General features: G+C 38.5%; 43 protein-coding genes and 1 non-coding gene across 79 annotated transcripts in view; 19 read left to right on the top strand and 25 right to left on the bottom strand.

Moving 5' to 3' along the window:
- Nucleotides 1-2,017: 2,017 nt before the first annotated feature.
- LOC140774052 (type IV inositol polyphosphate 5-phosphatase 9) lies at nt 2,018-4,945 on the bottom strand. Its single transcript, XM_073116888.1, has 8 exons — nt 4,733-4,945; nt 4,402-4,571; nt 4,212-4,319; nt 3,783-4,122; nt 3,453-3,640; nt 2,957-3,065; nt 2,722-2,876; nt 2,018-2,633 (listed from the first exon to the last, which is right to left on the bottom strand). The coding sequence occupies exons 1-8, from the start codon at nt 4,928-4,930 to the stop codon at nt 2,390-2,392; spliced, it is 1,512 nt and encodes a 503-aa protein (XP_072972989.1). The 5' UTR covers nt 4,931-4,945; the 3' UTR covers nt 2,018-2,389.
- Nucleotides 4,946-8,851: 3,906 nt separating this feature from the next.
- Nucleotides 8,852-11,133, top strand: LOC140773584 (purple acid phosphatase 3-like). The gene is made up of 7 exons (XM_073116216.1): nt 8,852-9,183; nt 9,643-9,799; nt 9,876-9,983; nt 10,080-10,207; nt 10,280-10,408; nt 10,489-10,556; nt 10,678-11,133. The coding sequence occupies exons 1-7, from the start codon at nt 8,986-8,988 to the stop codon at nt 10,895-10,897; spliced, it is 1,008 nt and encodes a 335-aa protein (XP_072972317.1). The 5' UTR covers nt 8,852-8,985; the 3' UTR covers nt 10,898-11,133.
- Nucleotides 11,134-14,203: 3,070 nt separating this feature from the next.
- Nucleotides 14,204-18,704, bottom strand: LOC140774941 (actin-like). Of its 2 annotated transcripts, none has more exons than XM_073118133.1 (5): nt 18,526-18,704; nt 16,822-16,890; nt 16,192-16,585; nt 14,926-15,539; nt 14,204-14,465 (listed from the first exon to the last, which is right to left on the bottom strand). In XM_073118133.1, exons 2-5 carry the CDS (start codon nt 16,879-16,881, stop codon nt 14,400-14,402), a joined length of 1,134 nt encoding a protein of 377 aa, XP_072974234.1. In that variant the 5' UTR covers nt 16,882-16,890; nt 18,526-18,704; the 3' UTR covers nt 14,204-14,399. The 2 variants fall into 2 exon arrangements, with proteins under 2 accessions (XP_072974234.1, XP_072974235.1); XM_073118134.1 differs by lacking the exon at nt 18,526-18,704 and adding an exon at nt 18,429-18,448.
- Nucleotides 18,705-19,376: 672 nt separating this feature from the next.
- LOC140773583 (RNA demethylase ALKBH10B-like) lies at nt 19,377-24,724 on the bottom strand. Of its 2 annotated transcripts, none has more exons than XM_073116214.1 (8): nt 24,048-24,724; nt 23,634-23,756; nt 22,294-22,415; nt 22,052-22,169; nt 21,606-21,728; nt 21,396-21,508; nt 21,160-21,314; nt 19,377-20,227 (listed from the first exon to the last, which is right to left on the bottom strand). In XM_073116214.1, exons 1-8 carry the CDS (start codon nt 24,469-24,471, stop codon nt 19,573-19,575), a joined length of 1,833 nt encoding a protein of 610 aa, XP_072972315.1. In that variant the 5' UTR covers nt 24,472-24,724; the 3' UTR covers nt 19,377-19,572. The 2 variants fall into 2 exon arrangements, with proteins under 2 accessions (XP_072972315.1, XP_072972316.1); XM_073116215.1 differs by having other exon boundaries at nt 21,606-21,725.
- Nucleotides 24,725-25,675: 951 nt separating this feature from the next.
- LOC140773700 (anthranilate synthase beta subunit 2, chloroplastic-like) lies at nt 25,676-29,098 on the top strand. Of its 2 annotated transcripts, XM_073116390.1 has the most exons (9): nt 25,676-25,836; nt 26,111-26,280; nt 27,000-27,070; nt 27,184-27,221; nt 27,297-27,407; nt 27,479-27,578; nt 28,146-28,211; nt 28,475-28,610; nt 28,752-29,098. In XM_073116390.1, the coding sequence occupies exons 1-9, from the start codon at nt 25,719-25,721 to the stop codon at nt 28,857-28,859; spliced, it is 918 nt and encodes a 305-aa protein (XP_072972491.1). In that variant the 5' UTR covers nt 25,676-25,718; the 3' UTR covers nt 28,860-29,098. The 2 variants fall into 2 exon arrangements, with proteins under 2 accessions (XP_072972491.1, XP_072972492.1); XM_073116391.1 differs by lacking the exon at nt 28,146-28,211 and having other exon boundaries at nt 25,677-25,836.
- A 1,017-nt stretch (nt 29,099-30,115) lies between these two features.
- On the bottom strand, nt 30,116-33,248 carry LOC140773077 (probable xyloglucan endotransglucosylase/hydrolase protein 28). The gene is made up of 4 exons (XM_073115435.1): nt 32,870-33,248; nt 32,639-32,739; nt 31,736-31,944; nt 30,116-30,909 (listed from the first exon to the last, which is right to left on the bottom strand). The coding sequence occupies exons 1-4, from the start codon at nt 33,075-33,077 to the stop codon at nt 30,426-30,428; spliced, it is 1,002 nt and encodes a 333-aa protein (XP_072971536.1). The 5' UTR covers nt 33,078-33,248; the 3' UTR covers nt 30,116-30,425.
- A 2,366-nt stretch (nt 33,249-35,614) lies between these two features.
- LOC140773075 (extra-large guanine nucleotide-binding protein 3-like) lies at nt 35,615-41,733 on the top strand. Of its 4 annotated transcripts, none has more exons than XM_073115434.1 (8): nt 35,615-36,689; nt 37,137-37,274; nt 37,816-37,920; nt 38,012-38,197; nt 38,963-39,098; nt 39,540-39,784; nt 40,217-40,386; nt 40,700-41,733. In XM_073115434.1, exons 1-8 carry the CDS (start codon nt 35,838-35,840, stop codon nt 41,283-41,285), a joined length of 2,418 nt encoding a protein of 805 aa, XP_072971535.1. In that variant the 5' UTR covers nt 35,615-35,837; the 3' UTR covers nt 41,286-41,733. The 4 variants fall into 4 exon arrangements, with proteins under 4 accessions (XP_072971535.1, XP_072971534.1, XP_072971533.1 ...); XM_073115433.1 differs by having other exon boundaries at nt 39,537-39,784; XM_073115432.1 differs by having other exon boundaries at nt 38,963-39,146.
- Nucleotides 41,734-42,045: 312 nt separating this feature from the next.
- On the bottom strand, nt 42,046-45,803 carry LOC140773408 (protein TITANIA-like). Its single transcript, XM_073115943.1, has 2 exons — nt 43,805-45,803; nt 42,046-42,754 (listed from the first exon to the last, which is right to left on the bottom strand). The coding sequence occupies exons 1-2, from the start codon at nt 45,516-45,518 to the stop codon at nt 42,222-42,224; spliced, it is 2,247 nt and encodes a 748-aa protein (XP_072972044.1). The 5' UTR covers nt 45,519-45,803; the 3' UTR covers nt 42,046-42,221.
- Nucleotides 45,804-46,564: 761 nt separating this feature from the next.
- LOC140773738 (zinc finger protein 7-like) lies at nt 46,565-48,477 on the bottom strand. 2 transcript variants are annotated; one of them, XM_073116447.1, is made up of 2 exons: nt 48,302-48,477; nt 46,565-47,549 (listed from the first exon to the last, which is right to left on the bottom strand). In XM_073116447.1, exon 2 carries the CDS (start codon nt 47,480-47,482, stop codon nt 46,784-46,786), a length of 699 nt encoding a protein of 232 aa, XP_072972548.1. In that variant the 5' UTR covers nt 47,483-47,549; nt 48,302-48,477; the 3' UTR covers nt 46,565-46,783. The 2 variants fall into 2 exon arrangements, with proteins under 2 accessions (XP_072972548.1, XP_072972549.1); XM_073116448.1 differs by lacking the exon at nt 48,302-48,477 and adding an exon at nt 48,078-48,293.
- A 3,021-nt stretch (nt 48,478-51,498) lies between these two features.
- LOC140773910 (receptor protein kinase TMK1-like) lies at nt 51,499-55,656 on the top strand. Its single transcript, XM_073116689.1, has 2 exons — nt 51,499-53,993; nt 54,806-55,656. The coding sequence occupies exons 1-2, from the start codon at nt 51,644-51,646 to the stop codon at nt 55,342-55,344; spliced, it is 2,889 nt and encodes a 962-aa protein (XP_072972790.1). The 5' UTR covers nt 51,499-51,643; the 3' UTR covers nt 55,345-55,656.
- Nucleotides 55,657-56,452: 796 nt separating this feature from the next.
- Nucleotides 56,453-59,821, bottom strand: LOC140775025 (uncharacterized). The gene is made up of 4 exons (XM_073118245.1): nt 59,584-59,821; nt 59,425-59,507; nt 56,900-56,955; nt 56,453-56,810 (listed from the first exon to the last, which is right to left on the bottom strand). The coding sequence occupies exons 1-4, from the start codon at nt 59,753-59,755 to the stop codon at nt 56,732-56,734; spliced, it is 390 nt and encodes a 129-aa protein (XP_072974346.1). The 5' UTR covers nt 59,756-59,821; the 3' UTR covers nt 56,453-56,731.
- Nucleotides 59,822-60,418: 597 nt separating this feature from the next.
- Nucleotides 60,419-63,438, top strand: LOC140773604 (G-type lectin S-receptor-like serine/threonine-protein kinase At1g34300). Its single transcript, XM_073116247.1, has 2 exons — nt 60,419-61,182; nt 61,412-63,438. Exons 1-2 carry the CDS (start codon nt 60,488-60,490, stop codon nt 63,087-63,089), a joined length of 2,373 nt encoding a protein of 790 aa, XP_072972348.1. The 5' UTR covers nt 60,419-60,487; the 3' UTR covers nt 63,090-63,438.
- A 2,118-nt stretch (nt 63,439-65,556) lies between these two features.
- On the bottom strand, nt 65,557-67,107 carry LOC140774471 (protein RGF1 INDUCIBLE TRANSCRIPTION FACTOR 1-like). Of its 2 annotated transcripts, XM_073117479.1 has the most exons (4): nt 66,987-67,107; nt 66,552-66,836; nt 66,129-66,275; nt 65,557-66,035 (listed from the first exon to the last, which is right to left on the bottom strand). In XM_073117479.1, exons 1-4 carry the CDS (start codon nt 66,987-66,989, stop codon nt 65,784-65,786), a joined length of 687 nt encoding a protein of 228 aa, XP_072973580.1. In that variant the 5' UTR covers nt 66,990-67,107; the 3' UTR covers nt 65,557-65,783. The 2 variants fall into 2 exon arrangements, with proteins under 2 accessions (XP_072973580.1, XP_072973579.1); XM_073117478.1 differs by having other exon boundaries at nt 65,557-66,275.
- Nucleotides 67,108-68,485: 1,378 nt separating this feature from the next.
- LOC140773531 (protein POLLEN DEFECTIVE IN GUIDANCE 1-like) lies at nt 68,486-73,918 on the bottom strand. Its single transcript, XM_073116136.1, has 11 exons — nt 73,193-73,918; nt 72,133-72,284; nt 71,654-71,757; nt 71,387-71,475; nt 71,232-71,305; nt 71,007-71,157; nt 70,675-70,842; nt 69,756-69,853; nt 69,531-69,653; nt 69,346-69,414; nt 68,486-69,259 (listed from the first exon to the last, which is right to left on the bottom strand). Exons 1-11 carry the CDS (start codon nt 73,749-73,751, stop codon nt 69,059-69,061), a joined length of 1,788 nt encoding a protein of 595 aa, XP_072972237.1. The 5' UTR covers nt 73,752-73,918; the 3' UTR covers nt 68,486-69,058.
- A 50-nt stretch (nt 73,919-73,968) lies between these two features.
- LOC140773534 (uncharacterized) lies at nt 73,969-80,272 on the top strand. 5 transcript variants are annotated; one of them, XR_012106491.1, is made up of 3 exons: nt 73,969-75,544; nt 76,936-77,240; nt 78,963-80,272. XR_012106491.1 is itself a non-coding variant. In XM_073116141.1 (2 exons), the coding sequence occupies exon 1, from the start codon at nt 74,096-74,098 to the stop codon at nt 75,509-75,511; it is 1,416 nt and encodes a 471-aa protein (XP_072972242.1). In that variant the 5' UTR covers nt 73,969-74,095; the 3' UTR covers nt 75,512-75,544; nt 76,936-80,272. The 5 variants fall into 5 exon arrangements, 1 of the variants encoding a protein (XP_072972242.1); XR_012106488.1 differs by having other exon boundaries at nt 77,367-80,272; XR_012106490.1 differs by having other exon boundaries at nt 76,936-77,674.
- Nucleotides 78,962-83,807, bottom strand: LOC140773533 (cyclin-SDS-like). Of its 2 annotated transcripts, XR_012106487.1 has the most exons (8): nt 82,855-83,807; nt 82,598-82,765; nt 82,213-82,379; nt 81,977-82,105; nt 81,712-81,892; nt 81,471-81,515; nt 81,179-81,281; nt 78,962-80,003 (listed from the first exon to the last, which is right to left on the bottom strand). XR_012106487.1 is itself a non-coding variant. In XM_073116140.1 (7 exons), exons 1-7 carry the CDS (start codon nt 83,716-83,718, stop codon nt 81,249-81,251), a joined length of 1,587 nt encoding a protein of 528 aa, XP_072972241.1. In that variant the 5' UTR covers nt 83,719-83,807; the 3' UTR covers nt 78,962-81,248. The 2 variants fall into 2 exon arrangements, 1 of the variants encoding a protein (XP_072972241.1); XM_073116140.1 differs by having other exon boundaries at nt 78,962-81,281.
- Nucleotides 83,808-86,511: 2,704 nt separating this feature from the next.
- Nucleotides 86,512-87,699, top strand: LOC140773536 (mitogen-activated protein kinase kinase 9-like). Its single transcript, XM_073116144.1, has one exon. It carries the CDS (start codon nt 86,557-86,559, stop codon nt 87,604-87,606), a length of 1,050 nt encoding a protein of 349 aa, XP_072972245.1. The 5' UTR covers nt 86,512-86,556; the 3' UTR covers nt 87,607-87,699.
- A 2,014-nt stretch (nt 87,700-89,713) lies between these two features.
- On the bottom strand, nt 89,714-89,784 carry TRNAG-CCC (transfer RNA glycine (anticodon CCC)). The gene has a single exon. It is a non-coding gene; the product is annotated as a tRNA-Gly (tRNA).
- A 345-nt stretch (nt 89,785-90,129) lies between these two features.
- LOC140773535 (heat stress transcription factor A-1-like) lies at nt 90,130-93,562 on the bottom strand. Of its 2 annotated transcripts, XM_073116143.1 has the most exons (4): nt 93,111-93,562; nt 91,198-92,209; nt 90,381-90,543; nt 90,130-90,259 (listed from the first exon to the last, which is right to left on the bottom strand). In XM_073116143.1, the coding sequence occupies exons 1-2, from the start codon at nt 93,336-93,338 to the stop codon at nt 91,322-91,324; spliced, it is 1,116 nt and encodes a 371-aa protein (XP_072972244.1). In that variant the 5' UTR covers nt 93,339-93,562; the 3' UTR covers nt 90,130-90,259; nt 90,381-90,543; nt 91,198-91,321. The 2 variants fall into 2 exon arrangements, with proteins under 2 accessions (XP_072972244.1, XP_072972243.1); XM_073116142.1 differs by having other exon boundaries at nt 90,130-90,543.
- A 189-nt stretch (nt 93,563-93,751) lies between these two features.
- LOC140773537 (translocase of chloroplast 34, chloroplastic-like) lies at nt 93,752-97,176 on the bottom strand. Its single transcript, XM_073116145.1, has 8 exons — nt 96,992-97,176; nt 96,499-96,629; nt 96,259-96,366; nt 96,037-96,161; nt 94,908-95,169; nt 94,313-94,381; nt 94,063-94,224; nt 93,752-93,974 (listed from the first exon to the last, which is right to left on the bottom strand). Exons 2-8 carry the CDS (start codon nt 96,595-96,597, stop codon nt 93,864-93,866), a joined length of 936 nt encoding a protein of 311 aa, XP_072972246.1. The 5' UTR covers nt 96,598-96,629; nt 96,992-97,176; the 3' UTR covers nt 93,752-93,863.
- Nucleotides 97,177-98,242: 1,066 nt separating this feature from the next.
- Nucleotides 98,243-104,429, top strand: LOC140773527 (NADH dehydrogenase [ubiquinone] iron-sulfur protein 1, mitochondrial). Its single transcript, XM_073116133.1, has 5 exons — nt 98,243-98,759; nt 98,851-99,097; nt 99,941-100,235; nt 101,709-102,083; nt 103,135-104,429. Exons 1-5 carry the CDS (start codon nt 98,249-98,251, stop codon nt 104,032-104,034), a joined length of 2,328 nt encoding a protein of 775 aa, XP_072972234.1. The 5' UTR covers nt 98,243-98,248; the 3' UTR covers nt 104,035-104,429.
- Nucleotides 104,430-107,688: 3,259 nt separating this feature from the next.
- Nucleotides 107,689-111,699, top strand: LOC140773526 (alpha,alpha-trehalose-phosphate synthase [UDP-forming] 6-like). The gene is made up of 4 exons (XM_073116132.1): nt 107,689-110,487; nt 110,578-110,851; nt 110,932-111,210; nt 111,538-111,699. Exons 1-4 carry the CDS (start codon nt 108,485-108,487, stop codon nt 111,565-111,567), a joined length of 2,586 nt encoding a protein of 861 aa, XP_072972233.1. The 5' UTR covers nt 107,689-108,484; the 3' UTR covers nt 111,568-111,699.
- A 151-nt stretch (nt 111,700-111,850) lies between these two features.
- Nucleotides 111,851-114,721, bottom strand: LOC140773539 (sec14 cytosolic factor). The gene is made up of 6 exons (XM_073116146.1): nt 114,374-114,721; nt 114,042-114,297; nt 112,906-112,942; nt 112,517-112,634; nt 112,117-112,227; nt 111,851-111,994 (listed from the first exon to the last, which is right to left on the bottom strand). The coding sequence occupies exons 1-6, from the start codon at nt 114,443-114,445 to the stop codon at nt 111,851-111,853; spliced, it is 738 nt and encodes a 245-aa protein (XP_072972247.1). The 5' UTR covers nt 114,446-114,721.
- Nucleotides 114,722-115,594: 873 nt separating this feature from the next.
- Nucleotides 115,595-120,427, bottom strand: LOC140773528 (two-component response regulator ORR21-like). The gene is made up of 6 exons (XM_073116134.1): nt 120,249-120,427; nt 119,196-119,348; nt 118,719-119,117; nt 118,458-118,534; nt 116,639-118,031; nt 115,595-115,909 (listed from the first exon to the last, which is right to left on the bottom strand). Exons 1-5 carry the CDS (start codon nt 120,409-120,411, stop codon nt 116,697-116,699), a joined length of 2,127 nt encoding a protein of 708 aa, XP_072972235.1. The 5' UTR covers nt 120,412-120,427; the 3' UTR covers nt 115,595-115,909; nt 116,639-116,696.
- Nucleotides 120,428-124,495: 4,068 nt separating this feature from the next.
- LOC140773529 (adagio-like protein 3) lies at nt 124,496-127,098 on the top strand. The gene is made up of 2 exons (XM_073116135.1): nt 124,496-124,896; nt 125,343-127,098. The coding sequence occupies exons 1-2, from the start codon at nt 124,595-124,597 to the stop codon at nt 126,913-126,915; spliced, it is 1,875 nt and encodes a 624-aa protein (XP_072972236.1). The 5' UTR covers nt 124,496-124,594; the 3' UTR covers nt 126,916-127,098.
- A 146-nt stretch (nt 127,099-127,244) lies between these two features.
- On the top strand, nt 127,245-130,560 carry LOC140773532 (uncharacterized). 2 transcript variants are annotated; one of them, XM_073116137.1, is made up of 4 exons: nt 127,245-129,057; nt 129,158-129,228; nt 129,829-129,875; nt 129,966-130,559. In XM_073116137.1, the coding sequence occupies exon 1, from the start codon at nt 127,401-127,403 to the stop codon at nt 129,006-129,008; it is 1,608 nt and encodes a 535-aa protein (XP_072972238.1). In that variant the 5' UTR covers nt 127,245-127,400; the 3' UTR covers nt 129,009-129,057; nt 129,158-129,228; nt 129,829-129,875; nt 129,966-130,559. The 2 variants fall into 2 exon arrangements, with proteins under 2 accessions (XP_072972238.1, XP_072972239.1); XM_073116138.1 differs by lacking the exon at nt 129,158-129,228 and having other exon boundaries at nt 129,966-130,560.
- A 465-nt stretch (nt 130,561-131,025) lies between these two features.
- On the bottom strand, nt 131,026-135,611 carry LOC140773157 (probable UDP-3-O-acyl-N-acetylglucosamine deacetylase 1, mitochondrial). 4 transcript variants are annotated; one of them, XM_073115570.1, is made up of 7 exons: nt 135,354-135,611; nt 134,971-135,273; nt 134,532-134,738; nt 133,716-133,814; nt 133,104-133,168; nt 132,509-132,653; nt 131,026-131,568 (listed from the first exon to the last, which is right to left on the bottom strand). In XM_073115570.1, the coding sequence occupies exons 1-7, from the start codon at nt 135,609-135,611 to the stop codon at nt 131,506-131,508; spliced, it is 1,140 nt and encodes a 379-aa protein (XP_072971671.1). In that variant the 3' UTR covers nt 131,026-131,505. The 4 variants fall into 4 exon arrangements, with proteins under 4 accessions (XP_072971671.1, XP_072971672.1, XP_072971670.1 ...); XM_073115571.1 differs by lacking the exon at nt 131,026-131,568 and adding an exon at nt 131,606-131,739; XM_073115569.1 differs by lacking the exon at nt 131,026-131,568 and adding an exon at nt 131,747-132,331.
- Nucleotides 135,612-135,820: 209 nt separating this feature from the next.
- Nucleotides 135,821-153,205, top strand: LOC140773156 (uncharacterized). The gene is made up of 18 exons (XM_073115568.1): nt 135,821-135,953; nt 136,823-136,915; nt 138,584-138,777; nt 139,201-139,305; nt 140,382-140,482; nt 141,054-141,132; nt 143,375-143,386; nt 145,463-145,528; nt 147,255-147,323; nt 147,414-147,470; nt 147,727-147,804; nt 148,252-148,349; nt 148,441-148,486; nt 149,095-149,222; nt 149,572-149,680; nt 150,613-150,675; nt 151,956-152,021; nt 152,693-153,205. Exons 1-18 carry the CDS (start codon nt 135,836-135,838, stop codon nt 152,879-152,881), a joined length of 1,671 nt encoding a protein of 556 aa, XP_072971669.1. The 5' UTR covers nt 135,821-135,835; the 3' UTR covers nt 152,882-153,205.
- Nucleotides 153,206-153,610: 405 nt separating this feature from the next.
- Nucleotides 153,611-163,713, bottom strand: LOC140773516 (nuclear pore complex protein NUP155). Its single transcript, XM_073116119.1, has 13 exons — nt 163,420-163,713; nt 162,838-163,007; nt 161,356-161,482; nt 160,622-160,884; nt 158,873-160,520; nt 158,584-158,796; nt 158,119-158,366; nt 157,624-158,035; nt 156,723-156,922; nt 156,237-156,585; nt 154,970-155,188; nt 154,436-154,764; nt 153,611-154,040 (listed from the first exon to the last, which is right to left on the bottom strand). Exons 1-13 carry the CDS (start codon nt 163,576-163,578, stop codon nt 153,932-153,934), a joined length of 4,446 nt encoding a protein of 1,481 aa, XP_072972220.1. The 5' UTR covers nt 163,579-163,713; the 3' UTR covers nt 153,611-153,931.
- A 444-nt stretch (nt 163,714-164,157) lies between these two features.
- LOC140774496 (protein VAC14 homolog) lies at nt 164,158-173,516 on the top strand. 2 transcript variants are annotated; one of them, XM_073117513.1, is made up of 22 exons: nt 164,158-164,536; nt 164,640-164,753; nt 164,863-164,928; nt 166,347-166,436; nt 166,521-166,640; nt 166,737-166,765; nt 166,875-167,017; nt 167,114-167,208; nt 167,451-167,537; nt 167,649-167,756; nt 167,856-167,947; nt 168,142-168,223; nt 168,851-168,916; nt 169,652-169,767; nt 169,920-170,040; nt 170,124-170,285; nt 170,362-170,490; nt 171,686-171,754; nt 172,266-172,544; nt 172,766-172,865; nt 172,950-173,043; nt 173,137-173,516. In XM_073117513.1, exons 1-20 carry the CDS (start codon nt 164,432-164,434, stop codon nt 172,769-172,771), a joined length of 2,079 nt encoding a protein of 692 aa, XP_072973614.1. In that variant the 5' UTR covers nt 164,158-164,431; the 3' UTR covers nt 172,772-172,865; nt 172,950-173,043; nt 173,137-173,516. The 2 variants fall into 2 exon arrangements, with proteins under 2 accessions (XP_072973614.1, XP_072973613.1); XM_073117512.1 differs by having other exon boundaries at nt 164,159-164,536; nt 172,755-172,865.
- Nucleotides 173,517-176,285: 2,769 nt separating this feature from the next.
- LOC140774103 (glutamine synthetase nodule isozyme-like) lies at nt 176,286-179,340 on the top strand. The gene is made up of 13 exons (XM_073116960.1): nt 176,286-176,451; nt 176,677-176,716; nt 176,818-176,921; nt 177,039-177,087; nt 177,185-177,291; nt 177,412-177,499; nt 177,867-177,995; nt 178,082-178,156; nt 178,252-178,305; nt 178,430-178,467; nt 178,578-178,737; nt 178,822-178,882; nt 178,991-179,340. The coding sequence occupies exons 1-13, from the start codon at nt 176,378-176,380 to the stop codon at nt 179,083-179,085; spliced, it is 1,074 nt and encodes a 357-aa protein (XP_072973061.1). The 5' UTR covers nt 176,286-176,377; the 3' UTR covers nt 179,086-179,340.
- Nucleotides 179,341-180,648: 1,308 nt separating this feature from the next.
- Nucleotides 180,649-187,602, bottom strand: LOC140774422 (phosphoglucomutase, cytoplasmic 2). The gene is made up of 18 exons (XM_073117420.1): nt 187,415-187,602; nt 186,689-186,770; nt 186,241-186,296; nt 185,472-185,585; nt 185,326-185,388; nt 184,845-184,964; nt 184,645-184,745; nt 184,250-184,309; nt 184,067-184,166; nt 183,815-183,972; nt 183,637-183,732; nt 183,100-183,163; nt 182,943-183,024; nt 182,412-182,587; nt 182,233-182,309; nt 181,467-181,599; nt 181,064-181,180; nt 180,649-180,941 (listed from the first exon to the last, which is right to left on the bottom strand). The coding sequence occupies exons 1-18, from the start codon at nt 187,493-187,495 to the stop codon at nt 180,870-180,872; spliced, it is 1,752 nt and encodes a 583-aa protein (XP_072973521.1). The 5' UTR covers nt 187,496-187,602; the 3' UTR covers nt 180,649-180,869.
- A 1,257-nt stretch (nt 187,603-188,859) lies between these two features.
- Nucleotides 188,860-192,356, bottom strand: LOC140774916 (probable inactive receptor kinase At1g48480). The gene is made up of 2 exons (XM_073118103.1): nt 190,885-192,356; nt 188,860-189,952 (listed from the first exon to the last, which is right to left on the bottom strand). Exons 1-2 carry the CDS (start codon nt 192,218-192,220, stop codon nt 189,324-189,326), a joined length of 1,965 nt encoding a protein of 654 aa, XP_072974204.1. The 5' UTR covers nt 192,221-192,356; the 3' UTR covers nt 188,860-189,323.
- Nucleotides 192,357-194,326: 1,970 nt separating this feature from the next.
- On the bottom strand, nt 194,327-196,817 carry LOC140773048 (uncharacterized). The gene is made up of 6 exons (XM_073115383.1): nt 196,695-196,817; nt 196,127-196,331; nt 195,989-196,038; nt 195,799-195,904; nt 195,648-195,706; nt 194,327-194,623 (listed from the first exon to the last, which is right to left on the bottom strand). Exons 2-6 carry the CDS (start codon nt 196,238-196,240, stop codon nt 194,572-194,574), a joined length of 381 nt encoding a protein of 126 aa, XP_072971484.1. The 5' UTR covers nt 196,241-196,331; nt 196,695-196,817; the 3' UTR covers nt 194,327-194,571.
- A 44-nt stretch (nt 196,818-196,861) lies between these two features.
- LOC140773045 (uncharacterized) lies at nt 196,862-204,944 on the bottom strand. Of its 2 annotated transcripts, XM_073115380.1 has the most exons (12): nt 204,566-204,631; nt 203,945-204,013; nt 203,554-203,614; nt 203,142-203,237; nt 202,579-202,703; nt 201,849-202,044; nt 201,002-201,177; nt 200,146-200,275; nt 198,731-198,891; nt 197,558-197,631; nt 197,363-197,459; nt 196,862-197,082 (listed from the first exon to the last, which is right to left on the bottom strand). In XM_073115380.1, exons 2-12 carry the CDS (start codon nt 203,947-203,949, stop codon nt 196,875-196,877), a joined length of 1,329 nt encoding a protein of 442 aa, XP_072971481.1. In that variant the 5' UTR covers nt 203,950-204,013; nt 204,566-204,631; the 3' UTR covers nt 196,862-196,874. The 2 variants fall into 2 exon arrangements, with proteins under 2 accessions (XP_072971481.1, XP_072971479.1); XM_073115378.1 differs by lacking the exon at nt 203,554-203,614 and having other exon boundaries at nt 204,566-204,944.
- A 143-nt stretch (nt 204,945-205,087) lies between these two features.
- Nucleotides 205,088-208,054, bottom strand: LOC140773046 (uncharacterized). Its single transcript, XM_073115381.1, has 6 exons — nt 207,507-208,054; nt 206,993-207,110; nt 206,550-206,896; nt 206,328-206,459; nt 206,143-206,241; nt 205,088-205,867 (listed from the first exon to the last, which is right to left on the bottom strand). Exons 1-6 carry the CDS (start codon nt 207,896-207,898, stop codon nt 205,342-205,344), a joined length of 1,614 nt encoding a protein of 537 aa, XP_072971482.1. The 5' UTR covers nt 207,899-208,054; the 3' UTR covers nt 205,088-205,341.
- A 128-nt stretch (nt 208,055-208,182) lies between these two features.
- Nucleotides 208,183-209,475, bottom strand: LOC140773047 (nudix hydrolase 17, mitochondrial-like). Its single transcript, XM_073115382.1, has 5 exons — nt 209,204-209,475; nt 208,914-209,025; nt 208,729-208,812; nt 208,489-208,617; nt 208,183-208,394 (listed from the first exon to the last, which is right to left on the bottom strand). The coding sequence occupies exons 1-5, from the start codon at nt 209,275-209,277 to the stop codon at nt 208,278-208,280; spliced, it is 516 nt and encodes a 171-aa protein (XP_072971483.1). The 5' UTR covers nt 209,278-209,475; the 3' UTR covers nt 208,183-208,277.
- Nucleotides 209,476-215,842: 6,367 nt separating this feature from the next.
- On the top strand, nt 215,843-216,954 carry LOC140774367 (pectinesterase inhibitor 9-like). The gene has a single exon (XM_073117335.1). The coding sequence runs from the start codon at nt 216,001-216,003 to the stop codon at nt 216,688-216,690; it is 690 nt and encodes a 229-aa protein (XP_072973436.1). The 5' UTR covers nt 215,843-216,000; the 3' UTR covers nt 216,691-216,954.
- Nucleotides 216,955-218,101: 1,147 nt separating this feature from the next.
- Nucleotides 218,102-218,946, top strand: LOC140774430 (21 kDa protein-like). Its single transcript, XM_073117433.1, has one exon. The coding sequence runs from the start codon at nt 218,146-218,148 to the stop codon at nt 218,785-218,787; it is 642 nt and encodes a 213-aa protein (XP_072973534.1). The 5' UTR covers nt 218,102-218,145; the 3' UTR covers nt 218,788-218,946.
- A 1,032-nt stretch (nt 218,947-219,978) lies between these two features.
- LOC140772978 (MA3 DOMAIN-CONTAINING TRANSLATION REGULATORY FACTOR 2) lies at nt 219,979-223,868 on the bottom strand. 7 transcript variants are annotated; one of them, XR_012106363.1, is made up of 6 exons: nt 223,849-223,868; nt 223,201-223,570; nt 222,798-222,892; nt 220,772-222,661; nt 220,447-220,576; nt 219,979-220,344 (listed from the first exon to the last, which is right to left on the bottom strand). XR_012106363.1 is itself a non-coding variant. In XM_073115259.1 (4 exons), the coding sequence occupies exons 2-4, from the start codon at nt 223,406-223,408 to the stop codon at nt 220,829-220,831; spliced, it is 2,136 nt and encodes a 711-aa protein (XP_072971360.1). In that variant the 5' UTR covers nt 223,409-223,570; nt 223,849-223,868; the 3' UTR covers nt 220,592-220,828. The 7 variants fall into 7 exon arrangements, 1 of the variants encoding a protein (XP_072971360.1); XR_012106359.1 differs by having other exon boundaries at nt 219,979-220,576; XR_012106361.1 differs by having other exon boundaries at nt 219,979-220,576; nt 223,844-223,855.
- Nucleotides 223,869-225,114: 1,246 nt separating this feature from the next.
- LOC140773390 (uncharacterized) lies at nt 225,115-232,922 on the top strand. 3 transcript variants are annotated; one of them, XM_073115914.1, is made up of 11 exons: nt 225,123-225,820; nt 226,293-226,550; nt 227,218-227,460; nt 227,594-227,743; nt 227,945-229,518; nt 229,853-229,926; nt 230,045-230,126; nt 230,202-230,324; nt 230,417-230,523; nt 230,818-230,975; nt 232,492-232,922. In XM_073115914.1, the coding sequence occupies exons 1-11, from the start codon at nt 225,380-225,382 to the stop codon at nt 232,729-232,731; spliced, it is 3,450 nt and encodes a 1,149-aa protein (XP_072972015.1). In that variant the 5' UTR covers nt 225,123-225,379; the 3' UTR covers nt 232,732-232,922. The 3 variants fall into 3 exon arrangements, 2 of the variants coding, with proteins under 2 accessions (XP_072972015.1, XP_072972014.1); XM_073115913.1 differs by having other exon boundaries at nt 229,841-229,926; XR_012106456.1 differs by lacking the exon at nt 232,492-232,922 and having other exon boundaries at nt 225,115-225,820; nt 229,841-229,926; nt 230,427-230,523; nt 230,818-230,957.
- Nucleotides 232,923-239,443: 6,521 nt separating this feature from the next.
- On the top strand, nt 239,444-257,086 carry LOC140773741 (rho GTPase-activating protein 7-like). Of its 7 annotated transcripts, XM_073116453.1 has the most exons (26): nt 239,444-239,790; nt 239,964-240,092; nt 240,721-240,855; nt 241,255-241,291; nt 242,072-242,148; nt 242,660-242,730; nt 242,836-242,914; nt 242,997-243,141; nt 244,352-244,471; nt 244,963-245,040; nt 245,242-245,297; nt 245,400-245,478; nt 247,161-247,245; nt 247,766-248,009; nt 248,097-248,324; nt 249,123-249,497; nt 249,580-249,629; nt 252,075-252,135; nt 252,227-252,310; nt 253,338-253,454; nt 253,535-253,701; nt 254,541-254,607; nt 255,539-255,748; nt 255,848-256,057; nt 256,160-256,555; nt 256,727-257,086. In XM_073116453.1, exons 3-26 carry the CDS (start codon nt 240,721-240,723, stop codon nt 256,883-256,885), a joined length of 3,330 nt encoding a protein of 1,109 aa, XP_072972554.1. In that variant the 5' UTR covers nt 239,444-239,790; nt 239,964-240,092; the 3' UTR covers nt 256,886-257,086. The 7 variants fall into 7 exon arrangements, with proteins under 7 accessions (XP_072972554.1, XP_072972557.1, XP_072972555.1 ...); XM_073116456.1 differs by lacking the exon at nt 239,964-240,092 and having other exon boundaries at nt 248,112-248,324; XM_073116454.1 differs by lacking the exon at nt 239,964-240,092 and having other exon boundaries at nt 255,851-256,057.
- A 1,277-nt stretch (nt 257,087-258,363) lies between these two features.
- On the bottom strand, nt 258,364-261,022 carry LOC140774744 (G-type lectin S-receptor-like serine/threonine-protein kinase At2g19130). Its single transcript, XM_073117839.1, has one exon. It carries the CDS (start codon nt 261,005-261,007, stop codon nt 258,569-258,571), a length of 2,439 nt encoding a protein of 812 aa, XP_072973940.1. The 5' UTR covers nt 261,008-261,022; the 3' UTR covers nt 258,364-258,568.
- Nucleotides 261,023-264,301: 3,279 nt separating this feature from the next.
- Nucleotides 264,302-272,075, top strand: part of LOC140773351 (uncharacterized) — a 9,395-nt gene continuing 1,621 nt past the window's right edge. For both annotated transcript variants that reach the window (XM_073115852.1, XM_073115853.1), the window contains exons 1-13: nt 264,302-264,629; nt 264,722-264,770; nt 265,329-265,506; nt 265,613-265,986; nt 266,199-266,465; nt 267,155-267,245; nt 267,337-267,649; nt 267,737-267,785; nt 268,818-270,094; nt 270,172-270,220; nt 270,293-270,418; nt 271,727-271,831; nt 271,928-272,019. In XM_073115852.1, the coding sequence (XP_072971953.1) occupies nt 264,484-264,629; nt 264,722-264,770; nt 265,329-265,506; nt 265,613-265,986; nt 266,199-266,465; nt 267,155-267,245; nt 267,337-267,649; nt 267,737-267,785; nt 268,818-270,094; nt 270,172-270,220; nt 270,293-270,418; nt 271,727-271,831; nt 271,928-272,019 (3,116 nt within the window). In that variant the 5' untranslated portion in view covers nt 264,302-264,483. The remainder of the gene's footprint in view (nt 264,630-264,721; nt 264,771-265,328; nt 265,507-265,612; nt 265,987-266,198; nt 266,466-267,154; nt 267,246-267,336; nt 267,650-267,736; nt 267,786-268,817; nt 270,095-270,171; nt 270,221-270,292; nt 270,419-271,726; nt 271,832-271,927; nt 272,020-272,075) is intronic.

The raw sequence follows: 272,075 nt of genomic DNA, 5'->3' as shown, positions 1-272,075 counted from the left end.
GCTCGAGATCGGCACACGTAGAATGTCGGTGCGCCTGCAAGAAGCAAACAGCGGACAGCCTTCGCTAAAAAACGTGTGTCGACCTGGCACGTTAGAAGGAAGCATGCGTATGTCAAAATGTGAGTTTTTGACTATTTTAAATATATAACCTTTGAGAAAACTGCTAAATATTAATGGAGATATTTCCACGTAAACTACTAATTGTTAGTCTTGTAAAAGGAAAAAATAATAATAATAATAATAGTGAGGGCTAGTTTAATCAAAAACTCGACAAATGTTCCCGTTTTGTGGCGAACAGCGACGTAGGATAATGAACCCGGCTTGTCGGTCCACGTGTCTTTGTCCTTACGTGGGGGCCACTCCTAATTTATATTTAGCTTAAAATTCCACTCTGGATTAAAAATAAATAAAAAAGAATCATATTTCTTCCCGCCGATCTGAATCTTAATTATTGTGGTAATCAATAGCCTAATATACAGAGAGGCAGAGAGGTTTGATGTTGGGATCCTGGCAGCAAATCCAAAGCCCATGCCAAGTTGGTCCTTTCCCTCCTCCGGATTTGATCCGCATCTGATGCTTGTGAGTTGTTACCCAGACCGGTTTTGTCCAATGAGAGAAGGCCTGGTCAGTGGGGGCAAAAGTGGGTACGCCTTTGTCCTCAGTTTTGTTGGCGGAGAGATTTGATTTATAATTGAGGTGAAATAGGTGATCTTTTTTATTCTTCTAGAATTTATAATAGAGTTGGAGGAATAACTCGACAGAGCGACGGTTTAAAGCAGGTCTTATCGGCGTTTGATTCGGAGTAATTATTCAACAATACGTATGACTTTAATTAAAAGCTTGGTGGGGCCAAGTGTCTCTGTATTTAGATAAAGTTAGCATTTTGTCTATTACATATTTAGTCTTCAGACTTATGAATAATAATAAATAATAATAAATAATAATAATAATAATAATAATAATAATAAAAAAGTTTCCTTTCAATATTATTACGTTTTTATATCAACTCAACAGGGCCAACAACTCCACGTCGAGCATCCATGGCTTCTTTCTTCCTTGTTCCCTTCGGTAAGAAAGCCCAACTTAACTCTCTCTGGCCCAATAAAAAATATGGGCTTTGGTTGGGAGAGTTTGTCTCATGCCCTCAGAGAGTTGACCAACTTCTTTCTAATGAGCCAAGCCACAAGTTGTATGATCTCATGGCCCACCCTATTAAACCAAGCATTGCATTATTCTTATAATATTGCTGAGTTTGTATTAGTAAATATGGCCGACAAAAGTTGGCAATTGTCGTTTGTGGCTTGGCTTATGCATCAAAAACATATCAAACTGTGCTAATATTGTAAAGAGGATATCCTTGGGCTATTAAATTTATGTGTCTTAAATTGTTTCATAGAGTGAAGTCTCTTCTGCAGTGAAGACCTTGATGTGATCGGATAGGGTAAGCGAATGCATCTGCATGTGTGAAACAGTGTGAAGATAGAATCCATTATTAGATGCTGGTGCGTTGTTTTCAACGAGTTTATTGACACATTAACTTTGGAATCCATAGTATGACAAATAGGTAAGGATGGTCTATTCTTTTTTTCTTTTGACTTGGTACATGCATCTAAAGCGCGAAGAAAGTTCTCGGCATATAGACTAGAAGACATCAGATTATCTTCGTTCGAACTCCAGAATTCTCATACAATATCAGCCCATTTCACATTCTGAGCACTATCTCGTTGGTGTATAAGTTATACTGATGTTAACAGTGGTGTTTCAAAGTCGTATACGATTAATAGGAAGCAGATGAATTGTGATCATTGTGGTTGTTCTAACTACCACATCATTCAGCAATCAGATCGATTAATGGAATTTCTAATGAAAAAGTTGCTCAATTATAACAAAGGTACAAAGTTTGCATCCTAAGCAATCCCATTTGTTTGTGAGAGATAAGATTATGCAGCCCACCACCAACTTGTTTGGCTCTTTCATTGCTGTCAGTAATAAAAGAAACAAGAAGGAGACAAAGGAGTTGCCTAATAGAAAATACTACTTCCTCTAATGATTGCAATTGTTTAGGGATGTACCCCACCTCACCCAATCCATTCAAATTGGATAACATTAACGGCACCCATATGTCAGAGGAGGATTACAGATATAACATATGCTGTAAGTATACAAATTAACAGGATCATATATTTGAAGTTCACTTTTCCTTGTAGAGAGGGGAAGATGCATTAAAAAATTAGCTTCTTGAGCTCTCTCTTGTCAGCCAAAGCTCACCGTGAAGCCATGATCAATCCACAGTTAATTTGGTAGGAGTTGTTATTCTGATTGATGATCATGCTGATATCATTTCAATTCTTTTCTCTAGGGAAAAAAAAAATTATGAACTATAAAGGGATTAAATAGTGGCGCTGAATCTTGCACTTCTCATCTGATCATCCTTCAGAAACAATTCTGTATCGCTTATTATCCTGTCAAATCTATCTGACAGAAAGAAGCTTCTTAATGAGTTCAAATCTCTTGGAACTTCAACTTCTACGGTGAAGAGAGCTCTCACCGGCCGATGATCTGATAACCTTGATTCGAATCGATCATAAAGATCTTGTTTCAAGCCCTCGCCATACCAGAGAATGCGATCGCACCTAAAAAAGGAATCCATTATGACATTAATCATCTAGTAGTAGTATTGGTCTGATCAAGGAAGTGCATGCAAAATTTTTGATTACTCACCATGCAGGCGCGCGCCTTTTCTTGCCTTTTTTTCCTTGAATGAACACATAATATGTATCAGAATTCGTTTGATATTTATATGTTGGGGCGAATGTGATTGCACCCTCATGCCAACCTTCAAAGACTCCACCATCAGAGGAGACCTCTCCATGCAACTGCATGAATAGAGGGATGAGTCATTTATATCATGAGAAGGTTTGTTGAGATCATATATATATAATATATCATCAGGTACCTGATCATTCTGTAACAAAATGTTCCATTCCTTCTGTTCTACAAGTAAACATGTCATGGACTCTGGCAAGGAGATTCTATAATTCAAATCGCCGAGCAGTATTATTCGACTGCAAAGTTGCAAAACAAAAACTAATAAGATTGAATGAGTCATTAATATTGACAACTAGTTCAACTTTGTTTGCTGAAATCAATTACTGTACCAGTTTTCTTACTACTATTTCCTTTGGTCTAACAAAGATAGTGGCTTTACTTTATGCTTTGTTAGAGACTTGCAAGACATTCATAGGTAGTTCTGCTGATATTATATCATCACCAGTGATTCATCAATTTTGTCCTTTTTTACTAAAGAACTCATCAAGCTGTTCAACTACTTAATTAAAAACTTATAAGCCCACAGATTATGACTTTCCTTGAACTTAAAATTAACATAGAATGGTATTCATCTTGCTTTTATAAAATATAACAGAAGTTGGTACTTGTAGTTAGTTACTCACTCATGATCTAGAATCTTTTGTGGTAAATCATGGGATGAAGGGCCGCTAGGAAAAATCGTTCTAGATAATATCTCCATGGCATTTGAATTCCTATGCATCTCATCCTCTTGTTTAGCTCCTGAAGCCAAATGGCAGCAGACGAAGCAGAAGCTCGTTTCTTGTAGCCAAAATCTAACCGAAACCGAACCCTGCGCAATTAAAACACTTTTTTTTTCTTTTTTTCATTGAAATTTCTACTACTACTACTATTACTACTACTACTACTACTACTACTACTACTACTACTGATCAAAGTTTAAAAAGTTATGATATATATATATATACACATACCTTGTTTCCTAGGCAGCCCATGATGCCGCAACCTACACAGGAGACGCTTGGACGGCGAATGTAACGGCGAAGATCACCTCGCACCCACACTGACACTAGAATTCCGACCATCTGCTTGCTGACTACGCATTGGAAGTCGTGTGCAAATTGTTTCCTTGAAGTGCCCTCCTTGAATGGATGCACCTTCTGCTTCTCCCCAGCCTTTGATTCTTGAGCCGTGTGTGAGTTGGATAAGGACTTGTTCAGTGTTGCTCTGATGAGTGAATTCCATTTCATAGAGATGCTACTTGTTTCGCGTCCTAGGACATTTTTGGCGCTAAGAGGCACGATTTCTTGAAACCTATCGTGCATGGAATAACGATCACTATCTAGCTAATGCAAGAGATCATTATATTTGGCATCGTAAAGCTAGAGAAACAATGAGATTACCCAAGAACATATATGTCATAGGAGTTATGCTTTGTATCTAACCAGTCCTCCAAATTCAGATCATTGGGTGGGGAGACACCTCCGACGTTCCAGGTGCTAGCGAAAAGCCTTGAGGAATATTGGGAGCAAATGTTAAAAAGTACTTCACTATTAGCAAACAACGGTTAGACGTAATTGTTTCAAAGCTCACTTGTATTTGCGTCTGTCCTTTTGATCATTAGAGGACCTCTTCGACATCTCTGGCCCATCTAAATTTGTGACATCGAGAAGCATCTCAGTGCTCGGAAAGTCTGCGACAAAGGAGTGGCTGCTCAATGGCCTTCTGAATAGTTTGTTGGCCACCAACCTTGGCCAAATGACCTGAATAAAATGAACACCATGATCTATCACTTGGCTCTTTCTTGTGTACTAATATGTTTGTATCAGCAATAGAGATTGATATGCAAATAGATAGATAGATAGATAGATAGATAGATAGATAGATAGATAGATAGAGGTATAGAGAGGGAAAGAGAGCTAACTTCTTGCTTTTGGTTTTCTGGCATGCTTGGAAGGAGAGAATTGGTTTCAGCTAAGAGAAGGAAACATAAGTTGTGGAAAGGAAGGTGCTTTAAATAGATAAGAGATGAAGAAATAGGGGAGGTTGTAGGGCCCATTATGGGGACACTAATGGAGCCCTTCTTAGCACTAGCAGATACAGGCCTCTGGGCAACTTGCATGGAAAGAGGAAGGAAGAGATGACTGATTTCTGACAGGGAGGATGATATATGTCAAAGCATGGCACTGGTAGGAATATTATCTCAGGGACAATAAATCCTACAGAGAAGGACAAGGAAAGAACCAGGGACCACTGGCAAATGAAGTGAACCAAAACCTTTTCTTCTGGATTTCTCTACTTTTACTTTTGTAGAAGATTCAGAGTGAGAGAAGGGTACTGCAAGATTGAGTGTGTGACTAGTCTTGACAGCATAATTTGAGTTAATCTCAGAGTTGACCAGGGGAGATACTGAAAGATGAGGCTATACTAATGCCAAGTTGCATGAAGGCAACCATGGGCAACACAGAGAAGAAGCATTTCAAAGAAGAAAGAGGATGATGGATGTGGGGATATGTTGATGATTGTTTTAATTTTTAATATTCGGCACATAGCTGCCCAGCTATTGGAACTTTTTTGAAGCCGAAAGGTGCAACATCCATGGCAAAGAATGATGCTTCTTGTAACCAAACTAACCAATAATGCTGCAACTGGGTGTTATTTAGCTCAACAGTTCAATCATTGCAAGCCTGATTACAACAAACTTCAGACTATTAAGGAATCATATATAACCATTGATATGCAGAGATTCCTCAATTCCTGCAAATTTGTCGATAACTTAAAGAAATCTTTCTGCGTGCTACTCTATAAGAACGAAGTAGCTCTTCCTTCATAATTTGCATAAACAAGCCATAGTGACTGTAATGCAATTTAGATGTACCTAATGTATAGGAAGCTACCATCTGAGAGGAGCCAAATAGTACAGTACATTTTTAATATGCACCCAAGTTGACCTCATGGTTCTGAGGAGTGTATAGAGGATGCAATTTATATCATGACCTCATTGTTTTTGGCTCCATCCTCTCTAAAGAATACCCACTTGCTTCTTTTATAACGAAATCCGACAGAACCGATTAAGGCCTCCAAATGGTATAAGCTAAGACAAACTAGAGTTTAATAATTGACCATAAATTAACCATTAGATGACATATGTGAAGACAATCCATGATACTTCCAACCTTATCATCATCAATAGTTACCTGTTAGGAAAAAGAAGGATGTTTCTGTCCATTAATATGCTTTACTAGTGATCTAACTTCATTTCTTCTGTTATAATTTCTTTCCTTTTATTATAACGCAATCTATCTCGTTATCTGGAATTCGCATAAATTCTGCTAAGCTCTCCTCATATTTCGATATCAAACATTGCAAAGCCCTGGTATGCTAGTGACAGATTCCCTGATTTATTCCTGAAAGATTACATAGATTGAGAATTAATTTATTAATATTCTCGTTCCCAATTCTGATGCATCTAAAGGACATGTAGCATAACAGACATCACATAATATTTTTACTCCTAAAACTTCTAATTTCTTTATTGAAAGATTATAGTAGCTGTCTATTAAAATCAAAAGTCACATATGAATACAAGAAGACATGTCAAGCTTCAAACTTAATATTGGATAAGTAAAAGAATGGTTACATAAAATATAATCCATCAAACACAATGGTAGGGCCTAAGGAATCCTAATGGCTTGAGGCAATGATGCGTATTAAACCAGAACCATAAACTGTTGAAATCGCCTTTGGATTAGGAACAGAAAAGGATTAGGAAAGAAAAAGAAAAAGAAAAAAAATTCTTGACCTCTGAGTAGTAACTTCTATAACTTTTTAAAGATGTCATTGTTCAACGACGAATATGATGTTAAATATTGAACAGCATCCTTTTGTTATCATAACACTAAGTGACTGCTGCTATCCCTCAACTTTCTGATAATTTTAAGATGGCTTATTTACTAATTAATCTCTTACCATCAAATAAAACATCACGAACAAGTTGTTTGCGGTGAAAGAGATCACTCTTAGTAATTAGCAAGTTGTTTTGCTATGATGTAGAACAGGATCTGTTCTGATCCTAGTAGAAGTTTTTTTTTATGAAAGTGATACTTGGAGCTACCTAATCCATGTAATATAAGTAAGTCATTTTCTTGTATGAGAAATCCACACATCATTCTTATCGTGGCTGTGACACATCGCGGTTTTCTCGTTATCATATCGATTAGTTTAGTATGGCATTGGTCATTGTATCTACTATAAAAATGAAGAGGCTAACTATAATCTTTGATTGCTGAGAGAGTAGTTTCGCAAGTTTCAGTTTATTAATAAAGGAATTGCTTTCAGCGATGCCGAACTGTATCATGTCTGATTCTGATCCAAGCATAGCAGACTAAGTAGTACATGTATTAGCATCTAAACTTTCTATTAGACTAGCTCATAGTTAAAAGAAGAAAATAGTCCTTATTGGGCTCACCTTTGATGGAATAGAAGATTGTTAATAGCATATAGTATAGTTCAAATTTAAAATTTCAAACAGAGGGTGTGGTTCATGCAGGGCCAAAACATAAAAAGACAACTGCTTCAATACATTGGTACTATGGAAAGCTAAGTTTTAATTTAACTTGTTAGTTGATAATTTTGAATAGTAGTTAGGTCGAGCCCCAGATGGAACCAATCGGAGTTTAGTTATTGGTAAGCGGATCCGAAGCCCGACCCGCAAACCCGAAATGTAGCCTCATCAGCCCACGTAAAGTTCCGGCCCAAGGCGCTGAAGCAGCTTAATCCAGCCCAGCCCAACACGCAGATGCTCAGTTGCAGCATTCAGTGCATGCAGCACTGCAGGGAATCACCCGCCCTAAGACCGACGAGCCCAGCATTAAATCCAGCCCGTATAACAGCCCGGCCCAAGATGAAGAAGCCCAGATGGCATGAGCTTCTTTCATGCACTCTGCATTGCAGGGAATCACCAGTCTTAGCTTAATTGGGCCCTACGTTTAAATATTTTGGGCCAATTTTAGCGACAGCCCAGTAAAGTGCATTGCCCGCTTGTTCTGCGTACAAAATAGATGTCTTCTGGCAACATTTATTTTCCAAGAGGAATGAATACTTTATGTTTTCGTCTCAATTTTGAAGTGACGTGCAATGCTTTTCTCTCTCTCTCTCTCTCTCTCTCTCTCTCCTATACGTAAAGCACGTAACGCCCACGTATCATCACCGTTGGAATCCACGAAATGATAAATTAAGAGTTGGAAAGCGTGGTACGTAGGATATCCTGGTCACGTAGCATTTAAAAAAAAATGATATATAAATATTTTTAATTAATAATACACTGCCCTTCAAACTAAAAAATGATACTAATATATTTCATGGGTAATTTTATAAGTGGAGTGATCGGAGCACCTACCTAAAAGTAGATCGTTGAAGATAAAAAAAAATTCTGACTCTTTTTATTAGGATAACACTTTATAACATCTCTGGCCAATTAATAGCCATCATGGAATTTTCTTACTCAGTGTCTTGTGATGACGAAGAGGCATTTAAAGTGGAATACGGGTCTAATCCAATTACCCAAACATATAAAAAGATTCCAGTTAGCATATTAGAATGGATTCCAGAGAATATTCTGATGGCGTCCTTTTATATACCCCAAATATCCATCGAATATTCTGAAACGAATAACGCCACTTTTACCGCCTCTTCTCTTGTACCTCCCAAACTCCTTTATCTTAACCTACGCCTCCGCTATGCAAGCGACACACGGGAGTCTACCGGCGACCGTCCGACACCGGGAGGTCCACGGAGGTAAGCGCCGGCCCACGGAAACCGGGTCAACCGGCAATGGGAGGTCGAGGAACATGGGGGGCGTTCTCAATCCCCTACCACGCCTTTTAACTATTTACGGGTAGCCCCTTCCTCGCATTCCACCCTCCTCGATTTCCTCATAACGCACGCCAAATCCCCGGCTTTTTATAAAACCGGGGGTCTTATCTGACAAAAGTTAAAAATAAGTGCTATCCGATTGGCCACCTCCCACCTCCCACCCCTTAACAGGTGGCCTATATATAGTACTGCATCCTTCCCTGCACTTCTCCGTGTTCTTCGCTATTCTCATCTTTAAAAGCCCAAAAAAAGAAAAGGAAAAGAAACTCCTCCTCCTCCTCCTCCTCCTAAGCAACCGGAGCCATGGCTAAGTTCTTCTCGGAGACCATGGCTCTGGTTCTCTTCTTCGTCGCAGCTTCCGTCGTGTTTCGATCTATCCCTTCTTCGGCGGAGCTCACCAGTCTCGATCATTCGCCAAAGAACGGCCGGTCTCTGAGCGCCCTCGTGATCGGCGACTGGGGTAGGCGAGGCGAGTACAACCAATCTCAAGTTGCAACTCAGGTTTTTTTTTTTATTTAAACTTTTCTTCTCTTCTTTTTCTTTCCTTTCCTTTCGTCAATAGATCTATCAATTTATTTATTTACATTTTAAGCAATTATAATAGATGCAACAAAAGATGTCTGAGAATTGCAAGTTACCTACCATCCATCATCCATGGAGTATGGCAGACAAATTCCTTAAAGGAGGATAGTAATGGGTGTATAATTATTGTTGGACTTTTCCTATTGTCAACTTTTGAATAGGGTGGAAACAACAGTGGGCTGACAAGTTGGTTTACTGTTCCAATATTATAGCAAAATATTGCTTGTCCTAACATAATAGCAGAATTCGTATTGGGGTTTCAAAAGTCGACACCCTTTTCACGTGGAACTTGCCGACCAATTATTAGGACAAAACATCAGAAGTAAATGCTGGTATCGATTGATTTGTGGAACTAAAATCAAGATCGTATGACTACAGATGGGAAGAATTGGGGAGAAGCTCGACATAGACTTTGTTATTTCCACCGGAGATAATTTCTACGAGAACGGGCTCACCGGCCTCGAAGATAACAATTTCGAGGAGTCATTTTCCAATGTATATACTGCAAAGAGCTTGCAAAAGCCCTGGTACTCCGGTAGGTTAATAGTTCTCGATCGATCATTCTATGACCCTTTTAAAGACCACCTCTAATTGATTCATTCTCTGTTTAGTTTTGGGCAATCATGACTACAGGGGAGATGTTCTAGCTCAATTGAGCCCTGTCCTGCAAAAGATGGACAGCCGATTTATTTGCATGAGATCGTTTATTCTTAATGCAGGTGAAGAGCTAGCACTCCATTCTAACTCTTAATCATATGATATGCAGATTGTAACATTAATAACTCTTCTCTATTCTATCATTGTCATTGTATTAGAAATTGCGGATTTCTTCTTTGTGGATACGAATCCGTTCGTCGAGAAGTATTGGACCGATCCCGAAGACAATACCTACGATTGGAGGAACGTCGCTCCTCGCCAGATTTATATGTCTAAGCTTATGAAGGTATTCAAAGAATCTGCTATGCCTGTGAATTCTTGGAAGCATAATCTGATTGTTTTTTGATGTTGTTATTAGGATTTGGACGATGCATTGAAGAAATCCACTGCAACATGGAAGATTGTTGTAGGACATCATACTATGAGAAGTGTCAGTGAACATGGAGACACCCCTGAGCTTCTTCAATTTATTCTTCCAATCCTCAAGGTACTGAATTATACATTTCCTAATCTAAATCTTTGAAATAGCATGCAACTAAGCTCAGTAAGTTGTACATGTATGTGCAGGCCAATGGAGTAGATTTGTATGTCAATGGACATGATCACTGCCTTGAGCACATTAGCAGCAATGACAGGTGAGCAGCCTCCATTGGTTTATGAATCTATGATGCCCCCACACACCACACACACACACTCTCTCTCTCTGAAGATTTAAAATCTTATTTTTATTTATTTATTTATTTATTGCGTGAGTAGTCCGATCCAATACCTAACAAGCGGAGGAGGCTCAAAGGCATGGAGGGGAGTCTATAGGCCAAACTCCGACACACTTCGTTTCTTTCACGACGGGCAAGGGTTCATGTCTCTTCAATTAACGAAATCCGAAGCTGCAATTGCATTCTACGATGTATTCGGGCATGTTTTATACAAATGGACGATGGCCAAGTTCGGCGAAGAGGCTCATCCTGCAATGTAGGAGGATGGATTGATCACTAGCATGAATGGCTACATGTGAATACTAGCAGTGGAGGAGGATGATGTAGATTTATGTATTGTTGCTTGAATTGTGTCCCCTTAATTAGGGTAGGATGAAGAATGGTGGGTAAATTATATGAAATAAGGGTGTCATATAATACCCATGTATTAGTCCTATTACTTACTCATAGCTGCTTTGATTAATCTACTTGGGGCTAGCAATCCATTTTGTGTCAATTAACTTGTTTCATTTCTTCTTGAGTAAAATATGATTCAGTCTATAAAATAGCCCATTCATGAAAAGCCAAAAATGGCTAATGCAAGTCTCTCATGGAATCTTCCAAAATAATTTGTGCTTCTCTTTATCTCACATTATATAATATATATATATATATATATATATATATATATATATATATATATATATATATATATATATATATATATATATATAATTTGGCGTTTATAGTCAATCCAAACAATGCTATTGATCGAAGGTAACGGAAAACGATATCAACAGTGGCGGATCGAAGTTGGGTTGCAAATGCCCCTCCTCGGTTTTAGTTTCCCACCACCATTTTATTTAATTTGATAATTTTAAACTCCACATACCGGGGTCCACCTTAGAATATATATATATATATATATTATACAATATGTGGGTCCATAATCCATTCCAAATTTAGAGTGAATTTCTCCAAGCAATGGATAATTTACTTACTTATAAGATGTGATAAGCTGTAGATTTAACTCATATATATATATATTTAAAGTATAGGGTTTACCATTCCTTAGTGTAAATTAAGAGTTAGGTCTAAGAGTTTGTGGTTTTTAAATATTATTTTGATTCTCTTGATGCTCTTAAGGGAGTTAGCTCTTCTCAGGAGTCATAGGGACTATAAATCTATGGCTGAACTGAATCATCCCTGAAATATTTTTGTCCTATTTTGCTCAAAACCCACATTTGTGGATATGGACCTTATTTGAGATCGGCAAAGTGAAAGCAATTTAGATGACGAACTTGCAAATATGTACCTTGGCGAAAAGTAAATTTGGAAAAGGGCATCCTTTTTTGCAACTGAAATCTGGAAAATGTTCTTTTTTGTGACCTAAAACTAGCTTTCTGATGAATTCTTTTTGCAACTATTTCATTGATATTATCTTCAAATTAAGTTTTGCAACCAAAATGGCAAGAGGAAAATATATATATATATAAACTAAGTAACAGAAACTAGTGGATATTGGATTCAGATAGTAGTTGCCAATAATTAGGTCTGATCAGGATAAGAAATATCCAAAGAATGGAAGGCTCTTCCCATGATCCTATCAACTTCTTTTTTTATGTGACATGATTGGAGTTTTTTATTTTGTCTTTAATATTTTATAAGACTCCCTATTTCTTTTATAATTTATACACAAGTGGGCCTCCCACCAAAAGGAAACAAATAACTTCCATACCGAATTCTTAGCAATCTTGACTGTCTTATGAGGTGGAAACTATTAGGAGACATTGAATAATCCAATGTAGGGTATGCAAATTAATTATGTTGTCAAGCAAAATTCTACCTCATGATAACTAATTTGACATTTCTCGTCAAGTCATTAAGGGTATTTACATCAAATATATATATATATATATATTCTCGGTTCTTAAAATTATAAAATTTTAATTCTTGCACACATCTCCTATATAAATTGATACTCAATTTCTAATAGCTCAATCTTATTATCACCAAAATTTAAATAACTTTTTAATACAAATGGCTTGTATGACTATCCGGCTGATAACTCCCGCCAAATTTATTACAATCTCTTTATTTTATTTGGGATGGTGGGAAAATTTTTATGGTTTCCAAGCTCGTTATCTTAGATAAACTATTTTAGAGGGTATTTTTAACATAATTTTTTTAGTTTTTAAAATGAAAAATAGGTCCATATTTGTGCGTATTTTTTATGTAAATTATATATATTTTATTATAAAACATTAATATATTTAACTTCAATAGCTTAATCTTACTATTATTGTGCAAATAGCCCCTACTTTAGTGGATTAGTTTGTTGAGTCATTTATTTCTCATGACATATTTCACAACATCTAACTTTCCAGCTCAGTTATACAGTTAACACACCATTATTGTTACCTTTATATATATATATAGAAAAGCTATGTTTGGTTCTTTGACAAGCAAGCCAATGACAAGACAAGAGAGGCCATTAAAGAAAAAGGAAGAATTAATAGTAGAAAGTGATGAGCCATTGAGCCTACTCAGGGCAGGAGCCCTCATTATCTCTCTCTCTCTCACTCTCTCATCTATCCTCTTGTCTTATGCTGACATTGAGCAGCATTGCACATGAACTATTTTTGTACAGGCATGGATTAAATAATATGTACAGCTTGATTCCCTCTGTTCGTTCTGTTGGTGGAATCTGGGGACGTTTTTGTACCATTTTTTATTTTGGTATTGATTGAGCCAATGGATTTGGAAATTACTTCAAGATATCATCATCCATTTGCTAAAACCCAAAAAATAAAAATAAAAAACTGGCTGGAGGATTGGATGGAGAGTGTGATGATTGATGAACATATCGTGATCGAATTGGATACGCCCTCCATTATTCATCAAAGATCTGACACTGGAATGAGATAGATGGATAAGGAAACTAGTGGCACTTGTATCAAAGCATCAATAGGAATAGGAATAGGAATAGGAATAGGAATAGGAATGCTAATGGTGGTCATGAACATGTTGATGTCGTGCATTAAAGAATCCGAGGAAATGTATGAAAACTAACCTTTTTATTTTTCCCTTTCTTTTTTTTTTTTGTTTGGTTTGAGGAAAATTATGAAAAGTTATTAAAAAATTATTTAAAGAGTCACTATGAAAAAGAATGATAACTCAGGGAGTACAAAAGAAAATGATCTCTTTTAAAAATTCTCCAAGAATCTCAGATTAAGTGAAAGGAAAAAAGAATAACACAGAGATCTCAAAATAAGATATTTGTTACATCTAGAATGATGTCAAGTAGGCTTCGAAGGCCCAAAACTCCTGAGAGAAAATTAAACAGCATTGAGGATAGAAAGGAAAATCTCATTTCACTAGGCTTCTACTGCTAACAGTAGTCTGGAAGGCAAAATATATGCACATTAATTTCATAGCAGGAATCTGCAAGGTTGTTTTCGTCACTGGAACCTGCAAACTTCTGATGCATAGTGGCAAGCTTTATCATCACAGTGGATTTCTCCCAAATGTCCAGTCTTCTAATAGGATCATTTAGTATGGAAGAAAATTATAGGACACTGGATCACTGGAACTCAAAAGAGAGATTCATAAGCAACCCCACGAATTCAACAGTTCCCAAGTTTTTTCACAAGAATAATAACGAACGGGTTGACTGAAAATTTGTCCAGACAATGAAACAAACAGTAGCGAAAGAACGAAATAAAAGAAGACGTCCAAACAAGAGAGATTGTTCCCTTTGACTTGAATCCTAGACTCATTTAATTAGAAGCATTTCCTGTGCACGATAGACGGGCCAGACTCATCGTATTCAGCCTTAGCAATCCACATCTGAAATCAAGACAAGTTCTTGTGTGTTATTTGTCAGCACAACAAGAAAATGGTACAAAAAAGAAGAAGAAGCACACATGCAACTTCCAAAGGTTATTGAATTATAATGGCCCTTCAGATGCTTTAAGTTAAAGCATTAGTATCACCCAAAAGGGGCCTATGTCTCCTGTCACTAGGAGCCTCAACATTCACAAACAAATGCCTCTGAAGTTCCAGTTTTCAGCTTTTCGCTCAACATGCCTAGCACCTTGTTAGGACTCAAATCTATTTGCATCTTCTAAGATTGACTGACACTAACAATTATGTCTTATAGTAACAATTGGTACCAAGTTGTGTCCCAAATAGTGCCCCATTATTATCATCTCTATGCTATATTTCTCAAGGCATAGTGCGCATAATGTGCTATATATCTCAGGCATGTAATTAGTAAGCATTGCAGTTTCTAGTAATATCACAATACCTGCTGGAAAGTGCTGAGTGATGCCAAAATGGAGCCTCCGATCCAGACACTATACTTTCTCTCTGGGGGAGCCACCACCTTGATCTTCATGCTGCTTGGTGCTAGTGCCGTGATCTCCCTGCTCATCCTGTCAGCAATTCCAGGGAACATGGTAGATCCACCACTCAAAACAATGTTTCCATAAAGATCCTTCCTAATATCGACGTCACACTTCATTATGGAATTGTAGGTCGTCTCATGGATGCCTGCAGCTTCCATTCCAATCATGGATGGTTGGAAAAGAACCTCTGGGCAACGGAATCGCTCAGCACCAATTGTGATCACTTGTCCATCAGGTAGCTCATAGCTCTTCTCCACAGATGAGCTGGTCTTGGCAGTTTCAAGCTCCTGCTCATAGTCAAGGGCAATATATGCCAACTTCTCCTTCATGTCTCTCACAATTTCACGCTCAGCTGTAGTGGTAAAGGAATAGCCACGCTCTGTGAGAATCTTCATGAGAGCATCGGTGAGGTCACGTCCAGCTAGGTCCAGACGAAGGATTGCATGTGGAAGTGCATATCCTTCGTAGATAGGAACTGTGTGACTGACACCATCCCCAGAGTCCAGAACAATACCTAGATAAGCACACATCCAAAGGCAAAAAGGATGCATGAAGTCACTACAGTGCGTTTGATCTAAAAGGCAAAACCACCCTTTGACAGATAAGTACTGAAGAAAGATACAAGAAGCAAAAGTTATTTCAGAAATTCTTGTGTATAATGGAAATCGTTATGCAAAAATTCTCAGCCTTTAAGCTTTCAAAATCACCTTAGTAAACTGAGTCATCATGATACTACAGTAAAAAATTGAAAGATCCAGAGACACATCATAACACATACATGCTACCCTTAACAGGTTTCAAATTAAGATGTCAACAAAGTATATAATACCATTTTCAGAAAAATTTAAAAAAAGTGCATCTCAGAGATGAGATGAATCCTAAGTTCCTAACAATATTTCCAGTAATGTACATATTGCAGATCATAAGATAATGAACTCAACATGAGATATTCGTAAAAAGGCTTTCTTTGGCAGTTGCAACCAACAAATCCCAACCTTAGTTAGCATATAATTTGCTTATACATTCCAGTCCTTGTCACATCTCGCAGAAAATCATTCAGAATTACAAGAATATATCAATCAATAATCTGACAAAAAAAGTGACGTTTCTTCCTCAGAATATGATTTTAAGAGAATAGAAAGATAATGAATTATGGATTTGCTAACCTGTGGTGCGACCACTAGCATACAAGGAGAGGACGGCCTGGATGGCAACATACATAGCAGGAGCATTGAAGGTCTCAAACATAATTTGTGTCATTTTCTCACGATTAGCCTTGGGGTTGAGAGGCGCCTCAGTGAGAAGAACAGGATGCTCTTCTGGGGCCACACGAAGCTCATTATAGAATGTGTGATGCCATATCTTCTCCATGTCATCCCAATTGCTGACTATACCATGCTCAATGGGGTACTTAAGAGTCAAAATACCACGCTTAGACTGAGCCTCATCCCCAACATATGCATCTTTCTGCCCCATGCCAACCATCACTCCAGTATGACGTGGACGACCAACAATGCTAGGGAAAACAGCTCTAGGAGCATCATCTCCTGCAAATCCAGCCTAAAGAAGAAAGCACAATTAGGTTGTGTGACCCATTGTTAAAGCTTTAGCCAGCAAATTGACAAGAAAAGGAAGCTTGGTTAGCATGAACATCAAGAATCAACACAAGTTTGTGACCATATAAGCTCAAGCTTCCACCAGAATGCACCAATCACCAAGCGATTATAAAGCCTTCGCAGAATTACAGAAATTACATAATAAACAATTTGGGAAGCATGAGGCAGGATAATTTGTACCTTAACCATGCCAGTTCCATTGTCGCAAACAAGGGGTTGAATATCCTCAGCATCTGCCATCTTCTAATTCTGTTAAACATTACAGATTTTAGATTTGAGTGAAGATAAAAGCTCATGCCATGTGTATGAGAAAGTGCATGAGATATACTTGTGTAAGAGCAATCATTACGTTTATCAATAGCGATAGACCACCTGTATTGCATGTTATTTCCAAATATAATGCTATCTATGAATTACTTGTCAAGTATACAACCAAAAGGATTTGATTTTCAGACATGATTGGAATCATTAGATACACGCAATTAATGCATGGGCCCACATTCACATTTTAGTAAAAACCTATCTGGTATAAGTAAATAGTCTTGAAATATTATAGTGTTTTGACAAACTTGCCCTTCAGTTGTTCTCTGCAAGGTGAGAAAATGAGACAGAAGAGTATCGTAGAATTTTGTAAAAACAGTGTTTACTAAAAATATTTATTCTGATGGTCTTTTTTTTGAAAATATATTTGAAAAGGAATTCAATATATAAATATGAAGAGGAAAAAAAATGAAGAGAGGGAGAGTGTTTGTTTCATTTGAGTTCTTAATAGCCTCAAGAACAAAGATTACTCACACAAGACCAAGAAAGATAACCAGTTTTCAGGTAACAGTGTGAATAAACAGATTCCTCCATGTATCACTTAAATGCAACAGGTATACATCTTAAAACAACAATATGATGCCCGAATTTCTTAGATGATTGATCCTTGATATGTCAAAGAAAATGTTTCAATGGATACAAAGACTCAAACTTCCAGCTAATCAATCTTAAAAGTGCAGAGGATTTGGCATTTAATGAAACAAGAAAGACTCTCCCATTACTCCCAGATCAAACAAATCCTGCAATGAATTTCCATCAACTCAAGCTGCATAATCGCATCAATGTCACTATCCAAAAAAAAAAAAAAGGAATAGGAATAGGAATAGGAATAGGAAAGAACTAGATTTCACATCCCAGGGAACAAAAATGTTTCTCATTTCCTATGTTTCAATTGGCAGCCAAGTATAAGGCTGAATCAAATCACGTGATACAGCAAGAAAAGTCACTAGTAGATTCAGACAAACAGAAATCTCACATGAATCAAATCACGTGATAAACAGAAATCTCACATGAATCAAATCAACACTTGGCGTGATGAATCAATGCGATGAGAAACAGATGCTGAATTAGACCGACCCCATCATCAAAGATCAAACTTATTAACGCAACATATTCCCGTAATATTTTTTATAAGACAGATAAACAATAAAAGTCCTTCACACACCAATCAATAATGACAACTATACATATCAAACACACGACCATGCAACAATTAACCATTTCCTAGATGACTGACCCACCCAACGCCGACTAGTGTGCAGATCCACCAAATGAGAGTTAAAAGAATAATCCAAACGACGATCTAAGAAAAAAAAAGGGCAGATAAATTAGCAAACAATTTAACACTAGATCACAAAAGGACATGCAGGTCACAAGTAAATGAATCGGATCAAAAAAATTCAAGGACAAAGGCATTGCATCTCTCACGCTTCGTTCACGAAGAAACTGCAGCGCGAAGATCAAACCTTTAGCTCAAAGATGCAATCGGGAGATGCCCAAAGGACACAATGCGATCAGATCCAACTCCAAATCTAAATCCACGAGATGAGACTAGAGCATTACCAAATCTAGAAGGAGAAGGAGGAATCGATCTGGGTATGGTTCCAAGTTGTGGAATTCCGACCGCTATGTGGAGCCCACCGACCTTTCTCTCTCTTTTCCGATTCCTTTGTAGGGTTTGAAGCAGAAATAAATGGGACGGAAGGGCCGCAGGGACGACAGCTCGCGGACGCCCGCTTCAAGCGCCGCACAAAGTTGAGCTAGCGGATGCCCGCTTCTCCCGCAGACCCGGTTCTGTGTTCGGGTTTGGATCCAATTTTCTTCAGTCTCGGGTTCGGGTTGAGTTGTTTAATTATATTTTGCTCCCCTAATATCGCTTTAACCCTTGAATTATAAAAGCGTGCATCTATTATCTTTATAGTATCTAAAGTGTAATACTTGGCAGCACAAAGGGTAAGTAGTGTTACATATTATATAATTCTATCATACTTCTTGATAACATAAACTGGCTCAGCCTACTATTCTAAAATTAATATAAAAATAAATAAATATTATACATGATTCAGGGGCAGATTGTATGACTTTATAGTTGAGGGGATAAAATAATACCGACTCAAAGCATCTATTTTGACCAGGTTTCCCAAAGTTTAATTGATTTTGAAATTTATAATGGAATCTGCAAGTAACTAATTAGTGTGGACATTTCAATGGAAGTTCGTATGGAATGGCTATAAAAGCTTCTAAATTTTGGAAGGCATGATACACCTGATATATTTTTCTTTTAACTCCCTTAGACATTGATATACCAGCAAACACTCTCCCAAGTGCTGTTACCTTTCTGATGCAGCTGTAACACAAAAAAATGGCTAACTTAGGAAAATTATGGAAAAAAATATAGACGGCTACAGAGTGCCTGCAAAATTTAAGACTGATCTAGTCCTAAATATCGGCTGACATTAAGGATGACAAAGAAGAGATCAAGCAATCCTCTGCTGCGCTTTACAATTGCTGTGTAAGTAACTGCATTACTGCAATACTCCAACTACTACTCATTACTGCTACGAAAGAATACATCTCTCATCCTTCTCATATCTAGTTATTTTCCCTCTATTAAACAGCAGTAGGCACAGACTTGCTAGCCACCTTAAGAGCACCAGAGTGCTCATTATCAACCGTCCTTTTTCCAGCACTGTCGCTGTTGTTTGAACTCCTATTACACTCGGGTCTGAGTCGCATCTCATCTGAGATATCAGTTGTCTCTCCGGGGGGGTTAGGTTCACCCGACGAGGGAGACGTTGGCAGCTGTTGAACTGTTGTTGATTGGCAGCTCCCACTTGGGGGCAGGAAGACTCCAGTGCCAGGAAAGGGGAGGCGTGGTGCGAAGTGTCGTGGATGAGCTCCGATCGCCCAGCCAGTCGGGGAGTTTGGTGTTGGGACAGGTGTAGGAAAAGGCACCGTTGCAGTGGTTACGAGGGTTGGAGAGACAAAGAGTGGTTGCTGAGGATGGATAGACGGGGCTGGCAGGACACCAGTAGTGAGGTTGACTCCATAGTTCTTTGAGCCTGATGAATGACCTGAGACAATAGCAGGCGCAATCCAAGGTGAAGATGGAGGTGCAACAATGGGAGTCTGACGCAAACCTTTCGAGAGTGTATTATTCTTTGATTGTGACTTTCCAAAAGTTAGCAGTATACGCTGCTTGAGTAGGGAGGGGATGGCATGCTTGGCTAGATCTGCACTTTTACCCTGCAACACAAGAAGAGCCCTGAAATGGATGAAGAAGATAGGATATGTTAGAATGCTCAGACAGAAGAAAGATCTGAAGATTGATTCATCACTAAAGCAAATCTGACTGCAACAAATATTCTGTTACATAACAAATATTTTCCATCATGAGATTTTTAGTGTGTCTATGGTTGTTAATTCCATACTGAAATAAAAGAAATGCAATACATGATATGTCAAGTTCATCAATTTCTTAAGATACCTAATATCCCAGAAGCATGTTGAAATTTGAAAATATACCAAGCAAGCATTGTTTATAATCCAACTTATTTTAAGAAATAGTATACGGAGTTATCCACATCAGTGACCTATAGGGTTGCGTTTGCATTACATAAAAGTTCTTAGGTGTGCCCCATACGACTCTAGAAAATTACTGGCAGAAATTTAGTTCCTGATGATTGATTAACATCTACCAGATGAGACACAGTAAGCACTCTTAAATGCACTATGCACATGCTTTTTCCACTTCCATTTTTGTTTGTCTTTAACCAAACTCTAGATGGTCTTGCCTAGCTGACACTTCTTGGTAGAATTGCTAACAAACAATTAGATAGTCAACCATTAATTAACATAATCACATAGGGTTAAAAAGTAAAGCTGGCCAAACCAATCCAGTAGTTCGATGCAGCAGTCAGCAAAACAGAAGACTAGACCTTGTTTTCTTGCATACAAACAAACAGCAAGCAGCATACTGATTGTTTACTTTAATCAGCTTTCACTAAAACATAAATCGATCTTTGCAGAAATGAACATGAAACCCTTAGAAAGAAAATAATAATAATAATAATAATAATAATTGAAAAAGAAAAAAAGAGTAAAGTACTGACCAGTATGTACAGGGAATGTTTCTCTCAAACTGTAGTTATTGTACAGGATATGATCATATATATATAGGTGAAAAAGAAAATGTACCCCATTGGCAGAGTTAACTTGAGAGAGCCTCTGTAATCTCCTGGGTGATCTATCACTATTGCTCGTCCAAAGACCATGTCGCAATTGGTCAAGCATAATGTACAAACAGGCCTACCATACCAAGGTGGCCACGTATGAGGATGAGAGTGATCCCCCTAAATATGAGAATACAAAATCAAATCAGGCTGTATTCCAAGCTTCTCATAACAATCCTAAATGTTGAAAGAGCTAATCACCTCATTAAAGAAGTCAATAATACAATAATCCGGTTTGACTGGTAAAACTTGCAGTTGAACCAAGCGATCAAGCATATCCCACATTAAGTTAGGAATGGCTTCCACCTTCCGCTCTATAATTTATGGGTTTAAGGTCCATGGAATTTTTTCACCAAAAAACTGCAATGAGTGTATAGTACAAGCAACTTCCCTAGAGGATGGTTAACATACCTCTAGATGTATCACATCTATTTTCATCTTCAGGAGGTCCATCAAAAATGGGAATGCCCAACTGAATTATTTCTCTTCCATGACCCCTCATTGGCCTTTTCATTGTCACAATTGTCTGCCCTGCTTTCATCATGAAAATGAAAAGTAGAAAAAGAACTTGAATTTGATTTTATTGAAGAAAATTCATTCGACAATTAAAAATTGCAACAGAAGGGCATCCAAACAGTTAAATCTGATGGTACATATTTGGAAACAAAGCAGACATCATTCGTCAAAGGTCAAAGACAATAGGAAACTATACAGCAAAACTATGTATGTGCATCTTAACCACAAGAAATAGCTCAAAACAATTTAGAGTCACAATGAAAGCATATTTTGAATCACCAGAGAACAGGTGGCACCGGATCATATTTACAAGGCAGATGACACATCAATAGCTGGCTTACCTTGAAAATCTCCTTGATGACCAGTAGCTCTCATTTCATTTGCCCATGAAAGAAGCCTGTTCAACTCCGTTATATCCACTAATTCCTCATAGAGCTTAAGCCCTTCAACAACATTAACCTACAGCAGTAAATTTATGCTAAGATTAAGAAACAGCATAAGATAGATAATGCTGTCTTACATAGAAAACCAGCTATTTTTGATATTTGAGTTGTGTTCCTCGAATGACATAAGACAAACATACCATCTTGCCATCATTTAATTCGTTAGCCACAAGATCTTTGGGAATGGGGATTTGTTTCTTGTTTCCATCTGAATCTGAATTCATATCATCACTAACTTGAGGAATAGAATCGCTGCTACCCTCTAGATAATAAATATATTAGAAGAAAAATAAGTCAATAATTAAAGTATAACCTTTTTTAAACAACTAAGATGACCATAATGACAGGAATGCTATCAATAAGTTGCAGATCTTGTCAAATATATGTTTCAGTCGAGAGAAGAAAATGATAAAGAGCATGACAACACACCCAGCACATAGAAGAAAACCGAATACCAAACTATCCAAAATAAAGGGTGCAACTGTTGCACAACCTTATGACTGTTCTCAACACAACTTGCAGCACCTTCCTGTCACCGTAGAAAAGAGTGCTAGTGGTTTACAAAGTAAAGATCATAATCAACCACCAATGACCAATGAACTAGATCAAGAAGTAAGTTGTCATAATTTGTGAGTGATTGCTTACCAGTTAGCTTTGACAAAATTCAGTTAGTATAATAGGCTAAAAGCTATATGTCCTATTCATGAAAACAAAAATCTGTACTAGCTTGTTTGGTCCATCTAAGATAATGTGAATATTCAAAACATTATCTGCATTTGATTTTTCTCGAAATATAAAGCCAGTTGTTCAGAACTCAGAAGAGAAAAAATCACTGTACCATCTAAAACTTCAAACTTCTAACTGAACTGCACTTATAAGATGGAGGGCTTCTGTGATAAGAATTAGCAGAAAACCTCAATGGTTCATGCATCTATCACTTCTAATAAATTCAGGACAATGTAAAGCAGAAACCTCACAAGTTGATTATATATATATATATATATATCTGAAGGACAAGGCAGGTAATGTATACTTCACCAACATCCCTTAATAGATTGAAAATTGGTATGGGAACCAACCTATTCATCATTGGAGCAGAATAAGGATCAAACCAGAAGATTTTGCAATAGGTAGTAGGGAACAAGTAATTTAGAACTTAAAAATTGATATAAATTAAAAGACAGATTTTTACAAACAAAAGACAAATTGCTTTTGCAGCAAAGTTTTATGATAAGATGCACTAAAAGAGTACCAATATGCCATATTACCATTGAATACAAGATCACAGACAACAGATAAATCCAAATGTTGAGCAGTAAATTGATAATGTCATTTGTAGCTAACCAAGATTATGTCAACTAAAATGCGATTTCGATGATAAAGCCTTCAAAATGCATCCAAACTGATGGTAAACTACCAGAAACAGAACTTTCTATAAAATACCATTAAGTTGATAGTAGATGAGGTATCAACATCATACCTCTGAGGCTTGGTGCTTCTTTACCATCCATAACAGCAGTCTCCAACTTACTGCACTCAGTTGCAACAAAGTTTTCTCCTCCTTTTGGTCTATCATTTGCATCAGAGCTAGGAATCTCACAACCTGCATTTGACAATGTGTTAGCCAATAGTATCATCCTGATCATTCCACATATTAAGTCCACAAAAATTGCATACTATCAGCACATCACCAAGATTATTGACATTAATTATGTTAAAAACAGCAATAGTGTCAAATAATGATCTTTCGGCGACTTATCAGACGCAGTATTATCTGAAACGTAGGAAAAAACTACATCATGTAATACATTATGAAACTAATTTAAGAAACACCTTTAGGGTAAGATAGAAACAGCAAAGGGAACAACTTAGTAGGGAATTTATCCATTCTCACCCTTCTTCTCCAGAACAGAATCTGATGAACTTTTCCCATCCGCATTACGGATGGAAGAAGCCAAGGCCAGCGAACCGTGGCTTCCATGGCGATACCCGAACCCTGCCCTCCTCCCATCCTTCCCCTTCGGCCCATCAAAATGCCTCTGCTGCCGCCTCCACCCGATCTGCTGCAGGGCGAACGCGACCTCGGAGACCGGGAAAAACTGCTGCAGGTGGAGCACCGGCGTCCAGTGGCACCGCCTCTGGTGGACGCACGCTGCCAAGTGATCATACTCCCCGGGCTCGCCAATCGCCAGGAGGTGGCCGAGGAGCTGATCGATGATCGCGTTCGCCGCCGCGAACTCGCCTCTCAGCCACGTGATGAACCCATCTCTCTCGTCAAACAAAGCTCCGCCGCCGCCTCCAACCAACGCCGCCGCCATTGCCCGAGCACTGCCTAATCTGAACTCATCACTCCAGATGCTATCAATGTGAGTTGGAATTGCGGATTCTTGAATCGATCGCGATAAGAATGGATCGAATCAAGATGGAAGAAGGCCAGCAGAGATCGGATCTAAGGTTTCTAGAGAGAGAGAGAGAGAGAGAGAGAAAGAGGAGTGTGGTGGATTGCGGGGCACGCTTCTACCGGCGGTGTTGATATGAGAGAGTGAGAGACGGATCTTGGAGGGAAGATTCGCGGAGATGAGAGGTTGGTGGGGGTACAGACGGCCGCACACAGAACTTTATGCGGACGCAAGAGAGATAGATCAGATGGACGGTTGAGAAGCGAGTGACGGAATCAACGGACGGTGGATTGGAAATTTATATAGTCCGTTGGGCCGAAGTGGGCCTATAAGGGGCCGTTACGGATAGCGGCTGCTGCGGGCCTCACGAGTTCCTCACGGTAGTTGAGAAACGCGTTTCCTTATATATATATATATATATACATATAAATAAAGTGAAATGGGTATGTATTCAGGAGATTGTATGCCTTTTAAGTTTTTATATCAGTATAATTGGGGTATTTTTCATATAATTATATTTCATTATAAAAAATACAAAATATTTACCTCTAATATAAGAAATAGATGCACTTACTTTTTAAAAATCTTAATTTATTATTATTAAAATTTAAGATGGTGTTTAATTTGTACATCAATAATATTTATAATTAAATACTTGTTTATACATATTTTAGTTCAAACTTTATATAAGTAAGTTATATAATAATTTTATACATAAAATTTTATCGTAGGTAAAAGAGTGGGATAAAATGATGCACATCTAAACAAGATTTTTATAATTAACATACTTATTTATATTTTAGTAAATAAAAAATTAAATTTTTACATAATCTTATTTAATAGAATTATGTATAATTTACAGTCAAGTAATAAATAATAAATATTTTAAATTTATATTTAAAATATGTGCATAAAATTATCTTTAAAAATTCTTATTCACGAACCAATCAACGCCTTAGAATTTTTTGTTCACCAGAAGAATTCACCGTCAACGCTTATTAAGCCGGAAGTCGGACTCTCTCGAGTTTTCGTAACGGACGAAACCGTCGACCAACTGAAAAGAGAGAAGAGAAAAGAGAGAAAAGAAACGAGAAGTCCACTTTAACTACTCGGTACTACCTCTCTCTCTCTCTCTCTCTCTCTCTCTCTCTCTCTCTCTCTCTCTCATGGCCTCTCTTCTCCAACCTCTCTACCCAAAAGTCCAATTCGACCCAAGAACCCTAACCTCGCTCCCGCTTCATTTTCGATCTCAGACCACCTTCTCCGCTGTTTGGGAAACGCCAAGTACGACGCGATCTGTTTCCGTTCAAAGATCACTCCTTTTTAGCGTTTTAGATTCTTGGTATAAGTTTTCGGCTTTTGGGATGGACTCTTTGACTTTCGCGTTCTTTTGGACTATGGAAATGGACAAAGGACTTTTTTTTTCCTCCAATTTCTTCCCTTTTCTGGGCCCTGATTCTTTCTTGCAGTGCTCCGTGGGTCATTTTAGATTGAATTGTGTTCTAATGGTGATAAATAAGATACTAATTTCCTATTTTTAATTCGCTTTTTTTTTCAGATTTCTCGAAATTAAGAAATGGAGCTGGAGCAATTAGGAGGCAAAATTTGATTGCTCCAATAGAAGCTGCGGCAGTAAAGGGAGGGAGTATTATTGATGGGGAAAAAAAGGATTCAAAAGCGATCATTGTTATTGATAACTATGATAGCTTTACTTACAATTTATGCCAGGTATTGTTTATTTTAAAGTTAGTAGACATTCACTTAAAAGATCGTGTCTTTAATGTCCTTGTGTTTCCAAAGTTCTCTTTCTTTCTTTCTGTTTCCCTATCGTCTTTTCTTCCCTTATCTCTTGCTAGTATTATTATTTTCATCAGTATTGCTTTTTCAGTGTAAACAGATTGCAGATTGCAACAACCTTGTTTTATTTCAGACTTTCTTCAAACATTTCCTTTCTCGATAAAGTGATAATATAAAAAAGAATCCAAAATCATGTCAGGTAATTACGTTAGCTAAGTTCATGTTACTGACACTGGACAACTATTTCAGTTCAAGATATATTTATATTAATGTTTGCCGGTCGAGTGCTATTCTTTTAAGATGACAAAAGATTGATTCTGTTCAAACATGGAACTTGAAATCTAATGAAAATTTAGAAAGGTCGGTTTAATCTTAGTGCCTACTCATATTACAATGCTTCTGGTTCAGTGCTCCATATTGATGTATTTAAGACTCAATACTGGCTCTTTGATTCCTAGCTATCCTGGAAACTAAATTTATATATCTATTTGAACTTGTTCACCATTCGGCAGTATATTCCTAGACATTATGTGAGCTCTAGCTATGTTGTGCCATTGTAGAGACTACAGATCATGTCTAGATATGAATCAACTGCCGAATAGCTATAATAATAGTCAGTGTTACTTAAACACATCTGTTTGTCAGTGCAGTATATTGGAGAGCTGGGAGCCAAATTTGAGGTGCATCGTAATGATGAGATCACTGTAGAGGAAATCAAAATGTTAGTAACTGTGCCATCATGAATTATTTCATAGGTTTGTTTGTTTATGTACTTATCAATAATAGCACAAAAGTTACTTTATATAGCTGATGGTTATTCACTTGATTTTACAGGAGGCGTCCTAGAGGGATCCTTATCTCCCCAGGGCCTGGTGAGTGCCTTTAAGTTTTGATAATTGTCGTCTATAACATGCCATGAATATTGATTTTGCCGCCATCTTGTAAAGGTATGCCTCAAGATTCAGGGATCTCCTTACAAACTGTTCTGGAGCTCGGCCCTTCCATACCTTTGTTTGGAGTTTGTATGGGCTTGCAGTGCATCGGAGAGGCTTTTGGAGGTTGATTCTTGAATATAATAATATTTTTGTATCTCAGTTTCTTACAAAATTACATTCCTGTTGATCTGCAGGGAAAGTTGTGCGGTCTCCTTTTGGTGTTGTACATGGGAAAAGCTCCCTTGTCTATTATGATGAAAAATTAGATGGCACTCTATTCTCTGGTTTACCAAAGTAAGGCTGCATGCAGATTTATATGAGATCGTTTCTATTTTTTTATTTTATTTTGGTTATAACAGTTTTTGGTTCTTGCTAGCACATATTCTGTGCCTCTATGGTGCATTCTTCCTTTTAAATTTTGACTAAGATATTGTATCTCTTATACTGTTTGAAAAGGTAAGCATATAAAGATCATCATCCAAGTTCCAAAATGCTTCTTTCTAGCTATAATGATCCTGCTGAAATTTGCTACTCTGATGTAATCTTTTTTTGGTTGCCTCTTGCTGATATTCTTTTGCCTGCAAATGAAACTATAAAATCCAGTCTCACATATTATATTGTGCTGAGTTTCTTGTAATCTCCCAAATATGGATCATCAGATGGTTTCTCAGTGGCTCAGTGCAACCAGATAGATGCAACATTGTGGTGTAGTGGTTGTAATTGCTTTCATAGTCACTTTATAACATTTGGTAAATGTTTGCATTAAAAAAAGATGCAGCGGAAGACTAATTGCAAGAAAGCCGTCAGACTTGACCTCATGGAATATGAAATACTTCTTTTCTATGTTTTCTTTTGTTGTAGGGAAACTCGGGAGGAGTGGGAGAGAAGTGATTTGGTTTTCTTTTGTTGTAGGGAAACTCGGGAGGAGTAAGCAATGAAGTTTTCAATATTTTCATGTTGTCAAACAAAAATGATTGTAAAATCTAAAGCTACCTAAAATCTTCTTTCTTGTCTATGCCTACTCCAGTCGAGCTCATAAATGTTTGAATATGCCTTATTCCAAACCAACAGTTTTGAAATTAGGTTCAGGATCTTTTTCTGTTTATCAATTTAAACGAAGATGCCTGTTTGATCTCAAAGCAGCCAACTTCCATCTCTCATGCACTACTTTTGTTATGACTATTTTGCAGCCCATTCCAAGCTGGCAGGTACCATAGCCTTGTTATCGAAAAAGATTCTTTTCCTACTGATGTCCTTGAGGTTGTAGCATGGACAGATGATGGGCTAATTATGGCTGCTCGACATAGGAAGTATACACATTTACAGGTTCGTGACTAATTCTCCTTCACCTGTATATGCTATACTTTCTGCCCGTTAAGAATGCTACTGCGTTGTATTTTGTTATTCGAATTATGTACCAGCGATCTCTATGGTCATCTAGTTACCTGTTTAATTTTGGAGTTGCAGGGAGTGCAGTTCCATCCAGAGAGCATCATAACCACAGAAGGGAAAGCAATGATCCAAAATTTCATCAAACTCATTGAAAAGCTAGAAGGCTCAAATTCCCTGCCATGAAGAACCACATGAAGTCTAGTGATCCTTTGACATGGCAAATATCAGCAAGAATAGAATCCATCTTACTTTAAAAAAAAATAAAAAAAAATTGGTTGCTGTGTTCAGCAACTGCAGTCCTGAATTCGTTATATTATCTGGCCTCATTGTCACACTATTTAACTCTAGTTTTGCTCATCAAGTAGTGTTAAACCTGACTACCATATGGAGTGCAATACGAACTATTCTCTTTTTACCTTCCATCTCTTTCCTGATGCTCTTGAATACATTGTTATAAGCAACTTAAATATTATTCCTGAATTTTGGTAGACCCTTTCTTCTGTTCAACAGACTGATCCAAATTATATGGCAAATAAGAAATATCTTATGAAAGAGAGAGAGAGAGAGAGAGAGAGAGAGAGAGAGAAAAAGGAAACTCCTCAGATGCTCAACATCAATGGCGAAAGTCACTAGAAACAAGGACATATGGAATCATGGTGAGTGGATGCCTAATGAAGAGTTCATGTGCTTCTTTTTCACATTATTGAGTATATCGCCTTGAAGCTCTTGAGAATTGATTCTTGCCCCTCTATTGCCCTAAAGTTGCTATCAGACAGTTGTTTGAAGCTGCTATCTGCCTGCATAATGTACTTACTTACTGATATCATAATTCCCTTGGGGTTCATCCAACTACGAAATATGCAAGCTGTATTTGTTTGGGTTTTTATGGCATATCCCTCTCATGTACATCACTTGTAGGTTATCTCCCCACAAGGCCATGCCATCATTTTGTATGGATTCTACTGGGATTACTCTTTGTAATCAGCCATTAAAATTTGAAGCATTCAAAAATTAAAAAAAAAAAGATGGAAATAAAACAAGAAGTAATTTTATCCTTTTACTATTAGACAGTTCATATTTTATCTCCACAAGTTTAGAACTCAAAACAATGTTGGACAGTTGTCTTCTCTCACTAGAATGGAGGGAAAACACTGCCCAACCTCATCATGCCCTTCTAAGTTGGTCCCCCTTCATACACCAGAGGGACCACCATGGCCTTATCTCTCAAAGCAAAGACCAGCAGAATCTTTCCACTTTGCAGAGTTGAAGAGGACATTGAGAACAACCTCCACATTGGCAAAAAGGAGGTGCTATATAATGCCAACTGCAAATGGCCAGAACAAACTCAAAAGGGGATAGCAAGCACAACTACCTCTTATTCTGCAAAGACATCGTGGCCCTACACCTTCACCACAACCACCAGAACAGAGGACGAAACATAGCAAAGAAAATCCCCTCATCTTTTATTTACTCTTTTCATACATTCCTCTCTGCATCTTTACTTCAGATATACCTAAGAACATCAGGGTGGTTCAGGAAAGTAGTCTATGACGAAGAAAGGCAGCGAAGACACAAAACATGGACAGGACAAAGTGTTATACTTACATTACATATGTGATCTAAATGATAAATCTACTACCCACCAACTGAAACCTCTTACCTTCCTCCAATAAATTCTCTATACATCACAAGAATACATGGTATATATAATGATTCCCTCCCAATGCTTAGGTTTCCAACCAACTGGACTCAAATATCAGCATCTGCCGTGTTCCGACGATGGCGCTTACCATGGCGGCGGCGGTCATAGAGCTTTGCTTCACCTGATGAAAGGAAAAGACCAGCCTCAGAACCAACGCTGCACTCTAGTGGAGGGGTCTGGTAGCGAATGCGATCATAGCAGTAGCCATAAGTCATGTACTTCTTGCGGAACTTCTCCATGGCTGATCGTTGTTCGCTCGACATTGTGATGAAATTGTAGACCTGAGCATCAGCTGCTTCACAGGTTGGCCTGTGACTCGTGGGATCGACAGCACAGCCATGGAGGATGAGATCAGAGAATTCGGCAACATAAGGGGCATATTTGTAATTGACCTTGTAGCGTCCGCCAGAGGTGGCCCAGTTAGAACCATCCCATATGGTGGCATAGAGGGACATGGGCTTAGAGGGAAACTGCCCACCCATGGCTGGGGTCCTCACCACCTCCCTAATTGGAATATCATCAATATAGAATCTGCTCAAGGAAAAGAGGGGAAAACAAAGCAAAATAAAGTTAGGAAGTAAGATTTAAAACTTTGCTTGTAACATGCAAAGGTAATTTTGCTGAACAAAACAGAAGGCAGAAGAAGAAGAGAATCAAACCAGAAAATCATGAGTTCAAGCAAAATAAAGTTTCGAAGGGAATATCTCATGTGAAGATGAAGTTCTGATTCACTCTGTAAACCCAGAATCGCAAGCATGGAACTGGTCCTTTAACTAGGTGAAGTATGAGAAATTCAGAAAAAAAGGAAGAAAAAGAAAGGAAATCTATCCTAGATAGAGATGTCTATAAATTATTTCTTGAAGTTAAGCACCTATAAGGTGCAACCAAAGGAGACCAATATCTTTCAATTATGAGAAGGAAGAAAGAAGATAGAGCATTGTACGAACACAAGAAACTTGGCACATATATGGAGACCAGTTCGTCTCAAACAACCCAACTTAGGAATTCATATTAACCACCCAGAAATTATATCTACCATGAAGCAAGTAAAATGTAGGGGATTTACTCATAGATAAAAATAATAAGAAACTAATACAGAAACAGATCCAGAAGAGCAACCAAGAAGAAATCATTCTGAATATTAAACCTCCGCATCAATCATTTAAGTAGGAAATGAAGGATAAATGGACATCAAAAGATAAAATGTGCTAAAAGGATCAGAATTCCATGGCAAATTTGAAACAAAGCAGCTCATAATGAAGGGAAAATAGGAGAGGACTCAAGTAAGGGGAAGATAAAGTATAGCATATATCTTAAATTCATGTACTTTTTCTTTGAATTTGATAACTACACTTACATGATTCTCTCATGGCTCCACAGGATGGCATACTGATGAAAATCCTCTGTGGGATCAAACCAAAGTCCGTATCTCTCTTCCCTTCCAATCGATGTGCTTCCGTTCCCATAGATGTTGGTTTGAACTCTCCATTCCCTCCCTCTTACGTTCCCCAAGAACTCAAAGTCCAGTTCGTCATGAGTCTTCTCAAACATATCTCCATTCGACATCTATAACAACATCAACAGAAGCTTTTTATGAATTATAATTGCACAGATTTTAGAGTAACAAATTATTCAAACAATTGAATATGGACAGATTATTGGAAGGATGCAGAGAAATCCAAACGGAGACGGGACATGGAAAACCCAAGTTAGAATTAGAAATAAAATACGTGGATTTTAATGAGATGAGCAAGATAAGACAAACAATTGAAAATCCAGACACTTGTAAAGAAAATTTGGAGCTTAAGAAGAAAACACCAACATGTCTGTTCTTCAGTAAAAAAAATTAATCTACAGGGTTCTTACACCAACAGACTCACTGCTCGATAGCGCTGGAAAGGGAGAAAAATTAACACAGGCAACCATAATACTTTAAGGATTCATGAAGAGAACTACTTGAACAGTTCAAGTATATATCTTATTCATGTCTTGCTCAAAGTTCCCTAGAAGAAAAAGCACTTCCATGGAAGAACTAGAAAAGAAAAGTTATCTTGCTCAAGTGGTGTTAGCTTATTGAAGCCAAATTCGAACTTGGAAGAAAGAAATCCCAGAAGGCAAGGCTCGTCACATCGCTACTCGTACTGAAAAATCGCAACTTCGGTAATTCTTTCTCTAAATTTCACGAAAACATACAAGCGTAATGGGATTGTAGGAATGATAAATATTGGGTTTTTATCTACGTGAATGAGAAGAATCATACATAGAAGGCGACGACAACCCCGGCCGCGTAATCAGAGGGAAGCTTGATGGAGGCGCTGAAGAATCCATGGAGGTAGAGGTCCTGAGAAGCGAATCCAGCACCTGAGTACCTCAAGAATCCAATCCACCATCAGATATATATATACATAGAGAGAGAGAGAGAGAGAGAGAAGGAACTAGAAGGAATAAGATATCGATATGTATATATAGTGAAGGAGACAAGGAGATGAACCAGTTCTCTCGTCGAGGGAGATGTGGACTCTTCTCCCATCACGGTGAAGCATAAGGTTGGCGTCGCCGAAGAGCTGCGTGTAGCCTTCCTCGAAGGAGAGGGTGGTGAGGTTAGGCAAGGTGGGAACTTTCTCGCCATTGGTGAAGATGAAGAGAGGAAGGGAAGAACCCAAGAATAGAAACAGGAAGAGAAAAGATGAAGAAGCCATCTTCGTGCTGCTTCTCTTCCTCCCTGCGTTGGTTTTCTCTCTATTCTATCGAGTAGAAGAAAGAAAGAGGTCTATCTTTTTCCCCTCAGTTCCTTGGGAGAGGAGGAAAGAAAGCAATGGTAGGCTTGGTAGTGGGAAGCAGAGCAAAGCTTGCCTTTTTATTGGGATTAGTGAGAAAAAGAAAAGGAAAAAAATGAGTTAATTCTCTGTACCAAGACATGAGAGAGAGAGAGATTTCCTTCTTAACACCTCCTTTTAATTACTTCAATTACCACCTAATTAAAAAAAAATATACTGCTTTGCATGTTCTTAAAATGGGAGAAGATGAACAAATTTGGAAGTAATGAAGGTATGATTACTTGGCAGTATTTAGTTAGTACATAAGTCTTTTTTTATTTGTAAATAGTATTTGTTCTAGAAATGTGTTTTAAGTGTGTAATGAAGTTATCAGACACCTTTGTTAATCAAAATATACATACACACTTTGTTGGCATTTAAGACTTCAGACATTAAACAAACACTGCCTTAGTCTGTGGCAATACTAATTGAAGTAGCATAAGTGGGGAGGACCACACTCTCACTGGGCAACTTGGCCAAATGATGTGCTGGCTAATGGCTGCCCATATTTGTTCCCTTTCTCTCTCTTTTTTTCCCATAGCAGAGGGCTTGTACAGCATTAGACCTAAACTAGATAAGTTCTGGAGAATAACTCAGCTCTGGCACTTTATTCTAATCTTTTCTCTTTTGAAGTTATGATTTATGCTTGTCATGCTTGGGATGCTAAACTTTTAATGTTAAAACACAATATTAAAAATAATTATGATGTTCATAATAATCAAAGTTAATACACTTACTCCTTTGTCTCTTTCTGAACTTAAAAAATAAAAAATAGCTATGTAAATCCTTTAATTCAGGAGTCTATATGGTAAAAAAAAAAGGTGATAGATAGTTTGAAGAACTAAGTGTAATTAAAAACCTAATAATAATTATAATAAGCATTCTATCCAACAGCAAGTGAGGACATATAATAATAATAATAAATAATCGAAAAAATGAGCAGATCAGGGGCTTCACTCTGGTGCAACTTACCAACTCCAACGTGGACGACTCGGGGCATGCCACGTCAGCAGGATGTAGCCGTTTGAGAGGTAGCGGGCCGCCTTAGCAAAATTTGTCGAATCCATGGGCTGGGCCCACAGGCGCAGTCGCAACGGTAACAAGAGCAGTCGCCGCTCGCCCTTCGCCCGCCGTCTGATGGAGATCAAGCGTCCTTGGGGTCACTGGCGGTACGGAGTTGGTCGCAATTTGCATGGGGGCATTGGGCCCCATGTATCACGAGAAGAAACACCTCGGAAACTGCGTAACGACGGATCCCCTAAAATCTTACTGACAGAGTAAGACCAATTTCATCTAATCTAATTTAGTTTAATTTAATTTCCAACTCAAACTCAGTAATTAAACATTTCTCAGCAAAAAATAAAATAAAATTGCGTAGCTAGCTTCAAATGATTTGATCAAATTTATATAATATCGCGTACCCAACTTGTGCTCATCCATTCCACGCAGACATCCCAAAATTGACCCTTGTCTAGAATTACGGTCTCCGTTTCCCAAAGTGACCTCGTGACACCAACTTACATCCCTCTGCCCATTTTCTTCCTTCCCCTCCTTCCTGTACACCAATTCTCTTCCCAAAACGCCCCTCTCCTTCTGGTGCACGTCAAAGACCTACCTCTCTTTCTCTCTGACTAATAACGTCAAAGAGTAGGTAAAGAGAGTTGCAAATGGATTGGGAGGGGAACAAGCGAAGTGAAGTCCTTGTCTGTGTGTTCACATCCAGCTGTTTGCATGTGGAAAGGAAGGGGTTGGGTGGATCGCGATAATGGAAACGGTGGGTGGCGTCGCATTGTTTAGCAAGCAAAGGTTGTCAAACTTTTGGACTTATGCTGCTGCTGCTACCAACAAGAAGAAGAAGATGAAGAAGAAGAAGAATCACCTTGAGTGGGTTTGAAGTACCTGGATCCAATAATTAAGAAAGAAAGAAAAAGAAAACTTGATAGATAGGTTCTCAAAAGTGGATAAGGTCCTCACGACTCACGACTCACGACTCACGAGTAGAGTAAACCAAGGCCTGGCCCACCATCGACGACCAGTTAGGAACAATCCAGCAAAGCAACCAACGCCTTTGGCCCACTCCGAACCACCCATGGCCCAAGTTTGGCCCGGTTTACTCGTGTGTCCGGGCTCCGGCAAAGAACGCCCCCATTCTATCTATTTATGTATTATTAAATAAGTGAATTAATTCCTCGTTTTATTAAGGCCGGGCCGCCACGTGGGCAGCCCAAGCCCAACTCGCATGTTTCCCAAAAAGGATAGCTTGTTATTATTTTAGATGAATAAGCCTATTCAAATATTTAACTTGGTGAATTAGTAGTCTACTTTGACTCAATCATCAGTAGCATTTAAAACATAAAATACATACAGCAGCGAATAAAAAGAGGAACTTACCTGTTTAATAATTTATGAGCCCATAATAACTAGCCGTTATTGGCAGCCCTCCCCCACCGACGACAGCAAGAAATGAGCCTGCTGACTCACAGCATCTTCCGTCAAATCTATCCGTTACGTCTGCAACTCTGCTGCATTCCTTTCCTCCTCCTCCTCCTCCTACCTCAGTTGATTTGATTTGATGGCGTCCACAAAACCCTAATCGTAGATCTAACTGTAACTCCTTCGGCGAAGATATCTAAGAAGTTTGGAATGGCAGCGGCGGCAGAGGCGGAGCCGGACAGCAAGGGCACGACCTCGTGGGAGGAGGCGCTGAGGAAGATGTTGCCTTCCGGAGCTCCTCTCCCCGACGAGGAGCACCTCGACTACTCGATCGCCTTCGAGTACGAAGGCCCTAGTTTGGAGCCCATAACCCAACGGAGCTCCTCCCCGACCGTCGCCGGGATTTCTGCTGACATGGCGGCGCTGCCAAGGGGCCGACGTTTCTCCCGCATCCGGATCCCGGAGCCTCCGCGATCGTCCTCCGCCGTCCCGCCGCCGTCGGACTCCGATGGCGGAGGCGGCACGAGGTCGCCCTCCGAGTCCCCGCCGATGCGGTCAGGGGCACTGTCGTTGGACGCTTCTGACGAGTCCCACGATGCTGGCGTAAAGGCGCCGGACCTATTGCCTCCGTCGAGGGACAGGTGGAGTAGGAGGGGGATCTGCAGCCGATGTGGGAAAGGTAACATCTTGAAGGAGAGGGAGGTGTGTTTGGTGTGTGAAGCGAAGTACTGCAGTAATTGTGTGCTGAAGGCGATGGGGTCAATGCCCGAGGGAAGGAAATGTGTGAACTGCATTGGCCGGCCAATTGCGGAGTCGAGGCGGCCTGGCCTCGGGAAATGCTCAAGGATGTTAGCTAAATTGTGCAGCCCACTGGAAGTTCAGCAGATCATGAAGGCGGAGAGGGACTGCGCCGCGAACCAGCTCAGGCCAGAGCAGTTGGTGGTCAACGGGCAGCCGCTGAGGCAGGAAGAGCTCGATGAGATCCTGGGGTGTCCGATGCCGCCACAGAAGTTGAAGCCGGGGAGGTACTGGTATGACAAAGATTCTGGATTGTGGGGAAAGGTGACATTTTTTGTACCCAAAGTTCTAGCATTTTGACTTGGCTTTTTTAGTTCTTCACTTATTTCCATGTTTAAATCCAAGTGAAAAATAGGGATTTGATGGATAGAAGTACATTGATGGAGCACATTGTTGTTGTATCTCTTTTTTTCTTATAAATGAAAAGCACAATTATGCTTCATTTGAGTTCATATTTCTATTGTGAGATAATAGGTGGGTATCAGATAAGTTGTCTAGCATAATAACAAAAGAAGGTTCATACTGAGAGAGCTAGTTTCTTTGGGTTTAAAGAAGTTTGCTTATGCCTGTTGTGGAACTAGGATCTCCCCTTAGGTTTAAACTTAACTTTATTCCTAATCTGCAATTATAATTTCTTTCCTATTAATGATCTGGCTACCTTATATTGAACATAGAGTTGGGTTTTTATGTCTTCTTCGGGTACCATGGCAGGAAGGTGAGCGACCTGACAGGATTATTAGTTCGAAGCTGAATGTTGGAGGGAAACTGCAGTCAGATGCAAGCAATGGTAATACACAGGTCTTTATTAATGGCCGTGAAATCACAAAAATGGAACTTAGGGTGCTAAAGGTAAGGTCTTAGCTTTTTTCTATGATATGCTTTCTCTGTTAGTTGTCCAAGTTGATACGTACTAGCAATCACCACTTACTCTATTTTCTATTATCTTTACTATTTATGCAACATGTGATTGACATAGCAATTTTACTGTTAGTATTGTGATATCTCATTCAGTTATTTTTTCAGAATTTTATTTCAATGAAGACATACATCTGAATATCTCTGACTTCAACTTAATTGTTATCCACAAATCTGGAAGTCTCAGTTCACTACACTAAGAGTACTATTGCTTTTGATATGTTGATTCATCTAAGACAGGTTTCAATCCTCTCTATGTTTGAACAGTTTTCAATACATGAATTACTTTCTTTAGTTTGTTTGTACCACATATTAGGTTAATCTAATAGACTGATTTCTTAGCATGATGTTTCAAGTGACGTTGGTATTTTTTTGGGGTTATTCATCATTTTTTCGTAATATTACAGCCTGTCTCTTCAAGTTCTTAAAGCTCAAATGGGTACTTGACTAGAGTTTTAACTGGATATTGATTCAGTTGGCCAATGTCCAATGCCTCCGAGATACTCATTTCTGGGTGTATGATGATGGTTCTTACGAGGAAGAGGGACAGAGCGTAATAAGAGGAAATATTTGGGAGAAGGTACATTTCATCTTTTAATGGATGACTGCTCTATGTTGATGGCAATTCTAGGTCAATTAATTGAGCAACTATTGTGCTGTTTGCTAGTCAGGCATCAACTCGTCTTATATGTTCGCTGTTTTCATTGCCCATGCCTCCTGGAAATCCTCCTGGGTTCGGAGAGGATGCATCTGCATTTTCAAGTAGATCAATTCCTGAGTATCTAGAGCAAAAACGAGTCCAGAAACTTTTGTTGCTTGGACTCGAAGGCTCCGGATCCAGCACCATCTTTAAACAGGTACTACAGCTACTTACTCTGTATATATTATTCATTCTTCCAGTTGAACTACTCTACAAAGGTTTTGAGAAATCCATTATAGCATTAATTATTATATATTTTTGAAGCAACTTTTCCATCATGCATGATTATAAAATTATAAGGTGATGAAGTATAAAGAATGTTGGTCTTTCACTTCATCATGGAGTTATTAAAATCCCATAAGCTCCAGTGGTACTGATAGTCTGATACAAATATCAATATATAATCATGAAAGTCAAAACCAAACACATGGATCATGACATAGAGTATCTGAAATATCTGGAATACATAGGTTGTGAATTTTGGATGTTTCTTTCTTGTTCATTAAGTAAAAAGAATTAGAAGGATAATTCTGCTAACGGTTGATACGTGTTTCTACATTTTTCTACACTTACCATGTATATATGAGATATATAATGTTCTTTTTTTGTCAACATTATATTAATATCCACTGTAGCTTATATGTTGTATGCTGTGGATTTTTCTTATGTTGTTTGTGCAATCTTAATTTGTAATGCTATGTTCTGGTTGGAGCTTTGTTAACATACTCAGCGGATTGAAATTGTTTTTTTCACAATGTACCTCCTAGTTACATCAATTTTAAAAGTTTTCCACACATTGATGTAAGAATATTTACTTGTTTAGTGGAATGCTCATATTGCATTATCTTGTCAACTTGCTGAAAGATTACTCCATTTACTATTTCCATATTTATAACATATATTACTATTTCCCATCACATAGGCCAAGTTTTTATATGGAAACAAGTTCACTCCAGAAGAGATGGAAAGCATGAAACTCATCATTCAAAGCAATCTCTACAAGTATCTTAGTGCATTGCTTGAAGGAAGGGAACGCTTTGAGGATGAAGTTATGGAAGGTAAAACAACTCACAGGTTGCATGCTGAAAATCCCAACCATTGTTTAGGTGATTTCTACACTATTATAGAATTAGAATACTCTTATGATCTTTCTTTAATTTTTATCCCTTGAAGAAAAGAATTCACGGGTGATGGGCTATATGTTGATGATCCAGCCATTGTTTAGGTCAAATTCTACAGTAATCTAGATGCCTTTTAGTCTCTTTATTTCATTCTTAGATTTAGGGTTGTCTACTTGTACTTTACAACTAAATTTATGGTCTATTCCTGTATAATATGTCATACACTCGTGATTGGTGAGAATTTTAACATGTTAATAGTAAATTTGTGATCATGAATCTACCTTCTTGTACTTTCTTTACAATATTGCAAGTTGAAGTTGATTGGGCATGTGAATCATGAAAAATACGAAATTAAGATGCTATTGTGAACGATAGCAGGGGAAGGCAGCATAAAGGAAAGCAGGTCAAGTGTGTATTCAATCAACCAAAGGTTAAAGCATTTTTCAGACTGGCTGTTGGAGATTGTGGCACTGGGAGATCTAGATGCTTTTTTCCCTGCTGCCACACGGGAGTATGCCCCTATTGTAGAGGAGGTCTGGAAAGATCCTGCAATTCAAGAGACATACAAAAGAAGAAATGAGTTACCTTTTCTCTCCGATGTTGCCAGTTATTTTCTTGATCGGGTATGCTCCCAGATACATTATAAGAGCCTCATTCAATCCTAGACCGGCTATACTTTAAGTTTAATTATTTCTGAGTTGAAGTTTGGTTTTTCTCTGTTGTGGATACATTTATTTTTCTACTGTGTACTCTTGTGTTCTCTTTGTACCCATAAACATGCATCAGCCTTTTCTTTGTTTATATTCATCCCTGTGGAGCTACCCGATGCACAGCCATTCCATAAACTTAGTATTCATGCCATCCCCCATATCCCAGATGTGTTGTTACAGGTTTGTCATTCCATATAGAAAAAAAAAAAAAAACTTAGATGATTCAAAGACCAAATCTTGACAACTCTTGGAATCATTGCTTTGAATAATTCCTGGTAGTGAGTGAAGGTTTTTATAAGATCGCACTGATGGCATATTTTGATTGTATGGTGCACTTGTCTTCAGGCTATCGAAGTATCCAGCAATGAGTATGAACCTACTGAGAAGGACATCCTATTTGCTGAGGGTATCAACCAGTGCAATGGTCTTGCTTTGCTTGAGTTCTGCATAGATGATGAAAGTCCGATATCTGAGCCATATAGCAACAAATTTGACTGCCCATCTTCTCAAACAAAGTAAGTCCTTTTTCTTTTATCATAGTGTTTTAGACTAACTGGCAGTCAGGCGTTATACCAAAGACAAGTATAATTTATTAGATAATTAAACAATTAAATCAATTATCTCCTCTAGATGGCTTATATCCATGTAACAAGTTAGCAACATTATCTCTCTCAGATTCTTAGATTAAGTTGAAAGCTAGATGACAGTTCCAATACCGATTGGAAGAACTTGCAAAGATTTGTCTAACTAACAATAGTACGAACACTCATTCTTTTACCATTGATCATGCAAAAGTTTACCAATTTTGGTCTTACTCCATTGTTTCAGATACCAGTTGATTCGTATAGAATCTAACGGATTGACTGAAGGCTGTAAGTTGCTGGGAATGTTTGAAGATGTCCATGCCGTGATCTTCTGCATTTCTCTTAGTGACTATGACCAGACATGGGAGCAAGCCTCAGGTCAACTCTGCAATAAGATGATTGCAAGCAAAGAACTATTTGAGAATGTAGTGAGGCACCCATCTTTTAGGAATACGCCATTTGTGCTTCTCCTGAACAAGTACGATGTCTTTGAAGAAAAGGTTAACAGGATACCTTTGACAGTGTGCGAGTGGTTTGCAGACTTCAGCCCAGTGAAGCCGCACCACACTAACCAATCACTGGCCAGCCATGCATACTATTTCATTGCTGTGAAATTTAAAGATCTATATGCCTCCATCAGTGATAGGAAGCTTTTTGTTTTCCAGACTAAGGCTCTGGAGCGCACCACCGTCGGTGATGCTTTTAAGTATGTTAGGGAGGTTCTGAAATGGGATGCTATGAAGGATGAAAACATTTTTACAATCCTGGATGAGTCATTCTACAGTGCTGATGTAAGCTCTTCGACATACCTTCCGAAGGAATGGCGATGACTTAAGCTCCTTCCTGGACACTATCCAGGAGCATTGATTGACCTCTTCCTTGTGATGGGAGAGAGTTGATCCCCAAAGTAGTGATATGGGCGGAGATTCTTCTGGTAATTTGGAAAGCAAGAATTGAGAATTATCCACTGCATAGGTGCAATGTAATGGTGATGATGCAAAGTAGTGATATGGGAAGAGATTCTTCTGGTAATTGGAAAGCAAGAATTGGGAATTATCCACTGCATAGGTGCAATGTAATGGTGATGATGCACAAGAAGGAAATATTTCACTTGGCAAGGATGCACAAGAAGGAAATATTTCACTAGAGGTTGTACTGTTTGTTCCAACTTCCTCTGAATATAAATGTGTAGTTGTTGTGAGATGAAATCTGTGTTTACTTTCAACGGAAAAGTCCTCGAAATAATAGAAATCACTGTGGACTACTAAACTTTTGGAATATTAGGAGCCTAATTAGGACAAATTAAGAAATAATAATAAACTTTTGTGGATTGTTTAATTTGAAAACATATTAAATAGCACATCATACATGTAACATATAGATGGCACTTAATATATGCAACATATATTACAGAAAACAGAAAATATCTGAGAAGCTTCAATTGAACCTCCAAACTGTAAGCCTACATTTACATGTCAGTCTCTGGTATAAATCCTTGAAGTGAAAGTTAAAAGTAGCTCACTAATTGACCACACACTACTTATTTGAGTATACATATCTGCAAACTAAAACCACAGCTGGAATAGGAGCTGATAGAAAATCATAGCAGTGAACCTTGATGGTTTGTAGGAAGTTCCTTGGATACAAACTAAAGATAGAAAATCATAGAGAAATATAACCAGTCTAGAATTCTTACAGACCAAAAGCAGCAGAAATAAGAAAAAGAAGAAAACAAAGATGACATTACATGAAACCTAACATAATTGCTATACCCACATTTTCTTTGTTGCTTCCATCCTTTCGAGCAAGCTTGCTATCTCAGCTTGCATCCTCAGCTTCATCTTGTGATAGTCACAGTGGGAGTTCTCGAGCAACTTAAGTTCCTCAAGCTTCTTCTTCCTCTTGCCTTCCATCTCCTGTATGCACAGCTTCGCCAGCTTAGAGGAGTACTCCTCCTCCAGCTTTTCAGTCTTGGCACGGACAATCTGGCGGTAGCCCTCCACCTCCCTCCTGGCATCATCCGCCAATCTCTGGAAGAGCTTTGCTTCTGCCTCCTTCAATTTTACGATGGTCTCCAAGTTCTGGAAGTCATCCTCCTTAGATGGGGTAAAATTAGGGGCTGCTTTAAGAGCATCTGTCTTGGTGTCTAGCATTGCACTGGTGGTTTTGAAGTCGAACGCATTTGCTGGAGTGCTTGTTGTTGGTGATGAACATGGAAGCATATCAGTAAGCTGACTTACTTGAGCTGTCACTGCATTTTTGGATGTGCTACCAGTGACAGAGAACTCTGTGACTCCATCTGCAATGACAAAACAGTACCTTTTAAAAATTGCAAATTCAAATTCAGTAACAGTGACAAGCCGTAGGACATAGTAGCTTGATGCTGTCTCATGGCAACATAGTAGGAAAAGGCTAAAATAGAAGATGACCTTTTGCAGTATAATATACTAAAAATAAAAGCTGGATTTTCTTATTTTCTTAATTTTGACGGCTTGACTGTATTCTGGCATCTAGGAATCAATAAAATATATCATGCAACTCTATATCACACAGGATAAACAACATTATCAAAGTTGGCATGCTTTCCCACTTATGACTGCTTGTGGAGCAAACAATACGGTACTTGCAAGAAATATTAACCAATGCAAGAACCTCAAAAGAAGTAAAATTAAAAGGGCCAAGGAAACTGAGTAACTGTCATGATAAAACAAACTAGCTTTAGGATGGTAGGATCAGACCTCTGTTGTACTTTACAGAGGTCAATTCGCTGACAGATAATGCAACACTGTCAAAGAATTACATTACAAACTGTCATTCCTTAACAACTTGAGGTTTTAGAGAAGTTGGTGAACTAACGTGGTATTAGAGTAGAAGGTCCTTATTTTGAATCCGACCAGCCTTAATCGTTATTAGAATTTAAAATCCTCCAGTCATTTAACTCAAAATCCATGAATCAGGCCTATTAAAATATGTCAAACCTAGACATGAAGGGAGTGCTAGAATATAAGAACTAAAAACCGTTGTTCCCTAACAACTTAGGTTTTTAAAGATGTTGGTAAGCTAATAATTATAATACTGAAAAATAGGAATTTAAGAGTAGGATTGCAAGTTGAACCAATGTCTCAATCTTATTCTTCTGGATAACATTCTTCAATAGGTCAATCTTAACACTTATTGCAAGTTTCTTCGAATTTATACTCGTATTTGACATGAATGCAAGTCAGGAATAAAAAGACATTTCCTTTGAAAAGTAAGAAATGATAGACTTCAACCTAACGACAAATAAATGTAACCTTTCTACAAAGGGGAAGTGATAGCACAGAGAACAAAATAAATATAAGGAACTCACATCTGAAAAAATGGAGCATGCTGTTGCATGCATCTGAAGGGGAAATTTGTTTCTTGCTGAGATTCCTGAGGATTTCTTCAGCCTTTGCATGAAGTCCCTTCCCTTCAAAATCCTCACTAGCATGGAAGATCTTCCTAACGCAGTCTAGTTCTTTCATCAAGGTCTCCAAGCTCCATTCTTTTGCACATAAATTAAATACTTCTTTAACAAATCCAAACATTTCAGAAGCATGCCCACAGCCGAGGCACAGAAACTGCATCTCTGTTGTACCCATAGATCCTTTCAGGGTAGGTCCAGGTCTAATTAGGTTCTTTTCAAGTCCACAAACAGCATGGCACCAGTGCGAGCATACATCACATCCAACCCAACTGCATGTATTTGAAGCACAATCGAACTTGAGACAAACTGGACACATGCATGAGCTACAAAATCCTTTCTTGGTGGAGCATATCTTGCAGTTGCAGTCATCGACAGGCAGTATGCTATTGCAGTTCACATTCCTGCATCTCATGAGCAAGAATATCTCCACCAACTCGGTGGAAGGTATACGATTCTTACCAGATACAAAATTTACAATACCAGTCTTGATGGCGACCATAATTTCAAGCTGCGTCTTGTGGGATTTTGATAGGGTCTCGAAGGTAAGATCCGATCTCCTCTCAAGCTTTCTCTGCAGGCTAGCAAACTCATCCTTCTTCTCAGGCGCCTCCATTAGATTCCTCAAATATCCCTTCAAAGTTTCTAATGACTCACTAGCAAAGTCTTCAAGTATCTGTGCTATGGCAGGAACAGACTCTGAAACAATTTCCCTCAGTACCCTATCAGGCCTCGTGAGCATCAGATTCTTCCCGCTATCTGAACTTGCAACTCCGTTAACCCTTGGCGGTCTTGCGGGCAACTCCGAGGGAAAGAAGGAGATGTTCTCCGAACCGGATCCTCTATAAAAACTGTTGTTCAATTCCTTGTTGTTGCCACCCTGCATCTGAGGATGTCCACCAGGATTTGCAAAAGCAATGCTATTGCCGTCACCCACAGGCTTGAACCTACTATGAACAGACCCATTGGTCCCCTCCCCTGCATGCCATATATGATCATTCTCCCTCGAAGCCTCATAGTTTTCCGTCGAGTTCCGGGTAAGCGAACAGCTCGGATTATGCGAGAATGGGACGGAGTACGTATACGAAAGTGAGGCAGCAAAGTCATTGGAGTTCGTCGTCCTGGTATCGGCGCTATAGGCCCTCTTCGCCGGAACCGAGCTCGGGGCAGCGGGCCGCGGTGCTGCTGCACTCGGACCAACCGGGTTCGATGAAGTTAGCGAGAGCGAGAGGTTCGGGGGTGCGAGGGACAAATTGAGGGTCTCCATCTTGACCTTCTTCTCGCGGCCATCGGCCTCGAGCCCCTCGAGCCCCTCCCGCTTCCGGCCAGCCAACTGGAAGAAATCCATTTCAATCCAACGCCGCTCCTCTTGGGCCGACGACTCCGCGACGATCTCCTTCCCCTTAGAGCGCGATTTCTCCAAAGGGAGCTCCTTTTCTTGGAGGCCCAACTTGGGATTCTCGCACAAATAGCTCAAGGTGAGTTCTTGGGGGATGGAGGTGCCGCTTTTGGGGCCGGGGTCGCCTCCGTCGCGAAAAAGGTGGGATCTCTGATCTTGGTTTTCGAGATCGAGAGATTTGGAGGTTGAATCCTTGGGTGGATTGGATTCCGCAAACATGGTGGAGAAGAGAGAAGAAAAGGTAAGGAAGGGAGAGAGGGAGAGAGAGAGAGGACTCACTTGAAAAATAAAACAAAAGGAGGGTTTTGTGGGGCGAGAAATCCGAGAGGAAGAAGAAGAGAGTAGGTTTTTGAGATCTCTATCTCTCTCTATCTCTCCCGGTTCTCGCGCTTAGCTCTTCTCCTCCTCCTCTCGCCGAGGTCGTCGTCGTCTCGATTCCATTCGCCGTTTCTTTTTCTCGACTCCGAGGTGGACTTCTCTTCCTCCAGAATATTTGCATATATGCACCTCACGAAGGCCTCATTTGAAATCTCATCCCTCGCAGTGGGCAAAAAATCTCAAAAGAATATTATGCAAATAAGAACTTCTAGTTGGATGGATATGCAAAAAATATATAAGGGAACATAAGTTGCTCGCTCGGTTCACTTTAGAGTAGATCACTGAGTGATATCTGGCCGTCCGATTGGGGGGGTTGATTCGAAGCCATTGACCTCGACAGTGGAGAAAACTGACAGCACTCGGAAGTTCTCGAGTGAACAACATACCGCCGTGGGGTCAAAGCGCGTCCGTGTCGGCTCGCAACCGTGTGGAAGTGTACATGAGAATGACGAGAATGCCCTTTTCTGCAGAGTAGTTGACTCCGGCTACGGTACCACGAAGAATGTAGTGGGTCTTGCCGAGTGGATTGGGTGGCGAGTGCAGACAGGAGACGTTGGTAGTGGCCATCTGGACACGCGTCGAATGTTCTATGGTCGACCATCATGGATATGCCTAAATATAGCACTGGGCTGAAATAATGCTTAGTGAATTCAATTGACAATTTGTATCTTTGCTTCTGACTAGATCCCTAACTAAGACTAAAGTAATGATGATGATTAATCACAACATCCATCATGGAGCCTAATTAGCAGCCTCTTACCAAGTGCTTGATTAATTTAACAAAACTTTTGGATTCATATATATATATATGTGTGTGTGTGTGTGTGTGTGTGTGTATTGTTCTTTAATCAAAGTGTGACAGAGACCAAATACAGCAACACTTCCAGAAACTCAGCTCCATATATCCAAGCGTAAATTTTAGGAAGGAATAAATACAACACTCCACAATTAGAGAGTCTAGCAATCATAAATACATATAGAATCCAAGTACCACAATAAACAAGCACAGTTCATGACTATATATATACTACCTACTGAACAAAAAAGGAGCAAAATTTGCAGGAAAAAAAAAAGAAAAGAAAAGAGGAGAGGCATCAACCATGTAGTCAAAGTCTAAGAGTAAGATCAGGCTCCTCTACTTGAGAAGGATGATGGATTGCACCAGAATTCATATTTGAATTCTCATGTGGTTCATAGTCTGGGCAATGTATCTGCCTGAAGCTCCCTGGCCAGTGGAAGTTGAAGTCCTCGTCATCCATGAGGAATGGTGGCATTGGCCCAAGAAGAAAACCCCGGGAGAACCTCGAGTTGCCATGGCTCGGTTGCCTCTCTATCGAGCCTAGGTGCATCGAAGAGTGAGCCTGGATTCCTAGTGAGTTGAGCTTCGAACCGTGGAGCGGTAGCGATGCAATGCTAGCGTAGTTGTATGAGAATGCATCCAAATTCAAGGTCCTCTTGGCGAGAGTCCTCTCCCTCTTGTGAGCATTCTGATGGCCTCCTAAGGCCTGTGAGCTGAAGAACTTTCTCTGGCAGTAGTTGCAGGAGAAGACCCTTGCAGGATTGGGAGATTGGGGATTTGCTCTGATGCCGCTGCTGCTCTCGCTTGTGCTTGATAAAGACCCAATGGCTGCTGATGTTGATTCTGGTTTGATGGTGAGCGAGAGATCGAGGTTGGTTGGCTCGAGAGAGTTTGGCGTATCTTTCTTCGCAATCGATGAGGAACACACCTCGTTGGAGATGTTGGAAGCAACCTGGCTGCTGATCTCAGACACCTCTTCAAATGATTCTTGGACTGATATGTTCATGTCTAGGCTCTTCTATAACAAGCACTGAAGATTACTATGCAGAGTTCTCATATGTGTCTCCTTTCAGCTGCATTTGCAAAAGAATATACATATATGATCGATTTACAAGTGGATCAGTTGTTGGTCAAAAAAAAAGTAAATCTTTCGTCTTCCTTTGTGACAAGAGGATCTTTTCAACATATGAATAAGAGATTAGAATAAAAATTATTTGATGTGTTCAAGTCCTAAGGATGCCAAGCAGTTCAGATATTTAAGATAGGCAGGAAAATTAAAAACAATATAGAAAGCAAACAGACACCACCAGGAAGAATTCGACGGTTATAAATTTATAATGAGAAAAATGAGCTCAAGGAGACAGAAAAGAAAATTCGAAAGAATAATGGATTAATGAAAAGGAAATATATCACTCTTGCCTGAAGTCTGCAAGAAATTTGGCAAACACAAAAGGAAAAGAGGAAACTTATCTATTTACTGTTTTACACCGGCACTTGCCCAAAAGATTTCTTTGATCCAATGAGCTTAAATAATCCCATCACCTTCAGTTCATCAGAATAAATGAATTGCGGCAACCATAGTGAATACTGCTAAAACTTACCAGAATCGAAGCATGACTATCAAGTTGCAATTTTATCAGTTTTTGTGCAAGAAAGCAGCATGAGAAAGAAATATCAAAGGAATGATCACAGCCCATACAGAATTATTGTCAGATTCCTACCCATCACCATTTCAAGCAGCAAGACATCAGCAAAACGTCAAATTCAGTACCAGACAGTTAATTGTCAGAGGCAAGAGCAATTGCCAGAGATCTGAAGAACTTACCATCCAGAGAAATAGGCTCAGCATGATCCTTGTTCTTCTGGGACAAGAGAAAGAAAAAAGGAAAGGATGGAGAGAGTGAGAAGGGGGGGATTGAGGTGATTTGAGATGGGTATGTTTAGTGGCATGTAGTGATGTGTAACTAATAGAAAACAGAGGCTGTGAGAGTGGTAGTGGGGGAGGTCAGAAGTGGCAGATATAAGTATGACAGTACTGTTATCTAGTTGAATTGTGGGTGGGGGAAAAAGTGGGCACTCCCCCTTTAAATTACTGAGATGCTCTTTCTACTCTCATCCACCAACAAGATCTTAAAGAAGAATTCCACTGCACTGTCAAAGAAGGCACAAAAGATAGCAATGGAGAGGGATTAGGGGACCACTGCATCATTTTATTTTGTTTGTTTTAAGTCCATATATAAGTTGGCTTTAGAGTGATAGAGACTGTGTTCCTCCTTGCATATTTGCATTTACTTCTCCTTGTCTTGTACTATTCCTGTCATGTAACACTCATTTTGAGTGTCTGAAATTTATTATATGTTTTTTTTCCTTTCTAAGTGTTTGTCATATAAAACTGGGGGTTTTTTTTTTGTCTGTAGAAATAAGCTCCCTTTTTTCATTCAAAGAATGCATGATCTTGCTTTAAGGTAAATGGATAAGCACAGTGGGCACTCAGTGGAAAGAAGTGGGGATTATTGCCATGTGACAAGGACCATGATATTGGCTGTAAAGTTGTAAACTTTTCTAGACTTTAGCTAGTACTGATCTTACCCTGGTAGTTAATTGTTCTGTTTCATCCAACTCTAGGATATTTAATTTCTAGATACATGTCATAAATCACTTGGTAGCTACTACTAACTTCTTTGCTACGGCCTAGAAATCTTTTGTCATTGGCATGAGCAACTTTATTAGCTAGAGTTATAATCGATGAAAGAGAAAAGGAAAAAAAAAGAAGTTGAATAAAAATGATTCTTTTCAAAAGCTATGAGATTATTCATGGAAGAATAACGCCAAGGACGACAGCCACGGCGAAGAGGAGGATGGCTAGACCAATGAAATTAACTACAAGTCCTTGAGAACCAAGCTCTGGGCCATCAAAGAGGAACTAACTTGTTTAGCCCCGTCTCAGCACTGCACACTGCCATGAGGAAGATGACTGCGCCAAGAAAGACATGCCAAGGTGCATAGTTTGCTCTCTTTGTCATTGTAGTTCCAGGGAACAACAGGTAAGCCAAGTCAAGTAACCACTGCAACAGAAGAAAGAAAAGGAGATTTAAAACTCAAAAATCCTACTCCTTAGAGATAAATCTTATGAGTTCCAAATTGTGGAGATGTTATTCACCTGCAGTGCATAAAGGCAAATGGTGCCAATTCCCAGCCAAGAGTGCTAGCTATGCAAAACTCTCAATCCCAAATCACTGTTATGGAACTTGAAAGTTGCAAATAGACCCAAACCACCCAAGGTGATGGCCACCAAGTGTAGTAGTAATGTGAAAGAGCTTCTTTCACTTTCCTGGTCCCAGGAAAAGTCTTATAAGCCACCATTGCTGCTTCCAATAATAAAGTCATTCTTAAGTTAGAAAGATTATTACAAAGCTGAGGTTTTTAAAGTACTAATTCACTACTTAATTTACCTTCGCCTCCGCAAACGACAAGCCCGACAAACATGAAAACAGCATGTGTCTTCATCCACAAATTTAGAGAAGAAATAGAAGAAAAAGTTAAAAAAGCAGCAACAGGAAGACAATCTAACTTTTATAAAGATATTGTGAAAATTTACACAGACTGATGATTTGATCGACGTGATTGGACTTCAGGGACAGTCCTCGACGAAAGCGTAACACCCAGACGAGTCGTAACAGGCAATGCCGACATACAGTAGCTTGATCCTCTTTTAACTGCCATAATTTTTGGAGCAAAGAGAAGACCAAGAGGATTGTTGGGTCAGTTTTAAGCAGAAGTCGGCGACGACTCCAAAGGTGAATTAGATGTGTAAACTATGCTAAACGGTGTCGACTTTTATTAGGCTTGCATTTTCTTTTTGGCCTTCCGTCCACTTCTAGAGTTTCTCTTCTTTTTGGGTAAATATTTTAATGCATCTTTAACGATTATAATCTTAATCCAACTGCTATAATAGTCAGTTTTCATATCCAGTACCGATTCCAAAACCACATTACGTAAGAAAACGAGTATATTAGTTAAGAAAATTTAATTACATGTGCCTAACTTTTCAATTTTCTTATTATATTCTTAAAAATCTTAATCATTAGATCTTCATCAAACTGATTGATAAACAATTAACTTTACGGTACGGAATAAGCGCTCTATACATTTTTTTCTTCTTCTTATGTTAAGATTTATCTCTTAAATATAATTATACCTTAATTATAAGAGATATCATTTAATATTAAATAATTTAAATTTGATTATTTAGAGATAACTTCAATTTAAATATAATTATCTATCTCTATCTATTAAAATTTAATTTAAATTAATCTTAAACTAATAGGAGGTATATATATAAATAATAATAAATAATCAAAAAGATAAAATGTAATTTTCATCAAGTTAATTATAAAAAACATCAATACCTTTATTTTGATACATATACATTACTTTCAGTTAATAATATATATATCTTTTACTTAATAAAATATTAAGATAATATAATTGTTAAAAAATAATGTGTAAGATTATATAACTAAAAAAAATTACCTACTGAACGTGTAATATCTTTCATTCCTATTATACCCTTAAAGATGTTAATCTTTATCAAATTAATTGATAAAGAATTCACTTTACTGCATGGAAGTTATTAATTGAAAGCCCGTAAAATAAATGGGCTAAAGGACAATCTTAAGGTTAGGAGATCAAAAGGCCCAAATACGCAACCTTTAGCTGGGGACCAGCCAAGAGCTAATCTTTTATTATATGGGGGCAGAGTTGGCAACAGCCAATATTTTACTATGCGAACACGCAAACCACCAACCTTTAGGCGCATGTCTGTAACGCATATCGGCATGTAGTTTTCCCGTTCTACCCCCTCTCCAAACGAACCCAACTAGACTCCTGCTAGATAACCAATTAAACTAAATAATAACGGCTATTTGTGTCACTTAAAACACTCTATTTATATCCATATCTAAAATAAATATCTTGTTAACTTCCGATTCGAAAAGATAAAAAAGGAATCCAACCTTAGCTCTTTCTCTCTTCTAGAGCTGGGCTGGCCCCACAACAGAAGTCCCCATGTGCTCCTCCATGTGCACTCACTTTTCTCTACTGCTACTTCTCTCCTTCCATCCTCCTCTTTCCTTTTTACTTCTACTCCTCTTCCTTCTCCCAAACCATGGCGCCACATTCCCGTCACCGTCCTCTCCTCCTCCCTATGCTACTGTTGCTCTTCCACTGCAGTAACCTCCTCCGCGCGGCAGCCGACACCGACCCGGCCGACTTGGCTGCGATGAAGGTATTAGCCCGCTCCCTCGGGGCGGACCGGGCCATGAACTGGGCCGGCCCAAACCCGGACCCGTGCTCGAACTGGGCCGGCGTGTTCTGCTCACCGGATCGTCGCGTCATCGCCATCCACGCCTCCAACCGTAACCTCACCGGCGGTCTCCCGGCGGACGTCGGTACCCTCACCGCCCTGACCCGTCTCGAGCTCCACTCGAACCAACTCTCCGGTCCAATCCCGCCCTTATCGGGACTCTCCAATCTCCAAGCTCTCCTCCTCCACTCCAACTTATTCGTCTCCCTCCCCGATAACTTCTTCTCTAACCTCTCCTCCTTATCCGCCGTCTCTCTCGATGACAACCCGTTTGACGAATGGTCTCTGCCGACCTCGCTCCGCGAAGCCGCCAACCTCGTCAATTTCTCGGCGAACTCCGCCAACTTATCCGGCTCCCTCCCTTCCTTTATCGCCACTGACCTCCCTTCTCTGGAACGCCTCTCGCTCGCCTTCAACTTCCTCTCCGGCCAAGTCCCCGTAGCCTTCGCGGCGGCGCCGCTTCGGGCTCTCTGGCTCAACAACCAACGTGGGCAAAATCGTCTCTCCGGTTCCCTCGACTTCGTCGCCAATATGAGCTCGTTAGAGCAGCTATGGCTTCACTCCAATGAATTCTCCGGCTCATTGCCCGATTTCTCGGGGCTAACGCGGCTATCCGACCTCCAGTTGAGGGATAATAGGCTCACTGGAGTGATACCCAAGTCGCTGATTGAGCTCAAATCGCTGGAAAAGCTCTCGCTGACGAATAATTTGCTTCAGGGCCCGGTGCCCGTCTTCCCGAGCTACGTGAAGGAGGTGGATGTACTGCCAACCAGCGAAAGCTTCTGCCTTTCTGCGCCTGGAGATTGCGATCCTCGCGTTAGTATCTTGCTATCGATTGCTGCGGCGTTTGGTTATCCGGAGAAGTTTGCAGAGAATTGGAAGGGGAATAACCCTTGTGCCAATGGGTGGTTGGGCATCGGCTGCGACGCCGGGGGGAACATTAAGGTGGTTAATTTCCAGAGGATGCAGCTGAATGGGTCGATCTCGCCGGAGTTTGGATCGATTGTGTCGTTGCAGAGGCTGCTTCTGTCGAACAATAACCTCACCGGGACGATCCCGTCGACGCTCGCGAATTTGGTATCACTAAAGGAGTTGGATGTGACCAACAACTCGCTGTGGGGAAAAGTTCCAAGCTTTAGCCAGAATGTTTTGGTGAACACGGCTGGGAATCCGGATATAGGCAAGGATTTTGTTTCTTCTCCGTCTTCCAGCTCTGGCGGATCAAACTCGGATGGTTTAGCTGATGGGAGTAGTACTAGCAGTACTGGGACAAAGGCTTCCTCTGTTCCAGTAGGAGTAATTGTAGGTTCTGTGTTTGCTGTGGTATTTGGCATTGCCTTTGTTGGGCTGCTGGGTTTCTTATATTACAAGAGAAAGCAACAACCTTTTGCTAGAGTTCAGAGCCCCAACACCGTGGTGATACACCCGCGGCATTCTGGTTCCGACCCGGATGTGATGAAGGTCACGGTGGTGGACTCGAACGTGAACGGTGGGACAGTGGCTGCAAGCGAGACGCTTAGCCGGACGAGCAGTGGCCCCAGCGATGTCCATGTTGTCGAGGCGGGGAACATGGTCATCTCGATTCAAGTCCTTAGGAATGTGACCAAAAATTTCAGCGAGGAGAATGTCTTGGGCCGCGGAGGGTTTGGGACGGTGTACAAGGGTGACCTTCATGACGGCACCAAAATTGCAGTGAAGAGGATGGAGCCTGGGGTTATGGGGACGAAAGGTTTGAATGAGTTCAAGTCAGAGATTGCAGTCCTCACCAAAGTCCGGCACCGGCATTTGGTGTCCCTCCTCGGCTACTGCTTGGATGGAAATGAGAGGCTCTTGGTCTACGAGTACATGCCTCAGGGGACTCTTAGCAGACATCTGTTGGACTGGAAGGAAGAAGGGTTGAAGCCATTGGAGTGGAAGAAGAGGCTGAGCATTGCATTGGATGTGGCCAGGGGAGTGGAATACTTGCATAGTTTGGCCCATCAGAGCTTCATCCACAGGGATCTCAAGCCGTCGAACATCCTCCTTGGGGATGATATGAAGGCAAAGGTTGCGGATTTTGGACTGGTTCGACTTGCACCAGCAGATGGAAAATGCTGCTCCGTGGAAACAAAACTGGCTGGAACTTTTGGGTATCTTGCTCCGGAGTATGCAGGTGATCCTCATTCTCTTAGATTACCATTCGCAATTTAATTTCAAGCTTGAACAAGTTAGTTATCTACCTGTATGTCACATAATTCAATCACTTAAAATGAACTAACCAATCAAAAGTCCTATAATCGACAGTAGAAGGTGATTAGTGTATGGACTGTGCTTTGGGCAAAATTTTGAGTGTTACATTTGGCAAAAAATCAGTTTTGTGCCAATATTTTTATTTGTTTTATTCTTATGTTGAATTTGGTAGATCTATTATTAGTTCATCTCAAACACCTAACACTTATACTTATGTCTAAAAAGTGAAGATAGATCTATAACATGTTAGTTATCTATAATGGGGTTCTTTAATCGATCGTTTGAAAAGCAATTATTTGGAAGGGAAAAGAAAATTCAAATTGGAAACATATAGCATCTTGTTTATTGCTTTCCTTAATAGAGTGTCTTTTGTATGCGACATGTGAAAATGGGTATATGATTCCCGAAGTCATATGGAAGTCAGTATCTTCAAGCAATTACTAAATCGTCATTTTACAACTATGTTGCTTTGGCTATTGATGGTATAGTTTTTCTTTCAGTCTATTATGATTTTGGGCTGTAAAAGCTCCGAGTTCTTTTGCATCATATTAGGCAGGTAAGGATGAACAAAGCCATTCAAACCTATCAGTACCAACTTAGTCCTCAGATGTGAGCAAATGTCCAACTAGTTTTGGTTCGAGTAGAGTTCATGAATTTCTTGACTTTCCAATTCTTGCAAGCTATTGGATTCATGATCATACTAACAAGTTGTGCATGCTACTAATTGGTCTATAGTTACTGGTCGCGTGACCACAAAAGTCGATGTCTTTAGCTTCGGGGTGATACTTATGGAGCTGATCACGGGCAGAAAGGCGATTGAAGAGAGCCAAACGGAGGAGAGCATGCACTTGGTGACTTGGTTCCGTAGGATGCAACTTAATAAGGACAACTTTCGAAAGGCTATTGACCCGACGATCGACCTTGATGAGGAAACTTTTGCTAACATTAGCACTGTGGCAGAGCTAGCCGGCCATTGCTGTGCAAGGGAGCCCTACCAGAGGCCAGACATGGGCCATGCGGTTAACGTCCTGTCCTCCCTCGCAGAGCTTTGGAAACCCTCTGATCCCGACTTTGAGGAGAGCTACGGAATCGATCTCGACATGTCTTTGCCACAGGCACTGAAGAAATGGCAGGCATTTGAGGGTACCAGCCATATGGGAATGGGAGGTGCAACGTCCTCATTCGCCATCGCAAGCCTAGACAACACTCAGACCAGTATACCAACGAGGCCGCCAGGGTTTGCAGATTCATTCACATCAGCTGATGGAAGATAGTCGACTATGAGAGTGTGGAGTGTGAAGATTGGTGGAAGCTCTAACTTCTAAGTGAGGTTTTATTAATTTGATTTTCTGGCTTTGTTTGTTTTTGCTTCTGCTTTGTTATTCTTTTCTTTCTCCTTTTTTTTTTCTTCCCATTCTGTTATCATGTATGATTATCTTTATTTAACCGCATGTTCATTTCCAAATTCTTCTATCCTGATAGTATCACCATGAATATGTAATGTTGCATCTTTTTTTATGCCGCGGTTTGTATGAATGATGATCATCAACATGGTTCAATGAAATTTATATTGCAGAAGAACTTGATCATTAGCATATACATGTGCTTGTGAATTATGAATTGGTAGTGGAGGAACACCCAATATCGACTGGACTGTTTGCCTTTATTGTTGATACTTTGTTACTTTTAATTATCATAAATTGGTACCCTCACTCATCACAAAACACTACAGCAATGAACTGGAAAAACTTGGAGACACCAAGAGGCAATCATTGATCCAAGATGGATAAGAAGAATAATTGCAATAATGATCACAGCACAGTGTGTAACAAAGCCAAATATTGTATGGAAAGTTATTAGTTAGTCCTTTATTTTTCTTATGAAAGAAAATTATTAGTTAGTTAAACAGGCTTACATAGCATGAGGAGGGCAATTAGATTCTCATGTCCCACTAACTTTCCCAAGATAAACTAAAACAAGATGGCAAATGGATTTAATGGAAAAGGTCAAAGCTGTCTCCTTGCAAGGGCCAGCTTGTACGCGTAAACAGCTCAAACTACACCAACCATGTGAAAATATATGACAGCACTAATGGAGTGGTTCTCTGAAGAACTTAAAAAATTATCAACTCATAGAATTTCTTATGTGATAGAGTTATAACTATTAATACACTATCCTTATTCATGTCCATTATACTTTTACTCCTGTCATAAAGGAAATCTTATACATCGACAGCATTCTCAAGGTGGGTAAATAATGGACAAATTCATAATTGCTTCGAATTAGTATGCGTGCATTTCCAAACTCCAATGCCAAAAGAAATGTGAACTCTGTGCGAGGTACTTTGCCAACAAGGACATAGTAAAATTCTCGACATTCAACTTGTGAAACCAAGATATTTATTACTAGGTATAGGTGCATAATTCATGTCACTATCGGAGCACCGTAACAGTACAACACTTAATGCCAATACTATAGCAATCCCCAAAAATTACATCTTTCTATGATAATGATGAGAAGCGTCCACATAGGAAGTGCATCCAAAAATAAATGTTGAAGCAGCATATGAAGCCCACCAGCTTAGCAATATGGAAGTGAATGAGTAGACTGTGGCATCACCTAATCAACTGTTATTGATTTGGTATTGTAGAATCTACAGTTCTACAGTTTTTTGAAGCGCTTTTCAACTTCCTCCAATTCCTTAATCTCCTTGTGATACTTGCAAATGCGGTAGATGCACCTGTATCATCAATACCAAGAAAGTTTTTAAGCACACTGTTGCCAAAAAATTCCACATATCAACTTCTGACGCAATATATGAGTTTATACCAATACAGGAGACATGCCGATACACAGAGAATGACATTCCTTTGAGCTTTAAAGATCTGCATAACAAAAGAAACCACAAAATTACATAAATAGTTATATGGAGGAAAAGAATTGTCAAAGAAAATATCAGCAGCCTTTGTCAAATTTTATCTAGCATCGACAAATCTTGCATATTGGGACAAGAACTTTCTTTTCTCTTTGGGTGTACACTTGAAAATTTTTACTGCTCACTTTGCTAACAAAATTTATCTTCCAGAATGAAAGTATTGACCTTTTCTCCAACCCCATCAAACCCCTTGCCCACGATTTGGACTTGGGCACAAATAAGGTCAGTGTACTTTTGGACTCCTCTACAAAAGGTCTGATCTTCACACATTGATCTACTAACTAATTATGCAATCTGCTAAAACTACAATACAATCCTCAGGTAGTTAGTGGGCAGCTGCGTCTAGTAACTAGATGGCAGCACCAAGGCCTCAACAACCATGGGAATGTCGTAGTACGAGCCTTTCTTAATTAGATCTGTGCATTCAAGACTGACAAACATTTTGAAAAGCTACATCTCTTATTTTTCACCTTGGAACCTGGGCTAACTATTTATATTAGTCCACTATGATATTGCTTGTAATAGTTTGCACGATTTCTGCAGATAGCATGATACGCTTCTTATATGGTATTCATCCTTCTTTGCCTGAAGTCAGAGCAGGTGCATGAAGTCATTGGCTGTGAGATTCATATGGAGTTAAAAAATTCACTTATCAACCAAAAGTAAAAAATATCATGGATCAAATCAAACACTATAATAATCAGTGATTATATAACACTTGACTTTCAGAAGATATTTACTTAAAGTGAAGTAAAATCACTTCAACAATCATCTCTAAAGTGAGTATATGACTCCCTCTCAATGCACCTTGTTTAGTATCTAATCTTAATGACCCTCAAAATTAAAAGACCATCGTCTGTAACCCTTGAGCAGTAGCAAATAGAAAGGAACAGTCTTGAGAAATTAACCATAAGGTAATTTCAAAAAGTGGATGTGGCACTCTACTTCTTTTAAAAATTTCATGGCTGCCTATAGGATGTGAAGGACATATCTTCATTCATCGAGTATACTCTCCCAGAGCAATTAAATCTGGATAGTCTGAAGTGTCAAAATTTTCTTTTTGAAGCAGTAGACTAAACAGGTATCAAGCATGTTTAAAGGTGTTAAGCCTTGTCATCGTTGTTTATGATGACAAGGTTCTATATGGTATAATGCATGATATAGAAATCCTCCACACATAGAAGATTGAATAGACGTGGTTACTTTTAAAATGCATGAAACAAAGGGACAATGACTCGAAAGTGATTAATGATTGAAGCAGAATACTCACCTACAAAATGTGAAATATGTAAAGAAATCTTGACCAGTATCCAAGTCAGTGCAAATATAAGTTAACATGAATAAAAGAGGGCAAAAGGTTAGATAAAGAATGAAGTACAAGGCATAAAACAGAAGTCTATAGTTTCCTCTTTCTCAGAGATAGAATATAAAGAAATGGGAGGAGGAATATGAAAGGAACACTTGAATAGCAATATAATGAAAGGTCATCTCAATAAGTAGTCAAGTTTCAAATTTCATACTACATATCTTTAACTATAATGTTACACGACATCAGAATTATGACAATGAAAACCTTTTGTGATAATGAAAGCCTTACACAATTGTACAACCCACAAGAATTGTATAAACCAGTGAATTGTATAACCCACAAGAATCATCCTCCCTTCAGATCCATTATCCATTTCCTAATTCTAAATATGCACTATTTTCCCCAGTCTACAAACATCACTATGCTCTAAACATCCAATTCCCATACCCACAAAACCTCCAAAGCATTGGCTGTTTTCCAAATGCATGCAACAACCTCACAATGAACCCAAAGTGATTAGCTGATCTCAATTAGAGACCTAATATACAAAAAGGGAGAAAAAAAAAGATGTAAAGGACCCAAGTAATAATATAGAAAAACAAGGAGATCTTCATGATTACTCAAGTGTGTGCAAATATTCAAGTACGAAATGAATAGAAGAGGACTGGGCAACCCTTCAGTTGATAAACTATGGTGAAGAACTGGGAGGAGAAAACTTAAAGATGCCCTGTAGAAAGAGCATACTGATGCCTGAAGGAAGCAAGATACATTATAGGTCAACATTCATCTCGTTGTAATTATCCAAGTTGCAAATTTTACTACAATTTTTAGATGCCGCCCTGAAGGCTGAGACTGACTAATTTAAGCTAACCTTCCACAACGTATTTAGCCTCATTCCAACAATGACAATTTGAATGGCAACATGCCCCAATAAATTCAGGTCGCATGCACATGAATTTATATATCGCTATTCTAAATCCTGATGTTATGTTCTCCGATCTAACATCACATCCAAATCTCCCGTAAAGGTCCCATTTTTTTTGAATTCCGAAACAACTTCGAATTTGAAAAGAGAAACAAGACGAGAAAGAATTCAAATGGGGCACTAACAGATTTGTCATATCGAGTCCTCTCCTCGAGGGTGCAGACATCCGAAGAACACATCAGCCGATGTTCGTTCTTCCAGTACAGATCTGTTCACCACCAAGAGAAAGCACCGATTACGACCGAATTAATTAGGACAAAAGAAAGAAGTCAAGAGAAGGATACCTAATAGCTGGAAACCGGCGAAGGGGAGGACGCCGGTGGCCGGCTGCAGTAAAAGGGAAGTGAGAGCGACGAGGCGATTCTTGAGGAGCTTTGGCGCCGGGAGTGTAAGCAGCAGCGCCACCGCCGCCTCCAGCGCCACCGCGCATGACAAGACCATCCATTGCAACCCCATCTCCTTCTCTCTTCTCCTCTCTCTCTCTCTCTCTCTCTCTCTCTCTCTCTCTCTCTCTCTCTCTTCGTTACCAACGACTGTATTCTTTATTCTTTCTTAGGTGGGAAGTAACAAGGATATAGGATTTTGGGTTGGGCTTTCTTACTTTCTCCCTTCCTATTGATCACTAATGGGCTGGGTTGGGCTTAAGCTAGCACTTTCAGACTATGAACTAAACGAGCAGTAACAATAAATATTAAGTGATTATATTAACAAAATATATTAAATAACTATAAAGACAAAATAGTTCTTATAAGACTGAAAATATTATATATTATTTCACGTAAAATTACTAAAATACAGGGCCTTTTTGTAAATTCGATCTTTATCTTAAATATTGCTTCCAGTCAATTATTGGGGATATGTGACCCCACTTTTGTAGACGCCATTGGAGAAAAGAAGACTTGACCTTCAGTCAGTAGAATCACCCCCGGTGAGAATTTAGGTGTAGCCCTAAATGATCCAAGCAAGATCACGACTACATAAGAGTAAAGCTACTGCTCAAGAGGTAAGCTCACTGGTCGTGAGAGCCAGAATCTAAGTCAATGGTCAAAGTCTTCAGGCTTGGCCATACGGCGATACCATTAGATATCCCAAATCCCACGTCATCAGCTAATATTTCAGTTTGATCCTATCTCTCTCTCTCTCTCTCCATCCGTAGGAACTCGGCGGCATTATCACAAACACCTAGAAATGCCTTCTTTCCTCCCGCTCTTCCCCTTCCTCCTCCTCCTCCTCCTCCTCCTCGACTACCCAAAACTCACTTCCCAAGAAACTCTCACCTCCTTTTCCATCTCGGACTCCCCATGGTTTCCCGACCAAAATCGCACCCTCGCCTCCCCCGACGGCATCTTCGCCGCCGGCTTCTTCCGCACCCCTTCCAACTCCAAGCAGTACGTGTTCTCCATTCGGGTCGAGTCCTCCACAAGTAAAACCATCGTTTGGACTTTAAACGATGCTGACCCAGTTGATGCAAACGCCTCTTTATCCATTTCCCCACTAGGGGTCCTCTCCCTCGTCGATTCCTCGGGTAAAAACCTTGGGCCCAATGCGACGGGAGCCTCTAACACGTCAAAATTGGAGCTTCAAAACGACGGAGAGATGGTGTTCGGCAATTGGTCTAGCTTCCTCTCTCCCACGGACACTATCTTGGCGAACCAGAAAGTGCCACCCTCCGGAACTACGTTGACTTCGGGGCTGTACGCCCTCGTGAACGCATCGAGTTTGGTGTTCAACGGCACCGCCCCGTACTGGACGGCGCAGAACCAGATAAATAATCTCACCTCGGATGGTCAAATTCTCATGAGCTCTAACAGTAAGTATGTGGCGGCGGATCTCGAGAAGACCCCCCTCCGCCGCCTTACGTTGGACGCCGATGGCAACCTCAGGTGAAGTTAGTTCTTTTTTTTTTGTCCCACAAAAGTTGTTCTTTTTAGTGATTGCTGAACATTGTAGAGCTGTAATTAAAACATAGAATGTTCAATCCTTGCTTGGATCAAACTTAAATATAGCGCCAAAAGTTCGATTTGTTTTTTATGTTGAATAAAAGTTAGATTTTTCTGCAAAAAGTTTTATAGATCTGGTCTTCTTTCTTTTTGGCTTCATCTACATCACCAGGCTGTACAGCCTCAACGCGACCAAGAGGCAATGGAGGGTGATGTGGCAAGCGGTGTCGGAGCTCTGCACCATCCGCGGCAAGTGCGCCGACAACGCCATCTGCGTCCCGGACCTCCCGGTCGACGCCGACAAAACCTCCTGCGTCTGCCCGCCTGGCTACCGCAACGCCACCGACCTATCGGCCTCCACCACCTGCAGCCTCAAATTACCTCTTCGCCCCAATTCCACTACCAAATTTCTCCCCCTCGACTTCGTGGACTTCGTCGACGGCCCCAACAAGGTCGACTTGACGCCCCAAAATTTCGAAGAATGCAAGAGAAGATGCTTAACCAATTCAAGCTGCGTTGGATTCAGCTACAAGTACGGCGGCTTGCGCACTTGCTACAACCACAACAAGCTTGTCGGCGGCTATTGGTCGCCGAACACCGAGAGCGCCATGTTCATACGCGTCGCGAACGCCGAAACCGATGTGTCGACCTTCACCGGCATGACGACGGAGATCGACACGACGTGCCCGATCCACATCAGCCTTCCCCTCCCGCCGAAGCAGGCGAACACCACGATCAGGAACATAGCGATCATTACTGCGCTCTTCGCGATCGAGCTCCTCGCTGGAGTGCTGTCCTTTTGGGCGTTCCTTCGTAAGTACTCCAAGTACAGGGACATGGCCAGGGTGTTCGGGCTCGAGTACTTGCCCGCCGGTGGGCCGAAACGGTTCACGTATGCCGAGCTCAAGGCTGCGACTAACGACTTCTCCAACGTCGTCGGACGCGGCGGATACGGCGTGGTCTACAAGGGGGAGTTGGCGGATCGCAGAGTCATCGCGGTGAAGCGGCTCAAGAACGTGGGCGGCGGCGAAGCCGAGTTCTGGGCCGAGGTGGCCATCATCGCCAGAATGCACCACCTCAATCTGGTTCGCATGTGGGGCTTCTGCGCCGAGAAAGAGCAACGCATGCTCGTGTACGAGTACGTTTCAAATGGGTCGCTCGATAAGTTCCTCTTCCCGCCAATTCAATCCGATGAAAAGAGCAAGAACTTAGTCCCTCCGAGGCCTCTTCTTGATTGGAATATTAGATACAGAATCGCCATTGGAGTTGCAAGGGCGATTGCCTACTTGCATGAAGAGTGCCTTGAATGGGTCTTGCATTGCGACATCAAGCCTGAGAATATACTCTTGGAGGATGACTTCTGCCCCAAGGTGTCGGATTTTGGGCTCTCCAAGCTCACCAACAAGAAGGACAAGGTGACCATGTCGCGAATCCGGGGGACGAGGGGGTACATGGCTCCCGAGTGGGTGATCCAGCGCGAGCCGATCACCGCCAAGGCTGACGTGTACAGCTTCGGGATGGTGCTGCTCGAGATCGTGTCCGGGAGGAGGAACTACGATTTCCGACAGGAGTCCCTCGACAGCGAGGACTGGTACTTCCCCAAGTGGGCGTTCGAGAAGGTGTATGTGGAGAGGAAGGTGGAGGACATCTTGGATGCAAGGATATTAGACAGTTACGATGACAGAGCGCACTTTGGGATGGTGGAGCGCATGGTGAAGACCGCCATGTGGTGCTTGCAGGACCGCGCCGAGATGAGGCCGCCGATGGGGAAGGTGGCTAAGATGCTCGAGGGGACGGTGGACATCACCGAACCCGCAAAGCCGACAATCTTCTGCATGACAGAGGAATAAGGAGCTCTGTGTTAGCAAGAGAGCAAGAACAATTCCGAATAATTTCTTTACTTGCTGAAGTTGTTAGTACTTAGAAATGCAGAGAAGAGAAGCTGCTGAACTCAAATGTAGTTGAGGTAAGATATGTTTAATAATATTGATATCACTCTATCTTGTTGGCAATGTTTGATGCTTGTAAATCCTTTTAATGGGCACTCTGCTCATATGTGTTTAGTGTCTGGAATGGAACCTATCAGTAGTACCATGACAATTTGATAGTTGCAAAAAATTTCAACAACTTAGTTATATTGCTGCATCTAGATCAAATGTTTAGAGGTGGATTAATGAAGCATGAACATTGGTATGGCAAGTGGATGATGTGATGTGTAGAAATGTGTAGATTTAGTCAAGATAATTTCCAATCACATGCATCAATCACCAGAATGTTCAAATCAAAAAACAAGATGGACTGGTAATTGTATTCCATCTGTTATTTGACTTCTGAATTGTATAAGTAATTACTCACATTGCCCTACCTACTAGTCTTCAATCCTTGAATGAGCCTTATCAAGAATTTTCTCTTCCCCAGTTCTTATTACCCTCCCTTGTATACTCATAGGTTGTATAATTCATCAAAGTCTTGTCCAAGCCTAAAGTTCACTTTTTTCTTCTTCCTGGTAGCTTTTGATAAGATGAATTTTACTTTAAGCTTTCATAGCTGAGTGAGTTTGACTGTTAGATGTGATTCACTATTGCTCTGCTCTTTGGCTAGAGTTGTGTAATTGTAAACTATTCTAGTAATTATTTTTACAAGGTCTCTTTAGTACTTTGTGATTGTAATTGAATATTCGATCAAGTCTAACAAGCATTTAACATCACATTACTTTGACTGTAAGCTAAAATAAGCTCAAGCCAAGGAGGCTTTCGGGAATATACTTCTCATACTTTAGGGTGTTAAAAATACTACAGTAATCCCATGAGATTAGTAAAAGCAGAGAAGTGCTTAACATTCAAATTATCTTCTGGTAGGTAGGTTATATAAACATTCAAATTGGTTTGGATGAGGGCTGCTTATTTGGGCCACTAACTCCACAATAATGGGCCTAAGGCTCAAGTAGTCCAAAATTCCTACAACTTGGTTTGTAAGGATCAAGAAGGTTATAGAATCAACTTCAACCATAAACAATTATTATGGAAAAAATTATTTTGTAGTTTTATAACTTAATGACTTGGTTTAACGGCTCGACTCGGTTGATAGTTCAACAGTGTGATTGATTTGGAGAAACAACTTAGCGACATGATGACTCAAAATAATATATTGATGATATTTAATTTAGAACAATAATTCGATGATATATATGACTTGAAGAAACCTAAACTAAGCGGCTCAATATATTAGATAAATATTAGTAGAGTCTAAGTATTTATGTATCTAAGGTTGATATTTTATCTAGCTTATATCTAATCTTTTTTGGACTCTTCAACAATTAAACAAAAAAAAAATCCACTCACCCATTAAGGTTTTTTTTAATGAAAAGCAGATAATTGCATTATTCCGATCAAAGAGATATTTTAAAAAGCCATTCCACTAGTACTATAAAACAACAAGCATAAAGCTCCTCCAAAGTCACCCGAAAATCTCATGCTTTACTAGTTAGTTAGCATTAGCTTCTTCTTAATCTCAATTGAATCTTGAAGCAGTACAAGTATAATCTATAGAAAGCCAAAACTTTAACAAATGAAACGCACAGCGTGTGCAACAGTATAGGGACAAGGTGGGGAAGGGGAGGAGGAGGGGAGATACTAAAACTCTAGCAGGTCAATCCAGCTCACTAGCATGGGACAGGTGCAACCAAAACCGCAAGTCCCATAGCAATCAAGTAACCCTAACCATAGCCAAGGCAAAGACCCAGGCCACCACCAAGCACCACAAAGACTTAGAAAGGCTCGACGGGCCGCCAACTAGAGAGAGACTGATAAGAACAAAGGTGAGCGAAGCAGCTTAGCAAATGGGAGACCTGGCAAGGGAAACAACACTGCCAAAGTCGATGAATCCTAATAGATCTAGGGCCGACCTTCGGAGAAAGTTTTCTCTAGGTAAGACGGCAGTTGATCATGGCCACTCATCTTTCAAGGTTGTTCTAGTGGATTTATACCAGAACTTCATTTCTTTTTGCATATAATGTCACATGGACAGATGAACAGGAGGCAGTTGCCGCATATTCTACCAATTGTCATGCCCCACCGAATCATAAGCGTTTGAGATGCTTACTACGACACAGGGTCCCACTAAAGAGACGACATAGATTGCATTTGATGCTTAAACTGGTCCACCATCGGACCCACCTTGTATAAATTAATAACTAGCCAAAGAAAACGCTTGAATTATATTAGTATCCCACCACCATTATTCTAACACTCGACATTTAGGCCATTTCCCACCTGAAAACATACTAAAATGCACAATAAATACTAAAAAGAAAAGGGATGCGAAAAAGTCCCGAATTAAATACCCCACCACTGTCATATGCTGTACAACCAAACCGAGGACCCGAGTACAGGAATTAAATTAAATTAAATTAAATTAAATTAAAGACAACATATGCTTATGGCTTAATTCTATAAATTTGATTATTTAATAATTACTAATTATATTCATGGCAACAAAATAATCTTTGAGGAGAGGAGAGGGAAGGGGAACAGTCGAGGGCTTTTCTAGAAGAAGGGGGCCCTGCAAGGAATCCCTTTCTGCCTCCGGAACCGGATTGGCGGGGGGATCGAACGGCCCTGATCTGTCTCGCTGGAATCAGACGGTCGCAGGGACGACAAGGAGGAGGCCGACGACTCCATCTCCTTCGGGGCGTAGTTCTCGAGATCAGACGTCAGATTCTCAAGGAACGGCTCCGATTGCTTGCAGCCGTCTTCCGAGCCAGAGAGGACCGTGCTGTCGTCAAATTCCTCGGACATCTGAACCCAAGCCAGGAATTGGGAAGAGCGAGAGTGTATGCAGAAGACCGAAATGACCAAATTGCCCATGATAGGAGGCGAGTAATTAATTACCTTGCAGGCGATTGAGCAGTACCTACTGGATTCCGCGACGGTTCGATGACAGATCTTGCATAGAGAGCCTGCGGGATTGGACTTGGACGGCTTGGATTGTCTCCGAGGGTTCAGAAGCACCACCTTGGCGCTATTGACGATATAAGGCTAAAAAGGACAATGCAGAAAAGGAAATAAATATATATCCAAATTACCAAAATTTAGGTCAGAAATTATCGGAGCAATTGCTTTACGTAATTTTTTTTTTATAAAAAAAGAAGAGAAAAATAAAATAAAACCTTAGTAGTTTACTAACAAGTATTGACGGAGTAGGAATTTTATCAACCTAAGTCAAACGGAATCAAAATTCGAGGAAATTAAAGAGATTTGAAAACGTAGGAATTGAGGAGGAAAAGAAAAACAATCTGGCCAATTTGGATTTACCTGGACATGAGAGAGATCAAGAAGTCTCTGGACGTCGAGGATCCGAATAACGTCTTGATAGACGTAGCGGCGGATCTGGAGGAATTGGTGGTGGCGGTGAGGGACGAGGCAGTGAGGGCACATGCAGTGGTTGCAGTCGATACAGTAGATATTCTCCTCGCTCTTCCTTAGATCCTTGTGTTCTTCACACGCGCCGAAGAATTTGCTCTTTAGAAGAAGTTTCACCCATGGAGGCATTCTCTTCATCTCCTCCTTGCTTTTCTTGTAGTGGAATGCATACCCAACCTTATAAATTCCGATCAAGAACTCAAATCAATCCAAATATATATATATATATAATCATCAAATTCAATTCATCGGATACATGAGAACTGGGATATAAACTTGGAATCAAGAAAATATCATATGAACACAACTTTTTGAGAGAAGAATTACCATTGCCTTTCTTGGAAGGGAGAGTAAGGGTTTTAATAATTCTGGCGGCGAGCTAGGGAGAGAGATTGAGGAGAGAAGAGAGAGAATAAATTAAAAGAGGAAAGACTTGGGGGGTTGGTCATTTAATGGAATCAGAAATGGAAAGAGAAAGAAAAAGAAAAATATAATAACAAAATACGAAGTGAGAGCGGGAAGCGGAGAGAATCTCGTCCGTCGATCTCGGACGCGGGGATCAGGAGCGTTGGTGGGAGAACGGCGCAAAGGGGAGCCGTTGGATCCTGGGATCACGGATCCCATGGGGTCGGGAACACCAAGGGTCTGCCACAGCCCATAGGGGGTGGGGGCCAAGGGATATCCACACGTGTCGCGCCACGGATGGGGCGTTCGTTTCCCGCCAAATTCGAGCGCAATTCGCGCACAAGGGCGTTTCGATTAGCTGGCCAAGGAAGGCCGTACGGATCCCGCGTCGCTCTCCCATTGGTCAGCTTTGCAGCTACTTAGCCTCTAGTTTAGAATATTTTTAAATTCAAAAGGCAGAATTCCAGCGTCTGGCTTGTTTTGCTGGAAGACCGCATGCACAAATTGAAAGTTTTTCCATCGATGGCAACCTCATACCTTGACACGTATTGAAAAAAAAATAAAAGATAGAGCGCGGAGAATTATGGTTTCTCCTCAGTGAGAATAAATCATCGAGATATAGTAACCAAACCTTGTTTTAAAAATTAATACTTTCTTCTAATTTCATCTAGTATATCTGGATGGTAATTAGATATTCTAGTTCTTTATTCAGGATCTAACAGGAGTCTTTTTTTTTTTATTTGATGAATTATAATTGAAATAAGACCTAGCAATAATAGGAGAAATCAATTGGATATTAAAAAAAAAAGAATTTTTAACACACTTGCCATTGAGAACTTTCAAAATATAATAATTTCCACCATCAGAATTGCCACTCAAATAGACTCCTTAAAAATTCTCAACAGATTATTAATAAAGACACTTAAATGATTTAAATATTCTTTTTAAAGTTTAGACTATAACATATTTATCAGATAAATTTGTCTCACATAAAATAAGATATATTTCATAGTACTGTAGAATTGGATATAAATATATTTCACAACACCCTCTCCTACTGTGCCACTCTTAAACTAATTTTTATTATACTTAATCTCCCAGGCCTCTAAGTACTTGAATATATTTTAATTATAATAAGATAATTTTGCCACAAGCGTTATCTGATAAGGCACGAACATGTTTCCTCTTATATCAGTTCACATCTCTAGTCCATGATTAGTTAGCGCATTTATTGCGAATAAGAACAAGAATGAGTCAGGCAAGAACGCGTGATAACAAATTAACGAGGTACAACATTTAATAGTATTCCACATTACCCTAGAAACAACTTCTGAATGCCATCTCAGAATTCTCCATTCTGATATAAAAACATGTATATCTAATGGAAAAATTGTACGCATTTAGTTACACGAAACCTTGGTACAGAGGGCAAGGGAGACAATCATGACAGTTTTCTCCCTTAATTTATGATATACTGAGTTCAATTGGACCTGAGTATTATTGACTATGGACCAACTAGCAGTAGAGTAAACACAAGTAGGTGAAAGCGAGACCAAATATAAAATGTTAAACCTGCAAAGAAGTTGCTTAACACTTATAAAAGTGATAGTATTTCATTAGCAGCATTTCTGCTAATATATGAAACAACTTTAGTTTTAACTCTCGACGCCATAAAGTTCACATTTCCTAAAAAAATTATATATATATATATACATATATGAACGAATTTTGAGAAATGGACCAATGGTAGGCGCCACCAGCTCAATCTCAACAGTTGGGTAATCTTTGAGCACAGTGATGTATGTTGATGTGCACTTCGTATGTAAAACAGATATACAAGGGCAAGAATTTGCTACCTTCTTTATCTCTCGATATGTACTATTGGTGATGTTGCATTACTTGAGTTGAGTGAATAGTCATCACATACGCCATAAAGGTGAAGATAGCTTTAGCCCCCTTTACAAGAGATGCACTGACTGCATTAGCCAAAAGCTTCAGTCCATGTGCTGCTTTCTCTTAGAACGCAGATTGAGATACCAGGTTGCAAGTTGGCGGAGGCTCAACCCAACTAGTATCTTGGAAAGAGCAAGCATGATGTAGGTCAGACTTGACAATAAGAGAGTCCAGAATAATCTCCATAAGAATGGGTCTGAGGGAAGGAGGGTTGCGTAAACTGGAGTCAACACTCTGATGACCTGGTAAAAGAAAAAACAAGTGATCAGCAATGAAGATTGTTAGTTTGCTGGTTTCATATTATGTAAAAGTATTACTGTTCACCTACCACACATGCTGGTGCAAGAGGAATGAAAGTAAGGTCCTTCCGGCGTTCTTCAGGCTTTTCATTCAGTGTCTGGACATAATAGTTATGGGCTTTTTGTTCAGTGTCCCTCCCATAAATCTTATTCTAAAGGTAAAGTGGAAATAATTAAAAAAAAAAGAAAAAAAATAAAAAAGAGACAAGTCTACCTGTTTACATAGGTCTTCCAGAAACTCTGAATATGCAACTGGTTTTATCTCATTAAACTTGGCAAGGAATGAATGCTTAATAGCATCGATAAGCAATTCACATATGTAAACCAGGAGGGCATTCTGGAGGGAATATCAACAAATGATAAAAGTTGTACAATTGTAGAGCTAGACTGACAAGTTCTCTTGGACCAAAAGGATGGTATGAATTAAAAATAAACTTACAATAAGAAAACTCTCAAACCATGGCCCTTCAGCCTCCAAAATATTCTGAGCTAGAACAAATATTAAAAAAGCTGTGATGTGAAACCTCTCCACAATGTCTGCCCAAAAAGAAAGAGAGGGAAAAATCAGCTTGTGATCTTAGAAATCAATGAACTTTTCAAGTTTAAACAAATATAACAGCAAAGGTAGCAAAATGAATTAAGCAAAAAATAATTGCAAAGGGCCACCAATGCAAAAATATAGTGCAAGCTATGAATTCTTTTTTCAGTTTGTTTGCAACTGTGTAACAGAAAAAAGGAATTGATTAGTATTTAAAGGTCCTAGACACTATTCGATTCAATAAAAAAGCCATGTAAACTCGAACCAGAATCATTTGTCATAGATCAAGCAGAGAATGTAGTATTTGCGGCCCAAGTTGTAACAAACAAATCTATTCTAGCTCATAAAATTAAGTTATCGTGACCATACTTATACATATCTTTGTTTTTCATACTAAATAGAACTAAAAGAAGGATCCATTTTAAAGTACTTATTGTACTATACTAGTATCTTGAGAGGGTCAAAAGTAGATACATCTAGGTGTAGCACATATGTATCTCTAACAAATGATTGTGAGGAGATGAGTGATAACCGTAATGCTACAACTTGCAGAAGATTGAGAGATGGTTTAGCATTGGTCCAAACTCTATGCATGTCATTAATCGGTAAGAAATTTTAGTATCATATAAATCTGACCAAATATCATATAATGGCCCATTACTTCTAAATGCTCATGTCATTAACAATCTCCAGATGGGAACCTTTATGAATAATCTCCTCACATCTATCACGCCAGATTTAGAAATAAACAGGCAGAAATAACATGTTAGCTGTATTGTATCACAGTGATACTATGAATATCCAGAAGAAACAGACTCACCATAGTATACAAGATTGTGAAGATTTTCTTTGCTAACACGTTTGAATACATTGCTTTTAATCTCAGCAAAATTATTTGACACCAACAGAGCCAATAAAGCATTATTGTGTGCAATAATGCATGTTGATAAGGTGATAGCCTGAACCAACAAGACAAACGAATGGACGAGTATGATTCGTTAAGGAAATTCATACTGCACTATATCCAAAAGAGAATGAAAACCAACAAAGACATGGCAAATAGAATAAGTATCTTGCCAAAGAAGCATATAGAAATATATCGACAGAGAATGAAAACCAGGAAAAAGTTTAGCAATTTGCTACAAAGGATATCAAATGCAATGACAGCTATAGCTTCATCAAATATGAATCTCATCAGTTCAAATGTGAGACTATCTTGTGAACAATTTGCAAGCCCCTCTGCAGAATTGAACAACACTTGCAAAACATCCTCACCGAAAGACTGGCAAAGTTTGTCAAATATCTGTCATGAATTCAGAAATAAGTAAGTACCTGTGAGTAAATTTGTACTTCAGCAAAGTCATATTTCTCTCTCACCTCTAGTACATTGTATACTACATAGAGTTTGATCGTCCCTTGACCACGTATGACATGGTATATTAAGCTAACATCTGATGCACAATAACAATTTTGGATATATTAACTAGCAGTTAGTACTAAAAATCAATGCTAAAAACACATTAAAATCCCACCTATCATTTGCAGAGAAGCGACTCCCAGAATCAACACAATAAAACATCCGTAATCTGACAACTCATCTGCATTTGGCCTCAGAAACTGCCTGCCACAAACATATTAGGCCAACAGAAATTTCCACAAGTCAAATACATCATCATCACAAACAGTAGATGTCATACAAGATCGGAACTTCTTATAAAACCCGTTCTAGTTGATTGCATATATTTTACCAGATTATATTGAGAAACATTGTATTTAATGAGCAAAAGTTTGCAACCCACCTGGTGGTCAGCACCTTCCAAGCGGCCATTAAGATTCTGGCTGGCATAATAGTTAGCAAAGACAAAAATGAATCCAAGCAGACAAAGAAGCCAGCAACAATGAGCTGCAGCATTGTTATCATACATCAGAGTTGTAATTCCTCAGAAAAAATATGAGAAATATGGAACTTAGGCATGGAGATTAAGGTTGGAAGGCCGAAGCAATAAATCATGAAAACGTTCAGAAGTGTACAGCTAAAAACCAGACATTGTCCACTCATCTAAATATATTACCTACATTTTCCTCTCTGCTTCACCACAGAAAGAACCTTTTACTCTGTAATAAGTGAAGACATAGCACATGTTACTTATCAACTGTTGCAAACTAATTCGTTCCTACAACCATAATCATAAATAATTAACAGCTTAATGAACAATCTTACATTAGCCCGGGGACCCCTAAGCCAGTTTTACAGAAAATATTACAAGTGAAGAAGTACCCGTTCACATCTCCATGGCACGTGAAACATAGTGTTGTAGACCCTCTGCCGTTTCTTCTCGTTTCCCACAGCAATTGTGCTCCTAAGTGAATTGCCACCATAAATCTCTCCAATAAAGTACTTTAATGGTGATTTCTCAACAGATGAGACTTCTGCAGTCAATGTCATATAAAAAGTATAAATCTTTATTGTAGCAACTTCCATTTGTAAACGAATACACTTGCTAGTAGATACAACCAAGCTACAGTAGGTAAGTTTCTCAATTGAAAGCTAAAAGACTCCTAATAAGGGGTAGACACAAATCATGAATAAAATCTGAATATGAAGGAAGAGGAGGGAGAAGATGAGGCTGAGCACATGTCTAATCACTCCCCCCCTCTACTTTGCTTCTGCTTTCACTACTTGTATGAAGAAAGCATAACAGGGGGAAAATTTTTTGAAGCTAAACTATGGTCTATCGTTGGCAATGCTACCTAACAAAGACCTTTCATAGCAAGCCAGTCTCTTGCCTACTGCTAGTAAATCATGAGATGACCATTATGATGATGATGGTGATGATGACGGTGAAGGTGATGCTGATGATGCTTGTCTGCCGGATTATTCTTTACAGTGGGAACAAAATAAGGAGAAAAGTCAGTTAAAAAAAGATCACCGAAGATTATCCTCCGTATACCACAACTTCACAGGTTGATTGAGTGGAGCAATTACCTACCGTGTTGTGTAATTAATTGATCTGATTCCAATCCAATAAGGCAAATCCATGCTCATGTAGAACTGAAATAATTGATCTAAGTTACCTAAATGCACATTGCTTGTGTAATGGAACGAGGAACTACAAGATAGGTAGATACTGCAAAGAGAAACCAGGTTAACGAACATCTTTCTCCAGGACATTTGAATCATCACTCATCAACAAAAATTACCGATTTCTTTATCAATAGCAGATAGTGCAATTGTCGTTTGAGCATTCAATTTTCCAACGAAGCACTAATGTAGCTGCTAAATGCAAGGATTGCAATAAATTACAAGGAAGAAAGATAAACTTCATGGGATTCTTTACCTAAAAGCAAATTAGGATCCACCGCCATCAAACGATTCCAATCCAGTGACTCCTCCTTTACCAACTTAGTGACGTTTCCATTGGATTCCGGCCTCCACTGGCCAGCCGAACTCTCCCTCGTGCTCGTCGCCTCTTCCCTGGTCTCATCCACTACGTTCCCATTCACATTCCTCTGCCTCAACTCCACACAAGAGACGCAGCTCACCTGGGATCCACCTAATTCCGGCGCCGCCGCCACGTTTTCGCACACCGGTTCCATAATCGATCTACTCTCCAAGACCTTGAACTCAATCTCATCCTCGCATCGCCTGTTTTCGCCTAAGAACGACTTCTGCTGATCCAATTCTAGCAAGGAGATCGGCTCCTCCAACGTCCCTGCCTTCTTCTTCTTCTTCTTCTTCGAGCTCTTGGACTTCCGCTTCCGGCCGATCGGACGGTCGCCGACGTTATAGAGGTCGGAGCGCGACACGTGACGTGGAGATAGGACGCCGTCGTCTCCGGAGATTTCTTCGGTGAGGATTTCGAAGGAAATGCTCCTCCCGCCGGATCTGGCGGACATCGGCGAAGTAATTAGATAGAAAGCGGGACAGATGAAATCGAAAGGAGGAGATGAAGAAACCCTAGAGAGTTCTCGCTCGCTGCGGACGTGAAGTCGACCGCGGCGAGGGGGAGAATATAGAGGAGTCTGAAGAAGAAACGCCCGACGCCGGAGAGTCCAGGTTTTTTATTTCGTGGACTTTTGCACATACTTCCTTGATATATATATATATATATTGTAAAATAAGCAAAAGAGAACATGAGACAGCGGTCTGCGAGCTTCCTTTTTTTTTTCCTCTCTTTTTTAATAAGCATCCGCCGTATTTCCTTCCTTTCTTGGAATCCAAAGGAGTAGAAAGCACAGCTATGGCCCTCTTACCTCGTCGTCTTCCTCTCCTCGCTCGCTTCCTCTCCACCTCCACCACCACCACCACCTCTGCTGCCGCCGACCACTTCCTCCATCTCCTCCAGTCTCCTTCTTCCAATCCCACTCTTGAACTCGCCCTCTCCTCCTCCACTCTCACCCCCTCCATCATCACCTCCGTCCTCCTACGTTCTCCCTCCCGCCTCCTCGCCCTTCGCTTCTTCCTCTCCGCCGCCCAACATTGCCGCCTCTCTGCAGCCTCCTTCTCCTCCGCCGCCGCCGCACTCGACCTCCGCCGCCAGCCCCAGACACTAACCCTTCTCCTGGACTCCTATAGCTCCTCCTCCTCCGCTCGTGTAACCACCTTCGCCTTCAACACCCTCCTCCGTCTCTGCCGCCACGCAAACCTCCCCGACGAAGCCCTCGCCGTCCTCCGCCGCATGCCAGACTTCTCCTGCCGCCCCGATACTTTCTCCTACAACGCCGTTGTCCAACTCCTAGCCGACTCTGGACGCGGCGACGCGGGAATGGGTCTTTTGGATGAGATGGTAATCGCTGGCGTCAGCCCTAACATGGTCACCTTCGTGACGGTAGTACGTGGACTCGCAGTCCTCGGAATGATAGACTCAGCTCGCGGTGTTGTGTTACGAATGCGAAATCATGGTTGTATACCGAATGTGGTTGTTTACTCAGCTTTGCTCGATGGAATTTGTGGGTTTGGCAATCTTGATGCTGCAATGGAGCTGGTGCGGGAGATGGAGGAGGAATTGGATGGTGAATGTGTGCCAAATGTAGTGACTTACACATGTTTGGTGAAATGCCTCTGTGAGAAGGCCCAGTTGGAGGGTGCATTAGCGATCTTGGATCGAATGGGAGAGCGGGGAGTTATGCCAAACCGGGTGTTCGTTCGTACACTTGTCAATGGTTTTTGTGCAAATGGGGATGTGGATAGGGCTTATGAGCTGGTTGAGAGGGTGGTCGGGGAAGGGAGCATTTCAAGCAATGAATGCTATAGTTTGCTCGTGGTATGTTTGTTGAGAGCTGGAAATTTGGAGCATGCGGAAGGGCTTGTTAGAAGAATGTTGGAAAATGGGGTTAAGCCAGATGGATTGGCTAGCAATTGTATGATGAGGGAGCTGTGTTTGCGAGGTCGGTTCTCTGATGGTTATTGTTGGTTGGGTGTGATGGAGGATAATGGGGCAACTTGTATTGACTCTGATGTATACTCTCATCTGTTGGCGGGGCTGTGTGAAGAGGGCTATTTTCTGGAGGCTTCGATGTTGGGAAGGAAAATTGTAAAGATGGGGGTTCGGATGGAGTCTTCTTGTGTTGATGTTGTTGTTAGTATGTTGAGGAAGTTTGGAGAAGGGGACTTGGCATCAGAAATAATGAGACTAAAAGAGCTTCAGGTGCTATAGTTTTTGTCTCATTGCACAATCTTATTGAAGCAGGTATTTATATTTTTAAATCGGCTATGATGGTTGTCCTCAACCTATTTATGGCTTGAGTCCTTGAGTCTGATCATTGTTTTAGAGAGTTTTCTAATAATCTGTTGTCATATGATATATTGCAAAAGGTAGCTCTCATTGTTCTCCTAATACATCAGGTTATTTTGATATTTTCTTGTACTTGGGGCATGAGTACTTCATGTTCTCTAAGTTACATGCATTCTGTTTGGATTTAGAAAACCCTTTCTGTTTGCAATATTCTGATGTATCTAGAGTAGTATTTGAGTATATGAATCCCAATATTAGAAATGAAGGATTTTGTGGAGCTTATATCCTACATTCTTTCTCGCACAAATCTTAATTTATGGTGTCATAAGATCCATTGTCCTCTTGTTGAGATCTTTACAGTTGATTCTTGAATGTTATGATTATTTTATTGTTGCACAACAAATGGAAATGTTCTTTGAACTTCAGGTAGCTCTAGAAACTCTTGTTTGACATAATACATATAAGATGTAGAATTCTGCATTGGTGAACCTTGCCTGCCCTATCCTTCTTATCGTAATATTTTCTCTTCTCATTGTTTCATTTTGAGGTGACGTATGTGAGTCAGGATTTCATTTTTTGTTGTATTGTTTTCTTATTTCAGGCGTAGTAACTTATTTACTTATTGACATGATAGTATATGAATATATCTTGATGGAAGGTAGATACATATCATGCTAGTGAGGTATCTACATCGACATGGGGAGGATATCTTGATACTCCTTCATGTCCAGCCATTTATTTCTGCTATATTAGTATTGAGCATATCTTATTTTATAGGAACTTAATTTAGGGTTTTTTTTTATCCCTCTTGATACTTCTTTACATTTTTGTACTTGATCTAGATAAATTATACTTCAAATTTTAAAAATCAAAAGAATTTTTGGTTTTTCCCATGCTATATGCCCCAACCAAGAGGATCCGAGGAAAAAGAGGGAAAGCATGATATCAGAATTTAATTTCAAAAGTTAGACTAATATATAGTATTGAAGGATTTTAATTTAGATCCTAAAATCTATTTTAATTCCCTAGAATTGTTTTTTGACATATCACAATTATTCAGTGTGTCAACGATACACCGGCTTGGCATGACATGTGCCAACAATACATACTGTGCTAAGCTAAAAACAACACACCCATGCCTCGTATATGTGGGAATATCTACCTCTATTTCTAAGAATGTCGAGAGAATATAATTACTATAAACATCAATTCACAAATAACACAGTGACAAACAATATCCTTTTGTGACAAGTTTCCAATTCATTTTATTGTTCTCATACATGAATACGAGGAATTAATTTTCCAACTTTATTAGAACACATGAATGAAACTCTTATATTTTGCAGTAAAAGGATGAAAACAACCATGGAAACTTTTATTATCAAAGGAGAGATAGTGGCACTATTGATTCATCTTCATTTAATGAGTTGACAAATGACAATAGACAAAAACCGGTATCATTGTTGGGATCATTGCTACAGTTTGAACTGGTGAACCCTTTGGCAGTGCTTCTAGTGCAAGGAGCCATCTGTCAATTGCCATTTTCCCATAGGCCTTGCAGCAGAGAGGGGATGCGGGCTCACCATCAGCAAGACAATGAGCATCAGACTGACCCAGTGCCCTTTTTTGCAAAGAGACGTGTCTTCTCTAGGTTTGTTGCTCACTCAAGATAATACAGCCTTATGTTTCTCTCTTGATTTGTTCAATCTTTGTTTTTTCTTCAAATGCTATGTTTGATGGATGATGTTGGAAGTGATTTTTATAGATGCTCTTGCAGTGCTTTCCACTTCAATTCAAAATCTTTTGTTGCTGTGACCATGGAATGAACTCTGCAGAGGCTTTGACTGTTGCCTTTGAGAAATTCCTTTGCACTTATAACAAGCTAATAGATCAAACATGTACTAGAGGTAGATGCAAGTTCTTAGAAGGAAGAAAATGTGGAAGTATTAGTTCATTAATTCTGTTCTGAGGTCCGACTTCCAAGCCTAGGAAGGATGTTATTCCTCCAGATTGGTCAACATTCAAAGTTCATTCCTCCAGATTTGATCGACATTCAAAGTCTTTAATGGGGGGTGCAATTTCTTGGTAAGTCCATGATAATTTACTGATACAGAATGATATGAAACATGACCTTTTATTAAGCAGAATGAACATCAAAAGGATGAGGAGACTAAATATTATTTTGTACAATGTACATAATATGAAGAATATGATGTTTCAAGTAAGAATATCTTTTGACAATGTTTAACTATTGCTGAATACATTTTCAGTGAAGAAATGGTGTGATTCAGTCATTTTGAGAATCAATTTGTTTGGGTATTGGAATGTGCAGTGTAATGCTTAAAATGTTATCTTGAAGAACAGTGGAAATTACAAAGGACATATATTTGTGATATTCAATGAGTATTATGGGATTTTAACAGTCTTAATTAAGTGCACTTTACAAACTTTTTTACTAGGTTAGTATGTCATCTTTTCTTGATAAAACATATCTTTAACTTTTGTACTAGATATTTAGTTGGGAAGTTATTTATAATATTAAAAAATTTATCATCATTCCAGTGTCCACAAAATCTATAGTTATCTTGCTCGGTTCTTCGTACTGTCAAAATTTACCAAGGGCGTCTAAATTTTTTGGCAATTTTAAGAAAAGCTTGTTATCGTTAGCAGATCTGATGATTTGGAACTCCTCAAGCTTGGTATTTTTATTTGCTGACGAGTCCTAAACTGACCTTGGGTAGCTCTGGTTCCCTGGTGCACTTTATCCACTTTAGCATTGTGCACAATATTAAGTATCTGTAATTTATGCTACTTAATTCTTCACGTGCAATTTCGTTGGAACAATCTCTTCTCTGATCACCAGGTACCTCAGGAAGCATGTATTCAAGGACAAATATAAAGATGTCGAGTTGTGCATTTGGTTAATCTTGCCCTGTCCATCTTATCAATCTTTTGTTTTGTTCTTCTCATCAATTCATTCTTTAGGCTATGTTAAATTTGAAGTTATAATTTGTCGGTGCATGCTTTTCCTATTCCAGGAGTAATAGTAATTTTCTTTCTAGAGTTCGATACAAGTGGATATATCTACTCAGGCATCCACTTGTATTCAAGTACAGAGGATCTAAATACTGTGAACATTATTTCAAAATTATATCATGGAGGTAAGCACATCTTTTTGCTGAAATCTTCCAATTTATGTAAGTTATTCTCATACATGGAGTCGAGGCAGTAAAATTGCTGGTAATTTTTCCAACTTTATTCCAGAACACATGAATGAATATCTTACATTTTGCAGTAAGTTAGTAACAAAAAGAGGAGCGCCAAATAAACTTTTATTTTCCAATGCATGAATGAATCCCTTGTATTTTTGCAGTAACAGAAAAGAAAAATACAGGAGCACCATGGAAACTTCTATTTTGATCAGGGCAGAGATAGTGGCATGGTTGAGCCATATTCAATTAGTTAGGCGGACAAGAACCACTAGTGTTCATGGGATCATTGCTACAGTTTGAAGCGTGCGAGGATGGATTAGAACCTTTTGTTAGGGCTTCCAGTGCAAGGAATCCATGTGCTGATGGCCATTTTTCTAAACTCCTTGCAGCAGAGAGGGGATATGGGCTCACCATCAGCAAGACGATGAGCATCAGACCTACTAGCTGTCCTTTCTTGCAAAGAGACATATCCAAGGTTTGTTGCTCGCTCAAGTTAATGCAGCAGATTCTCTGTCTCTAAGTTACAACTTCTCGTTGAACTCTTTGTTTGATGAGGCTTGTGGGAAGTGGTATTTATAAATGCGTGTGTAGTGTTTTTTATCCTCAATTTGAATTCCTGTCCTATGACCATGGAATTGACTATTGCTTGTGAAGTTTCCTTTGCTCCTCTACTAAGAACCAGCAGATTAAGTTCAAGCACCTGAATTGTGTAGGGAGTTGTGGATGTGTTTTTAGTCCTCAACTTAAAGTTCCTCTGTTCCTATGACCATGGCATTAGTTATTGCTTGTGAAGTTTCCTTGCTCCTCTAAGAAGCAGAAGATGAAGTTCAAATACCTTAGATTTGGTAGGAAGTCGTGGAAGTAGTAGCCCATTGATGCTGGACTGAAGCCCAAATGTTTGAAGGGCGTCCAGTCCAGTCCTTGGACATCATTCAACATTCAAAGTCTTTAACGGCCTTAACAAGGCCAAAATAATGGTCATCTTTATGTTGCCAATCGTGTTTGGCCAATTAACTAATAAGCACTTGGATTTCTAACCTCCATTTCCTTAGAACCATGTGCTTGCTAACTTCGTTATTATATTCGAATTAATAACCTCTGTATAAGCTGGACTTGTGGTGAGGTGCATGCTCATAGTTATTATGCGCCAACTTCGTAGCTAATGGATGCCATTTTCTATAGAAATTGTTTCTCGCATGAGTCTGCACAGTTTGCATAGCTTCTTATTAGGTATAATTGCTTACAAAGTTCACTGCACGCTTTTTAACGTAAAGATAAATTCCAATATCAATTCGAGAATTTAGAGTTCTATATTAAAGCAGGAAGCATATGATATACTAAGACAAAGTTCTTATCCACTACATGACCATATGCAATTGTAGCATTTATGACTTAAGTACGCAAGAAATAAGTAAACGGCATATATATATATATATATATATATATATATATATATATATATATATATATATATGCCTCTTCCATGACCATAAGACAATAAAAGACTTGGTCGGTCGGTTCCTAAGTGTGCAAGGATGACTAACACGGTAGAGGTCCAGAATGAGAACCTCTCATGGTCAAGAAGGGCATTAGATTTCCAGTATTACTTAGCTGTTCAATAAGACCAGATTTCTATGGCGGAAAGAGTAATTAGTTATAGCCGGTTTCCAATTATCCAAATGTAAGTTGATTTATATAGATTTTATTTTTAACCATAAAAATAGGTATCCCTTGGGAACTAAAACCCAAGTAAAACTTGGATACTTTATAAACCCTACCAACATTTTATATATAGTTAATGTGGTACTAAATTTTTTTATTGTCACAATAACTACTTTAAAGTCCACTCTTATTCATTTATATAATATTAAAATACTCAGCTCTTTTACCTTTATTATTAATAATGTGTAGACTCTATTTAAATTTAGACTCAAAGTTTATATAAAATTTATGTTCAAATTATAAAATTTTGAATACTCCATAGAGTGATACAATCATAATTGTCTGATTTACGTAATTGATGTATTGACCAACTCATCCTAACAGACACAACACAAACCGGTCTGGCCACATTAAATCTGCGTCCTAGATAAGCAGAGGCTACTATCACGCATGAAGATCAAAAAATTGTTGGAAGACAGGCATCAATTTCTCAGATATGATTCATAAGAAGGCAAAAACACCTATATGCTAACACTTAGAACAGGATAGACGAAACGAAAGCAGTTTATTTGTGATTGCAGGTGACTGATGTGTTCTCTGTGTCCTTATCATATACGTCGATTGAGCATTTGAATGGAATAAAATTGTAAAAAGCTGGATATAAGTTTTATCATGTGCTAATTTCGTAGCTAATGGATTTTTTTTTCTGTTATACCTGATTTGTATACCGAACTCTTCCTGGAATAAGTTGAAACAGTGCAAGTGAATATGAATGGACCGGAAGTTTAAGCCGCATACTTGACCAACCAGTCGAGGCTCTGCAGAAAGAAAACAGTGCGATCGTAATGTCAATTAAATGCAGAATTCGAGTATTCCATGTAGAAAGTTATCTCTACTAACAAAAGTATCTTCTTCTCTTGTTACTCTAATACATGTTTATATTACCAACAGACATAGATCGCCATATGTTAGCAGAAAGAGTTGAGAGAGAGAGAGAGAGAGAGAACCTTTATGCATTCGGGTAGATCATCGTTTTTGGTTCGCACATGAGTCTGAAAAGTTTAAAAGCTTCTTATTAGGTATAAATATTGCTCACAAAATTCACTACACATTTTTAACATAAAAGATAAATTCCAATCTCAATTGGAGAATTTAGAATGTTACGTTAATGAAATAAGCATCTAGACAATGTAATGACTTTAAAGTCTTTATCCACTACGTGACCACATGCAATTGTAGCATTTATACCTCCATGACCGTATGACATGAGGAGTCTTGGTCGGTTGCTAGGCAAGCAAGGATGACTAAGCCGGCTGCGACGGTAGAGGGCCAGAATGAGAGCCTCTCATGGTCCAGAAGGGTTAACACGGCCAAACACCTCGCCATGTGCTCGATTTTGGCGTCTGCCCTTACTGTTTTGAGATAAAACCTGAACGCATATAGAGCGATCGATATCACCACACAGTTTTGAGTGACATCATATATTCTATTGCTGCATCTAAAAGTAGATTACCAGAGGAAGTGATGGATTGTGGGATGGAAGAGTTGGAAGTTGAGGACCTCTTGCACCATCCACTCCATGGCCACCACTTCGCTCCTGCTGTATACGTTATCCCCGACTCTGAAACTTCTCTGCCGTATGCTGCTAGCACGAAATACCAATCAACCGTAAGTTGTAATATGCCAATCTTGGTAATTAGAAAGGGAATTAGTAGGAAGAAATACTACAGATCTAGAGGCATTAGTTACTTGTTGTAAGGCTGGTTCTCTTCAATACGGGTAGCGAGGGTGATGCAAGATATGCCCAGCAACTGTAGATTTTGCACGCTGTTGAAGTATCCACGGCTCAGGGATCGATCCATCAGGTCCACTCCTAAGAATAGAGTCTCGAGTTGGAGCTCCATTGCATTAGAATGCTGTTATCAACCAAAAAAGACGGTCACGTATGAAACTTGTAGTGAAGGACAGGTTTGCCCCTAGATAACCAGACATTTAGGCAGCAATTAGGGGCATTTCTCATTCTACTGATCTGGAATCTACGGCCGACCCGGACACGATAAAAGCGGCATGGGGAAGAGCACAGGGGAAGACTCGGGGCAAGGAAGGAAGTAGTCGTTGTATGTGAAGCCCTTACCTCCACGATCCAGCTAACCATCAAAAGCCGTTGCTCTAAGATCAGACGGCCGTGCTCCGTCGAAAAGCTGTACTCCTCTCCGTAATCATGGACCATCGTCTCCTTCCTCTCCCTGCTACGAAATCTCAAGTAGCTTTCCTCGTCCTCGTCCTCTTCAAACGTCATCACCTGGACAAACGTCTCCATAAAAACGGAAAAAAGAGAAAATTACTGAAATTAAAAAAATCGTACTAGTTAATCCTTTCATTTTAACTTACAGTGAATTCCGGAGACCAGTCCTCTTCGGATCCGGACGATGCTCTAACTCTCGTGCAGGAATTGGACCGCGAGAACTGATCGCGTAACTGGAGGAACAGGGAGAAGCTTGCGGAAGGAGCGGATCCATCTCGTGATCCGTCGGAAAAGTCATCGCCGGAGGAAACGAGGTCCGAGAGGGAGTACTCGGAAGAGGAGGAGGAGGAGGAGGAGCAGTCGGCTTCCTCCGAGCACCATCTGAAGAGCTCCTCCTCGAATTGCGAGAGCGACAACTCGTTGGACGCCGACTGGTCGGAGCTGACCCCGTCGTCCTCCGCCGAGAACTTCTCGGAACACACGAGATCGGATTCGAGATCGACAGAATTGTGGGAAATCAGGGACCGAACGCCCTCATTTTTGGGGAATTTTGCATCGGAAATTGATTCCAGACACGAGGATTCGGAGATCTCCGAATCTCTTAAGCTCGTTTCCACTTCATTTGAGAGATTTCTGCTCGGAAATCCTCCAATAATCTCAGATTCCTCGGAGATAGAGGTATCCATAGCTGAATTGCTCGTACACTTTTCTGTTAGCTTCGATCTCTTCGCATCGGTCTCGAAACCGGGAAGCAATTCGAATTCGGATCGAGAAGAAGAAGAAGCTCTCGGCCGCTTCATATCGGCGGATCCAGCTAGCTCCAAGCTGGACTCGCTTGAGATCGCGCTATGGAGGCAGGAGGATGACGACGACTCCATTGGCTCCTCCTGGTCGGAAATCGGAAGAAGTCGAGCTCGCCGCCGGCGAGGGGTCTTCGATCGGAGTTTTCTGGCACTGGAGGAGGGTCCAATCGCCCAGACAGAGACAGGATCAGAATCGGATGCCAGCATTGGAGTAAGAAAAGATTGAGATCGAGATTCGAGGGAGAGCGCGAGGTATTGGAAAGCACTACGAGGAGGAGAAAAAAAAAAACTACTGGGTTCACTCCACAACCGCTCGCATTTATAGGCAGCAAGAGTTTGTTGTGCCACGTCAGCAGAAACTCGTTTAGCGTCGCGGGCAAGCCACGAGCTACTCGTTTGGCAAAAAAAAAAAAGAATTCGAAATGCTCTCTGGACTCTGCCACGTAAGCACACGGACTTGATTCCGAATACACACGTCCAACGTCAGAGCCAAACCCATCTTTAGATGAGTCACTCAGGCCCAGACTAGACCAAGCCCAAGAAAATAATCCAACTCTTGGTTCGATTTGGGCCAACTTGAGATCAGCCCGACCATCGTAGCACCACTCTTGGGCTTGGTCTTCTCTCCATTGAGCCACATATTCTACGATGATGGACAAAATAACTCAAGAAGGTTTCTTTCATATATAACTAAACACAATAAGGTCCAGGTACTACCACCACTGTTATAGATGTGGAACAGAAATGCAGCATTACTCCAAGAAAATCCAATTCACTGCAGTCAACGCAGGACCTTTCATTATTGAGTATAGGTTTTTAATAATAAACTAATATAGTTAATAGTAATAATAAAAAGAACCCAAAAGGCAACATTAGGCAGTCGTTTCCCCAGAAGGGCCAGAACCATCCTTCCAGGAACCAGTATGCAGACTTTGCAATGGTCAATATCAGAATGACGGTCTAGGCAGGCTAGTGACCCACATGAAATTAACACGTTATAAATATGGAGGCATAGGCGGCACCTTTCAAGGTGCATGAATGTGCCCAAAAAGGCTGCCTACTTAGCTTTACGATATGAAGTTTTAATCTATTGTTTTGGCTACTAATTAGGGGAAAAGGCCAAAGTGGATCCAAACGAAGTTTCCCATCTGGTGATTCTATCATATTAATTGTTTGCTGATAGGAAAGATGCGTGCTTTTTTCTCTTACTCATCTTTAATATTGATGTACAAGTCTCTCCCTCTCTTTTCATGCGGTCCATTTAACAGGATCTTTTTTCTTTAAAAATATATATAGTATAGTATTATTATAAAATTAGTTGCATTCTAAATGTTTCTTTTTTGAATACAAAATTAACCTGAGCACACAGCTCTAATTAATGAGCCAGTGGGTTGCGTCATTAGCTTAAGAGTCACTGTTGATGAGTTGATATTTTGGACGAAGAAGTCAAAACTGAAAAAAATATTAGTGCTATGACTATGAGAAAAATGATTCAGTTTGGTTGTGTTGAGATAGTAAAACTTAGTAAGGCTTAAAAACTATAGTGGTAAAAATATAGTTCATGATCAAGCTATGACAAGGACTTTGTAGTTGCTTTAAGATTCACATCTTTTAAAAAGGTGATGATACTAAACCAAATCATCTCCTCACGTGGCCATGGCCATTTTAATCCATCACATAAACGTGTGTCAGATTCCACCCGATTATTCTCAAGGACAACATTTTTGTAATAGATTGCATGACTGGCTAAATAAGCTACAGGTAAAAAGTTAAGATAACTTTAGCCCCCGTACTTATTATTTTGGTATCTATATGATGCCAGCCGCCCACATGCTATATTAGGATAAGTGTTAGCACACAGAGAAAGAAAGAGTTTTCATAGAACTAGGAGTGTAGGGGATCCGCCACAAGGCAGATGGATATTGGGAAAGTGTTATCCAACTTCATCTTATCCTTTTCTTCCTCCGTCCCCAAGTGGCTGCAAGTTGCAACCAATGAACGCAAAGACCTCTCATCTCATCGCTGTTTGCCACGTTGTTATAACTTGGAAAGCAATGCAAACGAAATTATCTGTGTCCACCTTCCTACTTGTAAACTTCGTTATCACCACAACCTCGATGTCATCTTAAACTACTACTTATTATTATTATTATTATTTTATTATAAGAGTCGGAAGTAATATATTAAACCACACCACCTTCCACTTCCAGTTTAACTTGGGGCTCACGTGACGTAAACGAGCTCGTTCTGCGAAGCTGGCTCGAAGCAACGGGGAGTTGAAATGGCGCACCATTTTCCATGCTCCTTTATTAGATCACATGCGCTAATTGCACAACTCCCGAGGGATACGAAAGGACGGGAATAAGGATGCCCATTAATTTTGCTCAACTAAATTGGTATTATAGGATTTTTAATAACTCTGTTATCATGATTAGAGAAGGATATATTTTATTTTTATCTGCATACATAATTTATTGGGGAAATCCAAATGTATTAAGATATTGTTGAGAGGACGGAAAGTTCCAGAACTAATAAATCTACTCCAAACTTCTCTCTAATCACCAGATAACTACCTCCCTGCGAGCCCTAATTATACGTTAATTTTTCAATATCAATTAACTAACAATTACCTGCTACACGTGGACCCGGCTTGCACCCAGCGCTCTGGACTGAGCCACGTCATTGAGTTCGAAGGTACTGTCCACCTGCTACGTTCCAAACAAACTCTCCCACCATAGCCCATAGGCCATAGACCATGTAGCAAGTGTCTCTCAAGTCCCACCTTCTTTCCCGTTTCCATCCGCCGTCTCCATCTTCCACCACGGTTCCACATTTTGCCCTCGAATCCGCTCACCTACTTACCTCTCTCACCCCCCACTCATTTTTGGATCTATTATTAGTTTTGTGACTCTTTATACACACCAGCGGTGACGGGATCAGCACTCATCCCTTCCACTCTCAAAAGACTTCTTATCTCTTTATATATAACCCCCCTTCCTCATTTCTCCATCGAATCTAAAACTTAAACCGTCCCCCTAATCTCCGATGGCTCTCGTCCGCGACCGCCGTCCTCCTCACCTCAATCTCACCCTCGAGCTCCCGGACTCCTCCTCTTCCTCCGGCGCCGCAGCCGCTGCCGACTGCCGCCTCCGGTTTCCTCTTCCTCCTTTGCCTCCGACGGCCTCGACCTACGGTGGAGGAGGTGGCAGCGAGTACCGGCTATCGGACTTTGAGAAGCTGGAGGTCCTCGGCCACGGCAACGGCGGCACGGTGTACAAGGCCCGACACCGGCGGTCTTCGTCCCTCTACGCACTCAAGCTCCTCAATTCCCCCTCCTCGTCCTCCGGCAACCGCGCCGCCGCCTCCCGCGAGGTCGAGATCCTCCTCCGCACCGACTCCCCCTCTGTCGTCCGCTGCCACGCCGCCTTCCCCACCCCGTCCGGCGACGCCGCCCTAGTCCTCGAGCTCATGGACGGCGGATCCCTAGATTCCGTCCTCCGCCGCCGGGGCTGCCTCCCCTTTCCAGAGCCGGCGCTCGCCGCGATCTCCGCCCAGGCTCTCCGCGGCCTCGCCTACCTCCACTCCCACCGCATCGTCCACCGCGATATCAAACCCTCTAACCTCCTCATCAACGCCGCCGGCGAGGTCAAGATCGCCGACTTCGGTGTCGGCAAGATCCTCCGCCGTTCCCTCGACCCCTGCGGCTCCTACGTGGGCACCTCCGCATACATGAGCCCGGAGCGATTCGACCCGGAGTCGTACGGCGGGGACTACGACCCCTACGCCGCCGACGTGTGGAGCCTCGGTGTGGCGATCTTAGAGCTCCACCTCGGCTACTTCCCCTTGCTTCCGGCGGGCCAGAGACCCGACTGGGCGGCGCTAATGTGCGCCATATGCTTCGGGGAGCCGCCGAGGATACCGGAGACGGCGTCTGAGGAGCTGAAGTCGTTCGTGACGGCGTGCTTGCAGAAGGAGTCGGGTAAGAGGGCGTCGGTGGAGGAGCTTCTCCGCCACCCGTTCGTCGCCGGCAGAGACCAAGCCGAGTCGGAGAACGCAGTCAGGGAGTTGCTCGCCGAGGCGGCCGAGTCGTCGTGAGTCGTGACTCTGATTTTTAAGAACTGTACATAGTTTTTGTAAAGGATTAGTTCGTTGCTTATTAATTGCAGAAAAAGAGTAGCCATTGGTTCCTTTCTATTAGTTCACTTGATTAACTCTTTCTTAATTACAACAACTTTTGGGGGTGGTTAACATTCCAAGACTCCAACAGTTGTTGCTGTTATTACCAAATATGCTCTTTAATCCGAATTAAGAGAACATGTTCGTTTAATTTAAGAGTGCCAATTACTCCATGGGTTTGAGATTGCTTTACTTTGGACATCTTATTTTCCAGATAATTACATCTGTACTTCCCGGAAAAGATCCATGCAACTCTTGAGCAAGTTTGAGCATATAATATATCCTAATGTGATCTTATCCTGTCGATATTTAGAGGTTTATATATATATATATATATATATACATAGCTAAGTATCAAAAGCATATTTCCATGCTACATTGGTCTGACTTTAATTTGGGTGATTGACTTTTGTGAGATATAACTACAAGCAATGAAGGGCCAAGACTACCCAAAAGACTACTACTCTGTAGTTACCCACCAGTCTGCCCAAGAGGAGGAAGGGTTATGGTTGATGACAATAGCAAATGCAATGGTTAATTTTCACTTGTAATTTAGAAGAAGAACAACAAAGCTTCTTCTTATTTTCAGAATAAATAGAAGCAAAATGAATATTATATCTATGCTCCATCTCTTAGATTCATCCACTCTATTAAAATCATTTTAAGGATTTGTTATTATTATTTTGACAATATTATTCTGTGCATAGCAAAGTATATTTAGCATCCATGAGTCTTCCTTCATTTTCATATAAACTCTCTAAATATTAAAAACCTTTCATAATTCTTTATTCATAAAGTGTCATGTAACTCACACATAATTAAATTTGTGACTTTTATACTCTTATTTTTAGAGAAGAGAAAGATAGAGATGTTAATAAATTACAATATCATTATACATAATATTATAGTTTAGAAGGTCTGAATAAAATTATTATTTAACTTTTACTTGATAAATATTATATATATATTTTTGTCAGTACTTCATATTATACTTGCACTATTACTAGTAACTCTTGCTTTCTATCACTTGATTAATTATAGTTGCCATCCAGAACTAATATTATAAAGGATTTATTAGTGGTACTGATAATAGTTAGAGATAGGACAAATGGAAGGGCAGTAAGAAATAATATCGAACCGTAAGCCGTCGGGCACGACTCCAATAGGTAGGGGCAAAGGGGCCCAGTCGGAGGCCGCCGCCGGGGTCCGCATGCGGACGTTCTCTTGCCGACGGCCCAGATTTATTTTTAATAACCTCCCACGTTTGGACACCGTACAAATGAAACGACGAATGGTGCGTCCACGCCAGCCGATGAGCTCAAAGCACACGTGTCGTCAGATCAGCTGTGACACGATCACTCGATTAGATTAGTTAAATATATATATTTTTTAAGCTCGTTATTGTCGTAAGGGTTGTTGTCGTGTGATGGTGGAAGCCAGGTAGGTAATGCGTGATGGCAAAATTGAATAGTTTATAATTCAGCCACTTAAACTCGTAAAGGGAGGGATTATTTATTTATTTATTTAATTTTATTACTACCAGGATTGAGAGAGAGCATTAAAGAGCCCTCTCATTTTCAAAAAGATCGTCGTATATTTTCTCGGATGTAAACATTTTGAAGGAGTATAAACTAATGAAACGAAATGTCATGTCATGTCATGTGGGTGAGATGGCAAGGAGCTTGTCTCCTCTATTTTTATTTGTAATATTGTAAATGGGTAATACCAAGAGGTAGGGAAAGAAAGCCAAGAAGATAAGTTACAAAATGATAAAACGGGGATATTAAAACAATAAATTTAAGAAAGCAGGACGGATGGGGATGTGACAAAGAACCAACTTTCATACTTTTCTTGGGATAAGATAATATAAGAGGAGAATTAGTTAAGAAAGATCATGTCATCGAAGGTGATGGTTGAAGAAAAGAAAACGATAAGAAAAAAAATAAGGTAGTGGTTCAAAATATGGTCCTCCTTTTTTTTTTTTCTTTCTTTTTTAGAAAAAATAAAAAGGTTACGTAAGCGCATATGCGCATCCGGGGAATCGAACCCCGGTCAGTACCGTGGGAGGGTACTATGATACCACTACACCAGATGCGCATCTTAAGATTAGAATGAGAATTCTCTAATCCACTGTTTTTCTATAATATTTCTTAATTATTCCATAAAAATGATGCCCAGTCCCATCTTCATGCATTCAAATATTTGGTTTTGGAGTGGTTGGTTTTTTTAAAATTCCCCCAAATATCCCATACAGACAGCACTTTTAGTCCATGAGGCAACCCAAAAAAACTTGCCACAAGTACTGCTACCAAGCTTTATTAACTGCCGATTGCAACAGACTCTTGGCATTCAACCTCATACAACAATGTTATTGCTTGGGCACTCTCTTTCAGTATGTGATCTAACAAAGTGCAAATGGAATTTTCTCAAAATACAAATACATACAGAAAGGACTTCGGGCTTGATAAGATATATGCAGATAATAATGTCAGTTATCAAAGTAACAAGACTGAGCAACCATCGCTTGCTATGAATAAGAAACGATCAACTGCACTCTGTCATCCAACACTCACTGTGCAAAACAAAAAAAAGAAAAAGAAAAAGAAAAAAGAAATGATAATTAAACTAATTTGACCAATAACATGAAGCCACTTGCATTTTGAACTTTGAAGGTTCCACAAATTCAGTTTTACCGGGTACTGGTGTTTATCGGATTTGTTGTGGATAGCCTTCAAAATTTCAGAATCAGTTGAATATCTTCACTTTCCACTGTTCGAGCTTCGGTTTATGACATGCAGAATGATACCTTCCATATCTGTGCTGGCACATCGTCGTAAGGCTTCAAAAGCAGCTTTCCTGTGATAAATGATTGAATTAAGATAAGAAAGAACATTATACTGTAAAAATCTTAACTCTTAAGGAAAGGAACGATATTCTACAGAATTATGCAAATTAAGATGCTAGATATAAGCAAAATGTAAATACTGAACAAGAAATGTCATTCAGTCAACACTTGCAAATGAAAAAGGTAGTTGTATTATTAATTAATAACCATTAATCAAATTTTCAACTGACTATGTATCTTTCAGATAAAGTTTTATAGGAAATAAGGTTAACATTCATAAGCAAAAAAAGGAAAAGGAAATGCTAACTTATATTCTGAGAAGATACTTGTAATATACATAGAAAGGAAAGCAATAAGCTCAAATCAATGTTAGTACTTATATTCTGAGAAGATACTTGTAATATACATAGAAAGTAAAGCAATAAGCTCAATTCAATGTTAGTAAGCCTTGTCGTCTTAAGTCACTTAGATTTGCTTAAAAATAAATAAATAAATAAATAAATTCCTGCCTAAACATAACGGGTGTACTTTGATTTGGCAAGTATTCTTCTATTTGACCTCTTGATAGACCAACTTCTTTGGAGGAGAAACATACCAGAAAAAGATCAAAAGAAAAGCACACCATAGACCACTAATATTCATATATTGAAGGACATATAACTCACCCATTTCAAACATTAAAATATCTAACAGCAGAAGGTCATCTTCAATGGCTACACTGCACTTTTGGGTAAGGTAAAAGGCACCAAAAACATGCAGAAGATAGCAACACGATAAAGACCCCAGAGACTAATAAGCTAGCTTGTGATTTCCATCCATCACAGGTGCTAGATCAATCCCTCCTTCATGTTCATTTGGAAGAATAATCTTCTGTGGTTCTTCCATTTGAATCTCCTGCTCTGGCAATTCAAAGTCATCAATTGTGAAATCTGGAACATTCAGGGATTGAGGATAACTTTGCTCAGAGTACTCAGGAGGAGGGCTAGCCAAAAGCTGTTCAAAATAATCTGTCAGAGCAAAATCTCCTGCTGACAAAGCTGGGCTAACCCCAGTAGGCTCACCATCCGTATACAAGTTGTTGACCTCATTTGACAAAGGCTGCAAGTTGCCCGACAAATCAGCATCTGATTCTGGTGGCGTGGCTGAACTAAAGACTTCAGCCATGAAGGGCTGGTACCTAATAATCTGGCCATCAGAAGAAGGTTCTAGACTACCTATAAAACCATCTTGACGATCAGTAAGGCGTCTTTTCTTGTTTGCCTCAGGCCTCTGTCTGTTATTCACATTCTGCTCAACAAGCTGAGCCAGAAAACTGGGATTCTGAACAGCCCTAGCTAGAAATGACACCATCTGCTGCTGGTTTTTTTCCATTCTCTGGAGACGCAGTCTCAGGCTTTGTAATTCAAGGTCAGTGGCTTGTTGATGTTGCCTGAGTTTTACTAGTTCCTGCATGAGAATAGTCTTATCCCTCTTAAGTCTCTCAATTTCCTCAGTGAAACCAAAATTCCCAACTTCCACACATGCATTGACGGATGTATTTTTTCCTTGCAACTGTTGCAGCTGTGCGGCATTATGAGAGGGCTTTCTCCTTGTAATAGTCTTCAGCAGATGCTTTTGTCCTCTTAGAAATCCCTCGTTGGCAAACTCCCATCTATCAGGATCAACTTTATGAAAACCCTGATCAGAGTAAAAAAGGCCAACAATTAAATGAATCACTTATACACTGAAAATGTAAACTAAAGTAAGATAGAAGACCAAGATACTGTGAACATCTATCTTTTCAAAAACATTGTTTGATCATTACAAGTGAACATATGATTATCAGATAAAGGAATTCTTACTAAACATTGTTGTCAATGATTAAGCATTTGAGAAACTATCCCGGATTAGCAGAAGTATCCAATCTTCCTTGCAAGTGAGTAGTAAACAATAACCAATTAAAGCCTCCAGCCTGAGGGTTACTAGAAGTAATCTTCCCCTTTTCTGTCTTTGGTAATGATTGCCAGTATATTTTGTCAGAAGTCTGCAGCTCTAACGAACTACTCAACAATTCCATCAATGTAAATCCACCATGACAAGACTAAACGACTAGTGTTCGAAATCAGATAATCTTAAAGTTAAAATTAAGCCAATTGTCCATACAATTCCTTCAATTCTAAATTATTTAGGTAGTCAAACGCATCAATTGCAAATCTTGGAAGGCAAATCGACATATGCAATACATTGACAAATCATTCATCACAATATCTGATGAATTGTGACAGTAAACAAGATTTCCCTTAAAATACACCCAAGAATTGTCAGAATGACCTTAAAAACCTCAAATTACCAGAAAATTACAGCTCGAACACCATTAAGAAAGAAAAAGATAAGATTAATAACGCAAACAGTAATATTAAGCAGCCGACATATTCATCATCCAAAAACTAGCAACCAGGAAGCAAGAAAATATTCTCGTTCCCACGAAAGCAACTTGCAATGTGCTCTCATGAGTTCATACGTAAAAATAAACACGAAGATTGACACCAAGAAGAAGGATTATGCGACGAATTAGAGGCACTTGCAAGGGAAATCATACATAAGTATTCAACTGGCGAACAAAGCTAGAGAGATTGCTGTGCTTGAAGTACTTGGGGAGGAGGTCGCGGGAGAAGGTGTGGGGATCCCAAAGCACAAAACTGTTGTTGCTCATACTCCAGGACACAATCGCGTCCGTCTCGGGATCATCCACCATATCGTAGCACTTAGTCAGGAAAGGCGGTACCATCGGAGCCACCGCGCCACCGGTGGCAGCGTTTGCTTCCATCGCTGCGAAGGATTGGATGCGTCGTTACGGAGAAGCCCTAATCCAAATTGGAGAAAGAAGAAGAAGAAGAAGAAGAAGAGGAGAAGACGACGACGATGAGGAATCGCGCGGAGAGGATTCGATGAAGTACGGGTAACGTGGCAAGCGGAGTTGGCACCCGAAGTAAATAGCGGGGACCACCTTAACGGGTTCGATCGGTCCGGATTCGAACGTAAACCCGCAATTCGTTAATAGAATTGGATCGGTTCACACGTGCATTGCACGTGCGCAGTGCAGTATGTCTGCAGTTCTTTCTACCGTGAAACAAAACATATATCACTGCTAAGAACAATAAGGACTAGTAAGAGAATATAACACTTGTAGAGTTGTAGGTCTAGAAGAGCAAATGTAGCCAAACATGAGCGATAGAAAGATGATAAGAATGTTTCTGTCTGAGACTACTCAACTAACAAGGTGTAAAATTAACAGCTCTCACTGAAGGAGATGAGAACATGGCCTCCAGAAAATAAGAAAATTATGGTATTGTTAGAATTTTCGATCTGCCAATCCCATGTCGCGAAGCTCCCAGAGTGGCTTGCTTTCTTTTGCATCATCTTCTTTTATGGCTCGTTGAATCCGTTTGACCACAAAAAAGTACTGAAATAGAAGAAAGTGGGCATTAGGAAAAAGAAGAAGATGATCATCTTTATGAAACCTGAACTGCTTTTGTATGATGGAAAATAACCTGAAAAGCTAAAATAAGTGGTATGAAGAGCTTTCCCCTGTTGTTTGGGTTGGGTCCGTCAATCAACTTCTGATCAACCAGGATAGGCTTGCTCCCATTTGAAATAACAACTGTGATTTGTTTCATCAAGTTTGGAATCCATGGAGTACCATCAGGAAGAATCTGTGTTCATGAAACAGATTAATTTTCCAATACATTAAAGTAATCTCAAAACTCATGAGAAGCAAGCAGTGACTAAGAATGGGCATGCCTTTTCACCACTATCATTTGTCTTGCATCTCCCACTGTTCTCAACCAATACCACAGGGATGGTAGATTCCTAGGATAAGTAGGAATATTAGTATATCTTCAGCCAAACAATTGTGGATAAGAATTGTAGTTAGCTTTCTCTAGTATGCAAGCTAGAAAATGAAACAAATATGTTACTTCAGAAAACATGTAGATGATTATGACCCAAAGACTGAAAACCAAATAGACGTAACTGATCTAGATATTTAATCATCATGAAGCATGGAGGACACCAAAAAGGTTTCTTTTGCAATTAGATGTATATAACAAATTTACAAAGAATGTTTATTTGCATATATAGGATACAAAATGGGTTCTTCACAGTTTTATACTGGTTTACATGGAAGGTCAGAACATCGGATGGGTAAGGATACAGAGATTTACAAAACCATTTATGGATAACCATTTCTATGAACTATCATAGAAAATTGCATATTGAACATGGCTAGATAGCAGAAAATATATTGCAAAAGGAAGGTAAAATAGAAAACCTGAAAGGTCAAAGAAACTTAATAAACATATAAATTTTATGATAATTCAAAAGATTATGTCATTACCTCAAACTCTTTCTTCATACGAGCTCCCAGATGTATGTACTTTAAAAGTGCTTCTGATCGCTTCACAAAAAAGTCATCATAATTCAACCCATCTGGTGGAGACAACTGGCCATGGGTCAATACAAGCAAAGATCTCCGCCATATCCCTTTGCCAAATGTATTGGTGATTGCTTTTATGACCTGTCTATCCAAACTATCTACTCTAAATGTATCTAACCGGTCTACGTACAGGAGAACGTCGATAGTCTTGTTTAAAAGGAACCTGACATATAATAGAATGTTAGATGATGAAGCCAGATGAAACTAACTGTTTGAACACATAGTATGAGCAGAGATTAAAACAAAACAGACTGATGGGTTTCTATAATTAAAATATGATAAACATGATAGAGAAAGAGAAGTAGTCACCTCAAGCAGATGGAAAGTTCTACCGAGAAGAAAAAAGTAGATACCAAGAAATCTCTTAATCGAACTACTGAAATCCAATTCCCTTTTCTCATATCAAGTTAGAAAGAGGATAAAAAAGCAACATCACCTAATATTTGCCCTACTTGAAAATCATGTTTATCAGCATGCCATTAAAAGGAATGACCTTGCAATATTCAATTATCAGTAAGTACAATTAAACGAGTGTCTCACAATCTCATGAGACATATCAACAAACATCTCCACGGAAGCAATATACTTCCGTATAATGGTGGCTTTCTGATAATGGAATCAAACAGATCTAATTATTGCACTAACTAACAAGGTAACTCAATTTGCAGCTCATGCAAATGAAATAACTCTATAAAGAAGAATGACCTGTATTTAAAGAAGTCAAATATATTTTAGTTTTGTTTGATGTGTCACCCCGACACATTTTCTTTCTCGTGCCAAATTGGAAACTTGAATGTGCTTCTTATGTTCCTTTCTTCGAGGTTGATAATGAGTGGTCTCCCAGTTGATCATTTGCATCTAATTGCATACTTCTACAAATTTCAGAAGCTAGCATCCGTGACTATACATGCCCTATTGCACATTTTGGTCCAACCCCATAACGCCAAATTGTGGAGCGTATGTAATTGGAATATATATAGGTATCATTCGCAGTGTCACAACGTCCAACATGTTATCATCTGATACACACCTCTTTGTGATCTCTAGAGCTTGTTCATTGATGTATCCACCTTCTATAAGCCCTGGAGTATCAATGATGTTCAGGGTGAAGCCTGCTCGTGATCGTGAGCACATCATGGGTCTCAATCCTTCAGACTACAGAACACATATCAACACACGATAAGTATTACTGATTTTTCAGAGAATGCCTTCAATACCTAAGGATAAGTAGATATTAGGTAGAAAATAAAACCTGGAAAGCACTAACAGTAGCCACCCTCTCCCCCAATATGGAATTCACAGTAGAAGACTTCCCAACACCACCCTTGCCCATCACCAGAATTGTCAATGTACTCATATTCTAGCCAAAAAAGAAGAAGAAAAGAATAACTAAAAGATAAAAAAAATAATAATATAAACAAAAGAAAAAAAAATGATAATAAGGAATCAATTGCGTGTGGCATCTAGAGAATATGAGAAATAGAGTATGGACCTCTTCCTTCAATTTCCCCAATAATTCATGCAATTTGCTCTGTGTCGTAGCTGGGAACTGCTGAATCCCAACCCACTCACGAGCTAATGGCGACGACATACTGCTTCACCCCCGAAATATGCTCAACAAACCTAAAGTAATGAAAGAGGAAGTAAAATTTCGACAAACACATACTATATTGCAAAAGTTTATATGCAGAGTATAAAAGAAGAAATGGCATTCAAAAAAAAAAAGAGAGAAAAGCATCAAAGATACCAAACTTCCAATCTGAGTAACATCAAGTAGGCCAGAAGACAATGATGACAGGGATCGAACTACTTTCACTTGGATTCTTTCCTTTCTTTGTTCAATTTGCATGCACTAATTACAGCGAGTATACGGAAACAAGGAACTAACCAAGTCTAACAAATTTAAGGGACAAAAATGCAAAGATTTGTATCAAAAAATGCTGCAGAATTGTCAGGGGAATGATGGAGGAAATGTGGCGCATTACCTGAGAGTAGTGAAGGTGACAGAGAATCCCCGTCCTCGGAGGAACCAGAGATGGAGCGTTCGCGATTCTATCCGAAACCTAGAGTCCCGAAGCCCTCTGGGAGCTGCTTTTTGGTGAGTTCTTGGCGGAGAGGAGGGAAGCCAAGCGAGAGGAATAGCATGTAACAGGTTTTCGGAAAACAGAGGGATAAGGTAACGCGAGAAAAAAAGAAAAGAAAAAGAGTTTTATATATACAATATTTACTAGAAAATATAATACTTATTTTTTTAATTATATTATATTATACTTATCACATGCAACGTTATATTGAATTAAATAAACATTATAATATATCTAAAGTAACACTCCATTTATAGTATTATTAGAGAAACTACATATTTGTAATCTAGCTCACCATTTTGCATACAATACTCACTTTTAATGATGTTTGATTATAATAATTAAAGTTGGCCCATTTCGATGGTATGATTAGCCCAGCCGTTCGTTACAGGCCTAAGTGGGCCGGTCTAAGTGTTTACACGGGCTCTGGAATTTCTTAAAAAGATAATTTTTTTAAAAAACTTTATTGCCTTTTGTCTATCATTATTAAGCCTTGTTTTGTGTTTTGTTTGACACTAAACCCATGACTTAGATTAGTTAGTCTTATTTTTTAGCTTTAATTTTTTTAAAATTAAATTTGATTAGTCCCTAAATTTAAAGCAAATAAAACGTAAGTGACCGTTGTGTGTGTGGACATAGGATTTTTTTCGGCAAAATCCGGACTTAGATTAGTTAGTCTTATTTTTTTTATTTTAATTTTTTTAAAAAATAAACTTGATTAGATATGAAAAAGATAAAAATATGTTTGGTCCGTGAACCAATTATTGAGAGTCCCTAAACTTAAAGTAAATAAAGCTTAAGTGACATTGTGTGTGGGCGTAGGCTTCTTTCAGTGAAACGGTTTAGTAACTGCATTATTTTTTATAAAAATTATATTTTATTAGTATTTTGTTAGTTTGAAATTTATTTTATTCTTATATAATTTTATTGTATCACCATGCATACTTTTAATATGTCTCTTGTATCTTCCAATTTGATTTATAGAAGGTTCAAATATACTATAAAAAATAATTTAAATATATTTATAAGGATAAAGTGATATAAATAAGGGGAGTAAAATATTATTCCCCTCGTTTATTTTCACTAATTACGTGGATATCATCTTGTAGATTACAGGCGGCAACGTCCACCGGCCACGCTCTCATTTCCAGAGTTTATATGCGCGCGACGGATCTCCACGCAGCTAGAGAGAGAGAGAGAGAGAAGAGAGAGCAAACGATGGGGTTCGTCGTTCGAGCTCTCCGTCGCTCCAAACCCTTGCTCCAATCCAACCTCTACCGCTTTAATCCGTCCATCTCCCCAAACCCTAATCCCCTCCACCGATGGATCTACTCCACCTCCGCCCTCTCGAAGCCCGAATCCTCCTCCTCCGCCGCCGCCGCTCCCACCTCGCCAGAGCCAGCCCCGGAACCGCCTCGTATACCCGTGGGCGGAGCTAGGGTTCATTTCACCAACCCCGACGATGCCATCGAGGTCTTCGTCGATGGCTACCCCGTCAAGATCCCCAAGGGTATGACCGTCCTCCAGGCCTGCGAGGTCGCCGGGGTCGATATCCCCCGTTTCTGCTACCACAGCCGCCTTTCCATCGCTGGCAACTGCCGCATGTGCCTCGTTGAGGTCGAGAAGTCTCCCAAGCCCGTCGCCTCCTGCGCCATGCCCGCCCTTCCAGGTCAAAAATATCTCGTCTTTCTCTTTTAATCTTTAAAAATTACTGATTTATGTGAATTTTGGTGAACTTTTGGAGTTTTTTGGTTGATTAGGGATGAAGATTAAGACAAATACGCCGGTGGCGAAGAAGGCAAGGGAAGGGGTGATGGAGTTCTTGCTGATGAACCATCCCTTGGACTGCCCGATCTGTGATCAGGGAGGGGAATGCGACCTGCAGGACCAGTCCATGGCGTTCGGAGCCGACCGTGGAAGGTTCACGGAGATGAAGAGGTCGGTGGTAGATAAGAATTTGGGGCCACTGGTGAAGACGGTGATGACACGATGCATTCAATGCACAAGGTGAGATCTTTCTTTCTTGCATTATTGCTTTGGATCCTGGAGATTGGCAACTATTGAAAGAACATAGAAAACAGATTTGATTACTAGGACTTCTGCGAAATGTAGATTGACAGTAATTTGTAGGAGTATAAAGATACGATAGTGCTTCTGAGATTTCTAACGATGAAAATTAGGGCTAGGAGAACTTTTACACCATGAAAGACAATACTTGTCATCTCAGTGACAGATAGTTAGGCTGTTGTTATCCTATCAAGGTATGCTTAGGTTAAATATATGCAGCACCTGAAATTAGGAATTATTCAAAGTGGAGTTGCAAATGGATATAGTGGGATGGCCATCTTATACTCTAGGTTGTTCTGTTAGATTGTCATGCCTACTTCTAAATAATTTTTATGGCTTTAGCTTCCCAGCATAGATTTTCATGCCTAAAAGGATTGGCATGAAGGATGTTGGTGTCCAAATCACCATCCTTATCATCGTATCTCTGTTATATGCTGCATATCTTGTTATGGATTTTTTAAAAAGTTATCCAACTGCATGCTCTTCGTAGGAGAGATTGTAGTTAGTCAAATATTTGAGCTGCAAATTATCAATTATAAGAATTGTAAAGTAAATATCACTTACTAAGGTTTCAAAAGGGCAAGATTTTCTTTTGAACTGCTAGATATGGTAACTTGGTAAGTATCATGACTTTGTTTCTGATGCATATTTTTGTAGTATTTGAAATTATCAGAATATTGGTTGCAGCCGAGGAGGATTTGTTGCATGACAATCAGAATTTGAATTTTTATTTTTCCTACTGCTACGAACATCTCAATATAAATCCTCTATTGTCTATAATAGGTGTGTTCGATTTGCTACTGAGGTAGCCGGTGTTCAAGATCTTGGTATGTTAGGCCGTGGGAGTGGAGAGGAAATAGGGACATATGTGGAGAAGCTTATGACAAGTGAACTGTCAGGAAATGTGATAGACATCTGCCCTGTGGGAGCTTTGACATCCAAACCTTTTGCTTTCAAAGCGAGAAATTGGGAGCTGAAAGGGACAGAAAGTATCGATATCACTGATGCAGTTGGATCAAACATAAGAATTGATAGCAGAGGCCCAGAAGTTATGCGCATTCTTCCACGTTTAAATGAGGTTAATTTTCCATTGCCAGTATTCTCATATAATATATATTATTCAGGAGAATTAAAATGATCATCCTAGAATGTTTTTAATCATCTTAGTTACTCCTTTGATGTCACAATTTCTTTCCCATAAAGGGCAGGAAGCAGCCATTTTCCTGCTCATTCTTCCAGCAATTTTCTGGTAGATGAAGCTTTAATAAGTGAAGCATGTCCTAAATTGTTGTCCTAAAATCTGTTCTATCTGCCTCAAGTGACTGCAAAAGCACTTTTTCCCGTGTACAGTGAACCAGTTCATTGGGAAAAGCACAGGAGGACTAAAATCATTATTTATCTTTACTCTTTTGAAAGATTTTTTAGCTTATTAATAAGGGCGTGCACAAAACTGTGTATGTTGATCTGTTTATTATGAAAGGTACAAAACCTGAGCAGGGAAAAGAACATATGCCTGCTTTTGACTTCATCGATATGTATTTTTTTACCTATTGCTGTTTTTTCTGCAAATAGTGTAACAAATATCACTAAATATAACCTAAATTTTCATCAATTGCTTCCTGTGAACGGATTATATGTTCTCTTTTTATTCGCTTTGATTGATGTAGCTCTTTAGTGCATTTTTCTCTCTAACAATATTTAAATTGCTTCCTCTTCAAACATGTATTGCTTTTGGTTTCTGTATGTACGCTTTATACTTGTGTAATATTAAAGCTGTGTCAACCATGTGATTTGTGGTCTTTTAGAAGTTTTATGTATTTTTATGTTAGTGCAAGATGGAATCAGTAAATTTTCGACTAACACTTTTAAATCCCGTGAATTTGAAAAAGATGGGCCTGGTGCTATTGCTAATTGGTTGTCAGTGGCTCAGTAAATTTCTTTTTATATACCCACTGTGTAATGCATATGATTGCAACATGTTTATGGGATTGAGAAGTGCATTCACTTTAGCAGTATTGATGCAATTATGGTCATTGTTGGTTTTCCTTATGTCTGCTTAGTTTTATTATTTCCTTAGGTTGGAAACTATTTTCCTATGCTTGTCTAGATGGTATATTTGCACAATGCAAAGATTAGGGTTACCAGTTTCACCACCCTGCCACGGTCATCTCTATATCTGCAACACATTATCAAGACTCTTGTATTAATGTAGCCAAGTGCCTTGTGATCAAATAATGGGTGCCACATCTCTAAATATCATCTTCCCCCTCCTCCACTTTATCATCAAGGTGCAGCGGAGTCCGACTTTGTAAAAATAAAATATCATATTGTAGAAGATGGCTATCTACTTATTCCATACTTTTCAGTATCTTTTATGCTTATCTATATCTTGAGCTTGCTGAAACATCTTGGCAACTGGATTCTGGGATTATTTATTCTCTTCTTTAATTGTGACCAGAGCTTAATCTTTTAGTTGTTGACTCTGGGTTATTCAGAACTAAGCCAGCTGGTACATGTAAGGTTGTTTTCTCATTGCACATTATTTTTGCAGGATATTAATGAGGAATGGATCTCTGACAAAACACGATTCTGTTATGATGGTCTTAAGAGGCAAAGACTAAATGACCCTATGATTCGTGGTCCCGATGGACGCTTTAAGGCAGTTACTTGGCGTGATGCCCTTGCTGTGGTTGCTGAGGTTGCACACCAAGTGAAATCGGAGGAAATAGTTGGAATTGCTGGTCAGCTTTCTGATGCTGAATCTATGATGGCATTGAAAGATTTCTTAAACAAAATGGGGTCAAATAATGTGCTATGCGAAGGGAATGGCCCAAGCCCTCAAGCAGATTTGCGGCCTAATTATCTCCTGAACACAAATATTTCTGGCCTTGAAAAAGCAGATGTTTTCCTGTTGGTTGGGACTCAGGTATCATATGTCTCATTTGAAATGTCAAACTCTCATTTGTGATATGTTTTACTTCATGGTTAGTTAAATCAATAGAGTAGTCATTAATATTGTCTAGACTACCTGTCTCTTGTTTTATGCACTTCCTTTACTCCATGTTAGTCTCATATGTCAAGGAAGTTAGCTGCCAATATGAAGCACTTGTCTGCCAAAAGATATCAGCTGTCTTGAACCTTCATATTAGATTTACACGCTACAACATTATGAATATCCAGTATAATGTACTGAACTTAGATTTCTAGGTGGTTTTTCTTGTATATTTTTAAACCTGTTCCTTTGTACTGAACTCCTGTGCAATATATTTATGGCAATGATCCAAATAAAAGGTACTATAGATAATTTGGGATCCGGGATACTATATAGCTTGGCATTGCCGCATCGTGTATTATATAGCTTAGTACAATATGTTTGTGATTGTCGTCTAAGTCATGCTCCTCTCATTCCATCCTGGCTTGATTTGTATCTCTTCTCTTTCTCAGGTTAGTTGTTGTTAAATATGTTGTACTACCTATTCACTTGAACAGTATCCGTATTCCTATAGGCTACAAGTATATCAGCATTCATGTGGATATGAACCACTAGTAATTGTGTCAGATCTATACCACCTTTATTTAAATTCCTGTCATTGATGACAAGGGCTTTTTTATATTTCTTTTGCTACTTCACATAATATGAAGTGCTTTTCTGTATGCCTTATAATAAATCATAAAGAAAATACTGAACAGGCAATCACTCCAATACAACCAAGTTACCTATTAACCCTTGTCTTTACTCTGAAGACATTTTTATCATGCTGAAGTGACAACTGTATATCATTTTTTCGCCTTTTCTGTCTCTAACACCTGATGTAATAACATTGATATTCTCTGCTACTTCTGGGCATACAATAATTCCATTTAGCTGAACTCATATTTGGATAGTTGCAAACTTGCAATGCTTTGTGGTGGATTTTATTCGGGTATCATACCTTTTATGTTATGCTTACACTGTCTCTCTTCTTTAAAAATGATAGCCAAGAATAGAAGCTCCAATGGTAAATGCAAGAATTCGAAAGACAGTCAGGGCAGCTCAAGCAAAGGTGGCCTACATTGGTACCCCATCAGATTTCAATTATGACCACCAACATCTTGGTACAGGACCTCAGACCCTCCTTGAGATTGCTGAGGGCCGTCATCCTTTCTGCTCAACTCTCCTTTCTGCCAAGAACCCTGCCATTATAGTAGGGGCTGGACTATTTGAACGCGAAGACAAAGATGCTATCTTTTCTGCCATTGAAACAGTAGCAAAACTTGGCAAAGTTACAAGATCTGACTGGAATGGTCTTAACGTGCTTTTGCTCAATGCTGCTCAAGCCGCAGCCCTTGACCTTGGCCTCTTGGCTAATCCTGCAGAGTGCATCCAGTCTGCTAAGTTTGTTTATTTGATGGGAGCTGATGATACGAACTTAGAGAAACTTCCAGATGATGCATTTGTAGTTTATCAGGGACACCATGGGGACAAGGGCGTCTACCGAGCTAATGTCATATTTCCCTCAGCAGCATTCAGCGAGAAGGAAGGCACATATGAGAATACTGAAGGGTGTGCACAGTGGACTGTCCCAGCAGTCCCCACAGTCGGTGATGCTAGGGATGATTGGAAAATTATCCGAGCACTGTCAGAGGTTGCTGGGTTTCGGTTGCCATATGATAATATAGGAGCTCTAAGGTCTCGCATCAGGATGGTGGCACCCAATCTAGCTCATGTAGATGAAAGGGAAACATCAACATTGTCTGCTGAGCTCAAGCCCCAGTTCCGGCAACAGATGAGCATGGCTCCATTCAGCAGTGCTGTGGAAAACTTTTACATGACAGACTCAATTACTCGAGCTTCTAAGATCATGGCACAGTGCAGTGCAACATTGCTGAAGAAGTGAAATCTATTTCTGGATCCAATTTGCAGAAATTTACGTGTACTTTTTCCCTTTCTTAAGAGACATAGTTGATGCATGTTTATTGGATTATTAGAGTTGGTCTGTAATTTTGACTGCCTAAAAGCATAAATGGCAGCAAAACTGTGTTTATTGCATTGTGGGAGCCAGAGGCACAACTAAATAAGCTAGAGGGCACTTTTTTATTTGATGCTCACAACCCGCAGCTTTCCTTTTGTATTCTCCAATTTCTTGCTTATTCTGAGATGCTCTTGGAAGGTACTATTGGTTTTCTAGCGTCAACTGTATGAAGCTGATGACTTGCTTAAGAGTTAAAAAGGTGTGTGTGTTTTTTTATTTAAATTTCTCTGAAATGGAAAATACTTGTTTTCTTTGATTCATTGTATTGGTAACTTTCTGAGACAAGAGGTTACTCCTCTACTGTGACAATCATGTGCAGTATAAATATGAACAAACAGGAATGATGCATGAAAAATATCTGGAGATGTATGATTGAGTGGCTAATCCTATTCCTGTTTGAGCTTTTATCCTTATCTCTTTATTGTAATATAAAGTGAAATAGTACCTCTGTTTCTTGATTCCCTATCAGTATAAAACAAGTCCACAAAAATAAGAAAGAAACACATGAAAACAAATGTACAGCTAATAATATTCCAAATTGCTAAGTTCGTCGGACCCTGGGATATGCTTAAAAGAAGGCCTGCATGGTCTAGCATGTCAAGAGGAGGGATCTTACAGCTTGATGTTGATGTATATCTAATTAACCTACCATTATTGTTGTTGTTAAAACATCCTATTATATTGTAAGGAGGGAAAGCAGGATTGTATAATTTTTGTTCACATGTCAGAGTCACTGATAGAACCACCCAGATGGTTTGGTGGTTCTCATAATTTGATTCCTTATCCTCAGGAAGTTGCTTCATTGAACAGTAGAGAGAAGAGGGCAAGCACTACCTTATATACAATGGCCCATACTAACTAAAAATTATCAAAATAAAGAAGTCCTATCAATTCAGGGCTTTGTCCCACTTGGCATTTCAAAAAGTCAATAGCTTCTTTCTTTTTCAACAGGGATAGGTCAGATTCAGTGACTAATTTCTATAATTCCATCTCGTCAGACACATGGCTCTACTGTGTACAATTAATCATCTCCAGGAATTATATAATATATATGGTACTTAATTAGGAACAGATAAATACTGTGAAAACAGTGTAAGCCAGGAGAAACCTCTCCAAATATTAACTTTTGCAGCCATATTACTCAAAGCACCCTACATTATTGAGTGTCAAAGATGGCATCATGAGATAGATGATGCCTGCTTGTGGCTAACCAAATACAATCCTAAGAGATTAGGGACACTATTGTAGGTTCTTGTATGGCTTGTTATTGGAGCTTCCACTACCATCTCAATGTCTTCCAACTGCCAGCTTTTGGTAGATTATGTGTATATCTTGTTGGAATGTATGATGAGGATAAGAAGTAGTGGAAGTTATTGGTGGTTTAACTTGCAGCAACTTCCTATCACCTCTCAATTTATAGTCTCAAATAGGGTCCTATGACAATGACAAAATACACAGCAGGGGTGAAAAAAATGCTGTTCCTTTTTCTATTTCTCTTACAATCACACAAGAAGTCACTGTTGAAGAATTCCAATCCAAATTCTCACCCCTTTTTCACCAAAAAATATTTGAGGGTATTGTGGTAGGTGTACCTTTTTTTTGTGTGTGAATGTGAAGAGAGTAGGTGTACTTCCTATTCAGCTCCTCTTTTTGTCTCCCAACCTACCATCCTATTTGAATTTCAAGCCTGAATCTACCCACCAAAACTAGTTTGAGATTAGTTTCAAAATCATATGACACAGCAAGGTTTTATTTGGGATAGTTTAGATGTAGCTTATGTAATATATACAAGCAATCATATTTTTAACTATTTGGCCTTTTACATGCCTTTATCTATAACATTCTTCCATAATTTCATATTCTCTCTTAAAGATCCTCCTCATTAGAGATAGGTAGGTTGGATGGAGGATCACATTTCTTTATCATGATAACATGGAATGGTACAATAATTGGCAACTCTTATCTAGTAAGATAATTAGAAATTTTGTACTTCTTTCTTTTTCCCAATTAAAACATGTTCTTCACTTGAATCTTGGAAAGTACTCTCCCTTCATTGAGGAATGGATTTTTTGCATTAGTGGTTAGCATAGTTTGCAGTGCTTGATTGGCTGCCACAAAGTTTTCCCAACTACTTTTCACTGCATCATAATCTTAGCAGGAAGAACAACTCTTGGCGTTTATGCTGTACTATTTATTGTCCTCCAGGCATCATAAAATTAAAGAAAGCTACAAAGTTTTCCGGCTGCTATTATGTAGTTAGTAGATAGAAATAATTAATAGTATATAAACATATCAAGTATTAGTAGTACTGATGAATCTTTCCTCAGCTTAAACATCTAGCTAATTATGAACTGGTATAATAAGAAGGCATGGGCAAAGTGATCAACTAGATCTTTATGAATATAATGGCATGATGATGATACATCACTACCTCTGTTCATGTGGTTTTTCAACTCCAACTTGGGTGATACAAACAAACACCAAGTTGGAATTAAAAAAAGGTCTCTGGATCTTAATTTTAATGTCTAGTGACCAACTCTTGCATCCTATTTCAATGTAACTTTAACATTTGACAAGAGGTGATGCAGATGGCACTGCTAACTCAAATGAGTTCTTCTTGCAAATCATCTCAATAAAAATAGTTTTTTTTTCTTCTTTTAGGTAGATTTTTAGATACAAAAGTTGAACATAGGTTAGTGACATGTGTGAATGTGCTCATTGAATGACTTTATTGAGATCCAAGTCATAAGGCTAGGAAGGATGCTTGGCCCTTAAGCTGACTTTTAAAGCATAAAGAAAGCAATCATAAAGCAATTAATTATCTAATTATAAACAGAAGGAGAATCTTATCCACAGACAAAAGTGGAGACCCTAACCCTAGCCTTCTTCTTTATAAATAGTAATATATCACCAGAGCAAGCATCTTTAGTTATTAATAGGGTAGTCACTCATTAGATCATCAATGATGGTTTAGTTATGCTGTTAATTATATAAGGTGTCTGGAATTTGGATATGAACCTCATCAAACCCTAATCTCCTTACTACATCCACCAGTATTGCCATGGAAGAAGATTAAAAAGATGGCAAGTGACCTTATCCCAGAGAGGGGGAAACGCGTCTCCCCTTCCTCCTCTTTTTTCTTTCTTTTCCTTCCGTACGTTTCCCCTTCCTGTGGAACGCATCTGGTCGGCCACGTGGCGGTCGCTAGGCGCGCTGGGCCGGTGGGAAAGCGTTTGCTCCAAATTGGCACGTCGTACGTGCCAGCTGTGATCCAGTGGACTCGTACGGACGGCTCCGCCTGACGTGGGTGGTGGTGATTCGTGGGATAATCAAACTCGCACGGGCTACAGCTAAGGGTTATCTCGTCCGTGCTGTCGATGTCCGGCAGGGGTAAGATAGTCATTACGTACAGGTCTCGGGGAGCTCCCCCGAGAACGGAGGACATCTTCTAAAGCACGGAGTGTATTTATCACGACTCATTGGAAAAAAAAGAAACCCCCTTTTTTTTTTTTTGTGGGCTTTTCTCTCCTTCAATTTTTGTTCGGCTCTCACCTCACTGGTTCGTATATAAAAGGAGCGTCGCAGTTCTTTCGTCTCCCCTGAGGAAAGATGAAAGATTACTTCCAAATGTTTTCTTCTCGTCCATTTTCTGGGGAGATTTGAGCTCAAATTGCGGCTTTTCTCTAGCCTTGCGATTTGGGTACGTAATTCTCCGACTTCGCCATCTCTTTTGAGCTCTCTTTTTTCTTTTTCTTTTTTTCCTCTTCTTTTTTCTCATCGATTTCTTGGCTTCTTTTGAGTTCTTTTTGTTCTACCTCCCTGATTCGATTCCCGGTATAAATTTGTCGCCTTTTGATCTCCCTGAGCTCAGAGGTTCCGTCCGTTTTCACTTCTCTTCTTTACTTTGGTAAGCTCAAAGCATCCTAAGTACCCATCACCTTAGCTAAGAACCCCGTTTGCTTTGGTAAGAAAGGTCCCTCTCCCTCCCCAGCTTTGAAGTCCGCTCAGTGCTTTTGGTTCATTTGCCGTTTTGTTTCTTGTTTTACTTGAAAGGTTCAGGTTCCGCTTTCTTGCAGAGAAATATGCAGTCTTTACTCTCGTGAGCTTAGATTTCCTACGTTCCTCTCTTTTGGTCCCGTAGCTTGCTTTGATGAGATCAAAGTGTCACAAATTTCCATTCTCTTGCCTGTTTCCAAGTTAAGACTCCAGTTAGAAACCCAGTCCTGTTTGAGAATTTCTTTCTTTTACTTTCTTTTGTTAAGAGAAAGCATAATCTTGGAGCTGCTCATCTCCATTTGAGTATCGTAAACGAAAAATGGTGTCAAGATCTTACTCAAATCTCCTTGAATTGGCCTCCGGTGAACCTCCATCCATTGGCCGGATCAGCCGCCGGATCCCTCGGGTCATGACTGTGGCCGGCATCATCTCCGACCTCGACTCCGACTCCGATTCCGACGCCTCCGCCGGACCATCCTCCTCCTCCTCCCCCCGCGACCGCACCATCATCGTCGCCAACCACCTTCCCATCCGCGCGCACCGCCGCCCCAATGGCCAGGGCTGGACTTTCTCCTGGGACGACGATTCCCTCCTCCTCCAGCTCAAAGACGCCCTTTCCGACCACCCCGACATGGATTTCGTCTACGTGGGCTGCCTCCGCGACGAAATCCCAGCCTCCGACCAAGACGAAGTCTCCCAGATTCTTCTAGAAACGTTCAAATGCGTCCCCGCCTTCTTGCCCCCCGACCTCCTCGCAAGATACTACCATGGCTTTTGCAAGCAGCACTTATGGCCTCTGTTTCATTATATGCTTCCTTTATCCCCTGATCATGGTGGCCGGTTCGACCGCTCATTATGGCAAGCCTATGTCTCCGTCAACAAGATATTTGCGGACAAGATCTTAGAAGTGATCAACCCAGATGACGATTTCGTCTGGGTGCATGATTACCACCTAATGGTCCTCCCCACCTTCCTCCGCAAGCGTTTTAATCGTGTGAAACTTGGATATTTCCTCCATAGTCCCTTTCCATCATCGGAGATTTACAAGACACTGCCTGTGCGCGAAGAGCTACTCAGGGCATTACTGAATTCTGATCTGATCGGGTTTCATACATTCGATTATGCTCGTCATTTCTTGTCTTGCTGTAGTCGGATGCTCGGACTGTCTTATGAGTCGAAGAGGGGCTACATTGGATTGGAGTACTATGGGAGGACCGTTAGTATCAAGATTCTCCCAGTTGGTGTTCATTTGGGCCAGCTTAAGTCGGTGCTAAGCCTCCTTGAGACGGAAGTGAAGGTTGCGGAGCTCGTCGAGCAGTTCTGCAATAGGGGAAGGATTATGCTTCTAGGAGTTGATGATATGGATATCTTTAAGGGGATCAGCTTGAAGCTATTGGCTATGGAGGAGTTGCTCAAGCAGCATGCCGAGTGGCGAGGGAAGGTGGTTTTGGTTCAGATTGCTAATCCAGCCAGAGGAAGAGGGAAGGATGTGAAGGAAATCCAGGACGAGAGCTATGCGATGGTCAAGAGGATTAATGATGCCTATGGTGAGCCTGGATATGAGCCTGTGGTTTTGATCGATGAGCCACTTCAATTCTACGAGCGAATTGCTTACTATGTGGTGGCAGAGTGCTGCTTGGTTACAGCGGTAAGGGATGGCATGAACCTTATCCCCTATGAGTACATCATTTCTCGGCAAGGGAATGAGAAGTTAGATAGTGTATTGGGTGTAGACCATTCGACACCAAAGAAGAGTATGCTGGTTCTTTCAGAGTTCATCGGGTGCTCTCCTTCTCTGAGCGGTGCCATCCGTGTGAACCCGTGGAACATAGAAGCAGTGGCTGATGCAATGGACTATGCTCTGGAAATGTCCGAGCCAGAGAAGCAGTTAAGACACGAGAAGCACTATAGGTATGTCAGCACCCATCATGTTGGGTATTGGGCGAATAGTTTCTTGCAGGATCTGGAAAGAACATGCCTGGATCATTCAAGGAGGAGGTGTTGGGGTATTGGGTTTGGCTTGCGATTTAGGGTTGTTGCTCTTGATTCGAATTTTAGGAAGCTCGCCATGGAGCACATTGTTTCAGCCTATAAAAGGACCCAAACCCGAGCAATTCTCTTAGATTATGATGGTACACTGATGCCACAGGCGTCGATTGATAAGAGCCCCAGCCCCGACTCCATTGAGATCTTAGACAGCTTGAGTAGGGACAAGAATAACATTGTCTTTCTAGTCAGTGCAAGAAGCCGAAGCGATCTCAGCGAGTGGTTTTCTTCTTGTGAGAATTTGGGCACGGCTGCAGAGCATGGCTACTTTCTAAGGTATTGAGAGGCTTGATCACTTATTCATTATATAATTTTCTTCTTAGTGTTAGACATAGATTGCACTTTAATTGATCTCTCTGCTTTCAGATTGAAGAGAGATGCAGATTGGGAGACTTGCGTTCCTGTGGCTGATTGTAGTTGGAAACAAATTGCAGAGCCTGTGATGAAGCTGTACACAGAAACTACTGATGGTTCAACCATCGAGGACCGAGAAACTGCACTTGTCTGGTCTTATGAAGATGCCGACCCCGATTTTGGATCTTGCCAAGCTAAGGAGCTTCTTGATCATCTTGATAGCGTCCTTGCCAACGAGCCAGTTTCAGTCAAGAGTGGCCTGCACATTGTGGAGGTCAAACCACAGGTTCAGTGACACTCTCTTGATGCTAGCTTCCTTTGAGCAACTCTTTCCAAGTTTATGACTATATCTACAATTTTCTGCAGGGTGTGAGCAAAGGCTTAGTAGCCCGCCGTCTTCTCTCGACTATGCAAGACAGGGGCTTATCGCCGGACTTTGTACTTTGTATCGGAGATGACAGGTCAGACGAGGATATGTTTGAGGTCATTAGCACCTCGGTAGCAGGAACTTCTCTGACACCCACGGCTGAAGTCTTTGCATGCACAGTTGGTCAAAAGCCAAGCAAGGCAAAGTATTACCTCGATGATACAGCTGAGATAGTTAGGTTGATGCAAGGACTAGCTTCTGTTTCAGCACAAACCCTAGTAAGATCGTAGACTGTGTAGTAATGCATGTTTGCCATTTGAAAGAGATGACTAGGTGAATTTCTTCCTTCTGATTTCACCTGTCCTCTCTTCATTTATTGTATTGAGTTAGTTAGATGTAAATGAATGATGCTGTTAAACCATCTGTCTGAGTAATATAACTACTCGATTTAATTTCTGCATGATAAACATGTGAGAGTATTTACTGATGCCATCATTTCTGCAACCTAATTTGCTCGACGGTAGAGAGCTTAATTATTAGTTGTCTCTGAATGAGCTTGTTTTCCAAATATAACTAATAGTTTGCTTGCCCCTGCTACCTTACAGGAACTAATAAGAGCTTTGATGAAGTGGTAAACTTGTAAGAGGTCTCATAGGTGATACATCTTGAAAATACTGGAGACGAGTTAAAATTACTTGATGGCCTGGGGATAATACTTCCAGCATAATTGGACACATTTTTTCTTCCTAAAGTTGCACTTACAGTTTGCAAGAAGATTTTGCAGTCTTTCCACAGCAGATGTTCAGAAAAGATAAATGTGCACATAAGCTTTATTAAGAATAAGAAACTCCATAACATAATTTTTCAGCAGACTTTTGAGGGAAATCCATCCCAATCCTCATTGATCGCCATACATGTTTATTTCTCTGCTGGCTGATGACTTAGCTTCACATCTTGAATCAGTGTTAGCTTAGCTAAACCACCATAACATTCTGGCAATACTTCCTCTCCAATTTCTTCAATCATTTCCTTCCTTTGCTTTTCATTCTTCACAATGACAACCTATACATATGGAGAAGAGTTCATCAAGAACTCAAAAATTACTTTCAACCTGTATGTCTGTGTATATATATTTGTGTGTGTGTGTGTGAGAGAGAGAGAGAGAGAGAGACAGACAGACAGACTTTGTCCAAGATGGCTTTCTCCAGGAATGCAGAGATCATCTTCCAAACTCCGACGAAGATCCAAGGCATGCTTAAAAAGTACAACCTCACCAACCGTTCCGGGTAGTATGACTGCATCAAACATCATGGAATTCAGGTAAGAAGTATATCATTTATATTCTATACTAACATCATGGGCTCTCATTCAGTAATAATCATATAGCCTATGCATTAATTCAAGTCTATTATTTGTATAGTCTCATGCAATCCTGTAAATGAAGAGCCTTGTTTAATCTTTCATGCTTCATGATTCTTAATCGTTGTTAGATCTGGTGATCTGGAAAGCGAGAATACTTGAGAGTTCTGAGCATTTAGAATCAGGACTGATCCTAGATGCCTTGAAAGAGTTGGCAGATATTACCTGTAAAAGTTGAAAACCTGCTAGGAATCCATTAGCATCAATATTCTTTAATCCAAGGTGCTGCAAATCAACAAGAAAGACCATCTTCTCAGATCCAGTTTCCTTATCCTTTACAGCACTGAAAAAAACAAACATAAATATTAATTTTATCGTTATAATGATCAATTACAATGAGAGGCAAGTCTCAGCTCAAATATATGGTCATTTGGTCTTTACTTCTATGAGGAAGCATAGATTAAAAAGAACAAGAATTGAAAATAGCACCATGTTTGTACTGTATCAGCATTTAATTTATAGATCATATGAATTAACATTGACATGAAAAGTACTTGATTTTTAGGGAAGAATGTAACTAGAGAAGTAGTTATGGTTTCTGAAAAAGAATTTACCTTGATAGTGTTTTGTCCAGCATATGTACAATAAACTCTGCCAAAACGTAAAAAATGAACAAATTAATAGGAAAAATAATGTAAAACGAACAGTTTTCTGTATGAACAGAGAAAAAGAAAATATCTTAATTTGATGATCTTGTATTTGTTTGTGTACAGGAATATGTACCCAGTTGTAATAAATGCTCAAAGAGATCCATCTGCCATAATATATCTAAGACTCCTTAAAACAAAATATCATCTTATTAACTTTGTGAAGCATAAAAGGACACTCACTGATATATTACACTACTGTACTAGTGTCTGGACAGAGTAAATGTAGCAAAGGCATCAAATAATGTCCTTTTTATTGCAAGATTTATTTCCCCATCATATGTTAATTTATATCCCTGAAAGTGTTATCAACTAACTTCTTTCTTAGTGTTAAAAAGTATTTGGAAGAAATGTTCTAAGAACATGTTTGGTGACCAAAGTTATACGAGTAAAAAAAAAAAATCTCCATTTATATAGATGACTAATCAAACTTAAGACTCTCTTTCATCCTCCTGAGATGTAGCTACTGGAAATGATATATAACCAGCTCAGATAGTGATGTACTGATGTTGATGATGGGGATCACAACAAGTATCTGAGGTCAGTACATAGAAAGAAGACAAATGAAGCATCTTCTGGAATCAATAGTTAGTAAGAAGAGAATTTGCCCTAAGAAGACAAATCAAGCATCCTACCATCAGAAGAAACAAGATAGTGTCTATTTCAATGGAGCATCTTTTTGCAGAGGAAAATACAAATGTAGAAAGAAGAGCATGTATTAGATTTAAAGTAGGAAAGAGAATATACATGCATCATCTCATGCGTCTGTCAAAGTCCAAGAACATTGCAAATAGTTCATGCAACTATTTTATTCTTATTTATTAGTTATTTTACTATTTATTCATTCATTGATTGGCAATGTCTTTCCTCAACCTCTTTTTCCTTCTTAAAAGGACCCATTGTTTCAAAACCACCTCTTGACATATTTGCAAGTTTGACTCCATTATAAGAAACAATCTCGGAAATTAATCAAAAAAAAAAAAAAAAAGAAGAGATTATATACATGAACTTAAATTATATTGAACTTATTATTCATGTCATACTTTTGAATTGAAGCTGGTCATTAGTATGGAAATGCTTGCAAGCCTGAAGGACGACAAGAGGGTAGCCATCTTTGCTTGGTAGCTGGAGGAAGGCCTTGTGGGCCTCCAACTCAGCAGAGATCTCGTCCTCTTCAATGCAGCCAGATGGCGCGATCTCGGCCCTCCATTTCTCCCAGTCAGCAAACATCTTGGAAGCTTTCTCTGGGTTCATGGACCTTGCTGTTAAGAACCTAAGGAGAGTCTCATCTCCATACTTCTACAAAAAGGAGTAGAGAGCATGAAGGGAAGTTGTACGAAGTAAGGATACATATTATTCTTGAGCTAATACTGACCTCAGTTGAAGTACCCATCTTCTGCAACAAAGCTCGCATTTGTTTGATGGCCATCTCAGCATTGTTCTCCATTTGTTTGTGTGTGAGAGAAGAGATAGGGATAGACAGAGATGAGGAGCTTTTAAAGGCTAACGGTGCGTATAGTTGCTTGGTTGATGACTTATGGAAATGGAGTAATCTAATTATGGAGAGAGATTTTAAGTTATGGATGTGTTTGGTTGAATGGTTGATGAGGGTCAAGTGGAATAGACTAGAGGACAGTTTGATTCACTGTACTTGAACTCTTGGAGTTGCTAATTAGTTGCATCTTAATAATACCCCATTAAAAAACGTTACATTGGTGCAAGTTGTGGATAAAGCGATAGTCTATCTAGATTATGCAACTGGGCATAGTTGATCTCATATTATGACTACTCAATTAGTCTGTGGACTTTAATCAATGAATAAAAAAAAGAATAAAATGCTACGTCTTTTCTGGATTTTGTTTTTTTTTTCAGTGGGTGAAATCTTACTACCATAAGATCAGGAAATAGTTGAATCTATCACTCACCAGGCAACAATGGGATATTCTGGATTATTACCTATTAACATATTATTATTTACACCTTACGTTAATGCAAGCAAACAAGTTGCTCATTAGCTAGTGTTCTAGGAGTGCTATGATCAACCATATGTATCTCTGACGCTTTTCTTATAATATTGCATGAGATCCTGAACATGATACACTCAGAACGTATACATATGTTTTTATGGGATTATATTGATCTTATCGTTCAAAGTCCAATAGTATGGACTTGAGAGGAGATAGTAGCTATATATATATATATATAGTGATAAATGCTGCATACATAATATGATATGAAGAACTGAATCAAGATTTTAACTTAGTCAGATTAGCACAATAATTTTTTTTTTCCTACTGGCAAACACTGTGTTTGTGTGCTTTGCTTCTATTGTTGATTAGAATAGTTGATGGGTCTATTTGGTATTCTTGTGAATTTTGCACATGTTTATTTCATTTGTTCGATTTTTCCTCAAACTATTAAGATGCTTATAGATTCTGGTTGGATCTTCTATTAGTGTTGAAATTTTGAGCACATTGCCTATAGATGATGATCAAAAGGTGCATTCTGTTCAGTACCATTAAGGGGTTATTCTCCATTTATCCAAGAAATAAAAATTAAAAAAAAATTGTCTTACCACATTGGACAATAATGAAACTGATCAAGAAAGACTAGGTGTCAGCTTACCTTTACATTTACATTGTTTTGCAGCAATAAGAATAAACAAGGGAAAAGATTTCTACCAGAGAAACAAGTTAAAAGACAAGACTACCACAAACACAAATGAGTCTTATCTCACAGAAGCTATAGACAATTCAATGAAATTTATCTTTCTTTCACAGACTCACCTATAAATGATTTTTTTTTCACTAAGCCAAGCACGATGACCTGATCTAGATGACATCAGAGAAAAGGGAAGTGGAAGAGAATCAACAGTTGTTTGCGTTCCATGAAACATTCAGACTAACCATCCCTGCAGAATAAATCCACATGTGATGAGTCTTATTTACTCTTCAAGTCCAAATAACTGAGCATATACATAGACAATGATCTAAATTACAGAATTTGTATTGATATATCAAGTAAATCCACAGTATTAAGAGAATTCATATAGAGCAATGCTGGGCTAAGAGAATTCATAGAGGGATTAGGGATCCCCAGAAACAGTTGATAACAAACTTCTCCAGAGATGGGAGTTGTGTTTCAATGGTGTTTTATTGTTTAGCTACTCAACTGCACGATTCATCTCTTACTATACCCTACCTCTCAGAAAAATATCTGCACTTGAGATGTCATTGTGTACACACCTATTTACAACTACAAGTGCTGCTAATCTAAAACTACAACAGGAGAAACCTTCTTGTGAGAGATAGTTATGCGGTCAGTAATGTTAAATCAAATGCTTCCAATTTTTTCGAAATTGATGCAGTTAGACTTCTTTCACAGCAAACTACTGGTGAATTGCATTATGTCATTTCACCAAAAACTAGTACCATCTAACTACAAAAGAAAAGTCTAATGAAGACAAATGCAGTTGACATACAAGTCAGATAACATCTTCAAGATTGAGTCGTTTAGGTTTAACATCAGCATAAGAAAGCAACTTATGAAGTAGATAACATAATCATACTGAGGCATGCATTCATACTAAGTTTTTGCGTCTATAGAGAAGGGGCAAAGAACATTGAGATTGCTGATTTACCTACTTACAAGGAGTGGCCAATAACTACTTAAATTGGCCAGACAATGGGTCGTGCACCTTATAGCTGTCCATTAAATCCAAAAATATCTGCATTCACTATGTTTCCACCATTGGCGATGCATGTGTTACTATAACTCAAGTTCTTAGGTGGCGATTCAATTTCATCCACGGCGAAGCGGCTGGGAATGCAAATGCCTTTACCAACAAAACCAAGATTTCTCCCTTGTCCTTGATCATGTAATATACCCAATGCTGCAGTGGAGCCCTGAATGTCGCATGAGTTAGGAACAAGACTATGTGATCCATTCGCACGAATAACATTCCCATCAAGGGTCTGTAGCGATGAACCAATTCCACCATCAATACAGGATGAACCTGATGAAGATGCCAGCCAAGAAACTGAGTAGCTGTTTCCTACAGAGATATTCCTAGAACTTTCATCTATAATTTGTCCCACACCAAGCTGAATATTTTTAGATTGAGAAGAAAGTAAGGAGGAACCCACAACAGCATTGCCACTATTATAGCTAGAACCAAATCTGAGAGAGGAAGCATTGTTCTCTGATGGATTCCTCCCTACCTGAAATCTAGCCAATGTTGGAAAACGAGTTACTTTAGAGTTCTGATTCATGGATCTGAGAATATTCCCTCCTTGAAAACATGCTAATGACTCAATGGGAGCAATTATGGAATTTTGATTCATGAGACCAGAATGATTCCCAGTCTGCAAACTGGTTAATGATTGAGATGGGACAAGAACAGAATCCTGATCCGTGGAAGTAGAAGGAATCGCTGGTTGATAACTGGTTGATGACTGAGCGGAAACTGCCAAGGGTTTCTGATTCATGAACATAGGATGCTCACCTACCGGGCAAGAAGGTTTCACATTTGATGACTTGAGAGATTCTGATTCCCAGGGAATTGACTGTTGCTGCTGCAACACTTGCACCGCCATGTTGTCATTTCTACAGTTACTTAGCCCAAGAAGGTTGCTGGTAGAGTCTGTCACAGAGACGTTACTATGGGAAAAAGTTGGAAAAGTAGGAATTTCCTCCATAGCTATACTGGATTGAGGAAGTTGTCTGTATAGGTCAGTCTGGCATTTCGATAGTGGCTGGCCAAATGCTATTTCTCTCTCTATAGGAACAAACTTAGTACCTTGGAGTTGGTCCATTGCAGGCATTACTAAGCTGCCAGAGGGTTGACTTAGGAGCTCATCTTGCAAGGCAGCCAGGGTTTCTGGAGGAATACGACCTGAGGCAACCAGAGCTTGGAAATCAAGTCTTCCTAGTGATCCCACTTCCACATTTGAGGCAGGCCCACATAGGGAACCAGAAAGTCCACTATGGTTCTGAGCTGCTCCACTTAATCTCTTGAGATATAATCTGAATTTCTGCAGACAATAGTAAATTATCAACAGATCAGACAGGTAATTCTGGATTACCAAGATGAAAACATAGTTTACAAATGAAAAAGGATTTGATGAAATCCATGATTTGTATAATACTTGAGAAACACATAAATGTGAGAGTGATATTAGATTAAGCATATCTGCTTAACACTGATTGGTGTGATGACAACTTTTAAATAGGCAATAGCTTGTCTATGATGAGTCAATCTTAACAATTTGGAGGAAATTCCTGTGAGTGATATCATACTAGGTGGGATTTAATGTCCAACAACAAGTAACCTTCTCTTAGAAGCTAGCAACAAACTGTCCAGGAAGGTTGATAAATTCAGGTTAGATATTTTTGTCGAAATCAGAAATTCTGTGAAAGAGTTGCAATCAGCTGCTTTCAGTACATGCTCAGAGTCAAACCTGCAAATGACTAGCAACATTTTCCCTGGTTAAACCCGGAACATTCATCAATTCAAGAATTCTTTTTGGGACAGCTTCTGCAAAAATCCAAAAACATTGATAAGAAACCTAGCATTAATTTGAGATCATGTAGTTAAACTTCAAATACTTGGCAATAAAGTTAGAAGCACTGCCAGCAGATCTTTCAAGATATATAATGTTACTTATATGAGGTACTAGTAAAGAAATAATGACGTAAGAGGGTTTGCAAAGATATCATACTGTCAATTCCAAGTTGATTCACTGCATTGACGAACTGCTGATGAAGCTCAACTGACCATACTACTCGTGGTTTCTTTGATGAAGAAGGATCTCCGTTATCCAGTTCACCATCATCTTCTTCTTTAGGATCTCTTTTCTTTTTGTGAGATTTCCAGGCGCCATCGGCTCCATCATTAACAGATGAAGCATAATCAGTATCATCAGTGACTCGTCTATTCCGGTCAGATTCTTCCAAGCTGCCTGAATATTCAAGCTCTTTATTATCATTCCACTTTTTCCTAACAACATGTTGCCATATGTTTTTCAACTCTTCCATCCGTACAGGTTTGATTAAATAGTCACAAGCCCCATGTTTAATTCCTTTCATCACAACATTGGTTCTTGTATCAGCAGACATCACTACAAATTTGAAAATAGAACTGTTATAATTGGTTTCCAGATATAGATATAATCATAATTACAAGGAACACTACTTACTGATAACAGGAAGATCCATTTCAAGGCCAACAAGTTCAAGTAGCCTAAATCCATCCATATCAGGCATGTGAACATCACTTATTACAACATCAAAACTGCCCTTGCTCTCCCGGAGAAGAGTTAGTGCTCTTGTAGCCTGAGAGCAAGTAGTGACTGCAGAAAAGTAAAAAGTAGCACATCCTGATTTTATGTGGTAATTATAACTTAATGAAAGCAGCAAAACTGTAATGACCAAAAAAAATGTTTACATGCATACAAAAGTGATTTTAAATATTGAAAAAAATCCTAATCATCTTTTTCTAAGAATGACATAATGCTGTACCTGGAAAGATTCATGAATTCATCCCAATGTGGTTTAGCAGGAACTTGCCCAAGATACTCATGATTGAAATTGGTCTCAAAAGATAATCTTCCATTAGCAACATACATTCCAAACTTTTGATGAATCAATGAAACTTGTTTACTAACATCATTTTTCATAAGAAGAGGTTGCATACTTCTCTACATATGCTTTAAGATTCTTATACCACTATACCAAAAAAAAATCTAAAAAAAAATTGAGATTCAGATGTCATAGAGGGAGATGTTATCTGAGCCAGATGAAAAGGATATAAAAAATATCATAAACAAATTACATATTGTAAATGCTTGGGTAATGAATATTCTGGTAAGAGAATTTTCGAACCCAAAGGATCAAGGGATCTTCTCAATAATAATGCTGGAAGAAAAAAAAGGCAATTTCAGATAAAAACAAACATCAGTCTGATCATCACTTGTTCTTTTAGAATCATCAGAAAATACAGGGCATCATCTGAGTTCTCGATCAGTTTACAGATCTATCAGCTGAGTTAACAACAAGAGATCCAATAGTACACACAAGCTAATGAACAGCTGGTGCACACGTATTGCTTATCCTTGCATGAAGAACAAAAGGATGGATATCAAAATAGCAATTTAATAAACGAATTCGAATCAGCTGTAACTGAGAAAGGAAAGAAAGAATTTGACATGGGCAAACATCCTCCATCCTCTGCAACAAGAAAGTGAACTCACCATCATAACGGCACTCAAGAAGCATCCGCTTCAACACCATCAAGCAGGTCATGTCATCATCCACCACAAGAACCTTCAATCCGACCGGGAACTCGCTCGACCCCTCATCCTCCACCTTCGCCGAGACGTAGCAACTCGCCCCACTCATAGCTGAGACTGTCATCCGAAATCCACCCCCCCCCCCCCCCCCCCCCCCCCCCCCCCCCCCTCCGAAGAGATCTAATCCCCCTTAACCCCTCAAGAAATCCCGCATCTTACCTCAATCCCCGACCCAGTCCGCATCGAAAGCAAGCACCTTTACCCTCGATTTCCCACCAGATCCACCACTACTGTGGAAGTCAACGGCAAACCCTAGCTCCCCGCCTTCCGTTTCCAATCACTTCGACGCAACCGCCGCCGTCCGATTCCGGCGACCCCGAGATCCGCGACTCTTGGGGCCCGGATAGAAGAGAGAGATAGAGAGATGGACTAGTATCATTAAAATCTCTTTAGGAATTGGCTTGTAGTTTTCTTCTCCTTTTTCTTCTTACGACGGCTGCTGTGGTTATTTATAGCAAGTAGAAAGAGAGAGCGAGAGAGAGCGGAGCGCGTTCGATTCGGAAGCGGCTTTTGGGAAGGGAAGAGGAGGAAGACGAGGAAGAAGAGGAAGAGGAAGAGGAAGACGACGAGGAGGAGGAGGGGGGCCGGATGACCAATAAGAGAGCACGGCCAGGGGAAGAGAGAGAGACAGAGAGAGAGAGAGAGAGAGAGATTGGTAACCGTTGGCTACGGATACTTGGCGACGTACCCCTGAACTACCCAAGCTGTGTAGTTGCTCATTAATGAATTGGCGCCAACTATAATGCCCCCACTGACACTGTAACTAGGGGTAAATTAGTAAATCTATCCTCAAATAATTAATAACCATAAATTTTAATATCCAAAATATAGGAGTACGTGAATATCTCTAGCTCCCATAATATACTCTCAAACTGTGTTCCGGAATCCCGGGGGGTATTTTTTTGCAAATTTTATTTAAGAATGAAACAAACTATATTTGCAGGGTTGATATGGATTTTGCTTGCTTCAAAGTTTCAACTTATTTAAATTACTCTAAGTTTGCAAGATTAATTCTTCTTTTCTTTCTTCGATTCAGGTAGAGGTTACAATATCAATGTTAACTTGTAGCATTTGATAGGTAAGCAAAATATTATTTCTTAGGTTTTGTAATTAGTAATTAGACACTTTGTGAATATTAAGATAATAATAAATAATCGGTAAGCATATTACCAACTAAACTAAAAATAAATATCTTTCAAAATATAACACAAGAGCAATAAATTATGCTTAGATGACATGTTAAACCAAAGACTAATCACTATGAAATCGAGATGCAAATAATATAAAATGATATTTACAGTGAATAACAAGGGATCTCTGCTGTATACACAGTCATGCAAGAGAATACAATTAAGACAATCATCATAACTGTTTACTCTAATTACATTTGGGTCCTTGAAAATGTCAAACTACAAAATTACTATATAATATAAGATTATATTTAAACAATTCCAATTCTTTAGTGGGTGCCTCTATTTTAAATTTTTATAGTTATGCATGTCTCCTCTCCTTCTATTCTTTTTCGAGAATTCTGTTTATTCTTGCCAATCTATTCCTTTCGGGGAGGGTCTTCTTCCATTTTTGCAAAAGCTCGTCTCCATTCCTATTCTGTTTGGAGAAGGTATTCTTCTATATTTGCAAAAGCATGTCTTGTTCTTGTTCAAATGTTTCTCAGCCATGCATCCTCTAGCTCCAGCCACCCAACAACTTCTTTAGCTCAGATGATGAGACACAAAAGATTGATTGAAGTGGCCAAGACTTCTTACCAGAGGATTATTTTCGACTTTTCCGAAGTTAGTTGTTGTTTCCATACATATTAAAATTAAGCATCCATTTCCTCTTAAATCATTTTACTGTGATGATTTGATTAGAGGGTTTTCTCGACATTTATCTATCATTTTGATGATTGTTAATCCGTTGGCTTGGGAGGAGAGACAAGAAGCTAGAGATTGTTTTTCGGTTATGATTGGAATTGCCCTTTTTTTCTGAGTAAAATCTGTAGATAATTCATTGAAGTGATGTCCCATCTTATAACAAGATCACGGTTGATTGGTCTAGGACTAAGGAGTGTTTTTGAGGGTTAGATTGGAGAGGTCATGGGCAGTGTTATTATTGGCTCTGCTTGTAAAAGATATTTGAATGGAAGCGTACATGTTTATCCGTCTAAAATATTCTCTAATCACTAGTGTGATAATCCAGTTAGGTTCTTCAAGTAGAGATGTTGATGGCTCTAACAACTGTTCAGTAATTAAATGAGCTAAGTATCGACCCCTCCTTTTGAGAGGAGCTTCTCAAGCAATCTGTGGAGGAGAGTAAAGGCTTAAAGACTTCAAAACATTATTGCAACCTTCCAAAGGGATAGTTTACATATGTTAATATATAGGGGCTGCATGTTGAATAAAAATACCAACCTCTTCATAAGGGCCTGCCTCCCTTCTATGAAGCATCAAACCCAACATGCCAAAAGGTTAAAACTGCAGTTTACATATGTGCTTGGCTACGACTAAGTTTTCTCTCTCACTCGTACGGTCACTCTTCCCTTTATTTTCTTCTCCTCTTCCTCTCCCTCCTATTTTACTTGGCAAAAATCCTTTTAGTCGGGATAGCTATTGTCGTGGCCATCGAGGCTATGGTTACTGTTGTTTGTGTTGCCACCGCCATGGTCATTTAGGTCATGATCATGAGCTCTTCTCTCTCTCTCTCATCTCTCTCTCTTTTTACTTGCCATTTTTCATACCATCTCTCTCATTGCATCTCCGCTGATCCCCATTGTCCTTCTACTTCTTTGCTCTGCGCTTCAAGCCCCCTTTGCCTCCCCTTCGTCAACTTCATCTCCTCTTAGAAATTGGCTTTACCACCTCCCCTCAATCTATCGCTCTTTGTCACCATGTTTTACCTTTCCTTTTCCTTTTTGACAAGGATGACAACCATAAATTTTGGCGGCCACCGAGTCACTGTTTCTTATATGATGATTTATTTTAATTTTTTTAAATATTAGCTATACCATCCATTCAAAATTGAGAAGAAACTAAAGCTAGCTAGAGTGTTACATTTGAATGTGTTGGATGATTCTCTTCCTTTGAAGGGCAATTCGAAGTACAGTGATTGAACGAAACATTTCTAATTCTTTAGTAGGTCAATTTTAATTTATAGTTAATCCCAAGGTGGAGGGGGTCAAGCGAGGCAATTGCCCCCTCAGTTCCTGAACATTTCTTTTAAAGTTTCTAGCACTTAGATGTAACTCCTCAAGTGGTCCATTTTAAATTTATAAATATATTTAAATATTTCATTCTTATATAAGAGTGTCCTGCAAAAGAGCCGTAATTTTTGAAAAAAATTTAGATAGATAAGTTATTATATATATATATATATTAATTGTTTATTGGAAATAAAGCTTGGTTTATTATAATAATAATATTTAATAACTATTTTTCGATACTAGGGTGAAACTAATAATAAAGTATTAAATCGAAAGTTGGATAGCCTAATGTGACATTCGATATTTCCCACTCGATATATATATATATAACCTCGTTAATTATTTAAATATAATAACGAGTTTGACTTTAATAAAACGTGTCCCCGAAATGTTACCTCTCGTCGACACGTCAGCTAGATGCTTCCGTCGGATGTGCGATGGGATATTTTCACAAGGACGGGTCAAATCGGAGGCGAGTTAGAAATATCCCAGATCGGTGCCGATGACGTGGCATCTCAGGAGTGGTTCGTCGACCCACCCAAGATATTTATGCAAACAGGGACGCTGACGTCCACGTTTAGGTACCCCGTGACACCGCGATAACATGGTCGGCGCTGGGTTTGCCCCGGAGGCGTCGTAGAACTACGAAAATGCCACGCAAGATATTTTCCCCCCCTTTTTTCCTTAAATTGCAAGATATTTTACTTAAAAAATACGAATGGGATATTCGCAAAATATATAAATTATCGATACTTTTTTGTGTGTGTAAGTTACAAAGGCCATTATACTTCGAGCATATCGTAATTAATTGAATATATAAATAATTATAGTGGGATATTTTTATCTTCTGTGGTGCTGCTTCTAGCTCATTTAGTTAGTACCTTCTCTAGATATTTGTAGCCGGCCAGGGCCTTTTTGTTATTTTACATCAAGCCACAGCCTTATTCCAACCTCCACTCCATGGAAAGAACCGTGTCCTTTTCCGTTTGATTAAAGACGGAGAGAAGAAAGTAGAGGCAGAAGAAAGCAGAGAGCGGCGGAGGAGGAGATGAGCGGAGGAAGAGGACGATCGTGCGGTGACCGGACTCCAACTAAGCGGTTCAAGTTCTCCGCCGATGACCAAATGGAGCTCGAGCTTGGCGAGAGAGAAGAAGAAGAAGAATACCAAGAGCTTGAGGAGGAGGAAGAAGAAGACGAAGAGATGGGTCATGGTCTATTCTATTATCCGGTGAGGCCGTCGGCTTTTGTGGTATCGGATGCTCTCGAACCCGATTGCCCGGTCATTTACGTCAACACCGTCTTCGAGAACGCCACGGGTTACCGCGCCGATGAGGTGCTCGGCCGGAACTGGTGAGCCTCTCCTTTCCTTGTTCTGTGTGAAACCCAAGTTTCTTTTTTGGTTTCTGATGAAGGATTTGGGGTCAAGATCTCAACTTTCGTTTGTTTTTTGTTTCTGTGTTCAGTTGGTTGGTGTTGTGAAAGTTTCGAAATTTCCCCTTCTATTTGATTTGATTCAGCCGGGTTTCACAATTTTGATCAGTTTTTTCTTCTTATTTGTTTTTAAGAAGATTATATACAACGGTTGGCAGTAAAAATTCTAGAAATATTAAACGTCATTGTACTGTTTCTCCAATTTCATTTTATGTCCAGTGATGAGATTTTTTGGGTAAAAGAGTTGCTTTTTCGCTGTCTTCCTCTTCTAAGATGAAGTTTAGTTTTTTGCCACATTGTAATTAGGTTCTTACTACATAATCCATTGATGTTGCTCGTCTGCTAACTTTCCATCACCAACTCAGCCGATTCTTACAGTTCCGGGATCCACGAGCACAACGCCGGCACCCCCTCGTCGACCCCATGGTCGTCTCGGAGATACGGCGGTGCCTCGAAGAAGGCCTCGAATTCCACGGCGAGATTCTCAACTTTCGCAAAGACGGCACCCCCTTGATCAACTCACTAAGGCTAATGCCGATACATGGCGACGACGGCATCGTGACCCACATCATAGGCATCCAGCTCTTCTCCGAAGCCAACATAGATCTCAACCGCCTCTCTTACCCAGTCTTCAAACAAAAATCCTACCTCAAATCCACTCACCAAGATCTTACCGACTCTACTATGTATGAACAGCAGCAGAACTGTGGAATGCTGCAATTGTCCGACGAAGTCTTAGCTCATAACATCCTGTCACGTCTGACCCCAAGAGACGTGGCCTCGATTGGATCGGTGTCCACTAGAATGAGGGAATTGACCAAGAACGAGCATTTGAGGAAGGTTGTTTGTCAAAATGCCTGGGGAAGAGAAGTTACTATTAAACTTGAGCTAAGTACGAAGAAGTTAGGCTGGGGCCGGCTTGCAAGGGAGCTGACGACTCTCGAGGCGGCGACGTGGAAGAAGCTCACGGTCGACGGCAGAGTCGAGCCGTCTCGCTGCAATTTTAGTGCGTGCGCCGTCGGTAACCGGCTAGTGCTCTTCGGCGGCGAGGGGATTAATATGCAGCCGATGGACGATACTTTTGTGCTCAATCTCGAGTCGGCGCACCCGGAGTGGCGGCGCGTGAAGGTGGCCTCGTCTCCGCCGGGGCGGTGGGGACACACCTTGTCGTGCTTGAATGGCTCATGGCTGGTTGTCTTCGGTGGATGTGGGAGCCATGGGTTGTTGAACGATGTCTTCGTTTTGGATTTAGACGCGCATCAGCCGACCTGGAAGGAAGTTACCGGGTTGGCTCCGCCGCTTCCAAGATCCTGGCACAGCTCCTGCACCGTCGACGGGTCGAAGCTGGTCGTGTCCGGCGGTTGCACCGACGCCGGCGTCCTACTCAGCGACACGTTCTTGCTCGATCTGACAAAAGAGAAGCCAACGTGGAGGGAGATAGCGTCGGAGTGGGCGCCGCCCTCGCGGCTCGGCCACACGCTCTCCGTCTACGAGAAGACGAAGGTTTTAATGTTCGGCGGCCTGGCAAAGAGCGGCTCGTTGCGGCTGCGGTCGTGCGACGCGTACACGATCGACCTGCAGGACGAGGAGCCGCAGTGGCGTCAGCTGGGCATGGCCGGGTTCCCCAACGTCGGGCCGCCGCCTCGACTCGACCATGTCGCGGTGAGCTTGCCGTGTGGGAGGATCATCATCTTCGGGGGATCGATCGCCGGGCTGCACTCGCCGTCGCAGCTCTTCCTTCTTGATCCGTCCGAGGAGAAGCCGACGTGGAGGATCCTAAATGTGCCAGGCCAGCCTCCTAAGTTCGCATGGGGGCATAGCACTTGTGTGGTTGCGGGGACTAGAGTTCTAGTACTGGGTGGTAATACCGGGGAGGAGTGGATTCTGAATGAGTTGCATGAGTTGTGCTTGGCAAGCTCCCCGGATGCAGATCCATGAGACACTGTCACTGCCACCTTCAATTACCAATATCATCACTTTTGTTATACTTTTTGCCATTTTATTCTATTGGCCTCGATCTCTTTTGCTCTCATTCTGCTTGTGTTTGTAGTCTGGATGTCTATTACTGTGTTTGTACATCTCTTCTAGTGTAGTAGTCATTACTCATGAGCGCTTTTATAATTCTGGGTTGTTTTTAGCTCTCAGTTAGTTTGGGTACCATAGAAACTGGGCCCAAAAGGAAAGGAAGTTTTGGACCCAACCCGATCCGTTTAAGACCCATTCCTTGCCCTAATTCTCATTGTTTTTATTCTTATATAAAATAGATCATTCACTGCGACACTCGTCTCCTACTTCCTTCCTCCTTCCCGCTCCTCAGCTCCTCTATGAATTCCTCTCCACCCCAACCGAAAACAAAACCCAAATCCTAAACCCAAATCCTAGCTCCCGACCCAAGATGACCCCATTCCTCCTCCCCATCCCCGATGCCAGTAGAAACCCTAGCATTCTTCTCCCGTCTCCGGCGATCTCACCTCTTCCCTTCACCCCGCGCCTGCAACGTCGCCCTCCACTGCCTCGTTGCCGCCGGACACGGCGACCTCGCCATCAAGATTCTCGCCGACCTCGTCTCCCGCGGCTTCCGTCCCCACGTCTCCTCCCTCAACTCCGCCGTCTCCTTCCTCTCCAAGCTCGGCAACCCCGGCTATGCTCACCGCCTCGTCGATTCCCTCTTTCCTGCGCTCTCCCGACGCTGCGATGTCTTCACACTCAACTCCCTTATCAGTGGCTATTGCCAAGCCGGCGACTTGCGTACTGCGTCCCAACTCGTGATGAGTCTCCGCCCTGATATCGTCACATACAACACAATGATCGCTGCTTTTGGTAAGCATCAGATGGTTCGATCGGCTCTGTGCTATTTCGGCTCCATGTGGAAGTCCAAGTCGCCGAATGTGGTAACCTACAGTGTGCTGATAGACTTATTCTGCAAGTTGCATGATTTGGAAATGGCGCGGATTGTGTTTGACGATATGACATTGTCACGAGTTTTGCCAAATTTGGTGACTTTTACCTCTTTGATTGACGGGTATTGCAAGATTGGGCAAATTGAGTCTGCATTGGGGTTGTACGGTCGGATGCTGCGGCTTTGGTTGTCCCCGAATGTTTTCACTTACAATGCGCTTATTCATGGTCTTTGTAAGAAGGGGAAGGTGGAAAGAGCCATGGGGTTGTTTGGGAGAATGTGTGAGACTGGGCTGAAGGCGAATGCAGTTGTTTACACCTCGATAATTGATGGGTACTTCAAAAGAGGAGATCTAGATATGGTGATGAGACTTTTATATGATATGTATAAAAGGGGAATAAAACTTGATATGAAATGTTATGGGGTTGTTATTTCAGGATTTTGTAGTAATGGTAGGTTGGATAAAGCACTAGAGATGAGGAAAGAGATGGAGGGAAGAGGTTTTGTTGTGGATAAGGTTATCTTAACAACTTTAATGGATACTTACTTTAAAGCAGGGCAAGTGAAGAAGGGATTGGAACTTCATGAAGAACTATTGCAGAGAGGATTTGGTTCTGATGCAATTGCCATCTCTGTTGTGGTTGATGGACTTTGCAAGAATGGGCTTTTGCAGGAGGCAAAGGAATACTTTCTAAAAGCTGAAAATGTTAATGGAGTTTCTTACACTGTGCTTATCGATGGGTTGTGTAAGAAAGGGGAAGTTGATGATGCTAAAAAAATCTTCGAGGAAATGGCCAATGCTGGTTTAGCTCCGGACAAGTTTAGCTACACATCTCATATTGCTAGGCTCTGCAGAGAAGGGGATCTAGTGGAAGCTTTTAGAGTTAAGAATTTGATGCTTAGAAAGTGTGCAAACCCTGATTTGCTTACTCTTACCACACTTATCTGGGGTCTGGCTAGTAAAGGACTTATGATTGAGGCAAAGCAGGTGTTTGATGACATGTTACAGAAGGGAGTCGCTCCAGATTCTGTTGTATATGATGTTTTAATCAGAGGGTACCATAAGCAGAATGATACAGCTGCAATCTTGAATTTGGAAGAGGATCTAAGAAAGAATGGACTAATCAAGTAGGGGCTACACTACAAGCTGCATCTATACTCTAGCTTGATAACCTCTTCAGGTGCATATGATTGAAAAAGAAAAAAATTATGTTCAATTTTAGGTGAATTTTAACTTGGAATTTCTGGCTGCTTAGCTGACATGTTATATGTCGTGTCTAGGTTGGACGAGTTCTTTTGTCAAAAAATGGAAATTGCCAGAAAGAAGTAGTGTGTGTCATCTGGCCACCTAGGTGAGCTTAAATATGTTTGTCACCTGGGAGATGATTTTGTTCGGGTCATCTGTGATCATGTTATTTTGTCTGGTTCAAAGTTTTGATCTTCGGCTCATAACCATATATATTCTTTTACACTTCATATGAAAAAAGAGAGGGGAAATAATGATATTATCAGGACAAATAAGTGATGCCTATTGTCCGTATACTAATAATTTAGTCATTCTTAATCAATCAGCCCAACTAAAACATTGTCTTAGTTATGGTAGAACTCATGCTGTTCAGTAATTTTTTATAATTCTGCATTATTTATTCAGACGGTAAGTCTCGAAACTTGAAGTTATTAAAAATGTCTTTTTGATATGTTATATTGTTATGTGATGCATATGTCATAAACGGGGCTTAATTTTCTATTAGAAATGATGACCTTCCCTAAATAGTTGCTTCCTTCAATAGAGATGCCATTCAAGAAGGCAAGAACTGCATTACTTTGTCATTTCAATATTATTAATTTTTGTCCTTCTTCAAATCAAATGCCATCCTCCTCTTTTTATCAGTAGGTAGAATACCCAACTGACTTCTTGTTTCTTTCTCTCTTCTGATGTATATTTTGTTCAGGTTGTGTTGTGGGCATAGTTGGACTTCAAGGTTATCTTTGGACATGGGTAATGTTATCTCTCACATAATCAAGCATGTTCACAAACTTAGTACTCAGCTATCTTAATCTGACAGACTTGCATAAAAATCTCTTTCAGGTCCCAGGTGCCCCAAGTAGTGTCACATGCAATTTCTGTCCAGGAGAGCGAAGTTGACAAAGATATGGACTATAAATGTTTAGCATGTGAAGATGGCAGAAGACTTTTGATCTCTTCCCTCAAGAAAATGATCAGGGAAGCATTACTTTCACCAAAGGTGTCTTAGAAGATTTCACAAAACATTTATCCCTGAGTTTTCGACTATGAGGCATGCGCCCTCTGTTTGCTGGTCGCTTGTAATAAAGGACATGATCTTGCTCATGAGGGTGCTGAAATTATCCCTGAAACATGCAAATGGACTATAATCTCTGGGCAAATGGGTCTATTCAGACGACTTTAGTAGGTTAACGAGCTCTATCTTCTCATGCTAAAGATGAGCAGTTTTAAGTTACATTATTCATGCTCCCGTATGAGTATAGGAACCTAGGAGCATCTAGGGAGCTATGAGCTTTTGTATTAGTTACATCGAAATTGAGCTTGTGCTTTAACCTGTATTAATTTATTTTTGCATTGTAATAGTTTATAACTAAATTAATAAACTGTGATTTGTATTCTAATCCTTGTGAAGATCATGACGTAAACTGTCCCTTTTTGGTGGTGTATATACTGATGATGATTTTAGTGGTTTTTTTTTAAAAAAAAAAGATTTTAGTGGTCAGTTGACTATTTTTTTTTTCTCAACGATTTAAGTTTGTATCAAGCATTAGGAAAATAATTTACGGTTTTTTACTTTGTATGCCCATCTTCATTGCCCATCCTCTTCCTACCTTCTCCCTTTAATTCTCGTCACATGTATTGTTAGATTACATAGCATGTTTAAACTCCAAGCCAGTAGCATGGATTTTAGTTAAAAAGTTTTGAAAGCTTATGTGAAGATGTGCGTATATGGGTGCCCTTGTTTCCTCCCCTTGAGAATGAGGGAGAAAACGAGCACCACTGCACTCCACTCCATGAGAATTACTCCTGAATTTGCCATATAAATAATGCTTACATAATACCGGTCTGTATAAAGTCATCTTCATACGCTGATGTTTTAGAAAATATCACGTAATAGGCTGAACATGTATTAAAAAGTGCTACAATATTCTGACCCACCAAAAAATGTTTTAGTTTCAGTCATGTATAGAAAGTACACTGGCCAAGGCTGAATCAGGAACAAAAGGTCTCACAATTGAATGTGCATCTCCCTACTCCAATTGCTGACTACTGTAATCAGCATATAGATGTATCGTACAATTGATACATAACTAAACAAACAAATAAATTTCGACAAAGATTGTGCAGATTGATTTGATGTAGCAATATAAGATTCTATTCCTTTTCTCCTGTAACATATTCTGATAGATGACCACTAACATCTAGCATCTTTTCCATCATAGAATGTTGGGGGATTGCATGTGCTGTTTGACGTAGCAATACAAGCCTGAGAGTCCTTTTCATGAACGTGTTCCTGATAGATCACATACGGGCTCTACAAGCTTCTGTGTCCTTTCCAGGGATGCATTCTTGATAGATGGTATATGAGCTTTACAAGCTTCTGTCATTTTCTTGAGTGCAATCCTGATAGATGGCGTAAGAATCCAGCATGCAGTGAATGGCCAGCCTTCATCACAATTTGAATCCTAATTAGTTCTTGATGGTAATTGATATATATTCTTTAAGTCCAATAGTAGAGCATAAGATCAGGATAACAGATATCGACAGAAAGATCATGTGTACCTAAAATGCTTTATTGGTGTGAAGTGTGAATGGAATAGAAGTTAGATTATGTAGCCTGTCACAAGAGATAATGGCATGCTCATAAATCCAATTCTTGAAGTGAGGTGGCGGAACATCTCCAACTTTACATAAATAGGATTCCTTTGTTATTGACTCATCGTTAGGAACTGATCATTAGCTTGAATTTGCAGGTATTTTTGTTGAAGTTAAAATAAACACCCTCTGTTGACATCATTCTTGTAGTAAATGCAATTTACGATTTCATGGATTGAACCAACAAAGGATAGCTAAACTTCTTACTCCAATATGCTGTCAATTAATTCAGGCAAAAAGCAACAACAACTTAAAAAGAATAAGAAAGAAAACAATTTGGACTAGAAATAATCTGCTTGTTTCACATTATATTGTTGAAAGGATTATGGATTTGACAAAATTATATAAGTGTAAGAAAGAGAATTAAATTTCACATCAGAAACTCATTCAGGAAAGTTGCTTCATTATCCAAACTATCAGAAGAATCTATTTTTACTATATTGTCATGCGTCTTATGACCTTCAAGTTGCTGTGCAGGTCCAAATTTCAAGGATCTTAGTGAAACTCTTGCCATAAGCTGAGCTGGTCCTGAATCTCAAAATCCTTATACAAGACTGGATATATAAGAGATGTAAAAGCAAATAAGCAACATACTCCCAGACTGTACACATAAGCAGGATGCTTATGTCTATATACATGCATCATTAATTTCTGAATAAACTGTATCTTTTTAATTTGGTATGTCAATTTACTAAATGACCTCAATATAGCTTGTTAAGGAAGATGCGCACCTTGTATGCAATTATATGTGCAACTGGAAGCCCTTGGTTACCATTTTGTGCCAAAAGAGAAAAGTCTCCAACAAGATCCAAAATCTTGTGGCGACAAGGTTCATCATGAAACCGAAGCGGCGGGTTTAGCCAACCACCAGAGATACTGCAAAGGGAGATGCATTAAAAATCAGATGTTTTTACTAACCATTTTTATTTCAGGAAAGCAATTAATAACTAAAAGTCAGAATCATCAATTTGACGATATAAAGTCACAAATAAGATCCACTAAATATATAAAAGTATAATATGGTTCAAACTAAAAACATCAGAAATAGAAATAGTGTACGTCAAAGCACTATTGATGACTAAAGACTAGAAAACACAAGAAAATTGATAATGGGGAGTACAGAACTAACTGCAAAGTGCAGAAATGAAAAAACAGTTCAGATGGACCAGTTTGTGATTGCATTATATAAGATACTGCTCTATCAATATCTAAACATAAACTCCATGCATTTTCAGCATGAGAGGAGGAAAGACCATAGACAGTCAAATAGCTAACGAATAAAAGATGAACTTTTGTGAAGATGACAGGACAATTTGGTTCTCCAACCTGCAAATAATAGCATTCTCTTGTGATCCTCCTTGAATAAGCCCATCATTGCGCATAAGTTGAGCCTGCAAAACAATATGACATAAGTGTGAGATTGTGATCAGTAGCTAACTGGACTAGCCATGACATCTCTCGGCTACCAATATAGAACAGAAAAAGGAGCATAAAAGGCTTGATAATAGTGAAACATCTGGCAATATATTAACTATTAACTTGACAAGTTTATGCAGAATCTTATTATAGTATTAGACATATTCACATCCAAGCTCTAACACATCAAAGAAGATAGCTCATGTAAAGTGTGCTGCAAAAGTGAAGGCTATCCATGTCTCTGTAAGATTTATCTGTGTGTCTACTTGTTGAGTGAGACAATGCAGAGAATTATGTATTGAGAAAGAGGGAGGGAATTGAACCATCATAGAAATAGCAACCAGAGGAAAACTGCCTCAAGACACATTATTCAAGAGAAACAAGAAAACAATAAATATGTATTATGAATTCTATGCTAGTATTGGTTCTGATGCAAAATGCAGCCAATGTAAGCTATGATAGAATAATTGTACCCATGGTCCAATAAAACTGGCAATCTAATCAAGTAAAAAGAATGCAGACCTCTTCGTATACACAAAAGGTTCTTGAAGAAGCTATCTCATTTGAATATGTACAAACGTCAATGAAAGAAGAGAACCACTGACATCCGATTGCTCGCACCTGTAACATCATGCAGGGATTACTTAATCTTTTATCTGAATTCAACCATTCAGATAAACAATTTGTCTGAGCTTCTTCAAATTAATACATTTGTGGATAAATGCATGGAAAATTATAAAGAATATTAATTGAGTGAATCCTCTATGATTAAAGTCCATAGATAGATGCTTAGGTAACCAAAAGACACCTTATCAGGAAAATTGAATATTCTAAACAGGAACTTAACGAGAAGAATGATTTAGAATCTAAAACATGATTCTTACAATTATGCTCATGGTTTTGATGAACCTCAACAGGATACAAATGTTTTACCTTTTTCAAGTAAAATGTTTGAAACAAATTCTGCATATAGTCCAAAATTAATTTATGCCTCTAATATTCCACCAGGATAATATATATAAAAGATGGGGTTAAATCAAAAGGAAATGATGATTGTATGAACTAAAATAAATTTAAAATTGTATTCGACTACTAGTCAAATATCTTGTGTGGCTAAAATATAGGAGATCTGTGGAAAAACAAAAGCATCTTGGTGTTTAAATTCCCAATCAGTCGATGACCACATTGAATTTGTCATTGACTAAAGAAAGACAACTAAAGATTGTATAACAGACACACATATGCATAGTATAGATAGAGCATTTAACAAGAAAAAAAAGCGACGAGTAACCAGTATAAAAAAGCTATATTTTCCAAGTGGCAAAAGGTGAGACATACGTGTGGAAAATCTATTCCATAAGTAATGCGGGTCTCTGGTGAAGGAAAAGCAACTATAAAAGAATCGCCCCTCCATAAGTACACTGGTTTGTGGAGTTCAGATGCCAGTTTATCCATGTGATGGCCATCACAATCCTCTGCAGCACATAAACGAACAGCTTCTATTGCATCCACCCACTCCTTTGCCGATCCATCTAGTAAAGGTATCTGTACATTTGGTTAATCATTCGACTAATTTTCCTGCATATGAGACCTTCACATGATTCTATTTTTCTTAATAACTCGTTCTCAAACAAGATTTCTAGTCTAGAAATATAGACTTTTTTTTTTCTTCTACCAATGTGATGCCTACGTATTCAAAAAGGAACAAAATCATCAACATTCCAAGATTTAATCTTTGGCAACCAAAGAGGAATTAATATTATCAGAGAAATCGAACCTCGTCTCCTCCGTCAATCTCGATGCGGCAATTATCGACCCCGCAAGCCTCCAACGCCGAGAGGAGGTGTTCAACCGTCCTAACCCTAGCACCGCCACGGCAGAGAGTGGTGCAAAGGGGCGAGTCAACGGCGTGGTCGATTGTGGCCGGAATCCTACTCCGCTGGCCACGGGCGCCGGACACGAAGTACCTTCCCTCCCCGGCCATCGCTGGAAGCATACGAGCGGTGGTTGCGGCGCCGGAGTGGAGTCCGATACCTGAAATGGACACCGCCGATGCTAGTGTTTGCTGAGGCTTCCCCGTCTTCCATGGAGATAGGAATAAAATCAGAAGGTTAGGATTTAGAGAGAGGAGTGGAAGGAAAGAGAGAAGATCGTAGTTACCGGCTTCCATAAGAGCACTCCAGTGACGGACTCAAGGGCTTGGGTGCCCGAGGAGAGCAACCGGCGGAAGTGCATGATCCTAGGCGGTGATGCTGCTGACCCTGTTCTCATTGACACTCTTTTAACGTTAAAATATTTATTTGTAAATATATTTACGCCCTGTGATTTGACCGATAAGTTAGCTTTAAACTTATTTAGAAGGAATCTAATTAAACTACTTATATATATATATATATATTTCTCTCTTTTAAATTTCATTAGGTTTCTTACACTTATTAGACCCGGGAAAAGAGAAAAATAAAAATAAAAATGGGAGGGCTAGTTTGGTCAAAAACACTAGACGGATACACCTCCGTGCTCCGGTCTACCCCCATTCTTGTGCACGAGTTCCCGGTGACATCACCGCCATCCGAGCCAAGAGCTCTCTTGCCTCGTTTCCAGAAGTCACGAGAACCCTCGCTTCCATCCGAGGGTTTAGCGGAATGGCGATCCGAGGACTCTTCGATCTCCTCCGAAGAATCCGTCCTCCTTCCCAATTCGCCGCCGCCGCCGCTGCTGCTAGAAGATTCGGGATTCAAGATTCCTGCCCCTCGATCGCCGGTAAGCTTTCCCGCTTGTCTTTTCTGTTCTTTGTCTTCGTCGGATTCTTTCTATATTCCGGAACTCTTCAAAAATTTTCAAGCATTTGAATTGTTGGCTCGTGATTCCCTGCATTCCGGTTCTTACGTGCCTTTTAAATTAACTCCCGTATTTGTTATGCTGGTATACTGTTGATCTTAACTTCAGTTGGACTGTTGGTTCTGCAGAATTAAGCTGATAGTTTTTCAAGGATTTGCGTCAAGTTTCTTTAGTCCTTAAGATACTGTTGGATCATATATTCCATCACCCCGATGACAGATCTATGGTTTAGTCTGTTGGTTCTGCAGAGTTAAGCGGATAGTTGTTTTTCACTAATTTGTCTTAAATTTCTTTACTTTTTTATAAGGTTGGACCAAATACTCCATTACGAGCGCAATCTTTTTTTTTTTATTTAAAAAAATATAGTTGAACGTAACGGCTCTTGCACTTCCAAATGATGTTTGTTCGTGGTGCTTTCCAAATGATGTTTGTTCTAGAAGACTTCCTGTAATATGATGACTAAAATTGTGGAATGAACTCATAACCATTCTCGAGACTAAATATCTACTTATTTTAGTTTCTTCTAGGGTTCCCCAGAAGGGGATAATGCCCTACTACTTCTTTTAGTAAGCATAGAACTCCACAAGTTTTTATTTTTATTTTTGGCTTTATTGCATTATTTTTAGCTATTTTTCCTAGAGGATATTTTCTGAATTCTGTCATTCAAGTAGCATTCCTTATCTTTTACAAATTATCTGAGAAACTGATTTAATGAACCTATTCATATCATTACAGAATGTAGCCTTTGATTTCATATGCACATCATAATCAATTGCTTTACCTACTCAAAGGTTTTGCAAGCTATGATCGACCGAGCTTTCATTTTACGTGGAGAAAACATCACTGGGGTTTGATTTTGGGGGTTGTACTCTCTGGACAAACAGGTACTTTCTGATACTTTAAAATTAGATAGTTGGCTATGAATAATCAAATTGTCGTGTAGTGTGTTCTTCCTAGTGGCAGATTATTCTTGTTTCATTACATGGTTTTTACTTGTAACTGTTTCATCTCTTTAACTGCTCCTTTGCAGATATCTGAGGTTTTTGGAAGATATCTGCAGATGTGTAGTTCTTGAATAAATAAATTAACTGTATTCTCTATAATTAGACAAGGTTATCAACTATTATATGGAGAAAGGAGATTTCACAATGTAAACATCTAAATCAGGGTGGGTCCCTAGTTATTTCTGAAAACTAGAAATCACCTAATACAAATTGAGTTGACTATATATCAGGATGGGTCCGTACTTATTTCCTAAAACTAGAAATCACCTAATACAAATTGAGTTAACTGCTCTCTTTCCAACTTTTAATAAAAGGGTAAATATATCAGAATATCTTCATGAATATTTGAGCGTTCTTGAGGTTTTTGACAAGTAGGTTATTGTTACGTGGACCTTCAAAATTTTGAAACACCAAGAGGCCTGAGGCTATTCTGCTATATTCTGAGAAGATGTATAGATGTCATATACATGCATATGGTGAAACCCATCTGCACAACATTTTGCCCACAAAAAAATATTAGGCAGTCAATGGATTCTGCTTGATATTTATATGGATCCCTTACAGATTATGAGAAAATGCACGGATCAAAGTGTGCAGGGAGCTTTTACTTTCCTGATCTTGTAGGTAGAGTATTGTTTTTTGACGAAAAGGCTATATAAAGAGGAACGGGCACTGAATGTGTAGATGTTTTTCTTGTATTTATCCTCTTTGTGGTGACTAATGGATAAAAGTATGTCCTCTCAGACAACTGATGGTTTTTCAATTCCTTGGCCCTCTGTTGGTTCTGCTATCCAGACCCCCAATAAGTCGTGGCTTTCATCATCTCTAAGGTTGGAATGAAATTTCCTAGTCTAAAAGAGAAGATATCCCTTTTGTTGTTCTGAAGATCTCGTATCTCTGATGCAAGACATTATCTTAGGAAATTTAATCATGATTTGGTGATGGCTTATCAGGTGATCTGTAGAACCTCGATTGAATGGTCTCTAAAACTTGAAAGACATATTAGCTTGTGATTTCCATTAGAAACATTAAAAGCTCGATGTTGAAAGGCAAGTTCTTTCTTGGCAATGACTCCTTAGTCCTTAGTTACTATCTCTGATGTTGCTAGCTGCTTTTTATTTTTTTTTCTTTTCCAGTCAGGACTGTAATGAGTAATGACTGAATGGCTTTATAGGTATAAGATATGTGATAAGGTGCATGCATAAGTTGTTAATTATTTCTTTGATCTAAAGTTTTGGAAACATAGTTTGTCAGCCTATTTCCCTTGTATTTAACCTTTTCTGTTGGCCCTATGCTGTATTAGATTTGTGATCCCTCTTTCAATAGAAGTTACTTATCTTAATATCTGCTATCTATTGATAAAAAATGGAAGACTGTCTAAAATTCTTTCCCTACAAGTTATATAGTCCTTTCTATTTCTTTTTTAAAAATTAAATATGGAGGCCTATGATGTATATTTTAGCATCATTGGGTGAATTGAAAATTGATAGTAATTGTGGTCATCCTTCTTAAATAATCTTTATAATTTTAACTTCTCTGGTGTTGCAGCTTTTTTTCTTGGTCTCAGTGGAAGGTCTGTCTTGGCTCAAGACACACCATTGGGTGAATTGGTTACTGAAAATGAGCAAGGCCAGGCTTCTGTCACTGGTTTGCGTAGGATTGAAGATGGTTCAGTGATATCAAATGAACATACATCAAAATGGAGAATATATACTGATAATGGCAGAGACCTTTTTTTGAAAGCAAGTAACTGGTTCTCCCTAGCTTTGTTGCACATAGATCTCATTACAAATCTTATGTTGATGAACTTGTTTTGCTCCAGTTTTCTCAGCTTGGTCTTCTTTTGCCTGCCTTAAGGACCTATTTGCTGTCTGTAGCCACAAATTTTAGGTGGACCAGACTTTAACAAAGGGTTTGTGGATGATGACACAAATCTTTTTGGTTATAAAGTAAGGGAAAAGGGACTGGTTTTTTCCGCATACCTTTATCCTACTTTAATGAAGAAAGCTCTTGCTTTTACCGGATTTAAGTGTAACCATATTTGTAAGGCCAACTAGAAGAAGCTGAGAAGTACTTTTTAGCTTCACAGGAAGCTAAAGAAGGATTTGAAGTGACTTCTTTTGTAACCATATTCTATCAGATTCATCTGATATTTTCACTTGTAGGGCAAAGTAGATGAAGCTGAGAAGTACTTTCAGTTAGCTTTACAGGAAGCTAAAGAAGGATTTGGACTGAAAGATCCACATGTTGCCTCATCCTGCAACAATCTGGTATATTACCACTGACTTTTATCTTCCAGTACTCTTTTAACGAAGTTATTTAAGCCTTACAACATTTGTAAGATGCCTTTGGCAAATAAAATCTTAATTATTATGCATGAGACTCCTAACTTATTATTTTAAGTCACAAGTTCTATACATTCTGCAGTGTGCCTCTAAGTTGCAGGTATTCTTATGGTATGACATTAGAACTTAGATGTGGTCGAGAAATTTTTGTTGTTATAGTAAAATAGTATGCCTTTTTCAGGGTACTCTGATGGAAACAAACATGCCCATGACAATTATGGTTAAAAAAATGATTGTCTTTTGCAAGCAAATTAATGAAAAGTCTTGATTTACAAGTTTTTGATTACTGGTTGTTTAAGCAATTCCAGCCAAAGGTGAATTAAAGGAGGAAAGTTGAAGCAAAAGGAGCATGTAGAAAAAGAACTAGCCAACAAAGGCGCTGTTTCACAGTACATGATCAGCACAGTACCCTTGTTTCTTAAGTCAAGATATTGCACTCATTTGCTAGATATAACCTACCAGTAGATGGAAATGTAGCACGTTACAAACATGATCAATAGGAAATATTAACTCTTGAACTGTGAAAATTACGTGTAAAATGAACTCAGAAAGCTGTACTGCTACAGCACTTCAATATTGTCTATATGATCTTCTCAAATTCAAGTTTGATCTTGAGCAAATGCTTCCTAAAGTTTGAATCAATGGAGAGTACAGAAAAATAGCGTTGCCTATATGCACAACTGATTTTGCTTCATAATTTGATGCAAAGCTGAAATCTGGAAATAAGCTTGTTTTCCAGATTAGCTCTGAATTAGCTGAAACATCTAGGATTGGAACAGGAACCTGTTCTCTCATGAGTAACATACTTATGAATAGGATTATTTATTCCTAGTAGTGCTTCTTAATGATTTTAACTGCCTCAATATCGGTTGCTTCTAGATGCTATTCTTGATCTTACAAGTAGGTATATTTTAGCTTCTGGGAAGGTGTTTATGTTATTATGAACTGAGTAATTCGGTCTTCCGTCATTTAGTCACATTAAATTCTTCTGAACTTTGCAGGCAGAACTATACAGGGTAAGAAAGGTATTTGAGAAAGCTGAGCCATTATATTTGGAAGCTATTAGTATCTTAGAGAAATCATTTGGAGCAGATGATATACGGTAAATTTATTCTTTGTCTCGTTTATGTATTAAATTTTCTATTCATGTGGTACAAAAGAAAAAGGAATAGGAATCACCAGTATATTACATGCTTTTGATACATATTTATGTCAACATGAACAAAAATATCATGCTTCATTGTACAATGATGTTCATAATTAAGAGACATGTCATATCACAATCTCACTTAGGTTAGATAGCGCAAGCCTGAACCATAACACCACCCTTGGTCTTACATAATTGAGTTCTTAAGATGTGTCTATTCTCTCATTCCACCGCACCAAAAGAAAGGCTGCAAGGCTTATATACCATATTTATCTGCTATCCTTGTCTTCCTCTTTCTCCTGATAATCACATATCCACCACATTGCTTGATTTATCCTTGAAAGTTGAAAATTGAAATGTAGTGTATCCATAGCCCAATTCCACACTTGATTGGCAGAACTATACCTTACTAATAATTGTTTAGCACTTCTCCACAGAAAACACCACCTTTCTTTTGTTAATGTTCTACAATCGTACTATGCCAACAGTATAATCATTTGAATAGTAGATTATATGCTTATTGTAGTGTGGGAGCTGCTCTGCATAACCTTGGGCAGTTTTATCTTGCTCAACGGAAACTTGATCAAGCTCGGACATGTTATCAGGTATCATGTTCTTTGGAAAGATCGAACACATGATATGATGTTCCCTTCGATCTATTTCTTGGCAGTATTATGAGTATCTCTGCATTTCAACGTGATCTACTTCTTTTCTAGTATGCATATATCTTGGATATTTTCTTTAACTCATTTGTAACTTTTGCTGTCTACCTTTTCTTTTTTCTTTTTTCTTTTTTTTTCCCCTATATATAACTTTTTCTGGCCCTCACCTATCAATTGATACTTCTCTACAAGAACAATTTACTTGTGGCGTGATCCTAGATGTAACCATCAGCATGGTACATGCAGATCATTATGAATCCATATAAGGTGGCACACACTCCTGACTATACTCTGTGCTAGTTTGGCACGACGGATCAGGGTTGTGCATGCTATAAGAGAGAAATAAACTGCTAGGCTTGTGCATTGTACAAGTAATTTCACATTCTTCTTTTTTTCTCGGCAAAACTTTGGTCCTTTTTCTCATATAAACCTGCACGGGAGATTGTTAAAACAAATTGTTCAGGACTTCAGCTCATAAAAATAAGTTTAATTTGTTTGAATTGAAGAAATTGCCCTTCAGATAATACAAATGTTTCTTGATGATTATGTCATCTGCAAATAGAGTATGAAGGATGTCAAATCAATAAATGGTATAGTGAAACTAGTATTGTAAGATAGACTGGCACTACATGTCACTTAGTTATTATGAAGGACCTACAGCAAACAGGGACTGTGTCATATGTTTGTTGTAGGGCTATATAAGGCTATAAGCAATTTATTAAAGCTGAGAAGGCTCAACCAACAGTAACATTCATCATTAGTGACTAAGTTCTCTTAAAGTTGGTGTTTTTTGTTGCTAAATAGCAACGATGGTCGTGCCACACGCACAGCCCGTGTTGACTGCCGGCCGGCATGGCACGGCACGGCACATACCGCAGCACTTGCCGTAAGAAAATGAGAGAAAAAGGTAACACCTTGGCCGTCGCCGTCGTCGTTGGCCTTCACCGTCGCCACTCTCGGTCGCCGCTCACTCGAGCTCGTATCTTAAGTTTTAACCGATAAACCATCTCTCTCTCTTCCCCTCCCTCGGGTTAGGGCACCTGACGCGAGCTCGGGCGACGGCGATGGTGAGCTCGACGACGAGGTCGATGGCGAAGCTATTAGGAGGGGTGCCGTGCGGCACCCCTTGTGCCACGTACCGGTACGCCGCCGGCACGGCCATCCATACTAAATAGTAAATATATTATCTTTGATATGCCTATTTGTAAGGATTCTAGTTTGCTATATAGTACAAAGATATTTCATATATTAGGGGAGGTGCATATTAGTTTAACAATAGAAATAAAATTTATATCATCCAATAATAAAGGATCTCTCAAGTAAACCAACAACAACAAGAACAACAGCAGCAACCAAGCCTTTAGTCCCAACTATTTGAGGTTTTCTATATGGATCCTTTTTCTCAATTCATCTATGTTTAGTCCATTGGGTGGTGGGTGGTGCCAAGTCATCTGCTTTCTTTTTCTTTCCTTGCTGGTTTCTTCATGTTAGTTTTGGTCGTACTGGTGTACATAGTTGTCCACTATTAGTTGAATACAAAGCACAGAGGTAAAGCAACTGAAGGCTTGGTTTCAACTCAAATGGAAGTCATAATGGCTTGCAAAGTTGACCTTATTAAGGCTCTCTTATAAGTTTTATATATATATATATATATATATATATATATATTCTGCCAATTTAGGTCAGAAATATATTGTTTAGCTTTTTTTGAATTGGCTTCACATATGTAGTTTAGTGCGTGTGGCTGAACTTTCCCGTGGTGTTCTATGAACTTCAATGACTTTGATGCGTTATAATCTTTAATCTTCACCTTCTGCCATGCCAAAATCTTGAAGCATTCAACTTTTTTGTTCTAATAATATTAAGTTAATTTTCTGATGTGTCATCAAAGTGCATCTCCAAGATGTCTGTCCTGCTTAAAGACATTTCAAGTGCATGTTTTCCTTTGTGGTTCTTTCTTAAAATCTCTAGTGATATATGATTGAAAAGTGATATCTTGAAATTGTGATCTACTTTCACTATGGAAATATAGTGACATGTCTCTGAATAGCTGTTTTATTTTTCATAATCATACTGCAGACACTCTACAGTCATCTTATGCTTTCAGTAGTATGTCATTATGTTGACAATCATTGCTTCCTACTGACACGGTTTTCTTTCACCTTTCTATATCACCTTTTTGCAGCGCGCTATGAAGGTATTTCATACTAGTCAACTTCCTTTTTCCACTTGATATTTATATTTGTCATTTTTGTTCCTTTTTCCAACAGTTGTGGAATATATATTCTTCTGTGTACTCGATCTATTATCTACTGGTAGGATTCAGAAATTTTAGTTAGTCCATGATGTTCAAAATTATAAGTAACATTTAGATATCCATTTTTGATGCCTTTATCTATATGTCTGGAGAACATCACAATTCACAACAGTGCGGCACTACAGCTATTGTGGTGAAAATGCTTGTAGATGCTAGATATTGTACAACTTGTCAAATTTGTTGGCATGCGTGTTTGGCAACAGTAATGGTGTTTTATAGCCTTGCCATATTAAAATGAAAACTTCTATGATATCGTAAAACTATCTATTTACTGTTGTTGATGCCCTGGTAGGAGAAACCAAAGTATTGAATTCAGTTGTTAGGCGTTTTATTATTATACATCATAGTAACAGATATGATTTCGAATTGGTTTTATTATGCATTGCGAGGAAGTATTCTTTCAGTACATTTAAGAAATAGAGAACTAACAATTTGTTGACATACAAGTTTGAGTATTAGTGTATGACACACCGGATTGAAAGTTAGCATATAGGTATATGAATGGATGTATAACAGAGATAAGATGGATATGATAGCAATTTAGAATACATGGATAAGCATGTCTGTACTTGATTTTATCTTTTCGTATTCAACATATGAATTATCAAATACCACCTCAGCGTATATTGTGCACATAAGTATACTCTATAAGGTTGGACGAGTCAAATTTGAAGATTTTCCAAGTCGAGACATAGGTTGTAGTCTGTGGAAGTGTTCTTTTATACTTTACATATTTTATTTTGGATCATGTTGCATTGTCTAGCAAGTGCAAGCGATATTACCAATAGAAGTCTATCCCTCCTCTACAGGATCATTGAAGTCATGATGACTGTTTAGACTTTAGACTTTAGAGGCTCTATAAGATTGTACAATTTGGATATATGATATTCCTCTATCAAACTTCATATGATGGATATTGATGTTTTTATGTGCGATTGATATTATACTAGTTAGCTATCAGCCTATCTTTATTATTTGAGCATATATTATCTTATCACTTATCACATGCTTTAACGCATTATTCTTAGACTACAAAATGGTAGATACTTGGTAGGCTTTAAGCTCACTACCATTAGTGGAACACTTCACATACTAGTGGGCTTTACTGGGATCATGGATGAGTAGTTGCAGATAGCTAGACTTTCATTTACATTTTGTTCACATATGATCTCTTAGTTATTAAATTTGACCCTTGCAAGGGTGATGAACATTTACATGACTACTTTTATGAAAATAAAGTAAAATATTGACTAACCAGACACGTGGGTTACAGCGTGAGGATCATGTGTCCCTGGTGGTTCAAAAAATATGCTAACTAGAAGTGTCAAATGATAGGTTATAGGTTGAGAATCAGATTAATAGTCTTAGAAATATTGCATAACTGTGACCGGAGACATGTATTTTCAATCTGAAAAGACAGATTTTTTTCTTACTGTAATGCATCAATGCCTTGTTCCTGGAACTACACTAACTTAAGTGCTTCCTTTTGGTTGTAATAGAGGCTGACACATTGATAAACAACTCAAGCCAGCTTAATTTCTTTGACTTTATTGCTTTAAGCATCTGCTAGACGCATCTCGCAGTTCTATCATCTCCTAAAATTTGTGTTCCAATGCATAGACTACAACCTATGCAGGGTTTAGGAGGAAGATATACATAGCCTTAAACACATTTATGTGGAATTGTTTCTAGGACTTGAATCATTACCTCTTGGATGCAAAGGCAGGCTCACACCAATTGGCACCCTCTATGATATATTCCTGTTAAACTATGATGTTCCTTTGAAGTGTGTGTGGTGCTATGCAAAATATTATTTGATAATTTGGGTAATTTTATGTGAACATCTCAGTTATCCTGTATCATTAGTCTTCTAAGTATGAATGTTCTTAGATATGCATGCGTGAGGTTCTAGATTCTTTGCATCAGTTTCTTATAACCTTCTTTTCCACTGTGTAGGTTAAGGGGCAAGTTCTGGGGCATGGCCATGTAGATTACGCAAACACAATGTATCATCTAGGAACGGTGAATTCTTATCTTTTTTGTTTATGATTTTTATTTGTTAGTCTAGATCATTTTTTTCCACTTATTCCGCTTAGCAGGACTGCAATTTTTTATGAAGAAATAATTTGTCTGTTGGTATGATGTAATAATGGCTAGAAGGCTGAGATAGCTGGGATAGCTGGGTACTACAGTTTTATGATACATTGGAATACCACTTTTTTTTGTGCATAATTCTAGCAAGAGAGACTCATTGAATTGAAGGTTGAAAATGCTTTTGTTTGATACACGAAGTAAACGGTGTTCAAGTGCAAGAGGCTCTTGCCAATATAGGGACTGGGTAAAGAAAATGTCACAGTTGTACCTTCATTAATGAAGAGGTCTCTTAAATGAATGATTGTTCACCTTTTTTCAGGTTTTCTTCTGGTTTGGAAACCAAAAAAATGTAAGTGGCTAAAGTGTATCTATGTTATGAAGCTTTCTTAGCTGAAGCCCAGTATGGGTTCATAACAGGGGTAGGTGGAAGATGCTTTCATTTGATACGTGAAGAGAAGTGTTTCAAGTCCTCAAGGCTCTCGCTAATGTAGGGTCTAGATAGGGGTAGGTATTTTTTTATGCATGGTTGAGGATATAGAATTTCCATATATGTAGTTATGAACATATATTGAGAATTTAGAGGCTCAATGATAGGGGTTTGTTGTACTTGGTGTAAAAGACTCCTTATGACATACCTTGATTTATTGAGTCATACCAGATAGAGATGGATGCAATCAAACTTATGAGTCATTCTATGAAATTTAAGAGACGAGTAATTGAACAACAGTTAAGATGTGAAATCTGGGAATACATGCCTTCAGTTTGGCAGGTTACATCACTTGCCATAAGTATAGAACTATAGACTCTAGTATTTGGAGACCAAGTTGGTTTTACGTCGGGTTGATAAACTTAAGTGGCTACGTACTTGCTAAGACGTTTAATGGAGAAGTGCAGGGAATGAAAAAAGGGAAAAAAGGAAAGATGGATTTGCATACACTACTTAATGATCTATGTAAATCCTGATTGAGTTCCTAGGGAATTACATGGTTGGTGATAGAGAAGAGAAGAGATAGTGAGCAAATATTTGATGTTATTAAGGATATATATGACAAAGGTACTACTAAAATAAAAACGAGAAGCTTGAAATGGAGAAATACTTTTAGTGCATTTGCGAGATGGCCATATACCTCTTAAGGTGAAGGGAAAGTTTTGTCGGATGGCTATAAGATCAAAATTCTTCACGGATTAGAATGTTAGGCGACTTGAAATCAACCTACTCAAAGATTCAGTGTAGTTGAAATGAGTATGTCACAACGGACTTGAGGCATTACTACGAAAGATGGAATAAGGAATGACAATGTTAGACAAAAGTTAGGGGTAGCAAGCAAGTCAATTATTCCTAGAATTGATTAAGACGGTTTGAACATGTCCAACAGTGGCTATGTTATTCATCTGTGCAAAGGATTGACCATTCAAATAGAATGCTCCATATAGCTGACCCCAAATAATTGGGACTGAAGGCTTGGTTGTTTTTATTTCGTTATATCTTGGAAAAACCAATTTCTAAGATGTAATCCTGCAAAATTTCGGTAAATAGGTTTCACCACATGGAAGCTTTGTCTTAATTGTAAATTAAAATATTGCATTTTCCATCTAATCTCAGGATATTCTTTTGTACTATACAAATCTTATTTCATTTCTTGTTCTCTTTTAGGTGCTGTATCTAGAAGGGAAAGAAAAGGATTCGGAGGCCCTTATACAGGAGTCTATTAGGATACTTGAGGTTCTTATTGCCTTTCATTCCGTGAATGTTTCAAGCCTTGTAACCGGTATGTAGGATATTATCTTTTGTGACTTTTTGACAATCTTGCAGGATGCTGGATTCGGTGAATCAGCAACATGCATACGGAGAATGAGATATCTGTCCCAGGTGACTATGGATTACATCTCTTTCCCACTATACCTTCTTTCCATTACCTTACAGAGGCCATGCAATTGGAATGATATTTTAAGTTTTAGTATATTCATAAGTATATGATAATTGTTTCATTATTTGTAGGGAAGAAATATTAGGTTCCAACTCATACCTGCATTTTCGTTAAATGTTCCAACCCCTTGGATGACATCTTACTACTCAATTACCCTGTTGAATTAAATTCTATATTTGGTCAATGTTTGTATTGTAGATTTTGCTCAACTCAAATCGGCTGGCTGAGGCTGAAAGTATGCAAAGGAAGATATTGCACACTCTAGAACTTTCAAAGGTTTGGCAATTTCATCTACTATATTTGATATATCTTTAGAAATTTTTTTCTACAGGATATACACAGTATTAGGTCTGAGATTAATCATGAATAAGTTATGTTGCATTATTTGTCTGCCTTACGGTTGACCATGTGGCTTGTTTATGCGAGTTCATGTTATCAGATTATAAAGTGCTCCACATAGCTTTGGAATCTTCTTTTTCACAAAATGTATATCATAATTGTTAGTCTTGATAGAATCTAGTAATTTCCTTATCTAAAAGATGTGGGACTTTGTATCATGTCTACAGGTCCTAGCTAATCATTGATTACTTCTATGATGCCTATGTATTTCAGTTGGTGGAGCATCTAGAGATAGCATACTTACTTATTGTCCTTCATGTCTTTTTTGCTGAGTCACAATGATATTATTTTTTTGCACAATTAATCTATGAAGCTGATTTGCAGGGATGGGATTCATTGGAAACCATTGTTACTGCAGAAGCCCTTGCCTTGACTCTCCAATCTCTTGGGAGCTTGGTAGAATCACAAGAACTGTTAGAGAGGTAGAATTACTTTGTCAGTTGATATAGTTATTTTGCCCTCCAGATTTATTTTTTCTATTATAGTTAACATGTATAATGGCTATTCTTTCAGATGTCTTGCAGCCAGAAAAAAGATTCTTTCCGAAGATCATGTCCAGGTCTCTTATTAATTATTATCTTGATGAAATTTGTTCCAGGAGGATCACTAATAGAAGATCTTTAAACAAACCAACTAATCAATGCTATGATATGGCAAAGTCAGAATAAGAGACATTATAACTGAAAAGTCTTCTCAAATCAGAATGCAAAGTAACATAAAGAATACCATAATACAGATATTAAAGCTCTATTTCCCAAAACAAAAGCACGACCTGTAGGTTTATAACAGTAAGTATCTGTCAACTCGTTGGTCATCCTATTGTTCCCCAACATGTTCAACGTAATGACCGAGATAATTATCCATTAATTGCAAACTAAACCTCTATCCGGAATTTCTAAGAGACCCTAGTTTCATTTTGTTATTTCTTTGTCCATCCATTATCTGCAATGCATCAAATATTCTCCAAAATGGAGAGAGCAAATAAGTTGTGCCAAAGAGGTTTCTGCAATCGGTTATCACAATGATACCACTTCTCCCATACTTTTATTGTGATCAATTTAATATAATATAGCCATTGTCAGTTTCATTTCCCCGATCATTTGATTATATAATATGCAGACTTCATGTCTTCATATTGTTGACTGTTTGTACTTTTGTTTGTCAAAGGTAGCTGGGAATTTGCTTCATTTGGCAAGAATAGCCCTGCTAAACTCAAAACACCTGCAGAAGGTGAAAATATCTGGTGCTAGAGCTGAACTTGATAAGGCAAAACTTCTTCTTGATAACTCAATCAGGTTTGTGTTGTATACTTGTGTCAGTTTTTCTTTTTTTTGGTCTAATTCCGTGATGAAACTGTAAAATGTATCCATTTCAAGACAATCTAGAATCTAGATGTTTTATATATTATTAATTCATGGTTTGTTTTTGGCTTAATCCAATTATTTCATTCAAGATATTTAAAGTGATTCTTAGTTCTTAAAGTTTTAGAACCAAAATGTCATATGATATACTTTCATGATTTGTTATTCTTTTCCATGATTTAGATTGTAAGATTTTTGAGGGGCTGAAGGTATACATCTCTTAGTTTGAATCTTATTGCATTCTGATTCACAGAGCTACTTTGATGTGTTTTTCCCTTAACAGGATTACAAAAGCAATTTTGAATCCTTCAAGAAATGACCAAAAGAGTCTTCATAGTGTTAATGTATCTACAGAAAGCGAGAAAGATCGGCATGCAGCACTTACGGTGCTTGTAAGTCTTGTTAATCATAGCATATGTAGTTTGAAGATTCAGTTTTGGTTTTGGTTTCGGCTTAGTTAAAAAAAAAACATTTCAGTTATAATTTCGGTTCTAGTTTCATTGTGTCAGTTTCGGACTTCTTTTAATAAGAAGTATTTTTTATCTTACTTTTCAAGGCATCACACAAAATCGAATGGCATTCAAGCAATGAGGATGAGATTGAGTTAGGTACAAGTTGGATTCAAGTCAAATCCAACTTAAAATTTAAAACATACATTAAAAAATTGTTATTATGGTTATTTCAGTTGGATACTAGTTTCAGCGGCCAATTTCGAATCAGATGGAAAACATTTCGGCAAGACATCTTGGTTTTGGATGAAATTTCAAACTATTATATTATCTAATTAGTTTGTAATTACTTTTTTTTTATTGCTTTGTACACGTATCCTATTTATCTTGTTCTTTGTTCTTAAATAATCCTCATACTTAGCTTGTCCATCTGCTATCGTAGTTGATATGATGCAGACCAAAGGATTGTTATGCAGTCTTTGGGACATGCTGGCCATTAGCCAGCACAGCCCGTGCAGTGGCACATGCTGTGTCCACATATTTCATGGAATGCTAATTTGACTTGCCTGACCGTTCTATAGGAGGCTTATTATGTCCTTTTGATTTGAAAATTCAAAGCATGAGACAAATCCAGTGGATGCATTCAACATAAAGAGACCTGATCATATGATATACTTGCTAGTTTTTTCCACGCATATACCTGTCCCAAGCATATTGCCAATTGGATAGTTCTTTCATCTCTAATGTAAAACATTTCTTTTTTGTTTCTTAGTGCATTTTTTGTACCCATCCAGTAGCTGTTGAAATGAGATGATTTTTAAGTTTCCAGCATCCAGCATCAGTCTTAGAAGCTTATCTGTTTTTTGTTTATGCAGTTGCAAACCCTCAATGTTGTTGGCCTTCTGGAAGTAACAAAATGTGAATTACAACTCTCAAGGGTACCTCTCTCAGCTTCCAGATGCCTTTTCTTAATGATTTCAATTTGTATTTACTGTCCCTCTTTTTTTGTATTTGCATGTTCCCATAGTAATCATTTTTCTTTGGTTGCCGACACTAGGTTCTATTTTCACGTTTAATTTAACTCTTGTAATATTATCTTCTTCTGGCTGTAACATGCTCACATAAAAGAAAGAGTTAGTGTGTTCTATAAACTTATCAGATTCTTGATCACAGATGGTTTTCTGTTATAAATTTATAATACTTAAGGTTCGCTCTTGCAAGTGGGACATTATCTATTCATGCTATAAAATTGAATTTCATTTTCTACAAGTCTAACTAGATCTGCTTAACATGGACATCCTCTTTCCATGGTATACATTGTTTAATTTCCATTTCTACAACTACAGTGGCATTTGGTCTTGTTGTTATGTCAAATTACAACAGAGTTGATAAGTTCCGTTTCATTCAGGGTTACGGTCCTCATTAAGGTCTAGCCAATTATTAGGTGAATGATAGAACCTTAAGTAGATTTGGAATTCTTGTTTCTGGAGCAGTTTTCAACCTTAAGTAGATTGGGTACTAAGATTTATTGGCATATAGTGCATGGCTTACCTTCCAAGCTCCTGATATTGTATCAGAGGTTCCAAATATCAACTGAATATGAGACATCATAAGAAAAATAATAGAAAAAGTATAAAATTCGAGAATGATGTACTTATTTCTTTCAGTGTTTAAATGATGGTTCTTGCAGGTTGTTGCTTATTACTTGACTTACTTCCATTCGACACTATTTGATATAAGGTTCTTTTGTTAAATCAACTGTGATATTGTCTTCTCTTAGTACTTCCTCCCATGTTAGTTTTAATCTTTCCTATCTTGCAAACACTAATACATTATGTGGTCTTCTCCTTTATTTATTAGCTGTTCATTGTCTCTGTATTATGAATTACAGATGTTGATGATTTCATATTTTCATATGTGCTTGTCATTAATCAGTCTCCTACACTCTGTATGTGCCTTCATATCCTGATTGCTAAATAATAAGAGTGTGCAATGTGTATACATACACACACTAGCAGACATATCCAGATTTTAAGTGTGAAATGTTTCATCACAAACAACTTCTGATATATCTTTATATTAACTGGCGAGTTAAAGAAAGAACGATGGTTTGATACTTGTTTCACTTCCAATCTGTATCATAAGTTTAGTCTTCTCTACAGTTGATTGTTTGGTAGTTGTTTTTGCATTTTCTTGGTCTTACATCGCTAAAATTCAGGAGCCATGTGAGTATCCATTGGAGGCTGAACTTGCTCTTCGTGATTGTATTTCAATTTTCAAAGAGGTAATGGTTATTATGCTTCCTCGATATGACCTTGTTATCATGTCATTTGCTTTTCTGTTATGTTGCAGCAAATCTGCAGACTGAAAACATTAATTTTACGCCAACCATCTAACATCTTCACTAGAAATGTTACTATGGACTTTCAGCTTGTTATATTTGTCATTGCCTAGATTTTAGTGTGATTCAAACTGAAGCTCACTAAGTCAACTTGACACTTTTGGTGTTCTTTGTCAAGTTATCTCTAAGGGTATTGCTTAAAACTTGGACTACTAGTTAAACTTTGCTTTGAGGCAGTATAAAATTCACAAGCAAAAGCCTACCTAATTAACAAATTCCAAAGAAGGTTTACAAATTGCAAAAGAGGTCCACTCTTGCACTTTCAAGATTTTGCTCTGTAGGATCTCAGGTTTTTATTTTTATTGTTCTGATTTCTGAAAGTTTTCCTCTCTAGGGTCAGCAGAGGAAGATTGTTACTTATCCACTTGGGAAGTGCCATTAGAAAAGAGGACTCATAAGTCTAGTTGAAATGTCTCATAAGAGTAGAAAAACACTAGATTTGTGCTCATATTATTGCCCTTATTTTATATGTGGCAGTCAATTGATATTCCTTTTAATAGCAAATTATAATACATATGTCGAACTTATCTTGTTTTATGACCATCTGTTTTCAGCCCCATACACGAAGTATATTGCTGAATGCTCCAGATGCCAAGGTGGAGTATGTGGCATGCTTGAAACGTCTTTCTAGTCTTGTTAGGGACAGTATAGTTGAATCACAGAGGCCAAAGGAGGTACAGGATCTAATAGATGCAGTCCAGAATATAGAAGCCGAATTGCTACCCAGGAGGCAGAGAAAGTAATGCATGCAATATTGCTCTGGTTAGTTTCTTTTAGGCCTTCTCCTGAGTAAACAAACGATTATCTTCTCAGTGTCATCGGCATGACTAATTTCTTGAAGAAAAGGAAAAGAAAAAACAATATATTCATTGGCATGTCAATTTTGTAAGTCATTGAACTCATAAAAGAGATTGTTTTCCACCTGAGTGTTTCAGATGTAAGCACTCTCTTGAACAAGTTGAGTAGGAAAACTGTAAAACAGAAGTCAAATCTCGTGTAAGAGAAAGCAACATCCTTCTGTACCGAGCTCCCATGTGATCAGCGTTACTGCTATTTTTTCCCTCTTATGTACCGTTGTAAGTGGTTGTCTCCCTTCCACGTTGGAAATCGATGTCTGGAACTTAGTAAGTTGCTTCAGAATATTAAATGATACTTTTGGCTGATAATTTATTAAAATTATTATCTTCTCAGACAAAAGGGGACGTTAGTATGAAATCCGCACTAGCCACATACTGCTGATTGCGACAACTACCTTGATATTACTGTTAGTCTTGAAATTGTTATTAACATCAGCCAGGTTTATCCGAAATGTGGAATGGGCATAAAATCTAGTTATCATTTTTATTTTGTTTTGAGAGAAGTGGGCTATGCCCAGTTAGATTTATTGATGGCTAATTATTAGTGTACAAGGAGCACAATATTCTAAACTTGGAGAGCACCACAAGGAACAGGACTGCCAAAGCGATCCCTCGTTATCAATAAATTGGCTGCAATCTTCTAGCCAAATTTGTAAGAGTTAATGTACAATAGTTTTGATACTACAGCTGTGTGAGGCACAGTGCCACCACAGATAAATGCAAATGTTAAGATTACTTATGCCGGCTCGAATCAGATAAATTCAACTAGTGTTACAAAGCTTTCTAGAACCAACATTAAATGGCTAATAAAGTAATAAAGTAACTTACAAACCACACCTATACTATGAAAGAACAACAGCCCTGTAGATTTCATTGCAAGGAATTCCCTTTTCTTTCTGTCGAGTTCAGTATCTAATGAAGACCTCATAAAAATGACTAATAAGAAGAGGGGGACAGCAATCTTTCTTCAAGCTCGCGGAAGCCTCTATAGACAGGCTCAGTTTGGTTTTGCGGAAGGGCCAGGCGTCGCACCTCAGTCATATACCTGTAATCGCAAATTCAACATGAAAAAAAGTTGTTCATAACCAGTAATATAGGCATTAGTGGCAGAAGCAAAAACTAGCAATCTGACACCAACGGAGCCAAGAAAGCAGTAAAACCAAATTTACAGTAGGCTGTGTTCGTGAATCTATCAAACATAGTATGTTTTTCTGGGGAGAGGCTTGTATGATGATGCATAGAGATAAGAACACAAGCTCTTCTCATTTGTCAAAGGAAAAGGTACAGAATAGTATGGTATAGGAAATGTAAAGAAATATCGTAAGATTTTTTCGCTGCATTGATGTTTGTATGGAAGATTATACTACTGTAAGGTCTAAACTTCCTGATTGTGATTCTTAAATTTAGATAACACTCCCTGTTGTACAAAGTAGAAATTACCTGTTTGCCAAACTTATGATTTTGTCCCGTATCCCTTGATTTACAGCTGGTGTCTGACTCAGCGAAAAGGCCCCACTGTAAATGAAGGAAGCCCCAGCAGTTGTAGTACCCAATTTATCTGCTAGCACAGACATACCCCACTCACGAAGGACCACAAGAACTGATCTTAGAAGGCGTAATCTCAGATTTGATGAGGACAATATCGCTCCATTGGATAACAATTGATCATAAATGCCTAAGACAGGCTCAGGTGCACCTCTACAGGCAGCCAGAAGAGCTCTTGCAATATCTTCATCTCCAACTAACTCAACTCCCGAAGTGAATCTTTCCTGCAAAAGATGCCGATTAACCAGCATTACTCAAACTGAATGAAAGGGCAAAGAGAAAAGGAGTATAATACAAGTGGTAATAGGTAACCATATGATCTTAATCCAAATAAACTCAGGATATACATTAGCAACATAACATTGGGGAAGACGAACATCTGACAAACTTCATATAGTGCAAATAATCATGATGTATATTAATTTTTACCAATGCAGCCTTCTCGAGTTGAAGACATATTGTATCCAATGGTATGCTTGCCCCATCTCCAGGATAAAGATTCGAACCTACTCTCTTCAACATAGAACATGCTTCAGCAACACCGCCTCTTGAAAGGGCTTGATCAAGAAGCCTAGCCCAGGTTTCTCGAACAATTTTGCTATCAGCTTCACCAGAATAGTTTGCAAAGTTGAGAATTTCCAGGCACATCTAAGAAGCATACCAAGTGTGAGAAATTGTTTAGCTCCAAAAATAATTTTCTGGACATTTGGAAATAATGTCAACACTACTGAAGTGTTTAGACACAATTGCCAGACACAGAGATAATATCTTTAAGCTAATACTTACAAAAATAATATGATATTTTCTAATTTGTCAACAAGGAAATAAGACATTCAATTACTTGATTTAAAAATAGCAGTAATTTTCTCTCTCTAAAAGTTATACAATGCAATGCATGGCCATAGGTAAGTGTTTCAAACCACATGAAACAGGATGAGTCCAAGTTCAGATTATTCAGCTTATTCAACCCATCACGCATTCATTTATGTACTTATCTGGTTGGTGCCATAATACTATAACATTGATATTAACCTTCATCAACTACTAGCAGTAGTCAGTTATGTATTAGAAAAACTTTAATTATTCATGCCAGTGAACCCCATGGATTTGATATTATTGAAACACCTAAATGCATATTTATTACAGAAGCTTGTAGGTTATTGTAGTATCCACAAAGCAAAGAACATTCATTCTTGCAGATTGAAAGATTCAAAACCAATTTTAAGGGAGTGACTTCTGTTACTGCCAGCATTCTGCTAGGGATCAAGTTCTCATATAATTTCCATGTAAATATGCATTGCAAACAAGTAAAAGAACATCTATAGTTCTATACTATCAATAATTAATCAAAGGCTGGATGCAACAAAATCTAAGAAAATGAATTAACAGGCTTCAGCTTTTCCCACTGCTATCACATAAGACAGAAATACATTCAACCATGTTGCATATCTGAACAAGCTTGTTGCATATTTATGCACTAGTTATAATGTAGTTAATATATTTTAAGACTAATATTAACTAAATTATGTTCAAAAGAGTGTTTGAATCTTTATTCAACAGCCATCTTATGGCAAACAAAAATTGACCATATGCATTGCAATGCATACTATAAAAAAAAATATAAAGGCCCTAGAAATAATAAGCAATAAGAAGTTAAGAACAACAGGTTTCAAACAATAGGTGTTCAAAATCTAACCTCCCAAAGCTGAAATGGAACAGCATAATCATTGTACAGCTGAGTAATGCTCTTCAAGTCCACAGATAGTTCTTTCGCCTTGTCTTTAGCAGCCTTAGCTAATTCGGCGTCAACTAGTAGGTTTCTCTGAGGAAAGGGATCATTTGAAACTGATCCGCTACTCTCAGGTAAATCTTCTAACCTTGTTGCTATCAACTCCAACTCCTCTTTAATTTTCATTTGGAACCGAAGTACCGCTAGTTTAGCTTCAAGCATATCTAACAAGCCATCGTCAGCAGTATTTCTGGTAGAATTAATACTGCTACTTGCACTTTTAGCCTGCAGAACTGCATTGCTCAGATATTGATACCTGTTTTCACCAAAAAATGCAAGTGTTCTAGGAAGTCAAGGCAGTCATCATTTGAGGGCCTTCAGAATTATTATGCATTTCCAAATCATGTTAAAATCACAGAAACAAGGTAAGGAGTAGATCTAATGTTCACAGACCTCTGCAGTAGAGTAGGAGCTTCCTCTGCATTAGAGCATTGCCTCTCTGCCAGTCTATACAATACATGAGCAGCAAGTAAATGCTGCCCTTTTAGTACATAATACTTGGCTAGGAGATCAAGATACTTTGTATAACTAGAAGGAACAGCAGCCTCTCTATCATGCAAGTGAGGACTTGTTGATATAACTGGTGTGACAGCCTGAGCAATGAATATCAGTTAGAGGCAAAGATAACACAAATCTGCATTTATGCAAAGCATGCTTCAAGTAGAACTGGTAGTTCATGTTAGTGCAAGAGAGTGTTTTTTTTAGCTGACATTATTTTGCTCCATTCAGTACATTTGGAGATGCTACAGGTGGAGGTCACAACTATTTAACATAAAGCACCTTGGAATGGTGGATGGTTGGTACAGATAACCATGGATAAAGTTTAAAAAGGTTTAGACTTATTCACATCAAACAAATGGGGCAGGTGAGGCACGTCATCTGTTTCAGGCGTGTGCACATAGGGTAATGGCTCGGGCATAGAAATTAGTTAAAAATAAGTGAGAGTTACGTTGATCAATCTACATGATACACACATGTTGTGACCTGGACCTAACCAAACCTGCTGAGGCATACAAGTGCAGCTAAGGGGCAAGCTCTTATGGCCAGGAGCCACCCTGTGAAACAAATGGATTAGGTATTTCTCAGGTACAGAGCCCAAGTCAATTTTGGATTTCTACCCCTACAAATTGGCTGCCATTTTCTCTACAAACATATTTTACAATATTTCATATTTTAAGTGGCATTAACTCCTCTTCTAGTTCACTAGAATAAGCTTCGCACAAACTCACTATGATCAAATGATTCTTTACATCTAGAGTAAAAGTTCTGCAAAGTTTTCATATGTATTCATTACCTCTTGTAGAGGCTTACGGCCAGCACTCTGGAGAAACGAGACCAAATCAGAGCCCCCATACTCCAGCAGTTCATTTTCAAGGCCAAGTTCAATCAATGTCTTATACAAATGCTCATGAAAAGCTGTGTCAGGCCACTGGACACCAAGCTGAATAATCTGCCTTATGTATTTGTTGCGAGAAGCCTCATCAATGACAGATCCTGAACCAGAAGTCCCAAATTCTCTCTGTAGCCCACTTTGTCCACCAGCCTTAAGAGAACGAATGGCATTCATGATTATTTCATAGCACTCTTCACGCTGAGCAACTATTGTGTCGCGGTCTCTTGGATCTATTTTGTTATTGATAGAATCAACTTTTGAATCAAGAGCTTGAGCTTTCTGCAGAGGAAGGCGAACGACAGCTTCATAAAATCTACAAAAGAAGCTAATGTTAATTTGTGATGATATCATATAAAAAATTATAGATGTCAGATTAGTATTACTCCTAAAACTAACCTTAGAATCTCAAATCGCTTGCATACACTGCTCAAATCTGCAGACTCTGGAACTTTGGTTAAGAGGTTGAAGGCATCTCTTGCAAGAATCTCCCTCTCATCAGCTTTGCTCGTGACAGAGGCCCTTTCAAGACATTCAACAGCCAAGTAATACTTGTAGTCAGACTCATTAAAGTAACTTGGACAACCCTCCTTCAGTTTTGCACTGATCTCGTCCACTGTGCCCCTGCCATCTGAACCTATATAGTACTGCAACAAAAATTAAAAATATTGGATAAAATATACTCAAGTATCACATATATCATTCAGTAACTAAGAAACAAATAATAGGCTGATTGGCATCAGTCATCAGATATTTACTCTAATCAAATCATATATTATCGATCATTAAGTTTCAGAGAAGATGCTGAGTCGCCATCATCACAAATGCACTATGCACATAACATGAAGATAAAATAAATATTACCTCCATAAGCCCAGAAATAAGTCGCATGGCGAGCTGGTCGCCTTCCTCAGAACATACCAATTGATGGAATGCTAATTGAACTAACTTTTGGCATGAATTACTATCTAAACTCTGAACCAAGCGAGTAACATTATGATGGGAAATAAGCTGGAGTAAGAAAAGTGCTTCACTAGATCTCCGAAGCAACCGCCTAAGACATTCCATTGCTCTGACCTGTATAGTCAATGCAGCAACTTAGAAAAAATCAAATGGCAAACAATGTACGTGAATTCCAACTGTAATACTTTACCTCCATAGCAGCTAACTCTGCTGATGTATAAAGGAGTCGTTGCTTTTTATTCAATGCAACACGATCTGATGAGTCAACCTCACGAGTTTGGGGACCAAAAGACTTTCTTGCTGCAATATGACTACTAGGCCCGGTGTGTGCATCGGTCCCATAAAGGATCGAACCTGAATAATCTCCTAGACCAGCAACATAACCATAGAGCCCTCTTCTCTTGTTCCTTCTGGATCTTAGAAAATGTTCTAAGGAACGAATTTTGCTTTCAAGGACCTTCATCGCCCCAGATGACAGCCTGCAAACAATCACTCCATCAAGACAAGCATCAGAAGCTACTTGTCCTCGAACTATCATAACAGGCAACTCCCATATAGGAAAGAGCAATCTAGATGAGCATAAACAAAGTCCCTCATGTGCACCAGAGAATACAGGTTCTGCCTCTTGAACAACCTGCCCCATACTGAACCCTCCAGCTTGAGTTCTCGCATTTGATAGAGCAGCAGTACCATCAATTTGTGGCATGCCAACAATTCCAGGGTCCTCAAATGTTTCAGCTGCTTTCTCAGCGACTGTATTGCTTATGAGATTTTCTTCAGCATAAACTAACTTTGCAGCCAGCATTAGACACATTGCTGCAGCCTCTCCAGCACCAAAACGATTGAAAAAATCCTCTATTTGCGATCTTGATGCATTGGATTCAAACAATCTTCTTAGGATGTCCACAGGTCTGTTAAAAACTACCTCCATCAAACCCATGGTACTAAATACAACCACCCTCCTCCTAGGCAAGATATGCTGGGTTGGCAGATCTCCTTTGGCCCAAAGTTTTGCAGATGCCTTTTCACAAGATTCTCGTAAAAATGAGAAGGCTTCTGCATCGGAGTATAAAGACTGCACAATACATGCAGTATCTGGCAGTGGCAAAACATCAGCAGCACAAAGCATCCGGCCCTCAACATGCAAAGATGATACAGATTCCCGTAATGCACGAGAACTTCTAGTAGTCGTTCCAAAATTACCAGAAAGAGATGACTGGATAGTCGAATCTCTGTGCACAATCAGGAGTGAGGACATAGAAGAAGCTGTCGAATCGGATAGTACAAAAGTGCCTGCAGAATAAAAGGCTGATTCTACCTTCAAAGCAAGATCATCTGGCTGAGCTCTACCAGCAGCAGAAATGGCACCAAAAGTAAGACCGCCGCCGACCCCTAATGGAGGTGAAGGCCTAGTTGCAATAATTTTTAAACAGGTTGGCCTTTGGAGAGGCTTACTCAATCCAACCGAAGAACTATTTCCACCTGATGAGGACGTGGAAAGATACAATCTCCTGCCATCTGATAAAACAGCAACCACATGTAGCCATTTTGACTCCACAGGTGATAATGGTGCAATACAAACTATAGATGGTTTTTCTGCACGTGTAGCTGCTCTTGATCCAGCAGACCATCGACTTCCATATTGTGCCTCTCGTGGATCAACCAAATTCTTTTCTTCAGCAATTTTTGTGAGGGGGCCATCACCATTAGCTCCTAGGTCAAAGGCCAGCAACTTCATGCCTTCTGTTCTTGCGTAAATGATATGCCTTTCATCATCAACCACCATGTCAACAACTGGATCGACAGCTCCAAATTTCAGAGCATTGGGCAGTACCCACCTGAATATTAACTTAACATAATCAGTGCTTAGGCATTGGAACACAATGAGATAAGAGGGATAATATAGTACCATGATCATATCACACATTAGCTTATGTACCTTGAAAGAAGATTACCCAGGCCGCTAGTGAGGCAAATCTTACGACAACGCTTACGCCAGCCTGAGCCAGTTGTGTATTGTATTTCATATATGTGTCCATCACGACCAGCTAGGAAAATGTGACCCTTATCAGTACAGGCAACGCATGTCATTGTGATACCATCAGATGGTATTGTATACTCAGGCAAAGGATGTAATGAAAGTTCAGCATATGGATCGGTTCCATCCCCACTACTAGTGCAGCAAACTCCAACAAGAATTAACTAGAAAAAATATACAATTTAAATTTAGTTACATTAAAACATCAATATGTCATTTAAGCATCAAGAGAAAAAGGAAATATAGAGAAAAACACTTCTATGACTTCTGGTGGCTATTAACAAATCATATGATCAACTATCACAGAGCACAAGGAAAATGAAATTTTAAAAATAAACAAAAAAGTGAAAGAAACTTTTAGGTGAATATATATGATTCCATGTAAGCATGTATAATCTCAAAAGACACAATTGGTCTGGAAGCTCTACATGAAATTTAACGTGATTGATACAACTGTTAACACGGACTCATATTTTTAATTTACACACCAAGTTTTATCTCCACCATGCTCCATCATGGTCTGTTTTGTATACATAGTCACATGGAGATATCCAATATTGAATGTGTTAACTAAACAAAATAACTTCAAGGATAGCAGCTTACTGTTGTGAAAACCTTAATGATAGTATCTGTACCTCAACTGGAGTTGCTATGACTAAAATATATTGAATGGCTTCAACAAATATTCCAGGCTTTGCTCTAGCAAGGCCAACAGCGCAAATTGCCTGCTCCTCCCCGTTATATTCTTGGCATTGTCCATCCCTAATCACATAAAAGACACCCAAAATCATCAGATATCTAGGGATAAGGGAAGAAACAATAAACATGCCATTCATAATAAAGTAAATAAAATGGAAAAACTGAAAAGAAAGTTGACTGCAATAGGTAGAAAAGATAAGGTTTCCAGTTTTTGCTCTAGCAGTTTATTGAATTATGTACCTCATACAGAATTTAGCAACTTAGTATAAAGAATGATAGGTGAAAATATGGTTTTCTTCTTTAGTACTTTAAATTTCCCAGAGTCGGTGTTAAACTGTGAAAAAATAAGAAAACTTTGAAGGAATAAAATAAGAGCCAAAAAGGTCTCAGCTGCTCATGACTGAGGTCATGCCCCAATGCCAAGGAGTTGGCTCTGTGCAGCCAAAGTTGTAGGTCTTGTAGTGTACCATAATCAACTTGTAGACTTGTATCATGTCATGCCAGCACATTTGCCCCTAAATACAGGATAATCTCTTGCATTAAGGTTGTGCTGCAGCAATATCCTCTGTTATGGACCAATTTGGGGACTTCCCATTTAGGAGTCAACATTTAGAAAAAAAAAAAGTATGGAGTTACTTCAATGCGATGGAGGCATCTCCAAGTGGGAGAGGGGCAAAGGCGAGGATTAAGAGGATAATAGGCATAGTAGGGGCATAACCAATTATACAGCAAGCCCATTGTATGACATCCTTTTAAATTTTCTATTAATTTGGTATTATTGCTAACTAGCCAATCTTCTTTCAATATTTTTTTCTTAGATTCGATGCACTAATAACTAGCCACATCATCTAGTAAAATTCCACAGGTACACTTGGATGCTTCACATGATGTTACTGAGCCTCTCCCTTCCTTACAGATGATTAATATCGTTTATGAACATAACTTTATGGCTTATTAATATCCATATTATAAACTAAAGGTTGATACAATGGTAATTTGCCTACGTGGAAGTAGCATATTTGATTGTGTGAATATAAAAGAAGTTTAATTATCTCTACAAAATAAATTGGTGATACGGTATTCAATGCTTCATGAGGAGTGAATTGAAGTGAGAAGTCCATTAACCAGAATAAGATCGACCATGATTAATGAATAAAGCTATATCATGGACATTGGAGGATTAAGTAGCATGCTTGTAATTTATAGGACAGCAGAGTATGGAATGCAGTCAGCCACTTGACCAGTTGAACAATACCAAATAAGAAATAAGTTGCCTAAAAAAGATGTAATTCAAGCAATCTAGACAAGCACATAATTTTTCTAGCATATTTAAATGTTCCAAGGATGCACTGCATTTGATGGAGATAAGGAAGATTAGATGAAGAAATAAAGCTAGAGCACCAGGTGACAAATCGTACCACTTATCAAAGCGCCAAATAAACAAAGAATTGTCAACTGACGCCCAAGCTCGGTGTATTTCAGAAAATATTCCACAAAGCGCCGTTCCTTCACCACCAGCTGCATTATACCTTTCAATGAGCATTTGAGGTAATTCCCGAGTTTCGGCAACTTCAACCAAAGGAGGCCACTGCAACAGAACCATGTTATACAGGCACAAGACTTTAGGAAACAATACATACACTGCTTAGCAAACCATAGAACCTAAAGAGATCTGCGTGAGAAAACAAGTTTCTTTGGAAGTCCATACCGTGATATGCTTAAACACCAAGTTTTATCATATAAATCAATTTCTACTTCAAGGTTCCAAAATATGGACAGTGAACCAATTAAAGGGACACCACAATTTTAAACTCTAGATTTCTTGTTTTACCTATCAATTAAGCTACTCCGACTGATGAAAACGTAATTCTTACAATCAGAGAAACTTCAGAAATTATATCTAAATCAGCTTAATAATTTGTGAGTTAGGTATCAAAATTTTGTTTCTTCAACAACTTTTAGGGCAATGTTGGGGGTGAAGAGATCAAGGAAACGAATACCTCTTTGGGATGGGCGGAATAGGGGTGGCTCGCATATCGAGAAGCCTCGAGAGCCTCCTCGAGATCGAGCTGGGCGGCGACGTCCTTGCCGATTCGCTCGCTAATATGGAGGCCGGCGGAGGCGACGTCAGGCCCGATGATCTCGTCCTCCCATGCCATCTCGATCTCCGGGGAAAACCCTAAAAGACGACGACGAGCTAGAGAGAGGGAGTGTGCGGAAGAGAGGCGGGGAAAGGGTTTTGAGAAGGGTTTGGGTTTTTTTTTCGGGGCCTCGTCGGGCGGGCTGTGGAATGGCGCGTTAAAAGGTAATTTAGATGTCAACCATTATGGCAATTTCACATATTTGCACCTTTCAAAGATTATAATTATACCCTTCAAATATTTTATGGTGATAAAAAATAATCATTTTAACCCTCATGAAAAAGGTTAAATAGGTGTAATGATCCTTGAGTGTGGTAATAAATAATAATCACCAGTAGTTTATTATACTCTCTTCCAAATTTAAACCCTTTTATAAATTGTACGTATTATGATCCGGATGTAAAAGCTAAATAGATCAAAATCCGACCCGTATTCACATCTAAGGTAATTAAAGCAGCTGGCGTTCGTTCTTACTAACGTACTTCTTATCAGTAATTAACCCACTACGAGGGGGCTAATTCATACACCTGGATACTTATAGGGTGTTTTTTGTAAAAGAGTGGGCGTCCATAATTAAAGGCCGTTGGTGCGTCCCCAGCTGTAAAACCAACGTGATTAGAGAGGAAGGGGAAAGGAATTTTGCGGAAAATAGAAGGACGATCTCCATATCTGTCTCCTCCGAAGCTTTCGCTCTGAGATTCGAGTTAGGGTTTCAGCTATCTCCGTCTCCGAGGGTTTCTCTTCCTCTCGGCGAACTCCTCCGCACCATCAGACGGGATTTGGACTCGTAATGTTCCGATTCGAGCAGGAGAAGATTCGGAAGCGTCTCTTGGATCCAACCATCGCGGGATAGCGCACGGATCTCCGGCTTATGGTCGCTGCCGACATGGCCGACGGGCTCTCGATTATTCCGGCGGCTGTTCTCAGGAACCTCGCCGACAAGCTGTACGAGAAGCGGAAGAATGCGGCGCTCGAGGTGCTATAATTTCTTCCGTTTCTGGATTGCCTTTCTCTAAATTGAATTCTGTGGTTAGATCGTTGGTTCTGGATTACATTAAGAACTATTTTTACTGCGATAGATTGAAGGCATCGTGAAGCCGCTGGCTCTAGCAGGGGAGCACGAGAAGATAGCGGCTGTTATTAGTTGGTTGACGATTGAATTCACCTACTCACCCCAGGCAAATCATAGGAAGGTTTGTTCTTGATGCATTAAGTTAATTGTTGCTCTTTGTAAATACACTACAGTGAACTCGAGGAATTTGTTAATTAGTGACGTTTAAATCGTGATGTTATCTACTGTAGGGTGGATTAATTGGACTCGCTGCAGTGACAGTTGGTTTAACAACAGAAGCTGCGCAGCATCTTGAGGTTAGTGAATACAAGATTTTTTACTTGAATAGGTAATTTGCAAGTTTGCGTTGCCTTTACTCAATATGAAAAGCAAGTATGTTTGTACAGTGATTAGTTTTGGGAAATGCTGCATCAAGTTCCGTCAGTCTGTTGTTGGTTATGTTCATGTTTTAAGACTATCGACCAAGCCAGTGCTGTTGAAAGACTGGTATGGTACAAAAGTACTTCACCTTAACTGTTAAGTAATGTCGCTATCTGGCATGACAGAACTTATTTCCACCAGTAATGTATTGGATGGCATGGTACAAAATATTGCTTGATTAATGGTATTGTACTATTGTCCTTATGAGTGTTAACTATGATAGTTGGTAGGGTAGGAAGCAATAAAAGATATACAAAGAGAAAAGCAGGACAGGAGAGTAAATGATCACTGAGATTATGAGCGAAAGTGGGCTGGTGAATTAAAAGAACTTCTATATTTTCTTCGGTATTGAGCACCACCCAAACTTTATACTAAAAGAGGTCTATTTTTGCTAGCTCGGCATCTATGTTATCAACCTGACAGTAAAATGCCAAGTTGATTATTTGCTTATAAGATGAACTAGTGATGAGTTTTAACAATTTTTTACCAAATAAAATACTGAAATATTTAATTTTTTTTTTTTCAGGAGACACTAAACATAACAACGCTAATACTTAAGTCCAATATACTGAGTCTGTGACCTAATAATTTTTTGGGATGTGTTGGCTTGCCATAATAAAAATCATGAGAAGATCAGTGACTTAATCCGTAAGTAAAACGCTGAATTTATACCTCTTTTAGTATTAAATTTGAGGTGGGATCTAGTTCAGTATATAAAATTTAGAAGAGGGTTAGTTTGGACAAAACTTCGCCCTCTGCAAGTCTCATGCACTTCTCATCAAATAAACCCACCTCATTAAGAACCTGCTTTTTGGGCATCTTGTGTAAATAAGATATGTGGTAAATCCAATGGTTACAAATAATGCCTGTTTATAGAAAGAGCTATAGATTGTGTGTAAATTATCATTTCCATTTTTCAAGATCCTGACTTATAAACATCAAGATATAGTTGGTCGAAAGCCAAAAAATTATACATAAAAGTACTAGTGAGCAAGTTCTTGGATCTTGAAGGAGAGACATTGCCCAGCTGGAGCAATACTGCTTTCCACAACATATTTTTTTTCTTTTCTAGTACATTAAATTAATTTGCTAAAACAATTGTGTCATTTCCTGTTCATAAAAGGAGTTCTCGTACTAAATTTATTATGATTGTTTTAATTTGTCTGATATTTATGTTTGATACTTTTTCCCCTATTTTGTGTTCTCTGTGGAGTGTTTTGTGGATTTTGGATGTTTTAATTTGTTTCATTTCGTGGTACTTTGTCTAATATATTTATTTTCTTTAATCTGTTAGCAAATTGTACCACCTGTACTTAATTCCTTCCATGATCAAGATAGCAGAGTTCGATATTATGCCTGTGAAGCGCTTTACAACATAGCAAAGGCGAGTATGTATTTGTTTAGTGAGCTTGCAATGGGGCGACTTAATTAATTGAAGGATCTAATTATAACTTTCCTCTTACCTTAGGTTGTAAGAGGAGATTTCATCATTTTCTTTAACAAGATATTTGATGCACTATGTAAGCTGTCAGCAGACTCTGATGGCAATGTGCAGAGTGCCGCACATCTTCTAGACAAGCTTGTAAAGGTAAGAGAATAATTGATTCTTTCTCCTATAGGATGAAAAGCATTTTCGTTGTTCTTTCATTGTTCTTCTTATGTTATGGATTGACATATTGACCAGGATATTGTAACTGAGAGTGATCAGTTCAGGTGCATCATCTTTGTCTTATTTGTTTCAGACATTCAGTATTTAACCAATCTCTACTTCTTTAGAGGACCAAACGTTTACCCGATTACATCTTTTTTTTTTCTTTTAAAGCATAGAAGAATTTATACCGCTTTTGAGAGAGCGTATGAATGTACTCAACCCTTTTGTACGACAATTTTTGGTGGGATGGATCACCGTGTTGGATAGTGTTCCAGAAATTGATATGCTTGGTTTCCTTCCAGATTTTCTTGATGGTAAGTATGTTGAAATAGATGATGTTCCTGTAACTTTTATGCATTTTTTATCCTAAAATTTATTTTCTTCTCTTTCAAATGGTAAATTTGTTACAGGTCTATTCAATATGTTAAGTGATTCTAGCCATGAAATACGACAGCAAGCTGATTCTGCACTTTCTGAGTTTCTCCAAGAAATAAAAAATTCACCAGTAAGGTTTATACCCAATAGAGTTCCTCTTGCTTTTTTTTGGAGCAAGACGAGAATCTCTTGTTTTTCCTTTCTTATAATTAGAAGTGTCTTTGCATGTATTATCTTTTCATAATTTTTAAAGAATATCTGGAAATATCCTTGTTGGCAGGTCATTTTCACCTTTTGTTCAATACAATAGCAGTAGTATGTCCTAGAGTTGTCATTATGTTAATTTCTGACTGAAGGCGTTCTACACTCAAGAATGTAGATTATGGGCGTATGGCTGAAATATTGGTACAAAGGGCAGGTTCTCCTGATGAATTTACTCGGTTGACATCCATCACATGGGTAAAGTACAGACACATGATCATTTGTTAACTATTTAAAAAAAAATATGCTACTTTTACATATTTGGAAGAGATCATTAACACTGAATAGTGCATACTCTGAAATTTGCAGATCAATGAATTTGTAAAACTTGGTGGGGACCAGCTTGTTCCTTACTATGCAAATATTTTAGGAGCTATATTACCTTGCATATCTGACAAAGAGGAAAAGATAAGAGTGGTAGTTTGTTTTTCCTTTGATTTACTGAAGTAGCTTCAATATTTGGCGCTGCAGTGCTATGCTAATATCTTTGTCCGTGTTCATTCCTTTTGTTCTTAGGTTTCACGTGAAACCAATGAAGAACTTCGTGCCACCAAAGCTGATCCTACTGAAGGATTTGACTTAAAATCTATCCTTTTTATTGCAAGAAGGTGCATTTTGTTCTTTTTTGACATTGGCAAACAACTCATTCTAAATAATTCATGTTTATGTATCTTTTGTCTGATCAAGAAGAGAAGGAAATGCTTCTCATCTTATGCTATGGTACTTAATTTCACTTAATCTAAGTTGAATTGTCCAGTAAATAACACTTACTAGTGCCATATTGCTAAAATTTTTCTTTCAGAGAATTAAGCAGTGAATGGGAGGCTACTCGAACTGAATCATTGCATTGGATTGCAACCCTTCTGGCTCTACATCGAGCTGAGGTAGGTAGTTCATTTTTATCTAAGAACTATCCTTGGGCTGAGCATCAGTTGGCATGCACAGGTTGTCCCTTTGTTTGTATACCATCTTAGCAAAGAAGTCTGTATTTCATCATAAGCAAAAAGTGAAGACATTCTGTTGGTTGAAGGGCTACTGTAACTTCTGTTGTTGGCCTTCTAAGCACAACCACAAATTGACGGATGTATAGGCACATATTCATAGTTATTTTAATTTGATTAGTTGTGGGAGTGTGTTCACATCAAATCAAACTAGAAGTTAGATCTCACATATATGTCTTTTCAGAAATTTTTGTTTCATCTGTGGATGGATTGAAGGATACAGGCATTCAACCGTTATGTTCATCTGCCCATGTAGGCTTAAATTGAATTCATGTGCTCGGGCAGCCTTCTACTAATGATATAGGATTTTGTTTCCTTTTTCTCCTTTTAGAAATTGTGTTCAACATTATCATGTATATTCCTTTGGACAATTTTCTTGTGTTAGGTATTTGTATTTGGAGTTACAGTCTAGTGATGATTAGTCTAGTATACTTGTATGCAATTTCTGTTGTTTTTTTGGATATTTTGCTGCAATGCTGGAAGTTAGTTTCATATTTTTATCTGAATCAGGTTTTAACATACTTGGATGACATCTTTGGTTCACTTCTAAGTGCACTTTCAGATCCTTCCGATGAGGTAAATTTCTTGAAAATGCTATTATTTATAAAATTTTCCTTGTTTGGTTTAGGTTTATAACCAAAATATATAATTAGTAGTGTCCTGGTCTTATCAGAGGGATGGGAATTTGACTTAGCATGAAGTTATTTCTTGAGGTTGAACTGCGTTTGGTGCCTAAGTATCCTTATAGATAGTAGAGCACTGGGACCAATAGAGGCATCAATGAAAAATATCAATGCATAGAGGAGCCAAAACATAAATGCAAGAAGAATAGGTTATAAGATTCTTTATGGAGAGAGAGCATTAACAAAGGATTTTTCAAGTCCAAAAAGAAGGGTCCCTAACCAATTGCTGTATAATGGTCATTTTTGTGCGAGTATATGCAAAACATATTGTCACTGAATTATTTTTGTGGAAGATATAACAACCAACAAGGACTAGTTGTGAAAAAATTTCCAAGATAATACAAAGATGTGAGACATTTCTCGATTTGTCTTGTTTTCATTGTCAATCACATTTAATTTTGTAGTATTTCCTTAGATATAAACAATTTCTATCCATAAAATAATACTGTTCTGTTGAGTCAATTGAGTGCTTGTTTTTGGCAAAAGTTTCTACCATGTTGCTGTTGTTCTTCATAATGTGATGAAATACTTTCAGCATTCTATGTCTTTGCAGAATGTTAATGTTTTTATGGATGCTGTAGTGTATCAGCGGTTACTTTAAATTCTTGTTGGTGATACTTATTTGCAGGTAGTTTTGTTGGTGCTGGAAGTGCAAGCGTGCATAGCTAAAGAGCCTCATCACTTTAACTGTCTTGTTTCTTGTTTACTCCGTAACTTCCAGAACAATTTTCTGCTTCTCGAGAAGTATGATTATTTTTACTATGTTACAACTGTAAATTTTGTTTTCATTTCTTTATTGAGAGTGATGATCAAAAGAACTACAAATTAAAATGTGTTATTAAGCTAGAATTCCTAGACAATAATGTGTATGCAAATATTTTTGTTGTCCTTCTCAGGCGCGGTGTTTTGATAGTGCGCCGACTTTGTTTTCTTTTGGACGCTGAAAGAGTTTATCGAGAATTTTCAAAATTTCTTGAGAGTGAACATGACTTAGATTTCGCTTCCATTATGGTTCAGGTTCTACCCATTCGCCAGAAAATTAAATTTCCATTTTCACGACATGAAAATTACAATAGATTCCTTTTATCCTTTTGTTTTAGGCTTTGAATTTGATCTTACTCACATCATCTGAATTGGCGGAGCTACGGGCTGTCCTTAAGAAAGGATTGACAAGCTCTTCTGGGAAAGACTTATTTTTATCATTATACTCGTCTTGGTGCCACTCTTCAATGGCAACCATAAGTTTGTGCTTACTAGCTCAGGTAGTGCACTCTTTGGTTTCTATTTATCGATATTGCTTATACTCCTTCACTTATATATCAATTTTCTTTATGGAAGGTATACCATCATGCGAGCTCCATAATTCAGTCATTGGGGGAAGAAGACGTAAATGTAAAGTTTCTGATGCAACTGGACAAGTTAATCCGCCTTCTGGAGACTCCAATCTTTGCTTACCTCCGATTGCAAGTATGTGTCTTTATGATCTATTAAATCTGAGACATAACCTTCTATATACTGTTCATGAACTCATGCTATTGTGAGTGGAGAGAGCATGCTTGAAAGATGAAGATTAAGAGGGCATGGGTTATTACAGTTGAGAATAGATATCAGAATCCTCCATAGATAATTGTTTACTTGTTTATGGGTTCAGTTTGGATTGACCAACCTAACCAAGGCCCACCAAACTCATGAATTCTAATTCCTGGTCTGGACTTGATATGCAAAATTGAGGCCCACAATAACTATGGCAGTTGAGTCCACAATCAGTAGGGTTGATATGTTGTGGTGGGACTGCCTGTCATCTGTCCTAGTACCCGGACCCGAATTTAGAGTTCTTTTTTTTTCTTAAAACCGCTGAGCTCTCATAATTGATAGGACAGATGACATGGGAGAGTTGATAAAGTTAGCTATTCACGCTTGGAGTCATTTATTGTTGTTGATCTTCTTGTTGTTCCAAAAAACATATCTGTTAATGTAGATAATGCACCTAGTTGTACTATTCTATATAATTACTATTGGTTAATAAGTATATTCACCGTTCATTATGGAAATAGTTTAAGGAGATTAAATTTGATTTATGTAATTGGCTTCTTTCTGGTCTTCCATTATCCATATTTTGGCCCAGCCATCTAAATTCCATCTAAGTTAGACGATTAGCACTGGAAAGAGTTAAACTACTCAGCTTTATTGACAACTTTAGATAGCTTACCATTTAGCTTACAGCGTCCATCTCTTAATGAGTGTTTCTTCTTTATATACTTGCTTCTAATTTTTTTTCCATCACAGGTATGGAAAGTATGATGAAATATCTTGCTTTAATATCATGAGAATGTAGCATTCACATATAATTACTTAATTAGTATCATAATGCTAACTAATGCTAAAGGTTTTGTATATGCCAAGATGTATTAGGCCTCAATATGTGTGAAGTTTCAATTTGCAGCAACAACTCTTAGATTAATAACATTTGATTGGGAACAATTTTAAGTATTCTTAAACTTCACTATATATTGTTACATGCATATCTACCAAAGGCGTAAGGCTGTAAAAAAAAATTTCTTAGTACTTTTATCTGACTACAGCTGCATCGAAGTTAGTTCTTTTGTGGGTTTAATTATCTGGTTCTTTAGTTCTTACTATATGTTTTTGCTAACTTATGCAGCTTCTTGAGCCTGGGAAACATCCGTGGCTGTTAAGATCGCTGTATGGTCTTTTGATGTTGCTCCCTCAGGTATGCTCACAGTTTTGGCATTTGAGGTCCACATGGTTTTCTCTTAAACTTACATCCACATTACCTATGGTTTAAGCATAGTATTCTTCCAATGATGCACTTGATCTAACCTGGTGCACATTCATAATTTCCTATAGCTCTGATTTTCATAACTTGGTTGTTGGTTTTTTCAATTCGTAGGTGGTGGTGGTACTTATATGTAAGAACAGTTCTTTGATGTCATTCTAAATGCAACTTTTCCGTGTCATTCTATCCTTTTGTTTCCTGTATGGCATATGATATATGCTTCTGTATATAAATTGTTCTTGTTGTCTGATACCATGTGGAATCATGGGGAAAAGCCAACAATGTTATCAGATTGAAATAGTTCATATATTCTGGGCTTTTACTTTAGATGTTATTGTGCATGTACTGTATTGCAATATGTAAATACATCAATTGTCTCATCTGGATAAACAGTTCTCCGTTCTCTAATTTCTCATTTCTACTGTTTCTTTTTTAATCTTTGCAGCAAAGTGCGGCCTTTAAGATCTTAAAGACTCGATTGAAGACTGTGCAATCATCCACTTCCAGTAGCGAACATTGCAAATGTCCATTATCAGGGGATCAATACGCTCAGATTCTCCCAATAACAGAAGACAACAACAGAAACCAAAGTGCAGCTCATATTTATAACGCCATCGACTTCGCATCCAAACTGGAAGAATTTGAAAACTTGCAGCAACGGCATCGAGCAAATGCGAGATCTCGTGTGCAATCTCGCAACTTCACATCATCAACAGTGTTGCAGGTGCCAGAATTTATGGCATAAACTACTCCGTAGCTCTTTTTTAATCTTTTTTGAAATGTGTGTTGATTTTTTGTTCTTTTGTTTCTTTCACAACCTGAATAACAGTTAATATCCTTTCTTAGGCAGCAACCATAGTTCGCAGCTTCTCATATTATCATATAATCCTCTTCAGATTAAGAATATCAATTCACTGTCCTGCATGGTATGCAGGAGATTCAAAGATCTGAAGAAGCACGCCGTTCTTCCCCTCTTACTGAGATTAGTCGGCCCCCTTCTAGATCGTCGTGGAGTGTGTCAGAACTGTTGCAACATTGACCAAAGGTAATTTTTTTAATCTGCTTCAGGTCATTCACCAACCGTTGCATTACTAATTCATTTGGAGTGTGCAATCTTTCATCTGCAAAGGAGACACAAGTGGGTGTAAATTGTATATTCTCCACGGTTAGTTCTTGCTAGATTTTTGTGATGAAGGATGGATGGCAAGCATTGGCTGAATTGAGTATGTTCAACTCTCTAGTACCTATTTCTTTTTTTGTCTTTTTCTTACAATACAAATGGCTGCTCATATGGTTTTTGTAACTTTTAATTGAAGGTCATCTGAGCAGAGGGGAAAGGGGTTCAGGTTAGGGGATTCTGTTGTTTGTACCGTTCAGCTGGTTGAGCGATCCAAATAAAAGCAATCAGGAAATGTAGGTTCTTAGTTACTAGTGTGAGTTATGCAGATATTTTTTCTTTTGGAAGATGAGGCAGGCCAGTGGCATATGCTTGTAAGAATATCATACCAGTCGAGTAATAGTTTTCTTCTTCTCCATGTAAGAATTTGTATCTTCTCATTTTTTTTCATTTTTACATCCAAGAGGTAAAAAAGTTTGGGTTCTTTTTCTGTTTGTGCATACTATCTATCACCTGTATCTTAGCCTTATTGTGAAGACCTCTTTTTTCATATATTGGAAGCTCTGCTTATTGGTTTGTATGGACATAACTTGTGAAGATGTACTCTATCCAGAGTCTATCAAGATTGCCACCTTGAGCAGTTTTTCAAAAGTAAATTTTGAGATGGATGAAATTTAAAGATGTGATTTTTCTAAATCAATCCACAGACATTACAGCAGAAAACAAATAATAAGTGAGATAGAAAAATTAAGGCAAATACAATAAACATCACCAGATTTTTATATAGAAAACCTTTTTAAAATAAAGAGTAAAAGTTCTTTGCTATAAGATATACTTGCAACTCATCTCATGGTTTGATATTCATGGCTAATGGTTGCTGTGGCAAGCTATTCTTCATGAAATGGTCCCTTAATTTTGTTAGAACCCACAGATTTAAAACTCATCTCAATACTCCCTTGTAATGATGAGATAGATAGATAGATAGATAGATGTAGAATATCTAGCAAAGATCTTTAGTAAATCTTGAACAAAAATAATCCTTCCTTCTTTTTTTTTAAATAAAGCTCTAGAGTAATGATTAAGGACTTCTCTTTTAAACTTCTCTAAAAGCACCCTAGACACGTAAAAATTTGGATTACTTCTCTAAGGATATATTGAAAATGAATTGATCCACATAAACATAGTGAATTATTTCATTATATCTTGTATTGGATTTGGATGCTAATCCTACTTAGCAAGACAGAAGGTTGTCAAATTCTCGGTGGTCCTCATTCCATATCTTTCCTATAACCTACATCGAGTTAACATGATTAGTGTTTGACACTTACCTAAAACCTAGAATTATATCATCAAATTAAGATTCATTGTGATGGCACTCTGGCCATGTGTTTCCAAAGGAAATGGATCTAATTTACTTAGATTTGGCCTAAAGTTTCGATATCTGTATACATAGGATTCTATTCAAATTTTTTTCTTCTTCTACTTTTAATTCAAAAGATAGCTGTAAGAGAGATTCTATATTTTTTTTTTCCTAACAAAAAAATAGTTAACACCTGAAATAATTAATCTAGATGTTGATGAGGCGCTGCGAAGCTGTTTGTTTGAAGATTCTTCTTCTTCTTCCTTTTTTAAAAAAAAAAGAAAATTTATTTAAAATTTGTTTAAAAAACTCTAAGCACGACGTAGTCGATCAAACAAATCATATTAGCATTTAATTTATACTTAATACATGACATCATGCCACTTGGGGGGTGTTTTTAATATTTGAAATAATGAAATGCATCAGCTATATGCTTGAAAGAGTTGAAATGAGAAGTTGGCATTTGCATTTGCAAGTGGGGTGCAATTGATTATGAGTCTTTTGATGGTGATGGAGGATTGGAAAATTGCAAATGCCATGTAATGGTGTTCTAAATTTGAATTCAACTTACATAATTCTATAGAATATTCATAGAAAAGGGAGGATTCCTTAGACAACTGAGACAAGCAAGGGGTTGGTTGTAAACAAAGATGCAAGATTCAACATAGAAGAAGGTTCACAACTCTGATGTTTCTTCTTATATTTATTTTAAATAATAATAATAATAATAATAATTAATGCAAAAAGGGTCAACTAGCTCTTTGGAAATAATTAAACACCCTGTCATGACCCTTATGATCTCAGAAGGACTTTTAGCCCACCATCTCTCTGGTTGGCCAAATAAGATCTCATCCAATACAAGCTTAGAAATTAGGATCAATTTGGCTTCATTTGTTTCATGATTAAGAGTATAAATGTGAAGAATCTTTACCTAAATTTGCTTCCTTCTTACAATCTCCAAAAAAAAAGCCAGTATTATTTGGATCTGGTTCTTGATCTTAGCATTCTAATGGCCCACAAAGCTTCAAATTTTGACCCAAAAAAAAAAAAGAGACAAAAAACAAATGAAAAGTGAATTGTTTGTGACTGCTACTAAAATAACAAAGTCAACCAATGCGGGGAATAGAAGAAGTTTGGGGATGTCCCAGTCATTATGTAAGAGGCTCCTAGTTTTGTATCCAAAACTTATGAAGACTTTTTTTTTTCTAATGTCTTAATTAATTAGCTCTTGTTGGGCAATTTACGTAACAAGATAAGATTCGCGTGAACTTAAAATTAGGGTGTCTCTTTCTCTCTCATCAAATTTGTTTGGCTTAAACTGGGGGGAAAAATGAAGGTCATAAGAGTGAAATTAATAAGTTAATTAGAAGTATGATCGAATCCATTTCATGTCAGAAAGATTCGGTTTGACCAAAACAAAACCTTGGAGTTAATCCGGTTTTGTGTGGGCAGTATGTGCCACGTCATCAGAGCTTTAGCTGACGACACGTGTCGCTTGTATTTACTCGGAGAGATTTAAAATTCCTACTACTTTTTTAAGAAACATCTATGCTTTACAATTTAAAAAAGTCAAATCTGAAATGTTATTTTTACAATAATTTGATGTTGATAACATTCGGTGTTAATTTGCAAAAGTGTCTCAGTCTGTGTTAAATATTACCGAGTCATTGCTCCGAACCGTTGTTCTGTCGAGCTACCTTTTCAAACTAAGATATTATAGAATCGCTACTGAAACCGTGGATCCTCTTGCATCCCATATTTTATTTTTACATAGTTTTTCCACAATATATTTTGCTTGATGGTGTTTGACTTTTTGAAGAAATCAAGCAGTTTAGCTCTCTCTTACTCTTAATTTTTATTAGATGTTTTATTTTTATATTTTTTGTAGCTATTTATTTACCCGCTCATATTCATATTTCCAGATGAACGAGCAACCATCACCTTCTTCTTTTCCCTATAAATACTCCCCTGTCCTCCTCCCTTTCTCATCATTCAAACACATCTCTGAGCTTCTCAAGAGTCTCATTCTACTCTCTCTCTCTCTCTCGCGGGCGCGCTCTGTTCCTCTCCTTTTGTAGCCATGGCTTTGCTCACAGACCTTATCAACCTCAACCTCTCCGACTACACTGACAAGATCATCGCTGAGTACATCTGGTTCGTTCTCTCCTCGTAGTTTCTCTTTGGCTATGCTCTGTTTTCTTTTCTGTTCTTCTAATGAGTCTCAAGATATAAATTACTGGTAATTTTTTTCATTTTCGACATATAACCGGGATGTTATGAGTTTCTCTTTCCACATGAGGAAGTTTTGATACTCCAAATTCGAAAATTGGTTAATGCACGACAAGTTTATGATTGAAGTATCTGAATATTATGTTGTAGGGTTGGAGGATCTGGCATGGATATAAGGAGCAAAGCAAGGGTATATATTTCACACCTTTAACTTCTTCTTTTTCTTAGTTTGTGATTGATTCAATTTTGATTCTCTATCAATTGAATAAACATAATTTTGTTTGTAATCAGACACTGTCTGGACCTGTCACTGATCCTAGCAAGCTTCCAAAGTGGAACTATGATGGCTCCAGCACTGGCCAGGCTCCTGGAAAGGACAGTGAAGTGATCTTATAGTATGTTCTTACACATATATCCCTCTCCATTTCATTTTTATTTAATCAAAATCAATACATGATTGATAGTTATGGAGTTTATTTGTTTGACATTTATTCTGTTCTTCTTGCCTGAAGTCCTCAGGCCATTTTCAAGGATCCATTCAGGAAGGGCAACAACATTCTTGTGAGTAATGCTACCTGAGCTCATTGCTATGTAATTAAATTTTTATTGATATGATCTCTTGATCTTGGTTTTCTTTGTCTTTTTTTTCTTCATATAGGTCATGTGTGACTGCTACACACCTCAAGGGGAGCCAATTCCTACTAACAAGAGACACAGTGCTGCTAAGATATTTAGCCACCCTGATGTTGCAGCTGAAGAGCCTTGGTATTATTTCTCTGCATCATTTAATAGTTTATGTCTGCTAAATTTAATTCTTTGTTCTCAATTGTTGATGAAGTTATATTTCCATTAATCAATCTCCTCCGTGTTCCGAAATTGATACAGGTATGGAATTGAGCAGGAGTACACACTCCTCCAGAAGGATGTGCAGTGGCCTCTTGGGTGGCCTGTTGGTGGATTCCCTGGTCCTCAGGTAACTAACTATCTGCACTGTTTTTTCTCTTTTTCTTTTCTGGATGATGGATTTATATATTGCTAAACTTCATCATCAAGAATTTTCCTAGAAAATTACCAGAATCATCAACCAGATCATGAGTTTTATTTGTTTGTTATGATGTTAAGACTTGGTTCACTCAATGATCTTTCAGTAAAAATTACATGAAAGAGTACAGAAAAACAAATTGAATTGAATTGCATTCCAACAGTCAATTAATTTTCTCTAGTATGAATTGAACTAATGAATGGAGATGCCTTTTTAATGTATAGGCTAAGGAATGTGTTCTTGGCCTGCCAATTCTTATTATTGGAACATGTTGTTCTAATCTATGTGCATGGATTAGGGTCCTTACTACTGCTCCGCTGGTGCTGATAAAGCTTTCGGGCGCGACATTGTAGATGCCCACTACAAGGCCTGCCTTTACGCAGGGATCAACATCAGTGGTATCAATGGAGAAGTCATGCCAGGCCAGGTTAGTTCAGACTTATTTTCTCCAGTTGCAATATATTTTTTTTTATCCTTCTTGATTCCAACTCTTTAATGGTTTTATCGGTGCAGTGGGAGTTCCAAGTTGGTCCTTCTGTTGGCATTGCTGCTGGTGATCAACTTTGGGTTGCGCGCTACTTACTCGAGGTGAACCAAAATGCTTCAATTTACTTGAGAAGTTGCTAAGTGCTGTTATGCAGTTGTAAATTTACTAACTAGTATTTGGATTCTGCTGTTATCAGAGGATCACTGAGGTTGCTGGTGTTGTTCTCTCCTTGGACCCTAAGCCAATTCAGGTTATATTTCTATCTGCTTTTCTTTTCTATGGCATGTTCTTTGCCTTTAAATTATGTTGATCTCTATCATTGTTTCCCTATTGAACTTATAGTTTTTCTTTCACTTTTTTGTTTCTGCTACTAGGGAGACTGGAATGGTGCAGGTGCTCACACCAACTACAGGTAACAGCAAAATTGATGTTGAATTATGTGTGAGCAGTGCCTACTTTTTTAACTATCTAAAACATATTTTAGTTTGTCTCAATATTACTTTTATTTTCCTTTGCTTCCAGCACCAAGTCTATGAGGAATGAGGGAGGGTATGAAGTTATCAAGAAGGCAATTGATAAGCTTGGCCTGAGGCACAAGGAGCACATTGCAGCTTATGGAGAAGGAAACGAGCGCCGTCTCACTGGTCGCCACGAGACTGCTGACATTAATACCTTCGTATGGGTATGTTCATCTCATTTCCTCCCTGATCACAGCCTTAAAAATTTTCGTCAGCACTCTCACTATCTTTGAACTCGTGTTCTGCAGGGCGTTGCCAACCGTGGAGCATCAATTAGAGTTGGCCGCGACACACAGAAGGATGGCAAAGGTCAGTTATTACTAATTCAGCACACTGTCATCTTTGTTATACTGCTGTTTCAATGTCTGGCTTGTATCAGAGACTAAACTTAGCTTTCTTTTTTGTGTTGTTCATCAGGTTATTTCGAAGACCGAAGGCCTGCATCCAACATGGATCCCTATGTTGTCACTTCCATGATTGCAGAGACTACACTCCTCTGGAAACCAACTTAAGCACAAGAGATCGGCTGCTTGATGATCACACATGGATCATTTCCCCTTCAGTCTTTATGCGTGCAATGAAATGCTGTTCTTCTCATAAGCTTTCTTCAGATTGTATTTTTCATAATAGTTTCAATGAGTTATTGTCATGTACTTGGAAAGAGTGGGCAGGTAGAATGAGTCTAGTTGATTTGCTTCTCCTGCCTTCCATTTTTCCTGTGTCCTGAATAAATAGTTGCAATAAATTATCTTTCTACCTTTTCGAAACTTTGGTGTGGACTCTCAACCATTGTGCTTAACTTTGCCCATGAATTTGTTTGATCTACTAATTGATAATTGAGTTGCAACTTGGAACATCTTTTCATGGTAGGCCTGACAGGAAAATTTCAATCTCAGGGTAATGCTGAATAAGTGGCAAATGTTCTAACGAGGCACTGAATAGACTGCTATCAAATATGAAGATACGAAAAGAAAATTGGTGATGCAGATTATATCAAACAATTCATTGAAACAGAGACTTAGTTTTCTGCAATAAGATCAAATATAGGTAGTGATAGAGAGCCTCTTTGGTGCAGTAATTCTCTCAAGTTCTGTTTCTGTTATGCAGAGACCATTAATTTTTTGCAAGTGTTAAAAAGATATGATATACATTATTGGTACTATCTAGCAATTAAGTTTTTGGGTCTACTGGTAAGATAATATGGTATCAGAGAAGGGAATAAAATTTGATCAATGGATCAGATTCCGAAGCCACTTGATGGAATGAATTCTAAGCATGACATAAAGATTCCTGAGTAATACTTCATAAGTATTATATTCTCTTTTGCTCTATAGGATGATATGAATTTGGTTTACACTGCTTGGTTTGTCTGAGTACACTCAGAAACAGGAAAGACTCGCTTAATAAGATCGCAGATTTATAGTTTTGATTAAATTGATGCAAGAGATGAGTCATTGTTTGTAATATCCTGTGTCATAGAAAGATTAAATTACTCTCTTTTAACAGATAAAGCAAGACTAAAATGCTTTCAGGCTTTCAGCCGTCTTCTTCTTTCAATATTGCAAACAAATGTAGTACCTCATTAAATTTTTTACTTCTCTCTCTCTCAAAACAAATTAAAAAAAGACTACTGTCATCTAACATCAGGGCAAGAAGGATCTGTTTATAATATTGAGAATATCTATGCAAAATATGTTAGAGCATTTAATAATTCGTTCTACAGATTTTACCAAGAAAATATATCATCAGACGAGGGAATTGTTTCAATTATAAATTGTAAGACACTGTTAATAGTTATATCTATTGGAGAGATTTATTTGCGAGCGTAGTTCGACGTGGAAAAGAGAGCTTCTAAAGTACAAATGAATATGATTTCTGATGCGTATACAAAACCTTTTCTTTTGGATTGACAATATTAATATATGTGGGCGACCCAGAAAAGGGATTGGTAATAAAATCTCACACAATTGTGGATCTTTAAAAATTGCTCCTCTCTATCTAGCAAGTAGCAACCAACAACTTTCCGGAAAAAAATCGGAGAAATTTCCAGGGCAATATGACATTCCATGGATGTGTTTTGGGTTTTATATAAACTTTTATTAGCAAAAATATAGGATGTATAATAAGGTTATGTCAGAGTGAACTTATTACACGACATAACTCTTTGAGAACACACATAATTAAAAGCCGTGCCACATGGGTCGATAGTGTAGCATTAAACATGATAAAAGAGAGAGGGAAAAACTCATTTTGACAAGAAACCTCCGAATTTGTCCATGAGATTCGGTTTTTAAACTTATGTGATAACTGTAGGAGCAGATCGGCCTGTGAACTCTTGCATCTTTGAAAGCTTTAGTGCCACATCCACCTGGAGCAAGGAGATAAATAGGTACGACATCAGGAAAGATTCTATCAGTTGCTGAATACTGATACAATTTTCGAGAGGAGAAAGGGAGAAAAATTATAGATATTGGATCTGGACATCCTTACAAGTGGAGCAAGCGCTTCTTGGGAATCCCTTCCGGTCTTTGAGGAATCTTTCTCATATTGCTCAATGTAGACGCGAATGGTTGCACCTTCGGAGCCGGTTCCAGAGAGGCGGAAAACCTAGGATAAGGATTCTTGAAGTTAACAGAAGATACTGAGAAAATAATTCAGAACTCATTTCACTTGAGATGATAAAAAAGAGACATCCAACTTGACAAGTGATAATCTAGAGTTCTCAATCCGGATGCTTGGTACAGGTCCAGTAGGACAAATTAGGTTTTAAGGGCTTCCTGAGAATCCCCAGTCTTCAGGCTTCCACTTACTAACCCAAGGCCAATATGTTTTATATAGAAAAAATAAAAGTCCGCAAACTATTAAATGAATATCAATGAAAGAAATTACTAACCAATCTTGATCCATCTGCGAAGAGATAACGGATACCCTGATGCTTTGAGACCGAACCATCCACAGGATCCTTGTATTCAAATTCATCAGCTTCAACCACATCAGCGACTTCTGGTCTTACCTCCTTTATCATCCTGCAGAGAGGGATGCATTTAGTTCATCCTTCATTTCCTCACAAGAGAAAAGTTCATCCTGTATTATCCTCTAATTTTAAAACTTTATTTAGTTGAAACCAGATTGCTGGTCTTCAATGTCCAAATCATTACTATGTAGCGGGAAACTTAAAGGACTCAAGGGAACAAAATTAAGGATCTCAATTAGAAGGTGTCAGTTGTTCACCTATTTAGGATATGTCATCAGTCATCATCTACATATAACAAGAAAAAGCGGAGCATGGCACAATCTAATATTTTTTTTTAACTGGAAAACATGAGTATTTTAAATCCTGAATATGCTATAATAATTACATACAAAAAGAAACAATTTTTAACAAACAAAAGCAATTAAAGCAAATTTGCTCAAGTGGAAAACGAGCAAGTAGTGTTAGACCTAGTATAAGTTGGCAAATGAAGACTACCAAAGTATTACTGTTCTGATTACTACATTATGTGGCACTGCTATGAAAGGACATGTCACCGAAATCAAAAGAAACAAAAGAAATCAAAGAAATTTGTGCATTGATACACAAAATTATGTTCAGTATTATTAAAGGCACTGCTGCACTGTATATGATAAAGCCAGTTGGAAAATGTGTCACAGGAACGTACTTATTGACATCAGAAAGAGATGACTGTAAGCTAACCAATTGCGCCATAAGTTCCTTAGCTGCTCCTGCATCAACATTCTTGACAAAACCAAATGAAACGGCTAAGGATAACTATAACTACAAGCACAATTGTCAAAAACATGAGTATTATAATGAAACTGAACATTATGGAAAACCTACCTCATAGTCATATCGAGTATAATAATGTCGACCATAAGTAGCCCAGTGCTGCAGAACTATATCTTCAACTGTGACCAACTTTTCCCCATCAAGACAGTCCTTATTCCTAAAAGCAAGGATAGAAAGCCATGCAAGAACAGCCCAAATTCCATCCTTTTCACGAATATGATCAGAACCTGTAATAGAAAATACAATCATATATATTAATTTCAGATTATCAAGATATAAAAGAACGAAGAAGATAGTAATGAACAACTCCAAGCCTGTCGCCAAACTTTATGAGCATAAAAGTATAAAACTAATTAGTGGAAGTGCCTGCATAACTTTCTAGGACACTTTCTACTTTTTGCCACAGGATTATAAATAGAAGTAGTTCTCACAGATGTGTTTCTCGAATTTAAATAACTGCAATAGATAAATTCCCCTATGCCTATGAATGGATGCAATAGAGGAGCATAAAAAAAGAAATACAGGCCTCAGGAAGTTTCAGCAATAGAAGACGATGGCAGTAAGAGGTTTAATAGCACCAACCTGTGCCAAAGCTTTCTTCACCACAAACTGAACAAAGTCCAGCATCCATTAGATTTCCAAAAAATTTCCAACCAGTTGGTACCTTAAAAGGCAAGATTTACATGATGCCTAGGACTCTAACATATAAAAAATGATGGTTATTTTATTAAATATATACCTCAAAGAACTTAAGATTTAAATTCTTGGCCACTACATCAAGGGCAGCTGACGTTGGCATGCTCCTGCAGTTCAAATCATAATGATATATGTAAGTAATTCATAAGAACAGACAAGAGTAAATAAGACTTCCTTGGCAAAGATTGACAGGTGGCGAACAAATTGTGAAGAAAATCAACAGAATCATAATGATAAACAATGACTGGAATAAATCATCTCATACTTTACAACTAATACCTCATGCTTTACAACTAATACCTACAACCTACCCACTATACCTATTAAGTGACACAATCAACTCCAAACCATAATTTATCAGATGACTGAAAAGCTTATTTCTTTTCATATTAATTTCCTACTAATGATTAAGTTCAACTCTGAGAGCAAGAATAGTGAAACCTTGTTTGAGTACAATAAGTAACCTCCATGGCAATACAAATAAAATAATAATTTGACCATAAGCATTACCACAAAAATTTAGTTACCTAGCAACTCCTTTTGAACAACAGGGAGTTATCAAGAAAGCTTAGTGAGTTACCTGGCAACTCCTTTTAAACCAGAGGCAAAATAAGGAATTGACTGGACGGCATTGGCAGCAATGATAGCAACAGAGTCTGATGGGGTAACAAAAAATCTAACACCAAAAGAAAAAAAAAAAAAAAAGGTTAAGCTTTAGGCTGAGGATTTCTTTCATAATACACTTTGTAGAAGGATACCTTTTACCAAGGATCATATTGCGATCTGCATCACCATCAGCAGCAGCACCAAATTCAGGCAGTTCGCCTTGAGGGGATGACTTTCCCAAACCCATTCGTGCTACCAATTCTTTTGCATATGTCAAATTAGGGTCTGGATGGCCACCCCCAAAATCTTCCTGTTATAGAAGAGCCAAGGCATGATATCCATAAACTTAATCTGAAGAAATATCTCAATTCAAGTCTTTACATTGAACATAGAGGAAAGGATACCTTAGGTACACAATTTATCAATGAACTCTCATCAGCACCAAGTTCTTCAACAAAAATCCTTTTGGCATAAGCTCCAGCAACACCATGAAGTGCATCATAACTACAAGGGAGAAATGAACTAAATCATGCCTAATTAATTACCAAGAATAAACTGAAGATGCTAGCTGGGCCTTAGTTACATACCAGAATGTGAATTTTGGAGAACTAAGCAGCTTCTGAATTGACTCAAAGTCAAAAATTGATCTGGAACAGGAATAGGAAAGAAACATAAGTATCTGCAGTATAAACTTCCATATTCTGTTTAAAGGTACCTAACCATCAACCAACTTTCAACATATATAAAAAAGAAAAAGAAATCAAAAGGCTACACATCTCAAACTTTCTATTTAGGGAAAGCATGATTAGTTCAACATTAGAATGAGAATGTCAAAATGAAAAATCCAAAGGTTTTTCCTTTTTAACTTCTCTGCACAGATTCTCAACTCATGTTAAGAGAAAGGCAAAATCAAGAAAAGGAACTCCCATATCTGAATTCTAGCAATATAAATAATGGATCCTCTGAATGGAAAGGTACATACTTCATTAGTTTCACATAATCAACGCTAGAATCAAAGACCTCCACAGAAAATGGTCCTTCAGGCCCATTGCAGCAAGTCACACCAGTAACAGAAATATCAACCTGCATTACAAAAATTAATAAAGTATAAGCAAGTCTGAAGATGAAGGGTCACAAGGAGATGCAAGCATGGAATTTCAGCAGAAAGTCAGAAACTTGTACATCTGGTAGATCTTCTGCAATGAAGTATTCATTTATTATCTTCGTATTGGCGAAGATCTTATCTGTAACAGCCTCAGGAGCAGGTCCCCCATTTTCCATGTTGTACTTGACTCCAAAATCCTGACGAATGCAACATAGTCTGGTAACTCAAGCCTTCATAACTACCAAATAATTAAAAGAATATGGTACAGATTGTACTAAAATCTTGAAAAAGTTTCAATTATACTTTGAGGATCAAATACAGCAATGAACTGAAACATGGTCGGTAACCCAGCTAAGATTGTTTGGCAAGACAGCACAGTGGCATGAGGTCAATCATCAATGTTTTTTTTCTTTTTGATAAAGTCAACCATCAATGTGAAAGTTACTCAACATGATCCATATTGCTTCCTGCTTTCCAACTAAAGCTTTTCATCTCATAGAACAGAAGGCAAAAGAGGGAAGAGAAATACAATGATGTAAAATGTAAAAAGTAGAATACCTCATGGGGACCACCTGGGTTGTGGCTGGCGGTCAGTATGAAAGCTCCTGTAGCCTTTGAACCCTTTTTTAATCCAATCATGAGACAACTCATCAGACTGATTAACAACCCACCTACATTACTAAAATATGAAAAATCGCACTCACATCTGCACCGGTTCTTTCACGTATAACACCAGAAACTGCTGGTGTTGACATTAGACCATTTTGTCCAACCCAAACGCATTTGACTCCATTAGCAGCAGCCATTTTTATTATTATCTGACAGATATGGAACAAGGTGAGAAATTGAAGTATTTAAACATATCTGCACATTCAAGGATCAATTAAAACATTTTTTTGACATAAACAAGCAACCAGTCATAAAAACTAATAAACTGAATATTTCATTTACAGACTGGCAGAAGGCTGTTTTTTGTCAGTAAATTTGCACATGCTCTTAGCACCATCCTAATAACCAAGTTCCACCTGGTGTATAATAAGATTTGTGATTCCTATATTAGAGTGAAATGACTTGTCTTTAGTGCAGCATGTGGTATTTAGGGGCTTTACTCATTTCCTTACTGCGCTCATGTACCCTTGCAGCCATTTACATGATCAAAATTCCACAGAATAAAAAGGAATGTTATGAGGAAACCACACTTCGTGCACAAAGAAATTATGCAACCAAAGTTTTTAACTTATTCAAAACCAACGTCAAAACTCATTTTTAAGATGAAACCAGTAAGGTTGTTGGTTGTGAGTTGTGACTTTGGTTTCAAACTCTTATTAGCAAGAACAAATCCTTTTCAGCTTAAAAGTGTCAATTTTTCCGAGGATCAAAACCAAAAATAAAAGTTTAAAAATAAATATATAAGCCAACATAAGAAATAAAGAAATAGATCTATGAATTCTCCTATGAAAGGATAAAAAGTACCTGAATTGCATCCTTTGAAAAATAACGACCATCACCAGAAACAACAATAGTAGCACCTGTAATACAAAAAGAAAGATTAATTAAACAAAGGAGAACACATAAGGAGGTTGTTCACAAAGTTGCAAAAGAATGCGACCTGACACAAATATGTTTCAAACACTACTCAAGCTAAGTTTGCAGCAAAAAGACAAAATTATCACACATCACAGAGAAAGTGTTAAAGCCTATAATTGCATTGATTTAACATGCATAGGTGTTCATCATAAAACCGTTCCTGCAAGCATCTGGTAGATCCTCAGCAGGATACCAAGATAAAGCATTAATAACAAGGATCTCATATATAGAACAGAACAATGAACTTCGGCCTGCTTAAACATAGATAAGAAATCATTTGGTTCCTCATACAACCAGCATCGAGCAAAATATACATGAATTGCAAACAACTAACCTTTCACTTTGTCAGCAGGAAGTGCATTAAATGTTGACTGAACAAAGTTATGCAGGTAATTAGGCTGCTTGAAGACAGTAACCTGAAAACCATTTCCAAGTCAGGTAATGTTCATAAAGATAACTATTGCAGTATTAAAGGAACAAATCAAGTACTATCATCAATTTAGTAACTCTTCTCAAATTTTAGCAGCACAAAAGAGCATGAATAATTATTTGTGAACGTTTAGTTCAAATAAGTCAAGTTGGTAAGATTTTTTTTTAATAATCTTTTTATACTTCTCGCAGAAAGAGATCTGGAACCACTATATTCTTCTCAATTTCTAATCTTTCCATAACCACGATTGAAAGTGCAATTAATTTTCTGAATTCCACGTCCTGTTGTAACAAATAAAATGCTAGATACATCCCCTACTACAGAACAAAAAAAGCCATTTTGCACCACTGAATCTCGAGTAAATAGCTACACCATATCAGGCCACTCAAAAATAAAATTCCGTACGCGCATACATCTATCCATGAGATCTGATCGAGGCCAAGGCCTCTAAATCACCAAATTGGTAGCAGACCACCGCAATCAATCTAGATCAAGCTACTCGCAGTACAAACCAAAGTTCAAACATGACGCATCAGATGGAATCCAATACCAGCGATCTAAACAAACGATACACAAACATCACCCGTTCCAAGATCCAAATCTAACGGTAGATCTAGCGAAGGATCTGACCTTCTTCCTGAGGCCGGAAGTCCCCGGCTTCTGGCCTTCGATGGGAGTCGTCTCCTTCCGAACAACCGTAAACATCACCATTGCTCGACCCAAAGTGAGAGAAAGTGAGAGAAAGAGATAGAAAGATCAGAACGAGAGAAGGGAGGAGAGGTAGGGAAGCGATGGAAGGTGGTGTTGAGAGCGTGGTTATAAAGCAAGCGTCACCCACAGGCTTTGTACCTGAGAATAGACCCGAAGAATATACCAAGCGGAATGTACATCGTATATATTGGGTAGTTTTGGGTACTTTTTTTTGCGCAGGTGACGAAGCTGGTGGGCGAATATGCTTAGGTTCTGGCACTTTCGTTGCCACGTGTGGGCCGCGTGGCACGGCGGGTCTTGCGGCGATCGAGCTCAATTGGGTCAGACCTATTCCGAGCCCGAGATCGACCCATCCATACGCTAATTGGGCTGAGATTGAGGCCCGAAACCATCGGGCCTATAATTTATTAATTAAAAAAAAATCTGGGCCAGTGTTATCGTATCTCGAGTATCCGGATTCGATTCCCAGACATGATAAGCGAAACACCGTAAAATTCTCATTTCTCTTTGTAATAATAATAAGCAGGTGTGAGTTAAAAATAATAGAAATGATTGTTATTGCTCACACTTTGCCTTGCCATTTTCATTTCTATGAAGAAAAACCATGATAATCAATATGAAATTCAATAGCAAGGGTATAAATCTAGAAAAGGTATATTATCATATCCTAACGAAATCGGCTCGCATTTCAACAATATTACTTGCACCGTAATCCTTTGCGGACCCTAGCTAATAGAATAGTGCTCAGATCATTAAAAAATGTCTCATGATATGTGAGCGTTACCATATTTAAATCACAATGATATCAGTTTAATTGGTACACTAGTAGATTTTTCTTCACTTCTCAAAAAGAAAAAACTCGTGGACCTTAATGTTATAAGCAAACACCTCTTCTATTCAGAATAAATTCATACTACTATAACCCCGATAATATTAATACTAGTATAAAAGAGCTTACTCTAGTATAAACAATTCATGTGTTTCTTTATAAAATAGTATAGTGTGTAATAACTTTATTGTATAGGATAAAAAGATTATTCAAGAATAAAATTTTGGTGCATCTCCAGCCAATCAGGGCTCGGTCACCTGGGTGTATCGAAGGGGAAAAGACAACAAAGTTCCTTTCTTTCATCTTCTCTCTTAATCACATCACATGCTGCTGCTGAGATAAAAAGAACACTCCTACTGACACCTCACTATGGTCTTCATCTCTTCTTTGCTTTACTTACAACTTTATCTTCTCTCTGAAAAGAAACAGTGCTTGCTCCACTTTCCATTAAAGCACTTGCCGACCAAATTACACACATGCACAACTACCATAACTATTTTTACCAAGAAAAATCAAATCAATTCACACACACTACTCACTGGAATCAATTCTACCAGCTAACTAAAAGTTAAATAAAATAAGGGTACAATGTGGCCCACTCACCCTACATCATAATGAAATGAATGGGAAAAGATAAAGAACCATGAAGACCTCCTCCAGAACACACTCAAACTGTCAGTCTACCAAACAAAAGGAAAGAAAAAAAAGGAGTGCACCACATGACACAGTCACAGTCACAGTCAACAACTGCACAACCAACTCTTTCTACATTTGCCATAACAACAGCAGTGAACTTTCAGCAATAGAAGACGACTACCTGCATCAGTTGACAACCCAGAAAAAGAGACCAACAACTGCTATCGAATATGGAGAAGAAAGGAGAAAGAAGATTACATGCACAATTTGCTAAGAACCAAAATAAACCAAATGAAAAATAACCAAAGAACCAACCATTGGGTTTATCAAACCATGAACAAATGCTTGCTGGTAGCTCAAGATTCAGATCCTGGAAGACTGGTTATCGCCATCTTCGATGCTCTGGTGATCCTCGTTGTTATGACCCAGGCTTGAGCGCCGGATTTCGTCAATCCTGGCCACTACTTTGGACATCGAAGGACGGTTGTCTGGATATTGTGCACAGCAGTCTATTGCAAGTTGAAGAAGCTGCACCATCTCCTCCTCTACATTCTGATACCTCAGCAGCTCCATGTCAAATACCTCTGTAGTCCACTCTTCTCGCACCACTGACTGCACCCACCGTGGCAAATCGACACCCTCCTCATTAAGGAGGGTCTGAGTTGGGGCCTTGCCTGTGAGCAGCTCAAGTAGAAGCACGCCGAAGCTGAACACATCTGCCTTTTGGGAGACCTTCCGGGCATCTGTGACCTCTGGAGCACGGTAGCCAGCAACACGAGTGGGAGAAGAGATTGGACCCACAAGATTGGCGAGGCCATGGTCTGATACACGGGCTTCATATGACTTGGTAAGGAGGATATTGGAGGATTTGATGTTTCCATGGGAGGCAAAAGGGCCTGTTGAATGGATGTACTCAATGCCACGAGCAGTAGCTAGCGCAATGCTGGATCTTGACTCCCAGTTGAGAGGGGTCCGGCCAGAGCCTCTATTCCCTGTGTTGTAGGCCAATATCGCAGTCAGTGAAAGACCACTCAGATTGCACATTAACATAGGCACCTTAAGACTAGATTGCATAGCAATCACAAAATCAAATTATCAGATGAATTTACATGAGCCAACTATCATTAAAAAGAAGCATTTTGTAACCCAGCTATATTGTGGGACCACCACAATGAACGATAATTGCATAAACTTTTCGTGCTCATGAGTTATCTACCAATTGGTGAAGATCTGACCTAATGAAACATCCAGTATTTCTTTTAAAAATCTTCAGAACTCTGGTTCAAAGAATGGTCTTTCCTTATACAAAACAGAATACTGGCTCTGAGCTCTGGTTGAAAGCTGGCATCCAAATTTTATCAAGAAAAGAGATAGCGGTAAGATGGAGCCACTTCTAGTGAGTCAGCAAAGAAAACAAAGAAGGAAGAGACAATCCTAGAACACAAATAAAATATTGATGTTGCAATCTAGCCAACAGTACATCTCTGACCAAATTAATATATCCAGTTAGCCCTAATGTTTCACTTGAAATGAATTGTAAACTTAGGAGTCAACCTCATGCTCAGCTCTTTTTTCAATAATAGTAGTCATACTTCAGGCCGTTTAATAATTTGAGAACTAAATCAAGCTAGAATCAAACTTAAACAGAGGTCAACTTATACCAAGTATTAGCTTGAATAAGTAAAGCCCATGCTAATGATTCTTGTCCATCAAACCACGATTCAGTGTGTGCAATCTACTTGGGAGATAAAACTTTTTATTACCATATCAAAGTTCACTCCAAATATATAGATAATAAAATTGCACAATTAACTCCACAACCATCTAAGATTATGGCATAATTTCTATCAAAAAGAATTGATCAATTGCAACAAAATTAAAAGTAATAGTCAACATGGTAAAGATGAGAGTAATTATGACTTACCATGCAAGAGGGCTGAGAGGCTTCCCATGGGCATGTAATCATACACAAGGAGCTTCTCATCCTTGCTGTAGTAGTAAGCCCGGAGCGGCACGAGGCACTCGTGGTCCAACGCCCCGACGGCCGACTCGATCCTCTCCCGGAAATCCCTCTCAGCGAAAGTCACGTCCTTGAGCCGCTTCACTGCTACCATCGCCCCCGATTCAAGCACCGCCTTGTACGCCGTTCCAAATGTACCCTTCCCGAGAACCTCCGCCGATGCCCGAAGCAAGTCCTCCAGATCAAACGGCGGAGACACCTCTCTTCCAAAGAAGACCAACTTCTTCCCCGCTGTTTCCCCCATGGAGGCGGTGGCAGAGGCGGCGGCGTACGGCGTCGCCACTCCATTCTCGCTTCCCCCGTTGTACAGACCCTTGTCTCTTTCCGCCTCCGACGGCTCCGGTTGCTTCGGTACCGCCAGGGCGAGAGATTTGCTTGTCGTCCTCCCACCTCCGCCGCCATTGCGGCAGAGAAGAATGAAAAGGGAGAGCAGGATCAGGAATCCGACGGCGCATCCGACTGCGATCCCGGCGATAGCGCCGCCGGAGAGCTTCTTCTTGTTTTTGCGGACCTCTACACCGCCGCCGCTGGCGGCCTCGGCCGGAGACGGCGAGATCTCGCCGGGGCAAGGCCCGATCGGCCCGCCGCAGAGTCCCGTGGACAAGAACGAGCTCGCCGGCATCTTCCTCAGCCGCGACGGGATCGATCCGTTGAGTACGTTGAACGAGACGTTGAACTGCACCAATGCGGGTAGATCCAGCTCCGGAACCTCGCCGGCGAGTCGGTTGTTGTCTAGGTAGAGCGTCCCCAACCGAGTGAGGTTGCTGAACGCCGGCGAGATACCGCCGGAGAAGCCATTTCCAGCGAGGTTGAGGCGTACGAGGTTGCGAAGCAAGAAGAGGAAGGAGGGAATCTCACCGGAGAGGCGGTTGCCCTGGAGGTAGAGGTTCCGGAGCTCGGAGCAGGCGGCGAGGTCAGGGGGGAGTTGTCCGGAGATGGCATTGAAACGGAGGCTCAGGGTGCGTAGGGCAGTGAGGTTGCCTAGGGTTCCGGCAGGGATTTCACCGATGAGGCCGGAGCCAGGGAGGCGGAGATAGGTAACACGGCCGGATAAGCAGGAGACCCCTTGCCACGAGCAGGTAGGTGAGGATGAGTTCCAGGGCAAGGATGAGCGGCCGACGGCCGCGCGGAAAGCGAGGAGGGCCGCGGCGTCCCCGGCAAGGTCAGGGGTTCCGGCTGGAAGATAGGAAAGAAGGACGGAGAAGAGGAGGGGGATGAGGAGGTACGGCGGTGACGCCATTGGGTGGTGACCGGACTCCACTGTTACTATAGCTGGAAGCCTAACTCATGCAGAGCTATCTATCTTTCTTCTCACCAGTGAAGAGAGCATGCGAGAGAGAGAGAGGCAGAGAGACAGAGAGAGAGTGCATGTTGCTATAAAAACCCTTAAAAAGTTATATTTGGTAATAAAGCTCAATGAATCTTCGGTTACAATATTAGTAATACTGCATACTTGATTGCCTTATTGACCTAATCTAATATAACACTCTTTTTATATATATATATATATATTTGATAGAAAATATAACACTCTGTTTATATGCTCACCCATTTATTAATTAACATATCATATATAAAACTATGTGATATAATTTATAAAATATTTGGATTTATATGTACACAATAGATCCTTTGTTTAGATGTAATTTTCTTTAAGTCATTTTAGAGTGCTTTTAACTTAACCAAAAGTAGTAAGACATAACCTAACGCATAAGATCTGGAAGCATCCTTCCTTTTTACTTCCTAGTGGCCGGATCGGATCCGATCATTTTCCTTCGTAAAGACACACCGATTTGCTTCGTTTAGAGATGACGGCGGTCAGACGGTGAACGTCTCCTCGGGCCGAGGACACGGCGTGGGAAGCGGGCGGAGAGTTGACGGCGTTAAGGGCCGCGCCAGCCACCTCAAGATTAGCGCCGGATAATTTTGGTACGGACCAATGAATAACTTGTTGGATAAAAGGAGGGAGATCAGGAACCGTCGGAGCGAGATCAGGGGATGAGTGATTAGTGGTGGATGTGGCCTGTGGGGACAGGGTGGGTGAGGGAGCATCGAACAACTAGGTGTGACAAGGATAGGAAAGGGGGGCCACCACACGAGACAGCCAAACAATGGTGTTTTATTCGTCTCTGGTGGGGGGTCCATGATTCATATGGTGGGGGCCATCTTAATAGCTGTCCGACGAATCTTGCTGGGCGGCTAGGATTGGCTGTACCCATCCACATGGCGGCATCGGAACTATTCAGTCCAATTTTGAAGGCGCCTTCTGAGCGCGTGTTTTACGAGTCGTCGACGCTCGCGTGCACTTCAAATTTCGGATATATTTTGCCAACGATCTCAATAAAATTACTAAATTAAATTGCTTATTGTGTTTGAATTAAGTTGAGCAATTTTTCTCTCGTTTCGTGACTCTATTTAATGAATAGTAATTGTAATTTAGCAGTTTATATAGTAAATTAATTTTCACATAAATAGTTTTTGGACACAATGAATTATATTTGTCATAAGTTATCTAAACGCATTAAATAAATATAAATATATATATATATATATATATATATGGCGAGACACTATGTACAATCATAAACTGTGTTTAACTAACAGATTCCACTGTTTATTAGAATAGCAATACCAAAGCTAGTAGTTTTAGTGAATTTCCCCGTTTACGTTGAGAGTTAAACTTTAGAACTTAAAGCAGACCCACATTGATCGATAGATAGATTAGGCAGCACCAAATAAATCCCTGTGAAACTCTGCAACTTTCTTCCACAAACTCTTTAGTATGCCTAAAGTGTTACAAACTCACCTTTTGATTTGCCATAACAACATCATTACTTTCCCTAATAACGTGGCATAAAGGAGGAAGACGCAGTTGTTGCTTTGCATTCTTTTTCCATCACCTTCCTGGAAGAGAGCTTCTCTCTTCTCTCTCTCTCTCTCTCTCTCTCTCTCTATGGAATATATTTATTGGAAAGACAAAGTGGTTGTGCTTTGCTCTCTTTCCCTTCTTTTTTGGCCTTCAGTTATCCTGAAAGAGAGTCATACGTATGAGGTATATTTATTGTGCCATACGATGCTCTCACATGGGATAATTATGAGGCCATAGCCTATTGGGACCACAACAAATATTGATCAATGATCTTAAAAGAAAGGTTTGCTATTGTCCAAGATTCTTTCTAAAAGTTCGAGATTGCTATGTAATAAGCTTGTGCGAGCCAAGGTGAAGAAATCACCTTGGCAACTTAGCTTTTCTCAGTAGTAGTCAACTCATCATGGTACTGTTGCATGGAAATTTTCTTCTTCTTCTTTTTAAATCAGATCCAAACAATCAGAAAGATAAGAGACAAAGAGAATGATGCAGCTGCTGGCTGTCACCAGATGGCATAAAACTTCCATTGCTATGTTCTCTATCAATATGATGTACTTCTTTCATGGACTGGTTTCTCCTTGTCTAGAGGAAGAAGCAAATCTCATCGAAACCAAATAAATAAAAACAACGAAAAACTTAGCGTATATGCATGTCTCCAAGCTTCATTGCATCAGACTAGGCTAGTCTGCGACTAACAATGGATTACAAACATGGAAGGTTTTTTAATAATCAAATGCACCCTTTACACCATCAAGGCTCTCTCCTAGAGATAATCTGCAACAAATCAGAAAAGGTTGATGTGAGTAAGAACGACAATGTATTGACATTCAGTAGGGAGAAACTTACAGTAATAGAGAGATATAATTTGCATAAATGAATGAAGGTCAACCAACCAGCAACCCTATAGAAAAAACAGGAGGGAGTAGAACTGGAAATCTCTAGTTGGTTGCAAAATTTGTAGAGAGTACTTATATTTCTCATTTTAATGGTCAGCAAACTAGGCAAATCCAAAACCATTGAGATTACAAGCTCCTTTTGATCCTTTAAGTATAGAACACGAAGCATGAATAATATAAATAAACTAATTGTCCAGTCAGATAGTGATAGTCAGTTCCGCTCTTCTCACAATAGAAAGAAACAAAGAAAAAACAGAGAAGGCTTCTAAATTCTTTAAGCCATCATATCATGAATTATTCTGTTGAGGGAATATGCAGAGTATTCCTTCCAGTAATACATGCTGCGCTGGGTACTCAAACCAAAAGAAGTTACTAAATCGCGTTAGAATAGAACACAATGAAAAAAATCACACCTTCGCTGAACTTAATTGAGTTAGGGAATTAATCATACAAGCCGGCAATCGAATGTGATCTGAATGGTTTGTCTGTAATGGTATAGAATCTTTCTGAAATGCAAAGCTTCAAGAAAAATAAGCATGGGTGATCATTCTGCCACATTGCTGCCATTGAAACATGAATGCAAGCAATGGCCAATTCACTGAACATTTCTAAGCATTGAAATTGACGCAGTGCAGTATAAGGAAGTCTTACACGTCAATACTAATCTTTCCCAAAACTAATTATCTTCTTTCACATGAACTTACTCCATCCATTCTAATCATATTTTGAAAAAAAAAAAATAACTCCACCGCATGAACAACATAGAATTTGAGAAAAATTTAAGACGTAATCAATTCATACCAGTGGCCACCCAAATTACTTGATGCTATACAACAAAGTATATCTCAGAAACCAAAACAGAAGAATCGAACATTCTCAAAAAATGAAATAGTCCTCCTTACTTGTGCATGCAGTACTTATACTCCTGGCTTCGAACAAAGTCCCTCTCTCCTTCTTCCAGCTAATTCAAAGAAGAAATCAATAAAACCCAAGTCAGAAAAGGCATCAAACATAAACTGGTAGCAAAAGGAGGACTTTTTCTTTCTTACTCACCGGATCGCCTTCATACACTAGTTCATAACAGCGTGGAGAAAGGCATCGCAGCGCGCAATTTTCCTTCTCGATCAGTGAAGTCCGACACTTCCACCCCCACAACCCACTTCGCCAAAACGAATCCCAAAAAACCTACTTAGGTTTCGATCGAAAACAACACAAAGCCGACAGAAAGGTCAAATTTCAGTACCTCTCGATGTCGGCATAGCAAGCGTTCTTCTTTTCTCGGATCTCGTTTTCCTTAGGGGAATTTCCATAGGAATAGCAACATTAGGAGAGGAACCGGGGAAAAAAGTCCTAATTGATTAGAGGATTTGGCGAGGCTTACCGTGATGGGGCGAGGAGAAGATTTAGCGAGAGAGGTAGAAGAGAAGAGGAGGAAGGCAATAGCGACGAGGCAGAGGATGAGGAGAGGAGGATGGCGAGGTGGAAGCAACGCCATGGCGAAAGACCAATTACAGAAGTGATAGTTTTGCCAAGCTTCCGTTCAGAGAGGGCAACTAGAGCAGGGTTATTTTGCCAAGCCAGAGACCCTATTTGTATATACACCAAATTGGAGGCGTTAAAATGTAAAATTCACCATATAATAGGCAATAACAGGGCATATATAAAGTGCGACAGTCACATACTCACATTCTCCTAGAAAATCTTTTTAGTTAATATCTCATTTCAAAAATAAAAAGAAGTAAAGAGAGAAATTTTAAAGAAAAAAAAACAAATACCAAGTAATATTTCTCATAGCATTAGTTCAGATTTGTATTCTCTTACTGATAAATGTCAAAATTGAAGAATATATACATGCTTGCCGTATCCTGAAGAACAAAACTGACAATAAGATCCGAAAGATTGTACAAGATAGAAGCGTTGCTTGGCTCATGAGATGAATTTAGTCTTACATTTAAATCTTACAAGCCAAGTTGAAGAGTTTGTGCTGACAATTTTCAGAAGCCAAGAGCAAAATTGGGGTCTCTTCACTTGCTAAAGCAAGTAAAAAAAAGCCGTCGCAAAGAATCGCCCATCTGAAATGTAATTCATATTTTGACAAATAACTTTGTATGGAACATCGGTCATCTGCCTTATTTAGTTATTCTCCGTATAGACTGGTTGTGCCGCTGTAGAAAATGGCTGCGTATAGCCCTACCTATCAAAGATAGGAAAAATGTTCCAATAAGAACTCCACATATGGAGATTGAGACATCCAGATCAGCTGCTACATGAGGTTTCCATGATGATACTGATGCTTGTACACTAACAGATGCAAACCGCGTAGTATTCTCGCCTCCTCTGGAAAATTAGATGATAGAAACATTCATCAGAGTTTGTCAAAAAAAAAAAGAAATGTTCATCAGCAAATTGGATATTAGTAGATACATTAGCAGGGATAAGGATTTGATTTGGTGCATCTTGTTTAAAAAGAAATTCAATGTAAATTATACAGGAACTTGTTATCAACAATGAATTAGATGCTAGAAATTTGTACATTATTATACTGAAAACTTCATGTCATTAACACACTCAAAGAGCCTTGATGAATAGATTTATGAGGTGCAGTACCAGAACATACCTAAACATGTTTTTGATAGAGCTCCAAAATGAACTTTTATTCTTCTCTGATGAAGGACGATTCCCTCTCTTTCTCAATCTGTGCTTATTGGTATTTTCTGGAATTATCCGTGTAAAAATGCACAGCAACAATGTACATTGTCAACTAGACATTAAAGAATGATGATTCACCCAATATTACAAGAAAGCAAATTACCTTCTGTTAAGATAGAAGGATCCTCGGTTGCTCTTAGAGAGGCTAACTTTTCAACTAATGAACGCTCCACTTTGCTGCCATAATAACAAGATGTTCAGTAAAAGAGTCTAACTAAAGTAAATGTATAGCGGCAGTAAATTTACAACATTCAAATCAGAGGTTGCTCTCAAGTCTCAATCAGCTTTGTTTTCATAGTATTGAGTAATTTCAAAGGCTAAAAGGACAAATTATCACAAATAGTAAAGTGAATTTCAATCGAACACTTGCTCCTTTTCATGGTTTTGAATGGATAACATGAGAATAATAAGCACAGTCCTTTAGAAAGATATTCAAGTATCACTCCAAGAAATTTGACTTCACTGATATGCTGTCACATTCTTGACCATCAACTTCTTCAGTCGATACTTGTACCCCTTTTATCTTTTATCTTTTTGCTTTTTTTCTCCATTCTGTCTCTTCACTTTTATCTTACTGTTTTCTATTCCACTCCTGCTGCTTTTTTCTCCATTCTGTCTTCTTCTTTCCTCTTCACTTTTATCTTTCCTGTTATTTTCTGCTTTCCCATATAGCATACCAATTTAAAGTACAACCTACAACTTGGACTTGCAAATTTACGTCCTGCCTACATTGTCGGCCAATTCATTTGATAAAAGAGGTAGTAAATCTACAGTTTTCAGTCTACAGTTTGCACCAAGATCCTTTCAGCTAGGAACACACATAGAACTACATGAAGTGGAGGCTCTCCTCACATGTAGTATCATTTTAAAATTTATAATCTCGTCAGAAGAAATTTCCTTGTCAGCATCCAGTTCTCAGCCAAAATCATAGATTTGATTCCACAAATGCCAATCCAAAGTTTTCGCAGACTTTTCATACAGATATATAGTAGAAAAGTTGAGATGGACTCGTCCTCAAATGAAGATGTTTTTGCCAACCTCATAAAATCTATGCAGGAACAGGAATGCATAACAGAACTTCTCTCAAGTCACCATGAAATTGTGATAAGGATGAAGGTACATTTGTCATAAACATCTCCAATAACAGCTTTACAAGTAAGAAAGAACAGAAAGAACAGAAATGACAAAAAGAAGCGAATAATTTAAAGAAATTCACTAGTAAAACAAAGTATATCATAATGAAAGTAAATGTGGTAAAAGAACAAAGGATTCTAACCTGATAGTCTTTGGGATCTCTACCCTTACAACAAATTTGTGATCACCTCGAACCGCACGTTTATTGATGTGTGGTACTCCCATATTAGCAAACTTCAATGTATCTCCTGGTTGTGTACCAGAAGGAATTTGGAGATCCTTGTATCCTTCCACTGTCTCCACCTGAGATCGTGCAATGATAAGCAGCTTTCTAATAGTTACATGCATCACCATGGAATCTGGAAAATCTCAGGAGGATATTCAAAAATAATACAATAAAACCATACTACAATCAAAAGAAAACAACTTACTAAAGGTAGCAGAAGGAAAATTAATCGTCCTAACTAGTAGTACAGTTGCTGCCGATCTCAATTTTCTCAGTAAAGACAGTAGAAAAAATGCATGAATTGGGTGCTCAGCTAAACTAAAAAAGATAAGACAAATAGAATATGAAATATTAAGAGAATGTCGCAGCAGCATATAAGTAAAGCAAATTAATGGATGTAATAATAATACTTAATAATGTTAACACTGCAAAACTCTGAAAGACACAAATGGCCTTAGCTACACATATATGGAACAAATACTATTAATTGATTCATCCAGAAGATTAGAAGTTTGGCTAGAATACAAACGCATAGTTAGTCCATCATTTAAAGCTAACTTGTTCAATCCATTTTACTTAACAAAAAACCCTACACTAGAACTCTTCAACTTGACAAGAGATGATATTCTGGACAGTCAAGCAGACAACATGGAGAACAGAATGAAGGAATAAAGAAAACCCTCAATGGTGCTACTGCTCAAAAAGAAAGATCTTTGTAATTTAGAATGGTTTGCATGGAAATAACACACAAAAGAACCTCAACTCTTGAGTCATTGAGATTCTTCTGCTTCTATTATCTGTTCAAGCGGCACTACAAGAAACTCTGATATCATCACCTAAAGCCTTTTAAATCTATATCAGGAGCTCTACAGAACCTTACGTTAGCAGAATCGGATGGGTCTTCCAGAACAATAAAGTACCTTACAATTTGTATGGACTTTACCGCAAAGAATATAAAACCTTATTCTCAACAAAAAAAAAACTTTAGAATTGGATTTTCATTAGCGAATACAGTATGTTGCTCAGACAAGTGACACTTGTGACAGATAAAAGACATAGCTTAACTCATGACATGACGAAAAGGAGACGATCAGGCCAGCAAGGCATAGGTTGGACTGTCCTTGAGCATTGGTTCAATTAAATATTTTTCAGATGTTCTATTTCATTATTACAGATCCTTAGTGAGAAATTTATGAACTTCCATAATAAAACAAGCATAAAAATCTCAAAATCTTATTTTGCATAAGAGAAATGCATTGGAATTGTAAGCTACCAACTTAAAAAAAATCACAAGCTTCTCCAGGAAAAGGAAGATCACCCATAAAGTTTACCTTGACTACTGTTCCTAGAATGGCTTCAGTATAGTCAATGCTAACATCTGAGTACAAATCAAGACCATCCCTTCTGATTCCTGGTTTTTCATTGACATGAATGAATAGATATATATCACCCATTATTCCCCTGTGTAGTGATACTAATTAGTAAATTTCTGCAACACTAGAAGCTGTTCAGGAACTAACATATCTTGTATACTTATAAAGATTCAACATGTCATATATGCAATAATATAGGAAAGATATCTAGCTTTTATCAAATGCACAAATACTGGTATTTTAAGGTCACAAATAGCAGCAATTCAGTGCATGTTATCATCTTGAAAATAGAAAACAGTGCTACACATAAAAGAGAAAACAATCGACACAGTGGTACATCTTTTATCAAGTGAACAAGAGGAAAAAAATAAGAAATGTATGTGTCAGAAAAATCAAACTTCCCTAAGTATTATGGTGTATATCAGGATACACAGTGGATCATGAACTTGGCCTTACCTTTATAAAAATAATGTTGGTTCATTAATTCCATGGAAAGAGACATATATTAAGCGGTGTGGTCGTACAATCTTATTTCATAGTACTTATAGAAAGTGCATGCATACTTCAAAAGTAGGAATACTATTAAATACAAGACAATGAATACAAACTCTGTTAGGAAAGGGCATCGAGTGCAGGCTACTGCCCATCTAAGGTTTGGGGGACAGGACGTACACATCCCTTATCCCAGTTACAGAAGATATTGTGATGTAAGGAGTTCAATCTTATCATATACTATGCGAAGCCCTTTTAATTTTAAGTTGTTAGCAATTAACCACTCTTTTTTGGGGAAAAGAAATTTTTATAAGATGCTTGCCTTTTCTTATCAATGCTTCCTTCTCCCTGAATCTGAACAGTGAATCCATCATCAACTCCAGCAGGGATATCTACTCTGACATTTCGTTTTGCCTGTACTCTGCCTATGCCGCCACAATTTCTGCAACGCTCAGTGATTATCTTGCCCTCACCGCCACAATTTGAGCATGAAGATATCTATGGATCATATAAAACCATCTACATAGTAAGAACAAAAAATGAGGCAGCTAGAAATAGGAAGCATGAGAAGATATGGATCATGCAATACCATCTATATCTTGTATGAAAAGGAGAATATATGAAAATCCTGCAGCAAAAAGTACATACAGAAGTGCATGATATGAAAGTTAAATTAAACATCAAGAGAACCCGGACAAATTAGAAAGCCCCAATAGCACAGGGAAAAAGGGCACACAATATTTAATGCAAGACAAATTGGATGATAGCAGCTCCAACTATTTGTCCGATTTGGATCTATTAATTCATAACAAAAGGTTGCCTCAGTGAGGCAAACAAGATAAGTCGTCCCATTTAGAGGCAACGAAGAAAGCTATGTGCACTTTCACCTGGTTAACAATATGTAGCGCAATTATCACATCAGCTGACAATATCAGTTTTATGATAGTCAAAAAGTTGAGGGTCAAGGATCATAGATCTTCCTTATTGTAGGCCAAACAGACTACATAGCTGAAATTAACTTCATCTAGTTAATAACAGTATCATGATAAAACCAAGACAATACAGAAAATGAAAGATACTGCAGAGCACATTAGTTTTGACGGAAGTTAAAATCAATAAGAAAATGGATTAACAAGAAGATATTTTTGTCTGCAATGCGATCATCTCACCTGAGATACTACTCCAAATGGTGTTCTTTGAGTTTTCACCACTCCACCCCTACCTCCACATTCAATACACTTCTGTATGCAGTCGCTAGATTTTGCACCAGAACCATTACAAGTGTCACAGGTTTCAAAACGAGAAACATTCAGCTCCCGTCTTCCGCCAAAAATTGATTCTTCAAAGGTCAAAGAAAGATCATATCTGCAATACAATGAAAATAAAGATTAAGCTATCCTGGAAAACGGGACAAATTTCTGCCAGGAAGTACCTTAAAACTACAAAATATCATGTCAGATTTCAGGAGTGGATAGAGCACATCAAAGCTAGATGACCAGCATATCTACTGAGAGATAAAACAGTATTCCTTAGCTTAAAAATATTTTTGCAGCACATCTAAGTTTTGCAGATCTTCTTTTCTTCCATTTCCGCCTTTCTTCCAGGCATGTCTCTGCAACCCCTTGATGGCCCTTAATGACCAGAGTTCCTCTTAATATATTCAAGAAAGAAAGAATCCGAATTTATCTCTCTTAATTCCAAAGTGTAGAAGGCATATCAGGGTTTTTCTCTGTGAAAGTAATTTTAAACTTAGATTTACTTTGTAAATCTTTGTTCCTCAATACACATAATCACGTATAAGCATCAAGTTTCTGAGAGGTACATATAGCATCCACAATGTAAATAAAAAATATCACAACAGGTGCAATTTGAAAGTTTGAAGGAAAATTGAATGATTACCGAATATCAAGTCCCTGGCTGCGATTGAATTTTGTATTAAAACGTATTCCTCCAGGATCTATATCGCCTCCAAAAAGTCCATTTGAATCACCAAAGAATGCATTAAAGACTTCATATGGATCTACCTGTGAAATTGAAAACAGAAAATACCCCATCTTCAGCGGTTCGATCATTATATTGTCACAAGCATATATAGCAAGGTTTCTTTGGTCATATTGATCACAAGTTACAAGCAGGTATATTACTTTAAGCAATATGAGAATTGAATTTAGGTTTCTATCATGAGAATCACCATCTGAGTAAGTTCCAATCAAAGAAATGAACCACTATAAAGTACATCTCAAATTTGAAATACTAGTGCCGAAGCAAACGCAAATTAAGGCTACAGATGAGCCTAACTTGAACTATCCAAGCATTTGGCTAGTAGGAAGACCTACTAGATGATTGCAGTTAGATTTCAAACATCCAAGGAGCAACCCTCCAGAAGTCTTATGAATATGAAAAAAGTCCAGAGTAAGGAAGAAGCAGATATCTTTTTTGATACAAGATATCAGATATTTTACCCCTTGTGGACCAACACCTCCCCCATCATAGTCTCCTTGTAAGCCTGCTTCGCCATAGCGATCATATAAAGATCTCTTATCCTCATCTGATAGCACCTACAGGAGTGATCCCAAAACAATAAAGCAGGGCCCAAGTGCCCAACAAATGTGATAACAAAAATTCACAAGTAAGAAAGATTAGAAAGTAGATATGAATCACCAAGAGAAACTGAAATAAACCTTTACAAGTCTGCTAGTCTTAAATATATCTTTCAAATTTACATACATCAAATAGGTTATTATAAAAAATTTAATATTATGTTATGCACCCAAATATGATATTATATAGTATATGCAAGATTAATACAATATTGCATTGGGATGTGCAGTTATCATTAATTGAAGGATGGAGATTGTAATATTAAATCTTAACTGTTGGATGCAGCCTCCTTTGTTTGGAATGTCTATACTTAGAAACCAAAGGTTTAAAAATCCTGCAGGAAATAATTCCAAGTAGATAGCCATGTTAGCACGACTGGTTGTCTTGATTAAGAACAACTTGATTTATTGGTATCAGAGAAACTTCTGATTTTTCTTATTATGCATATTACAACTAGTTGATCACATCGAAGAATCTAGATTAGACTTTTCCTTGTACAATCGCCATCCCAAACTCAAAGGCAGGTAAAATCAAACTCAAACATCATAATATGACAACAGCTGTGTAGAAGTCTTACTGGAGAATTATAACAAGATTTTGCCAAAGCACTTGTATTATTTTTAAAAATATAATATAAGAAAAGTTCAAAAGCAAAAGCCATTACCTCATACGCAGCACTAATCTCCTTAAACTTCTCTTCTGCTCCGGGGCCTTTGTTCATGTCAGGATGATACTGAAAGTATATCAAAAATTAGTGCTGCTCAAGTATAGGAAAAACAAGGATGTAAGAGAATTGAAAATAAAATTCGAAAGGACTTTGCCAAGGTTTTCACAAAAACAAGCACGACAGCAGTTTCTGAGTAAAAGAATTCAACTGTCACAAATTCGTGTATATTAAAAGAGGGTTCGACAACAACCACAACAAAGTCCAGGATTCGACTACATTATAGGACGGCAGAAGAATTAGATAAGATGGTAAAGATTTCTTTACAAATTCAAAAAAGTTTCAAAAACAACCACAACAAAGTCCAACTTTTAATTACACAACTATAAAACGATACGTAATTGGATAAGGTGGTAACGAATTCTTCACAAATCGAAAGCGATTCAACACCATCTCCAATCAAGAACTTGATTGCAAACTATGAATAGATAAGACGGTAAAAGGATTCTCCATAAATTCGAAAATCGTTCGACAGAAACCACAACAAGGTCAAAGAACGACAGCATAATTGGACAAGATTGTAAAGAATCATTACAAATTCGAAACGGGTTCGGATGAAACCTTGCGGGCGAGATTCCTGTACGAGCTCTTGATCTCCTGGAGAGTGGCGTTGCGGCTAAGGTTGAGCGTGGCGTAGTAGTCCGCCGCCTTTGCCCTGACCACGCCGCCATGGCCGCGCCGGCAGCGCGAGCCCGACGGGAACCCAAAGTGGTGGGGCCCAGAGAAGCGCAGCCCTCCTCCAGCACAGAAGGAGGCTGCGGCGGAGGCGAGTGCCGGCCGACGAGAGGAAAGAGGAGGGCGCAAGAGGGCAACGTTAGGGTTTGGTGGGAGGCAGGGCAAGGTCGCCATGGACGGAGAGGTTTATGCTTTTTGCTTCGCTAATTAGCTCTCCCGGAGGGCATTCGAGCGAGAGAGCGAGAAGGCAAAAGGACGAAGGTTCTGAGAATACCTTGGGCCGGCCCATTTAAAAGAAGATGTCATAAGTGCGTGGATATCTAATTATGGAAACCAACGGGAAGCCCAATAATATGTGCATAAAGTCAACATCATCGAAAACACCCAACATTAATAAGAGAATCAGTATGATAAAAAAAATTCCTTCTTTCTCCCTTTAGGATGACTTCTAGTTCTAAGATTATTACAAAGAAGGTGAGTGCTCTTCGATATTGCGATTCTGGAAGTACAGTGTATTACAAATAGCATTATGTTCTCAAGAAAATTGAATACAAAGTATTAAAATTTGCGTTAGGAGAGGAACAGACATTTTTGCTGATAATTTGCACCAGTCTAACCTAGTAGGATATACAATAGTCAGGCCCTCTGCAACAAGATGCTGATCAGGAGAACTTCTCTATTCGTCGATCTTTTCCACTAAGGAACCAAGTAGCTATCTCATCGTCGTCGCTAGAGTCCTCCAGTTCTACACTGATTTTAGGATGCATCGGGTCGAAGGCCTCATTTCTTTCTTCTGTTCCCTCCCTTGAGAACCTTTTGCTGTTCTTGAGCATCTCTTCCTTCCACTTTGCCCTCACAAGAGGGTCTTGAGAAACAGCACTTGTACCTCCCATTATCGGAAATTCGTCGAACTCCACAGAGTTATTCCACTTATCCAAGTTATCGATATCATCATCCTCTTCGGAGCTCCACAAATCTGAGTCTTCCTCTAACGTTGCGCTCTTCCTTTGAGCAAAATGCTGTCCCTTGGGTTCACTGCCGTCTCTGACAAATGAGATTGTGTTATTCTTACGATGTGATTGATCGTCCTGCAGGGATGAAGCAATATCCTGACTGTCCAATGCTTTAGGCCGCTTCCAATCACATTTTAGGCACACCATGTTCCTTCGAAAGTTAATATAATTACACCTGGTGATAAAACAATAACATAATCAAGTTGTTTCACAATTCTTCTGGATAGTTATCATGAAGAGAGGACAAAGAAATATTAACTGTGGTATCAAAATTTTACACCATACTATGTAAGAGAAGCACTATTTGGCACCTCTAAAGCTCAACTATGTAAGCCAAGCACTGTTTGGCCCCTCTATAAGAAAATTTTGGCTCCACAGCCTATAATATTAATGAGTAATTCACAACAAAATAAAAGTCTGAAACATAGTATCAAATGGTAAGTAACTCACGAGACACATTCCCATTCCCCAGGATTTAGATGGCGCTTTGGTGGCTTCTCATGACATTGCAAGCAATTTGTGTTCTTGGCAAAGTTCAAGAAGTTGCACCTGTCAGACAAAAAGAAAAATAATAATAAACTTTTGTAATGAATGTAAAATTATGATCTGTAATCTCATATTATCAGCAACCTCACTTTTCACATATCCAATCTCCTTTCTTGAGTGGAAGATGCCTTTGGTCCTCATGGAGCATCTTATATCTCTCTTGGAATTCCCCATTGCAGCGCAAACATTTGATGTTCTTTGCAAAATTCAAAAAGTTACATCTAACAATAACATAAACAGATGAAAAATTAGAGTAGAAAGAATTCAACAGAAGAAGGTATATGAAAGATCAAGGTTTCTCCGAAGCATACTTGGGACAAATCCAGTCGCCCTGCTTCATAGGAACAAGAGGTTGACCCTTGAACATTTGATGCCTGTTTAAATCACCCGGCCTAGATAAAGACATTCCAGAGACTGTGGTCGGACTATTGGAGCCAATATCCTTGACGCTAAATTCTACTATCTCATTCAGTAGCTTTCTCACAGATCCCTTAACAACCTTGCCTAAGCATGCTTGGTTCTCCACAGAACCAGTGACAATATCAAGCCCATATGTCAACAAAATGCGCATAACATCCACAGTTCTTCCATCTTCATCTTCACAGGGCTTTACATAGGCCCTCTCACATCTTTCCCTTAAACTGCAGCTGCTGCAGACCTGGACATAAGAGATAAGAGAGATTGGTGTAAATAGATAGCATTTACTGTTTACTCAGATCATGACTCTGTGGAAGGAAAGAGTATCCTTTCATACATCTCCTTCCTCAACGCCTACATGAGCCCTCAATCGCTTCCCCGAGTTCACAACTTTTCGATCTATGCTCGGGCATCCACATCGAACAACAATCTGAATGTCTATCCTTGACAAATATCTGCATCAGAGACATGCACACGTATCGACAACTCGTATGGAGAACAACTGACACTCACTGAGAGATAAATTAAGATATACTACATTCTAAAAGATTATTGGGACACTTTACTTCGAGTCATGGATAAAAGAGAAATCACCTAATGAAGAATTAGCTTTACAATTATTCACGATTACTGATAGTTTTATCCTCACATTTCCTTTCCTCATTACAAGGTCACATGGTAAGCTTGGTACACCCCCACTGTTATTTGTGCATAAGGTATAAACTTTTGTATGAGTTAAATCTATAGTTTTAGGCCTCAGAATCGGAAAACAAGTAGCACACCCGAAGAGAAAAGAACATCAAGAGAGACTTCAAAGATTAAATCAAACAATCTAAAAACCCAACTCTAACCTGATGAGATCGAAGCGATCCCGACCGAAATTTAGGCACGCACTGCGAATAAGATTGGAATCCTTCGAGCCACCCCAAGGATCTTTGCGGAAAGCAGAGCGATCCAAATAGCCCTTCTTGAGGAGGAAATCCATCAGCTCCACCCATTCGGGCCAAGGATGGGAAATCTCCACTTTCCTCCCTCCTTGTTTATCTCCTCCTCCTCCTCCTTTCACTCCACTGCTTCCTTCTCGCACTCGTTCCGGTGCATCCGAAGAGATGGGCTTTAGCGTTTGCAGTTCTTCGCGGAGGAACCCGAGCTTGGGATCGACGGGAGAGCGCAGGGAATGAGAGAAGCGGCAGAGAAAGGCATGGGCTCGGATTCCGACCGCGGTGGAGAGGCGCCGATACATCCACTGGCGCCGCACGGATTGCTTCACCGGAGCAAGAATTTCCCGTGCACTTGTTCTCTAGGTAAAGTAAACTTTAATGGACGGCTCTGATCCGAGGACCGGGGGGAGCCTAATCCAATGGAATATATTGGAATAATTTATTCCCTAACAAAAAATTGAAGTCAAAGATGAAATAAAGAAGGATAAATTTACTTTTTATCTTCTTTTTAGAAACAGCCTAAGATCAATCAAATAAATTTAGAATACATCGATAGATCACGACAAAAGGTGCATCACTTTCAATCTATCTCAAATTCTAAATTAAATTATTATTTTATTATTATTCCATTACAGGGGAGAATGCCTCCTTTTATGCATATTATTTACAAGAATAACGATCCTAAGCTTCAGAGGTAGTTCTACTCTTGCTTGAATTGGATAGCCGTCTCATTAATCTCTCCAAAGCTTCTCTCATCCACAAATGCTGGCATCCTTCTCTAGCTTCTGCCACTGTCACCTGGGATAAACCAAACCAGCATAATAACAATTCAGATAACTTTCTTTCTTTCTTTTTATCCCAAATCTTATCAGAATCAAACTATCTAACTTACCCATCTCCTATTTCGCACTTCCATCTCAGGCCAGTCTACTAATTCCTTTGTAACATTCAAAGGAAACAGGATGCCTTCGTAGATTGTGTCATGAGATCTACTCTTGTACTTCCATTTGCCAAGTCTCCGCTGTGATGAAGAACACCAAGAACTTTGTCAGCTGCATTGCTTCCCTCTGCTATAAGAAAAATAAAAAATAATTCTTCTAGAAAGAAGAAGAGATCTTTGGCATATCCTAACCTCGATGTTTCCTTGTACTCCGGCTTCCTCCAATGCCTCTCTTAAAGCTGCTTGCTTTTTAGTTTCATCAGTTTCCCAACCTCCCTGAGAGAGAGAGAGAGAGAGAGAGAGAGAGAGATTCAGATTTGGTCATTCTAAGTTTAAATCCAGGCTGCATTTCTTTTGTATATAATTAAGATCGATACCTTGGGAAACAACATCCCGTTTCCTTTCTGAGAGCTGATCACAAGAACTTCCACAGCTTTGTCAGGATCATCGGAGCTCGAATCGTCGACGTTGAATTTATACGGAATGCATCTGGTCAATAAAAAAAGGGACAAGGAAACAAATCATTTCAGAAAAAACAAAATTGGAACCAAAGCTTATTTCATCTTTCCACCATAACGATTGCAGACGAACAAGACCCACATCATAAAATTCCTCAAATCAATCGAAAGAAGAACCAAGCAATGAGAGGGGTGTTATGAGAACTCACCCAACAACAAGCCGACGCCCATTACTACTATACCGCTGCAATTGCCTCCCTTCTCTCGCCACCAGCGACATCATCTCTTCCCAAAGTAGTCTCCTCTTCGCCCTTCCTAACCCTCCACCCCAAAATGCCCCTCCCTCTCGCTCCCTTGTCCCCTGTCTAACCAACCAAAAGGAGGACGAATTCCCTTTCCGACAGCTCCCTTTGCCAACAAAAGATCGATCTCTCTGCTTTCTCTCCTCAAATCTCAGTGGAGGGGAAAATGGCTAATTTGTTCGACGACAGCGAAGACGACGTCTTTATATAGAAACGACGCGAGAAGCGCGTGGGCCCTCGGCCCGATGCATATCTCCTTCGTCGTCCCTTCGATGTGCACAAATAAAGAAACCCATGTAGATCGGCGTACGTGGACCTTGTACCCAAAACCTTTGACCCCTCTCACAAGCCGAAGGGTACAATGGTAACTTTCACTCGCGTGTGTGATTAACTGCTAGATTGGGTTGTAATGATGGGGTCAGGGCAGTTGATGGTTAGACGGTTGGGTTCGTTTCGGCCGGCGGTTACGTTCTTTCCCGCATCCAAGATTTAGATTTCTTAATAAGTTTGAAAAGGGTACAACTGTAAATATACGGTCTTCGTTGTTCATGCGATCTACGTGTCGGCATTACGTAATTTTCAACCGTTATTATAGAAAGTATCTAATTTAAGACCAGAGACTGAGACAACTCCATTTGTCCTCAAGTTGAAAACGGGGGGTTGACTCTAGATTCTCACAAGAAATTAATCCTAGCAACTAAATTGAATTGAGTTAATAATCCTTTGTACTCCGTTTATTAAACGCTATGATATAAAGTTATAATTTATCTCCTATTGTTTGACTCGCTGATTAGTTTAACAATTTAATAATATATTTTTAAAGTTATTAATCTGGTACCTAACTATAATTTTAAGTTAGAACGCAGAATTTTTCATTTGAATCGGTTATTTTGCAAAGTCAAACTAATTAATCATCTCAGAAGTTGAAAATAATGCGCTCTAACATCTTCTAGTGCTCTATTATCATTTGACATCAGACGTCGGCAATGAGAACTATCAGCCATATACGTGCATATTATCTAGAAGCAAATTATAAAGTCAACGGAGACTTACAAGATGCATGTACGATTGAAACCAATCGAAAGCCTTCTCCTTCATACGACAACCACCTCCCGTCGAAGTTGGCAACAATTGCCAAACTTCAGATGTCAGATCTCGTACAAGCTTAATTCATTTGTTTCTGGAAGTTTTTTGACCATGTTTGCCACCAACATTGTACTCTAATTTGTGAGTTACAAATTTATTTATAGTAAATATGACTTGTATAATTATCTAATCAATTCATATGGAAAGAAAAAGAAGAAAAAACTTTAATACCTTCCAACATTTTTATTCTAATATAATAGTTATAATTAGCAAATCAATACCGGTTCTAAGACCACCTTATATTAAAAAATAATTTAATTAAAAAGATTAGATTACGTGTGTCTAACTTTTATGTTGTATAGTTTTTTCGATTAAAATTTTTCTCTAAGATACGATTGTGATGGATATAATATAAGTGATATTATTTATTACTAGATAAATTAAATTTGATTCTTACTTTTTTTTAAAAAAAAAAGCTTTAAATTTAAATTTGATTCTCTAAATTAATTTTAAACTAATGATAGATATATGTTAATATTTAAAAAATAATTTGAGAGATAGCATTTAATTATACTTTCATCTTGATTATAAAAAGATATTGATACCCTTGTATATATATATATATATATACTAAATTATTAAGATAATATATATATTTTTTTAAACAACATGCAGGGTAATCTATTTTAAAAATAAATATTTAACTATTAAACCGATGATACTTTTATTTTTTATTTCATTCCTATTATGTCCTCGGGATCTTAACCATTAAGATATCTATTAAGTTGACCGATGAACACTTACTCTTACGAGATCGAAGAAACGCTCTTATTAATTTAATAATTTTTAGTAAATAAATTACTTATGTATTGATGATAATATTCTTCGAATTATAAGTACGCAGACTTACCCAATTAAACACAAAACTATTCACATTATAAATCTACTAGCTCTATCTGATATCTTTATATAAAAAGATAAAAGATCACTGCTTCCTAACTGTTTAAGTTTTCAACATGATCTTGAAGTAAAAGATCCCTGAGTTCCCAACCACTAAGCCTATTCATCACTCATTTAATTAAATCAACTTTATCGGTTCATAAGAAGAGAAAAAACATAATAAAATCTACATCAATCTATTTAAGTATGTTATCTGGTGTCCATACCTACACCAGCAAGAACCCAGTTCCTCATCCTAGCCCACACAAAAACCATGGGTATGTCCTTATCTTCTCAGGGATGTTGGGTGAGTCAGCATCTACATATACTGATAAGATGTCCTAATTGCTTGTGTTTTGGAACTGGCGTCATGCACCTGAAGTCCTGAATGCACATTTACTGCATGACGTATAATATATGTATATATACAAGGGGCCAAGAAACAACTATGCCTCTTTTGGAGCCCATTGTTCTCAATTTCTCATGAGAATGGAGGAAGCTAATCCACATATAATCGACTACATTTCACTTTGCAGAATATTTTACTCATCTCTGAGTTCATCCATTCATTGGGTCAAAATAAATAGGTACATTTGGAAGTATATGCATCCAAGAATAAATAGCCTATTTATATATCTCATTGGGATTCCTTTTGAGATATATTGGCCCACATATATGTATGATCTGAGTGGACTGGGAATATCTCAGTATATAGGGATCATGAACTTTGTTCTCATTTTTCTCTCCTTTCACCCCAAAAGCATGTTAATTAAACTTGGAGATGATGATCCAAGTTCTTTTCACGAGAGATGTATGTAATCAATAAAATAACTCTATATAGTCAACACATTGGGTTTGACTGTGCAGATATGTAAGTTCTTAAATTTGTTCCACTTCAACATCTTGCAGCCAAGACCTAGATGAGCTTGGTCAACTTTGTCAGGCTCTCTAAATTATTTCTTTATAAGCTTCATTGTCATACATACAAACATGCATATACATATGCACACATATATGTGTATGTATGTACACATGTTTACATGTTTTTGTATCCATGTAGGTACTTTTGTATGAGTTATCTAAGCATTATTACAGATGTCCCCATTCATCAATGCAATAAGAACCATTATTAACTTTATCACTAGCAAGTAAACTTAGATGCTGGTATGTTATCTCTGTAATATACATTGTTTGACTTGATTTTTTCAGTGAGATAAAAATTTCTCTTCATAGTTTCACAATGCATAAGGTTAAGGTAAGTTCTATGAAATAACCTTTAGTTAGAATTTAATCTTTAAAGTTTGTCTTGCTAACTCAAAGGGATAACTACAGTCCTACTAGAATTTGTTGCCTCTGTATCTGATTGAATGAAGCTATTAACAGCATGACAGTAGCTTCCCTAGAGAGTATCCAATCTATACGCCGCGTGGATCTTTTCTTCGCGCGTTACATATCTCACATATCAAGATTTTCGCGCAACGGTTTGAGTACATTAACGCGCAAAATCCATGCATATCTCATGACTATCTGCTTTAGGAGATTCCCAGTAAGCATTTATCAGTGAATTAAATTCGCTTGAACCGACTCGCGCAATAGCACTATTTATATGACACATCCTCCCTCAAGTTTCTGCAAGAGCTTCTGCACTTTCTTTCTTCTCTATGCAATTTTAACATGGCATAGTACTGGAAGCTCTTCCAAGATCTCCAAGGAAAAGGAAATAGGAAATTCTTTCCATTTTTCTTAGAAGGAGCTGGTAAATTCAGTCTCATAGTGCATACTATTTAGTTGTTGCTATCTTTCTATTATAATTAAGCCTCGATCAGGGAGGAGCCTAGAAATTATTTAGTTCTGCTAGTATGCAGAGTAACATTAAGACTGATAACATACACTCTGAAGTTTGAGATCTGTAATTTGGTAACATGCATGTAGTTATGTGATGTATATAGCAATATTACCTACTTCAATCTATCAGATACAAAGAGGACTAGGCGATTTTTTTGATTTTTAATCAGATACGAATTGCTTTAAAAAGTTGAATTATTGTTTGTGCTGCAAAGATGTTTTTAAGTTTTATTAGTTTCAGATAGAATTGGATCGAAGAAATGGAGCCATCAGACTTTCTGAGGCAGATCAGATGGATGCGAAACCGCCTCAATCATCGTCGCAACTTGCTCATCGCCATGTTAGGCAGGCCATTCCTGAGCACTCAACTGGCACAAGATTCTGAAGCACTACTGCATCAGTTGGACGTCACTGAGCTCATGGCGATGGCCAGCCGCCCAAGGCCTAGAGTCCGCAGGAGCTTGCCATCGACGTTCCACCAGCGATACGATTGTATGATACAAGACCTGGAGCATGAAGTGGTGAATGCAACACAGCAGATGCTGGTGAGGGAGAGGAGGGTGTCGCAAGTGGTTGTGACGTGGTTTGACGTGCATGCAAATGCCAATGCCAATGCCAATGTCAGTTGCAGGATTTGCATGCAAGTGTTTGAAGAGGGAGAGGTGGCTGGTGAACTCAGGGGGTGCTCTCACAGGTTCCATCTTACTTGCATTGCTCAGAGGTACATGCTTCGTGCCAGGTGTCCCGTTTGTGACCATCGGATCTGATCATTTCCATGTCTTTATGTCTACAATAAGCAATGCATGCATGGAGGCATGCATGAGTCAGTAGCCCTCACTCTCCGTGTGTGTGTGTGTGTGTGTGTGTGTTTGTATATGAAGTGCAAGATGTTAGCAATGAAATGAGTTTGGTTACCTTGTTAGTCAAGTATAATGTTTTGGGTCGGGCTGAGATGTGGGCTGTCTCACTTTTATAAGATGGACCTAAGGTAATTATAGGCCAAGCCCAATCAAAGAGGGAAGTGGGTATTAAAATAAATGATCGACTCAGGCTCGCCTCGACCGAAGCAACTCAGACTCGACTGGACGTGATCATCCGACGGGCCGAGTCGGGTTCGGACTAAGCTAGAATATTTTAGCCCGTTACCGTCCACTAGCCTATTAGATATTATGCTTGGGTTGGATATAATGGATCTAACATAATAAATTAAATATAAAAAATATTATACTTTATTATTTAATGGGCTTATATAAAAATATTTTAGTTATCTTTGATGAAAATATTCTTATATATTAATTAATATATAACTTACTAAATATTTCATGTGGGACTAAACAAATTATAGGAATATTCATGCATATGGGTCGGCAACTATCATCTCGAGCTCGGGTTGGATTGAGCCTAAATCGGGTTTAGGTCGAGCTTAGCCCGATTAAAACCGGGGGGTTTAGGTCAAGTTTAGGCAGATCAGGCCTAATGATCATATCTAGACTCGGCTTGAGTCGAGCATAAACTTTATTTTTATGGTCAATTTGAATTTCTAGTCAAGCCTGAGTCGAAACTGACTCGTTCAAGCTTAGTTTTAGGCTTGAGCTTAAATTGAGCTTGCCTGACTCGACTTGAGTTCGGCTTGGAGATAAACGCAATTTAGATTCAAACTTTGTCTAGCTAAGCCAAGCATTAATTTTAGACTATGCTCGAAATAATTTTCGAACCAACCTTAAATTGGAGCTGACTTACTCAAGCTTAGCTCGTTTATACCCTTATAAATGCCTCCGTAGCTCTGAGTTGTCACGTGTACACCCATATAAATGTCTTACAAAAGGGGAGGAAAATGCTTAATAAGAGACTTATCTTAAACATAATATTATCATGTATATTTATGTAGACGGAGACTCTTGGCTGAGATATTTAAAATACTCCGTGGTCCAGATGGATTTAATACCATGTAGTGGACTTTGGTTCCAATAATAATAAAAGTGGATGAGAAGATATGCTCTCCTAATAATTCATTTCAGGATTCACTTTCGATCATGACAACTAACTAAACATGGCAATAATTTTTGCAAGAACCTCGTGTCGGATAACCCAATTAAGCTACAATCTTACAAGGAAATGATTTGATGGTTAAATATATGATTGCCTCTCGCTTACAAATGAGGTGCGAAATGAGTTAGGTATCAGGTCTATGTACATCTCCTTATAAAACTGACCAAGAGAAAGAGATAGAGAAAGAGATAAAGATAACGAACATTATTCAGATGGTACTCCTATTTGCGTCGATATGCATCCATTCCCATAAAAATTATTTCACTGGGTTTCTATTCGTTGATAGATTATACTTCTTCAAAACCATCTCTCTCTCTCTCTCTCTCTCTCTCTCTATATATATATATATATATACATATGTATCTTATATAAATAGATGCATAATTATTGGTTACTTTCTTCTTAATAATGGATATAATTATGGAGTTAAACTTGCGAGTATTTTTCATGACCGATAAATGTTTCTATCATTTGTGGCCAGTTGGGTTTGTGGGCCCGGGTGGTCTCCTACGTATTGCCTTATCGCCGGGAACTGAGACTCTGGCCGCACAATTCGAGGATTACGTTACCTCTCTTTCTTTTTAACTTGAAGCCCATTTAACGGTTTTAACGTCCATGCTTGCTTTTGCTTCCAATGTCCAGAATCCGGATGTCCTACACCTACATGGACCCCCAGGCTCCGGCCCCCACTCTTGGCTTATCGCCTCACGTGCCAAAATTAACGGTAACTTTTCGGGAAATTTCTCGGACCCCGGAGTGGCAATTTCGTACTTTTTGCCGCTCCGATGGCCTATTTAAATTGCGGAACGTTCGAACGCCTCGGCTCGTTGGGAAATCAAAGAATGGCAACTACCGCGGCCACATCCTTCGTCCTCTTCTCCCTTCTCCTCGCGCTCGCCTCCGTATCCGCTGTCACATTATCTCCTCCGTCCTCCTCCTCATCGGGCGGCGATGCCGACGCGGGGTCGAACTCCACGGACTTCATCCTCTCTTGCTGCCGCCGCACGCGATACCCCCGCCTCTGTTTCGCCTCCCTCTCCTCCTCCTCCGGCAAGGTCGGACGCGACCCCGTCCGCCTCGCCCGCACCGCCGCCGACGTGGCGCTCTCCCGCATCCAATCCCTCTCCCTCCGTCTCGCCGCCCTCCGCCGCGAGGTAGCCGCCGCAGGAGGCCGGGAGGCGGCGGCGCTCCGTGACTGCTGCGACACGATGGGAGATGCGGCCGACCTCGCGCAGCGGTCGTTGAGGGAGCTTGGGGGCCTGGAGGGGGCGGTGGGGCCGGAGGTGGCGTGGCGGGTCGGGAACGCACAGACGTGGCTCAGCGCCGCGATGACGGACGAGGACACATGCTCGGACGGATTCGAGGGGGTGGCGGGGGTCGGCGGGGTGAAGGGGGAGGTCTCGGTGCGCGTTGAGAGGGTGAAGCACTTCACGAGCAACGCCCTCGCGCTCGTTAACATGCTCGTTAATTCTTAATTAATAGCTGTTGAGATCGAGATTAAGTTCAATATTAAATCACAGCGTTTGCACATCTTTAGCTATTATGCTTGAAGGAAGATAAATATTATAAGATTTCTTCTTTGCTATATATTTTTTCACCATGATATTATGTAAAAATGTGGATGGGTTGGTGTGTAGCATGTTGTTGCTTCTCAAATGTTAGGCAAAGACCAATCATGGCATGTATTTACTCAAAAGTTCCACTTTTTAGTAGCCGACCAAGATGCCTTCCTTGCCTTGCTTTAAGTATCTAAGCTGATCAAGACTCAAAAAGTTGCCAATCTCACGTAAAGCATCTGTTTAAATACGATTCGTTTCCTTCTATCTCCTCCTATTTGTTAAGAAACCAGCAGCAATAACTAGTGCTCTCTATCATTGGCAAATTTATCTTGCATGCTCTCTCTTATCTCACCCTAAAAGCGCAGCTTTTGTATCTGAACCCCAGAGGAAAAACTAATGTTGCTTCTTCCTTTCCTATTGGCATCCTACCTGTAAAGAGGCTTATAATATAAGAGCTTATAGGCTATATATATAATGACTAATTCTGAACGATAATAAGGTTCCAATTATAAGTACAAGCAAATGAATTAAAACTAATGATGATAATGGCATCATTTTTTTGGGGGGGTCTTTCCCGGTGTAGAACGTTGGAAAATTGATCAGCCCACCCATGAGGAGCGAGGTCAAGAAACGAAAATGGGAGCAGGCATGCAGCAAAAGTAAAAGTCACCACTCGTCCCTTTCTTCTTCTACCCACTACTAATTGCTTGCAAGTTTGTTTCAACGCCTAACTCGCCGCACATTAAGGTATCGCTCCACCCCCACCGCCGTCATTTCCTCCTTCTCTCTCTCTCTCTCTCTCTCTGGTTTTTCTACACACACGCGTGCTTCCCAATTCCCACGCCTCTCCTATCCCATCTCTATCCTATTTCTCCATTAATTAATCAAACTATATCTTTTTAAAAAAAAAGTAGGAATGAGTGGATATGGGTCGCTATATTCTATAAATAAAGCATTTGCATTTAACACCCTACATTTAAGTGGTTTTACGATTCCTACCCTATATTTTAACGTGATGAGCGAGAAAAGAGAGAGAAAAAATCATGCCTCGGAAAACGCCAATCCTAGACCGTCCGATCCTTCGGCCCCGTGACGAATCGCTCCAGAGTCGGGGTCCGCGAATCCTTCTTGGAATAGACAGGTGGCGGTGTGCGATAAGGCATAACAAGAGACCGGGTTGGACCAGGTGGGGTCGATGGCATTGTGGGAGTTTTACGGAAATATCCAATGGCATTGGCGTAACTTACCGCAGATTCCGTTCGCCCATCCCACCACTATCCCACTAGTATTTAAAGGGTCCCAATCTTCGATAAGACCATAACGGTTTCTTCGTGCGACTCCTGAAATTATATTCCTCAATTCCAAGAAAAAATGTCTTCCGAGATCCGCTTCTTTCTCTTCTTCTTCTTCCTCCTCCTCCTCATTGCATCGGGATCCGCGAGGATGACGCCAGCGCTACCCGTGAACGGGCCGGCGGCGGCGCCGCTGAGCTACGGGGTGAACTCGACGGAGCTCATCCGCGCTAGCTGCAGCGCGACGCGGTACCCCCGCCTCTGCTTCTCCTCGCTCTCTTCCTACGCCGGATCGGCACACCTCACCCCGGGGCGGCTCGCCTGGCTCGCCGCCGACCTGGTGATCTCCCGCCTCGGCTCCCTCTCCGCCCGCGTAGCCGCGCTCCGCCGCGTCTCCTGGGGACGGGAGGCGGCGGCGCTCCGCGACTGCCGCGACGCGATGGGCGACGCCGCCGACCTGGCGCGCCGCGCAGCCGGGGAGCTGGACGGGATAGAGGAGTCTGCCGCGGCGGGGGCGGGGCCGGAGGTGGCGTGGAGGGTGGCGAACGCGCAGACGTGGCTGAGCGCGGCGCTGACGAACGAGGACACGTGTGCGGACGGATTCGAAGGCGTGGCGGGGAACGGAGAGGTGAAGGGGGAGGTGTGCGCGAGGGTGAGGAAGGTGAAGCAATTTACCAGTAATGCCCTCGCTCTCGTCAATTCCCTCGTCCATAGGCCGTAAAGCTAAAGTTCGAGCTATTCTCTGGTACAGTGCTTCTCGTGTAAATGTCCTTTCTAGTCATTTCAGTTTTTCTGCAATGCAAATATGTGACGACCTTTTCATATAAACAGTAAATGGACTATAATGCCAATATTTCTTTTGAATAAATTATAAATCAAAAGGTGAGTTTTATAATATCACAAAAAGAAGAAAAAAAAGAAAAAAGTGGCGTAATATTTTTGGATGAATAAGAGAAAAATAAACTAGAAAAGAAAGTTAAGTATTGTTCTACCAAAGTGGTCCTAGAATTTGGCTGCTTTCTTTTATTGCCAAAAGTGAACCATAACTCAAATGGAGTAAGAAACAAAAACATATACATTAGCTTCTATTTTTTCTTTTGTCATGAGAAAATGAGATATACTAAGAAACAAAATTGCACCACTAAAAACCTTTTGTGATCTGGACCCATCTGGGTCAATTTGTAAGAGAGTTTTAATTATTCTCTAACCTTGCCAAAGGATTCTACTAGGATAAAACTTTACTTTGAAACCATTAATGGGATAGGTTTGTACAGCAGAGGGACCTAAACAATGGACAAGCTTGAAGCTAGCAGGATAAGATTAGTTTGCAGTAACTCCTAGTTCCAGAGATGTATAAAGACAATCCACTGCATCAGTAGATATTATTAATTAAAGTACCTAAGTTTATTAGTTATTATTTTATTATTTTTGACCAATTAAAAAATGCATTGCAATCAAAGCCCAACTGTACCAAAAAATCTATTATAGAAAAGAATTCTAGATTCTCCGTGCATTAGCACATGGTGACAATTAAGGCTAATGGTTGGATTAATAGCTCGGTTCACATTCAACTCTGCGTGTTTTCATGGGGTTGCATGTGATGGCCATCTCATGCATGCATACTTCTAGACTTGTAGTAGCCATGTTGATGTAGGCATCTATAACTTCTCATGTATATATATCATTCTATGAGAAGTTAATCAGTAGGAGATAGTTTGAATAAAGAGAAGCAAGGGGATCCAATAACCTGGTAATTTGCAGCTGCTTAGCATGCATCCCAAATGGTTAGTAAGTAGAAGAAGGTATTCTGAGGTCAAACTTCTATGATGCTCATTTTCAGAAAAGCTAGAGATTTCTTTCAGAGGAAAATGAAAAGGAAAAGAAAAATGAATCGACGCAACTATCATTTGATTCATATAGATTTGTCTGTTTCAAGAGGCTGGCAATTCAATTCTCTTCTACAAGAAGAGTACAATTATACTACATTTATTGCCTTTGGGGCTAAATTTTACAAATCAAACAATACAAATATGTATGCCGATAAACACATAAGAATGAGTACAGTTTAACATTGTCAAAAGCTAATAATTTAGTTCTCCTGCTTCAACAGATGATATATTTTTTTTTTCCCCTGAATCAGAATGACCTCCTCTTCCCTTTGGCCTAATTCAACTGAGCTACCTTACTTGATGTCAAGATTGGACAAAGAAATAAAATGTTGTCAGCCATGTAACCGATCTGCTACTGACAAAGGTATGGGCCTTACATAGAAGGCAACCTGGAGAGATGAAGACCATAGGATTAAAGATCTTCCATGAGTAACAAGCAGTAAATTCAGCTTAAAGATTACTCCACTGTATAGTAGCATACTGCTGCATACCCCTTTATCTGATGCTACAAAGCTTTATACACTATAGATTCTACATGACTCAACCATTGAAGACTATTTAGAGAGATTTTTTTCAGTACTTTTCAGATGAAACCTTGATGCCACGAATACAGTTTGTTTTCTGAGAACAGAAAAGAAACATAGTCAAGTGTTAACCTCTTCTATTTTCAGAGTTAGAAGTTTATATAAGCAAACAGTTACATGAACACTGTCAATAAGCAACAAGCTTAGTCACTTCTACAATTACAAGATATCTGCAAATAAAGAAACAATAGTGCAAAGATGTGAATATGACTAATAAATTAAGATACAATACCAATTTTTTCATGTCGTCCTCCAAGCATTTGCCAGTTCACAACTCCGAGTTTGTCAATCAAGAACAGAAACCATTTCCGATTTCATGCCCTGATCTTCCAGTGGAAAAGGAGGGGTCCAGCCACCCTTTCTTCTTTGCCTGTTCTACGTAAAATTCAAATTGTTTTTCTACATCTGGCACATCCAACACCAGGTCATCAATACATTCTGCCACTCTGCCAAAACCCTTTGCCATCTGATCTGGTGTTATTAAACCCACAGAGTAGAACTCTACCAAGAATCCCCACAGTCTCTCATTCTTCTTCTCCATTACAGTCACCAGTGCCTTCTTAATAATTTCATGATGGAAAAATGGCATCCCAAGCTCCTTTATGCATAGATAAGCTTCTCGCAAGTCGCCGCCAGATTCATACTCTTCTAGCAACTTCCTTATTTTGTCTTTAACATCGTCAATCTCCCATCCTGTTTTATTGCTACCGCCACCACCCCAACACCGCAAAATTCGTTCTCCCGAGAGGCGAGCATGAAGCAGTGAGTTAGCAAGATGGAGCACTTTGCTTCCAACGGAATCTGAATCATCACAATTATTCCCAATTTCTTCCAAGTGATATGGAGCCAATATTTCATCAACCACTGCTCTAGCTAAAAACATTGACAAATCCTCGATAACAGCCGGTATATCCAATGCAGTATCCTCAGCAGACTCAATCAACAACTGAAAGCCTGTTACAACATCCTCTGCTGGAAAACACAGGGATGATAGCAAAATAGAAGCCATTTCTTTCTCCCTATTTTTCCTGTCCATTGCTGAAGTTATTAGTTTCTTAATGAAGATAGCATTCAATGGGGCGGAAGACGAAAAATTTTCTGATTCTAAACTGCTAACCACTTCTATGATGTCACCGGTCAAGAAATATTCCTGAATGATGGTTGTAGCTTTTATCTTGAAAAGCCTCACTGTATTATCCTGTATTTGTTTTTCAGGTTGAAAGTAGAGTGACTTCAATGAGGAAGCACACAGCCAACCTTCTGAAGATGCCTTAGATATCAAGGATTTCAAGAGGACCCTCGCAGTTGGGATGTCTAAGGATAAATCATCGATGGTATCGATGAGTCGATTGAACCCTTTAGATATTTGGCTTGCATTAATCACTCCTTCTCCAGATGCTACCTTTAAGAGATCTAAAATTAGGCCTTCATTTGCCTGGCGCTCCATGGCCAATATCAATGCCCTCTTAATTATATCATGGTGGAAGAAAGGAACCTTTAGATCCTTGATGCATCTACAAGCTTCCGCCTTGTCGCCACTAGCTACATACTCAATTAGCAGGTTATTTATCTTAGCCTTGACTTCTTCCACTGTCACATTCTTGCTTCCACCCCATTTTCTCAGTATAATATCTGCACAAAGCGGGGCTGACAAGTAACTCTTTTTAGCTCTCCTTATAACTTCAAATCCCTTTGAGTCTTTTGGTAAGCAGTCAATTTGTTTTGTCAAAAATACTGGAGGAAGTATGTCGTCAACAACTGCTCTAGCTATAAACACAGCAAGGACATCAACAGCATCCGGTATATCGACAGACAAGTCATCTGTGGACTCAACTAGCTTACAGAAACCTCTGTATACTTGTGTAGGATTAATGACTTCCGCATAGAGAGATGACAGTAGGATTGCAGCCATTTCTTTCTCCTTATCATGCCTATCCATGGATATAGAAACTAGCTTCTTCACAAAATAATAATGAAAGGATGGTGAACTTAGATCTCTTAGTTCATTCGCAGTCGATAAAGTGTCATCAGTATTAAAGTATTCCTCCACAATCACAGTGGCTTTCTTTTTGAAGTTCTCAAAGTCAGCTGATGCTATACTAGGAATGATCTCGCAAACTTCCTGCAAAAATAAAGATAGGACAAAAACTAAAACATATTTCAGTAATGCCAAAGACCAGAAAGAGAAAAAAAAAAATGATCAAGAAAAGGTATTCATAGAGGACTATAAATATGTTTCCTGAATTTAAGATAAGTACCTCACTGCTATCATAGTTTGGATCACTAAGATCAACATAACAACCACCATCACTGTCAAGTAATCCACCCCATGTGCCTTTTCCACCTGACCCACCTGTCAACTTTGTATGATTTACTCAATATTTGAGATTCAAATTTGGATACAAAATTATCCACAAGTAAAGATTAACAGGTTAAAAGTGATTCCAAGTGGTGCATTTCCACATTCTTTACAATGTATCCTGGTATTTTATAGCATCTAACTTCCAAACTACGAGTCTATTAATATGCACGACTTTTATTGTCCACCTACATGACATGTGAGACACAATGTGAAATGATATAAATGTCCGACAATTACATACCAAATCACTAAATTACATTCATACTAACATTAAGGGAGAAGCTAAGAAAAAGCCATACCCTTTTTAGGGCTATCTTTTCCTGAATTCGATTGCCTAGCATGTTTGGTTGGGCTCCCTCTGTTGGAACTTTGCTTGCCGCGAGGCGTTCTAGGTGACCGCGGCGATGTGATCTCCAAAGGGGAAACAGTTAACGGATCTTCACTCTCTGCAGCAGATCTAAGCAATTCCTGGTGCTCCGCCGATACAAAACCATCGCTAAACTCCATCACGCAAAAGCCCAAACTGATCGATTTACCACTTCATATTTCCCAGCAGGGCGTGTATAATACTAAATCAGCAACTGGTACATTCTTCATGCTGATAAATTTCAATAGGCACCTTAGAATTCATAGAATCCAAAGGTGCCTCTACCAACTTCGCCGCTGCTCCTAGCAAATTAAACCATCTTCTATCTTAGGGCGGAGCAAGAAGTGAACATATCCAAATTTAATTCATCGAACTATCTTTCTTATCAATTGTCGATATAAAACACAATAGACCTTCATGTTTAAAACTATTCTGATCAAGGAATCACGCACGACTAATATAATATAATCAACGCACTCGAATCACTATAGCAAGATCTCCGATATAACCACAATACACAACACCGAATCAAATAGACTAAATGAGATAACTTTGCATTGAAATCATTCCATCACCTTACCTTTAACCAGTAGACAGAGGGAGAGGGAGAGAGGGAGAGAGGGAGAAGAGAGGAGAGCGGAATATATAGCAATAAAAGGGCGTGTGCGTCAAGAAAGACATACGACTATGGACGGCTAGGATTTGTCTGATAACAATTTGGATGGAAGAGAGGACGTCAGCATAGAAACTTATATGCGGACGAGCTGTTGTCGGAATAACAACGGACAGTTCGGAGAACGGTCCTAGTCGACCGGTTCTTCGTCCTTAGCTAGCGGATCTAATCGAGTGTTCACCGGAAAAACCGGTGATGACCCGAGCTGGGATACATAAGCTATCTACTACCCAATTCCCATGTATTATTTGACTATTTGTTTCTCTTTTAATTTTTATCCTATCTTTTATCAATAATTCTTTTCGAAATTCTATTTTTTAAGAGTAATTATATCATCTAAAGTAAGTATGGTTACTAATATCCTCATATGGTCAAAATAATAAAATAATAAAGTAATTGGAATTGATTTTGGACAATTACTCACTCCTAGTATTCTGTCTGCCAGATAGACAAAGAGATTGGTTGGTGGGCCAGGGGTGAATGAATGATTGGGTTGGTGGGCCAAATGTAGGAAATCGGCACCCAAACCCAGCCCATATGCAGCTCCAATTATGAACTGTATCATTGCTTGGGGAAATTTTGAGCATGACACCAGATGTACAGTGTGGAGTACCTCACTAATCCATCAAAATCAATCCTTTTTTTGGCCCATCTCCATATGCCAAGTGCCCTTTAATTATAGTGAGGCAGGACTGCCAGATAGATCCAAATCATAGTATACACCAACTCAAACATCAGTTGATGTACCAAAGATGGAAGCTGTGAGGAGAACTTTACCATTACTTGCTTGTATACTTCTTGTATATTTCCTCAAAATTAATTCTTTTTTTTTAAATACTTTAAAAATAATAGTCTTGAGTGATATCTATAGTATAAATAGATACATGTTAGGACAAATCTAGAATGCATCGAATCTAACTTTATTTCTGTCATTTAACCCTCTAAAAAATTTTATTAAGATGCTCTAAATTCTGATGGTCAAAGTATAAGAGTGTAAAATATATATATTTTTAAAATAAATAAATATTTACAATGAAAATAAGAGATGGTTTAGAAGGATGGCGAATGAAATGGGAGGTAAAAGTAGCGTGGTAGGTTTTTTGCGCCACGGAGCGTTTGTCTTGTCGTACGGGCCACGGCGCTACCGGTGTTCCACGGGAACACTTTATCGTCCGGAACGAAACGGCCCGGGGAAACGCGTTTCGTCGAGCCGAGAAGTCTTCGTATCCAATCATCGGAGCGAGTCCGTTACTTCTCGTAAATCTCTCTCTGTCTCTCGCCCTCTCCGATGGCGGTTCCTTTCTCCTCCTTCTCCGCCTCCTTCTTCAAACCCTAATTCTCCCATTGGAAACCCTAATTCAGAGGGATCTCACTCCAATGAAGCCGTCTCCTGAACCCTAACATCCGGCTTCTCCTACGATCCGTCCTTGGCCGGAGGATGGCGATCGTCACCGGAGATCGGTACCTCGAGTACCTGGTCCGCTTCGTTGAGCGCAACGCAGGGCCTCTTCTTGACGGAGCCCTAACCCTGAAGCTAAACCCGGTGGGACTCCACTACGTGCAGTCGCGGCTTGAGGCGCTTCAGGAGCTGGAGGCGCTCCTCGCCGGAGCACCGGTGGATTACCTCCGAGCCTACGTCTCTGACCTTGGGGATCACCGTGCGTTGGAGCAGCTCCGGCGAATCTTGCGGCTGCTGACCTCGTTGAAGGTGATCTCGGTTTTGCCGGCGCCGGCCAGGGACCCAACGCCTCTCTGGTTGCTGCCCTTTGGACGGCTTAAGGTTTTGGAGCTTAGAGGGTGTGATCTCTCGACCTCCGGGGCCAAAGGATTGCTCGAGCTCAGACATACCCTGGAGAAGCTCATATGTCATAATTCCACGGTAAAACTTTTGTTTCCCAAATCCTCTATTTTTTTAATATTCGACCTGTTATCAGTGAGGTTTTTGGATTCTTTATTGTATTGTGATCATGCTAAATTGTTGTGCCCTGGAAGTTCTAGCTTTTTTTTTTTTTTAAAAAGAAGAAGAAAAAAAATCTTCTTTCAGCTTCTAGGTTGAGATTTTATTTCTTCCGAGCTTGCAAATTTCGGTACTCTAATCAGTTCTTTATCAGTTAGTTGGATTCTCTCTTATGGGGTTTGATTACGTTAGATCTCTATCTCTTGAAACTGCTAGTTGCCATTTTTGTTTTATTGGCCCTAAATCTTGTTTTGCTTTTCTGGTTTCTTTTTCTTGGCTTTTCTTTTAGCTTATAGATTGAGATGTTATTATGATACTGAGGTGCAATGTTGTTACTACTTCCTAGGATCATGAGCATAAAGGGATTGTCTTGAATCTTTCTTATGAATTACAGGACGCACTTAGACATGTATTTGCTAGTAGAATTGTGGATATAAAGGACTCTCCAGTATGGAACCGCCTTTCTTTTGTTTCATGTGCTTTTAATGGCTTAGTCCTAATGGATGAGTCATTGCAACTTCTTCCTGTTGTTGAAACTCTGGATTTGAGTCGGAATCATTTTGCAAAAGTTGACAACCTACGGAAGTGCATGAAGCTACGGAACCTGGATCTTGGGTTCAATCACCTCAGGTCTATAGCATTGTTGGGCGAGGTAAGAATGGCTTCTGTGTACCTTCCTTTACTTGGATGGGTTTCACCATTCTTTCTATGCATGTTAGTTGATTTAGTAAGAAGATGAATTGATGATATCATGATACACTGTATGATGTAAGTAACACACACATGCTCGCTCTCTCTCTCTCTCACACACATTTAAATAAGTGTACTCTTTATTTTGTGCACATTTCTTTGCTTGCAATGTATGCATGCTTGTGCTTCCATTGAAAGTTTAGATTGATCAGTTGGTTAGAACTGAAAACTGTGTAAGAAGGTATAGACATTTAGCACTGATCATGTGATATGAGAAAGCGTATTATGTGATACATTTTACTTTAATGGATAACAGTTTACTCCTTGATCTTTATGATGATAGAGACACAGAAAGACTTTCTGCTCTAAATGCAGTTTTTTTGCTTTCAAATGGATTCTTGCTTCTTTGATACATTGATTCTTGCTTCTTTGATACATTAGTATTTTTCTTTCTGAAAGTAATATCTTAGTAGTAGATTGAAAAGATGCTTCTATTTTATATATCAGTGGATATAATATGTACCATTAGGTGATGAGTGTTGCTCTTCTGCTTCATTCTTTTTAATCTTTTATGCTCTGCTGTTTTACTCGAGCAATATATTCAGATAAACCTTTTCTTAACTCTGCAGGTCTCTTGTCGGATCGTTAAACTTGTTCTGAGGAATAATGCTCTAACTACTTTGCATGGGATTGAAAATCTGAGATCACTTGTAGGGCTTGACCTCTCCTACAATATCATTTCCAGTTTCTCCGAGTTAGAGATACTTTCTAGCCTTTCTTGTCTGCAGAGCCTGTGGTTGGAAGGAAATCCAATTTGCTTTGCTCGGTGGTATCGGGCACATGTTTTCAGTTTCTTCTCCAGCCCAGAGAAAGTAAGTTATCTACATGCATGGATGTATTGTGCTTTTATTTTCATTATATTGATGCTAAAACTTCATGTTTGACATCATTAGCATGCTTTTTACCTTTTTCTACTTTTTTTTTTATGCTCACATTCTGCTTCAGTTGAAATTAGATGACAAAGGGATTAGCACTGGAGAATATTGGGAAAGGCATGTAATTTTTGCAAGCAGACAAAAACAGCCTGCTGGTTATGGATTTTACTTTCCTGCAAAAGATGATCCTGAAGATGAAAGCAATCTGAATGCTAAAAGGGTGAGCAACTCTTAAGTGATTAATTTCTTTTTACCTTTAATCTTTCTCTCCAAGATAATTCCTCTATAATTTATGACATCTTTCTATTAATATTTTCAGAAAAAGATGGGAGATCATGATTTCTAGATTGAGTGCATGAATTTGTCTAACATTCTGAAAGATGATATTTATAACTATCTTAAATTGATTTTATGATTGTAGAAAAAGAATTCACGTCTTGCTTGTATTGAGGAAGAACAAAGGAGACATCTGTGTGAAGAAATGGGGGATCAAGAATCAATATCTTATGACAGTGATAATTTGAGAAAAGAGGAGAATTCCATTTCTGATGGTGAATCAAAAATTGTTGGTTTGATAAATAAAGCTGAACACATGAAAAAGGAGAAATCTGTCCTTTGGTTGCGAGAATTTAAGGATTGGATGGATCAGGCCACTGAGGATGAATTGGGCAATAGGCATTTTGTAGAGCTCAAGTTCGATCAAAATAAAGGAAGATATCCAGCACACAAGAAAGACCATATGTCATTTGGGGAAAGCGCAAATTATGCTTCAGATATGGCTCAAACTTCGGAAGGTGGGAGTAGCTCAAATTTCTTGGTGTCCGACATGTCACTCAGGGATGCATGCATTGATGCTAATGGTAAAGCTCTTTTGGAACCCTCAGAAGTGAATGTTACCCATATCTCAATACATATATCTGGAACCGAAACAAGTATGGAGCAAGCTAAATCAAGGTCTCCTTCGAGGGAACCAAATGATCGAGAAAATATGGAGCAAGATCCATCAATCTTACTGCAAAATCAGTTCCCCTTGGAGATGAAAGATCATTTGCATCATAGTTCTTTGACAGTTGATGAAGGTGATGCAATTAATTCGAAGACAAACTTAGCAACATTAAATCCCATAGATGAGGTAATGGAATCACGCCTTCCCACCATAATCCCTGGGTCACCCCCACAATATCGGGAGGACATTCTATATCAAAGACTCTATCTGGAGGAAGAGTTCTTGCAACTCTCAGCTGAGCCAGACTCTGTGGGATCATCTGATAGTGGCACCAGCTGTAGTGATGATGCTTCATGTGACTTAGATTCATCGAGTTCTGAAGATGATTATTTATCCATGCGAACATCCATGACATTGGGTATCAATGGTCAGTCAACTGCATTTCCTTGTGAAGAAAATAGTTTTGAGCAGAAACATGAGAAAGAGGTCCTAAGACTAAGAGAGAACAACACAACATCGGATCATTCTGGCAAACAAGATTCTGATAGTGGCCGATATTCATCAGGAAACAATAACAAGCAAGTTATGCATGATTCTTCAGATGACAGTGTTTATCAAAGTGATCAGATGGTTCAAGATGTTGGTGGCAATGTGAGGTGGGGAGGAAACCGAGAGCTTAAGAGAAGGGTTATCCCACTATCTGAGAATTGTACTGATGTAGCATCAAGATTTTTGAAATCTAATGGAATAGCAGAAATTGGTAAAAATGATACAAAGGGCGTATATAGCCAGACAAATTGCCATTTGAATTACTTCGAATATTCTTCTGAGGAATTAAGTTCACAGAATCAGGATGAAAGTATTTTACCCATAAATGGTGCTACAAGTCCATCTGTGAAAACAAAGACCATCTTTCTTGAAACTGAGCAGCATGAGTATGTGAAAGACTTCTTCTATTCGAAAGTTGCGGATCCACAAGAAACTGAGACTTGTGAAGAAGTGGTTTGTTGTGAATGTATATATCAACATTCTTCAAAATTTCAAGAAAGGTGAGGGCCATATTGTATATTTCTATTTTCCTTCCCAATTGTCCATTGGTTTGCCATGAAGCGTGTAAACTGTATGTCCTCCCTTCTTGCAAACCTCACAAATAGGAAAAGTAGCTGCTTGTCTGATACCAAATAGTAATAAATATAGAAATGCTCACTGTGCCAAACTGCCAATAACTGAAGAATGTCTAGTATTATTTTTTAATATCTTTCGTGGTGTTCTTTTTGGTCATATTTATTATAAAATAGTTAAAGTTCTACCAAGAAAAATCCATGCTGGTGCTCTGCTTGAAGGCTTCTATTTACCTTATAAGTTCTCCAGTAATTTTTGCAGCGAAGTTGCTTTACTGCGGAGCTGTAAGAACAAGATTTATGTGCTACTCATTGATGTAACACCTGATGGGAAAAGTAAGTTCTTGCGAAGTGAATGTGTCATGCAATATCTGCTTCACCTTACTAAACTTGATGTCCATTGAAGTCAATTTCTTGAAGAGCCTCTGTGTATAATTTTATAATGGTTTTGCAGGAGACGTATGTGGAGTTTTGGAAAGCCATAGGCTTGAAGATGTTAAAAAAGTCATGATAGGATTGGGATTGCAAGCAATGAGGTCTGATATTACCTCAAGTTTTTCTCATTTAGCTTCAAGTAATAGAGTATTTATCTCCTTACTATTGTTTCATAGGGTGAACATGGGTGATACAACTTATGTGTTCTTAACAAAGTCTATTGAGAAAGCAAATGATGTGCTCTGCCTTTTAAAGTTCTGCAGTTCTCCACCGTTAAGTAATGGATACTCTGTGGAAAGGTGATTTGATTTGCCAGTCTTCTAATTTAATGGACCGCTAGGTTTTTCTTTTCTTTTTGTGATTGGGTGTCATTGCGAATTTAAATGGGCAGTTGGGAGCAGGTCCAGGTTAAATTTCTTGAGCAACATATTTGTGGAAGTCTAAAGATGGGCATATTCTTCTATTCAATGTTGTTGTTCTGGAATGATGATTGTGAAGGTATGGTCTTGTTAATTTCATTACTTTAACAGTACATAACAAAATCATTTTTATGTCTATGAATATTTTCCTTTTTGTGGTCATTTAGATGCTTTCAGAAACATGTCTTCTCTCACCACATTCATCCCCCAAAGGTCCCAACCCACAATGCCCTGCCTCTTAGTACTTCATCTTCCATTGCCACCTCCTCAGCCTTTAAGAGCAGATGCTCTTAGTTCATTTCTTCTTTAAATTGCAAAAAATATAATCGTTAGCTTGGATGCCTTTTATAGCACTTACTGTGTAACTGTGCAGAGGGATTGTGGGAGTCACGATCGCTTTTCGTCATTGGAGGATCTATCCTTGTTTGCATTGAGAACCTTGTACAGTTTGGCTCTTGTATCAATGATCTGGGATTATCTCCATATTTCTCTCTTGACTCCCACTGCCTCATCAGCGACATACTAGAAATGGTAACTCACATGTCATTCTTATTTAATTTCATTTTTAGTTTCCAATAATGAATGGGTAATGTCGTTTTTTTTTTCTTTGTGGAAATGAAAGGTTTATTTTATCTTCGATGTGCATACAGATTTTGGAGTATCCTAGACAGATGTCATAGACTGATATTTGTTATAAATTACAATAATCAAGTATTTTATACTCCTTTTACCAACATATAAGTGCCTGTTAATAAATTATTCATAGAATATGCTCCTATGCTTCTATCCTTTCCATATATTAAGTCGAAACTTGCTATGATTATTTTGGGTTTTCAACGTCTAGGCATTGGTACTACAAGTAACTTGTGTTGTACTGTCTTCAGTTATTGTGTTTATAAAATAGGATATTGCATGTCCATCGAAATGAGCTACTTATCTGTCAAGATATATAACTTGTGCCTGTTTTTTAACCCAATTTTACTTTTCTTTAAACAAAATCTAAGTGTGAACTTTGAGCAGTCTTTGTCAGGATCGACATCAGCACTTCGAAAGAGTTGCTTCATACTTACATATATGTTGCCACATATTCTGTTTCCTCTCTTGTAACCTAATCTTATGTTCGGAATTGCATCCAAATCCAGCTATGTAGCTTAACTGGCTTTGGGTGGAATTGAAACATTGAATAAATATAAGAGATAATGCTACTGAGTTCAAAAGAACTCCAAAATTTTTGCTATTTCTTTATTCGTGATTTACCTCTCACCGCACTTTGGATTTATCGTTGTCTTCTTGTTATTGACGATAAAAGAAGTAATTTTGATTATCTAAAGGGGAAGGGTGGCTTTCTCTCAGAAGTTTTGGAGCTTTACATATAAAGGTCTAATGAAACTTTGGGCGGGTTTCCTTGTGTTGTAGCAATTTCAAGTACTATTACTAGTTTCCAACAGGAAGGTTCTCTGCAATACACAGAAATATTGTCATTATACATGTATAACTTTTTACCTAAAAGTTAAATGCTAACAAATTTGCAGCATATGTTCAGTTAGATACATACTTCATTCATTGCTGATGCATTTATTTTTGGCATTCTTGTTGTCCTTCTCTTTTGTCAGACAAAAATGCACTTCTCTTTTATTTTATTTTCAAGTTGTTAATTCTGCTGTATATGGAACATCATTGGCACTACATGGTATGTTAACCCAGAGTATGATATTCATTTGTACAGTCCATTTAACCCAAGAGTAGTTTGTTAAGACATTTCATTTCCTCTTTAAACAGAAATGACCAAAAAATCATTGAGGGAAAAAAAATGAATGCGAAAGAGTCGCAACTTTTGGGCATCCTTTTTTCCTTGAGTGCTGCTGTGTCCATATCTTCCATTAATTCCTTTTACCATTTTTAGGCATTGTACTATTGATCCATCTTTTTCCCGATTGATGTTGTCTTTAAGGAGGTTATGGGCATCTCATGCACTTTGTTTTACACTTTGCAGTGTGCAGTTGTTTTAACCTAGTGCTGATTCTTAGTCATACCACACTTCTTTCAGGTCACTGAACTCCGTGATGATAAATGTTTGACCCTGATTCTGGATTGTCATACATGTGGGGCTGGATGCTTTACTAGCGAGATTAACATGAAGAATCAGAGGGCTGATGCAGTTGCAAAGATTCATACATGGAAACTCAAGTGGTTCTCAGAAGACACTCTGCTGAAGTTTGTTGCTCTTATAAAGGCAATCCATTCAGGATTAGTAGCATCTCCTTTACCTGTAAATTGTATATCTTGATGCTTTTGTAGAGTTCTTGGTGTTGTAGTCATTCCATTCATTCTTTTCCAAGTCTTCTTCCCCCTTCTTTTGTGTACAGGTACATTTTTTATAGGCATCTCTCTAGCTCTGCATATCTTTTGGTTTGCATCTCTTAGCAATTTTTTCCATCTGTTGATGTGTATAGAGTATTAAATGTTAATTGTGAAATAGTTTAAATTCTATTTGTAATTCTTGTTTAACATATCAGACCAAGGACTTGCTTGTTTGACGAGTGGTTTTGTTTTTACATTTTAAGTCATCTGATCCCCTTATTTCTATTCCACCTGCAATGTAGAGACACCTTTTTATCCTCAATATGCCAAAACTAACTATGTTATCATTTTTTGGATTTTATTTTTTATGCATCACTATCTACAGGTATTTTCCAGTGCTACTACACTGTCTACTTTACTATCTCCAGTCTAAACAACCCAATGCCAAGAGAGAGTATATATCTTGGTGTCAACACCTACCAAAACATGAACAGTTGATATCCTCCATTCCTGTCTTTAGCTGTTATTGTGACACTCTTGAAATTATGCTTTTACTACTCATCTCTCCAATGCTACCTGTCCTAAGTCTAGCTAGCTAGCAGCGGGCAAGTATGTCCATCTCTTTTCACCGCATTGTCCTCGTATTGATAGCAGCAAATTGGCTACCTTGAGCTTTAGATTTTTGGAGAAAATATTGACACAAGTAACACAGCCGCCAAGTTCATTACCTTTTTCTTTGTCAAAAAAATTTTGTATTGATTACAAGCCCGTAGCTAAATAAATGGACTAGTCCTCACTAATATAAATGGGTTAGAAAGATGTACTTATATACCATTTCGGTGAAAAATTCACTCACTATCTATCATATTTTGGTATTTATTATGACCTCCATCATAAGTTAGTAAAACATTATTACTGAGCTATAATATTGACTTTTATTTTCTTTTTCTTAATAAAAGCAAAACAGAGAACATGTATGCCACCATGCATTATAATAGGATGATAAAAAATGAAATAAAAGAGCACAACGTTCAACAACCTGGAGGCAAAAGGGTGGGATCAGGGTAGTGCGGCCACTGCAGCCATAATCTCCCAATCTAATTAGAGGGCTATATACTATAGCCTGATTTATTTCCCAAACAAACAAAAATAAAGGAGCTTAGAATACTGTCTAACTGGAACGTCATTAAAAAATGAAAGAAAGAAAACTGCTCTTAAAATTTTGCCTTCACCATCTCATGTGACGAACCGGCTCCATCAATAATTATTTTCGCAATAATCTCTGCATAAAACTTAGTCATATGATCTTATACAAATATTATTGTCGTAATACTTTGCGGTCGATTCTCATGCTTCATAAAATTAAAATAAAAGCCTTCTCTTAAAATTTTGCTTTTACCCTCTCAGGTGAAGATCCAACTCATCAACCAAGGAGGGATTTTTGTCAAACTAAGCAAATTATCTCAGATTTCTATATCGTCGTTCGAACACACATCTGGGTCCCAGCCCGACATGTCCATCATATCAAGTTTCTGCTGCATATTTTTTTAACGTATTTAAAATAATACTAATTAGAATTTATATGATTAAGATATAATTAAAACATCCAACTTATATACATTTTTTAGTGTTTTATTTTTATTTAAGCTGTTATTTTCTAATAAATTGTTGGCTTTCAATGATATCAAATTTGAAGATATTTTTGAGAGATAAAGTTGTAAAAAAAAATTGATTATTTGAAAGAGAAGAGGTTCATAATCAGTATACTTGATCTCATATCAAACATTCTTCATGCAATTATTTTAAGTGTTAGAAAGATATACTTTTTATATTTTATATTCTGGTGATCATTGGATTCACAAATATAAAGTCAGTTTTTTTTATAACTAATACCGGTGGAATTTCTTTTCTTTCTCAATAACCAACCCATGTCTTGGGTTCTCGACACTATAATTAATCATTCGTCCACTTCTCCTTCCTCTCTTATAACTAATAACTAATAGTTGGTCCTTCTTCATCATCTCAGTTGTTGGAGCTCGGAGAAAGAAATCATGACGCCTTATCTCTGCACCGACATCATCCTCGAGATCTTGGTGCGTCTCCTGTCTCCTGTCTCCCAGCGAAGAGATGGTGAATGAAGGAGGAGAAGGAAACTGACGCCGAGGAGATATCAATGTAGGAGGAGACCGACGGGGGAGGAGAAGAAGGATGCCGATGGAGAAGAGGAGGTGGCGCGGTGGCAGCGGTTTGCCGATGGAGACAGACGAAGAGAGAGGAGGTGGCGGCGCGTAGGATGAGACTATGGGTGGTGATCTGGTGGATGGGGTGAGGTGGGGTGGGGTGGGGTTGGTGAGGGTGATGGGGTGTGGGTGACGGGTGGGGTGGGTGGGTTAGACGTGGCAATATTTTTTTATGTCACGTGTCTTTAGTTATAGTTAGTCAGGCTATCGAGCTGAGCCTGAGCGAGTCGGTTCCAACTAAGGCTCGGTTCAATATTAATTTTGAGTCGGTTACAATGGCTTGAGTTTGGCTTAGCTCTAACCAAGCTAAGCTGGACTCGAGCTTTAGCTAAGCCTGAGCCGCTTGTGAAGCTTGACGACCCTACCCACACAACCGCGGATACCCAAACATAGTACCCACAACAAGAGGGTAAGGTGATGAAGCTTCTCGGACTAGTAGGTGCGAAGTTGCCCACCAGCGAATTTCTTCGGTGAAGTCAAAAATATAGAAACTAGAAATTCACTATTAGTACAAAAATCAAATTAACTAAGAAGGGTAAAGGACTAACTTGTGGATAGGATTGAGGGTTTGGATTGATTCAGCAGTGCTTCAATGGTTCATGGCCCTCGTCGAGCGTTTCGGTAGCACGAAATAAAGGAGAGAGAGAAAACAAGTAACGGAGGAGGCAGCTAGAAAAGAGAAATCTAGAGGGAGAGGTTAGGTTTTATAGAGGGAGATGACATGGCTGAGTGCAGTCTGAACTCCACTCCGACGAGGGCGAGAGATCTCTCCCACCTGTCGCTACTAATCATGAGAGGTGGGGGGAATTAGGGGTGTAAATGAGTCAAGCCTGAGCGAGTTAGCTCCGGCTCAAGCTCGGCTCGAAATTACTTTTGAGCATCATAATTCTACTTAGGTTCGGCTCAGCTCAACTCGAGCCGAGCTTAAGATGAGAAGACGAGGATGAGGGTGAGGGTGAGGGTGAGGGTGAGGGTGAGGGTGAGGGTGATCGGTAAGGATGGGAGGGTGACGTAATGGATGAGGGTGAGGGACACGTGGCAATATTTCTTTATGCCGTGACGTAATGCTGTTACTATTTCCTAGGATCATGAGCATGATATTATAGAAAATTTAGAGGGATTGCCTTGAATCTTTGTCATGAATTGCAGGACGCACTTAGACATGTATTTGCTAGTAGAATTGTGGATATAAAGGACTCTCCAGTATGGAATCGGCTTTCTTCTTTTGTTTCATGTGCTTTTAATGGCTTAGTCCTAATGGATGAGTCGTTGCAACTTTTTCCTGTTGTTGAAACTCTGGATTTGAGTCGGAATCATTTTGCAAAAGTTGACAACCTATGGAAGTGCATGAAGCTGCGGAACCTGGATCTTGGGTTCAATCACCTCAGATCTATAGCATTGTTGGGCGAGGTAAGAATTGCTTCTCTGTACTTTCCTTTTTAATCTTTTATGTTATAATTGGATGGGTTTCACCATTCTTTCTATGCATTTTAATTGATTTAGTAGGAAGATGAATTGCTGATATCATGATACACTGTATGATGTAAGTAACACTCACGCACACTCTCTTTCTCTCTTCCCCCCACCATCCACACACACACACACTCTCTCATTCTCATTTAAAGTACTCTTTATTTTGCGATATATCTTTGCTTGCGATGTATGCATGCTTGTGCTTTCATTGAAAGTTTAGATTGATCAGTTGGTTAACTGAAAACTGTGTAAGAAGGTATAGATGTATAGCACTGATAATGTGATATGGGAAAGCATATAATGTGATACAGTTACTTTGTTGGATAACAGTTTACTCCTTAATCCTTATGATGATAGAGACACAGAAAGACTTTCTGCTCGAAATGCAGTTTTTTTGCTTTCAAATTAGTATTTTCTTTCTGGAAGTAATATCTTAGTAGTAGATTGAGAAGATGCTTCTATTATATATGCCAGTGGCTATAATATGTACCATTAAGTGATGACTGCAGCTCTTCTGCCTCATTCTTTTTAATCTTATTTGCACTGCTGTTTTACTCGAGCAATATATTCAGATAAACCTTTTCTTAACTCTAGCAGTTTTCTTGTCAGATTGTTAAACTTGTCCTGAGAAATAATGCTCTAACTACTTTGCATGGGATTCAAAATCTGAGCTCACTTGTAGGGCTTGACCTCTCCAGTTTCTCCGAGTTATACTTTCTAGTCTTTCTTGTCTGCAGATCCTATGGTTGAAAGGAAATCCAATTTGCTTTACTCGTGGTATCGGACACATGCTTTCAGTTTCTTCTCCAGCCCAGAGAAAGTAAGTTATCTACTTGCATGGTTATATTGTGATTTTATTTTCATTATAAAGATGCTAAAACTTCATGTTCGACATCATTAGCATGCTTTTTACTTTTTTTCCTTACATTCTGCTTCAGTTGAAATTAGATGACAGAGGGATTAGCACAGGAGAACATTGGGAAAGGCATGTGATTTTTGCAAGCACTCAATAACTGCCTGCTGGGTACGGATTTTTCTTTCCTGCAAAAGATGATCCTGAAGAGTGAAAGATGAAAGCAGTCTGAATGCTGAAAGGGTGAGCAACTTTTTAAATGATGATTTTTTTTTAAACTTTTAATCTTTCTCTCCAAGATAATTCCTATATAATTTATGACATCTTCCTATTAATATTTTCAGAAAAAGATGGAGATCATGATTTCTAGATTGAGTGCATGAATTTGTCTAACATTCTGAAAGATGATATTTATAACTATCTTAAATTGATTTCATGATTGCAGAAAAAGAATTCATGTCTTGCCTGCATTGAGTAGGAACAAAGAAGATATCTGTGTGAAGAAACGAGGGATCAAGAATCAATATCTTATGACGGTGAATCAAAAATTGTTCGTTTGATAAATAAAGCTGAACACATCAAAAAGGAGGCACTCTGCTGAAGTTTGTTGCTCTCATAAAGTCAATCCATTCAGGATCAGTAGCATCTCCTTTACCTGTAAATTGTATATCTAGATGCTTTTGTAGAGTTCTTGGTGTAGTAGTAGTCATTTCATTCATTCTTTTCCAAATCTTTTTCCCCCCTTCTTCTGTGTACAGCTATATTTTTTTATAGGCATCTCTTAGCAATTTTTTTTCCATCTGTTGATGTGTATAGAGTATTAAATGTTAACTGTGAAATAGTTTTAAACTCTATTTGTAGTTCTTGTTTAACATATCAGACCAAGGACTTGCTTGTTTGACGAGTGGTTTCCTTTAACATTTTAAGTCATCTGATCCCCTTATTTCTATTGCACCTGCAATGTAGAGACCCCTTTTTATCCTCAATGTACCAAAACTAATTCCAGTTTATTTTTAGCCCTCCGTGATCTGCACTTCTGTTCCTAATTCCTAATATTCTGGGAGGACATGGACTTGGGATTCATTCTCTTTTAATTTTTCGGACTGTTATATTCCTATCTACAGACTGTTAATGTTCCTATTTTCCACTCCAAACAACCCAATGCCGAGAGAGAGAGAGAGAGAGAGTATGTATATTGGTGTCAACACCAACCAAAACATGAACAGTTGATTACTGACATTCCTGTCTTTAGCTGTTATTGTGACACTCTTGAAATTATGCTTTTACTACTCATCTCTCCAGTGCTACTTGTTCTAAATCTAGCTAGCTAACTAGCAGCGGGATTGTTGGAAATTTAAATTGGCTACCTTGAGCTTGAGATTCTTGGAGAAAATATTGACACAAGTAGTAACCCATGCTTCATTATTTTTATTGATTACAATCCAGGAGCTTAATAAATGGGCTAGTAGCATTTCTTACTATGACCTCCAACATAAGTTAGTAAAACATTACTACTGAGCTATAATATTGACTGTATTTTATTTTTATTAATAAAAGCAAAACAGAGAACATGTATGCCACGCTGCATCATAGTAGGATGATAAAAATAAAATAAAAGAGCTACAGCGTTTAACAACCTGGAGGCAAAAGAGAGGGAGAAGGGTAGTGCGGCCACTGCAGCCATGATATCCCAATTTAATTCAATTAATGAAGACTGTAGGGAATAATTACTGCATCATAACTAGTAGAGGGTTCGATGCTCAGGATTAAGCTAATTTATTTTCCAAACAAACAAAAGTAAAAGGAGTTTAGAACACAATTTTAACTGCCGACGTCATTAAAAAGAAGAAGAAGAAGAAGAAGAAGAAGAAAGGTGGTTTTAAAATAGAATTTCGGATTTACCCTCTCAGGTGACGATCCGAGTCATGAACGAAGGAGGGGCATTTTGGTCAAACTACTATGCATTGCCGTTCGGACACAGGTCCGGGTCCCACCCCGGCATGCCACCGTATCAAGCTTCCGCTACATGCGCCCCATCAAAAGAAAAGCTGCGGAGCCCCGCCAAAACCCCACATGCGGACGTCCGCATAGAAGGTACTACGTGTAGCGTTAAATCTACCTTCCGCCTTTCAAATCTCAGATCGACGGGCGCCCGCACGGGATGTAGCGTCCGCACGGCGCCCGCGTCTCCCTCCTCTCTTCTCTAAACGTAAGGAGAGAAGGCGAGAGAGAAGAGCGGAGCGAGGGAGGCGCGCGAACACGCGCGAGAGGGACGAGAGACTTCCGAGAGAGAGAGAGAGAGAGGGAGAGGGGAGAAAAAAATTAACGAAAAAAAAGGATAGGAGGAGATGGGGTGAGAGAAAGAATCCTAAAGGCAATGGCTCTCGCGCTTTGCTTCGACCTTGATCGTCTCGCATTTGCTGCTCCCGCGCTCGAATTCGCGTAGGTTCGGATCGAGAATTCCCTCCGATCGTCTCAGGTGACTCCTCGATCTTTTCGTCGCGAAGCATTGATCGCGTCGTGTGTCGATATGCGTTGCTTGATTTCTATGTTGATGCCAATTTCGATGATCTGTTTTGGTCGAGACGTCCTGATATAAACCCGTCATCGGACGGTGAATTCCCCGGGTTTAAATTTTTCTTGGCTTTTTAGGTTTTTTCTTATTTCGAATTGGTGGGGAAATGCGAGGCAAGATTGGGTAGGAAGGGGTCTTTTGGTGTCTCCAGTTCTTGATCGCCGTTGTTTGAAAGCGCCTATTCCTTTTCAAGTTCTAAGGCAAAGGTTTGCACAACCGAATTTGTCAGTGTCGTCGTTATCGGTTCCTTTTTTAGGCTCCGTAGAAAGATTTGACATCAGACTTCTGGCCGCAAAATTCAATATGAATAACTGGACTTCAATGAACAAGGAATCTTTTGTAAGAACATAACCGGCATTGTTTATACATAAAAATCAGAGCGTCTTGTTTTGGCGTTCCCACATCAGTTTGTAATTGAGCAATCATTTTATACATTATTGTGCTGGTACGAAATCAACACTATAGGTTTCTGGCGTGAAATCCTTTCTTTTCTTCATTTACTCTATGGATACTTAAACTTAAGTTGCATTAGAGAATCAAGATGCATGTGTCACTGGCATGTGGTATAGTGAAAATTACATATATATACATAGGAAAGTGGAATTATAGGTTTTGTAGTTACAAAGTGACCAACACAGTATTGTGCCTAGAAGGAATATCCTTACTGGGCAATTCTATTAATTATAAAGGACTAATTAGAGTTTCATTGCCTTTACTACTTTACTCTTGGAAGGTCTTCATCAGTAACCAGTTTTCTGTCATGAGGCTTTTATGTAAGCATGACATTCTGCAGTTCCATCACATTGTAATGAGATTCTGACATATCTATAACAGATGGCCTCTTCTCAGACTGCTGATAATTCAGCTCAGTCTAAAACCAGTCGAGGTGGGGAGGGGGACATAAATACTGGGACCACAAGGAACTCTGACAATTCTGACAAACAAGCTAATAACGGCCTCAATGGACAGGTCTGAGATTTTCTTAGATGTAATGATATATATGTTCTCAAATATGGTACCATCTTACTATTTCATACCTGAAAGTTGCATCGATGCATGGCTCTTTTTTTTTCTTTTGATTTAAAGTAACTTATTAATTCTGCCTTAAGTATTATTTTAAAATCTTACTAGTTTGAAAGTTACAAATATTATTTGTCAAATAGAAATCTAGGTTTATGGTGATGTATTAGGATTCAGTTATTTTCAACTACCTTGGTAATTATTTTGATGGTCATGATCTACATTTCCATTTCTACTGTTCCTATTATTAGGTCTATATAAATGTGTATGAATTCATTTATAATTTGCAGTAAATATTTGAGTGGCATCTGAGTTTAACTAGTATTGCTAAACTCTCCATGATTGCAGATTTTTAAGAGTGGGCCGCTATTCATATCATCTAAAGGTATGATTTTTCATAGCGTATAGGTGATGTTCTTTCATGTTCCTGATACACTAATCAAAATCTTTCATTAAAAGTCTGGAAGTTTGAGTGTCTAAGTAATGGTATATTTTAGTTATTCAATGTTCCGAATGATATTTTCTTTATTCTATGTGGGTTTTAATTCAAAATCATTTGTTATCTTATATTTTTGCTATGTGTACTTTTAATTGTGTTAATTTTTAGTGGGGAAAATTTGGAAAGCATAAATCTCACGTAGTAATGCATTCGAGAATGTCACTTTATGCCTCCCCGCCTATATATAAAAATTACAAATCGCTTCTATCCTGGATGATCAATTTAGGGATGGTTCTCTGAACTTCTAATCTATAAGCATTTCTATGGATCATTTGTAAAAATTGTCACATGTCTTACATTTGGATGTTTCACTATAATGTTACCATCAACTTTATTAAACTTATTAATTTTCTAAGTGAGATGCACCAAATAGAGATAAATGGAGAAGGATTCCTATAGCAGTATAGCCAACCACAATTGTTGGAACTGAAAGCTTTTTTGTTGTTGTTGTAATAGTTGTTGGAACTGAAAGCTTTTAACTTGACAATGATACGAATGTTTATCTTATTCCATGATTAGGCAATAAATTCTCCTCTCATGGTGAAGATTTAGGGGGACATCTAAGACAATCAGCCTGATCTTCATTACATTATTCACTAATTCAATGCTTGTAATGTCTGAAGCAATCCATATTTCCACACTTCTTTATGGAATCTATAATTGCAGGAATAGGTTGGACTTCGTGGAAGAAACGATGGTTTATTCTTACGCGAACATCATTGGTCTTTTTCAGAAATGACCCAGTAAGTATCATTGTTTTCTAATTTCCTTATCTTCCGTTAGCATATATTTCTACTGAAATATTATATATGATTACGAAAAGGGGTGGTGGAGAATTGATTGGTCTGTTAGTTGGAACTATTCCAGTCACAATCACATTGATTATGTGCTCTATTTGCCAACTTTGTTCTCTGCACCGCTTTTTACTTGGATAACTTGAAACTAGTCATGCATTTTTAGGTTATACTATTAAATTTCATCTTGGACACTAGAAGACTTGAAATAAGAAAAGACTTGTGTATAGATGCTGAAAAAAGCCATGCGAGAAAGCTAGTAATCTGATTCTATTGTTTATACTACAGTAAAACCTACAAGTTGCCAACTCAATCTCTTGCTGATATGAGTAGAAAGTACCCATTTTTCGTGATAAGAAGTATTCTCTGCTCTTTATTTTGGGAATTCCAGTCTATTTGTTCTTTCTGGACGTTCTTTAGTTGCTTGATCTCTAATCAATCCACCATCTTTTGCTAACAGAATGTTCCTCCTCCAAGAGGGAGTGAAGTGAATCTCACACTTGGCGGTATTGACCTAAACAATTCTGGAAGGTAGGTGTCTACCGATGAAAGACTAGTTCCCACACACAACATTAGGAGATGATAATTTTGTTTAACTTCATTGAAGATAGTCTTAACGTGATGAAAGTTTCTCAGTGTTGTTGTCAAAGCAGATAAGAAACTTCTGACGGTGCTCTTTCCTGATGGTCATGATGGTCGGGCTTTTACTTTAAAGGTTGGTTTTACTTTTTAGATTCTTTGCATTCTCCTCTAATTTTTTTGCCAAAAGTTGCTTCTTCAACATCATTTTCAAACAGGCAGAAACTTTAGAAGATTTGCATGAGTGGAAAGCTGCACTGGAGAATGCTTTGGCACAAGCACCCAGTGCAGCCCTTGCAATGGGTCAAAATGGGATATTCCGGAGTGATGCAACAGATCAAGTTGAAGCTTCAACTGAACAATGTATGCTACTTGGTCATGCTTTATATGACCTTTTTATTTTAATATTCTATGACAGATTGACAGTAATGACATTTTCTTGAACTTTCCTGTTTATAGCATTGCATACTAAAGAAATAGGCGTAACAATTTTTACAGTTTGTTAGAATATTCTTCAGTATTACATGCCTTAGATCAATCCATGTTTCTTATGAAGTCTCCTTTTATCTTCATGAAATGGATAGTAGTACCAAGTACCAACCAGTAATTTTGAGAAGGACCAATTATTTGCAGCTTTCACCAACTTCCCGTCTTCTACTTGCATACGAAGAAAGATAGTAGGGTGTGACTTCCTAGTTTGAAGTTCTCATTGTGCATATTATCAGAAAAATATGATGATCAAATAAATACATGAAAGGATTAGTATACAGGTATAAATTTATGGACAGATGAACACATATGCCATGATGAACACATAAGCCATAATTCGTGTCCTATGATAACTATATATATGCATACACACATAACAGAAAAGGGGAATTGTAGCTACATATGTGGGCAGTCCAAGTCCAAATGTTGTCCATGCAACTATCACTTCGTAGGATACAGTTCACTGCAGGACTCTTAAAGGAACTTTCCCTGATTTAATTACATACAGTCAAGAGGGACATTATACTTTTTGTACCGTATTGACTTTTCATTCTCAGCTAAATGGATGAAAGGAGAAAATCAGTGGCTTTATCATGATAATGCCCTTAAATTTGACCAGATAAAAGAAGGAAGCTTCATTTCTGTGATGCCTAATATCTTTAACTGAGGATTTGGGAAAAGATGATATTAAACCACTTCAACTAAGGAAGCATGTATCCTCAGTTTGTGCCCATGCTGCCGTGATGAATTTGTTTACTACATATATCCTTGTTTGACTACAATCGCATGAGTATTCTAGTCTATTCTTTTTCTGTTGTTACTTCCCGACATGGAGAGGAGAGAAAGTTCCGTCAGTACATGTTTATCCTCTCTGGACTACTTTTTCTTTTCTCTCGCAGAACTTGGTGGTAGAAGGTACTCTTAAGAATATGGTTGAATAACAATTACTATATTGACCACTTGAGGATCTCCCACCTTATTTGGTCAATTACTTAGGATATAATCCTTTTTTTGTCCATGAAGGCGACCTGTTCCTTTTAGCTTTCTAGCTTGAATTAACCAGTTGATACTGTTCCTGTTGCAGGGAAAGGTAAGCCTCCTGTGAAATCCATGGTGGTTGGTAGGCCGGTTTTACTTGCACTTGAGGATATCGATGGGAGTCCGTCTTTCCTGGAGAAAGCCCTCCGGTTCATTGAAGAATATGGTAGAATCTATTTCTTGCCATGCTTAGCTTTTTATTCTGATAAAGCTACTGCTTTGTTCATTCTTTTATGCGTGTATGTTTCCTATAGAATAGGGTTATGGAAGTTTTAATCTTCATTTACTTTAGGATGTAGAAAATTGTTGAGGCCAAAATGACTGCTAAATGCAGTTCTAAATTCTAATAGATAAAGAAGAGAAGTTAGTGCACGATATCGATGTGTTCTTGTGGCCTCATAAATTACAAAATTAGTCAGGTAAGTAGTATTTTTACATGACCAGAGGATTTCTTAATCTTGAATTAAGAAGGCTGGCAAAAAAACAGATTCATGTAGTCATTTGGCAAGCTTTCGATTCTGTATCAATTATTTAGATGCTAATGAATAAATAATAAAGGTATTGTTATAAAACCTTATCCACTATAGTTAATTAGGGGAATCAAATTCTTATCCCCAAAGAGGTACCACATGGCTGATGCACAAACTTATTTAACAGGAATCAAAGTGGAAGGTATCTTGCGTCAGTCAGCTGATGTCGAAGAGGTAGAACGCAGAGTTCGGGATTATGAACAGGGTGAGTTATCCACTTTATCCGCATGATCTTTAATAATGCTTAAGCAGTTGAGCTGGCACAAATATTCGACCCCTGTCAGTGTGATTTTGTATTTCATAATCAGGATAAACCATAATGTTACAAAAAAACTCATTTGGCATTTTGTATGTTTAAACTTTAAGCTTGTATGTTTCCTCTCCCATAATTTTATTCCTTTTTCAGGAAGAGACGAGTTCTCTGCAGAAGAGGATGCACATGTTATTGGTGATTGTATCAAGGTATTGCATGCCATGGAGATGAACATATTACTATATGAGTAATAATCCAAAATATTTACTTCATCTACCTTGGTTTAATTTCAAAGTCATCTTTATTTACAGCATGTTCTTCGAGAGATGCCATCGTCTCCCGTTCCTGCAACATGTTGTACTGCACTGATTGATGCATATCGTAAGTCTGGTACTTTTTCACATTTCAGATGTCAACTGCCTTATAGAGTTATACCATTTTATATGACATGCCATTGTACTTTATATAGCTATTTGGTGAAAAGGAGCATCCATTTGTTTTATCGTGTTGCTTCTCTTTCACTAAATAATTCTGTCTCATTTAGAAAAGGAAAAGTGCAATACATGCTTAATATGCGCAAATGGATTCCTTATTTATAAACACAGTAGAGTTGCAGATATTAAGAGTTTTGCAATTTATACAACTGATATATATCAAAAAAGAATCATGCAACATTAACCACCATTCTTTAAAGCTAAATGCTACTTGCCACAGAAGCAGACTGCAATATGTTGAGTTGCTAACGTGAGATGAATGGATATATCATATATGCATTAGTAGATATCCATTTTTCTATCAAGTTTTAACCATAGCCATGACTACCAAGCTTGTACCAACTATTCAGTTTTAAAAATCTTGGCGTTAACTGATCTTTCAAATACTTCTTCCAGAACTTCTATTTCCTTTTCTTTTTAGTTCTTAAATATGCACTACTGTAATAGTTTTTTTCTTGCATGTTTATTGCAATTTTACATGAAATAAAAGCTGGCTTTCAATCACTTTCTACCAAGATACCGTTACATTTTTGCCTATATTTCTTATTTCAGGCCTTATCATTGTCTGGAATCCTCTAGACATGAGTAAACATGTAATTCAGAAATACTTACAGGCTGTAATTTGCTGCTCAACTTCAATCTGGAGCTTAAGTTGTTAACGATTTTGCATTAGATACCTTACATATATCTCAATGCTGATACATTTAGCCACATGTGCTGTCATCATGAATTGTTTCAGTTCATTCCCTTCAGATTGTTGAGGTCCAGAAGGGTACTGTAGGAACACAATTTTTGCACTGTATCAACTGTTGCACTTAGGGTTAGGCATTGATGGTATTATAGTGAAAATGTGTAACATATGCTGTACATTTGCCTCCACCCTTACTGTTCCATCCCTATAAGATACCAGAACGGAGTGGTTGGAATATTTTATTCTTAATTAGAAGAAGTGATCTAGGATGGGTTTGATATTGAGTACCCTTTGACAGTCCCTTTCCTAAGTTTATGGTTATCATGAGTCCAAGTGTGAAACATGTCTCTATATATAGCATCCACAGAGACTAGGGTATGCCCACTTTAGGCATATCAGACATGGTTTAATTTGCTTTTTATTGAGCACTCTACAGTGATCTCTTAGTTTTAGCAATTTCCTGGTCATTCGATCTATATGCCTTGGTGTGTAATATGAGCAATCCATGGAATGGATTGCTTCTAGTCTAAGAAATACAATTTTGTCAGTGCCTCACCTGCAACACTTCAATGTAAACCATTGAAGAATGTTGGCAAGCATTATACAATATCTACTGAATGAGATTCTGGTTATTTGAGATTTTCCTGAAGATTGATGGAGAAGTCGGGCTTAATTGAAACTTATTAGTTGACAGGGTCATATGCCAACTCCAAATGATTGGCACATAAATGTAAGACTGTTGTCATATTTTTCTTCTTCAAACTTCTCCACTGATGAAATGCTCATTTTGCATTACATGCAACAGATGAGTGAATTATTATACTGTTGAGGCAATTGATGAGTAACTAATTGTACAGACATCACTCATGGAAATTATGTACATGTAGGAACTGAACGTGGAGGCAGAGTTGATGCAATGCGTGCTGCAATATATGAAACTTTCCCTGAGCCAAACAGACGCCTACTGCAAAGGTACCTCCCAGATCATGCATCAATTTGGCATTTTTTTTAATGGGGTGCTGAGGTCATCGATTGTCAAGTCGGTGGGCATGCCTGGCATGGATTGGCAATGCCACATACTTGCATGGTAGTAGTGCCTTACTGAACTGATGCAGGGCAAGTATTTCCATAGACCATACTGCACACTCTCCATGTCGTCCCATATTGACCATTTGCCAACTCTTTGCTGAGGTGCAGATATTTTTTGACATGGAGGTGTGGCACTCATGCCAATTGTGTCGCTCGAGAAGTTGAGATGTAACATGCCGATTTCTAATTGGCACTCCCCGTGCCACTGACACAAAATCCTTGTTTGAGATTTTAGGATTACCTATCTAATGTAGGAATGCTCTAGTCCTAACAATCCAGAGCATTATCATTTTCTTGTTCCTTGTATTCCGTAGTCGATATCTTGGTTGATTCTCTTTTAGCCATTAACTCTGTAAAATTTGCAACTCTACTTTACGTACCAACTTCGTTGCTCTTGTTCCAGGATTCTTCAGATGATGCTAACTGTGGCAGCACACAAATCTGTGAACCGGATGACATTATCAGCTTTAGCAGCTTGTATGGCACCACTACTACTTCGCCCCCTTCTTGCTGGCGACTGTGAATTAGAAGATGATTTCAATATGGGTGGAGATGGCTCCATTCAGCTTCTCCAAGCTGCTGCAGCTGCTAACCATGCTCAAGCTATTGTTATAATTCTCCTAGAGGAACATGAAAAAATATTTGATGTAAGCTTCCATTGAATTTCTTAATTGGATCACAGTTCTAAATTTCTAATGCATTCGAGTTTTACAAACTAACAAGTATTTATCCAGGAGAATCATTTGCAGGAGGGCTCCTTGTCCTCGGAGCTTTATACTGAGTCTGAGGATGGTGATGATGAAGATGATGATTTTACTGATAATGACATCCCAGAAGATGATGGCTATCATGATGCACATAATGGCCTTGAATCAGAGATAGATGATGATACTGAACATTCAACTGGCGAGAGACTTAGTGGAAGTTGCAGTTATGTAGGGAGCGATGTGTCTGATGACAAGGTAATAAATTATAATTGATCTTTTGTTTTGGGATATAAATAGTTATACCTTGTTTCTGACATAGTAGGATTCTGTACTGATTGGATAGCTGAAGTTTTGAGTTTTGACATCCCAAGGGATGCTTGTTGTAGACTGTAATATCATGGCCCTTTTGTAGCTTACATACCTAATTCCTTTATGGTACTTGTCAATCTTTCTTTCCAGGCATCATCCCCTCTCTTATTTACTAAAACAACTTTGCGTTCCACGAATATGAAAAATGACAAAAAGATCATCTTTAATACTATTATCATGCTCAAAATGCTTAACTAGCCAAACAATAAGATAATTCCCCCTGGAAGTAACTTTCAGCTTTAATGTGAAGGAACTCTGCTTTTCTCATTTTAAAGTGCTTCTGAGAAGTTGCAGACTTGTTCAGTTGCTTTATTGTTCATAAGATGCAGAGTTGTCCTTTCAAGATTCAAGGTAAGATGATTTGGATCTTGAATACTAAAACTCACCACTAAGCAGACATCTCTGCCAGTCAAGTGCTCAAAATTTCATGGTTGTGATAAGATATTCAAAGCAGCATGGAGATATAGGTTTCTATCTCTCTTTTATGATTTTATCAACTGTTTGATCATTTCAATCTATAACTAATATTCACTGTACTCACTACGAGCATTGCTCGGTTGAAAAGTTGTATGCTTATGTTGAAATTGAATTTGTAGACTAGAAACCTAGGGTTTCCACGGGGTGTCTGATACTCATTTCTATTTCTACTGTTTTGGTACTCATCAGATCTAGTTTACTATGCAGGATGTTGGATACCACAATGATGCAAATGTTACATCTCATAAAGATCATGAGGTTGTTCACCATTCTCAAATACCTGAAAAAACAGCGCAAACTCTTTCTTTGGAAAAGTACAATGATCAAAATCCATCCTCAACATCTCAGACTCCAGTTCCTAAGGATGTTTTTCCACATGAAGATATTTTGCAGTATGAAAACCGAAATTTCTTAGCTGCAATTCAAGAGTCCAATGAATTAAGTGGGGAAGTCACTGCTTCTGCAAGTGAAATGCTCAAATCAGCTAATCATACTTTACCCTCCAAAAATCCAAAGTTCACTAATAAATCAAATGAGCCAGTGCATGGTAGCAAAAGACCAACTATATGGGGCCGTACCTCTGTAAGTCTTGCTATATCAACCTATGGCTCTGAGCTATCATCAAAGTTTCTTCTATTGTCTTATATTTGCATTTGATTTCTAGGCAAGAAAGAACCTTTCAATGGAGTCAATTGACTACTCTAGTGAGGATGAGTAAGTGATAAATTTATTATATGTTCTTTGTTTCTCAGACTAAACCGTGCTTTTCATTTTTTATACCTTCTCTTTCTAGCTAGTTTGACTTACATAGTTTTCATCATCACTTTGTTGTAAGGACATCAATTAGCTATTTAATAAAGTGTACCTGCAAGATATGTTATTGCTGCATGGCACCATATTGTTAAGTTCTCATTCGTAAACATACAATATTGTGATCATGCACCTACTGTTTCTCTATTCATATCAGGTGCGTTAGTGCTAATGTTTGGACATCTGGATGCATTTTGTCTTTGCAGGTTGACTCCACGCATATAATTGCATCCTTGATGAAATTGATATCCAATTATTAAGTAAATATAGTTTGACCCTAAGCAGCATTTGAGTGGATCACAGAAATAGTTGCATCTCGAATATGGGAGAGACAACACCTCTTACAATCATTACATGGATAATTTTTATGAGTTAACTTGAGCACATTTTAAATTTTTAATGTAACATGTCTAAGTTAAAGTGGGTCATAGTATCATATATCACTAACACTGCTGAAGGTGCAAATTGGCAATGATAACTGTGCACTTGTGAGTCTTGTGAGCATTTCATGTTGGATGGAGTGATGGACTACAAAGACTCATATATTTGCACATGGAGATGGTTGTACTCATGAACATACAACTATACTAGGGAATGATGTGAATTATTTCTACTAAAGGAGACTGATGTTGCTGACTTGCTTCTGGCTGTAAGAGGGTTTTTCTTATTCTATCCTTGTCCCTTGATGATCTATCTTCTCACTGCTTTTTAATCTCTTTATATAGATTTGACTACCTCATTTAACTCCTAATTTGACTTCTTCATAATTATGCAAAGCAGTTTCTTTTTGTTATTCTGACCCCAATTAGTTCTGCTCCAACATGATGAGATAAATAAAGAAATAGAAAAAATCATTTTTTTCCGTAAGAAAGTGGTTTTGTACTCTTGTTTATGAACTTGTAGTAACCTCCTTTAGGAACTAGTATTTCCTTTTCACTACTAAATTCGACTTTATGAACTTGTAGACTTGTAGTAACCTCCTTTTGAAAATTAAGTGTAAGCTAGTTTGGTATTGTTTTGAACTGTTATTACTATGTTAGATCTTACTTTGTTGTAACAAGTTATGGAAAAAAGGCACGTTTTATAAATTGAAACCTAAGTTAGATGTGCTTCTATTTCTAATCAAGACTTGTAAATGCGAGTTCAACCTTATGAAGATGTCTTGCTTTATCATCATTTCTAAGCAACACAAACTAAAAAGAAATCAAGCAACTTAGTGTGAACCTTCTTTCCTCCCTTCTATTTTATCATACAGATTATCTAGCTTCTTTAAGAGACAAAACAGAGAAAAGGGAAAGCATGATGAAAATGACAGTTGTTTGGTCAGAGAACTTCAGGGAAAATGTATATCTCTAGTTACCTTGCATGACTGATGGAGCGTACACTTTGAAATCATTGAATTTGGAGGGGAAACATATTTATGTTGTTGGTGTGATGGTTAACGTTTGCCCATGCACCTTAATAGTGCAGGTTCAAGTTATGGAAACTGCATGTCTAGGAAAATTGTAAGGCTCCATATGTCAGACCCTCTCCAGGGTCTAGACCCTCCAGACCCTACATTGGTTAGAGCCATGTGGATTAGGACACCCTTAGAGGACACCCTTAGTGGGAAAAGGCTGTTGTAGATTTTATTTTTCCTCCATACATTCCACAAGGGTGAGAGCTTCAGGGAGATAGCTGAAGAACTTTTAGGGATCTAGTATGGTAGTGATATTTACAGAGAAGATTATTATTTACAGAGAAAGTTTTTGAAAATTAAAAGTCCATAACAACACCCTTATAAAAGATATTGAAATAGAGGATGCTAAGGAGAAAAGGTAAGGTATAGTTGTCAACTAGCGTAACATGATGTCTGGTTGCTCTGTCACGTGTCAATCACAACTTTTCTCTGTAAATATCATTCCCGATTGACTACTATTTGTCCTATAGACTATAGAGAACCTTAAATCTTAGAAAAGACTTCGAATACTAATTTTTGCAGTCAGTTAGCTTTAGATAATATATATTTATTTCATTAGGCGCACATGAAATTGCAGGAGTAGTCATGCAAGTTGAGGGTCTCATGAGGGAGAAAACCAAAAAAGTCTTGAAGATTGGAACTTAACGGTTAAAAAGCATTCTGTAGCAGTCCAAAATAGACTGGACTTAAAACTGTACATTAATCAGTTGCAGTAAATTGAGGGACCACATTCATACTACCTGAAAAGTGACAACAAATGGAAGCTGACAGGCCATTGTTTCATGTGATCATATATGATAATATGATATATCATTACAGCAATTCAACTTGAATGTTATATTTTGAAAAGTATCATTTGTTCAATTATGCTAATCTTCCCATCGAACCAGGATTGCCATTCAGAGGCTTGAAAGCACTAAATGTGACCTCCAGGATAAAATTGCAAAGGAGGTATGCTTTACTCTTTATTGTCTCAAAGTTTGTAATGTTATTATGTTCAATAAATTTGCCATTTACCTGGAATTGATCCACATTTTTTTAGGTAAAAGGAAACGGAATCCTGCAAGTAAGTTTAGAAAGACGGAAAGAAACACTACATGAGCGTCGTTTAGCACTTGAGAAGGATGTAAGAATTAATTATGATGCCACTTTCATCACATATTAGAAAAAAAATATTTTTGCCTTGTTTTATTTTAGAATTCCAAAGCAGTAGTTCTAATTTTCTACAGAGAATGCAGCACATGTTTATAATTTCTCTTCCTAAGTATGTGATTTGGAATCTGGGAAATTAAATTCATATGCATTTGTATTGTTCATACTTCATAATACAGTATCATCTTTTTATGTTTATTATCTTATGTTATGTTGCTTAACAGTCAAGTGACGAACAACGCAGTATATTGTTTTGTCAGTTAAGTGATGTATTTCTTCATCAATGAAGTAAACGAAGGAACTGCTGCTTGTACAACTGATAAACATATTAAATCCAAAGACTACTAAACCTTGCAACCTCTTGTTAAGGAAATGGAAAAATAACTTAGTTTTCTTTTGTTCATTGAGAAAATTTGATCTCCTCTCATTAAGATTGCTTAAGGTGTTTCGATACAATTCATGGTTAATTAATCTGCAAATAATAGATTCCAGAAAGAGTACAATATTTTTCAAATGAGGTTCATGCATTCAGATCTGGCATCTTTAGATCTCCTATCATAATTTTAGTTCTTAACCTTTTTTAGGTCCAACAAAATACCGAAGCATCATACTCGCATAAATGCAAATGGAATATGGTGCAATTTAAATGCTTGATGCTAGTTCAGTCATCAACAATTATTCTAGCTTACTGCAAGTGATAGACCCTCTAACTTGCTTGAGAAGATGCTTAACACTAAATAACAGGCAAAGAGGGTAAGATGTTGATATGTGAACCTCTTAAGCTATCTGAATTGCTCCGTGATGATTACATTTTTTGGATCTTATGCCAAAAAAATTTACAATCAAACTAATCCAACATTTTATAAAACTTATTGCCATCAATGATAATTATTCGGTTAATTTTTGGGTGGTGTAACTTAAATAATTCAACATCATACCTGCAAAAGATTTCTCGTAATCATGGATTCAACAGTATAAAGTTAAATCTTTTTTGGCAACAGGTGGAAAAATTGCGAGAGCAGTTACAGAAGGAGAGAGATTTGAGGGCTTCATTGGAATCTGGACTAATGAACATGAAACGAGGGCAGATATCTTGTGCATCTGCAATAGATAGCAAGGTTAGTTTCATTAAGTGGTGGGATTCTTAAAGTTAAATGGTTCGACTTAACCTCATATTTTTAATTTGCTGTTGTGATAGACTAGGGCAGATCTCCAGGAAGTTGCTCTTGCTGAAGCAGATATCATTAATCTAAAGCAAAAGGTTTCTGATCTTCGTGGACAACTTAACAATCAACTGCAACGAAGTTATGCTTCATTATGTGAATCGTGCAATAAACATCTCTTTGTTAGGGATAAATCAGCGGAGTAAGAAACTTTCCTGTTTATGTATTTTTCGTAATTCCAGAGTTGTCTGCACCTGCTTAAATGGCAATTGTATTATCTTTCTATATAGTGATACTTTTTAACATTGATTTAGGAGAAATACGTCCTGCAGATAAATACTTGCTAGATAACTGATAGATCTTGATTTTGGTCTCAAATTTGCCTCTTTCTACTGGTGACCGACAACATTTTGTAGTTCTATTTGTAAATAATATTTTCAGAAGCCATTGATATATTACATTATGGCTCGACTCTTCCAGATATGTATCTTCCTAATCTGACATCATTTATGCTGTTAGATCTAAACTTTTCAGGAGGAAGTTTGATCAATATATGCGACTACATAATGCTAAGTGCGGGCACATTATTAACTTTTAAGTCCTTTCTTGGGCAAAGGTTTCTCGTTAAATAGGCTGTAAACTTGTGAACAATTTAGTTGACACAGAAATATTTAGGCAAACAACTTAACTCGTTGATTACATTCATGTGAAAAGCTCTGTATTCCTTAGACACTGATATTTGGGAAATCACCGTGGTCTTCATTTTCAGATTGTGAAAATGCTTCTATCTGATCTATGTGTACTTTGCCACATGTTAAAATGCAATTTTAGAGTAATTCACAAGAAAACAAAATTAAAAGAAATGGTCAAACTGTTGGTGATCCTTTAATAGTGGTAGACAACAGCCAGCATATCTTCACAGGAAGACAATAGATATCCTGAATGGGACATGTCAATATATAGATACTGCAATTTAATTATTGGCATATTGGTTCATGCTGAATCTGGTATTAATCTTGGATGGTACATCACTTGACACAGGAAAAATCTGAAGGGAGATGTGAACAGTACTATTGTAAATCAAAGGGAGAAGATACCAAAATGTGACGTAAGATCTTCATGTCTCCTATTTTGTGATGATAAGCAATACTTTTACCTCTTTTAGTTGTTCTATATCCAATTCATTAGAGTGATATGCTTTACCAGTAGATGTATATATACTATATTCATAATTCATCTATGTATAGATACTCGCTTGTAATATCTTTTCCTCCATGATATGCTATAATCACTAAACTACAGTCTACCAAGCTAATACTACTAGCACCACAAAAATGACTGATAACTGTATTTCTTAAAGTCAAGTGATCAGCTTATCATTCTCCGCATTGGTACCTTCTCCAAGGCCCAACTCAGAGACCCCCTGGGATGCTATTGCAAAGTCAGTTATTTTGAACTCAGGTTTTGTATTGTATGACAATGGCATATGGCATCATCGTGCTACCATCTAGTAATCTCCGGGTCATATGCTTGTGCAAAGTGCAAGTATTCATTCTCTCCTTTTCAAAATGAGGATTTCTTATGCAAATGTTGCTCTTTTGTGATCAAAAGTTCCTACATAATAGCAGGATGAAAAATCATCATTTGGATGAACTTGAGTACCCAAGCGATATGCAGAAGTCATTATTGTGTACTTAAATTTAAAGCATGGTATGCCAAAGTAAATGCAAGGTCATCACTATGTTTCCTCTACAAGCAATAGAAAAATCTGTTTTTGTAGAACCTTGAACAGAAACATCAATCAAATTTCAGTAGCTGTACTGCATAAAAGTTGCACTATGGCTTTGATCTGGATATGGTATGTATAGATTCTCTAAGCATTGTATTAATCCACTTATCAGCTGTACTGCATTGTCATATATCATAATAATGATAGTATCTTTTACACATTTATGTTCGTACCCTTAAGTATACACATCTGACATGATTGATGTCTTCCTTCATAGGACATCTTAAAGTCTGATAAATTTTCATTTTAGGAGGATGTTTTGGCTGGAGCACGTGAGAGTGAGGAAATGCAAAAGCAAAGTTTACCTTCACCAAGTGCTGAGCCTTTTGATGATAAAAAAAACGAATCAGCAAGTCAAGATGATACTTCATCATCAGATATCAGTTGCTCTTCTCCTACTGAGGAGTTACATAATATTGGGACCACTGCCCAATCCAAGAAGATTTGTCCTGTGAATGAGGTCGTAATTCTTGATGGAAAGGCTCTTTGTAATTTATATTTCCTCTTTGAAATTGTTGGAAATCAAGACTGACTAGCTATTGCTTGTTCTTATGTAAAGAAGAATGCCAACTCCGAGGTTGACCTTGAGAGCTCAAGGACCCAAGCCCAGCATCCACCATCTTCTGCAAGTAGGAGATCTCGCTACAAGCAGCAGCTAGGTACTGCAGATCAAAGCAGCACAATTATTTCTGGATCCAGAAGTACTCCATTTACTGAGGAACCAACAACAATTGCCTGCAACAACATTCCATACAAGTCCAGAAATGTGGTAGGCCAATCTACTGTGAAACATTTGTATCTTGTTATTTGTTGCAGAGATGAGATTTCATTATATCACTGGGTTTGCATACTTATTAGTCTTTGTATGCAGAATGCGATTGCAGCAGTATCTGAGAATGCGAAAAGTCAGATGGAAGATTCAGCATCTTCAGCAGATGGGCAGCATTCTGAAAAGCAGCAGACCAATTCTACAAATTTACGTAGTAAATCTCTCAGTATCGATAGCATTCCCCCTAGTGAACAGCAAACAACAGCTAGACAACATGTAGCTTCAAAGAGGATCTTTTCAAAGGGTGAGGTTGTGAAGAAGGAAACCCAAGATTTGCCATCTTTACCAAGTAAGCAGCAACCCTCTCAGAAGCACCAGTCAAGTACCACCAATGTTAACAGTTCAAAATCTCAAGGATCGAGTAGTGTTCTTTCTGCCGAAGAGCCAACAACAGTTGGTCGAGGTGCAAGTACAAAGAAGATATCTTCTAAGGCCGAGGTAATTTATACGTAGTATTTTAAATAAATTGTGAATTTTATTTTCGTGATTTGTTTGAGCCTGTTTTCATGCAATTCAGAAATGTGTGCATCTTATTTGAGATAAACCCAATTCTTAGGGTTGCTTGGTTGGTGAAATCAACCTTCACTGAATGTTCTGCTTCCCCTTCAGGAGGCAGGTTCTTCATCATCATTTGCTCTGGCCAAGCTCACAAACCGACTTAACTTCTTGAAAGAAAGACGGGCTCAGCTTGTGAATGAGCTACAAAACCTAGACACAACTCGAACATTAGGTCCACCAGGTCCTCCTCCAAGGACAAACTCTAGATGACCTGGTATTTGCTCAAAGAGGAAATATATTCACTTTCAAACTATGCAATTGAAAAGAATGTCGCTGTGACGTTGTAATGTGTGGTGATATTGTGAAAACAGGAAATTGTTCAGTGAGTTTAGGTCAGAAGTTTAGCCAAGGTCTTTAATGTAGCATCGTCATGTTTGTGTTTATAGCTGAATTCACCTCTGCTTCTAGTAAGTCTCAGATTGACCCAGTGCAAATTTGAAGGACGAACGGATGCTAGACATCTGCGGTAGTGTAAATTGACATTTGGCCTCAAGTTTTTGTCACCTATGTTGCTGGATAAATATGAAGTCAAATCATTAAACCTGATACTTTAACTTATCTCATAACTTTTCCATGACTAATCTTAGTCAAAATATGTTATAATTTGAAAAGAATAAAGCTCTGCAAAGCAGGGTTGTGAAGATGAAAATTATAATCAAAGTTGCATTGCCCTATTCCATTGTCCATGCACCCTCCAACAATGTTGATGACATAATATCTGAAGTGCCAATTTACATGCTGTTGATGCATCCATTGTAAACGGTTGCATTAGTTTCATGTACCTACGACCTACGTCCATCTATCCTAGCTAACAACTGATGGAATGTGAATAGGAATGTTTTATTTTATTTTATTTTTTAAAAACTTCTGTCTTTTGATCAGAAGTACTTTAAATATAAGTGCGTACAAATAAGTGTTACTTTTAGAATTCAGATCATTCACAACATATATATTTTACATGCGCAAGCAACAGTTTATTGCTTAGGACATCCTAACTAGGGGTATTACAACTTCTCTCAAAAATAGTGTTTCACGAAAAAAAGGTGGGACTAACTTTTTACGAGTTTTTCAATTTTATTACATATTTAACTTTCTAGTTTTTAATACTGGATTCTAATGTGAATATATTGTATAAGTTGTGTGCGCTTTAAGATAATAAAATGTGTATAAATATATGTATTCAGTTTGATATGCTAAATCAAAAAATTAAATGTAATTAAATTGCAAAACTCCATTTTATCTCTATATTTATCCCTGCTCTTTGACCAATGAGAGAGAAGCTGGGTTTTAGGATTTAGATACAATCTCCACTAATCTCTTGATTATATGGGGCCTCTTTCTCTCAGTTGGATCAAGTTGAATACTGATAGATTTTTGAATAAAGCAAAGGGCGGATGGGTTGAGCTTCTCCGCTTAGGTCATTGCAGGTTTCTTAATCGATTGGAAACTTCGTTACCTCTTTTTTCTTGGCGGGAGAGGAGTATTCTTGCAACAAGAGTAATGTTGAAGCTTTGTCAAAAAAGGGTGTTGTGGAACGAGAGCTTGGGATCACTAATAATCGACTTTGGAGAGAAGAGAGGGAGAACTAATTATAAAAGAAGTGGCGTGTGATTGAGTGTTGTCTAATTTATTATTATTAATAAATTAAAATAATTTGAGTGTATGGAGTGAGAGGAGAGAGAAACAAGAATTATAATATCACTATAAGTGGTATACTAATATGGTCTATAATGACAAGTGAACAGATGCTAGGACAATAAAACCTACAAGAGCATGAGGTATGGGCCTTTTACCATGCTTAATAGCACAATAAAACCTCTACCTCCAGCTATAAAGAGGATCAACTCTTCATCATTATTAGATCATTATTACAACATACTTAGGGCACATCATCTAAGCTTCACGAGTAAAATTTCCAGTGGAAGCTGAGATAGTCTTGGAACATTCATAGATCATAGCCGTGTCGTTGTCTGCAAATTTCTGAAGTAGTGAAGGAATGGGAGGCATGCTCACATCTACAACTTTTTCAAGTTGTTGAACAACATACGCCATAGTTGGCCTGCTGACTTCTTGGTCCTGAATGCACCAACATGCAATTCTGCAAGCCCTGTCAATCTCCTCCATGTTGGCCTTGCCCTCCAATCTCTCATCCAGCAAGCAAATAACTTCGCCTTCATGCAGCTTAGTTGCAGCCAAGGCAGGGAAGTAAGGACACAGTCTATCTTCAGATACTTCTCTGTTCCTTTTGCCTGATATTATCTCAAGTAGCAGCATTCCAAAGCTATAGACATCAGATTTCGGAGTGATAGCGGTGCCCGCAATCCATTCTGGTGCGAGATAGCCGAGAGTTCCTCTCAGAGTGGTCAGTGCGCGGCTAAATTCGTGACCGATGAGCTTCGCCATGCCAAAGTCTGCAACCTTAGGACACAGTTCGTCATCAAGGAGTATGTTCTCAGGCTTTATATCACAGTGTATGATGCACTCTCTACATTTCTCGTGGAGATAAGCCAGCCCTCTTGCAATGCCTACAACAATTTTGTACCTTTGGCTCCAATCCAAGATTTGTGAGCTACTTCTGAACAAGTATGAATCCAAGGAACCCCTTGGCATGTAATCATAAACCAGCAGCCTTCTATCACCTTCAGCGCAGAATCCTCGTAATCGGACCAGATTGACATGCTGAATCAACCCAAGAGTCGCCACTTCTGTTCTGAATTGTTTTTCTCCTTGCCTGGAACCTTCAAGTTTCTTCACTGCTATGGGAGTGGAATCTGGAAGAATTCCCTTGAACACTGTCCCAAAACCTCCACTTCCAAGTTTGTCTGAGAAGTCCTTGGTGACCCTCTTTATAAGTTTGTAATCAAACGATAGTAATGCGCCATGAACTATGTCCAGCCTTCCTGCATCTCGCCTCTTGTAGAATTTCCACATCAAAACAGCGCCGCCGATAGTGATGATAAGAGCAAGGCTTGCCACTGAAGCAATGACTGCAAGTTCTTCCCTCTTTTTGGTTCCTTTCGGCTTCGTCAACTCCGAAGCAGCGAGGCGAAGGTAAAGATCCGCGATCTCTCCTTGATTTTCTGGTTCTTCGGACAGCACTTTCAAGTTCAGAAGATCACCCTTCCAGATCAAACACCTACTAGTGTCATAAGAGTAAGCAGCACAAGAACAATTGTTCAAGCATGTAAACTCACATTCTTCTTTACTGCTAGCCGTTGCACGCTCAGGATTCCGAGGCAGCTGCTGCACATTGGATAGCTTTGTGAATCCATCTTTCCAACCACACTCCAAGGATGTATGTCTGACACAACCTGAGCTAGTATCACCCAAGTTCCACCTGTACACGGATGGCGGCTCGAAGCCTTGCAAGCATCGGCATGAGGGAGAGCTTGTGTTGCTGCAACTACCGAAGGACCCACATATTGCATACACATCACATGGATCTCTTGGAAGAGAGCAGTACAATATCCAGTCTTTTGCATTAGTATCCCATCGCCGTCGCTTCATTTGCCCGGTGAAGTCCACCATGAAGTTGGAGATGTCAGAGGGGTCGCGGACTGCGTAGCTGAAGTAATTCACATTGATATTTGCTACATAGTTGAAGTTGAAGAAGTAGTTTGATCTCATCTCTGGCACATTGCTAAATATTTCTCCATCCCAAACTCCAGTAGTCCAATACTGGTGAGTCCTGTTGGCCAGTAAGTAGAACTGGCTGATGCCACCGGGATCAATCTCAACAGAGAACAACCCAGGTGATGGATCCTCTGAATTCTTCCACGAAGTAAGGAACCGGTTCTTCCCGGTGAATCTGTCGTAGCCGAGATCTGCTCCAGGAAGCCAAGTGTTTGTTGGGTGATCAAAGCTTTGCCAGATGACATTACTAGAGCTCAAACTATTATGCTTCAGGACAAGGTTGCCATCGTCAAGGAGTACAGCGATTGTGGAGTTGGAACTAGTAGCGGTTGAATTAGATGACCAGATTAGATTACCTGGGTGTGTGAGGATGACAAGATTGCTGCCATCTTCGGAAAGCTTGAGCTCTGAGGATGAGTGATTGGAGACAGGCCGCTCTCTGTTTGCTACCCAGACTACAGTTTGCTTTGAGACCTTTTTGTACCAGATGCCTACGTAGTACTTGTTAGATTTACCAGGGGAGAAGAAACCCAACTCAAATTTGCCACCTTGGGATATGATGGTTTGTTCTCCCGAGAGAGATTGGCCATGGCTGAGCCTATCAACTGCAACAGAGTGGTGGAGATTGGAGGAGAAAGCAAAGAAGAGAAGCACAAGGTAGTGGTAGTGGATCAAAGGAGTACTGCTTCTGGTATCCATTTTTGAAGAAAAAAGAATTCTTGGTGCTAACTTTTATAGGGGCATCAACCCTCAGCAACAGGAAACTGTACTACCTGAGAAGACTCAGTCCGTGACTTAACTATCCCAACTACTCGGAGAGAGACAGAGCGAGAGAGAGAGAGAGAGAGAGAGAGAGAGAGAGAGGAGAGAGAGAGAGAGAGAGAGGAGATTAATGCGGTTTAAAATTCTCTAATATTTTAGGCAAATATTTTAATATTTTACTAAAATTTATAATCTTAATCTAACAGCTATTCTGACCGGTTTTCATACCCAATATCGGTTCCAAAATTACATTAGGTAAAAAAGAAAAAACATATTAGCCAAAAGAATATATTCATATGTTTAACTTTGGGTTACACGTTTATTTCTTTCGTTAAGATTTTTCTCTCTTAAATATAATCGTAATAGATATGATTATCAATAATATCATTAAATACTAAGCAATTTAAATTTAATTCTTTAGAAATAAATTTTAATCGAAATATGATTCTGTTATTAAATTTTAGTTTAAATCAATCTTAAATTAATAAGAGATATATATAAATAATTAAAAAATAATTGAAGAGATAAAATTTGATTAAACTTTCATCAATTTAATTATAAAAAGACATCAATACCCTTATTCTAACATATATACATTACTCTCGGGTAAGAATATATATCTTTTACTTAATAAATTATTAAAAAAATAATATGCAAGATAATATATTTTAAAAATAAATAATTATATATTAAATAAGTAATATCTTTAATTTTTTATATTTCTATTATATCCTTGAGAATTTTAACATGAGATGTTCAAACTGATTGATAAATAATTACCTATGGCGTGTAAAAAACGCTTAATATTTTAATGTAGCTAGTTGGTCATTAATTGTCATGTCAATGTAAGAGAGTAGCATCACAACCACGAGCATGTAAATGTTGGATGCGGATAGTTTCTTTTGACCGCAGACTAGCATCATAACCACAGACATGAAAATGTTGAATGCGGATAGTTTCTTTTGACCACAGATTAGTTTAAATCAATCTTAAATTAATAAGAGATATATATAAATAATTAAAAAATAATTGAAGAGATAAAATTTGATTAAACTTTCATCAATTTAATTATAAAAAGACATCAATACCCTTATTCTAACATATATACATTACTCTCGGGTAAGAATATATATCTTTTACTTAATAAATTATTAAAAAAATAATATGCAAGATAATATATTTTAAAAATAAATAATTATATATTAAATAAGTAATATCTTTAATTTTTTATATTTCTATTATATCCTTGAGAATTTTAATATCAGATGTTCAAACTGATTGATAAATAATTACCTATGGCATGTAAAAAACGCTTAATATTTTAATGTAGCTAGTTGGTCATTAATTGTCATGTCAATGTAAGAGAGTAGCATCACAACCACGGGCATGTAAATGTTGGATGCGGATAGTTTCTTTTGACCGCAGACTAGCATCACAACCACAGACATGAAAATGTTGAATGCGGATAGTTTCTTTTGACCACAGATTAGTTTAAATCAATCTTAAATTAATAAGAGATATATATAAATAATTAAAAAATAATTGAAGAGATAAAATTTGATTAAACTTTCATCAATTTAATTATAAAAAGACATCAATACCCTTATTCTAACATATATACATTACTCTCGGGTAAGAATATATATCTTTTACTTAATAAATTATTAAAAAAATAATATGCAAGATAATATATTTTAAAAATAAATAATTATATATTAAATAAGTAATATCTTTAATTTTTTATATTTCTATTATATCCTTGAAAATTTTAATATCAGATGTTCAAACTGATTGATAAATAATTACCTATGGCGTGTAAAAAGCGCTTAATATTTTAATGTAGCTAGTTGGTCATTAATTGTCATGTCAATGTAAGAGAGTAGCATCACAACCACGGGCATGTAAATGTTGGATGCGGATAGTTTCTTTTGATCGCAGACTAGCATCATAACCACAGACATGTAAATGTTGAATGCGGATAGTTTCTTTTGACCACAGACTAGCATAAGATATTTTTGACCAGAATACTTTCTTTTTGGATTTGTACCACTTTGCCGCTCAAAAGTTTCTCTTAAAATATATATTTATATATTATTAACTCTACTTGCACTTATAGTTTATTTAAAAGTGTAAGGAGATAATAGAGGAAAATTGATTTTAGTATGTTTCAAAGGGGTAAAAGTATTTAACCCTATTTAAATTAGCTGTGTGCGTTGTAGGCCAACATCTTTTAGATACAAATACATTTATATGTCAATAAGCTATAGCCAATATACTAAGATGCATAATTTAGACTTTTAAACATGTATATTTTTGAACTATTATTTTGAACTAAACGTCGATAAGGCATCGCTAGTCATGCTGCAAAGCTTGTTTAAGATTAGAGTCGATCATACAACTTTCGAAATGTCAATGCAGGAAGCAAATAGATTTTGAAAAGTGCCAGGGAGGAGCAGGCTTGTGCTTGAATCCGACTCAATAGAGATGGTGCAAATTCTCCAAAGGGGATTTCACCGCCTCCATGCATTCGAAACATTGTATTTGAATGTTTTTTCACTTTGGATTTCTTCTTGGATGTAAGGATAGAGCATGTATTTGGAGAAGGCAATAGGGCAACATCTTGTGCTGCAAGCCAGGGTAGGAAAGCCTCTCGGGGTTAGGTCATAGGGCCGGGTGAGCCGATTCTCCCTAATCTTTGTAACCTTATGTCTTGAGACCCTTCTGGCAAGTTAGGCAAAAGCAATTCTAGCTTTTCTTAAAAAAAAGGAAAAAAATTTCTCTTGCAGTTTCTTGCAGTCCTGAGTCAGAATACTATGTAGACATAGCAGTGTCCTGAGCTGGGCCTGGGCTTAATCGTCCTATCTGGCCCAATAATTTTGGGCCTGCTATTTATAGAGCGGATTTGGGTTTAAATTCGAAAAAAAAATTCAAATCGGCATTAATGTGACACTTTCTATTTTCTTAATATTTCAAATAATTTTCATGATAATTATAGTGTTTTGATATTTGAAAAATAAAAACGCAAACACGAGCCAGGGACTTTTTAAATTTAATATTTTTTTTTATAATAGGTACAAATTTTTTGTTATATTAGAATACACATAATTTATATTTGAAATGTAAATTAAATATTATAGTTAATTATTACAAATAAAAAAAAATTAAAATCAAAATTTAGTCTCACGTGAGATCGCAGATTTTATCCAAATAATAATAAAGAAAAGTCGCCTCTTTCCCCCCCTTCTCGCCAGCCCCGCCAATTCAAGAACGAGGGTTTCTTTTTCGTTCTTACCATCTCTTCCCCAATTGCTGTTATCGTCTTCACTTCTTGCCTCCTCTCTGAAACCGTAAGAGGTGAAAAGGACCTCTATCCTTCTCTGGATGGTGACAGGGCTTCCGCTTATGAGGAGTTGATGGCTGCCGTCGTGGATCTTGATGGCTCTACCTCCGAGGCTAGGGTTGAGGCGTCGGTGGAGAATCTCGACCACATTCCATTACTGGGGCGGCGAAGGTTGCTTCTTTCGGGATGTCTCTCTTCTTCGCTTTCCGCTCTTAAGAAGTGCGTGTGTGATTTTATCTCTGAGATCTCTTTTTAATTCATTTATCAGTATATTAGTCGTCAGATAGCAACACATCTGCGGTTTCTTACAGGTGTCCAGTTGATGTGGCTGACAAGAGAGTCCAAGGAGGAACTTTTCAGGTTCTCTTCTTCTTCTTCTCTGGAAATTGGCATCGTCTTATGAAAGAACACTTATTTTCTTCGTCACATCGAGAGAATTATTCTTCTAACATATTTGTATTTTGGATCATTTTTGTTGGTAAGCCAGTTTTGTAATTTGTGGTTTTTAATTATGAAATTAGAGAAGGCGCGGCTTTGGCCTAGCTTTGTGTTATATCATTGTATTTCCTAATAAGGGATTTGCCCTTTAGTCGATTGGAAACCTCTTTCACACGGTTTATGCAAATATCACCTGACAAATAATGAAGGTTGGAAAGCCATGTATTATTCTTAGTTGTCCTTAGCCTGTCATGGAAATAGGACTTTCTGTAAGTGATATTTTGGTGCAAATTCATATCCCTTCCTCTATTCAAAAATATTTGATGCTGGAATAATCTGGATGATTATATGACATATTCTGTTGCAAAATTTAGCATTTGTATTGCATTTTTGGAAAAAGGCAAACTATATTAATGGAAGTTCAAGCATTAGCTGTCCACCACATTACTTTAATCTTATTAGATATTTTATGTCTCGCAGAAGTGGCCAGGTTTACCAAGAGGTGTAAAATTTGATCCCTCTGATGGTGATCTACTATGGCATTTACTCGCAAAAGTTGGGAATGAGAAGGCTCTTCCGCATCCATTTATTGGTGAATTCATTAATTGCCTTGATGAAGAGAATCGATTTGGTTATATCCATCCTCGAAAGCTACCAGGTAATTATTTAGAATCTTAGACTTAGTCCCTACCCTGTTTTTTTTTCTTTCTTCTTTTTTGTTTCTCTCTTTTTGGTTCTTACTGAGATTAACTATCATTTAACAGGTATTAAGCAGGATGGAAGTGCATCTTACTTCTTTCATAGAGCATTCAAGAGATATAATGTTGATAATGGAAAGCTTCAGAAGATCGGCAACGACTATGGTTCAGATATTAGTTGGCATAAAATTGGCAAAACTAAGCCAGTGACCATGGATGGGAGTAAGCAAGGTTGCAAGAAGGTATTTGTTCTGTATACTAACAGAACAAAAGACAAGAAACCTGAAAAAACCAATTGGATAATGCATCAATATCACCTTGGAACTGTAGGTGAGGAGGGGGAGGGAGAGTTTGTTGTTTCCAAGGTGTTCTATCAGCTCAGGTCCAGGGAAGGTGGTAAGCATGCATGTGATCTGAAGAGTGTGGAAGCACATGCTCAGGTATCTGTCACCTTTTTCTTTTAATTGTTTTCCGTTGTTGCTGAACTGTTACAAGAGAACACTTCATGTAATGATTGCAAGACTAATATTTGATAGATAGGAAATAGTGGCAATTTCGAGGCAATTAATGTGTTACTTGCTCATACTATTCTACTTCAGTTAGCAATGTGGAACCTTCTTATATTCTAAATCTGTTGGAACACTAAATGCAGGTAGTGGAATATCATGATGCAAGATATGAGACAAATAGTGGTCACAGTAAATTTGGAAATATTGAAGATGATTACCATTGCATAAAACATTTGAAGAGAGGGGATAATGAAACCCAAGTTTTGGTAGATGCTCAGCTACCTGGAGGTCTCTTAGCTCGTTGCAAGCTCCTAGAAAAGCATTCTTCTTCTACATTTGACCAAGTAGAGAGTAGATATTGCTTGTCTGATAATTCTGATGCAAGTGCCTGTCTCACAGATAATCCATATGTAAGCCAAAAATCGAGTCTGCCCATTCTTTTTGTTTCTTTTCCCCTTATGCTGATATTTTCCTAGAGAGCTAATTTTCCTATCTTATATATGTGATGAACTGCTGCATGTTTTAACAACTAGAAATGCACATTATGTCATAGACAGTTTTTTTATTATTTCCAGAATATTTTTTTCCTTGAATGTGTTAATTCTTTAAATCATAAAGTTTGTACCTTAATGATTTACTCTTTAAACTCAAAGCACTATAATTGGTACTATAGGAAGCTGATTAAAAGTTGCAAAAGCATGTAATGTACTTAAATGTTTGCTTGTTATAGGCACACTTCCAGAATTTATAGAACTTCTAGATGCCGTTTTACTGCTATGGTTATTACTTTGTTGCTAATATAATGTTGTGTGACAGAATGTTCAAGAAATAACTACCTGTTACAATGTTAAGTTCTTGGTAGCAGAGAGGTTCAAGTAGTTATTGATGTGACATGATGAGTGTAACCTAACATGAAAATGGATGCTGAGATGTGCTTCTCAAAAATCCGTATGGAATCTTGAAATTGGGGTGTAGATGAATATATTTAACTGCTGTTAGAAAATATTTACCAATGGAATTCCATTCAAAGAAACTTATTTTTGTTTCTTGGAGGACTAGTATTTGGCTTAATATTTTTTTTGTTGCTGACTTACTTCAGGAGCTTAGTATGGGTCAGCACGATTCCAGGGGTGCATGCCAATTAGAAATTGGTCAAGCCAATATGGTTACTGAAGGAAACCTTTCTCAAGGTGTGTAAGTTTAATTGCTGTAGTTCTTGTTTTGTATATTTTCGTTCTCTCACTTTTAAAACAGCTGACAAGCTTCTCACCATCGGTATAGATATTCAAGAATATGAGGGAGTAAAGGTTGAGAACCCTAATTACGGGGGAACATGTTCTTGCAGAGATGGTTTAGATAGTACACTTCATGCTCCTGCTGGAGGGTTAACTAGTGAACCTGTAATTGATGAGCTTGATGACGTAACGCTGCAAGAACGGTATAACATGCTGGTTGGTGCACATTCTTGTTCAAGCTATATTGCTGCTCCTGGATGTGGTCAAGATGGTAGGCTGCCCGCATTGAAAGAAATGTCGAATAGATCATGGCACACTGAAGCTAATGGAATGATTAGTAAAAGCAAAAGTGATAGAATGTATATATCTGTTCTGAAGTTTGCTTTTTGTATGTTTATCTTTTAAGATTCTGGCTAACTTGTTTTTTTGGTTTACATTGATTGCAGGGAAAATAATGGAACGATATGTAGACAAGATATTTTGAGCATATTGCAGGTCTAAAATTATGATACTTATACTGATTATGACTGTGAACACGTACTGCTGTGATGCATCTAAACTCCTCAAGACTTAATTATTTCTTTTAATTTTAACTTTAAGTGTCTATTTTACCTTACATTTGCTGCACCACTTTTGATAGCTCGTGACTTCTAATATATTATTCCAACAGTTGAATGATTTTCTATTATTGTTGTCTATGAGAAATGACCCAAATCAAAGTAATCTGTGGATCTCTTTCAAGTTTGAACTATGTGAGATGTGAGTTGAAGTCTTTGAAGAGATACATGCTTTACTATGTCTTAAGGGCCAAGATTCTTTCTATGATATGGTACTTATGTTCTCCTTTACTGTAATGTTGCCTACAACAGAGCCAAGAGAATTCAGTTCAATCCTCGTCCTGATATAACGCTGCATCACCTAAGGGATATGCAGTAGACATGCGTCTTCATGCACAAATAAATGGAATAGCTTAAAGTGGGATATTTTTCTCCTGCACAACTGCTGATTGCTTATCTGTAAGGATTTTTTCAAGCAATAGTAATTGGTTGTGTAGTCATGGTCTGTTACATATGTTTTCTTCATCCTAGAGCTCTTATTGGGGTTTACACCATAGATACCATGAAACAACTTTCAATGTCATCATGCTTTCTTTGTTTTCTTGCTCAAGAGTGGATAATTCTTGGTAAGAAGTTATATTGCTCTTAATGTGCACTCCATTTCACTCGAATCAGCTCTCTGATGCTTATTTTTATTTTAATATAAATTAATTTAAATTTATAAGTTCTTGACATGATCAGTCTAGTTGAGGCACGGTGGCTGAAACTTCTGTTTAAGTTTTATTGTATGATAGATATTTTGTTTATCATCATTCCTTATGCTCAAGTTTCTGAGATCTGAACCTTAGCTGTCATTTAATACTCATTTTGGAAAGAGCTTGCAGTTGCCAACTATCTTTCCACTAAAACACTAGGTCTCTGTTTCTTAGTTCTCTTGTTAGAATCTAAGCTGACTACCTGTACTACACAGGATATTTCTTCAGGTCCTTCAATTATGGAAAACATAAATGAATGCGAAACTGGAAAAGTTTTGGACGAGGATTCTCTCCCCGGCAGAGAGCTCTCATCAGGAGAACGATTTGTTGATAGTGTTACTGAAAGTGATGCTACAAACTCTGTGAACAACTTGGTCCTTCATTCCCCTCTCAGTCTGTTTTCTGGGAGTCATTTTGCAGTTGATCGATGGAAACCCATTTCCTCAAACTGCCAAAATGACAATTTATTAAAGCATGGCCACTCGAGAGAAAATCATGAAAGTAATATGTTTTTATACCAAACATCTTTTCCTGAAGAGGAACACTTAACCTGTCATTCAGATTTACCTGGACATTCTGTACGCTCAGAGGCTGATCATGCAGGTGAAGGTTATCTAAATAATATTTCTGAAACAAATGATGCTTCGCAACCTACTGTTGATGAGTCTGGCTCAAGTGTTACTGGTCTTCTGGGTAAAGGCACTCCGTGCCTATCTGAAGTCAGAAGTTGTCATGCATCTCGGACTAGCGAAACTCAAGATAGGGAGAATTATCATGAAATTTTGATAAGCCACAGAGTAGAAGTTGACAAGGACAAAGGTCAGGTGCCTTACACTGTGCTGACAACCCTTCCTGCTGCGATAAAGGCAGAACCTCCATCAGAAAGTGATAATGATGATAGAATACATTTATTTTCTTCCCAAAATGTTTGCTCTAAAAAGAGTTGCAGCATAGATCCTGAAGCTTCATCTGGAAATAGTCATTTTGAGGTTAACCATCTACCCAACGCCAGCAATTTGCTGGAAAGTGTACCAGCAGAATCTGAACTTTCTGAAGATGTACTTCATAATTTAGGTGTTTCAAAAGTTCTGAATGTTAATGCATCTAGCACTATGAATTCTCTTTCTTCAGAGAACTGCTGTAGATTTCCTATGGTATCTCTTCCTGATGTAGCATATACTGATACTAAGGGTAAATTATCAATGGAGAAAGTGAAGACTGAGCCCATGGAAAGTGACTTACCTGGCCTACATGAGCATGTTCAGCTCAAAATTTTAGAATCTGTTCTATCAGGAGGTGAGGTCAAGAGTGAAGCCCTTGATTTGGTAAACAATATTGAACTGCCAGTTTCAGGGAGTTCTTTGGACTCACACACTGTCAAGACTCTGAATCACCAAACTTTGCCTCAAACTCAGCTATGCGATTTTGTTGGCACAGTACATGTGAATGCAAGCAAATTTTCTCGTCAAAGGAAAAGAAAAAGGACTGCAACGTATGCTTTTAGTAATCTTTACTTTTAAAGTTGTATCTATACTAATTCTATTAAGTTTACATAAAATTTCTCTACAGGGATTCAGTAGAAACAGCTCTTGAAGAAGATGCTCCTGGACTTCTAAAGGTAACATTCATATGTGGCCAGTATTATACTCTTTTGAAGGTATGATCATATTGATGTACTGGTGTTTTGTAGGTTCTACTAGATAGAGGAATAACGGCAGATGAAATTAAACTTTATGGCGATAAGGAAGATGATGAATCTCTAGAAGTATCTTCTACTGAAAGCAACTTTGAAGAGCTTGAAACTGTTATTACCAAGGTGGGAAGTACATTTCAATGTACTTGGACTGGTTCATGATGGTTTTTCTCTACTAGATATTGTGGTTGTGTGGCCTTTCATCCTGTTTGTGTGTGTGTGTGTGTGTTATTTGGATGTTTCAACAATTTAGTTGCCTAGGGAATGATGAGCTAACTGTGAAGCTATCTACAATATTAGGAGCCGACAAGATTTTTTGAGGACTTGATATGTTTAAATTTATGAAGGTTAGGGATTTATAGTTCTTGCTTCTATATCTTGACATTTGATACTCTTAAATCTAATCTCCAACTTAGATCCACTGTTTCATTGACTTGATGGATTTTCAAGAGCAATTTTTTGGCTGATATTAAGGACTTGCTGTTCTTTGACTTGGACGATGATCAATAGAATAGGTTTTTTGGTAGTTCTATGACCTTATAACTTAGTTGAAGCTCAGATGCTGCTATGCTATTGCTAAGTGGCATTTGGTAGGCACCCATCCTTGGTTTTAGTTGTATCCACAGTTATTCTACATACACCTTACTAACTAGAAAGCAATTATCTGATATAACTGAAATCTTTAAGGTTTTCCCTTAACACTCCAGAATTTCATATCATAAAATAATCATCAAGCTTTTCCCAACTCTCTTGATTGGTCTTTTCAATCATCTTTTGCTAATAACTTTCAATTGTTCTGCTTCTTGATTGAGTATTTGTTAAGAGAGAAGTGATAATGGTTGAGTTTCTATATGGCATTTTGTTTACAAGAGTAAGTAATTCTTTCCTAGTGATACTAGTAATTTATTAATTTCGATTACTCTGGTTGAATAAATCTTGGATCAACAAATGTTCTTATTACCTTGGATTAACAAATGTTCTTATTACCTTGTGCTGTGCATCACTTCATATCCTTTTATTGTTTAATATATGTAGCAAACTTCCTCATACTGCATGTGCTTTCTTTTTCATACACAATCATTTTGAGTGAGAGTATGCCACAATCACAATGTAATGTTAAGGGTCCACTCTTTTTGCACCTGATTGGTTGGTTATGCCTTCAAGTCATGGAACAACCTGTTAAATAATGAGTTAAGGCTTTGTGAATCTTGCCCTTCCAGACCCTGCATTGATGGGAGCCTTGTGCAGGGACACTGTCATTTGTGTATTTAGGCTATTTCTCTGTTTCTACATATTTTAGGTGAGTACTATTTGCATGTTGCATTTCTGTAATGTAGGTCTGACATTTAAATATCAATTTATCCTGGAGCTCTATAATCTTCCGCATTTCATATGCAACAATCTCTAATCATTGATCTATTTGCTTTGCAGTTATTTTCAGAAAGATCATCCCTATTTAGGTTTCCGACAGCAAGGCACATAAAAGGATCAAAGGCTGTTTATTGTTTAGCCTGTCTGATTGCTTTGATAGAACAGGTTGGAATACTTTCGCATGATCAAAGCTTGTAATGTTACATTTCAGCCTATTATGGTTCATATCTTGATATCACTTTATGTGTTTGCATTCTGTAGATTCGTTATCTTCGATTTCGAAACAGTCCTGTCGAATGGGGATGGTGCAGGGATCTCCAGTCTTTTATCTTTATTTTTGAAAGCCATAACAGGTATGGGACTTCTCCTGGCGGCTCTGATGTGAAATAGTTTATTTCTTGTGAACCAA

The sequence above is a fragment of the Typha angustifolia genome, chromosome 13 (assembly GCF_048772165.1).
Source record: "Typha angustifolia cultivar Huaian chromosome 13, ASM4877216v1, whole genome shotgun sequence".
NCBI lineage: Eukaryota > Viridiplantae > Streptophyta > Magnoliopsida > Poales > Typhaceae > Typha > Typha angustifolia.
The sequence above is the reverse complement of the archived record's forward strand: the minus strand, read 5'-3'. Positions and strand labels throughout refer to the sequence as shown.

Bases quoted from the DNA above. Each gene is read 5' to 3' on its own strand.
- LOC140773535 (XM_073116142.1), bottom strand. From the start codon at position 93,338: ATGGAAGCAAACGCTGCCACCGGTGGCGCGGTGGCTCCGATGGTACCG. The intron at 92,210-93,110 runs GTATGATTTCCC...TACTCTGATCAG, and splicing joins TTCGCCAGTTGAATACTTAT to GGTTTTCATAAAGTTGATCC.
- LOC140773075 (XM_073115431.1), top strand. From the start codon at position 35,838: ATGGCAGCGGCGGCAGAGGCGGAGCCGGACAGCAAGGGCACGACCTCG. The intron at 37,275-37,815 runs GTAAGGTCTTAG...ATATTGATTCAG, and splicing joins TGGAACTTAGGGTGCTAAAG to TTGGCCAATGTCCAATGCCT. The intron at 40,387-40,699 runs GTAAGTCCTTTT...CCATTGTTTCAG, and splicing joins TGCCCATCTTCTCAAACAAA to ATACCAGTTGATTCGTATAG.
- LOC140773539 (XM_073116146.1), bottom strand. From the start codon at position 114,445: ATGGAGAACAATGCTGAGATGGCCATCAAACAAATGCGAGCTTTGTTG. The intron at 112,228-112,516 runs GTAATATCTGCC...TGTTTGATGCAG, and splicing joins CAGGTTTTCAACTTTTACAG to TCATACTACCCGGAACGGTT. The intron at 111,995-112,116 runs GTCTGTCTGTCT...CCATATGTATAG, and splicing joins AGAAAGCCATCTTGGACAAA to GTTGTCATTGTGAAGAATGA.
- LOC140773531 (XM_073116136.1), bottom strand. From the start codon at position 73,751: ATGTCCGCCAGATCCGGCGGGAGGAGCATTTCCTTCGAAATCCTCACC. The intron at 70,843-71,006 runs ATATCCTTTGTA...AACGAATCATAC, and splicing joins TATAGCTGTCATTGCATTTG to TCGTCCATTCGTTTGTCTTG. The intron at 69,260-69,345 runs GTAGGTGAACAG...TTCTTTTACCAG, and splicing joins CTCTTGCACCAGCATGTGTG to GTCATCAGAGTGTTGACTCC.
- LOC140773077 (XM_073115435.1), bottom strand. From the start codon at position 33,077: ATGGCTTCTTCATCTTTTCTCTTCCTGTTTCTATTCTTGGGTTCTTCC. The intron at 31,945-32,638 runs GTATGATTCTTC...ATGTTGTTATAG, and splicing joins GGGTTGTCGTCGCCTTCTAT to ATGTCGAATGGAGATATGTT. The intron at 30,910-31,735 runs GTAAGTGTAGTT...TTCCTTGAGCAG, and splicing joins TGGAGCCATGAGAGAATCAT to ATTCTATATTGATGATATTC.
- LOC140774430 (XM_073117433.1), top strand. From the start codon at position 218,146: ATGTCTTCCGAGATCCGCTTCTTTCTCTTCTTCTTCTTCCTCCTCCTC.
- LOC140773604 (XM_073116247.1), top strand. From the start codon at position 60,488: ATGCCTTCTTTCCTCCCGCTCTTCCCCTTCCTCCTCCTCCTCCTCCTC. The intron at 61,183-61,411 runs GTGAAGTTAGTT...CTACATCACCAG, and splicing joins GACGCCGATGGCAACCTCAG to GCTGTACAGCCTCAACGCGA.
- LOC140773046 (XM_073115381.1), bottom strand. From the start codon at position 207,898: ATGTATCGGCGCCTCTCCACCGCGGTCGGAATCCGAGCCCATGCCTTT. The intron at 207,111-207,506 runs GTTAGAGTTGGG...TCTCTGATGCAG, and splicing joins GATCGCTTCGATCTCATCAG to ATATTTGTCAAGGATAGACA. The intron at 206,460-206,549 runs GTATGCTTCGGA...TGTTATTGTTAG, and splicing joins GGCGACTGGATTTGTCCCAA to ATGTAACTTTTTGAATTTTG.
- LOC140773537 (XM_073116145.1), bottom strand. From the start codon at position 96,597: ATGTCGTCGCCATTAGCTCGTGAGTGGGTTGGGATTCAGCAGTTCCCA. The intron at 96,162-96,258 runs GTTTTATTTTCT...TGTGTTCTGTAG, and splicing joins CTACTGTTAGTGCTTTCCAG to TCTGAAGGATTGAGACCCAT. The intron at 94,382-94,907 runs GTAATGACATAA...TACTTATCCTAG, and splicing joins GTATGAAGAAAGAGTTTGAG to GAATCTACCATCCCTGTGGT.
- LOC140773910 (XM_073116689.1), top strand. From the start codon at position 51,644: ATGGCGCCACATTCCCGTCACCGTCCTCTCCTCCTCCCTATGCTACTG. The intron at 53,994-54,805 runs GTGATCCTCATT...ATTGGTCTATAG, and splicing joins TCTTGCTCCGGAGTATGCAG to TTACTGGTCGCGTGACCACA.
- LOC140772978 (XM_073115259.1), bottom strand. From the start codon at position 223,408: ATGGAGTTTAGCGATGGTTTTGTATCGGCGGAGCACCAGGAATTGCTT. The intron at 222,893-223,200 runs GTATGGCTTTTT...CAAAGTTGACAG, and splicing joins AAAAGATAGCCCTAAAAAGG to GTGGGTCAGGTGGAAAAGGC. The intron at 222,662-222,797 runs GTACTTATCTTA...TTATTTTTGCAG, and splicing joins CAAACTATGATAGCAGTGAG to GAAGTTTGCGAGATCATTCC.
- LOC140773741 (XM_073116453.1), top strand. From the start codon at position 240,721: ATGGCCTCTTCTCAGACTGCTGATAATTCAGCTCAGTCTAAAACCAGT. The intron at 242,149-242,659 runs GTAAGTATCATT...TTTTGCTAACAG, and splicing joins TCTTTTTCAGAAATGACCCA to AATGTTCCTCCTCCAAGAGG. The intron at 242,915-242,996 runs GTTGGTTTTACT...ATTTTCAAACAG, and splicing joins GTCGGGCTTTTACTTTAAAG to GCAGAAACTTTAGAAGATTT.
- LOC140774103 (XM_073116960.1), top strand. From the start codon at position 176,378: ATGGCTTTGCTCACAGACCTTATCAACCTCAACCTCTCCGACTACACT. The intron at 176,922-177,038 runs GTATGTTCTTAC...TCTTGCCTGAAG, and splicing joins GACAGTGAAGTGATCTTATA to TCCTCAGGCCATTTTCAAGG. The intron at 177,292-177,411 runs GTATTATTTCTC...AAATTGATACAG, and splicing joins GTTGCAGCTGAAGAGCCTTG to GTATGGAATTGAGCAGGAGT.
- LOC140774744 (XM_073117839.1), bottom strand. From the start codon at position 261,007: ATGGATACCAGAAGCAGTACTCCTTTGATCCACTACCACTACCTTGTG.
- LOC140773534 (XM_073116141.1), top strand. From the start codon at position 74,096: ATGGCCCTCTTACCTCGTCGTCTTCCTCTCCTCGCTCGCTTCCTCTCC.
- LOC140773583 (XM_073116214.1), bottom strand. From the start codon at position 24,471: ATGGCGGCGGCGTTGGTTGGAGGCGGCGGCGGAGCTTTGTTTGACGAG. The intron at 22,170-22,293 runs GTATGTTTGTCT...TTACTGCTGTAG, and splicing joins AATTAAATGATGGCAAGATG to GTTAATGTTGTTGAAGGGCT. The intron at 20,228-21,159 runs GTACATTTTCTT...CATCCATTTCAG, and splicing joins AAGTTAACTCTGCCAATGGG to GGCTCTTCTTGTGTTGCAGG.
- LOC140774941 (XM_073118133.1), bottom strand. From the start codon at position 16,881: ATGGCAGATGCTGAGGATATTCAACCCCTTGTTTGCGACAATGGAACT. The intron at 16,586-16,821 runs GTACAAATTATC...TTTCTTCTTTAG, and splicing joins ATGGAACTGGCATGGTTAAG to GCTGGATTTGCAGGAGATGA. The intron at 15,540-16,191 runs GTTAGCAAATCC...GTGCTTATCTAG, and splicing joins TGCTAGTGGTCGCACCACAG to GTATTGTTCTGGACTCTGGG.
- LOC140773700 (XM_073116390.1), top strand. From the start codon at position 25,719: ATGGCCTCTCTTCTCCAACCTCTCTACCCAAAAGTCCAATTCGACCCA. The intron at 25,837-26,110 runs GTACGACGCGAT...TTTTTTTTTCAG, and splicing joins CGCTGTTTGGGAAACGCCAA to ATTTCTCGAAATTAAGAAAT. The intron at 27,408-27,478 runs GTTGATTCTTGA...GTTGATCTGCAG, and splicing joins CATCGGAGAGGCTTTTGGAG to GGAAAGTTGTGCGGTCTCCT.
- LOC140774052 (XM_073116888.1), bottom strand. From the start codon at position 4,930: ATGCAAGTTGCCCAGAGGCCTGTATCTGCTAGTGCTAAGAAGGGCTCC. The intron at 4,572-4,732 runs GTTAGCTCTCTT...CATTTTATTCAG, and splicing joins CAGAAAACCAAAAGCAAGAA to GTCATTTGGCCAAGGTTGGT. The intron at 3,641-3,782 runs GTATGTGTATAT...TTAATTGCGCAG, and splicing joins TGGGCTGCCTAGGAAACAAG to GGTTCGGTTTCGGTTAGATT.
- LOC140773047 (XM_073115382.1), bottom strand. From the start codon at position 209,277: ATGATGTCGCTGGTGGCGAGAGAAGGGAGGCAATTGCAGCGGTATAGT. The intron at 208,813-208,913 runs GTATCGATCTTA...TCTCTCTCTCAG, and splicing joins ACGGGATGTTGTTTCCCAAG to GGAGGTTGGGAAACTGATGA. The intron at 208,618-208,728 runs GTTAGGATATGC...TCTTCATCACAG, and splicing joins GAGTACAAGGAAACATCGAG to CGGAGACTTGGCAAATGGAA.
- LOC140773532 (XM_073116138.1), top strand. From the start codon at position 127,401: ATGCCAGTAGAAACCCTAGCATTCTTCTCCCGTCTCCGGCGATCTCAC.
- LOC140773533 (XM_073116140.1), bottom strand. From the start codon at position 83,718: ATGCTGGCATCCGATTCTGATCCTGTCTCTGTCTGGGCGATTGGACCC. The intron at 82,766-82,854 runs GTAAGTTAAAAT...ACGTTTGTCCAG, and splicing joins ACTGGTCTCCGGAATTCACT to GTGATGACGTTTGAAGAGGA. The intron at 82,380-82,597 runs GTAAGGGCTTCA...GGTTGATAACAG, and splicing joins TGGTTAGCTGGATCGTGGAG to CATTCTAATGCAATGGAGCT.
- LOC140773156 (XM_073115568.1), top strand. From the start codon at position 135,836: ATGGCGATCCGAGGACTCTTCGATCTCCTCCGAAGAATCCGTCCTCCT. The intron at 150,676-151,955 runs GTACCTCTCTCA...GCTAAAATTCAG, and splicing joins GTGAATTACAACTCTCAAGG to GAGCCATGTGAGTATCCATT. The intron at 152,022-152,692 runs GTAATGGTTATT...ATCTGTTTTCAG, and splicing joins GTATTTCAATTTTCAAAGAG to CCCCATACACGAAGTATATT.
- LOC140773738 (XM_073116447.1), bottom strand. From the start codon at position 47,482: ATGAACATATCAGTCCAAGAATCATTTGAAGAGGTGTCTGAGATCAGC.
- LOC140773045 (XM_073115378.1), bottom strand. From the start codon at position 204,853: ATGGCGACCTTGCCCTGCCTCCCACCAAACCCTAACGTTGCCCTCTTG. The intron at 202,045-202,578 runs GTAATCATTCAA...ATTGTATTGCAG, and splicing joins AGCCAGGGACTTGATATTCG to ATATGATCTTTCTTTGACCT. The intron at 198,892-200,145 runs GTAAACTTTATG...GCACGATCTCAG, and splicing joins TTCTAGGAACAGTAGTCAAG to GTGGAGACAGTGGAAGGATA.
- LOC140773390 (XM_073115913.1), top strand. From the start codon at position 225,380: ATGGCGATCGTCACCGGAGATCGGTACCTCGAGTACCTGGTCCGCTTC. The intron at 227,744-227,944 runs GTGAGCAACTCT...TTATGATTGTAG, and splicing joins GCAATCTGAATGCTAAAAGG to AAAAAGAATTCACGTCTTGC. The intron at 229,519-229,840 runs GTGAGGGCCATA...TAAGTTCTCCAG, and splicing joins TCTTCAAAATTTCAAGAAAG to TAATTTTTGCAGCGAAGTTG.
- LOC140773048 (XM_073115383.1), bottom strand. From the start codon at position 196,240: ATGGCGTTGCTTCCACCTCGCCATCCTCCTCTCCTCATCCTCTGCCTC. The intron at 195,905-195,988 runs GTACTGAAATTT...GTTTTGGCGAAG, and splicing joins TGCTATGCCGACATCGAGAG to TGGGTTGTGGGGGTGGAAGT. The intron at 195,707-195,798 runs GTGAGTAAGAAA...TCTTTGAATTAG, and splicing joins TAGTGTATGAAGGCGATCCG to CTGGAAGAAGGAGAGAGGGA.
- LOC140773528 (XM_073116134.1), bottom strand. From the start codon at position 120,411: ATGACAGTCTCAGCTATGAGTGGGGCGAGTTGCTACGTCTCGGCGAAG. The intron at 119,118-119,195 runs GTAAGTAGTGTT...TCAAATTTGTAG, and splicing joins AATGGATCTTCCTGTTATCA to TGATGTCTGCTGATACAAGA. The intron at 118,535-118,718 runs GTATGATATCTT...GGATTTTTGCAG, and splicing joins GAATCAACTTGGAATTGACA to AAGCTGTCCCAAAAAGAATT.
- LOC140773157 (XM_073115569.1), bottom strand. From the start codon at position 135,611: ATGAAATTTAAAAGAGAGAAATATATATATATATATATAAGTAGTTTA. The intron at 133,169-133,715 runs GTCTGCATTCTT...ATTGTTTTGCAG, and splicing joins CCTTTTGTGTATACGAAGAG to GCTCAACTTATGCGCAATGA. The intron at 132,654-133,103 runs GTTGGAGAACCA...CTCCCTTTGCAG, and splicing joins GAGAATGCTATTATTTGCAG to TATCTCTGGTGGTTGGCTAA.
- LOC140773527 (XM_073116133.1), top strand. From the start codon at position 98,249: ATGCGCGCGACGGATCTCCACGCAGCTAGAGAGAGAGAGAGAGAGAAG. The intron at 98,760-98,850 runs GTCAAAAATATC...TTGGTTGATTAG, and splicing joins CGCCATGCCCGCCCTTCCAG to GGATGAAGATTAAGACAAAT. The intron at 99,098-99,940 runs GTGAGATCTTTC...TGTCTATAATAG, and splicing joins CGATGCATTCAATGCACAAG to GTGTGTTCGATTTGCTACTG.
- LOC140774916 (XM_073118103.1), bottom strand. From the start codon at position 192,220: ATGGCGTCACCGCCGTACCTCCTCATCCCCCTCCTCTTCTCCGTCCTT. The intron at 189,953-190,884 runs GTAAGTCATAAT...CCTACAACACAG, and splicing joins CCTCTCAGCCCTCTTGCATG to GGAATAGAGGCTCTGGCCGG.
- LOC140774367 (XM_073117335.1), top strand. From the start codon at position 216,001: ATGGCCTATTTAAATTGCGGAACGTTCGAACGCCTCGGCTCGTTGGGA.
- LOC140773516 (XM_073116119.1), bottom strand. From the start codon at position 163,578: ATGGCATGGGAGGACGAGATCATCGGGCCTGACGTCGCCTCCGCCGGC. The intron at 156,586-156,722 runs GTCTGTGAACAT...TGGTGAAAACAG, and splicing joins GCTCCTACTCTACTGCAGAG to GTATCAATATCTGAGCAATG. The intron at 155,189-156,236 runs GTTAGATTTTGA...TATGCTTCTTAG, and splicing joins TTCCATTTCAGCTTTGGGAG to ATGTGCCTGGAAATTCTCAA.
- LOC140773536 (XM_073116144.1), top strand. From the start codon at position 86,557: ATGGCTCTCGTCCGCGACCGCCGTCCTCCTCACCTCAATCTCACCCTC.
- LOC140774422 (XM_073117420.1), bottom strand. From the start codon at position 187,495: ATGGTGATGTTTACGGTTGTTCGGAAGGAGACGACTCCCATCGAAGGC. The intron at 186,297-186,688 runs GTTAGTTGTTTG...TTTGTATTACAG, and splicing joins TCCTGCTGACAAAGTGAAAG to GTGCTACTATTGTTGTTTCT. The intron at 183,025-183,099 runs GTATATATTTAA...TTGCCTTTTAAG, and splicing joins TAAATCTTAAGTTCTTTGAG to GTACCAACTGGTTGGAAATT.
- LOC140773529 (XM_073116135.1), top strand. From the start codon at position 124,595: ATGAGCGGAGGAAGAGGACGATCGTGCGGTGACCGGACTCCAACTAAG. The intron at 124,897-125,342 runs GTGAGCCTCTCC...TCACCAACTCAG, and splicing joins GAGGTGCTCGGCCGGAACTG to CCGATTCTTACAGTTCCGGG.
- LOC140773526 (XM_073116132.1), top strand. From the start codon at position 108,485: ATGGTGTCAAGATCTTACTCAAATCTCCTTGAATTGGCCTCCGGTGAA. The intron at 110,488-110,577 runs GTATTGAGAGGC...CTCTGCTTTCAG, and splicing joins GAGCATGGCTACTTTCTAAG to ATTGAAGAGAGATGCAGATT. The intron at 111,211-111,537 runs GTAAGATCGTAG...GCTACCTTACAG, and splicing joins CTGTTTCAGCACAAACCCTA to GAACTAATAAGAGCTTTGAT.
- LOC140774496 (XM_073117512.1), top strand. From the start codon at position 164,432: ATGGTCGCTGCCGACATGGCCGACGGGCTCTCGATTATTCCGGCGGCT. The intron at 167,018-167,113 runs GTAAGTATGTTG...AATTTGTTACAG, and splicing joins CCTTCCAGATTTTCTTGATG to GTCTATTCAATATGTTAAGT. The intron at 167,757-167,855 runs GTAGTTTGTTTT...TTTTGTTCTTAG, and splicing joins AAGAGGAAAAGATAAGAGTG to GTTTCACGTGAAACCAATGA.
- LOC140774471 (XM_073117478.1), bottom strand. The intron at 66,276-66,551 runs GTAAATCCAAAT...TGTCCTTTTTAG, and splicing joins TTGATCTCTCTCATGTCCAG to CCTTATATCGTCAATAGCGC.
- LOC140775025 (XM_073118245.1), bottom strand. From the start codon at position 59,755: ATGGGGTTGCAATGGATGGTCTTGTCATGCGCGGTGGCGCTGGAGGCG. The intron at 56,956-59,424 runs GTTAGTGCCCCA...TTTGTTATGCAG, and splicing joins GGACTCGATATGACAAATCT to ATCTTTAAAGCTCAAAGGAA. The intron at 56,811-56,899 runs GTATAAACTCAT...TTGATGATACAG, and splicing joins TCGGCATGTCTCCTGTATTG to GTGCATCTACCGCATTTGCA.
- LOC140773408 (XM_073115943.1), bottom strand. From the start codon at position 45,518: ATGTTTGCGGAATCCAATCCACCCAAGGATTCAACCTCCAAATCTCTC. The intron at 42,755-43,804 runs GTGAGTTCCTTA...TTGTCATTGCAG, and splicing joins CATGCTCCATTTTTTCAGAT to ATGGAGTCACAGAGTTCTCT.
- LOC140773584 (XM_073116216.1), top strand. From the start codon at position 8,986: ATGGCTAAGTTCTTCTCGGAGACCATGGCTCTGGTTCTCTTCTTCGTC. The intron at 9,984-10,079 runs GTGAAGAGCTAG...TCATTGTATTAG, and splicing joins ATCGTTTATTCTTAATGCAG to AAATTGCGGATTTCTTCTTT. The intron at 10,409-10,488 runs GTACTGAATTAT...ATGTATGTGCAG, and splicing joins TTATTCTTCCAATCCTCAAG to GCCAATGGAGTAGATTTGTA.